We start from the raw sequence: 288358 nt of genomic DNA, 5'->3' as shown, positions 1-288358 counted from the left end.
TGTTCCTATTACTTGGTGTGGAGCTGGTAAACAACTGGAGCTGTGGCTGAAAGAGCCTATTGTATTCACGGATTGGTATATAGTGTGTTGAAAGACTGAGATCATACTCCCTCATTACCTGGTTCGGATGTGAGCAGGATTATGGTTGATGCCGGGGCCAAGAACATTCTGTTAAACATGATATATCTTGGCGGTTGGACTGAAAATCCTTCATCGTGCAGATTGCCAGTGTCTCTCCCTGTTTAAAAGCTCCTGTGTGTCGTCTGTAACCAGACAGCACCATGCTCACATCTCATCACATATGTAAAGGAGTGCTAGGCTCCTATCCTCCCTGTGCAAACATGCTAGTGTGCTGTCTCTAACCAGGAACCACCAGTCTTGTATGTAAATGAGCCTGTGTGCCATCTCTCACCCGGCTCACTTATGCATATGTACACTCGCTATGTAAATGAGCATGTGTGCCGTCTGCACCCAACATCCCTAATTTCATGTTTCCTGTCTATGATAACAAGCTTGTGTGTCATATGTAACCAGGCACCACCAGGCTCACATAACCTGCATATGTAAATGAGCACCAGACTAATGTGGCTCCTCCCTATGGAAACAAGTATAGGCCATCAATAATCAAGCACCACCAGGCTCACATCTACGTATGTAAATGAGCACCAGTCTAAAGTGACTCCTCCCTATATATATATGTGCCATCAGTAACCAGGCTCACATCACCTGCATATGGAATGTGCACCAGGCTCATATTCCTCTTCCTAATGTAAACCTGTGTGCCATCTGTGACCAGGCAACAACACTCCCATGAGTCCCCCAGACGTTTAAGTGAACGTGTGTGCTGTTAAACCAGGCACCACTGGGCTCACATCTTCCACCATTGTAATACAGCACCAGGCTCTTATCACTCCTTCCCGGAGTAAACAAGCCCGTATGCTGTCGCTAACGAGGCCCACCAGCCTCATGTCAACCCTCTTTTTGTAACCAAGCTGGGGGGCAATGCCCTTCATAATTGAAACAGCCAATCCCATTTCTCCTCCTTATGTAAACAACATTTTGGCACTCTGTAACCAGAAACAACCAGGCTCCTATCTCTCCTCGTTATGTAAATCGTCCTATTACGACCCGGGCTACTTTTGTGCCCCATAAATGCTGCAGTGTTAGTGGAAAGCGAGTGTTGATGGTCTCTGGAGGCACCCAGTGATGAACATCTAAAGCAAGTAGGCGATACAAGGGATATAGTCCCCTCTGCCATACATTATAAGGATATTGCAAGTCACTAAGGAGGTCTGTGACCATATAGAAGAACAAGACTAGACAGAGCTCCTTGTTAAGGTCAGGGAACGCAGATGTGATTTGAAATATCCCTTTGATGCACAGCTGGGCGATTTTCAAACTTATAACTCATCGGATAGACAGATCAAGGTGCCCTTTAATGTGAATAGTTGAGTGATACTGGCAAAGTTCAAACTTCCAAGGATGAAAGTGTCACAATCTTGCACTCCCCTCCGGCCAGCAAGGTTGGATTTTAATCCCCCTGGTGCATGGACTCAGTTCAGTGCACCAATACAAATTGGAAACCACGTTGAACTGCGACCGATACACCACCCACTGAGCACGACCGATACACCGATACACCACCCACTGAGCACGACCGATGCACCACCCACTGAGCACGACCGATACACCACCCACTGAGCACGACCGATACACCACCCACTGAGCACGACCGATACACCACCCACTGAGCACGACCGATACACCACCCACTGAGCACGACCGATACACCACCCACTGAGCACGACCGATACACCACCCACTGAGCATTACTCTGCAGGAAGTGTTTTCTTTGTCGTTATCAGTCCCACTAGATGAGTTCAAGAACAAAGTTGAACTCTGAACCATCTTTAGTAAGTGAACAACCCACTCAAAATTGCATTAAGAAGCATGGGGTATGCTTTAAAATGAAATGTTGACTTCTAAAACCCAAGTGTAAATGGTAACCAAACAGAGTATGAAAGTAAATGCAGTAATGTATTACATGGTGAGAGAAAACAATATGAACATTTCTATCATGGTTTTACAATTTCTACCACCCCGCCACCCTCACTCGGCTTCCAAGCTCTATGCTAAAACTTGGCAGAAGCGGCAAATGGAGAGCCTGTAGATCAAAGTCTGTAAAGTGAGTTTCTTGAGATGGATCGCACAGCACACCTTCTCTCGGGGTTTGGCTCTCTCTATTGCAGTTTGCAGAGGTATGATAACAGGGCAAGGCTGAAGGGCACCGCTCTGCGCCACCCCCGGAGCCCGTCTCCGACTGTTTGTCATTGCAAACCAGGATGACGTCTGGTATGACAGTTCAATTGTGAAGGCAGCCCAGTATCGAGGGTGCATGGGGTGTCTAGTCTGAGCCTAATCCCGTATAGGAGTACATGGCACAACCAGAGTATTGCCACCTTAAGAGGGGCACAAGTCGTGTCTAGTCTGCCCCTCACCCCGTACAGGAGAAACTGCACAACCAGGGTATTGCCACCTTAAGAGGGGCACAAGTTGTGTCTAGTCTGCCCCTCACCTCATACAGGAGAAACTGCACAACAATGGTATTGCCACCTTAAGAGGGGCACAAGCCGTGCCTAGTCTGCCCCTCACCTCATACAGGAGAAACTGCACAACAAGGGTATTGCCACTGTAAGGGGGAGTACAAGTTGTTGTATCAAGTCTGATCCTCCCCCCATACAGGAGTAAAGGGAAGAATAAATAGTGTTGTCACCTTAAAGGGACAACTGATGTGTCTAGTCGTATCCTCACGCTGAACAGGAATTAAGGGCACAAGCAGGGAAATGCAACTTTGGGGGCAGGGGCTCACAAGCTGTGTGTAGCCTGATCCTCAACCCATAATGAAGTAAAGGGCACAGCAGGGACACTGTCACCCTCAAGGGATGGGGGACAAGTTGTATCTAGCCTGATCATTTCCTCATACAGGAGAAGTTAAACGAGGGTTTCGGCACCTATCGGAGCTGGCTAACAAGTTGTGTCTGATCGGAACCTCGCCCCATACAGGAGTAAAGGGCATGTTTCAAATCCTGTGGCCTAGGGGCCGGGTCTAGAGGGTTTAGATTCCTAACCCACAGGTTGATGGACTTAGTATAGTGCACCATCACGAATTAAGGAAGTCCGTGTTAAATGTAACCCTGCACAACCCACTGAGCATTCCTGCCGGTGTGGTTCTTGATGTCAACATTTTGTCAACAGTTTATGCTATAAAAATAAAAACATTGATATTTACAGCACATAATAAAACAATCAGATTGTTTTTTGCCTCAAAACAACTTAAGCACAGTTCATATAAATACTACACTTTGGGTATCATGCATGATCTGATTTAAAGTCCAAACGGATGACATACATCACTATTAAAACCAATCAATTATATAGAGCGGTCATTAGATCTTACAAAACGTACCAGCTAACAAGCTCCTACCTAATTGCAGGTACCGGAGTCTATGTCTGCTAGTTACCTACTCCGAGTAGTCATACCTTTTAGGATGCCTGACAACTGTCTTATAGTCAACAGAAAAAAAACATCAGCACAAGACCACATAATTACAGTTTTGATGACAGCCCGATGGAACATAAACCTCAGATACGGATCAATGGATGGCCGATACTTATTCAAGCATTTTATAAAGTGCAGTTGCACGAAGAAATGTGCAACAATAACTCTCGATCTTCCGTCCAGTCAGTAGGAGGATCCAGGTTGTCGATTGTGCCCTAATTCCTTTAACCCTTTCACTGCTAGGCCTTTCCCCCCACTGTGCTAAGCCCTTTTTTTTGGCTATTTGGGGTAGTTCGCGCATAGGCCCCTGTAAGGTATCCAAGCCAAATTTGCATCCTTTTCTTCCAACATCATGGGGATTTTAAAGGTATCCAGGGTTTGTTGATCCCCCTGAATGGGACCCAGCAATTAGCCAAAATACAGCTTAAATTTGGGTTTTTGTTTTAAATTGGGGGAGAAAGTGCTGCAGAAGAAAACGTCTGTCTTTTTTCCCAACAAATTGTATCAACAAAGGGTTTGTGGTGCTGAAATCACCATCTTCCCAGCTTTCAGGGACAGGCAGGCTTTTATTCTACACAGTTTTGGCATTTTACTAGGACATAGCCTATTTTTGCTATTTTTTGTGCTTTCAACCTCCTTCCAGTTAGTGGTAGAAATGGGTGTGAAAGCAATAATGGATCCTGGAAAGCTATACATTTCTGAGAAGTAGACACAGTTCTGAATTCAGCAAGGGGTCATTTGTGTAGATCCTACAAGTTTTGTTATAGAAACTAACAGTTAAAATTAAGAAATGTTGAAAATTAGTTGAACACAGCCATTTCTACCAACGGTTTTACCTGTAACTTCTAAGTATGAAAGATGTTTTAAAGCAATATACCATTACATCCGCTAGACCCTTCAGGTTGTGAGGATATATAGGACTTGTAGGTTCACCAAGAACCTGAGGAACCCAGAGCCAATAACTGAGCTGCGTCTTGCAATGGTTTTTCATTGTGTACCGGATATATAGCAATTCATTTTGGAAAAATTAAAGAGTGGAAAAATAGGTATCAAGGACATCTATGTATTTCCGAAATGGGAACAATATATAGAGTTTAGAAGCAGAAGTTATTTGCACATCTCTAGAAATGTGGGTACCCATACTAGCCTGTGAATTACAGGACATTTTTCAAATTGAGTTCTTTTTCACACAATGTCTTACATTTGGAAGGCAGAAATGCATAGAAAGTCAATAGGTAATAACAGTTGTTTTACAATTCTGAGTTCCCCCAAGTCTCCTAAAAATATGATACCTCACTTGTGTGGGTAGGTCTAGTGCCTGCAACAGGAAATGGCTCGAAACGCAACATGGACATATCAAATTTTTCCAGTGAAAACTGAATCATTTTTTGCAAAGTGCCTAGATGTGGATTTTGAACCCTAGCTCAGCTGGCACCTTGGGAAACCTAGCAAACCTATATATTTTTGAAAACTAGGTACCCAGGGGAATCCAGTGGCGACGTGTGTGGCTCTCACCAGGTTCTGTTACCTAGAATCCTTTCCAAACCTCAAACTTTGTCAAAAATAACACATTTTCCTCAAATTTCTGTGATGGAAAGTTCTGGAATCTGCATGGATCCCCAAACTTACACCAACCCAGAATTCCCCAAAGTCTCCCGATGAAAATGTACCTCACTTGTGTGGGTAGGACTAGTGCCCGTGACAGGAAACGGCCCAAATTGCAATGTGGACAGATCACATTTTTCTAGTGAAAACTGACCCTTTTCTTGCAATGTGCCTAGCTGTGGATTTTGTACCCTAGCGCTGCCAGCACAAACCTATACATTTTAAAAACTAGACACCCAGGGGAATCTAGGATGGGGTGACTTGTGTGACTCTCACGAGGTTCTGTTGCATAGAATCCCTTGCAAACCTCAAACTTTGTCGAAAATAACACATTTTCCTCACATTTCTGTGATGGGAAGTCCTGGACTCTGCATGGATCCCCAAACTTCCATGCACCCCGCATTTCCCAAAGTCTCTCAATCAAAATGGTACTTCACTTCTGTGGGGAGGCCTGGTGCCCGCAACAGAAAACGTTCCAAAACGCAACGTGAACACATCACATTTTTCCAGTGAAAACTGACTAATTTCTTTGCAAAGTGCCTACCTGTGGATTTTGAACCCTTGCTCAGCCGGTACCTAAGGAAACCTAGCAAACCTATATATTTTTTAAAACTAGACACCCAGGGGCATCCAGGATGGGGTGACTTGTGTGGCTCTCACCAGTATCTGTTTCCATGAATCCCTTGGAAACCTCAAACTTTGTAAAAATAAAACACATTTTCTTCACATTTCTGTGATGGAAAGTTCTGGAATCTGCAGGGAGTCACAAACCTCCACCCACCTAGCATTTACCAAAGCCACCCAATAAAAATGGTACCGCACTACTGTGGGTAGGCTTAGTGCCCGTGACAGGAAACGGCCCAAAACGCAACGTGGACACATTGCATATTTCCAGTGAAAACTGACCCTTTTCTTGCAATGTGCCTAGCTGTGGATTTTGTACCCTAGCGCTGCCGGCACATAGGGAAACCTAGCAAACCTATACATTTTTAAAAACAAGACACCCAGGGGAATCCAAGATGTGGTGACTTGTGTGACTCTCACCAGGTTCTGTTACCTAGAATCCCTTGCAAACCTCAAACTTTGTTGAAAATAACAACATTTCCTCACATTTCTGTGATGTGAAGTCCTGGACTCTGCGAGGATCCCCAAACTTCCATGCACCCCGCATTTCCCAAAGTCTCTCAATCAAAATGGTACTTCACTTGTGTGGGGACGCCTGGTGCCCGCAACAGAAAACGGCCCAAAACGCAACGTGGACTCATTGCATATTTCCAGTGAAAACTGACCCTTTTCTTGCAATGTGCCTAGCTGTGGATTTTGTACCCTAGCGCTGCCGGCACATAGGGAAACCTAGCAAACCTATACATTTTTAAAAAAAAGACACCCAGGGGAATCCAGGATGTGATGACTTGTGTGACTCTCACCAGGTTCTGTTACCTAGAATCCCTTGCAAACCTCAAACTTTGTTGAAAATAAAAAAATTTCCTCACATTTCTGTGATGTGAAGTCCTGGACTCTGCGTGGATCCCCAAACTTCCATGCACCCCGCATTTCTCAAAGTCTCTCAATCAAAATGGTACTTCACTTGTGTGGGGAGGCCTGGTGCCCGCTACAGGAAACGACCCAAAACGCAACGTGGACTCATTGCATATTTCCAGTGAAAACTGACCCTTTTCTTGCAATGTGCCTAGCTGTGGATTTCGTACCCTAGCGCTGCCGGCACATAGGGAAACCTAGCAAACCTATACATTTTTAAAAAAAAGACACCCAGGGGAATCCAGGATGTGATGACTTGTGTGACTCTCACCAGGTTCTGTTACCTAGAATCCCTTGCAAACCTCAAACTTTGTTGAAAATAACAACATTTCCTCACATTTCTGTGATGTGAAGTCCTGGACTCTGCGTGGATCCCCAAACTTCCATGCACCCCGCATTTCCCAAAGTCTCTCAATCAAAATGGTACTTGACTTGTGTGGGGAGGCCTGGTGCCCGCAACAGGAAACGGCCCAAAACGCAACGTGGACTCATTGCATATTTCCAGTGAAAACTGACCCTTTTTTTGCAATGTGCCTAGCTGTGGATTTTGTACCATAGTGCTGCCGGCATCTAAGGAAACCTAGCAAACCTATACATTTTTTAAAACTAGGCACCCAGAGGACTCCGGGATGTGGTGACTTGCGTGGCTCCCACAAGGTTCTGTTGCCCAGAATCCCTGCCAAACCTCAAACTTTGTCAAAAATAACAAATTTTCCTCATATTTCTGTGATGGAAAGTTCTGAAATCTGTGTAGATCCACAAACTTCCACCCATCCTGCATTCCCCAAAGTCTCCCGATAAAAATGAAACCTCACTTGTGTGAGTGGGCCAAGTTCCCGAGGCAGGGAAGAGTCCAAAACGTAATGTGGAGACATCAAAATTAGCTATCACAAAATTACCTGGTTTTGCAAGGGGGGTCACCGGGATTTCCCTAGATGGGCCATCTAGGGAAACCTACCAAACCCAGACATTTCTGAAAACTAGCTACCCCGGGGAGTCCAGGGAGGTATGGCTTGCATGAATCTCCCAACATCTTCCTACCCAGAATCCCCTGCGAACCTCAAATTTAGCTGAAAAAATCACTTTTTTCTCACATTTCTGTGATGGAAAGTTCTGGAAACTACATGCATCCACAAACTTCCACCCACCCAACATTCCCCAAAGTCACCCAATAAAAATTGTACCCCACTTGTGTGGGTGGGCGAAGTTCCCATGGCAGGTAAGGGCCCAAAATGTACTGTGGAGAAATCAAAATGACCTATCACAAAACAACCTGGTTTTGCAAGGGTGGTTCAGCTGGGTTTTTGGCCCCGGGCTCGGCGGCCATCTAGGGCAACCTACCAAACCCAGAGATTTCTGAAAACTAGACACCTGGGGGAGTCCCAGACTTGCGTGGATCCCCCAACGTTTACCTACTGAGAATCTCCTGCAAACCTCAAATTTAGCTGAAAAAAATCACGATGTTGGGTTGGTGCATGCAGATTCTCAAACTTTTCATCACAGAAATGTGAGATTAATGTGATTTTTTTTCCAGCTATATTTGAGGTTTTTGGAAGATTCTGGGTAGGAAAACGTTGGGCGGTCCAACCAAGCCATACCGCCCTGGATTCACCCGGGTGTCTAGTTTTCAGAAATGTCTGGGTTTGGTAGGTTTCTCTAGATGGCCTCTGAGCCAGGGGGCAAAAACCCAGGAGACCCCCATGCAAAGAAAGGTCATTTGGTGTTAGGTAATTTTGATGTCTCCACAGTACGTTTTAGGGTGCTTCCTGTCGTGGACAGTAAGTCTACCCACCAGAGTGAGGTACTATTTTTTATCAGGAGACCTGGGGGAACACTGGGTGGTAGGAAATTTGTGGCAGTCCAGGGATCCTACAACTTTCCCACACAGAAACGTGAGGAAAACATGATTTTTTTTAACTACATTTGAAGTTTGCTGGGGATTCTGGGTAGGAAAATGTAGGGAGATCCACGCAAGCCACACCTCCCTCGACTCCCCTCAGTGTCTAGTTTTCAGAAATGTTTGGGTTTGGTAGGTCTCCCTAAATGGCCGCTAAGGAGGGGCCAAAAACGCAGGTTACCCCCATGAAAAACCAGGTAGTTGTGTGATAGATATGTGGACACCGGTGTTTTTGGTCCCGGGCTTGCAGACATCTAGGGGAACATAATAAACCCAGACATTTCTGAAAAATAGACACTTGTGGGAGTCCAGGGAGGTGTGGCTTGTGTTGATCCCTCAACATTTTTCTTTCTAGAATCCACTGCAAACCTCAAATTTAGCTAAAAAGTCACATTTTCCTCTAATATCTGTGTGGGAAGGTTGTGGATCACTGCACAGCACACATTTCCTACCACTCAGCGTTCACCTCAGTCTCCCGATAAAAATGATACCTTACTTGCGTGGATGGGACAAGTGTCTATGACATGGAAGGGCTAAAAACATGTAGAGATTAAGGGGGACCCAAGGCAGGTCCAAAAGGGCAGTTTGTTTATACATTTTTAGTCTGACGTTACTTTGGGCACCTACACAAGTTGGGTATCATTTTTCTCGGGAGACCAAGGGGACTGCTAGGTGGTAGGAAATTTGTGCCTGTGCGGTGATACTACAACCCACCCACCCAGAAATGTGAGGAAAATGTGATTTTGTTCGTAAATTGGAGGTTTGAGGGGGATTCTGGGTAAGAAAACACTGGGGGATCCATGCAAGCCACACCGCCAGCCAAGAGTCAGTACACGCACCCCACAATCCACGCACACCACCAGCTAAGCGCCATCCACGCACAATACCAGCCAAGCACCATCAACGCACACTGCCAGCCAAGCACCATCCATGCACACTGCCAGCCAAGCGCCATCCACGTACATCACCAGCCAATCACTAACCATGCACACAGTCAGCCAAGCACTATTCACGCACACCCCCAGCCAAGCACCCCACTTTTTCCGCCAGTCAAGCACTATCCCTGCAGTCTGCTAGCCAAACGCCAGTCCACTTACACTGGCAGCCAAGTGCCACTACACATACCACCAGGCAAGTGCCAATCTACACACACTATCATCAAACGCGAGTCCACACATACCATTAGCCAAGTGCAAGCCCACACACACCGCCAACAAAATGCCAGCCAAAGGTCAGTACACACGGACCTTCTGCCAAACTCCAGTTCACACAAACTCTCCCTGGTTTCTAGTGGTTTTCGGGCCCCCGCTTCAGGGGTAGATGAGACTAAATATATCACAGAAACAGCCAAAATGTGCGCCTAAAAATAGGGGAGGGACCCGTGTCTATGGGGCTTTTCTCTGACATGCCCATATACCTATCCCTGGTTCCTAGTGGGCTTTCTGCTATTGCCCTGATCTGCCTTCCGGGGGTGGCTGCAGAAATACTTTTTTGGGTGTGGGGGCATTAGCATGCCCATTCTGGACAGCCCCAACCCCCACAACATAATACCTGGTGCTTAGTGGGCTTTCTGCTCCCTCCGGGGTCCAGATCAGGGTCTATTGCCCCCATCTGCCTCCCGGGGAGGCAGAAAGACTGTGGCACTTTTTGGGGTGGAGGCATTGGTATGCCCATTTTGGGCAGCCCCCACCCCTACGTATAAAAAAACTAACATAATCCCTGGTGCTTAGTGGGCTTTCTGCCCCCCCCCCAAGGGTAGATATGGGGCTATTGCCCCATCTGCCTCCTGGGGGGGCAGAAGTACGGTGGGATTTTGTTTTCGGTGGTTGGGGCATTGGCATGCCCATTTTGGGCAGACCCCACTCCCATATACATTAAAATCCCTGGTCCCTAGTGTGTAGGGGGCAGATCGGGAGGCATTGCCCACAATTGCCTCCTGGGGGGACAGAAAGACTGCAAAGTATTTTTGGGGGAGGTGGGGGCATTGCCATGCCCATTTTGGGCAGCCCCCACCCCTATATACATTATTGGAAAAATCCTTGGTGCCTAGTATGCTTTCTGCCCCCATCTGACTCTCAGGGGGTCAGAAAGACTGTGGAAATTGGGGGACAGTGGGGCAGCAGCATGCCCATTTTGGGCAGCTCACACCCCAATAGACGTAAAGAAAACAGATCCCTGGTGCCCAGTGTGCTTTCTGCCCTTCCCCCCCGGTGGGGCACATTGGGGGCTATTGCCCTAATCTGCCTCGTAGGGGGGCAGAAAGACTGTGGAATTTGGGGGGGGGGGGACAGTGGGGGCCCTGGCATTCCCTTTTTGGGCAGCCCTCATCCCTATACACATAAAAATAAAATATCCCTGGTGCCCACTGGTCCCACGGGGGGTAGATCGGGGATATTGCTCCATTGGCATGCCCATTTTGAGCAGCTCCCACCCCTAAGAAAAAAAGTGTGCTTTCTGCCTCCTGGGGGAGTGGGGGGGGGGCAGATTGGGGGCTATTGCCCCCATCAGCCTGCCGGGGGGGGGGGGGAATAGAAAGGCTGAATTAGCCCGCAATAATGGGAGAGCAAAAGCCCTTGTCCAAGGGGCAGCTCCCCCCTCCGTGGGGCCTATGAATGGATCCCTGCTGGGGGATTGCCCTCCTGAGGTGATCCCCAAGCAGGGATCTACTAGGGAGGGGTACCATTGAAAAGAGGAGACTCTCCCCTTTCCAATGGTACCCCGCCCATCTGCCTTGGTGCTTGGGGGCTGAGATATCTGCCTGAGCACTGAGGCAGTAAAACTGAAACTGAGTTTCCGTTTAAGTTTCTCCAAAACGACGTTATCGCGACGTGGGTGCCGATCATCATTTCAGATTTTTTTTTAGAGCACCCTTTAGGAGCTGGGGTAGCTCTTCCCCAGCTTCCGAGGATGTTTTGACAGAAAAGAAATCCCTCTGGTGCCCGCACCAGAGGAATTTCCTGTGCCATGTGCGCAGACCGCCGGGAACTGTCCAACGCACATGAGCACTGGTGCGTCGGACGGCTCCAGGGCGTCCGACGCACCAACGGGGTTAATGTGGGAGTCAAGCCAAGCTCCATTTTACAAGGGGCAGATATATCAAAGGGCGAGAACAGCCTCCAGAGACAAACAAAAAATAGCAAAATCCTCACTAGCAGTTGGTTTATGTTTTGAACCCACTTCCTTCTCCGTTCTCTATAGCAGGTCTTGTGACCTTTCAAGCAGCATGCATATACGAAGCAACTGCCTGGTGAATACATCTCTATATGATCAGTTCTATAACATAGCAAAAGTGCTCCACTGCAGCATCTCAGATTGAATTTTTGAAAAAGTGGACGTAGGTAGTACCTTAGGATTTTCAGCAAAATATCGAACAGCAGCATAAAATGCATAATCTCAGGGCCTCCTAATGTACAGAGACACATGTCAGATCCGTCTACAGGGGATTTATTCCATGATTTAGTAAAGGCCCGTACAAGAAGAGTTCCTAATCTGAAAATGAGAAAGAAACCCCATTTCTCAGCAAGTCCCAGAATGGCTCCCTGCTGCTTTTGCACGCAAAATACAAACCTTGAGCTCCAAAGAAGCATTTTGTCACTTAGGTAGGATTTTGGTTTTTTGCTCATGATGTTTTGCGTTCTGAAGGATGTACGTGCCTCCTTTTTCTGTAACTCGGGAGCAGAATGTATACATGCCAGCAGACCCGATTCAGGTGGGAATCTCCTGATTTTTTAAGCTAGAAATTGCTTTATTTTAGTAGTCTCCCGCCTAAAATTACATCTGCTTCAATGAAAGTCAATGGAGGAAATCTATTTCTTTATTTTATTTTCAAGATCGCCTGCTTTCCTGTTCTAAAACGTAGGCATCTGATTGTCTCTACCGTAGTGCACTCTGTAAGCATCTGCTTTCACAATACTCGCAAGACCTTCCTGGTTCCAACTTGGGGCCTCGTTTATAGGTTGGCAGATGGGTTACTCCACCACAAATGTGACCGATGTCCTTTCCACCTTACTCAGAGAGTATTTATCCTGCGGCACTCAGTCAATAAGTCTTGTGGAAGAAGACTTTTTCTCTTGCGTAGGTGTATAAGCAATGGGAAACTATGCAGACGGCACGGAGTCCAGAAATAAACCCAAAGGGGGAAGGCTCATCCAATCTCTTGATGAACACAGGCCTTTAAGGGGGCCTTGCCCCAGGTCTTGTCACTGAATCTCAGTAGATTCAGTTTGTTCAGTTTAACTGAGCCTTTCTATGAAACCCATGTCATCCTTTCAGCTGCATAGCTGGTGCCACCTGACTATCTTGCTGCAATATTCAATAAGCATGGGTAGACATTAATTTGCCTGGGAGGCGCTATATTGTCTGTTTTACCAAAAGAGTCATTAGCATTGGGTAAATCATCTATTAACGCAAAGCACAAGAGTAAACCAGATAGAACCTACTGATGGGATATATTGTGGGTATAGCTGGCGTCTGCTGGTTTCTTGGGTGTATTTGTATGAAAGTAGGCCTTCTGGGCTGTAATCGAGATCGAATTGCACAACAAAATGATTTCTGGGTATTTGGAATTTCTAAAAGGGGACGGGCTCAGATTGTCATTGTTAACACCCATGAAAGAGAAAGCGGTGCAATCTGATGTCCGTAACGTCCAAAGCAAATATTGAGTCTGGCTGCACAACTCTAATCAAATAAACAGTTTTTACAAAAAGTCATGTGGTAATTTCCCGGCAGTGGACTACTACTTGCCAGCAGAGAGCCCTGGTTGTGCTCCTCCTCTATCTTCACCACGCCCCACGGGAGAGGAGCCAGGAGGTGGGCTTGGCCAAGAGACAAAACTGTGGACCCCAAGAACAGCGGGGCGGGGTGATGGCCAGCTTTCATTGACGCTGTGGAGCACAAGAACAGCGGGGCCGGGGAGATGGCCAGCTTTCATTGACGCTGTGGAGCACAAGAACAGCGGGGCCGGGGAGATGGCCAGCTTTCATTGACGCTGTGGAGCACAAGAACAGCGGGGCCGGGGAGATGGCCAGCTTTCATTTCTCTTCCATCTACATTGACGCTGTGGAGCACAAGAACAGCGGGGCCGGGGAGATGGCCAGCTTCCACTGACGCTGTGGAGCACAAGAACAGCAGGGCTGGGAGATGGCCAGCTTTCATTTCTCTTCCATCTACATTGATGCTGTGGAGCACAAGAACAGCGGGGCCGGGGAGATGGCCAGCTTCCATTGACGCTGTGGAGCACAAGAACAGCGCGGCTGGGGAGATGGCCAGCTTTCATTTCTCTTCCATCTACATTGACGCTGTGGAGCACAAGAACAGCGGGGCGGGGAGATGGCCAGCTTTCATTTCTCTTCCTTCTACATTGATGCTGTGGAGCACAATAACAGCGGGGCCGGGGAGATGGCCAGCTTTCATTTCTCTTCCATCTACATTGACGCTGTGGAGCACAAGAACAGCGGGGCCGGCGAGATGGCCAGCTTTCATTGACTCTGTGGAGCACAAGAACAGCGGGCTGGGGAGATGGCCAGCTTTCATTTCTCTTCCATCTACATTGACGCTGTGGAGCACAAGAACAGCGGGGCCGGGGAGATGGCCAGCTTTCATTTCTCTTCCTTCTACATTGATGCTGTGGAGCACAATAACAGCGGGGTCGGGGAGATGGCCAGCTTTCATTTATCTTCCATCTACATGGACGCTGTGGAGCACAAGAACAGCGGGGCCGGGGAGATGGCCAGCTTTCATTGACTCTGTGGAGCACAAGAACAGCGGGGCTGGGGAGATGGCCAGCTTTCATTTCTCTTCTATCTACATTGACGCTGTGGAGCACAAGAACCGCGGGGCCGGGGAGATGGCCAGGTTTCATTTCTCTTCCATCTACATTGACGCTGTGGAGCACAAGAACAGCGGGGCCGGGGAGATGGCCAGCTTTCATTGACTCTGTGGAGCACAAGAACAGCTGGGCTGGGGAGATGGCCAGCTTTCATTGACTCTGTGGAGCACAAGAACAGCTGGGCTGGGGAGATGGCCAGCTTTCATTTCTCTTCCATCTACATTGACGCTGTGAAGCACAAGAACAGCGGGGCTGGGGAGATGGCCAGCTTCCATTGACGCTGTGGAGCACAAGAACAGCGGGGCTGGGGAGATGGCCAGATTTCATTTCTCTTCCATCTACATTGACGCTGTGGAGCACAAGAAAAGCGGGGCCGGGGAGATGGCTAGCTTTCATTGACTCTGTGGACCCCAAGAATAGCGGGGTCGGGGAGATGGCCAGCTTTCATTGACGCTGTGGACCCCAAGAACAGCGGGGCCGGGGAGATGGCCAGCTTTCATTGACGCTGTGGAGCACATGCACATTGTAGAAAAGCATCAATAAGGGAGCAAGGTCCAACCTTTCCCCAGACCAGATCAATAGAACCAGGTCACTGGCCTCTGGGGCAACCTGGCTGAGGCAGGGTTAGCATAATGTCTCTTTCAGTGTGATAAACTAAGTGCAAAAGAGTCGTGAGTAGAAAAGGTTTGTCAAACCAAAGGTGCTGGTATTCAAACTCACTTTTATGGAAAGTACCATAAAGCATATATTCAGAAGGCTATTTTGCATGCTGTCCTGCATTTGAATTTATTGTTAAACCTGGAATATTAAAATATCATTTGACACAAATGAATCAGCAACAATTCAGAATAAAACTATTAAACGCGATAGTTGCACTGATACTGTCAAAATAAGGCAAATACATTTGTGTACCATGTTTATGCCTTTGCATCATGCTAGGGATATGCAATTTATATAAGTAATTTTTTAACCACTCTTGTCCTTTGATTTGTAGATCAGTAAAGTAGATATTTTTAACCTCAATATTTTTGTATCATGATATGTTGGTGGTCGATAATCTTTCATAGAAGCCCCAGTGGCCAATGATGGTTGTCATCAGGGGAGGGAAGATTGGTGTGGAGCACCCCCTCCCACCTCCCTAATATTTATAGTCAGTCGGAAAACGTCCCAGAGAATGACTTGTTGGGTCAGCATGGAGTCCGGTCTGTGAAGGGTAGTTGTTTCCCTGGTGCAGATGAAGAGTTTGCATACCTATGGCAAGGGGTCTTAGATCTGCCATGTGGTTTGTGGACCCAGCACCAGGTTTGCGAACCCAGAGGGATGTCAGATGTCCAACAGTGGTCCACAAGTTTGCCATGGTCCATAAACCCCAAGATAAGGCCTGTGAATTTTAACATTTAAAAAACAAAAGTCAAAGGGTGTGCACAGCGATGGTTGGCCAGCCATGGGGTTTTATGCACAGGGTCTTACTGGGTTTCAATGAGCTAACCAGATGGTGGTGCTCTTTGTGTCTTCATAGTTAGAGAGGTGTATTCCATGAGTAGGACCCACACTGCCGCACATCAGTCACAGATCAGACCACTCTGCAGTTGTGTAACCTCCACTGTCAATTCGCAACTAAGTTGCTGAATGCATTTGAACTGTCCTAGAGATCAAAGGTATTGAGGTCCCTACGTGAAGTCAGAAAAGACCACCACTATTGAGTGGGAAAGGAGGCAACTCCTTTTGTTTTATATTCCCTCACACACCCTAGTGGTGTCATGCTTCATCATTGGGACACCTCAACGCCTAGAAGTCGAGGTGGGCTCGACCATATTTCAGGGAGCTCTTAAGAAGATGTTTTTGGCCAGGGGGATAAAGATTAAAAGCCCGACAGTAGATCCCAGTATCCCTTTTATTCTTGGACCTGCTGGGGGTAATAATAAAATAAAAGTTTAAGGGTCAATGGGGATATTATGGTCCTAAGACCCTATAGCCAACATGTTTCAGTCCTATTAAGCCCCATAAAGGGTGCTGGACTTTCTTCAGGGCGGAATTGAATGCCCCCTGGTATGGGTAGTGGAGGGGATTTCCCTACGCTACTGGTGATAAGGGCAACTAACTCTCCTTAATAATTTCCGTAGACTAATTAGTCTCACATGTCACTCCATCTATATAGAGAGAGGAAAAGAAAAAAAGAAAAAGAGACCACACATTTTTATATATGGAGATGCAGGATTGTTCATCTCTACAGGCGTACGTCTCAACTTATTAATGGTGGAAAAAATCCACCAGACATACAGAGGTGGCGGGTGAAAAAACACACTTAGTTTATCACACACTCGTGTCTGTGTACTGCCCGTCTTGGTGGCGGCATTATGCCGCATCCTATCACCTTTTGCTCTTAGGTGTGTGTCTATCCATATTGATCCTACACCCGTGTAATTCCCACGTGGTCAAACACTACTGCTATAAAAATAATCGCCGTGATTTGTTTTAAAAAAACACATGATTGCGTATCTGCATGCTCACCTTTCACGCTCATGCATACGTATATCCATTTTATACATTCATTCTTACCCCATTCTGGGAGGGGTATCGACTCCATGTGGAGAACCAGCTTTTATGGGGTAGCCCTGTAGTCAGACACTGCGTGTTTGTAGGCGTTTTTTCATCACACCCACGAGATTCAAGTATCCCGAATCGTTGTCCCATAGTTATGGAGGGGGGCCCCAACAAGATGAAAAAGCACACACATAGAGAGACGGACACACGAAAACATAAAAACAGAACAGTGTCCGTGAGAGTTGTACTTAATGCTGGATCCCAAACGGGGCCAGCTTGCTCCTCATACCTTATGTCCGTAGTAAAGTTCCAGCATTACTCACGCCATCAAGGGTCCTGCCCCTCGTATCATCCTATTCGGAGGTGGTTCCACTGCTTGGGGTACTGCTTCGTCTCGTTGTTACGTTATAAATAGACCGTTTCTAATTAGATGTTATGCTGCCTACTTCCGCATCCCGTAACCGGCGCGAACATGTCCCCGGTGTGAATCATGGGAAACGTAGTGTTATACTGACGGCGTGCCCCTCTCTGCTTAGTGGATTTTTTTACAAACTTGGCTTTATTAACACGATGTCGAAGAACAACCGTCCGCCAAATAATGTATCTTACTTCTTTGTGGATTTTCAATTCCCATTTCACGGTTTTAAAGCCAATGAAATTCTGATATAGACAGAAGAGATTTTAATTCTGACCCGATAAGTTGTTATAGACTGTGTTCCTTTTCGATCTGATAATACTAGCCACTATAATTCTGGTAAGGAAAGGGGGGGTTAGTTCTAATCAGGCTCGTCGGTATAGTAGTACCGTTTATTACAAAGATCTGCCACTAATGTCCTAAAGCGACTGCGTCATCAGGCTACTCATCTATGTTGTAGAGTAATACACACATTCAAAGTACCGATCAAAAAGATTTTTGGGGGAAAGTATTACGACGTTTTCTAGATTATATCCTTTATACAGGACATAACAGTGATTAGGCTACTATATGATCGCTTATTGGAATGAGTGTCGAGTGTGTGTACTCTCTTGTTTGGACTTCGTGATGGTCTCATTGGCTTTTGAGAATAGGTAGCTATATTAAAAAAGCATATTAGATAAGATTTATATCCTTTGAAACAAATCTCACCTTACGTTATGATATAGCCATGTCATATCATTATTTTGACCTTGATAATCCTAGTTGATCTTAGGTAAGACTTGACCACATTCATAGGAGAATTATTACGGGGTCGGGATTTTCAGAAATATTAGTTTACATTCCAGTATTTTAATCATCAAGAGAATTACTTCTTGTTGAGTTGGTTCCATGGTATCGAATCGTTTAGTTCGACAATGTGGGTTCTGAGTCTATATACCCATCGTTGTTCGCGTTCTAGTAGGATTCTGGACATATCACCCTCCCCACTCACTTTCTCAATGATTGTCCACCACAAGTCTGTATCTGTGTGTTTGTACTCAATATAGTGTGCTGTCAGTTTCGTGGATGAAATGGCCCTTCTAATCGTGCTTCTATGCTCACAAATGCGTACTTGACTTTCCTCCCTGTCATTCCTACATACATGAGTTGGCAGAGGCATTTAATGAGGTAGATGACCTTCTCTGTGTTACAGTTTGTATGTGATCGCTGTTCCCACGCGTATCCCATACCAAGGTCTATTTCTTTAGTATGTTCTGTGAAGGGACACACCACGCAAGACCCGCATGGGTAATGGCCGGTGACCATTGGTAAGTTCCATAGTGCTACTTGATGTGTGGATTGTATTTTTGGTTTCCTGAAATCGGTATGTATGAGGGAATCCCTCAGACTTCGATTCCGTTTAAAAGAGAACATTTGTTTTTCAAATTTGAGTTGGTTCGAAGTTAGGACTGTCCACTTTTTATTAATGATTTTCTTAATTGCATTTGATGATGTATTAAAAGTGGTAACACATATGAGAGTGTCCTGTTCTTCTTTTTGATGTGTTTCTAGTAGGGCCTCTCTGGGTGTGTTACAAGATCGTTTCTTAGCTTTTTCAATAATTTTCTTTGGGTAAGATCTTTCTTGTAACTTCCTGGCCAGATTTTCTGCTTCCATGTTGTACTCTCCCAGGTCCGCGCAGTTTCTGCGAATTCGCAAAAATTGGCCTACCGGGAGGTTTTCCCTAAGTGCCCGGGGATGTGCGCTGTTGAAATGGAGTAAACTGTTTTTATCAGTTGGTTTAGAGAACAAAGAGCTGGTAATCCCCCCATTCCTTGCTCTCAATTTAACATCCAAGAAGGATATCTGTTCCTGGTTGGATGTCATGGTGAACTTCAAGTTATGAGCCTGGCATTGAAAGAGAACTTTTTCAGATTCGAGGACCAACTGTACCATAACTATGGGACAACGATTCGGGATACTTGAATCTCGTGGGTGTGATGAAAAAACGCCTACGAACACGCAGTGTCTGACTACAGGGCTACCCCATAAAAGCTGGTTCTCCACTTGGAGTCGCTACCCCTCCCAGAATGGGGTAAGAATGAATGTATAAAATGGATATACGTATGCATGAGCGTGAAAGGTGAGCATGCAGATACGCAATCATGTGTTTTTTTAAAACAAATCACGGCGATTATTTTTATAGCAGTAGTGTTTGACCACGTGGGAATTACACGGGTGTAGGATCAATATGGATAGACACACACCTAAGAGCAAAAGGTGATAGGATGCGGCATAATGCCGCCACCAAGACGGGTAGTACACAGACACGAGCGTGTGATAAACTAAGTGTGTTTTTTCACCCGCCACCTCTGTATGTCTGGTGGATTTTTTTCACCATTAATAAGTTGAGACGTACGCCTGTAGAGATGAACAATCCTGGATCTCCATATATAAAAATGTGTGGTCTCTTCTTTTTTTCTTTTCCTCTCTCTATATAGATGGAGTGACATGTGAGACTAATTAGTCTACGGAAATTAATAAGGAGCGTTAGTTGCCCTTATCACCAGTAGCGTAGGGAAATCCCCTCCACTACCCATACCAGGGGGCATTCAATCCCGCCCTGAAGAAAGTCCAGCACCCTTTATGGGGCTTAATAGGACTGAAACATGTTGGCTATAGGGTCTTAGGATCATAATATCCCCATTGACCCTTAAACTTTTATTTTATTATTACCCCCAGCAGGTCCAAGAATAAAAGGGATACTGGGATCTGCTGTCGGGCTTTTAATCTTTATCCCCCTGGCCAAAAACATCTTCTTAAGAGCTCCCTGAAATATGGTCGAGCCCACCTCGACTTCTAGGCGTCGAGGTGTCCCAATGATGAAGCATGACACCACTAGGGTGTGTGAGGGAATATAAAACAAAAGGAGTTGCCTCCTTCCCCACTCAATAGTGGTGGTCTTTTCTGACTTCACGTAGGGACCTCAATACCTTGGAGCTCTAGGACTGTTCAAATGCATTCAGCAACTTAGTTGCGAATTGACAGTGGGGAGTACTTTTGGTAAAACAGTGTAAAAACATGGGAGGGTGCACTCCCCTCTTTAGTTCCTCTCGGCCCCCCTGTAAGTTTGGAAACCTTTCCTGCTTACGTTTGTGTTTAACGTTGTGTAACCTCCCCTCCTCCCCCGCACATGTGTATTGCCTTTGTACTGGGCGCCTTCTAACACTTTTCATTGGTGTGCCTCCCTTTATTGTATAGTCCCAAGTTTAACAAACTAGTCAACCTGTTTTCCGCAATTTTATATTTAATGAAACTTCTGCAAATTTAAAAGTGATCGCCCTGTTATTCCCCCAGATGACCTCCATCGTACTGTACTGTAATACCAGATGGGGTTTTAAACCATGGACATGATAAACTCTGACTTACGGGAAATAGACTTGAATCTAGATGTGGGATGAGCCATGTGCAAATTGTTCAAAACAGAACTGTGCAAAAAGCAGTAAATTTAACAGGGGCATCACCAGCAGTGTTTGCACCCAGCACGTTGTTGTACCTCAGAATCTTGTTTGTTTTAATGTATTCATGCATGTGTCTAAGTTCAGACCTGGAGTCATCGATTATACCTAAAGTCTAACTTTACTAGTAGTAAAGTTAGACTGTTGGTCTAAGTTAGACTTTTGATCTAAACTTAGACCAAAAGACTAACATTAGTAGTAGTAAATTTAGACTTTTGGTCTAAGTTAGACTTCTGGTCTAATCCTAGACCAAAAGTCTAACTTTCCTACTAGACTTTAGGTCTAAACTTAGACTTCAGGTCTAAGTTTACCTTTGTGAATCGGGTCCATTGCATTTATATATCATGAACTTAGCCAAAATTCTGCAAAGTGTTGTACAATATCAAAGACAAAAATAGATACAGTTGATACAGTCAACACAGTCAACAAGTGGTTGGAGAGGCATCTGTGATCTGGGATCAGAGTGAACTACTAATCCATCATGGTGTATTGTTCCTTAAAGAGGTACACACCTAGCTCTTACCTAAATTAAAGCAAGGTTTAGGCGTCCCTGAAGGATACAGTAATATTGTTCCACATCCTGGGTGCTTATATGTAGAAGACAGTTTACTTTGTTTTCCCTTTTTTGTGATTCTTTGTCTCCAGTCTGATGGTGTCTTGTCTGGTGTGCCTGCCTGCCAGATACAGGGAGTGGGGTTGCTGATCGTAATGTCTGAGTAAATAATGCAGCTGGTTTGAAAGATGGTGCCAGCAAAGGGAGGCAGTGAAGTTCCATAAGTAGCAGCATGATGTGTGGATAAGACGTGCTGAAACGTGTAGGATGCCCTTAACACGGGATAGTGTGGAATCTGGGAGGCCACAGAGCAAGGCATTGTCACTTGTCACCATCCAGATGCAAGATTATGAGGACTTGAACATCAATTCTTCAGTTACTTTCTGGGTGTAATGGTTTCACCTTATTTATTGGAGAGATTTGCTACCAGGACATCTTTCTGCAATGTTTTCCTTGAGGGTGAGATTGGTTACTAGAGTGAATCTAAGTGACTTGATGTTGGATGAAACATTGGTGTCTAAATCCATCCTGGTGATTCAGTCAGGTTTGCTTTAGTTTCTCCTTGTTGTCCTTGATTGGGATGATAATCAGATAGGTGCTAGTCTTCCACATCTGGATGAGATGCAGGCGAAGTCTAAGACACAGGATCTCTGAAGTGCAGGAAACCTTGAAGTAGAGTTGTGTGTCATAAGGATTTTTGTGAATTCTGACGATGTTATGAGTGAGTGGCACCCAAGGGGCTTCATGTAGCGGTTGAAGACAAAGGGGCTAAATTGGAACCATGGGACAAATCTGTAGGTGATGGGCATCTTCTGGCAACTGGAGGTGCCCATTTGAACAAACTGGGGTTGGTTGGATGAATATCAGAGGAAAAGCATTGAAGGACATTGCCAAATCCCATGCAGGACTTCAGGATGTGGATGAGGGTGAGACAGTCCATGGTGTTGAAATCAGCAGAGAGCCCCAGCAAAACCACTAGGCAGGGGTCACATAAATCTGTGGACTGGACGACAATTTGTAAGGTTGCAATCTTGATGCTGCAGCATGATCTGAAGCATGAACTGTAGTTGTTCAGGAGATATGGCTTTTAAAGATGACCATTGAACATTGCTATGAGAAGTGGTTGGTCTAAAACGGGATGTAGGCTTGATGTTGTATTGTCAGATATTTCATATTATTTCACTGAAAAATAAGTTGATGGCATTGCACTCGTCTGTGGAGTGTACAATAGGAAGAGTATTGATGCAGTACTTAATTTTCTTGAAAGATTTCTGTTGGCAGCTTCATTGATGGTGTTGGAGTAATAATTAACTGGGGGTGATGTGGTGAGGTGTCTGCATGTTGCACAGAGGAGCTTCATTTATTGTAAGGTTGTTGGGGGTTCTGGTTTTATTCCATTTTTCTTTCTTGTCGGTAGATGGAACATTTGTTGCCAGCAAGGTCTTTGTAATACCATGGTACTTAAAAGTGTCAGCTTCCATGTGAATGTTTTAGTTGAAGTATTGTTGTTGGCATTATTTTCCAGAAACCTGTTGAAGTAGTTTACAAGAGTTTGCAGGGTGTGAGATCAGTATAGCCTTTAGGGTGTCAATGAAGAAGTATTTTAAGGATCTTAAGATTTTCTCTTCTTTTTTGGGCTGTACTGGTTATGTTGATTAGAGGTTTAGCAGGGAGATGGGAATGTTAAGGTGGTTTGTTCGGACCAAGGGTATGGGATTGCACTGGTTGCTTGATGATGAAATCAAATAAAGGGTAAGGCCGTACGTTGATTTGGTGATGTGCTCTACCATGCTGAGTGTCAGTAAGCTTTAGAAGGGTGTCCCTTTTTAGGTCTCGTTGAGCCCCAGCGCTTGCGCTGGCTCGAAGAGACATTTTGTATGTGAGCTGCTGGCGGCCGGCACGCGCGCAGCCGGCCGCCAGCAGCACTTTGAAAACTCGTGTGCGTCATCGCGATCACTTTCGCTTTCAGAGCGATCAAGATGACACACGCTTTCAATGCTTGTTCTTCTTGACAGCTTATTTATGACGTGCTACTCGCTGCAATGCGAATCAATGCCTCGTCGGGGCGGGGTAGTAAGCGCTATATGTGTGCCGGTCAGACCTGCGCAGCAAGCCTCATGAGGACGCAATGCAAGTGGCACAGATGATTCTGTGCGTCAAAGTTGCATGCTATTGTCCGCGTTTTGTCCGTTTTCTATGTTAGTTCCGTCGTTTAAGTCATTGTTTTACTCACAGTTGCTACACAGTTCTAGTCCCACTTTTATGTCTTAGTGCATATATTGTGTTTGATTTTCACAATTTGGTCAGGGCCGCACTGGTCTGGGGCTGCTTTCAGAGCAGGATAGACCCTGCTTGAGCCGTCCATGCATTCACGACTCCATTCAAGCCACGGCCTCCTGCAAGTGTGGGGGGGGGGGGGGGTTGAGCACCTCTACCAGGGCTGATGTTGGTTTCTCCTCAGAGGGTCAGTGCTATGCCGATTTGAGACAAACTATTTAGTTTATTAAACCAAAGGAAGACACAGGTGAAGAAATCTTTAAAGCAAATACTGAAGAAAATAGTTTTGATAATAAAACCGCAGTTTAGTGATGTATACATGGTTGTTCAAATAACCTGTTCTTTGTCCCACCCAAACCGCAGATGACACACAGAGAGATAGGTGCGCGTTACAACGCGTGCTGAGCATCGTCGTCGATGCATTTCTACCGGGCGCTGTCCGTTCCCTGCCCCACTCCTTACAACCCACCCCCCCCTCCCCCATGTGTTTCCGAGGGATCTTGCACTCTATCTAAAGAGCTGTCCTGGGTGTTTGTTTAGAACACACAAAGCCTTTGTTTGGCCTCAGAGTCACAGGAGGGCCAGGGGGCGGGACAAGTGGGTGCTAAAATGGATCCAATTTCCAGGTCCTGAGCTGTGATCGCACCTTCTCCGGGACTATCCCCTGTTGTTTTTCCGAGTCCACGTCTCCCCTGAACCTTAGACAAAATACCCAGCACAAAAGGTCTGTTTCTCTTATTTTCAGAACTTCATAAAGCCACTTTAGGCATTGAAGCTAGGGTTACCAGGTGACTCAGGGTTACCTGATGCTCTGCTTCCAGTCGCTCTGGAGATTGCCCCCATTAGGGGATTCTGAAATTCTTTCATTTCCTTCCTTCTCTGCATCCTTTTTAGGTCTCGCTTGAGCCAGCGCTTTAGTGCTGCTCTGGCGAGAGCTATAGAAAACGGGGATCTGCTTTTCAGGCCCCCAACTACAGTGCATGTGCGCCGGGCGTGCGCACCATTTGGCAGCCAGCGTGTACATTTCGCGGGCGCTTTGATGTTCTCAGTGAGCCACGCGGCCACTGCGAACATCAAAGCACCCGCGAAATGATTACTTTCACTTTAACGTTCGCACCTACTTGGCAGACTGGTTCTCTGTTGCTCTTTCCTCATCTGCTCTCTCTCCTCAGAGTCCGTCCCTCCCCCTGTTGCAGCAGCTGGCATTACACGGGGGAGGGTGGCTCTTCGTGCCTACCAAAAAACAAGCATTGGCATAGCCAATAGGTCTCGCTTTTGGGACCTTATAAGTATTTAGTTATGCAACTGTTGCATAGTTAAACACTTATAAGGTCCCAAAAGCGAGACCTATTGGCTATGCCAATGCTTGTTTCAGTCTTTTGGTCCTTCTTTCTTTCCGTCCTTCGTCTGTCTTATTCCATCATGCTTTCTTCCATCCTTTCTGGTCATTTTGCCATTCATCCACCTTTCTGTCTTTTCCATCTACCCTTCCTTCTCTCCATCTTTCTTTCCATCCACCCTTCCCCCTGTTCATCCCTCCCCTCCCTTCCTTACCTTCCTCTTCCATCCTTCCATCCACCATTCTTTCCATCCACACGTCAGTCTATCTTTTCTCTTCATCCACCCATTCATCCTTCTCTCCATTCACCCTTCTCACCTTCAGCCATCCTTCTGCCCAGCCACCCTTTTCTCCATCCGTCACGTCATCCTTCTCTCCATCCTTCCTTCTCTCCATCCTTCCTTCTGTCCATCCTTCCTTCTGTCCATCCTTCCTTTTCCCCATCCTTCCTTCTGTCCATCCTTCCTTCTCTCCATCCTTCCTTCTCTCCATCCTTCCTTCTGTCCATCCTTCCTTCTCTCCATCCTTCCTTCTCTCCATCCTTCCTTCTCTCCATCCTTCCTTCTGTCCATCCTTCCTTCTCTCCATCCTTCCTTCTCTCCATCCTTCCTTCTGTCCATCCTTCCTTCTCTCCATCCTTCCTTCTCTCCATCCTTCCTTCTCTCCATCCTTCCTTCTGTCCATCCTTCCTTCTCTCCATCCTTCCTTTTCCCCATCCTTCCTTCTCTCCATCCTTCCTTCTGTCCATCCTTCCTTCTCTCCATCCTTCCTTCTCTCCATCCTTCCTTCCATCCTTCTGTCTCTTCATCCTTCTTCCCCCCTTGCACTGCAAGGGATTGTATTTACGAACTTCCTGGAGGCCAGAGTCTCTGAACAATCAAGGAAGCCATTAAAAAGTACATTTTTCCTGTGACCCAAAATGACCCTGTGATGCCCACCCCCAGATCAAGCTGATAAAGTGGATGGGTAATAACACCCCATCGCATGGCAGCCAGAATTTGAGCCACTCATGTTCCTTTCCATCTTCGACCCAAACACTTTTGTAAAAGCGCTATATAAATAACAGATTATTACTTTAATAAAAACAAAAGGTGCGGAGTGCAACACCTGCTTGTTTTCTGCTCATGAAAAGCAGGTGAGATTGAGCAAATAAGTGAGTTATTTAAAAAATGTGATGCCATGCTATAAAACAAGCACTGATAAAGCCAATAAAACTGTCTTTGGCTGCCAAACTTTTGACTTTGTCAATGCGTGTTTTGTTGAATCATGAATTTTTCTAAAAGGTTATTGCAGGGGGAGCTGCTGGGCCATAGCCACACAGCCCAACCAACACTTTTTTGCCAGCTCTAAGACGCAACAATGAGCCATTCTCTTTGTCAGAGGTGTACCTACCATTGCCATACATGCCAGCCAGTGCTTAATTTGAGCCGGCGGTTGACGGTGGGGGCCACCCGCACTTTTTGGGGACCGGTACCTTTTCTCTGCATCAGGCATTTATGTAGAGTAAGAGAGAGAAAACAAAGTGGAAATACTTAGGAAGCGAAACACAGAAAACCAGTCATAAAGGGAGAAAGCTCGAACCTGCAACAGTGAGACAAAGGGGCAGGGGGTGCCTGGTAGTGGATAGAAGAGGCATGAGGTGGATTCATGACTGTGCAGCTGTGGTATTAGCCGTGGGCTTCTAAACGGAGTTGTGGGCACCGGAACTCATTCTGTTTCTTACAAACTAAGCACTGAGCCACTACTCCTGGTTTAGGTGGGAAGCTTCCTGTTTTCCCTGCCCTAAAAATGGTTACCTTTGGCTTCCTCATCTGAATACTTCCTGCGTCCAAAATAAAGGCTAAATTACACCCTCCCTTAAGTTTTTTTCCAAATTATAGTCTCAAATGTTTCCATAAGTAGGCATGGATACAATAATGCTCAGGTGCTTGGCACCACGGGCAAAAGTGCAAAGGGCACACTGAACCAGTCACTACTGTCTGTTGTTTATCAACAGCATCTAATGGGCCAGTTTTTCTGGCACTGTGAGCAACGGGACCATTGCTATGCCATTCATATATGCAGTGATAAGATATTCAATGAAATAGCAGTCGTGCCATATTCATCACTCCCATCTAGTTCCCAGAGGAAGAAAGGGCCCGTGCATAGATTGAAGTAACACATGTATCAGCGGAAGTTGCATGCTGGGAAACATGTCCCAGGATATGAAGGCCTGGCCCTTTTCCTGACCACCCAACATCCACTTGCTTAAAATGCAGAAATGGAGGACCAAATTATGCAGTAGTCTGAACTGAATAAATGATGCGGTACTATGTGGCACATTCTATAGCTGTATTTGCTTGCTGCTTTGTTAATATGAAAGGGTGGCAAATGCATTGCAAACTACAGAGGTTTCTTACAAAAGAAAAGTATACACTTCCACCGATATTCACCAACAAAATATGATTTGGCCTTGGATGGAAACTGAAAAACACTATTTCATTTTTAGATTGTTGCTAAACTGAGCAGAAAACAAGCCTAAATATGCACACTATTTGAAATTAAAAGATGTGCCTCTTTTTTTTCTGTGTATACCACTAATATTTTGTCTTCATTTTTAGATTTACTCTTTGTCCACTCCACACTGGGATCTATAAAAGCACCTTTTCCAGTAGGAAAGAGTACTTCAGAACAGTATTAGTACGATCTGGGAGGCATATTCTCTTTATACATACCAGTTTAACATCTTACTACGACAATCAAGAGCATAGAAAGGTCCAGTGGAATTATGCAGCAGTGGAAGGCCCGATTATACGACACGGTTGAGGAAATTATGTGGCAAGAAAAGGCAAATTATGCAGCATGATGTGGCATATTCTGTGCTAGGATTAGTTCATTGATTGGTCATTTTTAGGTCTCGCCTGACCCAGCGCATGCGCTGGTCTGGCAAGACTTATTAAGAGGGCTCCAAAAAGTGCTACCAGGCCATCCTAGAGCTACAGTGCATGTCGCGGGCGCGCTTACCGCAATTACTTTCACTTTCGCGGTCACACGGCCGCTTTGATGTTTGATCGCGATCACTTTCACGGCCCGCTTGGCATAGCCAATAGGTCTCGCTTTTGAGACCTTATAAGTATTTCGTTATGCAACTGTTGCATGGCTAAACACTTATAAGGTCCCTAAGGCGAGACCTATTGGCTATGCCAATGCTTGTTTTATGCTGGTGTTGTCTGAGAGGTTAAAGGCACCCAGGAGGGTGATGTGGGCATGCTGGATGGATGAAGTGATGAGGAGGTCTGAGAATCTGTAAATGAAGTATTTATTGTGACGAAAAGGCCTGTAGATGAGGTTAAAGGCAGTAAACTATGAGCTCTATAGAGTTAAGTGTTGGCTGCATGTGTAAGGAGCAGGACCAGGAGGATCTATGGATGACAGCAAGGCCACCTTCCTCCTTATGTATGCGGATCTCATGCTGGATGCTGTAGTCTTTCAGACCAAGTGAGTCTAGGATGTGAGAGGAGGTGGGGGTGATCCGTGTTGGTGCCTTTTTCTAGATTTGTGCTACACAAATAATACACACATGCATAACACAGACATACATCTTTCTATCATGAAGAGTGAGTCAAGATTGTGATAGGTGACAAGGTAAACAATATCTGGAGCATGGAGTAATCCAGACTGTAAATGTATGTGTCTTGTAAAGCGCACTGCTGCCCTGAGGCGTCCTGGCGCTGTAGACCGCTGGGGAACCCGTCCTGGCTATCCCTGTGAGATGGTCCCTCCTGGGAATCTCCAAGGTGAAACCAGGCATCCCCAGCGAATGTGGGGGGCCGTTGTGGAGATGAGGCAAGCTAATGCCCAGAGTTGCCGAGTGTGATCCCTGGTTAGAGTAGGCACCGAGGCGAGAATTATCGAGTCCGCTGGCCCTGGTCCACGACCCTGCCGCGTCGGGAATGGAACCCTGGTCCCGGGCCGTCCTCTGCTTCCGGGTCTGCTGCCTCTAACCAGTGAGCCACACTGTGCGTTAATGAGAATGAGTTGGTATGTGTGATTGGTGATTTTAGGGTATGTTGTGGTTCATTGGATATGGATGTATGACGTTACAACGCATGCTATTACAACGCCTACCTTTACAACGCATTTTTTACAACGCAAACACTACTACAACGCAATACTTTACAACGAATACTGTTACAACGCCAAACTTATTAAAATACTTAAAAGTGCTTTTACAACGAAAACCATTACAACGCATACCATTACAACGCCAAAAAATATATTTTTTATTAAAAAGTTCAATAAAATCTGGCACGGGATGCAGGGAAATTAGGGGTTTTAGGGTGGGGAAGTGTATTAAAATGTGGAGCAAAACTGAACGTAAATCTACTGGAATGCTTTACCAAATTACTGCGCGAGTATTAAAAATAATACTAGAGTATTAAAATTAATACTCCTATTTGTTACAAAAAATCCGTGTAAACACATTTAAAAAATTTACACAAATAACGACTAATCAAACAACAGTTCATATACATTTTAATCATGATTATATCTAAAAAAAAATAAACGGATTAAAACAGAAGACACATACACATAGTCGCCATTTTATCCATCTCACTTCTAAAACTTGTCCTACAACACTTTCTATGAAAACAGTAGCAAAAGACATGTTCCAAAATGGATGCCAAAACGGAGCAAATAAATGAAAACAATACATCTGTTAATGATTTTTTAAATTATCATTTTCCACAGCAAAATAAAATATACTAAAAAACACAACGAACGGTGTTTTTAAAAAAATTAATAGTGACACTGACTAAAACTTATAAATACCAGCAAGACACCATTTTGCAATCAGTTGATTATCAACTACCAGAGAGACCAGACGCAAAAACCTGACCCTCTGACACCTAGACTGTGACCTCGACTGAGAGAACACTGCAATCCTTTGGAGAAGCATTGTTACTTTCCAACTACTAGTAAGTTACTAATATATTTTAACACCTTGTTTTGTCCAAAATCATGTTTTATTTCCATACCAAATGTGCTTTAAAAATAATTTTATTAATTTATAAAATGTACTGTTTCAAAAAAAATTTCTCTGAAGTAATTTTAATATATACCAACTTAAAACATCTATTTTTTTTTCCTAAAACAGAAAGTTGCTTTTCTATTCAAAGCAAGATAACATTTGCCTAATTTTCCTTCACCTCAACGTAATCGACTCACCTTTGCTATTCTGAAGGTAAATGATTTAATATTTTTTTTAAATTCTTTTAATTTAAAAAGATATTTTTAGCATTAGCAAAAGTGTTGTATGGTATAGGGGTAAAAATTTTTTTTTTTCAACATTCAAGCAGCATCATAAACGAAATTGTGCGATGGTGCAGGGGTAACAATTACTAATATTACTGCACTTAGGTACAGCAGTAGAGAAAGCGTTTGATGGTGCAGGGGTAACAATTACTTTTCTAAGTCCAGGAAGGTGCAGAAGTAGCGAAACTGAGCAATGGTGTAGGAGTATCCATTACTACTCTAAGTTCATAATGTATTGAAAGTGTAGTATGTTTAGCGGTACCAATTATTTTTCAATCTCAAGTGTGATGCAGTACCATGGAAAATATGATATGTTATGTAGTTACAGTGAAAAAAAATGTCAGATTTACCAACAATTTTTCACATTTTGTTTTTTTAAGCAACGTTGTCAAAGTTGTCTTAACTTTTTTTTTTTTTTTTCATTTTCACAGACAATCGGATGCAACTTTGTGGATAAAATCTGTAAAACAAATAACTCAAACCACCAGCCAGCAGTGCAATACCACAGCAGCAGCCAAACCAAGAAACAAAACAGCTAAAGCAAAAGGTATTTTAAATTTACACTATTATAAATCCAACAATGTAATATTCAAACCTATTACTATTGTAACTCCAGGAAGGTGTAGAAGTAGGGAAAGTGTTGGATGGTGTAGGGGTATAATTTACTATTCAAACTCCAGGAAGGTGCAGCAGTAGGGAAAGTGTTAGATGGTGTAGGGGTACAATTTACTATTCTAACTCCAGGAAGGATGCAGCAGTAGGGAAAGTGTTAGATGGTGTAGGGGTACAATTTACTATTCTAACTCCAGGAAGGTGCAGCAGTAGGGAAAGTGTTGGATGGTGTAGGGGTACAATTTACTATTCTAACTCCAGGAAGGTGCAGCAGTAGGGAAAGTGTTGGATGGTGTAGGGGTACAATTTACTATTCTAACTCCAGGAAGGTGCAGCAGTAGGGAAAGTGTTGGATGGTGTAGGGGTACAATTTACTATTCTAACTCCAGGAAGGTGCAGCAGTAGGGAAAGTGTTGGATGGTGTAGGGGTACAATTTACTATTCTAACTCCAGGAAGGTGCAGCAGTAGGGAAAGTGTTGGATGGTGTAGGGGTACAATTTACTATTCTAACTCCAGGAAGGTGCAGCAGTAGGGAAAGTGTTGGATGGTGTAGGGGTACAATTTAGTATTCTAACTCCAGGAAGGTGCAGCAGTAGGGAAAGTGTTGGATGGTGTAGGGGCTAAAATTTACTATTCTAACTCGAGGATGGTGCAGCAGTAAGGAAATTGTAATCTAGTAAAACTTAAATACAATGTCATAATTTCAAACATTTAAACCAAATTTGCATTTGTCACCAACGTTGTCAATGTTTTTTGTTTTGTTTCATTTTTCCAGACAATTGTTTGCAACTTTGTTGAAAAAATCTGTTAAACACATAACTCAAAACTCCAGCCAGCAGGCCAATACCACAGCAGAAGACTCACCAAGGAAAGAAATCCATAAAAAACAAGGTATTTTAAAACAACACTGTTATAAAACCATCAATGTATTTGTCAAACCATTTACTTATTAATTTTAATAAGATCCTCAAATGCATAAAATATGGTTTGTAGTAGGAATAACTTATTATTCTTACTCCAGGAAGGTGCAGCAGTATGGAAAGTGTTGGATGGTGTAGGGGTACAATTTACTATTCTAAGTCCAGGAAGGTGCAGCAGTAGGGAAAGTGTTGGATGGTGTAGGGGTACCATTTACTATTCTAACTCCAGGAAGGTGCAGCAGTAGGGAAAGTGTTGGATGGTGTAGGGGTACAATTTACTATTCTAAATCCAGGAAGGTGCAGCAGTAGGGAAAGTGTTGGATGGTGTAGGGGTATAATTTACTATTCTTACTCCAGGAAGGTGCAGCAGTAGGGAAAGTGTTGGATGGTGTAGGGGTATAATTTACTATTCTACCTCCAGGAAGGTGCAGCAATAGGGAAAGTATTGGATGGTGTAGGGGTACAATTTACTATTCAAACTCCAGGAAGGTGCAGCAGTAGGGAAAGTGTTGGATGGTGTAGGGGTATAATTTACTATTCTAACTCCAGGAAGGTGCAGCAGTAGGGAAAGTGTTGGATGGTGTAGGGGTACAATTTACTATTCTAAGTCCAGGAAGGTGCAGCAGTAGGGAAAGTGTTGGATGGTGTAGGGGTACAATTTACTATTCAAACTCCAGGAAGGTGCAGCAGTAGGGAAAGTGTTGGATGGTGTAGGGGTATAATTTACTATTCTAACTCCAGGAAGGTGCAGCAGTAGGGAAAGTGTTGGATGGTGTAGGGGTATAATTTACTATTCTAACTCCAGGAAGGTGCAGCAGTAGGGAAAGTGTTGGATGGTGTAGGGGTACAATTTACTATTCAAACTCCAGGAAGGTGCAGCAGTAGGGAAAGTGTTAGATGGTGTAGGGGTACAATTTACTATTCTAACTCCAGGAAGGATGCAGCAGTAGGGAAAGTGTTAGATGGTGTAGGGTAACATTAGAGCTAGTTTATTTACTTTTACATCCTAATTTGTTTTTCTTCTCTTCTCTTTTCAGATAATGTCTAGTCTTGAAGCAGCTAAATACATTAAATCGAGAAAAGGAAAAAATGTATTAAACCATGCAGGATACATATATAGTAAGGAAAGAATACGTTTTCCTTGAAATCATTGGAGGTGTGTTCAATACTACACTACCCATTGCAGTGGCAGAGCGGTTACACTTGATAATTTAGTTGTGAAAACAACAGAACATAACCACTCTGCCTCTGCAATGGATGTACAAATAAGAGAAACTGTTAATGAAATGAAAGCTATTGCAAGCACCTCCAATGATTCTACAGGATCCATTTTACGAGAGGTTGCACAGCATGTCCCCAGTCATGTTGCTAGTAACATGCCTATAATTCCTAATTTGAGACGAATTATTCAAAGACAAAAGCAGGCAAGTAACATCCAATTATCTACACCACATACTTTTTCAGATATTAGAATTCCACATGATCTTTCTATTTCTTTTTCTGATGAACCTTTCCTTTTGCATGACAACCAAAACCCTCAGAAACGAATTCTAATTTTTAGTACCCCACGTAACCTTGCAAAGTTAGAAAATAGTGAAATTTGGATGATGGATGGGACGTTTAAAAGTACACCCCATCCTTTCACTCAAATTTACACTATACATGCCAAAATTAACAATAATGTAATTCCCTTAGTATATAGTTTGCTACCTGATAAGACTTCTGCAACATACTCTGAACTTTTATCAGTTATTAAAAGTAAAACATCTCAAAGTCCTAGGAAAATAATTATTGATTTTGAATTGAGCATGATCAATGTGATCAATAAAACGTACACGGATACCCAAATTCAGGGATGTTTTTTCCATTTTTCCCAGGCTTTTTGGCGTAAATTATAAAAAACATCCCTAGTTGCAGATTATTCTCGTGATAGCAAACTACAGTTTGAACTAAAAAAATTAACAGCACTTTGTTTTGTTCCTCCCGATAGTGTGGACGAGTACTACACTGCTATTATAGAATCTGTTTATTATACAAGTAATGAAGAGAAATTGGCACCCATCCTAAATTATTTCGAGGACACATGGATTGGGCACCTAAGCAGATCGGGTCGCAGGAGGAAGCCACGATTCCATGTGGAGTGGTGGAACTGCTACACGAGCTGTTTAGAGGGAGAAGCAAAAACAAATAATGCCATTGAGGGATGGCATAACTCCTTCAACCATACAATTGGCAAACCTCATCCAAATTTCTACTCTTTCTTGGAAACTTTGAAGAAGGAGCAAAGTTTTCAAGAAATGAGACTTGCTCAAACACTTGCAGGTAGTCTAAACCCACGAGTAACTGTCAAAACTAGGGAAATGTCAGAGAGACTATTGGCTATATTACAACAATTTACGTTGTGTGTGGCTCTAGACTACCTGGAAAATCTTTCTAACATTCTTTCTTTCTAAAACTAGTTATGTACTTACTTTCTTGCTTTGCCTCAAATTTAAATATCCTTTAATTACAATTGGCATACAATTATATTTCAAACATTTTTTCAAATTTACAAGTCGGGTCTCCTAATTATTGTATTTTTTTTCCCAATCTTCATTTTTTCCTAAACAACCAATGTTTCCAAAGCAACTTTTCCATAATATTCGACCAACTTTCCAAAAATCAAACGCAAGTAAATAAATATCAGTAAACTTCCTAAGTAACTACCACCATTAACATCCACAAAAATTCTATCTATTCTAAATTCCATTAGTCAATCCATTTAACGAAATGCACATTGCTGCATAAACACCAAATTACTAACAATCTTTTTTTTCACAAATTAGAAATACACAATTTTTTTTTTTTTAAATGAAGATATGATTCATTTGTAATGGTTCTGAAGTTTTGTAATAAACATTTTTAATAGTAACTTAAATTACTTTTACAGTTACTTACAATTTTTAATGAACCAATACATTTTCGCGACCCGACATAGGCATACATTAATGACATGAACGTGGACATGTTTTTAAACATTTAAAAGATGAATTAGTTTTTCCGCAACCTCTCCTTATTCCTTTTTTACTATATATGTATCTTGTTTTAACGTTATATCTCTAAATAAATGTGAAAAAGTTTCCTACCTGGACGCAGATCAGCTTCCTGCTGCTTCCTCCTCCGATGCTCTTCAAAATGGCGCCTTACGTCTACGTTCACGTCATGACGTCATCGCGTGCATCAATGTTAAAAAAGGACTATTTTATTGACTTTTTCTATAAATGAATGTTAATTAATGTAAATAAATTATGTATATGTTTTGTAATAAATGTACATTATGTTATGAAATACAATAAATCAAAAATGTGTTTTCTATGTTTTTTCCAATAAAGAAATATTTATTAAACCTTATTTGTTTACTGTTATTTTTTTTTAATATTGTTATTTAAACATGTAAAATGTTAATTATAATTTGTAAATTTACTAAATGTGTTCCTTACCTCGACTCTATTTTCTGTTTCCTTTTAAACTTGCTTTTTCTTCTCTTTTTGCTCCTTCTTTTCTTGTTCCGCGGGTTGTATATTCTTAAGCTGCCAAAATAAATGAAGGACAATTTAGCACATAGACTTCAATGCAAAAGCGTGGGAATTTTTTTAAAGTAAGTTCTATATTCTTAGTTCTATTTTAGTTTGTATTAATTTTATGTTAAAATAATTTTAAATAACTCTATGATTTTTTTATATATTATATATTTTTATTTTTTACATTTTTTATATTTCATATTTTAATACTCCAAAAGTACTTTTTCATTTTTATAATACTTTTTTTCATTAATTAAATTTTAATTTTGTAGGTTAAAAATACTCAAGTATTAATCTTTTTTAATACTATTCATATATTTGATTTTTTCAAAATAAATTAAATAATTTATATTCAATATTTACTTTTTCAAATTTTTAAAATGTATTATTTAATATTAATATTAAAATATTAATTATTTATTTTTAACATACTCCAAAGGTACTCTTTTTTTTTTTTATATTTTTTACTCTTTCTTTTAAAAAAAAAATGTTTTCATTAATTACATTTTAATTTTGTAGGTTAAAAATACTAAAGTATTAATCATTCATATTACTACTCATTTATTATTTTGTTTTTTTTTCCAAAAATCTCTTTTTTTTAAAAAATACTAAAGTATTATTATTTTATAATACTAGTCATATATTTTATTTTTTCATATTTTTTAAATAATTTATACACATTAATTTTTTTTTGAATGTATGTATTATTAATAATAAAATATTAATTAATTAATTTTAACATACTCCAAAGGTTTTTTTTTTTAATAATTTTTAAATATAAATTACATTTTTATTAAGAAAGATAAAAATACTCAAGTATTAAACTCTCACATTACTACTCATTTTTAATTCCTTTTTAAAAATACTCTTTCAAATTTTAAAAGTACTCCAGTATTAATCTTTTAAAGTACTACTCATATTTTAAAATATTTCTTAAATATTAAATAATTAATACTCAATAATTACTCTTTCATATTTTTCTATTATAGTATTTAATATAAATAAAAAAATATTATTTAATTATTTTGAAAACATACTCAATAATTACTCTTTAATGTTTTTCTATTATAGTATTTAATATAAATAATAAAATATTAATTAATTATTTTGCAAACATCATAAATACATTTTTTTTAAAAATGCGTTGTAATGGTATATGCGTTGTAAAAGTACTTACCATATAACAGCATGCGTTGTAAATGCATGCGTTGTAAAAACTTTTGCGTTGTAAAAAATGCGTTGTAATAGCATCACGTTGTAAAAGTTGCGTTGTAAAGGTTGTTTCCCATTGGATATGCATGAGGTTGAACCATTTTGTTGTGTGGATCAGGTGTGCGTGTGTGATACAGGTCTGGATGAGATTGTAGGAGTGGTACTGTGGCGTGACATTTTACCTTGTTGTTTCTCGCTATGGTGGCAGTGGAGCAGGGATTCAGAATAAGATATTGCCCATGTCTTTGTCTCCACTTAGCTGTGGACTCTTGGGTGGAGAGAAACCTGGAGCCACTGACTTAAGTAAAAAACAAACTTTTATGTAACACAATCTAAATGCCGCTTACAACAATATGTCCCTATTTGGTGTAAACTCTCTAATATCTCTAATGGGAGATAGTTTTATTGATGATTTGGATGATATGATATTTATGTCAGATGATATTCTGATAATAATATATATGATGTTATAGTAGCACATTGTTGCACACAGTGGCACATGGGACGTAGGGTAAACTACACATGAGACACAGGGAAAACCTCCACTTAGGTATTGAGGACTGCTTTCACGAATTCATATCACAATCAGCCCATATGAAGCAGCACAACTCTCTGATAGAAACTTGTAGCCACAGATTCTGTACCTTTGAATATCCCCAGGCGCCATACTTGATCGGGAAAATTTTCAAACAGCACCCCTGTGTGCCGGCAGGTGGCGTTGTTCAGATCCGTGTCTGCTACAACGAAAGTGTAATGCGCAATACCTATATAGGCGCTACCTCATGCGCTGATGTCAGCTCTTTCCTTCACACACCTGATCGCCCTGATCCGAAATGAGCTACCCCCCAGTCACTGTTTGACTGGCCTTTTTTTAACTTTTTGTAAACTTTTTTTTTTGATTTCTTTTCTCAGTGTGAGGATGTCATAGGCCAATGTCGGTGACAGACTCCCACTTGGTATGTTTGTAGTGCCTGGAGCCGGGAAATGACTCAAAGGCATGTGAGGACTGCTGTGCCATGCACATGAAGGCACAGACGGAGAGATCCAACAAGCTCTTCACTATCCGACATCAGCTGACTCCAGAACACATGAGGTCCTGTTTGTGTGGGAGGTCCCAGGACCATTCGTGGAGCCCCTCCGGTTCTTCGTTGCACATTAAGTCATCGGGGAAGCTGGGTAAGTCCCACAAGCACAAGAAGTCAAAGAAGTCTAAACACTCTTCGAATACCCCTCGTCCTTCGAAGTCATCCGACGAGAAGAGTGAGAGTCAGCATACAGGCCCCACGAGTCAGCGAGGCCTGTCCCTGCATCTGCTCCATGTTACCCAGATTTTTCCGGAACAACCGCCACCCAGTTGAAGGAATTTTGGGGCCCCTACTGGGACCACACAGACGGGTTCACCTTTGCGCCAGTTAGGCCCCAGGGATCCATTCTTGAATCCGGAGCATAGCCTCCGGCGAGATCCAGATCTTCCCCTGCACCCGCTCCAGTGCCTATGCCTCCGGCCCCGCTGAGACCCCTAGGCAGCGCCATACCCATCATCATTCCAACTCTGATGTCGAGCGGAGGGGCGTTGCCCAACACTGACTACGGCACTGACTGAGGACATCCTTTCAGGAGGGGAGCCAGTGAGTTATTTGATGGATAGACCTGGTGAGGGATACATTTGGGAGGGGCTATGGACTCTAATAGAGAAGACCCAGTTGAGGAGGACAACTGGTATGAGGAAATTGGTGCATCTAATGGAAGATTATTCCAGGCTTGTGGACGCAGGAAGGTGAAAGATCACCCTCCAGCCTTAGGGAGATTTACCCTTGAAACTGTGGTCAGATGGCTGCTGAAAGAACACAACTTTCTATTGGGATTGTGGTGGAGTATTCTGGAGGACAGATAGCCCAGACCAAAGTGATTCAGCCCTCTGTGCATTAACAGTTAGGTTATGAATAAGATACGCTTATTCACTGGGAGCCATTGCAGGTTTCTCGGGTGGGGAGAGACATGAACCCATCTTGGTAGATTTGCAGCCGCATTTTGAACAATTTGCAGTTTTCTGACCAGGTATTGTAGAAGACCTTCATAAAGGGCTTTGGCATAATTCAACCTGGACATAACCAAGGCCAGTACCACTGTTGTCCTCACGGGACGCTGAGGGAATGCAGGATGTATTTGCCGTACGCAAAAAACCTAACAAAATGCCAACTACTGTGTTAATTTGATCTTGAAAAGTAATGTGTTTATTGATCTTAACTCCCAGGTTTTTTACAGCATCAACTTGCAAGTTGGGCAGAGAGGCCCCACCTGGCCAATGTACTTGCAGGTTTAGATTGAAATTGTGTCCGAAATTGAGAAACTCTGTTTTTTACCTATTACACTGAAGTTGGTTGGTTTTCATCCACTGAAAAACTGCACATCCAGGCAATTATCTCGCCTCTATTGAAGGAAAAGACAAGCTGTGTGTCATCAGCGTAGGAGATTATCTTGGCCCCGAAAGACTCAACCAATGCCGCAAGCAGGGTCAAGTAAATATTGAACATTGTGGGGCTACGGTCCGAGCCCAATGGCACTCCTACTGAGACACCTCTGCTGCCAGACAAATAAGGGGGAAAGGCTTCTTGACCCCTATCTTCTAAGAAAGATTTCATCGACTTCCATGCAGTACCGTTGATGCCTATATCATGAAAGCAAGCAAGTAACCTGGAATCGTGTCAAAAGCTGCTGACAGGTCTAAACAAGCATTTACAATGCAATAGGTCTTGCATTTGCGAGAGTTTGAGCTATTGGCTTTGAAAATAACAATGCATTTTATTTGTGTGTTTTGAAAACCTGGGCAGGGCGCACTTTGTACTTATAGTCCTTGTTTACAAGATGCACGGCTGGCAATAACTGCACCTCTTTTACTGCCAGCCTTGCTTCTCGTAAGCAAGGACTATAAGTACAAAGGGGCAGATTTACAAGAAAGTAACGCATCTGTAGAGATGCGTCACTTTCCCTACGCCAACATGCCAAATCCTTGCGTCACCATGGATGCGCCGTATTTACAATACGGCGCACCATGGCGCAAGGATTGACAGATGCCTCAGAAATTCTGACGCATCTGTTGACGGAAAAGTCACGCATTGCTGGAGTCGTGTCGCAAGCACGACGCAACTCCAGCAATGCTCAGGGCTGCCATACGCCTAACATGCTGCGTCAATTCTTACGCCTGCTTCAAGCAGGCGCAGTGTTTTGACGCAGCATGGACGTAAAAGTGACTCCGTGAAATCTTGTAGACTGTGACACTGCGTCACTTTTACGGGGCTTCCTGCAACGAACGCCCACCCTGCATACATTAAACCTGACGCAGGTTTAATGTGGAGCAGGGCTTCACAATGTGACGCATCTCCCTAAATGCGTCATGTTGTAAATGGGCCGCAACTTTTACGCTGCCGCTGCATCACAAAGGTGACGCATCAACGGTGCAAAAGTGACACCAGGGGCTTGTAAATCTGCCCCAAAGTGCGTTTTTATGCACCCCTTGCAGTTTTTCAAAACACATAAATAAAAGGCATTGTCATTTACAATGCGAATAGCTCAAACTCTCGCAAATGCAAGACCTATTGCATTGCAAATGCTTGTTTATGAATGTTGTGACTTGTTTTGGGAAAGTGATGCTTGCCACAGTCAAGCAACCTATTTCTTTCAATCTTTCTTGAATTAATAATGTTGGGGCCAAGAGGTGAGTGTAAACAGTCTCAAAGATCCTGCACTGACAGAAAACAAGCGCAAAGGCTTCTGAGCACCTAACCCTAAAAACGAAAAACACAATTATGTGGGGGATAAGTCCATGGGAGTGGCTATTGGGAATGTGGTGAATACCAACTAACTGAGCTTGTTACAGGGCCTTTAAATTCTGATGGGGCCAAAAATGGACGTTAAAAGCCCCTTTGGAAGTTTAAGGACTGAGGAATAAAGAGGATTTGTGCTACTTCAGTTTAAATGTCTGAGTGAAACTCAGGGGCAAAATGAGGAATAGCGGGGGCTTGAGGGGGTGGAGGGAATCAGACAAACAACTACTGATGCGCCTAGTACGTTTCTAAGGGTACACTCAAGGTCCCACATGTAATCCCCTAGTAATTGTGCCACCCATCCCAGAGTTACCAGTGCCAGCAGTATCAATATTTGTGCTGGGACGGAGTATCCAGAAGAGTTACCGGGCCACTCTTCATGAATGCTCATGTTGCAACTTGTGTGTATTTGTAAGGGTGCCCTCAAGGTCCCACTTGTAATCCCCTAGTAATTGTGCCACCCATCCCAGAGTTACCAGTGCCAGCAGTATCAATATCTGTGCTGGGACGGAGTATCCAGAAGAGTTACCGGGCCACTCTTCATGAATGCTCATGTTGCAACTTGTGTGTATTTGTAAGGGTGCCCTCAAGGTCCTACTTGTAGTCCCCTAGTAATTGTGCCACCCATCCCAGAGTTACCAGTGGCAGCAGTATCAATATCTGTGCTGGGACGGAGTATCCAGAAGAGTTACTGGGACACTCTTCATGAATGCTCATGTTGCAACTTGTGTGTATTTGTAAGGGTGCCCTCAAGGTCCTACTTGTAGTCCCCTAGTAATTGTGCCACCCATCCCAGAGTTACCAGTGGCAGCAGTATCAATATCTGTGCTGGGACGGAGTATCCAGAAGAGTTACTGGGACACTCTTCATGAATGCTCATGTTGCAACTTGTGTGTATTTGTAAGGGTGCCCTCAAGGTCCCACTTATAATCCCCTAGTAATTGTGCCACCCATCCCAGAGTTCCCAGTGCCAGCAGTATCAATATCTGTGCTGGGACGGAGTATCCAGAAGAGTTACCGGGCCACTCTTCATGAATGCTCATGTTGCAACTTGTGTGTATTTTTAAGGGTGCCCTCAAGGTCCCACTTGTAATCCCCTAGTTATTGTGCCACCCATCCCAGAGTTACCAGTGGCAGCAGTATCAATATCTGTGCTGGGACGGAGTATCCAGAAGAGTTACCGTGCCACTCTTCATGAATGCTCATGTTGCAACTTGTGTGTATTTTTAAGGGTGCCCTCAAGGTCCCTCTTGTAATCCCCTAGTAATTGTGCCACCCATCCCAGAGTTACCAGTGCCAGCAGTATCAATATCTGTGCTGGGACGGAGTATCCAGAAGAGTTACCGGGCCACTCTTCATGAATGCTCATGTTGCAACTTGTGTGTATTTGTAAGGGTGCCCTCAAGGTCCCACTTGTAATACCCTAGTAATTGTGCCACCCATCCCAGAGTTACCAGTGCCAGCAGTATCAATATCTGTGCTGAGACGGAGTATCCAGAAGAGTTACCGGGCCACTCTTCATGAATGCTCATGTTGCAACTTGTGTGTATTTGTAAGGGTGCCCTCAAGGTCCCACTTGTAATCCCCTAGTAATTGTGCCACCCATCCCAGAGTTACCAGTGCCAGCAGTATCAATATCTGTGCTGGAACGGAGTATCTAGAAGAGTTACCGGGCCACTCTTCATGAATGCTCATGTTGCAACTTGTGTGCATATGTAAGGGTGCCCTCAAGGTCCTATTTGTAACGTTGGCAACCCAGAGGTTCTGGTACCAGTGCCCTTGTGCCCTTATGATACCACTACGGGTACCATTTCGAAAAGTCATCCACCGTACAACACTCTTTTTCATGGAATGCCCAAAAATATGGATCACACACCCTGAGACACCGTCTCCACGGCAAGTTCTCCTCTTTAGAACACTTTTATTTGCATAAATGACTGTTTGGAGTGTTGCGCAACGCTCAAGTGTGTGTGCTTCTTTATTTGTCATACATTCATTGGCTAGCTGGCTTCACTTCACTGAAAACAATTTCTAAGGTATATTTTCTTTCATCAGTTTCCTGCGTCCACTAAACAGAAAAGTGACAGAAGAAAGATGTGTATGTAGGAAAGATCAGTGGGTTCAGAGGCCACTGCAGAGAAAGGAGTGCTAACTCGAAGGTCCCAGGTTTCAGTGTCAACTCATACGATCACACTTTCGGGGTGGAAGAAACGACAACTGTTGACACAACTCACAATGTGGTGCAGATTATTTAAAGTGTTAGTTCATTCAAAAAACAATTAGAAAAAATCCTAGACCTGTAAACGAGTTCGAACTACAGACTTTTTGCACAGAAAAGTCTTGCAATTACATTTACATCATTCAGAGGCAGCAACAGCACCTCTATGATTTTAGTTCAGTAGCTGTTCACACAGAAAAAACGCTTTTTGTTTTACTGATCGCCCTGCATACAACGAACCCCATAAAATTTGGCAAGTGTCTATCCCATCAACCTCGAACTGCTTCAATTAAATTTCATGTAATTGGTCAAATTGGCGTGAGTTTTAATCAGTGTGAACTGCTCTTGAAGGTATTGCTTTACATTAGCACCAGTTGCGTTACAGACGGACACGATCCTTTTTGTTGAGTGCGGGGAGATATGGGGCCAGATGTATGACCCTAAATTGCATGTGCAAATGGGTTAGTTACCCGTTTGAGCATGGGAAAACGAATAGGGCCATGTACAATTCCTAATTAGGAAGTCACATTGTAATTGCGACTCGCTAAATAGGAATTGCGACCCTTTCTAAAAGCGACTCTCTACCCCATGTATTGTGGTGGAGACAGGGTTTTACGTACACACATTGTTAAGTTAGCATAAGCGTTTTAGAAGCTAAACGCCATCTTGCCGCTTTGCTGCTTTTGCACACGACACTACAGGTAGCTGTTATTACAAGTAAAATTGCTTGCTTGCTTTTTCTTCACATGAGAACGGTCTGTTGTTCACATCCCTAGACGTGCACCGCGACCTTAGTCTGAACACTGTGTGCAGAAGCCATCAAGGTCAAATAACAATGTATGCTGTTGAATTCAGGTTGAGCGGCCCACGCTCTAGACACAACAAGCACACAGCTGCAAATATCTGAAACTCGGGTGCCTTTAATATTGCACTTTGCATGCATGATTCAGACACTTGGAGAAAACCTTTCCAGACACAGAGAGCAGAGCTGATCCTGTGATGTGATTCACCTAAGCTGATCTTTGAGGTATGGGGTTCCCCATTCAAACCTAGAGACCTTCTATTAGTTTATAAAACTAGCCAAAGGAGGGTGGTTCACAAAGTATTATAGGACTTGTTTTCCACTATCATTTTAATATGATTTCTCCCTTCATTTTATATGGTATTGTAACAATGCTGATGGTTTTGATTTTAATAATTTGCCTGCTTATGTTGGCCCAAGTACTGCACCTTAGAGCACGTAGTTAAAAATAAAAAATTTAAACTTTTCCGTGTCTCTGATTACTCTTGTTGTGGACTGATATGAGAATAATAACAAAAAGGTGTTTCTGATTCCCACCATTCCTGAGAGTACTCTAAGTCGCTTGTTCTGGGTTGTCTAATCATTGGTAGCTTCGAGATGATACGGAGAACGAATGGGACACTGATGCTAGTCGGATAGGGGTTCTGGGTACTGAGGTGAGTTTTTTGGTACACCACAATTCACTGAGGTCCTGGTTTCCTGCGCATAGTTCTGTGCATGAGCAGAATCCCCGCAACAGTATGAATGTTTTGTGACCGCAATCGCGGTCGCAAAACACTTGCAATTTACCGTCCTCTTCAAGAGGGTGGTAATGCACTCACAAATGGGAATGAGTCCCTATGGGATCCCTTACCCTTTTCAAAAGCAGGGGAAAATATTTTTAGGGGCAGGCAGTGGTCCCAGGGACCACTACCTGCCATTAAAAAATGAAACAAAAACGTTTCATTTCCTTTTTTTAATGCAGCCCGTTTTCCTTTAAGGAAAATGGGCTGCATTTAAAAGAAGAAAAACTGCTTTATTTAAAAAGAGGTCTCAGACATGGAGGTCTGCTGAGCCCAGCAGGCCAACATCCCTGGGTGGGCCACCCATTCCCAATTGAGAGTACCTCATGAATATTCATGAGGCATGCAATTTGCGACCCCATTGGGAATCGCAAACAGTGTCTCGGACACAGTGGCGTAACGAAACATGAGCGGGCCCCCCTGCAAAGTACATGGAGTGGGGCCCCCCACTCTCTGAACCAAGTAAGGAGCTTGCAGGCCACGTGTCCACCGCCCGTGCACAGTCCCGGAGTGGCGCCCTGGAGCGCGCCCCCCACACCGTGGAGGTTGCAGGGGCTATTGTTACCCCACTGCTTATTACCTAGCTTTCTAGAAAACCGAACTCCGTATTCTAGAGTTATCTAGAAAATGCTAATTTGTATAGTAAAAGAGAGCCCTAATCGGAGTGCAGTAACCCTTATGTCCCTGGTGCCACTGTTCCTGCTGCTCTAATGATAGCTATGTCCCCTATTTCAGATGACTAAAGTGATGTGGCATATGTTATAAAACTGGGAATGTAGAGGGTTGCTTTTGCAGGTTTACAAGTACAAATCTGAGAAACGTTTGCTTGAGAGGTGCCTTCTTAACTTGAGTATTGTTTACCCTTTTACAATTTTGGATCCCAAACCTTTGTGTATTATCTGCTTCGTTCCAAGTACTCGCGAAGGAAAGTGCCCATGAGCTGAAAGCACTCCTACCGGTTACATCCAACCTGACTCTCCTTGATTCTTTCTTGTTCTTGGCTGCCTTAGCAGTCAGACACTTACAACCCGGTTGATATTTGTCAGCAGTGCATTGAAACTCCATCACTTGACCTTAAAGACCCTGCCAAGTTAGTTGAGTTGCTACTTTCAGAATGTATTCATCTAGCCCTGGGGCCATTACATTGCTGGGGTTGGGCTTATTCCAGTACTTTATTGTTAACGAAAACAGGATCATCATAAGTAGGCAGCTTGAGGGGGCCTATCCGATTGTTCACAGTAACCAAACTGGTATTATCAAGTAAAGCACCTCCCAAAAATATTCACATCTTAAACAAAGCAAACAGCACTTAACCACAATTGTGCACGTTATTAGACATGCCATCACCAAAGGCACCGCCAGCGGCTGCCACTGGAGCTGCAGCCTTCACACAGTATTCCCCAGACAATGCTGTGTGCTCAGCCCTTGCAGCCTTAGTTTCCTCTCTGAGCTGAGCAATAACCCTTGAGACTGCTCTAAAGGACTCCAACTCCACACCCAGTCAACATTGATCTGTGTTACTAATAAAAGTATTGCGCTGAGTCCCTTTTTACCTGCTCAGAAGCATCTGATCCAGAGTGGATGAAGATCCAGTCTTTCTCTGAAGAGAAGGTGGCTGAGCAGGATATTTAAATACCCGCAAACCTTGATGTCACATCTACATTCCCACAATCCTTTCTTCTATTGCTGCAATCTTTAAATGCGATTTTCAATAATTAGGCTGACTTTTCCTTATATTGTACCATATTCCACGTGTTTCATTTATATTTAAAATAAGCCACTTTACCTTTCAAGGGTTTATCTTTTTCCTGGGATGACAAGCACTAACCTTCTTTTGTAAAATAAATAAATAATAATAATACAAAATTTATAAAGCGCCTGGTTACTCCATACAGTGTTCCTGCCCTAGAAATGAATTATCCAGTATAGAGCCAAAATGCACAGTCTACCCACCCTAAATTTGTTTAAAAAGCTTAAGTTTCTTACGAAAGACTAATCCTGAGAATTCCTGTCTCAGATCCAGAGGCATGGTGTTCCACATTTTGGAAGCCAGAAAACTAAAGGAACATCCTTCCATGGGTGCTTTTTTCATGATGGGGATTATGGTGAACGCAGCTCCTGCAGACTTATGCCTTCTTCTGGCTCAATAAGGCTTCACCAGAGAATATTGGTAATAAGGTACTTTATAATTCAAGATTTTATGGCAGAAGCACGTGGCTTTAAAGGACACTCTCTTGCTTAGCGGGATCTAGTGTAGTTTAGCAAGGGCTGGTCCCATGGAGGAGCGTCTCGTGATGTTTAGCAGCAAACTTGCTGTTGAATTCTGCACCCTCTGGAGCTTTCTCAACCTCCCTTGTGTGGCTCCGATATATAACACATTACATTAGTCCAGTCTGGACATGGCCAGGGCCTGGACTACTGTTTACCTGGCGGCTTCACACGGAGAAGGCCTGTAAGCGGGTCGCACAGAGGACACGAACACGGGAGGATGGAGTGAGGCGTTTTATTGAAGGTTCACAATAAAGGTCGCGATGGGTTCTCCCTCGGTGGTAGGATGTCAGGGTCGTGGCGCTCTTCTGGGTCCTCGTGGGCTAGCGTCCCTCTTCTCTCTTCTCCCGGTTTCCCGTAAGGAGGGCTCTCGCCGTGCCAATGGAAAGAAAGAAGGAGAGGTGGCTGTTAGGAACGAGTGTTCTGTTTATCACGCTGTATAAGGGAGGGGAGTGAGGGTAATAGACTCGTGATAAGGTGCTCTCTAACGAACGGTCGTGAAGGGGGTGAGTGAAAGGGAGGACGTGCAGTACTAGGTACGGCGGTAAGCGGCGGCGTTCAGTGGCGCTCTCTCCTCTCCCGCCCCAACCCGTGAAGCGATCCCGTACCTGGGATAGCCACGCACCTCCTCCTGGGGCGTGGCTCGGCGGAGCGTGAATGCCGCGGTCTCCTGCCTCCGGCCTCGGTTCCTCCTCGCGTCCTCTGCTCCTCTTCGGTCCTTCGCTTCGCTCTGTCCCGTCTTCTTCCTCCGGTTCACCGTCGTGCTCTGTCTCCTTCCGTCCTCCGGTGTCGTCACATGCCACTGTCTTCTTCTCGCGGGTTCTTATTGGCGACTGGCCGTCTACGGTGGAGTAGAGGGCGGGGCTATCCCGGAAGACGTCCCAATTAAAGGCACAGTGTTCCGTGCTAGTGCCGTCTGACGTCTCTGCTGGCCACGGGTCGTCCTGAGGGACACAAAACAAGTCACTGGTCAGTTCAGGAGGGGACCACCATTCTCCTCCTTCCAGTACGGAGTCTGGGTGGTCCCCGTGACAAGGCCCCTGATCTTTTTCAATGTTTTTAGGATACCAACACATTTCACCACAAGGCTGGCTGTCTCGCTGTCAAATGATAGATTTTGTCAAACCCTATTCCTAGGTTCTTCACTTTTGGCTAGGGAACAGGTACTGGTCCAAGTGCGTCTGGCCAAAGACTGTCAAAACTCAGAATCTGACATTTGTTTGCAGTTTCCGTGTCAGTGAAATGCCCTGCATACCCTGCTCAGCACTCTGGAGAAGCACACCCTGGGAAGAACATCCCAGATACTGCAAGGAGTGTGCACTGTTTGGCTCCAGCACACCTCAAAGAGTAGCTCCCGGAGTGGTGTGATAAGTGAGCCATGCCACCTCCATGTAAGGTGGCAACGGAACCCCGGCACTGATGGAAGGACCCCCTCTGGTGTGTTTGGGCAATGGTGGTACAGATGGAGAGGTACTACGCCTCCTGGAGCTTGCCCATCCCTGATGACATGCCATCAATCATGGCGACAGATAATCAAGCCACCAATTGACTGCCCTTTGGGCTATTCAAAACTGTGAATGACATTTCCAGCTAACCAATGACTGTAGGTGGCAGGTCCATTGCCCCAGTGGGCACCATTGCGCCAAGAGTGCTTACAGTATGTTAAGATTTGCTTCCATTATGCCACAGAAAGCATTACGGAGGACACCATTGTGCCAAGTATTCCCACATAATGTTCAGAATTACCATCATTATGCATAATTAGATTTGCCCCATCATTCATTATTAGTATATGTTTGAATATGCACATCCCTCAATAATCCTTAATGCGAGCTCAGAGTTGCATCATCACTCAGTAATCCTAACTGCATACCCAAATTTGCACCATCGCCCAGTAGTAATCAGTACATGCTTATGTTTTCGCAGTCATTTAGAAATGTCGACTGAATGGCCACATTTGTAGCATCACTCGAATTCTATTTTATGCATGGATTTAAATCATCACTTAGAAAGCCTGTGCATGATCAGTTTTGCAGCTTTGCTGAGAAATATTGGCTGAATGCACGCTTTTCAGAGAACTGAGATCTTTACTCACTGCCATAAGCATTCAGCTCAAGCCTGGGCTTGAGCTGTCGGATTCTACCAGTGCAAGTTTCTAAGGGACCATTTAAGTGTCACTCGTAACACCCTAACACCTCTGCACCCAGAGTTACTGGGATCCCGGGTATTGATAGCTTGGGAGAGAGATAGAGGGAGGGATGTATGTATTTTGCTTTATTTCTTAATCGTCTAAGCTCCGGCACACAGTTAAATCTTAAAAACATAAAAATGAAAACATTTACACATCACCTTGACCGCTTTTCTTGTCTCTATTTCTAATTGGCAGCCATCTGTACATTACTGATGCCCGTTACTCTGCCTGCTCTGTGTTAGTCTTGATAAATGAATGCTTTAAAATGGAATGCACCCTTTCATTGTTCACTTTCCAATGTGTTTTCATTATCATGATTATGAATTATGGAAAGTTATTTTGGCTGTTCGTCGTCCTTCAAGGGTTCTGTCAACATATACTATTCCTACAACGAAGTGATGGTACTTAAATCGAATCATTTATGTTGGTGAAATATATGCAATGTACATTTCACAACTGAAACAGTAATACCTGATGCAGTGTGAAACTGCATGTTACTTCAAAAGGAGTACTAAAGTGGTGCAGAGGTATGTAGTGAGCTGAGTTGAGATAGAGTTGGGCGAGCCATTGAAAGTTGAAGCCTGGATCTGGCTCAACTCGAGGTCCCATTGGAACCTTGAGCCCATAACGAGCCGAGCCTTCATGTGCCTTCTGCCTGCCACCCTCACTCACTCTACCTTTATGGACAAAGAGGTGAAAACAGAACCTTAACATTTGAGATAAAAACGAGAGACAAACAGATACCCATTCAGTGAATGATCTGTTCAAAGTGGAACCAGAACACTTGGATTAATTGCGGCTTCCCCCGTAACTTAATTGTGTGATCTTAGGCAGATATTTCTTTTTACCTGCTTTTTCTTCACTACTGCATATAAAAGCACCTTCAAAAACGTGAAAACTGTCTTGCCTCTTAGTTCATTAATAGCACTATTGCCAGGGTGGGGGCAGAAATGGGTATAAACTCAAGTTAAAAACTATCACTTTTGATAAGTACGTCTCAGACAGTGTTTCCATGTGATTTATAATGTCACAGCTTCCACTTGTTCAAGAAGTATGATTTACATCGCAAACGTGTTCGCGGCTCGGCTCGTGCACAGGTTCCAAGAACCACCCAGACCCTTGGCTCGGCTCTGTCTTGGCTCACACTGTTAATTTGTTGCATCGCTCACCTCTAAGTCGTGGATTCGTCTACCTACCTTCCATGAGATCATTCATAAGTTATTGTCCGTTTACTCCCTCCAAGTTCCATGTTTAACTTTCCAATGATGTGTCCTGAGGGAATAGTCCCATTGTTTCCCAATCCCCAAGGACTGGGCACGAGCTCCAGCCTTCCGAGGGTGACCTTAGGCCTGACTGGCGTGAGCAGTGGTTGCCCGTTCGATTCTCTGACTACATTCTATGACGTTTATCACAAACAACATTGTTTTTTTAATTTATAGACCAAATGAAACTTCGAGTAGAAGAAAGGTAATGGATATATTTATATGTAGAATGTGTAGAGCTGTGTCATGGAGAGCCCCCCTCTCATAGCTGCCAAGGTTTCAGATTGCTATGTGTGACATTTTCATAATTTCAGTGTGATTAGGAGTGACATTTCTTTTTTTTTTTTTTTTATGATGGAACATTGCATTATACCTTTATCCAAAGTAAAAACAGACAGAGTAATAAACAGATTAAATTAGCATGTTAAATAGCAATGCAGCCAATAAATCATTCGTTTGTGGTTAATTTTTCTGTCCTCCATGTAGCCACTGGGGCCCAGAGTCGCTTACCCACATCCCTTAACTTTGCTCCCTTTAAATCATATAATGCCTCCTCAATATTATGTATACCCAACAATCTGCATAACCACATTTGAAAAGTTGGGGCTTCTGTATCCTTCCAGGCTGCGCTAATTAGAATCCTAAAAACTGCTACAGAGATAAAGACTAAGGCTTCAGCCTCGATACTTATGTTTAGTTTCGCGTCACAGCCAATTATTATCAGGGTCGGGGATAGATTAATTTTAACATCAAGTAGCCCCTCTAAAAACCGTGTTATTTCGATTTTGATTGGTTTCAATTTTTCACAACCATAAAACATGTGTATAAGATCTGCCGTACCTTTTCCACATCTGGGGCAGTTGCTATCTATCGCTTTCCCCCACGTAAATAGTTTTTCAGGCGTATAGTATAGATTAAATAGGGTTTTGTAATGTTGGGCTCTGAGATTCGAGGAACGTAGGAACCTCTTATCCATAACTAACGCCTTATCAACATCTATTTCTGGGTCTCCCATTTTTTTGGACCATACAGCTTCGATTTTGCCGACATCATCTATTATTGCTTCATTGAATATTTTATATATATCTCTAATTCTATGGCCCCCTGACTTCAAATACTCAATTAGTTCATATTTCCCTTGCAGAGTGATACATGGCCTAATTGATTTAATTCTATTTACAATCTGCATGTATTTGAGTTCTTGATAACCTCGTAAAGAATAGTGTTGTGTAAGTTCTTCAAGTGTTCTACACTGATCACCAATCATTATTTGCCCCAGCTCGACTATACCCTGACTCTCCCAATGACGCCACGTTCCGTCCCTACTAAGATTTGGAAAAAGTGTTGAGTTCCAAAGTGGTGTCCGATAATGGATAGTAGGTATATCTAGAGCTTTTTTAACACTTTTCCAAATATACCACACATCCTCTAGCGTCTTATATCCAGTTTCCTTGAAGTAGCTCCTCTGAGTTTGCCTTAATAAAAGCCCTACGGCTTCACCTCCTACCAATAGCTGAAAAATTGATGGTATTGCCGACTGTCTAAGGGTTGGGCCACCCGGATGGAGTAGAATAGCCATGTCTGTAAGGAGGCATGCAAGATGATAGCTCTTAATATCAGGCAGTCCCAAACCACCTCTATCTTGTGGTAATGACATATATCTATTTGACCGCCTTATTTTGCCATATTGCCATAAAAATTTCATAAAGATGGCCTCAATCCTCCTTATAATTTTCTCATCAATTTTAAATGGGATTGATCTTAATTTGTAGAGCACCTTAGGAAACATATACTGTGCAAATAGTGAAACCTAAATTCATTTCGCATATTGCCCATCTTCCTAGCGAATCTGCCTTACACCTTTTGGCCCCCCCTAGCCCCACTTTGCCAATTATAGCTACGCCTCTTATCATAGAAGTCTGGGATGAACATGACAACAATTCATAACCTTTAAAATTCAACCAGTGTTTTTTGCTCCACGGTAAGTGGGTCTCTTGTAGGCATATTAAATCTAAATTTATCATGTTTAGATACTGTTCAAACTTCCCCCTCTTTTTCCAGTTATTTAATCCTCCTATATTAAGAGATCCAATACTAAGTTTAGACATTGTCAATTTTTAAGTACTTCCATAGCATCAACCTGTTCGGATACCTGAATTCGTTATAAGAACCCATCATTTGTTTCAAATTTCCTCCTTCATACACAATCCCTTTAGCAGTACGGCCTCTCTTTGGTTTTTTATTTTCTCCCCCCAAATCCACCATCCAGCCCCCTTTCCCCCCCTCCCATCCCCCCCCTCTTACCACCCTCCCTCCTGCCACCCTTCGAGGCATCCTGGGTTTAGACTCACCCAGCTGTTGATGGCCGTGTGATCCACCTGCCTGAGCCTCCTACCTGGCCTGCTACTATATAATCACGCTAAGTGTCAGCCTTACATCCAATAACAGAAGTTAATAGTTGATCGACAATAAATGTCTCCTTCTGTTCAGTTACAAATGTTTTACTTCATGCTTGCTTGAACCTCCTTAAGATAGACCTCCGCCTCTATCTCACTTGTGAAGCTCCTTGTTATGCCTTTGTATACTATTTTTAATCGTGCCGGATTTTGCAGATAGACTTTTGCTCCGAGTTTTTCAAAGGGGGCGAACAGCTGTCTCATTCGCCATCGTCTTTCGACTGTTGCATGTGCAAAGTCCGGTCTTACGAAAAACTTAAAGCCCCTATATTCTCTTTGAGCCGTCGGCCTAGCCAGATCGTATATAATGTCACGCACCACAAAGTTTCCAAAGTTGACTAGGAAAACTCTCGGATATTTAAGTGATTTCTCTGCCCGTTTTGGTGTTGTAAGTGGAAAACGATGTGCTCGGCATACTTCTTTATTCATTTCCCAGGAGTTAAGCTCCGGGAAAGTGGATTTCAGTAAATTGATCATAAAATTTCTTGGATCACTAGCTTCCGAGCCCTCGGGGATCCCAAGAAATCGAAGATTGTTCCTTCTTGTTCTATTTTCTTGGTCTTCGACCTTTATCATTAGGTCTTTGATTATACCCTCGTGCTCCTTGGCTTGGAGTTGTAATTTGCCAACATCTGATTCCAGGTTTTCTGCTCGAACTTCTACCGAGCACATTCTATCGGAGATTTCCTGACATGTATTGCCAACTTTATTAATAGCACCTTCCAATTTTTGAATAGCGACATGGTTTCTTTGACTATCTTTCTTTACATCTTGATGAAAATTTTTAATTGATTCGAAAACTTCACTCAATGTAGGTTCTCTATGCTTCAGCTGCTCATCGTCATCCGGATTGTTAAGAGAAATATTCTTATTTCTTTCAGATTCTGCATTAGTTTTGCGATGAGGACTTTTTGAGGACTTTTTCGTGACAATTTGGTTCTTGCTGTTTTTTGTTCTGGATTGCTCCCAGGATCTGTTGTTTCATCCTGAGTTATATTTAGGTGCCTTTTGGGTTTGCTTCTTTTTCTCCCGGATTTCTTTGTTAGTATATAGTCGCAAAGTAGAGTATTTTTAAATCCGTTTTCTGTTGGTAAAAGTATTTTTTTATCCTGTTCCTCCTGTCTAAAATTCTTGCCATGATCGGTCTCTTCACTGGATTTACTGGATACGCTATATTCACTGGAAATTGATATTCCTGTCTCATAGATCTCTGATTCAGAACCATCGGAAACTTCTGCCGAGGCATTCTCCTTCGTAGGTTGGTTTATATTCGAGAGTTCTGCTGTAGTGCTGTCTTTCCCCTTCCGCATAATTCGCTGTTCAAGATGTTCTGCCGGGACTAAAACTTCTTCTACAGCAGTCGTGGTCCTATTTTTTAATTCTTGTTGATCCATTGTGGTTGATACAGTTTCATTATAGGGTTCTTTCTGCTGTCTTTCTTTAATAGCGGGGCTAAATATATTCGAAATTCTGGGTTGGGAGCCTATTAAATGCCCCGTTGTATTAGCCACAGCTTTTAATTTTTTAATCGTCTGTAGTCTTTTAGCCTTTTTCTCCAATAGGTCAAGATTCTCCCTACTTGTCATTTCTTTTTCCTTTTCTCTCTCTTTTGCTCTCTGATTTTTCTTAGCTTTCTTTTTTAGTTTCTCAGCTTCCTTATTCCGTTTATGTTCAATCTGATCAGTCTGACCAGTCTCGATGTTTCTCTCTTTTCCATCAGAGTTGATGTCCTTCATTTTGCCCTCGTCATTATTTTTGCCGTTTTTTTCCATTGCTTTGTAACCCCTAGTTTCGGGTCGTCTTTGTCTTCCTTTTGACTTCTGAGATCCTTGTGAATTAAGGATCTCTTCAGTATTTCCTCCATCGTGGTCCTCTGAATCCTCTATAGTCTCTTCTCTTTCATAATTTTCTTGTACTTCCAGTTTCTCTTGATCGGCCTCTACTTGTAGCTGAGTCTGAGCCTTTGCTTTAGCTTTTGTATCGGTTGTATCAGTTGCATCGTTTATTGTACCGTTCTTTATCCTAGACTGATACTGATACTGATTTTGAGTTTGAGTTTGAGTTTGAGTCTGATTTTGAGTTTCTTCTTGCGAAACAGAGTCACTGGTTATACCATTGATTTTCTCTTTATCTTTTCCCACATCTTTCTCCATGATTGTATTCAAAATTTGTATGGTGATCTCTGTTATATTTCCTGATAGCACTGCGTTGTCTCTGGCTCCTCTAGCCCCAGGACCTCCAACTTTAAATCTTAACGCTGTTTTAAGTAGCCTTGGGAGTCCAGCATGTACCCTTCCCGCCCAAGGAAATTTAATGGCAAGGCCTGTGTGATTAGGAGTGACATTTCAATGACCATGAGTGACACTAGCTCGAGAGCAAAATACAGCAATGAATAAGAGGGAAATATATACATATCAGAATTTACAGCCATATGAACAACAAGAAAAAGATTTTAAAACTACTGCAAAGCATCACTAGAAATTAGAGGGCACTAGTGCCCTTGTAATCTGATCGTACTGTAAGGGTGGGCAGGACGCCCCCCCCCTGCTGGAGAGATCTTGTTTTATTTGGCGCAGGGCACTGACCATGGTGCAATAATGAGGCAAAATGCGTGCAGCGCTAGTCGATTAGTACGGGACCCCCTCCCGACCGAAGCTGTTACACTACAGTATTGTGCACTAACGTGTCACTGCTGAAGATGAGAGAGGCTGCTTGCTGCACAATAATTCCCAGAGTAAATGAGATCGTAGGCAGCCCGGAATGAATCAAATTGTATAGCAATCAGGCGCAATGACATACCTGGCAGACACGAAACGTGAGAGAGCAGTCCGTGCTGAAATATATGTAAAGGCGTGCAGCAGTAGTAATCAAGTAACTTTAAGCTGCAACTTCTTGGTGCTTGTGGGGTCGCTCAGTGGGACAGTCTATGCAAAGATGGGCGATCAACTAAGTGACCCTGAGTGAGTGTAGAACGATCAGACACAGGGCAAAGATAGAAAAAAGACTGCAGAGAGGGGCTCTCACCAAACAAGCTCCTTCTGGCACCCATCTGATAACTTTGAAATTCCCGCCTGTCCGGACCTGCAACGGCAGCAGTAGAGATGCTGATAATAATTAAACACCGCAAGGATTGTTACGTCGAGGGGATGTAGAGGGTAATTCTATTACAGGACCGGAGGCTTCGTATTATGCTTCTCTTTCTATTTATTGCTACTCACAGAAGCCAATGAAAACTTGTGTTATATGAAAAAACAACAACATTTCTCATGATGCATACATCACATCACTTCCTGCAGGGCCCCATAAGAGCCAGCCACACCGGAACTAGTCCTCTTGCTTTGCTGCTCACGCAGACAGTTAAGTTGAGACCTCCGATTTCTTTGACTTTAATGAATTGTTGAATGTTTCATTGTGGTGCCTTATTACGTTGATATCGTACTTGTGTGATTGCCGCTTGTGCGCTAGTATTGGCGGGTGCGCCCTGCCACAACCCTCGGGTTGAATGCGTAAGCTAACGCGCTGCGGCGCTTGTGGTCTCCACGGAGACCGGTGACGAGTGGGGCATTGCGCTTCAATAGCGGTCCAAAGCGCGAAAGCGCAGGTCTTTCAAATATCTCAGACGCGGCGCCGGCCGCTTTGCATGCCTTCAGCGTGTTCGCACAGCGGCGCTCGGCCGCTTCACATACCTTTCAGCGCGTGAGCGCTTAATTCGAATCAGCAACCGGTACCGCCCCGCCGTCGGCGGGCTTGAGATTGTGGATGTTAGGCGCTAGGGCTTCCCTGATATGCCATGACGCCTGGAGCCAGTTCTTTTTAGTTTCGGTAGTGTTCCCACGTGCGTAGCCCAATTGGGCTGGTTTAGTTGGATTTGGGCTACGCACGTCGAAACGACCCGTTTTTGCTTTCACTTTTATCATTTCGACTGCGTTTTTCCTCGAAGAGCACTGTTGACGCCTGGCTGGCTGCAAAAACGACCTGGGCCTGGAGGGAGCACACCTCCTTGTATCTGATTTTGCTCTGTGGCTCCTTTACGCCCTGTGGGCTGTAATAATTGTTCTACAGCTGTTGCTGAGGAGCTAGGTACCGGTGCTGCTGTGCTGTGGGTTGGCTCCCCCCTTGGATTTCCTCCTTGCTCTTACCTTATGAGCAAATACCGCTACAAGTGTGGTTCCACGATGGATACGTGGGTACATTATGAGGAGGATGACACCTTGTATGAAGAGGAGGTAGGAGGACCTGCCATTGAAGACAATATTGTTGAGGCCCTGGATGCTTCTGTCCAGGAGTCGGTCAGCAAGGCCCTAGAGAAAGCAGTCCCGGGGACTGTACAACAAGCTCTGGCGACGGCTTTAAAGCCCATCACTAAGCAGCTGGAGAGGTTTGCAAAGAAGCATGGCTTCCCTAAACAAACAGAGGGGACGTCAGGTGACTCCCGGGGTCAGCCTTGGCCGCATTCAGAGACCTACGAGGCGCTTCCGCGTCCGAATCGAGAGCTTGAGAAGGTTCAGGACACTGACACAGAGTCTACGTCCACCTCCTCTGACACCCCGGATGACTCCCCTCCTAAAAAGAAGTCCAGGAAGACTAAGCATGCGGAGCCTTCCCCGCCGGCTCCTACACCCTTTACTTTCAATCCCGCAGATATTGTGCACCCCAGATCATCGGACTGGTTACCGGCTCCGGAGGTGGCTGCGTACTTGCACGAGAACTTACGCAAGGGGTTTGATAAGGAGGTACGCAATAGGCTAAAATCAGAATGCCCAAGACCGGACCTCTCAGACAAAGTGGCGGAGATGCCGGACATTGACCCCAGCATGCTAACGCGGATCCCAAGAAAGGGATTGATCGCGCTTGGCGGGGTTGCCAAGACAAGCTCCTAGACGTGGTCGGGCCCCTGGCAAAAATTTTGGAGATGGCCCTGGAGGCGCAGGAATCAGGGAGTACGATTGACCCCCACGTGCTAGCGGGCTGGACCCAACGGGCTATCTGCTTGTTAGGGAATGCCAACTGCGCGATATCTACAGAGCGCAGGAAATCGATCTTGATGCGGATGGATGCCAACCTTACTGAGCTGGCCGCGTCGGAACCTGGACCGCTGGCGGACGGGAACCTCTTTGGTGACCGATTTGTTAAGGACGTTGCGAAGTATGTGGGCACGTTCACTACCCTGGACAAGGCTCAAGCAGGGATCAAGCGCGTATTTCACGCCGGTGTTTTCAATAGGGCCGGACGAGGGCGGGGACGCTCGTTTGGCCGTCAGCACTCCCAAGGTCCCCAGCGAGGAGATTTCGGACGCGGCAGGGGTGACTGGGACTCCACCCGTGGTGGCACTTTCTACCCCACCAGACAGCGCTTCAACAAGCGGCGCTTTAACAAAGGCTCCTACCGTGGAGGATTCCAAGCCGCCGATTCCTCAGGTGAGCGCTCCAGATTTACTTCCTCTTCCCTTGGGGGGGCGTATTCGGTTTTTCTTTCACAATTGGGCTCAGATATCACAAGACGCTTGGGTACTACAGACTGTTCAAGGGTTCCACCTAGAGTTTTTTCAGACACCCCGTCAGGTACAGCGGCCCAGGCAGCTTTCTTTTTCCCAACTCGAGTGCGATTTTATAGTTTCAGAAATAGACGCATTGCTGCAGAAACACGCGATAGCTCCTTGCAAAGAGGGCCCTCCCGGTTTCTGCAGCAATATTTTTCTGGTACAGAAGAAAGGAGGCGGTTACAGGTTGGTACTCAATTTGAAGGACTTCAACCACTTTCTGACTTACAAACATTTCAAGATGGAGGGCATCCATCTGTTGGCGGATTTACTGAAACAAGGGGACTGGTTGGTCCGTCTGGACCTGAAGGACGCTTATCTGTCCGTTCCCATATATCGTCCCCACCGCAGATTTCTTCAGTTTCAATGGCGGAACCGGTGGTACGAGTATTTGGTCCTTCCTTTTGGACTTTCCTCAGCACCGTGGTGCTTCACCAAGGTGCTGAAGCCGGTCGTGGCCTACCTCAGAGAACAAGGGGTTCGCATGATTGTCTACTTGGACGACATGCTCATTATGGCGCAATCTCCGGAGCTAGTGGCTCGGCATCTGCGCCTGACCATTCATATTTTGCAGAACCTGGGGTTCGTGATCAACGAACCGAAATCAGTCCTCTCTCCCACGCAGACGATAGACTTTCTGGGGTTCGTCATAAATTCTCAGACGGCCCAGCTTTGCCTTCCGAGCTCCAAGCTACGAGATATCAAGAAGGAGCTACGCTCGTTCCTGTCCAAACAGATGGTCTCGCTCAGGGGGATTGCCCGCATAGTGGGCCTCCTTGCGTCATCCATTCAGGCGATATTCCCGGGCCCCCTGCACTACAGGGCCCTTCAACGCCTAAAGATCCAGCACTTACAGAAGGGCCTTTCTTACACAGACGTAGTCCCTCTTACCCAGGAGGTGAGGGAGGAGATGCAATGGTGGTTGGCCCACGTCGAGGCATGGAACGGCAGAGCAATTTTCGGCTCGTTGCCAGAGGTGGTCATAGAGTCCGACGCCAGCCGTTAGGGTTGGGGAGCGCGCTGCGGAAATATTTCCACAGGGGGATGATGGTCCCTGGAAGAGTTAAATCTTCACATAAATTGCCTAGAGCTCCTCGCGGGATCCTTTGCGATCCGGACGTTGGCCCCCCGGCAGATCTCATGTTGCATCCTTCTTCGGATGGACAACGTGTCGGCAGTCCGATACATCAACAAATTGGGGGGCACGAGGTCCTCGATGCTGGTGGAGATAGCGAAAGCCTTTTGGCATTACTGCCTGACCAACCAGATATCGGTGGTAGCGGAGTACATTCCGGGTCAGTCCAATGTGGTGGCGGATTGGAACTCTCGCCACCTCAGGGACTACAGCGACTGGCAACTTTGCCCGCGAGTGGTTCACTGGTTACAGGAGGTTTGGGGACGCTGCGAGATCGACCTCTTTGCTTCCAGGCTGAACCGTCAAATGACGCGTTTTTTCAGCTGGAGGCCGGACCCGCTTGCGCTGGCGACAGATGCCTTGGCACAGGAGTGGACTCAGCAGTTGAATTACGCGTTTCCACCGTTCATCCTCATTCCCCGAGTGTTCACTCAGGTGATGCGTCAGAGAGCGGAAGTGATACTGGTAACTCCCCTGTGGAAGTCGCAGCCTTGGTTCCCATTGCTGATGGAGGCGAGTTGCGACTTCCCCAGGCGGATCCCTTGGTCCTCGACCATGCTCCAGGGCCCTCAGGGGGAGACACACCCGATGGTGCTATCGGGGCACCTGACCCTGATGGCCTGGAGACTTTCAGGCAGCGCTGGCAAATGCCAGGATTTTCGGACCAGGCTGCGAGCTTTATCAATCAAGCGTGGGCCCCCTCTACCAAGAAACGATATTCTTCAGCCTGGGGATGCTGGGTTCGTTGGTGCATGGGACAACATGTGGATCCCGTGGGGGCAGGATTACCCTATATTGTATATTTTCTTTCGGAGAAGGCGTCGCAGGGTTTAGCCTACCGATCGGTTAATAACTTCCGCTCCGCCATCTCGGCAGGCCACTCTCAGATCGAGGGCAAGCCTGTCGGGATGCATCCTTTAATCTGCAAACTCCTAAAGGGCATTAGGGTAGCCAATCCACCCAAACCAAAGTATTCCTCTTTGTGGGACGTCTCGCTGGTTCTGTCCCTCTTCAATTCTTGGCCGGACAACAATATGTTGTCCAGGAAACAGTTGTCGGCCAAACTGGCCATGTTACTTTGCCTAGCGGCTTGCAGACGTTCCTCGGATGTTAAAGCGCTCGATATTACAGGTAGAGTATTTACTCCGGAGGGAGTTTCGTTTAATATCACGTCTAGGACTAAGACCTTGTCACGTAGTGTGGATTATCATGCTTTTCCAGATAATGCTAAACTTTGTGTGGTCCAATGTCTCAAGACTTACGAAGAATGTACCAGGTCTCTCAGGCCTGATGGTGTAGTACAATTGTTAATAGCGCTGCAAAAACCGTATAAACCTGTTACTGCGGCTACCATAGCCAGATGGCTAAAAAATGTTATGCAAGAGGCAGGGGTGAATACCCAAGTGTTTGGTGCACATTCTGTTCGAGGCGCCATGGCCTCTAAGACTTTCATGCTGGGTTCTACGGTGCAAGATATCATGCGTTCTGCAGACTGGTCATCTGAATCCACGTTTAAACAATTTTATTATAAACCGGTGGGTGATATATCCTCTGTTGTCTTTAATCAGCGTTAAACTAGCATAATACGAAGCCTCCGGTCCTGTAATAGAATCAAAAATTAGCTAGCATTCGCGCCAAGAATTTTCAATTCTATTAAGGACACGGAGGCGAGGATTATCCCACCCGGTTAAATTACTGTAATGTAATTTTTGCCCACCCGTATTGTATAAACTCTGCTTTGACAGAAGTTACGGGTTGTTTATTTCTATTCTTTCAGGATCTGACAAGAAGATGGATTGATCCGGTGTACAGAGTGGCGTGTTTCCCAGCTGGTCTGGAGTTCTTCCACGTTGGAAGCTGTTGTTGTTGAACTTTAATACTTGTTGAACTTTACTACTTATTGGACTTCTGTTCGGAGCAAAGAAAGAGGACTAGTTCCGGTGTGGCTGGCTCTTATGGGGCCCTGCAGGAAGTGATGTGATGTATGCATCATGAGAAATGTTGTTGTTTTTTCATATAACACAAGTTTTCATTGGCTGCTGTGAGTAGCAATAAATAGAAAGAGAAGCATAATCCTCGCCTCCGTGTCCTTAATAGAATTGAAAATTCTTGGCGCGAATGCTAGCTAATTTTTGATTTTTAATGAAGTTTTGCTGGGGTTCACATTGTAAACTTAAAAAAAACCCTTTATTTTCCGTACAACAGCATGGCAGTGTGAACCCCACCCGTCCCCAGAGTGAATAAGTACTGCAGCGCCACCCGGGCAATGATTTTAAGGGTACTCACCAGCTGCACAGTCTGTGAATGGTGCGTGCTCTCTTGCTCTGGGCTACATCGTGGCTGCCACGGTCCCGTGAGTCGAGAAGGGCGTCACTCTTTCCATGAATCATGGGTGCATCAACCCGCCATTCTATCTGCTTGGCGTGCATGTGGGGTAGGAGTCCTTGTGACGGAGCGCCAGAGATGTAGTGTGCTTTTCAGAGTGCTGTGCTCCCTACTCTGCCCCCTCCACCGATGCGATACCGCCCCACCCTCGGAGTACCCCTCGTGAACCCACACTCATTGCTTCACACTTTTTAGTCTGGTGTGGGGCATTGTGCGAAGGTTTCCAAATCACCATTTTTGGTGGGATTTAATGTACATGCGCGCATCACTAATGAACAGAACTGTCTGCATGTTGATTAATATCTGTACTGAAGTCATTACACTTGTACCGATTTATTGGTCTGTTGTGCTGTTCTCATTTAGTCAATGTTAGGGTTTGCGTTAGATGAAAATAACACAGCAATAAAGAAGTAAATCATTGTGGGGTTTTCGCCACTCTGTGCATTTGGGATGAGCCTGTAAGAACCAGCACCTGAATACCCTCACGACCCCGGTGACAGGCAGTGCTCTACATACAAATACACCTTACATTACATAAAGGTTTGCGGACCAAACTCACCTCGCCTTTGTGCCTCGCAAAATATTTGGTTTGTACAGCGCCGAAGTTTTCGGATGGATTCTGCCACATGACGCTAGAGCAGTGCCCCGCCCTGGTGAAAGCCTCTCGACTCCTCACCCCTCTGTCACACCCGCCTCCGTTCAAGAGCCCAGTCGTCGGGTATCACAACGTAGATTCATTATAAATTTGACCGCGGAGGTGAGAGCATAACTACCATTGGCCGCACAGAAACTTTGCTGCCTGACCCCTGCCCTCCTGCACCACAGGCGCCAGCAGGACGTGACGTAACACGACTATCAAAAGTCGGTTGCCGACACTGGGCGCAAATTATTACATTGTAGCACAATTAGCAATGCTATTGGTTGACTTACCGGGGGAAGGCGCAAATGAAAATGCATTTCAGTTGGAAGTGACTTCCTCAGGAGCTGTCAGGTCAGGGTAAAGTGTTGAGGGGGCCCCCTGTAGCCCGGGGCCCCCCCACACCGCGGGGGCTGCGGGGGCCTTTGTTACGCCCCTGCTTGGTATATCGGGAATGTTTATATAAATTGACAATGCCCATACATGAAAAGCTCTAGGTAATACATATCCTTATTATCCTGACGGTCAGAATGAGAAAATGTCTCGTTTATAATAAGTATTTCAAGGCCAAAGCACGGCAGGACCCTATAGGTGGACAATCAGGATTTGAATAATGTCAATCATATTGCTCGTACATGATTCCAAGTGTGATAGCAGGGTGTTACAATACCCACTCATAATCAGATACTGGGTGCCTACAGCCCGAAACATAATGAATGACATAAGCCAATGACAAAAATGGGCAGAGTGTGGGCGGGGCTTCAAGTCCATTCTCAAATACAGCATGCCTTGCAGAGCAGTGCATGCACTGCCCAGGCTCGACCTACAAATGATTATTGATGCCCTCGAGGGCTTTGTTGCTGAGCAAGCATCATGGAAAATCAAAACCATCTACGACAACAACCTACACATGGAACCCTCACCCACCTTTCCCCACACCACGCAGCCCACACTTGACAGCTAGACCACCCTCAGCATTGAAGACACCATGAAGACTATGAAGTCAACCCACTCTGGGGCCCCCATGGACCCCCGCCCCCAGCACATCTACCACAGAGCCACAGACATCATCACCCCGAGCTCCGACGAATCATTAACCGCTCCTTCCCGGTTGACTGGAAACACACCAAAATCAACCCCTCCTGAAAAAACGCTCGGCGGACCCCACCCACCTCAAGAATTTCAGACCGATCTCCGGCGAAAGTCATTGAAATTGCAGTCAACAGTCAACTTGCCTCCTTCATAGAAAAAAACATCCTCGACTCCTCCCTATCAGGCTTCGGGAGAAATCACAGCACCGAAACTGCCCTCCTCGCCGCGACAGACGACATCCTCTCCGTCCTCGACAGAGGAGAGACCGTGGCCCTCATCCTCCTGGACCTCTCCACTGCCTTTGACACAGTCTCACACCGCACCCTAGTCCGCAAACTCCACGACACAGGAATCCAGAACAAAGCCCTCGACTGGATCTGCTCTTTCCTGTCCGGCAGAATGCAGCGGGTCAGACTCCCACCTTTCCTCTCGGAACCCACACCGACCACCTGCAGAGTCCCCCCAAGGATCCTCCATCAGCCCCACCCTGTTCAACGTCTACATGACCCCGCTCGCATCCATCGTCAGATCACAGACTCAAAATTGTATCATACGCATGGGCCCACACCCCAACGCCTTGAACTACACCTAGTGGCCCCCTGCCCTCGGGAAGCCTCCATCCCCCAAAGACCACGCTGTCTACCTGCTACCACACCCTCCACAAGCCCATCAACTGGATTCCCCTCGAACACAGGAAAACCGTCACCCGTGCCCTCATCAGCAGCAGACTAGACTACAGCAATGCACTCTACACCGGGATCAACAAGAACCTCACCCGCAAACTCCACAACCTCCGGAACGCCACCGCCAAACTAGTCCTCACCCCACTGCCACATCAGCCAACACCTACGGATGCTACACTGGCTCCACGTCAAGAAGAGAATCACCTTCAAGTTTCTCCCACGCAGCCACGCTCACAAAGCACTCCACAATACCTGGACCTGCATACATGAACCACCACCTGTCGTTCCATGCTCCCCAAAGATCCATCTGCTCAGCCCAGCTCTCTCTTGCGACTGTACCATGCATCAAGTACACCGGAACGGGAGGACACTTCTTCTCCTTCCGGCCAAGGCTTAGAACACCCTCCCTCTCCACCTCCGACAGACACCATCACTCTCCAAGTTCCTGAAGGGCCTGAAGACCTGGCTCTTTGATGAATCTCCGTGAACTCCCAGGAGCTGCGCCCCACCTCCCCCCGCAGGGCCTTGAGACCCTTCCAGGTGAGTTGTTGCGCTTTATAAACCCTTGATTGATCGACAATCTGATGAATTGTTTTCTTTTAATCTCCACCAGAAAAAACCTGGCAGTCTCAAACAGAAAAAAAAAAAAAAAAAAAAAAATTACCTCTGCACTCTGGGGGAAAACTCCTGAAATGGAGAAGGGCGATTCTTTTTTTGTTTTTCAATAATTAACGCCTGCTTTGGCAGTTTTTTCTTTGAAAAGCAAATAAAAAATGTGTGCAGCCACCTGAAAGACAGAGGCTGAGGAACAAACTTGTAGTGCCTTCATAGGAGATCACTGTTGGTCTTGCCATGATCTCTAGGTAGGGTGGGCAGTAGTCCATCAGGGCGGTGGACATAATGTCCTCCACCTCTCATTGACAGTGGGCTGCTTGTCAAACAATAAATCAGACCCAAGGTTTTAGCATATGGTGGAAAATATGTACCACCATATCCTGTTCATTTGCTTTGGCACGCCTTTTGTTTGTTTCGCACTGGACTTCAGAATATCCAAGCTCACTGTTGAAGGTCCATGTTTATGTGACATATGATAGTAGCACTTCGGCCCTATTCGTTATCAGGGGCACCCAAAGTGTAGAGAGGGTGACATCTTGATTACATTTCCCCCCCCCTCAACATGCACTGCCCCCCACCCTCTGTATAAAATCTATTTTCCCACCAGTGACAGTCTTCCTTAGAGTGTATATGGTTGGTAGACTGTGGAGCTGCATGTACCTGGTATGTGTGGGAGCAAGCAAGTAGACTGGTGTCCCATGTGGACTAGTATGTATGGTTAAATGTGATGGTGATTCTATGGCAGGACTGGAGGTGGGGATTATGCAAAAACTTTCTTGGGTTATTTTAACAGCAGCCATTTCATTATATTTTAACACAACTACAATTCCCATGAACCACAGGGAATTTAGTGAAAATCATCAAGAGACAACAATGCAGAGACAGTCAATCGGTATCCAATCACAAGCCAGTACTCCTGTGAAGCCCATCCTCCTGCGACCTCACAGCCTCTTTCTTTGCTGCTCACAGCCAAGCTAAGTCTCCTCTTTCCTATTGCTTTTGTGACAAGGCCTTAATTTGTTGGTCTGTAGTGTGCATGTTTGTCAATCACCCAGTAGTGTCAATATTAACTTTTAGGCTGTGAAGGACTTTTTTCAAGGCACATGCTACCAGGCAGGGATCCCCACTAAGATTGTAGCACCCGAGGGTCTCTCCCTTGGCTGTGACTCACCTGATCGTGAGGCATTGCCCATCCCTAACTGCTGCTGGCGCCCAGCCCCAAAACAAAATCTGTAGCGCTTCTGCCCTGCCTTTACCCACCATAAGGCACTGAGATAGCACTCTCTCAGGGATATGTGGGTCCTCTGAAGTAGCTACTGCTCTTTACTTGCTCGTATTCTCCCACTGGCTTGCCATGGAGAGGACAGAAGATATGGTGGGAGAGGGAGACCCCTCTGTGCTCTTCCTTGGGATGACTAGTTTTATCAGGCAGTAGATGGCTCAATCAGGCTGTGGAGGAAGCCATGGCGCCAATGGAGCAACACTTGTCCCAAAAGAGAGCGCAAAGCTGATGCCTGCCAATACTTCTCCAGGTCCCGGTCCCCCCTCCTCCTCCCCTACAGTCACAGGACCCAGACTTGATCCCAGTTACATGGCCTTGCGAGGCAGGGGTGAATTAGGACGCGTTTGAGCTTCTTAGAGAGGCTTTCTTGGCGCAGCACCGACCTCCTATACCCAATTTGGATTCAACTGACCCAGGTACTCCCCCTCCCTCACCCCCCACAGGCCTCTCCTGATCCCCTTTATGATGGGCATGGGAACTCGGATGATGTTGAGGGCCCCTCAAGGCCCTGGCGCCCCTCCCCGCCAAACCCCAATCTCAGGGCATGATACCCCCACTGCACCTGATGACCCCACCGACTTGCTTGAGCCTAAGAAGACACTGCATCCTCGCTCCTCTGAGTGGGCTCCCTCCACATGGTTGACAAGTACATAGCAGCAAGAATGAGGGCCCGATGGGCAAAGAGGCGCATAAGCGCCTGAGGGCTGAGTGTCCTTGACCCTCTTTAGATGGAAAGGGGGATCTTACCCCGGAGCTTCTTGGCCAAGTTTATGAAGGACCTCAAGAAGGGGATTGATAGATCTTGGCGAACATGCCAGAATAAGCTGCTTGACATTCTTGGCCCTCTCACCAAGATCTTCGACATGGTGGAAGATGCCAAAGTTTTAGATGCTTTGATTTCCCCGTAGGTCCTGCCTGGATGGGCGCAGCGAGCAGTCATCTTTCTAAGCATTGCGAACTGTGTGCGGTCCACAGAGCACTGCTGCTCCTTGCTAATAACGATGGACCCAAAGCTGGGTGATCGGACTGAGCACTGTGGTTCAAGGGGGACTCTCCGGGGAACCCTTTGTCAAAGAATTGGGAAGGTTTGTGAATAAGTTCACGCGTTTGGACCAGGCTGCCAATTCTGGTGAGACCTCCATTAAAAGAGTTTTCCCGACTTGGGTTTTCGGGGGGGGGGGGGGGGGGGGGGAGAGAGGGGCGGTTGCGGCAGGGGCCACTAACCCGGTCAATCCTCACAATAAGTACCTAGAGGGCAAGGCTGCAGATGGGAACATTATCAGGACCAGTCCCGCTTTAGCAACTTTTACCCAACCAGGGGAAGGTGATTCAGAGGACACGGATCCAGAGGCTTTGACCAGACTGCCAGTTCCGGTGAGTGTTCATCCTGCTCTCTTGCTAAAAGTAGGTGGCCGTCTAACACATTTTATCCAAGTTTGGAAACAGATCCTAACCAATGCATGGGTCCTACAGCCCATCCAGGGGTTTTAAATAGAGTTCCTTGGTTCCCCCATTCAAGCAGTGCGCCCAAGACCCCTCCAGTTATCGGCTCAGGAAGCTGCGCTGGTGGATGCAGAGGTCACCGCACTTCTGGCCACAGGGGCTATTTGCCCAATCACACCATATCCTCACGGCTTTATCAGCAACATATTCTTGATTGCAAAGGACAACGGCCAGTTATAAACGTACGCCAATTCAATGAGTGTCTAGGGTATCGCCACTTCAAGATGTTCTCTGGCCCGCCGACTGGATGGTTTGTATAGACCTGAAGGACGCCTACCTGTGCGTTCCAGTGTTTCCTCCATACAGGCGTTTCCTCCAGTTCCTCTGGCGCCAACAGGCCTTTGAGTTTTTCACTCTGCCCTTCGGCCTTTCCTCCGCCCCATGGTGCTTCACGAGAAGATTTTATGGTACAATAAAATGTTGCCGTAATGGAGTATACCCAAGTACAAATAATAATGTGTAGTTATCAAGATATGAGAATTAACATTGATTTATGGAATTAATTTGATTTTAAGCTGACTTTAATTGAAATGATAATATGATTCTGAAATCGAACAATGCTTCATGTTGGAGGGACTAATTTAAACTTGTTCTGAGCTAAACGATGGTCTACTGAGATTAGAAATTGTTATTTTTTCCATACTTAGAGTGAACATTCCAATGGACATGATGTGATTCGGTTCTCATGAGAATATGGACACCCTGAAAGTTATGCTAACCATAGCATGTATGATACAATAATGTTTCTTTTCAGAATTTGATATGAACTCATACTTTTCCGTTCTCATGAAATACATGAGATTATTAGTTGATGTTTCTACTTTCTAAATGAGCTAATTCTACATCCTGGACTGGTGATGTCTTTCAATGGTGGTGTGACACCACCTGACGCAAGCATTTGTAAGAAATCGTATATAAGATGGAACACCGAAGGAGGGGCAACACACTCAATTAAAATTTTCCTTTGTGAGTGGCAACACATTCCCAGTTTCTCCTTACTCTTTGAGAGATGCACTTTGCTTTTCGATGCGGACTGACTTTGGAGGATTTATCGAATTCATTTTGGATTTATGGCTCTATGCTACATTCAGTAGCAGACAGACTGGGCTTTTGCCCTCCTGAACCAGAACTAATCTTGAGATAGATTCTCTCTTTAGTTAATGGACAATTCCCATAGAGACTTTATTCTTCTATCCTTGGATTAGTGTAGCTCTTTCTTGTTAGACCTGGAGAATTATCCTTCTACCTAATGGCAGTCGGATTGTGTACCTCTGTGTTTTGATTCTGATTTCCTTGCATAAATGCTGAGGGCTTTGATTAAAGGAATTGTATTAACTGAATTATTGAAAAGATTATTAATAATGATTGATTTTGGATCTTTAATACAATAATGTAACTAAATCTGGTTTGTTATTTTATTTGTTTCTGTTATTTCATTGAACTGTGCAACTATTTGAGTAAGTAAAAAAAGTTTGTGGAGAGTAGATGGGAATTCACCCCTCCTATCGTCTAAAAAAAGGTACATCGAAGATTTAGAGATAAACGAAGATCAGGATACTTTAATAGTAGGAGGGTCCAGTGCGGTTGGGGTATTGGAGAAAAAGCTTTATGCTTCCGCACGTAGAGATAAACTACTCTAACAGTTCCTTCCTGTGGGCTTTCAGTACAGAGATGGAACGTGTTTGTCATTGTGTTTAATCAACAGGTCTAGAAATGGTATGCAGCCATTGCCTCTATTGTAGGTGAACTTGACATTATTATAGTTATGTTCAGATATTCAACAAAACATTCATAGTTCACTTCATTAGACATTTGTTTTTCTGTTCCTAAGATTACCTATATTTTCTCTGATCTGCCACAGATTATTATTAATTAACATTTGATAGAGCGCATGGCTACCCTTAGGCATCCCAGCGCTTACGACAGCAAGCGGTCGGGTACAGTTCAAGGTCACTTCTGGAAAAGCCATGTTTAGTTGTTTCCGAAACAAGAGATGGTGGATCGTTGAACGGAGAACGATGGGGAACATATTCCATAGTTTTGCAGCGTTACAGGTGAACATTCAGCCTCCAGACTGTGCTCTTTTGATTTTGGGTACTGTCCCCAGGAACAAATTAGCTGGATGCAAGCTTCCCAAGGGGCGGTGAAAAGCTATAACTGAGAGGGTGATTTTAGGGTCCATACCCCAAAGTGTTTTGTGTGCTATGCATAATGATTTGAACATTATGCGTTCCTTGATTGGTATCCAGTGTAGCTCTTTTAACGCCGGCTTGGCCGAGTGTGCTTTAGGGATGTTGCGCAGCAACCTGGCTGCACAATTCTGCACCACTTGTAGTTTCCTTGTTGTGGACTCTGGAGTACCCAGGTAGAGGGAATTTCCATAGTCCAGCCGGGATAACACCAGTGCCTGAACCATAATCCTACGTGCAGATTCAGGGAGAAGTGGAAGAGTTTTTCGTATCGGTCTAATGATTCCGTAACATGAGGCTGATAATTGTACTGCTTGGTCAAATTTGAGCGACCTATCCAGCCAGACTTTTAATCTTTTCTTTGGGTTGTGGAGATGGGCCAAGACACCTTGGCCAACTCAAACCGGCCATAGAAATGGAGCAGTTGCCCAGGATCATTAGCTCCGTTTTGTCTCCGTTGAGCTTGAGACGCGACTGGTCCATCCACGTGGCAACCGTTCCCAAGCAAGATTCAAGATTAGCTGGCACCTTCTTTGGGTGGCTTAGTGCCACCACTAGTTGGACGGCATCTGCATAGGTTATAATATGGATTCCATATGGCAGGACTAACTCAGCAAGGCGCCTTAGATATATATTAAATAGGGTGGGGCTCAGGGAGGAGCCCTGTGGAACTCCACATGTAAGTGGCACCCTTCTTGAGGTGTGCTTGCCCTCGAATACCTGGTATAACCTATCTTTCAGAAAGGATTTGATCCAGGTGAGAAGTTTTCCTGATACTCTGATCATTTTAATCTGTCGAAAAGGATGCTGTAATTGACCGTATCGAATGTGGAGCTCCGGTCAAGCAGGACGATTGCACCGTGCCTCCCTGGTCGAGACCTTTCCACGATTGCTCCACTACTGTTAACAGGGCCGTTTCTGTTCCATGATTTGGTCGAAAACCTGCCTGGGAAGTGCAGAATCGAGTGAGCTCCTAAGTACTTAGAGAGAGTTCTATTTACATGTTTCTCTAAGATTTTACTGGTCATGGGGAGGAGCGAGACCGGACGATAGTTGCCCCATAAATCAGGATTAAGGCTGTTTTTTTAAAGTTTCTCTTATCATAGCGTGTTTCCACGATCTGGGCACTTGGTCAGTTGCCAAAGAAGAATTTAAATACTTCCAGTAGCACAGGTAAAATGACATCCCCCACCTTGCGCAGCATGTCAATGGGGGGCTACGTCCAGGGGGGAACCGGATTTAACTTTGGGAAACAGTTGGAATAATGTAGCTAAATCCAAAGCAGGTATATCTTCTAGCCGTGGGAAACTGCCCCCCGGAATTTCTACCTCCTGGTCCAGGTTATTAAGGCTGGAGGCATTAGGAAAAGTATTGTAAGTATCTAGAATTGTTTTATTAAAAAACTCTGCGAGTTCCGTGCAACGTTGCTGAGAGGATTCTGCAGGTAACTCAGCTGGTGAGCGCTTTGTAAGATTTTTCGTTATTAGGAAAATTTCCCTAGGAGCGTTGGCTGCCACTGTAATCTTCTCCTCATAATATTGTATTTGTGCTCTGTTAGTTTCTGCCTGATAAGATTTTTATAGCTGCTCTGTAGTTCTGTTTATTATGATCAAGTAACACTAACCCTAGTGGCTACACTTACCTCTAGCTGAATTATAGAATAAGTATGCACAAATAGTTTGTTTTGATATGCCCTCTGGGCTTGACAAGTGTTATGTGCTTTGAAGTAGCTCATTGAGACATCTAATAAGTCAACATCACTAGACTATATCTTAGTTTTAGTTTCTATATTGTAATAGCCACAAGTCACGTCATCAATGCCTCTGGATGGAGGTTTCTTCATTATACAATTTGGCTCCAAGCACATCCTAAGAAGCAGTGAAACGCTTCTGCGTTTCTAGTCTTATTCCCATCAGAACAAGGTATCATGTCTGAAAAGCAGATGCCTTTCGGGCCTCGTTTTCGCCAAAGATGCGCGCGCATCCCAGAGTCATTTTGGCTGGACAGGGACCGTATCTGCACCTCTCTGTTGCGCGAAGGTCTCCCATTGTGAGATGTTAGGTACAGGCTTTAACCTTCAGATTCTGGGTCCTCGTTGCTCCATAGTTATTGTTACCTTGGCAACGCGAGACCCAGGTCTTCAAAGCACATGGCTGCAGATTTCCTGACTGCTCTTTAGAGTGATGCGGGTAAGAACATACTCCATTCCCACTATTGATACATGAAGCAAAAGTGCATTTCTGAGTATGTATGCTTTCATTTTCGTTACCACTGCCAGAAGGTCACTGTACCTGTGAGTATTACTTATTTTTACACACACCGAGGTGATTAACTTCAGTCACACCTTGCATGCTGCATGTTGTTATAGTATTACCCAGAGGTTTCTACCATCACTGTAGTCCACTGAGGGTAGATTATGTTCATCCTCCCAGGTTCCAATTTCTGCCTTAAATTCCCTGTAGGTGCCTATGATGAGACCCCGTGATTATTACGATGAGTCCGCCCGCCGTCGCCCCGAGAAATGGGACCGCCCGCTGTGTGTGCGGCGGTTCCGCATGTGCAATTAGGATGCGCCCGCCACACTGGCGGGCGCATTTCGCATTTTTTGTATTGCGGCGGGCGGTGCTGTCAGCAGCACCCGTTGCAATACAAACAAGCATTGGCATAGCCAATAGGTCTCGCCTTTGGGACCTTATAAGTGTTTAGCCATGCAATAGTTGCATAACTAAATATTTATAAGGTCCCAAAAGCGAGACCTATTGGCTATGCAAAGTTAAAGTGATCGGGATCACGATCAAACATCAAAGCGAAAGTGAAAGTAATTGCGGTAAAGCGCGCGCCCGCACACATGCACTGTACCTCTAGGCTGGCCTGGTAGCACTTTTTGGAGCCTTCTCAATAAGTCTCGCATGCGCTGGGTTAGGCGAGACCTAAAAAGGCATTTGCATGCACAACGTGGCAGGCACCATGTGGTGCCTGCCACGTTGTCCATGCAAATGCAGGGGGGGTACCATAGGTAGCCCCCATATTCCCCCCAACATCCTGGGGGCCCGCAACGAGTCCCCCAACAGAGGAATCGGCATGCCTTTCTTTGGCGGCGTTGGCTGCTTCCCGCTGACATCGTAATATGGATGGCGGTGTCTAGCAGACACCGCCACCATATTCAACCCTTTTCCACCCTGTCGACTCGTCGGAAAAGCGGCAGATGGTCTTCCTGTCCACCGCGGTACCCCCATAATATGGCAGGGGGAAATGGGAGGCGGGCGGGGGATGATATTTTGGCGGATCGCCACCACCATGCGGGCAGTGGCGATCCGCCCATCATACTAGACACCATACTTCTTTAACAAGGTTTAGCTTTTTTCAATCTTTTCTTATTTTTCTTCAGAATTATCCCTGGCGACAAAGTGAAAAAGCATCCGGATTCATGATGTTATACATAAAACTCAAATGCAAATATGCCGCATAGATCACATTGTCGCTGATTTTGAATCACTTCATAGATAAGCTGTTTAGGTTTCTACACTCCCTTTCAGTAGATCAGAATGGCATCCCAAAAAATGATCAAAACACACACAGCCAGTTCCTGAACACCGACTTTGCATAAACGCCGAAATGTTGCTAGTGCACTTAATTGGCAGATTGCCCATTTTATACGCAAACTGACCCAACCGGATCTTAAACCTAGCCTTTTACTCATTTCTGCCCTCAAATCTTACAAGATTATAGGCTCCCAGTTGATCTTGTTTAGGGAACCTAGCTGCCATGAATATCTCATCTTACAATTAATGACCGCGCCTTATACTACAGCCCTAACCGCCACGCAGCGCCACGCAGCAGTACCTACCTGGCTCCTGGGCTCTAGGGTAGAGTCCCCTTGGCTTCTTCGCTCCGTTGCTGCCAGTCTCCCTCGCCGCCTCTCGCACCATTGAGGCAGCTGTAAGGGGGGGGACTACAGCCCCCAGCATTCAACCTGTGACCCGCCCACTTCCGGCGGAAAGCGCGCCCGGAGGCGCTACTTCACCCGAGGCTCCCCCGGTGGAGCGGGGGACCGCGCCTTTTACTACAGCCCTAACCGCCACGTAGCGCCACGCAGCAGTACCTACCTGGCTCCTGGGCTCTAGGGTAGAGTCCCCTTGGCTTCTTCGCTCCGTCGCTGCCAGTCTCCCTCTCCGCCTCTCGCACCATCGAGGCCGCTGTAGGGGGGGACTACAGCCCCCAGCATTCAACCTGTGACCCACCCACTTCCGGCGGAAAGCGCGCCCGGAGGCGCTACTTCACCCGAGGCTCCCCCGGTGGAGCGGGGGGACCGCGCCTTATACTACAGCCCTAACCGCCACGCAGCAGTACCTACCTGGCTCCTGGGCTCTAGGGTAGTGTCCCCTTGGCTTCTTTGCTCCGTCGCTGCCAGTCTCCCTCGCCGCCTCTCGCACCATCGAGGCCGCTGTAGGGGGGGACTACAGCCCCCAGCATTCAACCTGTGACCCGCCCACTTCCGGCGGAAAGCGCGCCCGGAGGCGCTACTTCACCCGAGGCTCCCCCGGTGGAGCGGGGGACCGCGCCTTATACTACAGCCCTAACCGCCACGCAGCGCCACGCAGCAGTACCTACCTGGCTCCTGGGCTCTAGGGTAGAGTCCCCTTGGCTTCTTCGCTCCGTCGCTGCCAGTCTCCCTCGCCGCCTCTCGCACCATCAAGGCCGCTGTAGGGGGGGACTACAGCCCCCAGCATTCAACCTGTGACCCGCCCACTTCTGGTGGAAAGCGCGCCCGGAGGCGCTACTTCACCCGAGGCTCCCCCCGCGTCGTGGGACGCGTGCGGGCTCGCCGGGCTGAGCCCGGGCAGAGGGCGGGCCGTCTGTGGCCGTCCGGGGCTGGACGAGGCTGGGCTGGGCCACCCCATGAATTTTTTCCGATAGGACCACTATCGCAAGGTACTGTACTGTGACATTTACATCTGTATTAGTGTTGCTGTTGCAAGTTGTGGATTTAAGTTCATTGCACAACATTGTGCACTTCGTACCCTATCGTCCCAGGAATATTGGTGAATCACAGACTTGTGCTGATATACAATCCTTACTAATTTGTGTTGTAAATAAGGGTTGTGCCGTGGTCCATTTTTGTTTTTAGCGCACGTGTCATGTGCAATGTTTAAATAATCGAAATCATTTCATAGTAAGTGCTATTTTAATTCCTATTGGCTGTTTTTGTTTTCATATATTTTATCTATTGTATTCTCAGGCAACATGTCCAAGTCAACTGGGACTTCTCGCCCCACTGTATCTACACTTGACAATTACTTGGTCAAAGTTGTAGATAAGATTAACAAGGAACGCAGATTATCTCTGGGTCTAGCTATTAACGACAGACCGGAGATAACGAGCCAATCAGTTCCTGCTGAGACCCACCCTTCCGACGATATCCCAGTCTCGGCCCCTATAGTCTCTCCAGTGAGGGAGGGTACATGTGATATTGAGCCAACTCAGGTCTCCCCGCTAGAAGCTGATGTCGCTGGGGTATCTGATACTCTTAGGTCTTCCAACGATATCGTTGTTGTGACCCCCATGGTTCCTAATATACACAGGGTGTTAAGATCAGGGTCACATATTAATAGACCGTTTTTTTCTAAAAAAGGGGACCGCAAAAGAAAAAAGAACATTGTCTCTGTTTCTAACACAGGCCCCTCTGAGCATATCTGTTCTAATAATGAGGTTCATTCTACCCATTTGACATTAGCTCCTGACCAGCTCGAGATGCTAATCGGTATGATTGACAGTAAGTTAAATAATATTATCATACCTCTTTTAGATAAACTCGAGGCTATATCTAGGGAAGTGAGCAGACTAGGCGAAATGGTGCAATCCGGTTTAAACTCTAATAATAGCCCCCAATTGCCCGTTGTGGCAAATGGGAATGTAGGCTTGACCAGTAAAAGCATGCAACCCCCCAATAAGCAATCTAGTAGTGGCCAGCTATGCGCGGGCACTAATACTGCCACACAGTCAAAGAGTAGGATTTCTCCTGCTACTGAACGACTAGGTTGTGTTGGCAATGTAACACGATCTGTTTCTGGGAGTGAACTTAGTGTTATCCCAGCTATATCTGCTTGCCCTATTGGTATCACCCTAAACGTAGATACACATGCCCCGGGAAGTACGCCAAGGACATCTGGAAGGGGGATTCTTAATAATCGAAGCCTTTCGCAACCAAATCTGCCCCCTGATTGCGCACCATATGTGGCAGTCCTGACTCATGTGCCACCCATCAGAGAGGACAGGCCCTACCACTCTGTGGAATCACATGATTCCCTTAAGAACAAAACTGTGGCATGGCTTAACCGCGAATGTGGTTTTCCGGTGGATATGGCGGATCAGATTTTGGCTACTACTAGAACTAACTGGATTGGAATGTCCCCTAAAAACATTCCTGGGGATTGTGTTATTATAAATTTTAGTTCTCCCCACCTTGCCACGACAGCTTTGATTAGAGCTACATCCCGCCCTAGTATCGACCAGGGGATTACACTCCGCCCCCTTGGTTTTTTCTATAGTCAGCATATAGAACACTTTTCAAAGCACCGAGGGGGAGGGAAATTAAGGAGGGAAGGGGTGTCTAGCTTGGTAAACAGTTTTCAGATAGATACTGCTAACCGTTTTCAATGCCTGAGTGGGTTGGACCAAAATGATTGACAGGAGGACAGTGTTGTTTTAGGATTAATAGAAGAGCCTATATTAATGGATAAGATGGACGTCAGTGAAATCTGTTTGGATCCTGAAATAGAGGCGGGTGTGGTACCACCGGTAACCCAGGGGAATCAAGTCCGATTGGATATAGGCCCAACTGTATGTTTGCCTGGGGTGGAAGAGGCAAGTCCTGGGTCAAGTATTATTTGTATGACTAAGGGTACAGAAGGAGATCTAGTAGCCCACCCTGAGTTATCCAAGGAGACCCCTATCATCGCTGTTCCCCAACATTATCAGGTGGGGTCAGGTATCCACGGTTCCTCCGGATGTTATATTGTAAGTTGAAATATTGCGGGAATTAGATCAAAAGCAGATAGTCTGGGGTGGACGGAATTCTTATATCTTTTTGATGTTATCTGTCTACAGGAAACTTGGTGCACCGACTTTAAAGGCTATTGTGGTTTTAATTCATATCAGTTACCCGCTACCGCCTCAGTATCTGGAAGAGCCAAAGGGGGTCTACTCGTTTTGATTTCAGTTAAAGCCCCTTTGTCGGTTATTAAATATGTTCAGGTTGGGGCTCACTCCCAGCTTTTATGGCTGCACATAAGTCGAGGTAGGAACATTCTTTTAATTAATTTTTACAATAACATTTTTAATGATTCTAGGGATCAGCCGGTTAAGGATCTTTTAAGGGCACTGGTAGACTTCTTTAAGGAATCTAATGAAGCCTTTGATCTGTTTTTGGCCGGGGATTTTAATATTACTACCTGTCCTTTCTCAGAGGTTAATGTCTGCGGGTTGGTGGATGACCACGAGGATGGGATTCTTCATTTTCAACATAATCGTTACGGAGACGCCCTAAATAACCTTCTTGCTATATATAATATGTGTATTATGGCCAACGAGAAAAATTCAAAGGGGGAGATTTGTCCTACCTTTACAGGGCGGGGAACGAATTCAATAATAGATTTTATTTGTATCTCCCCGGGTCTTGAGGCTTGGATTACGGCCCCTAAAGTAATAGACATCAAACTAAGTGACCATAACTGCCTGGTAGTAAAGGTTATGTTATGGGATAAGGATGATGCCAGTACTCTGGGCCGTACTATCACTAGTATTGAGGCCAAACGCCCCAATGGTACAAGACTTAGATGGAAGGGGGACAAGGCCGACATTACGTCTGATTTTATCATTCACAGTTGCCTTGAAGATATTATCGCGATCCTAGAAGATAACTCCAGTTCCCTTGGCTCTATAGAGCATTTTATCAATATTAATGCGGCCATCAACTCCAAACTTACAAGTACATGTAAGCACAAGGAGGATCGACCGCGGGGTTGGTTCAACTCAACTTGTACCCTGGCCCTGAGGGAATTGAAATCTGCCCTATCAACCAAACCTAGAGATAGGGGTCTGGTCGTAGACTTAAGAGCCAGATATAAAGAAACCCTCAAACGCAGGAAATTAGAACTCCAGCAGGAGGCATGGGACAACTTGACTAAGGCAGCTGAACTGAATAAATGTTCCCTGTTCTGGAAAACTGTCAACTCTCTATTCCTTAAAGATGACAAAATTCCGGAACTAACCTCGAATGTTATGCAGGCAGAATGGGTCTCGCATTTCTCAAAATTTTTTCAGTCAGATGGTGTTTCCCATGATTTGGAGAATAGATGGCCGCATCTTTTATTAAATTTTACGGTATCAGAAGTTTTAGATAGCATACGGGACAGCAAAGGGGGCAAAGCTCAAGGCCCAGATGGGGTACCAATTGATGTATACAAGTTGGTCCCAGAAATATGGGGGCCTTTGCTTACCAATATTTTTAATTCAGCTGTTATTAATGAAATGCCCCCGACTTGGGAAGAATCTATCTTAGTCCCAATTTTTAAGAAAGGTAATCGTGGGGAAGCCAAGAACTACCGACCAATTTCCCTGCTTGATTCCTCTGTAAAAGTTATGAGCCGAGTGCTCTTAGTGAGATTGGAGGAATGGGCGGAGGAAAACGGTATTTTAGCTGAGAGTCAGTTTGGTTTTAGGAAAGGTCGTGGCACGATTGAGCAGTGTTTAAATTTAGAGCTGCTCATTAGCAAATATACTTTGGCCAAGACTGGCACGATTTACCTCTGCTTTGCAGATCTAAGTAGTGCCTTTGATCTGGTGGATCATGGCATTCTTTGGGCAAAGTTGCTAGAAATGGGGGCCCCGGATGGTATTGTCTTCTTTTTAGCACGCCTATATACCAAACTGAGAGCATGTGTCCGTTATGGATCACAAGGCGAATGTACCCCCATGTTTAAGATTGGTCGTGGAATACGCCAGGGATGTGTGCTAGCCCCACTACTTTTTATACTTTTTATTAATGAGATTGATTCATTTTTGAAATCTTTGTCAGTGGATGCTCCCAAAATTAACAATGAATATATCCCTGTGCTACTTTACGCGGACGACGCGGTTTTAATCTCACGTACACCATACGGTCTCCAACAGCTGTTGGATGGTTTTATGCAATTTATCAAAAGCAGAAAGTTAGTTTTAAACAAATCTAAAACTTATTTTATGGAATATGGTCGCAGGCAAGGAAAGAAACAGCCCTCCTTTTATATAGAGGGCCAAAAGGTCCAGGCTGTGGATAACTTTTCGTATTTGGGGGTTACTTTTTCAAACAAAAATTCTTGGGTAAATGAGCATAAGAATGTACGGTCTAAAATGGCCAGGAGCGCGTATGGAATTTTTACCGTGGCCACAAAATTGGGAGATAGGCGGGTAAATGACATGCTGAAAATATTCCAATCACGGTGTGTTTCAATTGCCTTATACGGAGCTGGTATATGGGGCTATGCCCCGGCAGGATCTCTCCAGGTAGAGGGAAATGATTTTTTGAAGAAACTTTTGTGCCTACCAACCTCTGTTTCATATGCCTTAGTGCATAATGAATTGGGCATTGACTACCTTTCAGATTTGATTTTACTTAGACCATTGACCCTTTGGCGCTCCATATGGACCAAAGAAGAGACCTCTCTGTGTAGAGCTATTATCTCTGATTGTCTTACTTTGGACCACTACACCAAAATCCCATGGCTAAAGTATGTAACCAATACATTTTGGGAGATCTATAACATTAACATTATTATGGATCACCATGGGGCAGATATGTTGTCTAAATCTGATCTTAAGCAGTGTTTTCTACACCAGGCTTCTACCAAACGTCACCATATTAGCCTTAAGCTTTCATCTTATGCTTATTACCATGAAATGAATGAAGTTATGGGTTATCAACCTTATTTAGCTCAAGTTACCTGGAAGGCACACCGGTATGTATTGACCAGGTTTAGAATGGGAGTAGCCCACAACCTGGTTGCCTTCCCGTCTTTGAATCTACCCCCAGCTGGTCCATGTCCATGTCCATGTGACAACTTAACCCCCCAAAGCACTGTGCACTTTCTTCTGCTTTGTCAGTTGTATAAATATCATCGGATAGCATATTTAAAACCCTTGTTTGTCAAATTTGGGGTCAAATCATTACGTGACTGTATGTGTTTACTTTTTAATTTGTATCATCCAGATGTGTGTTTTTACACGGCTACTTTTCTTCTTAAATCCATTAACGTCAGGAAAAGTATGCTTTTTAAAGTATTTTAAACAATGTTACAATGTCGATTTATTCTACCTTTGCTGTTTTTAATCATGTTGTCTTTTTAATTTGTGCTTTTATGAACTTATCTTATATTCGAATAAAGCCTTATGAAATGATGAAATGATGACAGTAAATGATGATCTTCAATACTGATGAAAACAATGTATACTTTTATGTTGGGAGTTTTCTTGGCTACTAGTGTCTCCGCTTTCAGAAACTTGAGAGCATCGTAATAGAAAGTTCTGGAATTTGAAGTCTACAATTAAAGGTTTTGTAATAATTATTATTACTATTATTATTCATACTCCCAAAATTAAGACATAAGTGGAAATTACCCATGCCAGCTCTTTTTGTGAAGAAATGTGGTCAAGTCAGCAAGTCGGGGCCAAAAGAGTATGTCTTGGTAGGGCTGTTTAGTCCCTGGAGCACTCGGCTAAAGCACATACAGTGGAACAATCACATATTCATTACTATCACCATTACCTAGACAAATCCAGCTAAATTAACTGATGGTAGGCAGAGCTGTTTTCTGGCCACTGATATACTGTCGCTAGTTAAGGTTGGCGATTTTCAGGTTGGACTACATGCTCTTTTGTAAGTTTTCAATTTTTCCTATTTACTAATAATATCAGGTACAATCACGCCTGACAAGCTTTAAACTGAGGTGGAGATATCAAATATGGTGCAAATGAAAGGATTCAATAACAATGTTCTGCATCTAGGTGACCGTTGTGGAGGAAGGCTACGAGTACTTTAGATATAGTGCAGTGCAAATTCAAAACACAATCCAGTACTCTACTGCGCATCTTAGCGTAGGTGCCAGAATTGTTGGGAGGGCAAGAAAAGGAACATTATTAAACCCAAGGCAAAGACCGGATTATCAATGATCATGTCCTCCCAATTTGAGAAGTGGTCTTTCTTCCACAAATGCACAGTGTAAGGTTTCCTTTGTACAGAATGCCACTGGGTTGGAAACACATACATGTCACTAGTAGAATTACAAAGAAAGGTGCTTGCTGGGAGCAGCAATGACGTGTCTTCAACTACTCTTCTATCTAAGTTCTACACAAAGAAACCTAGCAACAATATACATTTACAGGCAGTAGACATAGTGGTAAATCCAGGAGGAGGATCATTTGCGCAAGTTTGCCCTTTGGAAGGTCTCACCCTACTAAAGGGTATAAATAGCAATACATCTACATATCTGTACATGTGTTCTTGTGAAACAAACTTAATATTGGTTTGTATTTGGTTTTGTAACGCCCTGAACGTCTCAGGATCGTTTAACAGACACGACAATGAGGACGCAACCACTAGTGAAGGGTTAGTTGTTTTAATGAAGGCAAATATAATACAAAGAATAAACAAGTTATAGTCACTGGAATCCTCCAGGCTAAGTACGTTACCAGCCCACAGCACGGATGGTCCTAACCGTCCTCTGCATATACGCCGGTCCCGGCGTATGCCAACAGAGGGCAGAAATGAAATGGCCGACAATGCCAATCAGTAGGCTGTGAGGGGCACGAAGAGTGTTGGGGAGAATCGAGGAGTCAGGGAAACACCCAGCCGGGGTCTCTACCTGAAGGGAGCAGCCGCTCAACCTCTTCCTCAGACTGCACCGGGACGCGGAGTCACCTCCTGGTGATGTGTCACCGATACCCCAATCACAAGCAAGAAGACTGAACCGAGAGCAGCCGCTCGATCGATCCTGTGGACTTCCGAGTCTGTAACGCGGCAAACACCTCCTGGTGTGTGTTACAGCTGGCAGTCCCTGTGTCTCTGGTCGGGCTGGGAGTTACGACTCCAACCAGCAAAAGCGCCACTGCGCTTGGACTCAGCCGAGTCAAAAAGCGAAGCTCAATGGTTGACCGGTAGAGCTTCCGGGTCCTTCACAGGTGACGATGGGGGCAAGACACGGCCCAGGGAGTAACGACTCGACCTACCTCCGTTCTTGCCTTACTGGAGCACCACTCCGGAACACTGCTCTTCACGAAGCAGGTACGTCGGTGTAAACACAATATCCGACAGCCTTGTACCTCCCGGTTCCTCCCTTTATAGGGAGTGTTTTCCTTGAGTTATGTAACAGCTCTCCTGTTTACATAAGGGCGTGTTTCCCTTGAGTTATGTAACAGCTCTCCTGTTTACATAAGGGCGTGTTTCCCTTGAGTTATGTAACAGCTCTCCTGTTTACATAAGGGCGTGTTTCCCTTGAGTTATGTAACAGCTCTCCTGTTTACATAACCTCTCAACCGCTAAGCATCCTGGGAGATGTAGTCCGTTTTAGCTGGTTACCGTTTTCCTCCCCTCGTATGACAGGAATTCTTGACAGTACATCCTCCCTCTCAGCGGCTCCCCACGGGTCCAGCGCTGGCAGGAAAACGCCGATGGAACAAGGAGACCAAGCGCGGAGCATGAACCCCTTCAGCGGGTTCCCATGAATGCTCCTCCGGGCCATAGCCTTTCCACGCAACCAGGTACCACAGCTTCCCCCTGCGCCATTTGGACGCCCGTATGCCCGACACTTCATACTCCACCTCCGACTCCACGCATACCGGCCTAGGTGTCCCAGACGGCTTGGAGGGTGCTGGTTTGAGCAATGATACATGAAAGACAGGGTGTATCCGCAATGACTGGGGCAAGCACACCTTCACGTTCACGGGACCCATACACTTGGTAATTCGATAGGGGCCCATGTACTTGGGATGGAACACACTGTTCTTTCGAAACCTCATGTTTCTTGTGGATATCCAGACGTAGTCTCCAGTGCGGTACAGTGGCCCGGGCCTTCTCTTCCTATCTGCCGCAGCCTTGTATCTTCTCTTGGCCTCTATTAGGACAGCCCTTGAGCGCATCAACGTGTCTTTTATGTGTGCCACCCTGTCCGCTGTGGCGGGAATCCTGTCCTCTCTGAACGGATGTAGAAATGGCAAGAACCTGGGATGTTGGCCATAGTTGCTATAGAACGGAGATGACTGTGTGGAGCTGTGAGTGGCGTTGTTATAGGCTATCTCTGCAACCCATAGCAAGTCGACCCATTCTTCCCTGCCCTGGTCCACAAAACATCGCAGATACTGTTTGAGCGTTTGGTTCAGGCGCTCGGTTTGGCCGTCCGTTTGAGGGTGGTAGCTGGTGGACAGGGCGGTCTTAACATGCAGCGCAGTGCACCAAGTCTTCCAGAATTGCGCAGTAAACTGCGACCCCCGGTCCGACACGATCACCCCAGGTAATCCATGCAGTCGTACCACATTCTTTAGGAGTAGTGACGCCAATTCCCCGGCCGTAGGGACTCTCTTGCAGGGGATGAAGTGCCCCATTTTCGTCAAGTAATCCACCACCACCAGTATTGCCGTCATCCTCTGGTCTACCGGTAGGCCCAACACGAAGTCCAGTGATATGCTATCCCATGGTCTATCCGGGGTCGGAAGTGGATGTAAGAGCCCTTGGGTTCGGCCATGGTCGGCCTTCATGGTAGCACACGTAGGACACTCCTGTCCCCACCTCCTGACATCCACTCTCATGGTTGGCCACCAGAAATGCCGTCCCATGCTAGCCACCGTTTTTTCAAAGCCCAAATGACCTGCGCATGGAGAGTCATGGCACCAGATGAATGCTTGTTTCCTTAGCCTAGGCGTGGGTATCAATAGGCACCTGCCCTTCAGGGGTATCCCGTCCTTCAGCTGCCATTCTCTGTGACTGAGGAGCCACATCCGCCATGCGAATGACCTGATCCCTCTCTTTATTCCCCTCAGGAAAGTATCCGGTTGGACAACCCCCAATACCATCCTCGGGGAAATGATGGAACGCTCGGTTGCAGGCAATGGTTCCTTAACTGCAGATTGACGGGACAGGGCGTCCGCCTTCCGGTTTTCCGTCCCCGGCCGATATGTGATGCGGAAGTTGAACCCCGCAAAGAAGATCATCCACCGCAGCTGCCTGGGAGAAAGGTGTCTAGTGGCCGTCATGAACTGTAGGTTCCGATGGTCCGTGTACACCGATACCACATGTCTTGCCCCCATCAACCAATGCCTCCATTCGGTGAAGGCGTCCTTGATTGCGAGAAGCTCCTTCTCCGCAATATGGTAGTTGCGTTCGGCGTCGTTGAGTTTGCGGGACATGTACGCAACGGGATGAAGCACCCCTGTGTCGTGGTTGCGTTGGGACAAGATAGCCCCCAGCGCCACATCCGACGCGTCCGCTTCCACCACGTAGGGGAGATCCGGATCGGGGTGAGCCAACACCGGCGCCTTACCAAAGGCGCTTTTCAGGGCCTCAAAGGCTTTGTTCGCTTCAGGGGACCAGACAAACTCCTTGGACTTCCTCAGTAGCTGTGTGATTGGGGCCACCACTCCTGAAAATCCATCTATAAACCGCCTGTAAAAGTTGGCGAAGCCAATGAAACTTTGGACGTCCTTCACGCTTTGGGGCACCGGCCATTCTTTCACCGCCTTGATCTTTCGTTCTGCCATCTCCTGTCCCTCTGGACTCAGCATCACTCCGAGGAATTCCACGGATGTGACGTGGAAGTCACACTTGCTGAGTTTACAAAACAGCATGTTTTCCCTCAGCTTTTGGAGCACAGCTTTGACGTGGTGTACGTGCTCCTCCACACTGGACGAATAGATGAGGATGTCGTCGATATATACGACCACGTAGATATCCAACTCCTCTCTGAATACCTCATTCAAAAAGTACTGAAAGGCTGCCGGGGCGTTGCACAGACCGAACGGCATGACGAGGTACTCAAAAAGGCCGAACCTGGTCTTAAAGGCGGTCTTCCACTCGTCTCCGTCCCTCATGCGCACCAGATGGTATGCCCCTTTCAAATCCAACTTGGTGTAGATACGAGCTTTCTTGACCTGTTCCAGAAGTACACTGATGAGAGGCAAGGGGTACCGATTTTTTATGGTTATCGCATTCAATGCCCTAAAGTCCACACAGGCTCTCAGCTCCCCATTAGCCTTTGGGATGAAGAAGAGTGGCGAGGCGGCCGGAGACTTGGACGGGCGGATGAATCCTAGCTTGAGGAGTTTATCCAGGTACCCCCGGAGATGCACGTTTTCAGGCTCCGTCAGGGCATACAGCCTGCCGCTGGGAACGCTGGCCCCTGGCACCAGGTCGATCTGGCAGTCAAACTGTCTATGTGGTGGTAGCACTTCCGCCTTCACCTCATCAAATACATCCTCAAAACTGTGATAAGCCTGGGGGAGAGCCACATCTTTTTCTGCCGCTGTAGCCACCGTCTGACTCCCGCTCTCATCTGCGTCAAGGGATTCCGTTCTTATTCCACAATGCAGGATGCAATACGGTGACGTCATTTCGATGCGATGTGTTGGCCAATCCACAAAGGGGTTGTGTTTCTGTAGCCACGGCAATCCCAATATGACGCCATATTGGGGCGCTCGGATGATGTTAAAATCGATTTGTTCCAAATGGTTCCTCCCATATCTCATCGGAAGGACCCCCGTGTGCTGTCCGATGGGCCCCGTCACCAATCGCCTTCCGTCTACCGCATAGACGTCTTCGGGTACTGCTTTGGGAAGAAGCACTAGCCCTAGCCTGCATGCCTCGTTGTGGTCCATAAACATGCCAGTGGCCCCTGAATCCACCATGGCCACAACGGGTATCCACTGGTCATGCACTCCCACGTGCACCGTGATAAACAGGTGTCGTTGTCCCTTAGTGACCGAGTTGGAAAGTGAAGGGATGGATGAGTGACTCCGAGATGCCCCTTCTCTGGTCTTGGAGTCCTCTAGTTTCCCGCCGGTATGTCCACCACGGCTGTTACCGACCGGTTGGCCCGATAACGTGACGTCTTCGGTTTGGCAGGGCATTCACGTACGTAGTGGCCTTTTTTGCCACAATATAGGCACAATCCTTGTTTACGGCGTGACTCTTTCTCCGTGGCTGTGAGGCTCGCTCGTATTGCGCTGATGTCCATGGGTTCTCCCTTGGATGCGGTGGAAGTTTCAGGACTTCCCACCATCACATAGGATGGAAGGGATTTTCCTTTTCTCCCATGATCCCCCTTTCTTTCACTTAGCCTATGTTCCAGCCGTAATACCAGATTGATAAGGCCCTCACATGTCTTGGGTTGAGGGTCAATATGAGCCACGGCGTCCTTGAGCTCATCGCACAGCCCTTGATGGAAGAGCGCCGTCTGTTTAGCAACAGGCCACTTGGTTTCCGCAACCAGCCTTCGGAACGCGTTGAGATACTGCACCAGGTCGTTGGATCCCTGTCTCAACTCAAGCATTTCACGGTCCACCGTGTACGAGTCAGCCCTTCTGTCGAATACCTTCAGGAATTCCTCGCGAAAAGCACCCCAATCACATAAGAGGGGGTCGTCCCTGCTCACCAGAGGTACGGCCCATTGTGCCGCGTTTCCAGCCAAATAGGATATAAGGAAAGCCACACGAGCCTGACTCGTGTGGAACGCCTTTGGTTTGCACGATAAATGTAGCGCCACTTGTGTGAGGAATACCTGCACTGTGTTAGGATCCCCACTGTACCTCTCTGGTGTTGCCAAGGGGATGGCTACCGGCATTTCCACTACTACCGCAGGGGTCTGGTTCGTGAGGGAGGTGCTGGGCGTGAGCGGGTCCAATTGGATAGCATCCAGTCTGGCTTTTACATCGGCTGTTTCTTGCCTAGAGGCAGCCACTTCAACTTGCATGGCCGCTAAAGCAGCCAGCACATCATCAAGTGTTGCCATGTCTGTTATCGACCGGGAGACAGTTAGTGTTATTAAGGTCGGATATTTTGTAACGCCCTGAACGTCTCAGGATCGTTTAACAGACACGACAATGAGGACGCAACCACTAGTGAAGGGTTAGTTGTTTTAATGAAGGCAAATATAATACAAAGAATAAACAAGTTATAGTCACTGGAATCCTCCAGGCTAAGTACGTTACCAGCCCACAGCACGGATGGTCCTAACCGTCCTCTGCATATACGCCGGTCCCGGCGTATGCCAACAGAGGGCAGAAATGAAATGGCCGACAATGCCAATCAGTAGGCTGTGAGGGGCACGAAGAGTGTTGGGGAGAATCGAGGAGTCAGGGAAACACCCAGCCGGGGTCTCTACCTGAAGGGAGCAGCCGCTCAACCTCTTCCTCAGACTGCACCGGGACGCGGAGTCACCTCCTGGTGATGTGTCACCGATACCCCAATCACAAGCAAGAAGACTGAACCGAGAGCAGCCGCTCGATCGATCCTGTGGACTTCCGAGTCTGTAACGCGGCAAACACCTCCTGGTGTGTGTTACAGCTGGCAGTCCCTGTGTCTCTGGTCGGGCTGGGAGTTACGACTCCAACCAGCAAAAGCGCCACTGCGCTTGGACTCAGCCGAGTCAAAAAGCGAAGCTCAATGGTTGACCGGTAGAGCTTCCGGGTCCTTCACAGGTGACGATGGGGGCAAGACACGGCCCAGGGAGTAACGACTCGACCTACCTCCGTTCTTGCCTTACTGGAGCACCACTCCGGAACACTGCTCTTCACGAAGCAGGTACGTCGGTGTAAACACAATATCCGACAGCCTTGTACCTCCCGGTTCCTCCCTTTATAGGGAGTGTTTTCCTTGAGTTATGTAACAGCTCTCCTGTTTACATAAGGGCGTGTTTCCCTTGAGTTATGTAACAGCTCTCCTGTTTACATAAGGGCGTGTTTCCCTTGAGTTATGTAACAGCTCTCCTGTTTACATAAGGGCGTGTTTCCCTTGAGTTATGTAACAGCTCTCCTGTTTACATAACCTCTCAACCGCTAAGCATCCTGGGAGATGTAGTCCGTTTTAGCTGGTTACCGTTTTCCTCCCCTCGTATGACAGGAATTCTTGACAGGTTTACATACTCTTTATAAATGAAAGGAATATGCTACTTACCAGTATGCATCTGTTCTTGGCATGTAGAGCTGCAGATCTACACACTTTTGCATAGATCACCATCTGGTGTTGGGCCCGGATGTTTGCAGTTTGTTTTTCCTCTTGGAAAGTCTTTGGAAGTCACGAGGTCGGTGACTCCTCCTCTGGTTAGTATTGCGCACGGGCTTCGGCTCCATCCTCAGATTGTTTTTCGCCAACAGGGAAAGATGGAGCGTAGTAATAATAGTGAAGAAACCCATGTGTGTTGTATCTAAATAAGATAGACTGAAACAGATACAGGTAGCCGGGGAGGCGGGTGGGCGCGTGTAGATCTGCAGCTCTACATGCCAAGAACAGATGCATACTGGTAAGTAGCATATTCCGTTCGAGGCATATGAGCTGCAGATCAATTTTGGAAAAGGGGGTGGTGATGGACAGAGTTTCTGAATGATGCAGAATACTCTTACCAAGTCAAGAGATCATGGTTTTAATCCATCACCGTTTTTTAGCTCACTGCACCATCCCAGCTCAGAACCTGGCTACATGCAAATTAGTCTGTTCCTGTCCCAGTGCATGATGGGAACAGGGCAAACCAAACTACCAAGCCAATTCTTATACTGGGAAGGAAACAAGCTTCCGGGGACCGGTTTCTGGCATCACAGCCTTCGTCGGCCCGGCTTGCTTGAATCCTGATGGTGCAATGAGCAAGGGACTCACGTCTGAGTATACCCTCCCACACTGAGTGTGGATAAAATCAATTTTGGAAAAGGGGGTGGTGATGGACAGAGTTTCTGAATGATGCAGAATACTCTTACCAAGTCAAGAGATCATGGTTTTAATCCATCACCGTTTTTTAGCTCACTGCACCATCCCAGCTCAGAACCTGGCTACATGCAAATTAGTCTGTTCCTGTCCCAGTGCATGATGGGAACAGGGCAAACCAAACTACCAAGCCAATTCTTATACTGGGAAGGAAACAAGCTTCGTCGGCCCAGCTTGCTTGAATCCTGATGGTGCAATGAGCAAGGGACTCACGTCTGAGTATACCCTCCCACACTGAGTGTGGATAAAATCAATTTTGGAAGAGGGGGGTGGTGATGGACAGAGTTTCTGAATGATGCAGAATACTCTTACCAAGTCAAGAGATCATGGTTTTAATCCATCACCGTTTTTTAGCTCACTGCACCATCCCAGCTCAGAACCTGGCTACATGCAAATTAGTCTGTTCCTGTCCCAGTGCATGATGGGAACAGGGCAAACCAAACTACCAAGCCAATTCTTATACTGGGAAGGAAACAAGCTTCCGGGGACCGGTTTCTGGCATCACAGCCTTCGTCGGCCCGGCTTGCTTGAATCCTGATGGTGCAATGAGCAAGGGACTCACGTCTGAGTATACCCTCCCACACTGAGTGTGGATAAAATCAATTTTGGAAAAGGGGGTGGTGATGGACAGAGTTTCTGAATGATGCAGAATACTCTTACCAAGTCAAGAGATCATGGTTTTAATCCATCGCCGTTTTTTAGCTCACTGCACCATCCCAGCTCAGAACCTGGCTACATGCAAATTAGTCTGTTCCTGTCCCAGTGCATGATGGGAACAGGGCAAACCAAACTACCAAGCCAATTCTTATACTGGGAAGGAAACAAGCTTCCGGGGACCGGTTTCTGGCATCACAGCCTTCGTCGGCCCGGCTTGCTTGAATCCTGATGGTGCAATGAGCAAGGGACTCACGTCTGAGTATACCCTCCCACACTGAGTGTGGATAAAATCAATTTTGGAAAAGGGGGTGGTGATGGACAGAGTTTCTGAATGATGCAGAATACTCTTACCAAGTCAAGAGATCATGGTTTTAATCCATCACCGTTTTTTAGCTCACTGCACCATCCCAGCTCAGAACCTGGCTACATGCAAATTAGTCTGTTCCTGTCCCAGTGCATGATGGGAACAGGGCAAACCAAACTACCAAGCCAATTCTTATACTGGGAAGGAAACAAGCTTCGTCGGCCCGGCTTGCTTGAATCCTGATGGTGCAATGAGCAAGGGACTCACGTCTGAGTATACCCTCCCACACTGTGTGTGGATAAAATCAATTTTGGAAGAGGGGGGTGGTGATGGACAGAGTTTCTGAATGATGCAGAATACTCTTACCAAGTCAAGAGATCATGGTTTTAATCCATCACCGTTTTTTAGCTCACTGCACCATCCCAGCTCAGAACCTGGCTACATGCAAATTAGTCTGTTCCTGTCCCAGTGCATGATGGGAACAGGGCAAACCAAACTACCAAGCCAATTCTTATACTGGGAAGGAAACAAGCTTCCGGGGACCGGTTTCTGGCATCACAGCCTTCGTCGGCCCGGCTTGCTTGAATCCGGATGGTGCAATGAGCAAGGGACTCACGTCTGAGTATACCCTCCCACACTGAGTGTGGATAAAATCAATTTTGGAAAAGGGGGTGGTGATGGACAGAGTTTCTGAATGATGCAGAATACTCTTACCAAGTCAAGAGATCATGGTTTTAATCCATCGCCGTTTTTTAGCTCACTGCACCATCCCAGCTCAGAACCTGGCTACATGCAAATTAGTCTGTTCCTGTCCCAGTGCATGATGGGAACAGGGCAAACCAAACTACCAAGCCAATTCTTATACTGGGAAGGAAACAAGCTTCCGGGGACCAGTTTCTGGCATCACAGCCTTCGTCGGCCCGGCTTGCTTGAATCCTGATGGTGCAATGAGCAAGGGACTCACGTCTGAGTATACCCTCCCACACTGAGTGTGGATAAAATCAATTTTGGAAAAGGGGGTGGTGATGGACAGAGTTTCTGAATGATGCAGAATACTCTTACCAAGTCAAGAGATCATGGTTTTAATCCATCACCGTTTTTTAGCTCACTGCACCATCCCAGCTCAGAACCTGGCTACATGCAAATTAGTCTGTTCCTGTCCCAGTGCATGATGGGAACAGGGCAAACCAAACTACCAAGCCAATTCTTATACTGGGAAGGAAACAAGCTTCCGGGGACCGGTTTCTGGCATCACAGCCTTCGTCGGCCCGGCTTGCTTGAATCCTGATGGTGCAATGAGCAAGGGACTCACGTCTGAGTATACCCTCCCACACTGAGTGTGGATAAAATCAATTTTGGAAAAGGGGGGTGGTGATGGACAGAGTTTCTGAATGATGCAGAATACTCTTACCAAGTCAAGAGATCATGGTTTTAATCCATCACCGTTTTTTAGCTCACTGCACCATCCCAGCTCAGAACCTGGCTACATGCAAATTAGTCTGTTCCTGTCCCAGTGCATGATGGGAACAGGGCAAACCAAACTACCAAGCCAATTCTTATACTGGGAAGGAAACAAGCTTCCGGGGACCGGTTTCTGGCATCACAGCCTTCGTCGGCCCGGCTTGCTTGAATCCTGATGGTGCAATGAGCAAGGGACTCACGTCTGAGTATACCCTCCCACACTGAGTGTGGATAAAATCAATTTTGGAAAAGGGGGTGGTGATGGACAGAGTTTCTGAATGATGCAGAATACTCTTACCAAGTCAAGAGATCATGGTTTTAATCCATCACCGTTTTTTGATGAGCTGCAGATTACACACTTTTGCATAGACTATATAGCAGTTCCCAACCCTAGCGGCGACCACCGGTATCTGTTGCAGTGGTTTGAAAAAGTGTTTTTAGTACAGCCTGGCCCACACTAGCTTGTTGCTTGGTTTGCACATCTACACAGTAATGTTTAGTGAAAGTGTGCGGTGTTGACCATGTAGCTGCTTTGCAGATATCATCTAATGGGATGTTCCCTAGAAAAGCCATAGAAGCCCCTATCTTTCGTGTAGAGTGGGCTTTAGGGGGAACAGATAGCGTGCGTTTTGCCTTGTGGTAGCAAATCTGTATGCATTTTACAATCCACCAAGCTATCCCTGATTTAGAGATGGGGTTGCCTTTATGTGGTGGAGAGAAAGAGACAAACAGTTGCTTTGTCTTTCTGAAAGGTTGTGTTCTCTGGATATAGTAAAGCAAGGCCCTTTTAACATCCAGTGTGTGTAGAGCCCTTTCTGCAACAGTTTGAGGTTGCGAGAAAAAAAACGGTAATTCTCCCGATTGGTTTAGATGAAAGGGGGAATTGACTTTGGGTAGGAATTTGGGGTTGATACGGAGGACAACCGTGTTCGGGTGAATTTGGAGAAAAGGTTCTTGTATAGTAAGTGCTTTATCTCACTGACCCTTCTAAGGGAAGTGATGGCTACAAGGAAAGCTGTTTTCCATGTGAGAAATTGCAGTTCACATTTATGCAAAGGTTCGAAAGGCGGTCCCATTAGCCTTGTGAGAACTATATTTAAGTTCCACACAGGTGAGGGTGGTACTCTGGGGGGAATTATTCGTTTGAGGCCTTCCATAAAGGCTTTAATGGCAGGCACTCTGAAAAGTGATAGGTGCTGTCTGTTTTGTAGGTAAGCGGCAATTGCTGCAAGGTGTAGCCGAATGGATGTATATGCTAGGTTACACCTTTGTAGATGGAGTAAGTAGCATATGATGTGCTGTATAGATACGTCTAGAGGGTTGATTGTGTTGTTATGGCAATAAACAACAAATCTTTTCCACTTTGCAGCGTAGTAGGCTCTAGTGGTAAGGCGTCTAGCTTCTCTGATGACGTTCATACAGTCAGGGGGAAGGTTAAGGTATCCGAATTCTAGGATATCAGGAGCCAGATCGCCAGGTTGAGCTGAGCTGGGTCCGGGTGTCTGATCTCTCCATGGTTCTGGGTTAGGAGGCATGTGAGAGGTGTAACCTTTGGTGTGGCACTACCGAGAGTTCCAGCAGCGTGGTGTACCACGGTTGTCTGGCCCATGTTGGAGCTACTAGAATCAGTGTGAGGGAGTGCTGTTGTAGCTTTCGCACCACTAATGGAATTAGTGGGAGAGGTGGAAAGGCGTACGCAAATTTGCCTGACCAGTTCATCCAGATCGCATTGCCTTTGGACAATGGGTGTGAGTATCTGGCGGCGAAGCTTGGGCATTTTTTGTTGTCGTGGGTGGCGAAGAGGTCTATGTGTGGATGCCCCCACATCTGAAAGAACGGGTGAAGAACCTGCGGGTGAAGTTCCCACACGTGGATCTGCTGCGTCTGTCTGCTGAGCAGATCTGCCATGGTGTTTTGGACTCCTGGTACATGTTGGGCTAGGAGAAAGATTGTGTGGACTTGCTCATCTCCATATGCTCTGTGCTAGTTGAGAGAGCTGTGGAGAGTGTGTGCCGCCTTGTTTTTGAATGTAGTACATGGCCGTCATGTTGTCTGTGCGAATAAGGACGGCCTTGCCTAAAATCTGTGTCTGAAAGGATTTTAGGGCTAGAAAGATTGCTAGTAACTCCAGATGGTTGATGTGGAGTAACTTTTGTTGCGGCGTCCATGTGCCCTGCACTGTGAGGTGTAGTAGATGAGCTCCCCAGCCGGAGAGCGATGCGTCTGTTGTTAGGATTATTTGTGGAACCGGGTCCAGGAACGGTCGACCTCTGGAAAGATTTGTGGTGTTCCACCACTGCAGAGAGCGATGGGTACGACTGTCTACCAACACCAGATCCGTCAGTTGCCCCTGGGCCTGGCTCCATTGGCGCGCCAAGCACTCTTGGAGTGGACGCATCGGGAGTCTTGCATGAGGCACTATGAAAATGCAAGAGGCCATCATCCCTATTAGGTGCATAAACACTCTTGCTGGGAGAGAGTGTTGAGGTATGAATCTTTGACGCAAAGCCTGGATGCTTCCAATCCTGGCAGAATTGGGGTAGGCTATGGCTTTTGAGGTGTCTATGGTGGCACCGAGGTATTGCTTTGTGTGGGATGGTATTAGCTGGGACTTTTGGTGGTTCACTGTGAAACCTAGCTGGTGAAGTAGTTGGATTGTAGTGGCAGTGTGATGTACACATTGGTTGTAGGACGCGGCTTTTATTAGCCAGTCGTCCAAATATGGGAAGACGTGAATGTGCTGTCTTCTGAAGTGTGCCGCCACTACCGCTAGGCACTTTTCTATCTTTCTACCTTTCTTGAGACTAGTGAGTATCTCGATAACACACAGCACGGATTCAGAAAGTACCATAGTACTGAATCCGCACTCACCGTTGTAGTAGACAACATTCGACGCAAAGTAGATTGTGGCCAAACCACAATATTGGTCCTTTTAGATCTTACAGCCGCATTTGATACCCTGTCTCCCGCCATTTTAACATCTCGGCTCAGGGAGGCAGGGGTTACTGGATCGGCCTTGGATCTTCTCAACTCTTTTCTTCTGGGTAGAGAACAGAGAGTGAAGCTCGGAAACTTTCTCTCCCCTGCCAAGTCATTGCAATGTGGGGTGCCACAGGGGTCGGCTTTGAGTCCGACCCTGTTTAACATCTATGTGGCCCCCCCTTGCTAGACTAGTAAAATCGCAGGGGATGGAGTTGGTGTCTTACGCCGACGACACCCAGATCATGATGTCACTGGCTCATTCCTCTGTCCATACATCTGCCATTAGCTTTACGTCTTGTATGCAGCTGGTAGCAGACTGGATGATCATCAACTCCCTAAAGTTAAATGGTGATAAAACAGAGGTCCTGGTCTTCGGGAAAGACCGAGACATTTGGTCGGGTGAGTGGTGGCCCTCATCCCTCGGTATCTGCCCCACCCCCTCCCAATCAGCCAGAAATCTCGGCGTGGTTTTTGACACCTCACTCTCTATGATGCCCCAAGTAAATAGGACAATGGCCACTTGCTGGGGTGTTATCAGGATTCTAAATAGGATCCGTGATTATCTCTCACCTCATGCCCGGAAGCAGATTGCAGTCGCCCTTGTGGGCTCCAGGCTTGATTATTGTAACTCCTTATATGTGGAGTCCAACAAAGGCCTTATCCATCGACTGCAAATTGTGCAGAATGCTGCAGCACGTTTTGTTTTGGCCCTTCCTTTGGCATCTTCAGCCACGACTGCTAGGAGAGATCTTCATTGGCTCCCTGTTCAGTATAGAATCTTTTTTAAGATTCTTTGCCTTACATACAGAGCCCTCGTGGCTGGCCCTGATGATGCACTCGGGTCTTTGCTTACTCGCTACATCCCCACTAGATCTCTTCGATCTGCTAGTCTATCTCAATTGGTAGTGCCTCGCACAAGACTAGCTAGATGGGGAGCAAGAGCTTTTTCTGTTGCTGCTCCTAAGCTCTGGAATTCTCTTCCAATTGAGGTTAAAATCCTTCCCTCAATTGATTTGTTTAAAAAGGCCCTTAAGACGTGGTATTTCACCAAGGCTTACCATTAAGAGATCACGGATTTGATCTGCGAGCTGCATTATTTGATTTAGGCGCCTTGACGCCCATTGGGCTAAGTCTGCGCATGACAAAACTCACTTCATTCATTCACTTGGTGAATACCCTTGGTGCTGTTGTGACCCCGAATGGGAGCACCTTGAACTGGTAGTGTTGCCCGTCCACTACAAATCTGAGGTACATTCTGTGAGCATGGTGTACCGGAATGTGAAAGTATGCGTCTTTCAAGTCCAGTGTGGTGAGAAAGTCATTCTGGGAGGGGAGCGGAAGTACCTGCTGAAGTGTTACCATGTGAAAATGGTCCGAATGTATGTATGTGTTTAGAGGCCGGAGATCTAAGATAGGTCGTAGAGTCTCGTCACTTTTTGGTATCAGAAAATATAGGGAGTAGACTCCTAAATTTTTCTTGACTGGCGGGGACATGTTCTACTGGAATCGAAGATGTGTCGAAGAGAAGGTGATCAGGATCTGAACAATACCGCGATGAGCGAGGATTCCGCTTCGATCGTCGAACTGGAAATGTTCGGAACCGGAGCGCAAAGTATTACATCCGAGCCCGATGGCGGAAAAAAACAATCTGAGGATGGAGCCGAAGCCCATGCGCAATACGAACCAAGGGAGGAGTCACCGACCTCGTGACTTCCAAAGACTTTCCAAGAGGAAAAACAAACTGCAAACATCCGGGCCCAACACCAGATGGCGATCTATGCAAAAGTGTGTAATCTGCAGCTCATATGCCTCGAACAGAAGAGAACCATATATGTAATCATAAATGTATGAACTGTAAATCAAGTATAAACATGATGTCCTATTTGCTTGAAGCTTCCCATTATAGTGATTGCAGGCCTTAGCAGGCTGGGGAGCTCTAATGTTACATGTTGTACATTTTCCAGTATTCTTCCCTTCAAGGCTGCCCTGGACTTCCTTGAGGGGAAGATCCTAACACCTGCACTATCAGAACAAGTTTCTGTCAAGTGATCTTATTGTTTTGACTTGTAGGCAGAGACATTGGATATATATACTAGCTCAATTGGACATGTTTTTTAGCTCTGTCCTCGAACTGATCATTTTCTAGGGAGAACCTTGGTAGGTTAAAAGGACAACTGTCCTTGCTGTTTTGATTGGATGCTTTCTATTTAGCATTAAAGACTAGTTGGATTTGAAAGCTGTCAGTCGTGTTATGTTTTCATTTTAACACTTTATAACCAGTGGTTCTGTTAGTAGACAGGCCGATCCCAGCTTTAGAGGATCACCGGCACATCTAAGAGAATCTTTGGCAGGATCCATCTGCCTCCGTTCAGGTGTCGGGAAGAAGATAGCACAAAGACATGAATGACACAGTGGGGGAAGAGAGGTGTAAACTGAGAACAAGGAGAGCCTGCAGTACAGTAGGAAAATAAGCAGACTAAATGGGCAAAGGTGTGCTCTGAGTTAGTATTAAAAAAACAAATGCAAAATTCTCGTTTTTGTAAAGGTTTTTTAATATATCTTCGATATGGGCACAAAGTTTCAAAGGAAGATGATGAATTATCAATGATCAAAGGATTTTTAACGAAATCCAAAGGATGGTGTCAAGAGCTGGATGGTAAATGAGTGCAAAAATAAAAGTGCAAAAACATCAAAGTAAAAGACTTTTGAATCCCCAAAAAGTCCGGTTAATCCAAATATGTGTTAAAAAATTGAAAGGTTTAAGTTAAAACAATGTCAAAGGTGATATGTTAAATCCGGGTGCGATTGTTGACAACATTAAGCTTGTAAACTTGGGTGACCAAACAAAGCTCCCACAGGTTTCTTCAGATTGAAAGAGTCAGTCAAACCCCAAAAGCGCAGTCCTGTGAACCTCGTTAAAAGAACGCTGTGCCTGCTGTCTCTCAATCATCATCTGCAGGATGGTCTGGGGCACAGCACAGTAAAATAAACCTTGCTTCCATCAATATTCTTGGAGCCCTCAAGGATGCTCCAATTCACATTAGAGGATAAGACATCATACACAATCAAAAACAGAGAAAAGATGGTTGCGGCACATATGCCTTGCATTCCACATCTCATGACCCCAGTAGGACAGAAACCTAAGGGGCAGCTGGGATCCTAAATCACAAATTAAAAGAAAACAATCCAGGCTTAATGAAGTGATCCCCTTCACCCTCTTCCAATTTGTGACTAAGGTTGAAGGTGGTTAATACTGTGGCTTTGTGTAAGGCATTCTCAACCCTGTATCAACACCCTACCCCTTCTAGAGACGAAAAAGCCTTATTCAACATGCCCTCCTGCTCCCCTGCCTCTCTCGTATATCATACATTTCTTTTAAGGCCCACAAAGTCCATTAGCAGCGGCTGCGATGATCAGTCACAGAACCACATGAACAGAAAACAGTGATAATAGACAAATGCAGTACAAGCGCTAAAGCCACTCGCCGAGTGGACCTTCACTGGAGGTCTCCCTACAAGTAGAGGAACATGGTGATCCTAACAAATGGCAGAAGACCTCGCTTAGGCCCGCCTCCCACACACTAGGGTGCATGATGGAAAAAGGAACAGCACCGGAACTGCCAGTTGCAGCCACTTTGGGGAGGTATGCAGAGTGAGAGAAAATAAACACAAAAGGTAGCCGGGGCATGAAGAAGGGCAACACACACTGGCAAGTGTGTGTGATCTTAAACCAACAAGAGGCATTCCAGACCAATAAATAAGTCAAAACAGGTCTTTGCAAAACTGAGTTCCCATTGCACTTACTGGTCCTTTCATCCAGGATGCTAGGACAGTTTCTCATGAAGGTGTGGAGCCACTGATGGGGTGACTGGTCTGTGGCCAGAGATCCACCCAGCTTGAACTCTGCACCCCAGAGCCATTAGATGACAGTCTGCAGCCAATGATCATCGTAACTAGTCACCTTTTTCTGATTTAAACAGATCTGGCTCAATGGTGACTCAATAATCACATTTACATGTTCAATAGCCATACTGACTGTTCACCACAATTCAAAGTGTTCATAATCCTGGGCCTTGTTCTGTACCTGTAGGAAGCCTCCACAATAATTGCAGTACTAGCAAGGGAGGGGCAATTTCAGTACAAACATATAAGGGATGGGATTACATGGTCCTGCCACAGCAGAAGATTTTGTTCAGATTACTGCAGCCCTGGAACAAACCTCTTCAAAGACCTCTCAACTGCTGCATGTAAAGGAACAACCTGGAGCAGACCCTGTGTTAATCACAGCATCATAACAGCCCCTTAGGGCTCCACTCTTATGAGCAAGTGGGGTTATTCTCAAAACCAAGGCAAGCATACCCCGATACAAAAAAAAAACTTAAGAAACAACCAGCCATTCCTGAAACACCAAAAGTCAAGGCGAGAAGGAAGAGCACCTTCATACGTGCTGAACCGCAGGCTTTGGACAGAGGGTCTCTCTCAAGCGTAAGAGCAGCAGAGGAACTACACATGCTAGTGTATGGCACCCTGTGGACGGAGAGGTGTGGACTGAGACGGATGCTTTGGGGAATGCAAAGGCTCTTTCAGAGGTGCACAGTTAGTGTCTTTCAAAGGAACACGTTAGGAACTCCTGCACCAGGCATTAAATGCGTTGAGACTTCGGTCCCCAGGAATGCCAGAAAGCTTCATGTCTGCTCCTAAATGTTTGTCACATCCTAAAAGCTGCAAGGACTGCACCTATCGCCAGTTCAAGCACTCTGAATCCTGGTCAGTAGCTGCTTTCTGGATGTACTGTCAAGCTCTTCCGGAGCACCACAGAGGAGTCCCGACAAGGAGGCCTTGAGCAGGTAGGAGACTGACGAAGGAAGACAAGCAGCAAGGTATGGATGCAGGGGATACAGGAACGGAAGGTCTCTCGTCTAGAACCGTCATTAAGGCACACCATTGTTGGTAACCTCCAAGACACGCTTGCGAAGGTGAAAGATGAACTCGAACATGGTCGCTGCAAGGCTTTGACTGATGAGATATTTGGGCAGGCGGCCCTATAAGAGAATGAAATATGTTGATCAGCAGTAGAGAAATGACCAGACTCAAATACAGTCACAACAGCAATTACTGTAGGCAGCTATGGGACCACAAAAACATTTGCTAAAGCATACAGCTGGGACAAACACAGCAAAACGGACTGGAACAAAGCAGAGGGAGCAATGTGAACATTCAGATGGGGATGCAGTTGTATTTGTTTGACGACTTTAGGAGAGCATTTTGAGAAGAAATGCTGTACATAGCTGTCAGGCTACATAAAAAACAAACATTGAAAATGCAACAGGTCTCGCCTTTGATTAAGTTAAAGCCATTTGCTTTGCTAATGGTATTATATAGCAAAGCAAATGGCTTTAACTTAATTAAAGGCGAGACCTATTGCATTTTTAATACTTGTTTAGGACAGGTGAACAGATCATTCGGCTGACACAGACTGCACGAAATACCAGACAGTATTTGAATAACAGCTTTTAATTGTGTAGCACAAATCAAGTGTTTCAAATTCTGTGCACGCCATTTACAATATGTAAAGGGGGGAGCTTCAAGGTCTTCCAAAAGTATATTAGTGCTTTAAAGGCTGCAATTGGAACTTAAGCTTTATTTAATGAAAAAGCACAGACCTAGGAAATATGGGTCGGTATTCCCCACAATATAAACTCCCCCGACATAGAAGTATTTACTTAAGTTTTTTTTTCTTCAAGATATACATTTTAGTTGGAGAAAGCATGAGAGCGTTCACAAATTAAACCATTTTCAAAAGCATGGGTGTCAATGCCCCATCTTTATCAGTGTATTCGTCAATGGGCTGTATTAAACGATGCACCACTCATGACCCCCAGTCCACTGAATAAGCATAAACCCTTTGACTTGTCAAACATTAGCAAGACATGTCCATTGACATTTGTGGCTCGTGCGCATGATGTATACGCGTCATGAGAGCGACCTGGCAACACACACATTTTAATAAGGCAGTCGAGGAGTTTAATCGGAAACTGCCTGATAGCTAGCATACTTGGCTGTGTAGAGTGCAGATTAGAGTTCAATAACATGCCCACACAATGATGGGTGTGGAGCCCAGGACCGCACCTGCGGAGTAGTGGGGGCAGAGTGAGTCCACATGCTGTTACCTCAGATGGAAGGTGGGTCTGGAACGGTCTAAAGTCCAACCCATTTTCCCTCCTCCAGGGATGGGTTGATGTAGAGACCCAGACCAGATTAGCCTCCATGAGCACTAATAAAGCCCAGCACCACCACTGCAGAGCAGTGTGCACGAAGTCTTTAGCATCTCAGCAACACACCAGGGCAGTGTGTGAGGACCATAGCATCCGCATAGCCCTACCACAGGAGGCGAAGAAATCAGTGAGGAGCTAGCACACAGAAGCAGTAGGACAAGAGGCAGTCCAATCACAACCCCTGCGGAGCAGATCATCTGTCAAAGGGCAACAGCAACACAAAAACGCATAACCAAAGAATTGGTGGGAAGAAAGTACAAGAGCAGCCGGGCGAAGTAGACAGGTGGAGGTGGGTGCGCCACTAGGGAGCACAACAGGAACAGCAAGCAGTCGATGCGGAGTTCAGCCCTGCCTTTGTGAAGCGATGGGCAACTACAGTGGCCCTCTATAGGTAAAACAGCACTCACCTCAATCTTATGGCCCCCGGGAGGAGGTGCAGGCCCGAGGTGAGAGTTGCGGGCGAGCCAGATTTGTCATCCAAGCAGGAACCGCGGAGATCAGCCTGAGCCCTGCGCAAAGAAGGGATTCTCGGCAACCGTGGCAGAGGGTGGGGCCTAGGCCCGGGCTGAAAGCCACGCTGCTCCGGAGCAGCAGGAGAGAGGGATAGTCAGAAGGGGACCGCAGGAAGTGACGCACTCATAACACAAGTACAGACCGGGTGGCTCTTCCCAGCAGAACACCCCGCAGCAGGTTCCTTGGTGCGGAGTCGATGCTCAGACTTCAGCCCGCCTTAGGGAACAGTTGACATGCTACCACCAATCCCGTGCAACCATGCAATGGGAAACTTCCGCCTGCCAGGGGCACCGGCTCATTGAAATGGAGTGGAGTTACTCTCCCATTGAAAAATCATTATATCTGTGCTATTGTTATTAGAGTCGCCTACTGACAGACGGCGAGATGTGCAGCTGCTCAAGACAGCGCCACGGGGGCACGTGTACTTTCCGAGCTCATAGAGCCAATGAGGTACTGTAAAGTATTTTCCCAACCAATAAGCTCGTGTTTAGTTTCTAAGGCAAGCCAGCCAATAAAACAAGCTATCGCCATTGCACAAGTAACAAGCGCGGTACCAAAAGTGAAAGAGAACCACGCTGCAGCCGGAGCATGGGGATCTCTTGTCTTTATGGGGCCATGTGTTTCCAATTAGAAACACATGGCCCCATAAAGATAAGAAAGTGCTTTGCGACAGTTGCAAAGCAGGCGACCCAGTCCGGCTCAGAGGCGAAAGGACGTCATCCAAAAACCCTCAATGGCAGGCCACCGTTTAGCATAAACGGTGACGCCAGCCAATGGAAATGAGGGGCGGGGCTTAAAGTCCTTTTCTGAAATTCCTCATTCACAATAAATCTCGCCGACGCTAGCAGCGCTTTGTGATGCAACGCCATGCGAGACCTAAAAAGAAAGTGTGCATTCATTGGCAGGCGACAGGCAAACAATGCTAGGCGTGCTCTGGGAAGCCGAGTCCTGACTGCAACACCCATTCCAGATCTGACCCGGACGCGGTGAGCTGCACTGATAATAAACTGCGCTCCACGTGTGCAGTTATTAGCTAACAAGACCGAAAGAACCGCACTGTGAAACCGAACTGACATTCTCAGCGGCCAGTAGAGTGTACAGCCCCTGTGTGACGCTGTGTAACTCTGTCGGACGTTTCCGTGCAGATGAATCAATCAATCAATCAGCGAATTTGTATTGCGCGCTACTCACCCGCAAGGGTCTCAAGGTGCTGGGGGGGGGGTCGCTACTGCTCGAACAGCGAGGTCTTGAGTTGAGAGATGGATCTGGGTCAGCCATAGGTGGGTTGGGAGGGAGTTCCACATTTTGGCTGCCAGGTAGGAGAAGGACCTTCCCCCGGCGGTGGTCTTGCGAATGCGTGGAACGGAGGCGAGGGCGAGGCTGGCGGAGCGGAGCTGGCGGGTGGGTGTGTGGAACGTGAGGCGGCTGTTGAGGTACTTCGGGCCCATGTCGTGGAGGGCCTTGTGTGCGTGGGTGAGGAGTCTGAACGTGATCCTCTTGTTGACGGGGAGCCAGTGCAGGTCTCTCAGATGGGCGGAGATGTGGCTGTGGCGGGGGACGTCCAGGATGAGACGTGCTGACGCGTTCTGTATGCGTTGGAGTCTTTTCTGAAGTTTGGCAGTGGTTCCGGCGTAGAGGGTGTTCCCGTAGTCCAGGCGGCTGGTGACGAGGGCCTGGGTGACTGTCTTCCTGGTTTCGGTGGGGATCCATCGGAAGATCTTACGGAGCATGCGCAGGGTGTTGAAGCAAGTTGATGAGACGGCGTTGACTTGCTTGGTCATCGTGAGGGAGGAGTCCAGGATGACGCCCAGGTTGCGTGCGTGGTCCGTAGGCTTGGGTGCGGTGCCCAGTGCCGGGGGCCACCAGGAGTCGTCCCAGGCGGAGGGGGATGGTCCCAGGATGAGGACTTCCGTCTTGTCTGAGTTCAGTTTCAGACGGCTGAGCTTCATACATTTCGCGACGTCTTTCATGCCCTCCTGGAGGCTGGATCTGGCGGAGGCGGGGTCGTTGGTGAGGGAGAGGATCAGCTGGGTGTCGTCGGCGTAGGAGATGATGTTGAGGTTGTGTTGACATGCGATGGCTGCGAGAGGGCTCATGTAGATGTTGAAAAGGGTGGCGCTGAGTGAGGAGCCTTGTGGGACGCCGCAGATGACTTCGGTGGCCTCGGAACAGAATGGTGGGAGGCGGACTCTCTGGGTTCTTCCGGTGAGGAACGAGATGATCCACTCTAGGGCCGCTCCTTGGATGCCGGAGTTGCTGAGTCGCTGTATCAGTGTGCGGTGCGATACCGTGTCGAAGGCTGCCGAGAGGTCCAGGGGGATGAGGGACGCTGTTTCCCCGTTGTCGAGCATGGACCTGATGTCGTCGGTGGCAGCGATGAGGGCGGTCTCGGCGCTGTGGTTTGCTCGGAAGCCGGACTGTGAGGGGTCGAGGTAGCTGTTCGTCTCGAGGAAGGCGGAGAGTTGTTTGTTGACGGTCTTCTCGATGACTTTGGCAGGAAAGGGGAGGTGCGAGATGGGACGGAAGTTCTTGAGGTCCGTGGGGTCCGCGGTGGGTTTCTTCAGGAGGGTGCTGATCTCGGCATGTTTCCAGCTCTCCGGGAAGGTGGCGGAAGCGAAGGAGCTGTTGATGACGTCCCAGAGATGGGGTGCGATGCTGGAGTTGGCTTTGTTGAAGATGTGGTGTGGGCAGGGGTCGGTAGGGGATCCGGAGTGGATGGTGTTCATCAAGCTGGTGGTGTCTTCGGTGCTGACGGGGGTCCAGGTGCCGATGGTGGTAGTGGGGGGCGTTGCTTCAGTGGTTGGGTGTGTGGTCTGGGCGCCGAAGCTGTTGTGTATGTCTGCGATCTTCTGGTGGAAAAAAGTGGCGAGTGAGTCGCAGAGGTTTTGCGAGGGTGTGATGTCGTTGTTGCAGGCGCTGGGGTTGGAGAGCTCTTTAACGACGCTGAAGAGTTCCTTGCTGTTGAGGGAGTTGTTGTCCAGCCGTTCTTTGAATGACGTCCTTTTGGTGGTGCGGATCAGCTGGTGGTGTTTGCGGGTGGCGTCCTTGAGGGCTGTCATGTTGTCTGCTGTCGGGTTGTGGCGCCAGGTTTTCTCGAGGGTGCGGCAGGTTTTCTTGGAGTTCTTGAGGTCGTCGGTGAACCACTGGGTTCTCCTGCTGCCGGGAGGATTCCTCAGTGGTGCGAGGTCATCGGCGCAGCTGGTGAGCCACTGTGCGAGGTTGCGGGCTGCTTCGTTGGGGTCCGTTGTGTTGGTGGGTGGGTTCCGGCTGAGGGCGGTGGTGAGCTGGTCGGAGGTGATCTTGCTCCAGCTTCTGCGGGTGGCCTGTTGCGGGTGGTGGTGGAGCGTTGTTCTCCTGAAGGTGAAGTGGACGCAGCTGTGGTCTGTCCAGTGTAGTCCGGTGGAGTGGCTGAAGGAGATGTGCTTGCTGGAGGAGAAGATGGGGTCAAGCGTGTGGCCGGCGTAGTGGGTGGGTGTGTTGACCAGTTGCTTGAGTCCGAGGTTGGCGAGGTTGTCCAGCAGGGCGGCGGTGTTGTGGTCCTTGTCGTTTTCCAAGTGGAAGTTGAGGTCTCCAAGGAGGATGTAGTCCGATGAGGTGAGTGCGTGCGTGCTGACGAAGTCTGCGATTGCTTCGCTGAATTGTGTGCGTGGTCCCGGGGGTCTGTAGATGAGGGTGCCTCTGAGGGTGGTCTTGGGGTCAGTGTGTATCTGGAAGTGGAGGTGTTCGGCGTCGGTGAGGCTGTTGTCGGAGTTGGTCGTGATGCGGAGGGTGTTTTTGTGGACGATGGCGATGCCTCCTCCGGTTTGGTTGACGCGGTCCCTCCATGTGATCTTGTAGCCGGCCGGCTATGGCGATGTCGGGGGCTGAGGAGGCGTTCATCCAGGTCTCTGTGAGGAAGGCGACGTCTGGTGAAGTTGTGTCCAGGAGGTTCCAGAGTTCGACGGCGTGCCTGTGGACGGAGCGGGTGTTGAGCAGGATACACTTGAGGTGGTTGTTGCTGGTGCTGGGTTTGGTGGGTGCAGTGCAGGTCCGGAGGCAGGTGAACTTGCAGGCTTGGCAGGTGAAAGGTCCGTGGGTGCGTCTCGGGGTGGCTCGGTAGCAGTCGGGGTGGCACGGCGCGGCCGGCATAGGGGCTGCGTGGCCCGTACTATGGGGAATGGTGACTTTCAGGCCGAGGTAAGAAGGCTCACTTCGGGGTTTATGCACCGAATGCGAGCTCTCTGAACTCGGCGATGCGCTCCCGCTCAAGATATTGGAACTAATAATCAAGGCGTAAAAGCCACGAGGCGGCAGAACGGGCCCTCGTTCCGTTATGTATTTCGATGCACCTGGCTGGAGTCTATTTCCACCTTGGAATTGGAATCGGCGATTTAGCAGCTCCAAAAAGGCGCCCTCAAAGCGAGCTATTTATTCCCGTGACGTCTCTACCTCTAATTTTGCCGGTTTGGGATGAAATTAGCTGCTTTCATCAAGCGATGACCTTGGGTGTGTTAATCTGTGACATAAAACACATGCATGTCCAATCCCACGAGGAGACTGTCTGCAAATGTGCATTACCAAGGGGGTAAGTCATGTCTCCCCTCTCCGTGTGAAAACATTTAAATTTTGCACAACCTGTGCAGTTATTTAACAGGATGTCGTCGTGTAAGGAGTTGATTGTGCTGGATAGAAATAAAATGCAAAGAACCCATACATTCCAGTTTATTATTCACATTATGAACTGCCCTTGAGCCTAGTCTGAATCTCCAGACTTCTCGTTATGCCGAAGAGCTCTCTGGGTAGATTGTTTCTCATACGTCAGGTATCACTGTAATGCAGGAATTAGGACTGATTTGATGTTTCGTTTCTGGGCGGGTGGGCATCCACCACACTTTTGTCACTGGGAGCAAAAGGACGGACAGCCGATGCGCTCTCTAGACAGGAACAGATATTTTGTATTGTGATCCTCACATGGGAGTGAATTAGATTATCAACTTTAACTCTGAGAATCTGATCTTCCACTGTGATCAGGGAGCACAGATATGCCTGTCAGTTCCCACTCCACGCGGAGTATTTAGAAGTAAACAGTGGGTTGCAGAAGAGTGGTATTAGTTGACCTGGTCAAACTCATGCACAGCTCGTGATGACATTGAATAGGAGTCTTGCACCAACTAAATGCAGCAAAGACTAGAGAGGGCTAAGTCAACGTACCAGGCAAATTCAGCATTGAGACAAGGAGGGAGGCAAGCTGCACTGATGTACAGGGTGGATGCGTCATGAGCAGTGCCAGATAACAGTAATAATATTGTAGTGGGGTGCAGAACTAAGTGGGGGATGAAGAAGGAGCATGAGCAAAGTGGACACCTTGCCATAGAATGTGCAGGAGATCAGTGGAGGATGGAGAAGGGTGAAAGTGGATGGGGCCAGGGGAGTGGAGGCAGAACATGGAGACTGCAGGTTGGCAGAGGATGATGAAAGATGTAGTCCCAGGTAGAGGCTGGAGAAGGAAGTGGTGATGGAAGCCTGAACAGACAGTCGAATAGAGATGGTGGGGGACATGCAAGGGGAATGAAGGCGGAAGAGGAGCATGGAGGCGAGTGGCGGCTGCAGAAGCAGGAGCTAGATTCTGGGTGAGGGGGAAAGAGTAAAAGCCAGAGCAGGGGTGATATCCCACGGTGTAGGAGGTTAATGAAGGGCATGAACTATCCAAATTACCTTGAGGTCAGTGTTGAGGACCCAGATGACTGTACACACTGTTGGATTCCGGGAAGACTTCAAGACCACAAAAGCACCAGGACCGTTTTCTCCACTGACAGAAAGAGGACATGAATGAACATGCACAATGGTAAGAAGCTACATGAAGACGTCCAGTGGTTGTGTGTACACTTGCATGTGCCCACACACACTTCAAATTCTGAAGAAATATCCCACCCACAAGATTGAGAAAAATGCTTACCGCACGTATTTGGGATGTGGAGGCCTGGCTGCATGAGAGACAGACATCCCTGAGGAAATATAGCGATCCTTTCGTCTCTCAATCCGGCGAACATTCACAAAATCCCTAAATAAGGAAAAGCAGCATAGACTAAATGACCAGAGCAGGGTGCAGGAAATCAATTAGTTCAACAAAGTAGAGGGCGAAGCTAAATGACTGACTGCACTTATGATGTGGACACTACTTGCTAGGTCTCTTGGCGCTGGTTGGAAGCACTGTCTAGCCAAACAATATTACTCTGAAGTTTTTCCTGAAAATGGTCAGTGTAGAGAAGAGCTTCCTGTCCAGCAGAAGCGTCTTCCCAGGCAATTGTCTGCTGAACAGGAAATCCACTCCAAGAACCGACGGGTAATCAGGACTGTGAAAAGATATTTACTTTTCTGTATCAATTATGCGAACCTTTGTATGTAAGCCAGATACAGCTCAGAATTGGAGGACTTGGCAAAGTTTTAGGTATTGTGCAATAGAGGGAAGTGCAGGAGTCCAAAGAGGGATTTATTGCTGCACAGTCAACTAAAGCCTGTGTTTCTTTCCCCAGAAAGAAGCAGAAAGCTTGCATGTCATTTCATAAACTGAAACTAGCAGTACGCTGCTACTGAGCTGGCCTCTGGCGTAAGAGAAGCTCTGCTTTTGAACTCTATTTGTAGGCTGCAAGTCCATACCAAAGATTTTCTGAGTTGGTATGGCTGCTTGAGGTCTGCCTTTGTGGGCAAATATAAGCATCCTATTTGGAGTTGCTAAGTTGAAGATAACGGTTATGGACGGCTGAACGCCTGCAAGTAAATGCGCATGATCTATATCTGGTGTGGGGGGTCCAAGAACACAGCACACACAAGGGTGTCCATCACTAGCATAGCATTGGACAACATCTACACTTGAAAATGTCAAAGAAGGCAAGATATAGATTAAACAGGGTATGCACAGAGATGAGCCATGAGGAACCCCATCAATTAAACTATCTAAGCGACAGAAACCACCTTCAACATTTCATTTCAGTGAAACAGCCAGTTTCTCAAACTCTCTAGCCTCCCCATAGTACCATCGACTTGCACCGGCCCCTTACGCCCAACCTGACATCCACCTCGGTTTGCAAATACCTTAAATGAATGGGCAAACTAACCTGCTTGTTCCAAAGTACAAGATGATTAAAGCTGCAGACTGGATTTATTTGATGTTTAATACAAGAAATAGATTTGTCCTAAGTAGGCCTGGGCGAAAATTTCGTTCCGTTCGTGGAAATTGCGATAATTTTACGTTTTCGCGTTCCGCGGAGAGCGCGAAAATGTCAAAATTTCTGCATTCCGCAGCTTGGCGATAATTTGTTTCTTGCTCGCGCTGTAAAATAATACATTCGCGCGCGATCGCCTTACCTGAATCCCTGCGTTCGCCGACAAGTTTTCTTGATCCGGTCGCGTTCTCCATGAGATGTTGTATTGTTTTTAGCCTTTTGCGCTGTCTCGCGACAGTTCGCGCCCGCAGTGACGTCATGCGTCGCGCGATCACGTCTTTCTTCTCGCGATCATGCACCGCGAGACAACTGAAAACAAGATGGCTGCGCCCGCGAGCAACCACATGGGTAAGTTGGCGAGCCGCAACCATGGAGAAAATCTCGCGAACATGCGGGAAAAAAACTTCCGCATCTTCGCGATATTTCCGCGTGTTTGCGATAATTTTTTACATTTTCGCGATAATTTGCGAAAGTGGATTTCGCAAATTCCACCCACCCCTAGTCCTAAGGACGGTTTCACGGTGAGTGGTTATGTGGGCTGAGTAGCATGCAGATAAAAATTCCGCAATCATCGTACAACCTCCCATGATTCTTGCAGTTGCAGCTGAATGAAGCTATGAGGACCATGTCCAAGTTGTCTGAGGCGTTGACTTTAAAATACTCGTGAACCAAAGGAATATAATGAAAGGCATAATGGAATTCACCTCACCCAATAATTCAGTTAAAGACAACCCTCGTATGGAATTCTCTCCTGTTTCCGTACAAGAGAAGGGAAAATCTTGATGACTGTCCTTTGTCGCAAACGGATCTACTAGAGGACACCCCAGCCCAGGCTCTCCGCTTAAACACTGCTTTAACCCTCAAGACGAAACTCTGCACGAAAGGTGAATCACCCACTTGTATAGTTAACAGTCGGCGGACACACGGAATGAAGCGATCTCTCTTCGGGTCAGTTCAGAAATGGCTAGGATGTCGGAGATCTAGAATAAGTTTTCCCTGAAAAAGGGAACAAAGGATCTTACTTTAGTAGATTATTTCTTGGACGGACACAAACAATGAGTAATTCGCCCATGGCAGTGTGCGGCCCCGTAGAGCTGGGTGGAGTCTGTTGTCGATGCCGTTTGTGCCAGTGGAGGCTAAGTACAGAGCTTTGTGAAGGCTGTATTGCGGAGATCATAAAAACGCGTGTGAATGTTGATCAACCGACTTTTGCTAGCTTGCAGCGAATGTACTGTGGGATTCAGGAGTTAATAGCCATTCCACACTTCAAGAACTTCATCAGTCGGAGGTGCATATAAAGGTCTGGCCATCAAAAAGCACCTCCACGCCTTAGGCCTTAATGTGTATGTCTTGAGCCAGGCGTCCCTGAGTGTAGTCAGCCATTCACAGCTCTGCCCGTCAGGTCTCTGTTGATCTCCAGCTGCTGCAACGCAGACTCCTTGGCTGCTGAAGTCCAGAAGACAAATGGTCTCAGAAGGAAGCCGTTCTTCAATGTAGTCAATGCTGAACAAGTATGTTTTCAAGGTTATAACCGGATAAACAAGACATAATTAGTCTTCGGGAAAGAGAAGTATTCTGGATCATTGTCTTTTCTTGATTCTCTCACATTTCAACCTCGTTAAAAATTGGGAAAAGGGAGATGGTTGCTGTGTCAACTGCTAAATGAACAGGGAGATTTTGGATTACGATGAAGGGGTGATCCTTAGGAGACATTTTAAACACAGTATTGGACACTGCCATCTTTGAATGCGGTCTTCTTCAAGTGAGCACCAATGACAAATTGTTGGTGAATCGTATATATGCTTAGACAAAAACGATTGGGCAAGCCTAGACACCGTCAAGAAATACAAGACTTACAGAGTTGGAACAAACTTGCAGCCTGCTTAGGTTTTAACAGTATAAAACCCATTAAATGGATGTGGCAGATCTCGCTGATATCCAGCCTCCGAACTCACATCAGAATCTGTAAGCATCACGCCAGTTGTAGAGGGATAAAATGGAAGTGATGATCTTCGGCAACACCAACCCTTGGAATGACTCCTGGTGGCCCTCAGAACTAGGACCATCACCCAAACCGACCGACCACGCCAGAAACCTCCATATAATCCTGGAGAGCAAACTGGTCATGAAGTCCCAGATCAACAAAGTTGTTACCGCCTGCTTTCACACACTTCACATGTTTCGAAAAGTCTTCAAATGGCTCTCCCTGAACACCAGGCATACGGTCACTCGGGCCCTAATCTCCACCTGATTAGACTATGGCAACGCACTGTACGCTAGGAACACCAAACACCTTGTGCAGGTACTCCAGACCATACAGAACTCCGCTGCAAGACTCATCCTTGACCTCCACAAATGGACCCACATGACCCCCCCCACCGTAGAAAATTCTACAGGCTCCGCATGCAGAAGAGATGCCAATTCAAGCTGATGATCCAAGTCTACAAAAGATTGCACAATCAAGGACAAGCCTACATCAACCCTCGCCTGAACTTCCACCACCCTACCAGACAACTACGCTCTGCCTCCCTCTCACCCGCCCACACTGCCTGTAGCCACCAAAGCAACAGTGGAGGACGCTCAACCTACCTCGCAGCAAAAACATTGAAGGACCTCCCTCTGCAGCTCCGGACCTCCACCCACTTACTGGACTTCTGGCGAGCACTCAAGACCTGGCTGTTCAACTGAGTCACTTGAATGATTATGCCCCTCTACAGCGGATAACAGACAGGTTGCTGCACCCCGCATTGATGCTTCTGGTAAAGAATACAAATAATGACCTGTACTCAGTGTGTTCAACGCAATGAAGATGAACCTGGAGAGCTGTATATTCATCAATAATAAAGGTATAGGAGGAGGAGGAGTAAATGAATACTTTGGGAATACTAGATTGTCCAGTGCCAATCTGGTAACCCACTTGAATGGAATTGTTGAAGACACGCCACTCAGATGGCACAGAAACCTATTACGGGACTTGTGTCAAAACACCTCCAGCATTGAGAGACCATGGTACAAAGACATTCTGCATTGCATTGACATACGTGCACAAGAAGACACAAGCCTGGCAGTATATTTAGATACATGCCTGGGAGAGACGACACCTCCTGCAACCCCTGAAGCCACGTCATAGGTCACCAGTGTATTATCATCCACTCTTTGAAGGACCTGCATTAAGAAAACAAAACAAAGGTTACATTTAGGATGCTGGGACCCGTGTAGGTCTGTACTCGATACACAAATAACTATCTGCATGAAGTCAAAAACGTTGGTCTTGCAGCCGGAGGATTTGACCCCGGTTAGCAGTACGCACTGCCAGAGTAAACTGCGTTGAAACTACTTTAGAACATCCTATCACACACCACAGCGGCCCACCCTTAAATACATAAATATTGTGTTAAGTTGTAGGCCATTTAACAAGTTGGCATCACTTATCGAATGCTAGGTTGGCGTTTGTGTGCTGCCCTGCTATAGTAAATGATCAGTCTACTGCTACATGTTCTCTGCTGTGAGCCGCCTGTCCCCAGCTCAGACATGTGCAACTCGATTCCATGGGCTGGGTGGGCACAGCTGTAAGCTGCCCGGCTCTGCCGTGCCCTGCACGATCACATCAGTCATAAGGAGGTAGCTCCCTAAAATGATAAACGTTACCCCTCACCCCTGGGTACGGCCATATGGCACATACTTCATTCAACTGAGGCTCCCTTGGCAAGGAAGAGATGCTCACTCATCACTTAGAAAGAAGGGGCGGGATTTAGCTCCCTCGCGGCCATGACCATTTTTAGATTGGGCTCATAGTGCTGCTATCTATAGGACCTATTGTGTACAATAGACCCTGGGTCTGTTCCCTTCTGCAGGTGGCTGGTTGAAATCAATCACCTCTTGGCTCATACCAGAGGGCCTTTCTCTCAGCACATGATGCTGTCTGTCTGGTGTAGATTCCTTTTCAGCAAAAGCTGTAGGGAGCTATTTGGCGGAACTGAAGATTCACCCAGAAAAGAAACCTACCCTCTACACGCAACACCTGAGAAATAGCGTTGACATGTGAGCGGACATCCGTAAATGAAGATCTGTGCGGTCTGACGCCAAACTCTGATAAACAGATACCTCTGTGTTTGTGGCTCAGTGTTAAAAACTGGGATCTACTAGCAAGGGCTATGGTTTTGGCTCATTTCTCATTAATAGAATATGCACTGACCTGTCCAATAAGTTGCTGAGCAGCAGGAAGGAGGCTGCAAGTCTAGCTTCAATCATATCCGGGTCCCGCAAATCCTTTTAGAAAAAAGATTTGAGAGCTGCAGAACTCCTTGGCAGCCGTCTGTCTGCCCAATGAGCAGATCAAATGTGATCCAATGGTCCAAGCGCGGAGTGTGTTCACAGGCACTCGACATGTCTGAGGGTTCGGTCTCAGAGTTCTGCTGTCACTCAACAAAGGGCACGATGTGATTGGCAGGGACCTTGTTTTGTCTGGACTGGAACGGTTATCCATGTAGCCATAAGGTCTGGGTTTTGAATTCCATCCATCTTTTTTTTATTAGGCATATTACAGCATTGTCTGGAGTTTGGGGGATATGGGAAACCTGTGGCAATGACTTATCAAAATAAAATAAATCACAATAAGGGAGCCAGAGGCCTGCTTGCCCTACATCCTCGACACATGAAACATAACTACGGCTCCCGGTTTTATGGTATTTATTTTTTTAACATTTCCGTCTGTGTTTATCCATATTTATTTTTTGTTCATTTTATGTGTATTTTTACACATTTATTTTTATAGCTAGCAAAAGAAGAGGCTGCAGCTAGTATTTTTTCACATTTATTTAAATAGCCAATGCACTCTTGCACTCGGTTGTTATAGATTTATAAATGTATCTATATATGCCAAATTAGGGTTACTTATTACATTCCTCTGAACACTTTGCCATTGTAGTACAAGCACATGTTCAAGCTCCTAGAGCCAGAGTGCTCGTGAGGACCAGATCAGCTGTTTCCCTCTGCAGCCCGACGCTAGTCGTGTTGCACGTTTCATGACGTGTGTAATTATTGCAGGATCGATGACATAGGACAAGTTGTGATCCACTGTTGTGTGCTTCCTAGGAGCTCCTATACTTCGGTTTTAAAACAAGCTTCAGTACAACACTGAGAATGACGTCACGTAATAGCTACAACGTGCAACGTTCCAAAACAACAAAGACAAAATAGACCATCGGTGTCTGTAAAAAGTTATACGTTTCCTATCCCACTCAGAGGAAAGCAACCAGCAGTAATTGTTCGCCACCCACTGCATGCCAGGAGTACAGGCCGATCTCGCACCGCATTCTGGATATTTAGTATTTAGTGGACTTCCCCTTAGATACCCTGCGTCGCCTCCCACCCCCTGCACCTAAAAACCTCAATCTCGAAATAGCGCACTCTGATACCCTGGTGGTTTAGAATGAAGGCGCGCTTATGCTTCTGAAATGTCAGAAGCTTAAACATTATATAAACAGAGGGACATAGCATTCGGCAGGTGGAGGGGCTCTGCACTAGCCCCATCCAGCTGTCATTTCTCCCTTCACACCAGTAAGGAATTAAACCACGACCCCCGCATCAGATACAGAGCCCAAAACCTGAGTTTCAAGGTGGCGCAGAGAAGTGTGACTCAGGCTCACCTCTCCACTTAAAGCGAGGTTTACACTACAAAGGCCACCCCCCTCTTATAGATGTGCACCCTCCCTTTCACTTACATTGGCTGAGGGGGGCTGTTATGCCCACACTGACACACGAATCCGACAAGGATTAGGTGAAAGACACGGATTAGGAAAGGTCAGCAGGGGGTTGGCGGCAGGCAGAGTGCGTCCACAGATCTAAATCGGACCGAGGGAAGTGGCAAACCTGGGCTGGAGCATGGCCGCCCAGTACAAGTTTCCGGATCCGTTTTTTACCGTTTCTATTTATAAATACAGACAAAGGAAAAACAGTTTCCCGTCTGTATTTATATGTAAAAATCAGTGAAAACCAGGAGCCTTCAACATAACCTATATTCCTGTACTCATTTCTGGAATAACAAAACTATGTGTTAGAAAAGGCTGAAATAAAATAAGGAGATAGATTTGGACTGAAAGGCCACTCCCACTATTAGTGGCATACTTCATCATCGGCCAGTTTGCCCCACCATGTTAACATGATACTAACTTGGTGGCTCAACCTCATTGGGGAGGGATATCAGATTAAGGGTTCTCTGGTCATAAACGGGGTCCAGATCATTTTTTAGAACAACCTTCGTTGCCGCCTCTCCCTGATTGAGGCATAACAAGATCAGCCAATGAAAGGAGGCGACAGCCACAATCCTCCAGGAACCACCAAGGCTTCCTTCCCGTCACTTGATGACGGCTCCACGTTCTGGGGTATTAACATTTTTAATGCATTAGATTAACTTGATTAAAAAAAATAATAATAATAAAAGCCAGTACCATTTACAATTCAAAACTCACACTAGTACACATGCAATGCGATAGATTTCGTAAATGCAACAAAGTGAGCTATCGCCATTTTGCATTCCACCATTTGATAAATGCTTCAAGGAGGGAAAAAACCCAATAACATTTGTGTGTGTGTTGGGAGAAGCCAATAGCAAATATAAAGTGTTAACCAGAAGTGTGAGGATTGCCAGCTCAAAAGAGCGCAGTGCTGCGTGGGCCCAACATATCCTCAACCTCCGTCTCATTACTGAGAGACTTTCCCTGGACCTATTATTTACGGGGGTAAAATCGGTTGCGGCATCAATTCCAATGGCCATTTGTATTACCTTATGTCAGTTATAGCTCTATAGAGTACGCATTAGATTAGAGCAATAGGCACTTAGGCTCTGTATTGCCTATGTCTGATAGGGCACAATCGGAGAATTGCCTGGGTTACCTGGAACTGCAGAGCGTGTCTGCACGAGGCAGACTGGTTAAGCCAGGGTGTCCCATACAGGCAAGGATCATGGTTGTCCCTGGGACTCCTATCCTTGCAGGATCATGCTTGGACCAGGGGTCTCTTATACTTGCAGGAGTCATGATAGGGCACTGGATCTCCTGCAATTGCAAGGACCATGGTTGGGTCTTCTGTACTTGCAGTGGTTATGGTTGGGTCCTGGGTCTCCTGTACTTGCAGTGGTTATGGTTGGGTCCTGGGTCTCCTGTACTTGCAGTGGTTATGGTTGGGTCCCGAGTCTCCTGTACTTGCAGTGGTTATGGTTGGATCCTGGGTCTCCTGTACTTGCAGTGGTTATGGTTGGGCCACGGGTCTCCTGTACTTGCAGTGGTTATGGTTGGGCCCCGGGTCTCCTGTACTTGCAGTGGTTATGGTTGGCCCCGGGTCTCCTGTACTTGCAGTGGTTATGGTTGGGCCCCGGGTCTCCTGTACTTGCAGTGGTTATGGTCGGGCCCCGGGTTGTACTTGCAGAGGTTATGGTTGGGCACCGGGTCTCCTGTACTTGCAGTGGTTATGGTTGGGCCCTGAGTCTCCTGTACTTGCAGTGGTTATAGTTGGATCCTGGGTCTCCTGTACTTGCAGTGGTTAGGATTGAGTCCTGGGTCTCCTGTGCTTGCAGTGGTTATGGTTGGGTCCTGGGTCTCCTGTACTTGCAGTGGTTATGGTTGGGCCCCGAGTCTCCTGTACTTGCAGTGGTTATGGTTGGGCCCGAGTCTCCTGTACTTGCAGTGGTTATGGTTGGGTCCTGGGTCTCCTGTACTTGCAGTGGTTATGGTTGGGTCCTGGGTCTCCTGTACTTGCAGTGGTTATGGTTGGGTCCCGAGTCTCCTGTACTTGCAGTGGTTATGGTTGGGCCCCGGGTCTCCTGTACTTGCAGTGGTTATGGTTGGGCCACGGGTCTCCTGTACTTGCAGTGGTTATGGTTGGGCCACGGGTCTCCTGTACTTGCAGTGGTTATGGTTGGGCCCCGGGTCTCCTGTACTTGCAGAGGTTATGGTTGGGCACCGGGTCTCCTGTACTTGCAGTGGTTATGGTTGGGCCCAGAGTCTCCTGTACTTGCAGTGGTTATGGTTGGATCCTGGGTCTCCTGTACTTGCAGTGGTTAGGATTGAGTCCTGGGTCTCCTGTGCTTGCAGTGGTTATGGTTGGGTCCTGGGTCTCCTGTACTTGCAGTGGTTATGGTTGGGCCCCGAGTCTCCTGTACTTGCAGTGGTTATGGTTGGGTCCTGGGTCTCCTGTACTTGTAGTGGTTATGGTTGGGTCCTGGGACTCCTGTACTTGCAGTGGTTATGGTTGGGTCTTGGGTCTCCTGTACTTGCAGTGGTTATGGTTGGGCCCCGGGTCTCCTGTACTTGCAGTGGTTATGGTTGGGTCCTGGGTCTCCTGTACTTGCAGTGGTTATGGTTGGGCCCTGTGTCTCCTGTACTTGCAGTGGTTATGGTTGGGTCCCGGGTCTCCTGTACTTGCAGTGGTTATGGTTGGGTCCCCGGTCTCCTGTACTTGCAGTGGTTATGGTTGGGTCTTCTGTACTTGCAGTGGTTATAGTTGGGCCCAGTGTCTCCTGTACTTGCAGTGGTTATGGTTGTGTCCTGGGTCTCCTGTACTTGCAAAGATTATGAATCAGTGCTGGGTCTCATGTACCTGCAGGGAGTAAGGCATAGTCTAGGGATCCCATATACCTGAAAGGATCATGGCTGGGTCTTTGGGCTCCTGTACTTGCAGAGATTAAATGGGGTCTTCGGTACCTAAGAGAACCATGGTTGTGCCCCTGTTCTTCTACATTTGTATGGATCATGACTGGGCCTTCGGCCTGTACTTACATGGATCATTATTCTGCTCTTTGGGTCTCGCCCATGCTTGGATCATCAGCGCCAGGCACACCAAGACGAGGCAGCAGTGTGTCCTAGAAATATGATGTATTCACTGTAATTGAACCGTAGGTGTACGGTGCATGCTGGAATCATGGATGGGTCTGGGATTACCAGGTTCAGAAGACTGACTATATCAGTGACCACATGGAACAGTGACAATACAAAGCTGAATATGAAACTGGAAAAAGGCACAAGTTTTAATGTCAATATGTGTACGAGCGTCTTCTGTAGCCAAATTCTCTCCCTGGTCGCACTGTATTCTGACACAACTAAAAACTGAAATTTTAGGGGCCTTCTGCAATTTGTACAACATTGTCTTCCTTCCTTCCCCATTTCTACGGGGGCAGGTAGGATGACAGGTTTGAAGGGTATGCACAATGGGAATAGACAAAGGAAGTGATGCACTGACTCCTGGGTTACACACCTGACATAGAGAGACGGTTTTATTCCACAGGGTCATTTTCTCTGGCTGTAGGATAACCTCTTGGTAGATCACTTCAGCAGTACACTGCATAAAAGCCTGGGAAGAAATACAGTCATGAATTTGAGAGAGCCTAGAGGAGAAGAAGGTTTCAAGTGGTACAAAGCTTAAAGGGAGAACAAGCATGCATAAGAGAGAACCTGTGGAGGAAGAGAGCAATTAGTGAGAGTTTGAGAAGTAACAGATGCATGAGTGGGCTAGAGTCTTGGGGAAAAGTGGCATGCATAGGGCAGAGCTGGGACAGGCAAGAGGCATACATGGGGGAAAGGAAGAGGCATACATGGGGGAAAGGAAGAGGCATACATGGGGCAAAGGAAGAGGCACACATGGGGGGAAAGAAGAGGCATACATGGGGGAAAGGAAGAGGCACACATGGGGGGGAAAGAAGAGGCACACTTGGAGAGAGTCATGAACAGAAATCAACCTGCAGAGAGGGGAGTCAAAAATGGGCGAGGAGGAAGACTTGAATGAAATAGTCACCACAAACAAGAGAATCATGAATGGGAGACAGAATGAAGGAGGAAAACTGACCCAAGTGGGCGAGAGCTTTGAGAATGTATGGTCATGAATGGACAAGAGCAGGAGAGAAGCTTAAGACTTTTCTTGGGGTTCAATGCCAGTTGGAGGCAATAGGGAATTAATTGTAGAAATGAATGTTCTTTATCAGTGGTGTTCTTATGCCACAACATCTGTGCACATCTGGATAACCAAATGCTCCTTTTCAGCAATTGACTCTCAAAGGACTGCATTCAAGACTTATTTCAAAAGGTGGTGTCAGATTAAACACTCAGAAACAGTCTTACACCACAGACAACCATTAATAATGTTAAGGTCTGGTCAGTTCTTAACTTTTATGAAAAAAAAGGAGGTTAATGCATGTTAGTACATCAAAGAAGCTTAAAAATAGAACACAATGAAAACCTGAAGTGCCTACCACATTCTGGCCTAGAGAACAAGCACAAAACTTTAAGTGCCGGTGCCCCAAAACAGTTTAACACTGAGCCCTGCAGACGAATGTAAGTGATGACAAACGCTTCACCTTCTCTAAGGTTAGTTCAGAAGTGCTGGCTTCTTTAGCAAAGTCACTGAGAGGCAACATTCAGATGGAAAGAGAAAGTGTTACACTATTGGTAATCAATATGTCTTTTATTAATATTCAAGGACTTGGACTCAAGTTAAAGCTATTTAAGGGATGCAAGCTGTGCATCCTCCACGCTCCTAAGGCCAAACAAACAAGTGCCCACCCTTCACAAAGGATTTCTAGATTCTTCAAGGACTTTGTGTAGTGTCCAGTGAAGTGGCGCACCATGCCCATTGAAGGGGAGCAAGTCAAGCACTGAACTCTAAGCTGGGGACAGTGGCTGGTGACGCACCATGCCCATTGAAGGGGAGCAAGCCAAGCACTGGACTCTAAGCTGGGGACAGTGGCTGGTGCCGCACCATGCCCATTGATGGGGAGCAAGTCAAGCATTGAACTCTAAGCTGGGGACAGTGGCTGGCTTGCGTGCAACTAAACACTAGGAGTCCCTCGGATGGCTGTTTTAGAAGTATGGGAATTTATCTTGAGCTGCAGCTAGTCGTGGTGAAGATTGTTTGGTGGTAGGAGCACCAAAGTGCTGTAACATCCATATCAGATAACGAAGAGGCCAGCAAGAACCAATGGTTCTTAGTTGCGGTTTTGACTCGTGATCTCTCAAATCAGAGAAGCTATTAAGTCATTTACAATGGTTCCAGAATCAAGACAACCTCCTCCAGCTAACATGGAACCCCAGGCCAGGAAACTGAAGTCGGTTCAATTCTCAATTGTGAGGGCCATCAAGCGACTTCCTCAATTAAGAGGCAATCGTGCTTGTCCCTGGGTAGCTGGCTCAAGACTCCTTGTGGCTCTGGGGCAGTCGGAGTACATCAAGATGTCCTCTACGCAGGCCTTCTCAGTTGCCTGGTCCCTGGCGACCCTCTGTGAATCCGGTTACTCATACTGGCAGGGACAGTCCAACTCCTTGTCATAGGCAGGCTGGTCTTCCGATCTCCACAGACCCTTCAACAACTCTCTTCGGCAATCTTCCCTGATTTAAGTTGTTTCAAAGATAGTAGCAAACAAGCAGTGACAACAAACTAAGAAGCTAGTACTTACCCTTTCTCTGGAGAGTAAACCATACCAATCAGTGAGGCTGCCTTATGTTATATCATATTTCATTAATATTTTTGTTTTGTCTGTTTAAAATGTTTATATTTTTTTACAAGTAACATATTGAATACTTAGATAATTCTCGCAGGGCTTTACAGTGCTTCACCATTAATGAGTTTCCACAGAATTAGAAAAAGTTTACAGACACAGTGGCAGGTGTAGGACTGATGAGACAGCTCATTTGGTTGTAGGGCAATATTGTATGTTCCCCGTAGGCTGCTCTACCTAATGTTCTGGTTGGTTTACTCTTACTTCCATTCTCAGACTAGATCAGCCCATTGAGTTTCATCCCATGCCTCATACATTTTTAAATTATCTTTAGGGCAGTCCATGCCAGCAGAAACTGTTTTTTTGCTGCTGCAACGCACCAGTCCATCAATATACTATGTCCCTTTTGCTACGATGAAGTTCACGATCACAATCAATCTCTGGTATCTATTCAAGGTCCGATCATCCCATATTCGTAAATGTACAGATGCTGTCTCCAGGCCTAGTGGTACTCCCTGGGTGGCAGCTATTTAAGGCACCAAACCAGCACTCTGCTATTACTATTCACTACCATATTGTATGAAGATTCCTTGTTCAGTGCATTCCCTCAGGTAAGTGTCTCCAACCGTTCTAGGAAAGATCTGAGCCCTCGTGTGTATTCTGGGAAGGACTAAGTTGCCCCAAGTTGAACCGCAATCTCAACAAGACCTCCCTGGAGTGCTCGAGTGCCTCTTCCCCGGCCTCCCGCTCAGGTGTACCTTTGTCAGCTTCTCAGTGCGGTTTTAGGGTTCGCTAAATCCCTCTGGGTAGTATTCAGTCGCTTTCCATAGACTAAAGAGGTGTCTAGAGTTTTGCTCTCCACAATCAATTATTGATCGTAGGACATGTATGAGCTGTATGTATTTAAAATGTTTGACATGATGTGTTTCTTTAATGTTCAGATGAATGTTCAGATGTTACCCAATGCCTGGGGGAGTTTGCTTACAGCCATTAGAGACTAGTTTTTGTTTTACTCCAAGTCTGTGATCTCTCCTGACATTGCCTGTTCTGGGCAACCATTTCACAAAAAGATGTGGTCACAGACAGGAAAGGGGGAATTTCATGTTTTGCCTTGTCATGGGAATCTCTTCTACGGAAAAAGCAGTGGCCGGCTAACTCTTCCCACTAAACGGGCTGATCTGGTTTTGGCAAAGGAGAAAGACTAGTATTTGAAAGCTGGCATGTCTAAAAGGTCAACAACCAGCCGGGGACGATGGAGATCACCATTTTGTGCAGCACAGACACATACATGGACTCCAATGTTCTGTCACAAGTCCATTCGTAGACAAACACACATCTACCAGTCCTGAGGGAGACTAAGAATCCATGTATAGGGGATTGAAAGAACTTTATGGAGGAGATGCCTGCGGACCTGCTCCTAACTCCCCACAAGAATACAGATATAAAGGTATGTGCTCAACTCCACGCAACAATGCCACGGCTGTTAACCCTGCATTGCCTAGGTAGAGGGGCAGCCTTACAAGAATAAAGTGCACTACAGGTATTAGAACTGAGCGATTATGTCACTTGTGGTTTAAACAGAAGAAATTGTACATAAAGGGACCCACTCAGAGGTAAGTGAGGTCAGGGAGAAAGAGGGGAAAACAAAGCAACTGAAACAAGAACAGCTCCCGTAAGACCTATATTTCTTTATCGGACATTAAATCTCGTATGGGTTGAAATACAAATCTAACTAGACATTATTTTGACATTTAAATACACATATACATGTTCTGTTTTTTTTCTAAAAATTAATTTTATTTTTAGTTCTTATTAGTTTTCATCTGTTGTTTATCAATACATATTATTTTATATTTTTTTGTTCACTAAGAAAACATTTTTTTAAAAACATTTTGTAGTACACAAATAGATACACCTGATTATAGACAATACAAGATAACTATAACAACCCCCAACGGAAAACTGAATCTGAGGTCAATTAAGATGTTTTAACAGAACTCCAAAACTACATTAATGCAGCACACTTGGAGCCTTTGGAGTTTACTGGGCTCAAAAGGCAGGATACACAAGGATTGATGCTGGCTAGAGACCATGGACCGATGGGCTTTCTGAAGGAAATAGGAACTGGCTGGTTGTATTTTGGGAGGAGATGATAGAGGACGTAATATTGTACATCTGCATGATGAACGAGATAAGAAATGTCCAGATGGATCCTGGGATGGTGTCATTTATGAAAGAAAGAATGCACCTGCATATGAACGTTGCGTGAACTGTAGGAGCTCATCTGCTCATCTGCACTGTGAAAGGGTGTGGGTTAGCCATGGAGATAAGCAGTAGTTAAGGCCTCAGCTGGTTAAGGAAAGAGAATACCCAGGTAGGTGCGACATGGAGTAGAAAAGTAAGCCGGTGTTCTGTGGGAAGAGGAGTGTGTTAAGTAGGTATCCTTACCTTCAAGATGAAGGACTTGCCATAGAACGGTGTTTCGATGGTGTAGACAACATCTCCCACTTCCTGAATAACGAAAAAACACACAGAACATATTAAAGGAGACTGCACTATAAGGAAATGTAGGTGCGGAAGATCAAAACTGACTCCGTGAAAGAAGGTGGGCCACTTCAGCCGTGAAAGAAGGTGGGCCACTCCGTGAAAGAAGGTGGGCCACTTCAGCCGTGAAACAAGGTGGGCCACTTCAGCCGTGAAAAAAAGGTGGGCCACTTCAGCCGTGAAAAAAGGTGGGCCACTTCGGGAATGAAAAAAGGTGGGCCACTTCGGGAATGAAAAAAGGTGGGCCACTTCGGGAATGAAAAAAGGTGGGCCACTTCGGGAATGAAAAAAGGTGGGCCACTTCAGGAATGAAAAAAGGTGGGCCACTTCAGGAATGAAAAAAGGTGGGCCACTTCAGGAATGAAAAAAGGTGGGCCACTTCAGGAATGAAAAAAGGTGGGCCACTTCAGGAATGAAAAAAGGTGGGCCACCTCGGTCATACATAAAAGATAAGCACTCAGTGACCGGTTCAGCTAAGCGGGAGGATGAGCCACTCGTGGCCGATTTAACAGGCAGGAGAAAGGGCAGACAAGGGCAAACATCCGGGAAAGAATGAACGTATTTCTGTTTACACTTCCACATCTCTGATACAACGCAGGGCGTGGAGCATTTGCACTATATACTGGGTGGTGGTAAACGTCTGCTGGTCTCCTTTGGGGGCTAACTGCCTTATTCTTCATGTGGTTCCGAGTAACAGTTTGTTATGGTCTAGGAGAAACACCGGCACAGTCCAGAAGTCTCCGCAACTAATTGCCTGGTCTTTCTTCACCCTTGCTCCTTCTGGAGTCTCGTCCTCCTATAAGGAGTTTGTTAAACGCAAGGAACATCTATGCCTAGTAGATAATACCTCTAAAATCCCACTATATCTGTGGAGTGGGTCTACTACATTTCAGCTTTTGTCCCCTCTGCACTGCCCCACGTGTATACCCTCTTCCTACAATTGTATGTGTGCATGCTGTGTGTGTGTGTCTACAGATGGAATGTGTGTGCTGTGTGTCTGTGCTTGTGGTTTTCGCAAGTGTTTGCGCGTACGTGCTTGGGCATGAATCTTTTGCTGCATGTACATCTGTGCAGTATGTACCCATCCGTGTCTGTGCATTATGGTTTCTGTGAATGTATCCGTTACTGTATTGTGTGCGTCACTACTGTGTTTGCCTACGGTGCAAGTCTATTTGTGGAGTGTGAGTTTTATTTGTGCAACAGTGAAATAGAGCATTTTATGAACATTTGTTTAAAACATTTTTTAGTAAAATTGAAGGGTATCTGAAGAGTGTGTTCTTCCGAGTGAGCTGTGTTCATTCCTGTGACACATTCTGAAACAGCAGCCAGAGTTCAGTGCCTTCCTCGCACCTACTTGTTTTCTCAACCACGTACACAAACACTTGGCACTTATCCGATATAAAGAAACACGTTTCGTAATTTTGAAAGCCGTGACTCGTTGTCCCTCTACGTGAGTGTACTCATTCTGGAAGGAGTTCCTGTTACTTGTATGAGGCATTATTATACTTTCAAGAAGGAACACATTTCACAACAAGATAGTTTTAGAATGAAGAGGGACTCTGGAAATATAGATCAAGTTGTAATGGTAGCCAGTGAAGCACTTGTATGTATAAGAGCGGAAGAACGGTGGCCCCCGGTGGATCATACGCCCAGGGCAGGCCAGCGAGGCCTGTACCCGGGAGGGGTCCGAGACGGGCAGGCCAGCGAGGCCTGTACCCGGGAGGGGTCAGAGACGGGCAGGCCAGCAAGGCCTGTACCCGGGAGGGTATCGAGACGGGCAGGCCAGCGAGGCCTGTACCCGGGAGGGGGCAGAGACAGGCAGGCCAGCGAGGCCTGTACCCGGGAGGGGATCGAGACGGGCAGGCCAGCGAGGCCTGTATCCGGGAGGGGATAGAGACGGGCAGGCCAGCGAGGCCTGTACCCGGGAGGGGTTCGAGGCCGAGACGGGCAGGCCAGCGAGGCCTGTACCCGGGAGGGGTCCGAGACGGGCAGGCCAGCGAGGCCTGTACCCGGGATGGGTCCGAGACGGGCAGGCCAGCGAGGCCTGTGCCCGGGAGGGGTCCGAGATGGGCAGGCCAGCTGGCGCCTGTCCTCAGGTGCGCTTAATGGGCCGCTGTTAGATAACTCAGTGGACATCACTCCCACAGCCATAAACCCACTTTTAAATGAAACGCTGCTGGAATATTCAATCCTGAACCGTGCGTCCCACCGCCATCCATTTGATTTTACAGCCCCCTCAGCCCCACTGTGAAAAGAACAATGGATAAGATAACCACTCTTCAGACCCCCCCTCTGATGACTTCCAGACTTCCAAAGCAGCTCACGCTGGTTCCTGGTGCCAAGAGTTCCCGAGATGAATTCCGTGCAGTGCTTGTTAAAGGTGCTGCAGAGGTATCAGTGGAGGGATGAAGGAAGTGCTGCCTGGGTTGAAGTCAGGTCCAATGAGTACCGGTACTCTCTTCATTCTAGGAAAAGTGCCGGTACTCAAGGGGAGAAAATGAAAAAGTGCCGGTACTCAGTACCGGTGAGTACCGGCCCATTTAAAGCACTGCTTACAAGCCATTCATGGTTCATCGATGATTCAGACCTGTAGACTGGGGCAGACATGCCAACGAAGCTGCTAAATACCAATTCTATTTCCATCCAAGTTTGCACATTTTCAAATAGTGGTCTAAGTTGGTTCTAGGGATTTCAAGGTGGTAGGAGAGACCGGCCCCCTGAACTCCTGGAAACTTGTGTGCCACTCGGTGTGATGACTGATCGCCAAGGGACTCGGGTGTAATTTTGTCCCCCGTATCCTATTCTCTTTGTATTAGTAGCTCATCAGCAATAAATCCTAATGGCAACTGCGCCTTGAACCTATATTTATCGACTGCATTCAGGAACAGGCTCTGCACCTGGATAGCTTAAAGCCCATCTCGTGGAACTGGATTGGTGGACCACAATTCTACAATGAATTTACAAGCAGGATTGTTTTACCAAAATATCTAAAAGAAAAAGCTAATTACTCTTAAATACTCCTCCAGTTGCAGATACAAGGCACCTGCAGATGTGTAATGTAGAAAGGGGACTTGACAATTCTACAACTTGCTGGAGGAAAGAGGGGAAATGCAGCAAGAAAAGGACTCTAAGAGATTTCATCAAAAGGGCTGCCCTTCCCAAGAAAATACATGATCTGATCATACACATTCTGCCACAGATCCCCATCGGTATTCACTCACGTTGCTTTTCTCGAATCTCCAGCTGGCCTCTTGTGCCAGGATCTGCTCGACCACTTCCAAGGACTCCTTGCCTTGCTGCACATACCCTCGTTCCTGAAACACAGGGGTTGGTTATTCTTGGGGGCGGTTGGGACAGAGACCCGCTTCACAAAGCCAGGCAGAGCATGCAATGCTGCCCGGCACCATATATGACATATCCGGGAAGTGACAAACCGGGGAACTTTGAACACCCCTCTGTTTTCTTTGGTTTCATATTTCACATTTTAGATTCCTACAACCTACACTTCTAGATGACTGTGCGGGTGAAGTACAAACGTTTTATGGATACCAGAAGGAACATGGCTATGTAATTGTAAGCTTTATTGTTTAGTTAATTAAACCATTACAATAGATAATATCTACAAAGAGTAAAAACAATTGTCAGACAAAATTCTTTAAAAAAAACTTGTGTATACAAACATGTACAAATGAGATATTTGTAAACAATCGGTCAGTTTAATACAGCTTGTGTTTGCTGATACGCAACAGTTCTACTGCTTAAAATATGTACATTAAAGTTTACTGAGGCAATCAGCGCATTCCAGGACTCTTCTCAAGAAACTCTCGGACTGCAGAGCGGGATCGGCCTGTTGGGTTTGACTTTGCATTTCCACCCAGAGCTTGTTGATAGACCCCGCCTGAGTATGGCCACATGTGTGCGCATCTTGCCATGACCCAGGGGCAGAATTTGAAAAACAGATGCTGGAAGCTTCCTGACATGGGCAGAATTTGAAAAACAGATGCTGGAAGCTTCCTGACATGGCTATGGCCCTAAGGCATTACTCAAACTAGTGTCCCTTACAAAGCAACATACCAGTTACCTCTAAATGTCCTAAATAAAGGTGATCTGGGATCCAATGTCAATCATTTGGCTAGACAAGCTGCATAACTGGTTGATATTCAAATCAAGTGGAATTCTTTTTTCACCTGGCTGTTCTCTAGACTGAGAAGTCTCCTTTATTCACTAGTTCCACTGTCTAAGACAATAATTAATCCCAACTATTTTATCTGGACCTTTTTCCTACCAAATTCAAGTCAGAATATGTGCTAGAAAGGAAATACTCGTGAAAAAATAAAGTGGATATTTTGTAAATCATAAATTGATTTAAGTCACCGCTCACACATCACACATAAACAGGTCTAAAGGAAATGCAAATACACCTGCTGACACATTTCTTCCACAAACACCACTGCAAAGATAACTTTTTTGATATGGGGTTCTTCAGAAATGTTAGCACGAGGTAAAAATAGTTGGAACCCATCACTTACCTCTTTGCGATCGCATTCTGCTTGGAAGCCCAGCTTGCTAGACCCGAGTTAGTGGTAGAGAGGAGAAGAGAGGCCCACCTGGCTAAGACTACTTGGAAAGCCGAAGGAGAAGTAAGAGTGGAAGAAACGAACACTCCTCTAAGCTTTGAATATGGTTTTACTACTCTCAACATTGCATCTTTTCAGCCAGCAGGGCAGTTTCTTCTCCTAAAATACTGGAGATTCCGCCAGATTATCTGTTCCTTCAACCATGAGCAAACCCAACAATTTACCTGAGCTGTGACTGCTTGTCCCCCTGTCCCGCCATCATCAGACTCATTGTCAGATCCTAAAAAAGGCAGAGACACAGGTCACAAGACAGATACCGGCCAGTATACCAAAAGATACAGACCTCGGAAGTTCTCTTGTGCTAGAGGACATTTTCTCACACAAGGGGTGTTTTTTTTAAAAACTGGAACACTGGAGTAGAGACCTCTGGTAATAATTCATAGCTGGTGCAACATGGTTTGATGGAAAGGGAGGCAAGATCACTTGAACAATTCCGCACAACCCGAAAGGGATAGGTTTTCACTAGCACAATGGGAAAGTCTACGATCATACATGGCATTTCCAACTCCAGGGCAAGGACGCATCACAGAGGATCCAATGAGATCTTCTTGCCCGGGGTTTGGGTGCACGAGACCGCCACAGTAGATCCCAGTAGTGCAGTCACACATCAGCTGCTCCACATTCGTTTAGGTTTCTAGAGGCATCCCCTTCTCACCTGCAAAGGACTCCGGGGGAGAGTAGAACTGTCCATCTGAGATGGCGCGAGGGTAAAGCAGGGGCCGATGATTGGCCGCAGACTGTGTCGCCAGATACCCTGCAACCAACAACAATTAACAAACAGAAAGGGCGCACGTGCACAGATTTAATGACGCTCCCGCCTCTATCTTTAATGGTCATTACACGATGAAAGTTGAAGTTTGGTGAAATTACTCCTCCTAGAAACCCAACTCCCATCATCCTTTGCCAGCAAGGAGCCCAGACACCACTGCCCCAGTAATCCAGGATAGAACTTGCAAGCATCTCACATAAGTAAAGAAATTCAATATAAATTTACTTAAAAATACACTTCTGAAAATAACCTCCCCTGAAAGGGTAAACAAGAGACATATTTAATACAGCAGATGCAGCATCACAGGTCCACGGCCATCCCGGTAACGTCTTCCAGGAGCAGCCGGTGTGTGTACAGGGAGGCTGGGGCACGAGGGCAGATGCTAAAGGTGCAGGCCTCCTCTTGTCTGGGGTGAAGTGCTCTGAAGCCCAATTATGGCTCCTCAAAGGGCCTCATTGGGTCGTAAAGGATAGTTTTCAAGCGAATGTATTGTATTGTATTGTAATTGCATTTATATAGCGCTCACTACCCCTGACAAGGTGGCAAAGCGATTTTCGGAGAGTAGCACACTACTCCGGAGCCCATAAAGGATTAATTTTGAATTAGTATAGTGAAATATGAAAGTAATTTGAGTGGTGGATAGGTTACTCAGTTATTTGGATTTCAGGAGGATAGCGTAGGGATAGGAGAGGAGAAAAAAAGATTTTTATTTATATAGCGCTTGTTACCCGGGATGGACTGTTGAAGCGCTTTTTCGGCTAATGTGTAGCAGCCTCTTGAATAGTACTTCAAATCCGTGCACCCCATCTCCTAGACCTCTGATATTAATATACTTTGGCTACACAGGGGCCAGATTAAGCCTCACCATCTCCCCAAGGGCAGTAGTGTCATGCCTCCCCAATGGCAGTGGTGTCATGCCTTCCCAATGGCAGTGGTGTCATGCCTCCCCATCTCCCCAATGGCAGTAGTGCCATGCATCTCCATCTCCCCAATGGCAGTAGTGTCATGCCTCCCCAATGGCAGTAGTGGCATGTCACCCCATCTTTCCCAAAGCCAGCAGTGTCATGTCTCCCCATCTCCCCAATGGCAGTAGTGTCATGCCTCCCCATCTCCCCAATGGCAGTAGTGTCATGCCTCCCCAATAGCAGTAGTGCCATGTCTCTCCAATGGCAGTAGTGTCATGCCTCCCCAATGGCAGTAGTGTCATGTCTCCCCAATGGCAGTAGTGTCATGCCTCCTCATCTCCCCAATAGCAGTAGTGTCATGTCTCCCCAATGGCAGTAATGTCATGCCTCCCCAATGGCAGTAGTGTCATGCCTCCCCATCTTTCCAATGGCAGTAGTGTCATGCCTCCCCAATGGCAGTGGTGTCATGCCTCCCCAATGGCAGTGGTGTCATGCCTCCTCAATGGCAGTGGTGTCATGCCTCCTCAATGGCAGTAGTGTCATGCCTCCCCAATGGCAGTAGTGTCATACCTCCCCATCTTTCCAATGGCAGTAGTGTCATGCCTCCACAATGGCAGTGGTGTCATGCCTCCCCAATGGCAGTAGTGGCATGTCTCCCCAATGGCAGTAGTGGCATGCCTCCTCAATGGCAGTAGTGTCATGCCTCCCCAATGGCAGTAGTGTCATGCCTCCCCAATGGCAGTAGTGTCATGCCTCCCCATCTTTCCAATGGCAGTAGTGTCATGCCTCCCCAATGGCAGTGGTGTCATGCCTCCCCAATGGCAGTGGTGTCATGCCTCCCCAATGGCAGTAGTGTCATGCCTCCCCAATGGCAGTGGTGTCATGCCTCCCCAATGGCAGTGGTGTCATGCCTCCCCAATGGCAGTGGTGTCATGCCTCCCCAATGGCAGTGGTGTCATGCCTCCCCAATGGCAGTGGTGTCATGCCTCCCCAATGGCAGTGGTGTCATGCCTCCCCAATGGCAGTGGTGTCATGCCTCCTCAATGGCAGTAGTGTCATGCCTCCCCAATGGCAGTAGTGTCATGCCTCCCCATCTTTCCAATGGCAGTAGTGTCATGCCTCCCCAATGGCAGTGGTCTCATGTCTCCCCAATGGCAGTAGTGTCATGCCTCCCCAATGGCAGTAGTGGCATGTCTCCCCAATGGCAGTAGTGGCATGCCTCCTCAATGGCAGTAGTGGCATGCCTCCCCAATGGCAGTGGTGTCATGCCTCCCCAATGGCAGTGGTGTCATGCCTCCCCAATGGCAGTGGTCTCATGTCTTCCCAATGGCAGTGGTCTCATGTCTTCCCAATGGCAGTAGTGGCATGTCTCCCCAATGGCAGTAGTGGCATGTCTCCCCAATGGCAGTGGTGTAGGTCACCCCATTCTCCCCCATGGCAGTCTTGTAATGTCTCCCCATACCCCCAATGGTAGTAATGCCATGTCTCCTCGTCTCCCCAATGGCAGCAATGTCATGTCTCCCCGTCCACCCCAAAGGCAGTAGTGTCATGCCTCCCCAATGGCAGTAGTGTCATGTCTCCCCAATGGCAGTAGTATCATGTCTCCCCAATGGCAGTAGTGTCATGCCTCCCCAATGGCAGTAGTGTCATGCGTCCCCAATGGCAGTAGTGTCATGCCTCCCCAATGGCAGAAGTGTTGTGTCTCCCCAATGGCAGTAGTGTCGTGTCTCCCCAATGGCAGTAGTGTCGTGTCTCCCCAATGGCAGTAGTGTCATGTCTCCCCAATGGCAGTAGTGTCATGTCTCCCCAATGGCAGTAGTGTCATGCCTCCCCAATGGCAGTAGTGTCATGCCTCCCCAATGGCAGTAGTGTCATGCCTCCCCAATGGCAGTAGTGGCATGCCTCCCCAATGGCAGTGGTCTCATGTCTCCCCAATGGCAGTAGTGTCATGCCTCCCCAATGGCAGTAGTGGCATGTCACCCCATCTTTCCCAAAGCCAGCAGTGTCATGTCTCCCCATCTCCCCAATGGCAGTAGTGTCATGCCTCCCCATCTCCCCAATGGCAGTAGTGTCATGCCTCCCCAATAGCAGTAGTGCCATGTCTCTCCAATGGCAGTAGTGTCATGCCTCCCCAATGGCAGTAGTGTCATGTCTCCCCAATGGCAGTAGTGTCATGCCTACTCATCTCCCCAATAGCAGTAGTGTCATGTCTCCCCAATGGCAGTAATGTCATGCCTCCCCAATGGCAGTAGTGTCATGCCTCCCCATCTTTCCAATGGCAGTAGTGTCATGCCTCCCCAATGGCAGTGGTGTCATGCCTCCCCAATGGCAGTGGTGTCATGCCTCCTCAATGGCAGTGGTGTCATGCCTCCTCAATGGCAGTAGTGTCATGCCTCCCCAATGGCAGTAGTGTCATACCTCCCCATCTTTCCAATGGCAGTAGTGTCATGCCTCCACAATGGCAGTGGTGTCATGCCTCCCCAATGGCAGTAGTGGCATGTCTCCCCAATGGCAGTAGTGGCATGCCTCCTCAATGGCAGTAGTGTCATGCCTCCCCAATGGCAGTAGTGTCATGCCTCCCCAATGGCAGTAGTGTCATGCCTCCCCATCTTTCCAATGGCAGTAGTGTCATGCCTCCCCAATGGCAGTGGTGTCATGCCTCCCCAATGGCAGTGGTGTCATGCCTCCCCAATGGCAGTAGTGTCATGCCTCCCCAATGGCAGTGGTGTCATGCCTCCCCAATGGCAGTGGTGTCATGCCTCCCCAATGGCAGTGGTGTCATGCCTCCCCAATGGCAGTGGTGTCATGCCTCCCCAATGGCAGTGGTGTCATGCCTCCCCAATGGCAGTGGTGTCATGCCTCCCCAATGGCAGTGGTGTCATGCCTCCTCAATGGCAGTAGTGTCATGCCTCCCCAATGGCAGTAGTGTCATGCCTCCCCATCTTTCCAATGGCAGTAGTGTCATGCCTCCCCAATGGCAGTGGTCTCATGTCTCCCCAATGGCAGTAGTGTCATGCCTCCCCAATGGCAGTAGTGGCATGTCTCCCCAATGGCAGTAGTGGCATGCCTCCTCAATGGCAGTAGTGGCATGCCTCCCCAATGGCAGTGGTGTCATGCCTCCCCAATGGCAGTGGTGTCATGCCTCCCCAATGGCAGTGGTCTCATGTCTTCCCAATGGCAGTGGTCTCATGTCTTCCCAATGGCAGTAGTGGCATGTCTCCCCAATGGCAGTAGTGGCATGTCTCCCCAATGGCAGTGGTGTAGGTCACCCCATTCTCCCCCATGGCAGTCTTGTAATGTCTCCCCATACCCCCAATGGTAGTAATGCCATGTCTCCTCGTCTCCCCAATGGCAGCAATGTCATGTCTCCCCGTCCACCCCAAAGGCAGTAGTGTCATGCCTCCCCAATGGCAGTAGTGTCATGTCTCCCCAATGGCAGTAGTGTCATGTCTCCCCAATGGCAGTAGTGTCATGCCTCCCCAATAGCAGTAGTGTCATGCGTCCCCAATGGCAGTAGTGTCATGCCTCCCCAATGGCAGAAGTGTTGTGTCTCCCCAATGGCAGTAGTGTCGTGTCTCCCCAATGGCAGTAGTGTCGTGTCTCCCCAATGGCAGTAGTGTCATGTCTCCCCAATGGCAGTAGTGTCATGTCTCCCCAATGGCAGTAGTGTCATGCCTCCCCAATGGCAGTAGTGTCATGCCTCCCCAATGGCAGTAGTGTCATGCCTCCCCAATGGCAGTAGTGGCATGCCTCCCCAATGGCAGTGGTCTCATGTCTCCCCAATGGCAGTAGTGTCATGCCTCCCCAATGGCAGTAGTGGCATGTCTCCCCAATGGCAGTAGTGGCATGCCTCCTCAATGGCAGTAGTGGCATGCCTCCCCAATGGCAGTGGTGTCATGCCTCCCCAATGGCAGTGGTGTCATGCCTCCCCAATGGCAGTGGTCTCATGTCTCCCCAATGGCAGTAGTGTCATGCCTTCCCAATGGCAGTAGTGGCCTGTCTCCCCAATGGCAGTAGTGGCATGTCTCCCCAATGGCAGTGGTGTAGGTCACCCCATTCTCCCCCATGGCAGTCTTGTAATGTCTCCCCATACCCCCAATGGTAGTAATGCCATGTCTCCTCGTCTCCCCAATGGCAGCAATGTCATGTCTCCCCGTCCACCCCAAAGGCAGTAGTGTCATGCCTCCCCAATGGCAGTAGTGTCATGTCTCCCCAATGGCAGTAGTGTCATGTCTCCCCAATGGCAGTGGTGTCATGCTTCCCCAATGGCAGTAGTGTCATGCCTCCCCAATGGCAGTAGTGTCATGCCTCCCCAATGGCAGAAGTGTCATGTATCCCCAATGGCAGTAGTGTCGTGTCTCCCCAATGGCAGTAGTGTCGTGTCTCCCCAATGGCAGTAGTGTCATGTCTCCCCAATGGCAGTAGTGTCATGTCTCCCCAATGGCAGTAGTGTCATGCCTCCCCAATGGCAGTAGTGTCATGCCTCCCCAATGGCAGTAGTGTCATGCCTCCCCAATGGCAGTAGTGTCATGCCTCCCCAATGGCAGTAGTGGCATGCCTCCCCAATGGCAGTAGTGGCATGCCTCCCCAATGGCAGTAGTGGCATGCCTCCCCAATGGCAGTAGTGGCATGCCTCCCCAATGGCAGCACTGTCATGCCTCCTCATCTCCCCAATGGCAGTAGTGTCATGTCTCCCCAATGACAGTAGTGTCATGCCTCCTCATCTCCCCAATGGCAGTAGTGCCATGCCTCCCCAATGGCAGTGGTGTCATGTCTCCCCAATGGCAGTGGTGTCATGTCTCCCCAATGGCAGTAGTGTCATGCCTCACCATCTCCCCAGTGGCAGTAGTGTCATGTCTCCCCAATGGCAGTAGTGTCATGCCTCACCATCTCCCCAGTGGCAGTAGTGTCATGTCTCCCCAATGGCAGTAGTGTCATGCCTCACCATCTCCCCAGTGGCAGTAGTGTCATGTCTCCCCAATGGCAGTAGTGTCATGCCTCCTTATCTCCCCAATGGCAGTAGTGTCATGTTAGTTGGGCCAGCTGGCTTCAGTTATACTGGCCCATACTTATCGGCAAGGATGGCATGAATCCAGGAAACAAAACACACAGCGCTCCCAGCCCACCAGCCAACTCACATCTCTCCTCCGCGGCTTCCTGAGATAAGACTTTGAAATCAAGGAACCAGGTTTCCAACCAAGCGATGACGAAGGACACGATGGGAAGGAGGTAGCCGAACGCCCCTTTTGAGAGAAGCTGCAATGGAGGAAGTTACACAAGACATGAGATGCGTCACTTGGATTGGCTATCTGTTATGACGAAAATGTTGCCTCAGCAATAATGTTGAGAGCAGGACAACATATTCATTCACTTACCTGCCTTCACTCAAGAGCTCGGTTGGATCTCAGCACAACTTCTATAAATACAAAAAGTGACTGGTGCCAACTCTGCAGCTTAGGTGCATTATTTGTGCATTTGTGTCCAATGGTGCCAGGAGAATGGACACAAGACTCTCTCCTACTGAGGGATCCATTCGCCTCAGCTGTACGTGGGACATTCCAATGTAGCAGACAGTGAAGAGCACAAGGGCAGGTGCTGGGAACCTCTTCCTTTAGTTTACACTCTTCCAAGAGAAGTAGTTAGTACAGGGAGGATATAGTCATGCCCAATGCTTCCAACTAAACAGGCAGCTATAGAGCTAGAAACATGTCGCCGTAGATCAAATATAGCAATGCCGAAAGCAATCCGAGCTAGAATCGATTCTTACCTTGGAAAGTGTGTGGGCTGAAAAACCCAAAGTCACACTAACCACCACAACAGTGTTTCAACAGCCTGACCCTACAGATTATAAATGTAAAACAATGTATATACATGCGCAATAAAAACATCAGAACTACTCTGGCAGGGCAAAGAGCCGTGGCTATGCCCAGACGAGGAGCGACCCGCAGATGAAGCATGCCACCTAGTGCGGGTTAGGGTTTGTGTCCTCTTGAATTGCGACAAAGGGGACAGTAGGGGTGGATTTTAAATTGCACATAACGTATTTATAATACAAAGAGCGGTGGTTGGGGGTATTTGTGGAATAATTCAGTACAGGGGTGGCAACCTTGACCCCTTTGAAATGACACTGCTCTTTCTCTCCCTTTTACTGCGCCCCATCATCATGGATGCAGACAGAATTAAAAGGATGCGGGGATTCTGGCCGGCCCCACTCTGGGGTCTCTGGTGCTGCACCACCAAACTAGTCAACTGGAAAGACACTGCGACTCAACACACCAAATACTGTGTGCCTAGTGTTCAGAGGATGACTTGCTCAGTCTTACAACTGCAGGGACAAAGCATATGATTTTAGGGAGGACCTAGAGGCTCCATGATGGAAGAAAATAGCCCGGCGCGTACTGCGTTGGTCTCTGATCTGGACTGGAACCCCAGGTGCTGAAGGATTCAAGCCTTGACTGAAGGCTTTGCTAAAAACCTCCAATACAACCTGTGTTGTTTTTCTTATGGGTTGGTAGACGGGGCACTCTGTCAGACTGTGGTCTCTGGTCTCCAGCTCGAGGTGCTGGAAGAGTCAAGCGTTTACTGAAGGATTTTGTAAGAACCTCAAACCAAGACCCTTTACATTTATTATTTTTGTAAGTAATAAACAACCTTTTTATGGTTTGGGAGACGGGGTACTTTACTGTGCACACTATCTTAAATAGATGTAACTGTCGAAGACGGGAGCGTTTAGAAAAATCTGGCAAGATAATGCAGCAATTTGCGTTAATTTAAGCAGCAACCAAAACTCTGGCAAATTAAGTGCTACCATCAAAACTCTAGTCATGCAACTTAAACTATCGATTCGAATGGCGATTTCATTTTAATCGAATGAGACGGCTCCACCTTTCTATGGAGGTTGTGCAGTTGCCGATTGTAATATTTCTCTCACTCTTCGTTTGTAAGGGGTCAAAGTTGCCTAAATGCGGAAACACTATAAAAATAAACATAAATGTATTATTTTACCTTCACTAATGTTGTCCCTACCTACGTATTGAAAGCAGTGAGGAGGACTAGGCTAAACAAGCATTGTTAGCACCACGGTGTCCAAAACATGAAGTGCGGTGTTGGAGTATACCGCACTTCATGTTTTAGACAGCACAGCGCTATCAATGCTTGCTTATTTTAATGCGGTTTGCTAAAATAAACATGCATTGTTAGCACCCTGATGTCCAGAACATGAAGCGGGTGTCAGGGAACAAAACGTGAAGTGCGGTGTTGGAGTATACCGCACTTCACGTTTTAGACAGCACCGCGCGATCAATGCTTGCTTATTTTAGTGCGGTTTGCTAACATAAACATGCATTGTTAGAATCCTCCTGTCCAAAACATGAAGCGCAGAAGCGGGGAACGAAGGAGTGAGACGGAGTCCTGCTGCAGGAGCGGTCTGCACTCTGAGGGAGGTGTGGCGTTTCGACAAACTGCTACAAAATAAAGAAGCATTGTTAACATGAAGCGAGGTGCTCAAGAAGCGGGTGCGTGCTGATTTTTAATTTTTTTTTTAATGAAAAACGTCCCCGTTTTATTGATGTGGCTGAGAGGTCCATTAACGCTTAGAATCGTATTAAAAATGGCGTGGGCTGTCCTAAAGTAAACATGACATAAAAAACCACCAGTCTTACGGATCGGAAAATAACTGACGGTATGATCTGTGGGACCCAGACAACAAGCAGGACTTTTCCTTAGGAATGTCAATATGCAGGTGCTTCTTGGCAGCACAAATACACCGAGCCAATAGTAAGGTCTGTCCATCGGTATTCTGTAGCTCCTCACTGTGGCATGGGCTGAAAGTTAAATAAAAGACGCGCTCTGTGGTGAGGAAGGGGCGGGAATTGAAGCGCAGCCGGGCTGAAAGTTAAATAAAAGACGCGCTCTGTGGTGAGGGAGGGGCAGGGAGTTGAAGCGCGGCAGGGCTGACGTACGGGTCAGTGGCAGAGAAACATTATTTTTCATGAAGATTAATAAAACAAGGGAGAGAGGCTGAGTGCTGAAAGCAAAAGAAAACCAAGCCGCGAAAGTGATCGGACAGAGGCAGAGGGGAAAGCACGGGAAATAAAAACAAGCATTTGCCGCGCGACGCGGGAAGCTTGTAATAAGAGAAGCTGACGAGGAGGGAGTGGGAGAAGGGAGGGGGTAGGAGAGGGGATTCACGCGTGCGCTGTAAGGCTTAATGAGCCATTACAGAAAGCCAGATGGCAGCTGTGCACGCCGCGCACGCTTGTGCGCGTAACAGCAAGCTGGTGGCCGGCAAAAGCCTGTGGGTAACACTTTTAAAACCCAGTTACTAAATGTCTCGCTAGAGCAGTGCATGCGCTGGCTCAGGCGAGACCTAAAAATGAGTTTCATTATTGATAAAAATCTTTCTGCACAGCCCTCACTTGTAAAGCATAGGACAGCTCCTGACCCTAGAAGCACTGCACAGCCCTCACAATACACTGGCAGCTCCTGACACCTAGAAGCACTGCACAGCCCTCTCTCACAATGCACGGGAGAGCTCCTGACCCTAGAACACAGGTCTTCAAACTGTAGGGCGCGCCCCCCCTGGGGGGACGTTGGTGGGTTCCCAGGGGGGCGCAAAGGCCTCTACAAGCACATGTAAATGAAGAGGCCTGGAAGTGCAGCGATGTTTATTTGCTGTATTTCCAGGCGGTCTTCATTTACTCTAAAGCCCTCAAGAGTGCTGTGGGGCCAGAGTTCAGTGGGTGTGCTGCTAGGGGCTCACTGGGCAGTGTCTGAAGTCTTATTAAGACTCCAGCACGCCTGGGTTTTTCACAGGTCTTTAAAGACCATTTGCACATTAACATACCTTTGGAAACTGGTTACCGAGGCTTAGTTTTTTTTTCTGTTTCCAGTACCCCCTGGGCCCCCACTCTGCCTATTTTTACATTGCATTTTACATTTACTGCTGTAGTATGAGAATGCATTTCATGAAAAGGAATATAAAGTAGGGTTGCCAATAGAAAAAATGCCAGCCATGTAGGTTTAAAGAGCCTGCAAAGACCATGCTTTGACACTAAATAGGGATTTAAATAAAAACGTATGTATTCATTTGTCATGTGACTTTCTGTCTGTTCCTTTTATTTTCAGTCATGAATCATTCAGGCAGCCCTAGAACACATTTAAAAGTGCTTTATATTTGCTTTTCGATGTATGCACAGATAAGTAATGAAAATAGGGCTTTAGGTACTGTTTATTTTTGTACTGTCTGGCACATCAAAATAATGAGCTGGCAACCCTAATCATAAGACTGGAAGTTTGTTGCAGGATCAGCACATTTTTATTTCCTTCGCCCCGTCAATAACATGCTGATTAACTTCAAGTGTCTGGGAATTCACCCTGCATTTAGACAACTCACTCCTCATTCTCACCCTTCACTTTCACGCTTACCCTGCACTCAAAGCACATAGTTATGGTTTTCCTGCATTTGCTACATAATCCATTGTCTGCTGCATAATTTGCAGATAAAAAATTGCAGTGGAAGGCCCTTTCTAAAGGTTGACTGGTCACCTTTCTGTTTCTTATTTCTATATGTGGGTGTTAGTGTGGTACGTATGAGGGGCAATAAAGGCCAGGACAATGTCAACAAGTGTAAAAATAGCACAGTAATGCTATCACAAAAAAAACAGCATAATTCACCTTTGCTTGCTGCAGAATTTAGTCAACCATGCTGCATAATTTGGCCTTCTCCGTTCCGCATAATTCCAATGGCCCTGTTTATAGTGCTGTGAGGTCCCAGCCTGTGGCAGAAAGCACTGTGAATATGTAAGTCATTATTTTAAATCAGTATTCACATACGCTAAGCTAGTCTGCTGCAAAATGATGCAGTGATTGAGATAAAACAAGTTCTTACAAAATATACTTTTTAGTAATAAGTAATCAAACTGTATCTAATGCAGACATTTTTGTAAGTGTCTCCACTTTTCCAGATTCCAGCTGATAACTCCTTTACATTACATCTTAAAAAGAATAGATCTTTGCCACCATAAAGCTTTAAGCAGATCCACTGGAATTATTCAGCAGAAGAGGACAACATTATGCGGCATGCTTGGTAAATGTGCCACATTTTATGGTTAGCATTACTTCATTTTTTATCATTTTTTTTTTGTTTTTGTTTTGAAAAACCTTTATTCAAAGAGTCAAGGTACACAGCAGAGAGCCTACAACCCCTATGGGCCGGCCGCGGTAAATATCTCGCATATGTCTCGAATCACACAGCCCTATGCCGTCAACCCGGAGGTACGGCGGCGTTGAAGGATGCAGGTGTACCAAGGTGAAACCAGAATGTGGCAGGTCTAGTGTCCTTCAGAACATCCACAGAGATATGGGCAGAGCGCCCCAATTTGCATTAATGTGCCCAACAATCAAACTCCCCCTCCCTCCCACCCCTTAACTACCGGTCAACACTACGCTCATCTCACGTGTCCAAGGCTGGGGGCTACAGCCGCCGCCCCCTTCCCTGCACCCTAACCGCATCAGCAGGATACTAGACATCTCCAGGGTCTTCCTGCGCGATGGCAGGAGGTTCGCAAATGCCGCCCCTAAAATCGTTCCACTTGATCCATACCTCAACCCATTTGCGAGGGCACCCTCTCGCCACATACACAGTTCTTTCTTGCAGCATGCACCAGTCCATATCGTTGTTCCAATCTGATAGTTTTGGTGGAACAGCGCTTCCCCAGAGCCTAGCAATGTTCCGCTTCGCAACCATATGACCAAGCGTGACCCAGAGCATCCCTTTTGGCGGCAGGTCCGTTGGTTCCCATATATTAAGGATGCACTTTTTAGCCTCCGGGCGAATCTCCACTTCCCACACCTCCTCCATACACCTCACCACTCTTTTCCAATACCTCTGAATCTTCGGGCAGCCCCACAATATGTGGAAAAAGGTTCCCGTGTCCCCACAACCCCTCCTGCAGCGCGCTGTGTCCGCCCTCCCCATCACTTGTAGTCTCGTGCATTTTTTATCATTTTAACTCACGGTAACGCTGTCAGGGGAACTATTTCACCTCATTAGTACCAGTTTAACACCCAAATACAGCAGTAAGTAACTACAAGATTACCAGTCAATCTTTGCAAAAGGCTTTCCACTGGTCCGAAAACTTTGTCATGCTTTAAGTAACGTTTGTTCCGTTTGAGCTAGAATTAAGTTTTTTTTGTTGAAATCTGCAGATTATGTAGCAAATGCAGTAAACTGATAATTATGTGGAAAACGCTGCTGCTGCAGAAACTCATAATTCCAGTGGCCCTAGCTTTAAGTGACTCAATCAATCAATGGCTGGTAAGAAGGCTGGTTTCTTTTTTTTAACTTTCTGCACTACCACCACACACTTCGATTTCAGGCAGAGGCATCTCAAAGTCCGTATTAACCATTCAGGGGCAGTTTTTTTTTATGAAAGCTGAGTCCATGGGGTGGCAGGTAGGTCAGCAGGGTTGCATTCAGATGCAGAGCCCTAATCCTCTTGATCCTTGGGGCTCACAGTAATGGTCCAGGAGAAAGAGGAAAGGAGCGCGATTCATAGATATTGACAAAGAGAACGCTCAGAATAGGGAGCACTGTATACGGACTCATTTTTATGTTTACAAATGGCCAGCGACCACTTCTTCAGAGAGATACCCCAAAGAAGGGGACAATAAGTGTTGGTTTTTTTTTAAAGGGACATTCATTAGTGAAGCTGGTACTGCTGTCAAGTGTGTAAGTGGCCACTGCTGGTTATCATAAAGGAGCAGATGCAGCAGGACTGGGGCCCAGGGATTTTGGGGGCCCACTGCATCACAATTATGACTGTCTACCTTTAAAAAAGGGGCATCAACCATATTGTCCTTTCAAGCATTAGGACAGAGGTGATGATCCATCATGGAGGGGAAGAGGTAAAAGAGGCAGAGGAGATAGCCTGCTACTCTGGACTGCAGTTATCATTAGTGCAGCAGGTATAGTTGCATTGGGGTCAAAGAGTGTGAGGGGCTCACAACACCCCAATTATGGGGAGCAGTTTGTTTAGGATATCTTTTTTTGTTTGATGCATTTGCTGTTGTATAAGTCTCATACTTGGTGCGGTTCTTAAGCTATAGAAAACATATTCCTGAAATCATCTCATAAGCTCCTCTCCCTGCATGCAGCCATGTCCCTTCCGCTCCCCCAATCCTTGCCATAAAGTTTTGGAGGGGGGCCCGACCTCAAAACATTTTGCTTTGGGGAGGCTCAGAGTAAAAAAGTTTGAAGACCTCTGCCCTAGAAGCACTGCACAGTCCTCGCAATGCAGGGGGCAGCTCCTGACCCCTAGAAGCACTTCACAGCCCTCACTCACAATGCACGGGCCAGCTCCTGCAATAGGAAGTTGTGCATCGCTATCACAATGCATAAGGTTTCTCCTGAACCCCTACAGAACAGCCCATTCACAATGCATGGGGCAGCTCCTTACCCCTAGAAGCCCTGCACAGCCGTCACTAGCAATGCACAAGGCAGCTCCTCACCCCTAGAAGCACTGCACAGCCCTCACTTGTAATGCATAGGACAGCTCCTCACCCTAGAAGCACTGCACTGCCCTCACAATGCACGGGCAGCTCCGGACACCTAGAAGCACTGCACAGCCCTCACTCACAATGCACGGGCCAGCTCCTGCACCATGGAGTTGTGCACCGCTGTCACAATGCATGGGGTATCCCCTGACCCCCTACAGAACAGCCCTTTATCAATGTACGGGGCTCTCACTTAATGCATAGGACAGCCCTTGCCCCCTAGAAGCACTGCACAGACCTCTCTCGCAATGCACGAGGCAGCTCATGACCATAGAAGTGCTGCACAGCCCTCACGCACAATTCACAGGGGAGTTCCTGACCCCCAGAAGCACTGCACAGTCCTCAGTCACAATACACAAGGCAGCTTCTGACTCGCAGAAGCACTACACAGTCTTCACTCACAATGAACGGGGCAGCCCTTGCCCCCTAGAAGCACTACACAGCCCTCACTTGCAATGCACCAGATCGCTCCTGACCCCAAAAAGCACCACACAGCCCTCGCTCACAATGCACAGGGTGGCTCCTGACCCTAGAATCACTGCGCAGCCCTCACTCAAAATGCATGAGGGAGCTCCTGACCCCCCAGAAGCACCGCACAGCCCTCACTTGTAATGCATAGGACAGCTCCTCACCCTAGAAGCACTGCACAGCCCTCTCTCACAATGCTCGGGCAGCTCCTCACCCCCCAGAAGCACCGCACAGCCCTCACTTGTAATGCACAGGACAGCTCCTGACCCTAGAAGCACTGCACAGCCCTCACTCACAATGCTCGGGCAGCTCCTCACCCTAGAAGCACTGCACTGCCCTCACAATGCTCGGGCAGCTCCTGACCCCCCAGAAGCACCGCACAGCCCTCACTTGTAATGCATAGGACAGCTCCTGACCCTAGAAGCACCGCACTGCCCTCACTCACAATGCTCGGGCAGCTCCTCACCCCTAGAAGCACCGCACAGCCCTCACTTGTAATGCATAGGACAGCTCCTCACCCTAGAAGCACCGCACAGCCCTCACTTGTAATGCATAGGACAGCTCCTCACCCTAGAAGCACTGCACAGCCCTCACTCACAATGCTCGGGCAGCTCCTCACCCCTAGAAGCACTGCACAGCCCTCACTTGTAATGCATAGGACAGCTCCTGACCCTAGAAGCACCGCACAGCCCTCACTCACAATGCTCGGGGCAGCTCCTGTTTACAATCCACAGGGGAGCTGTCACTCGATTGCAGCACCACAGGGCTACAGCTGTTGAAGGCCCTGGTGTCAGCAGAGGTGACCTCACACATGACCCTCAAGGCATAGGGGACCTGCGCAAGATGAGGACGCTCTGGAGGCCTGCGGGACGCAGACAAGAACAAAGAACGGATATTTTAAAGTAGACTGGGGTTTGGGATATGAAAGTATAATGCTGCATTAGATCCTCATAAAGTCGCAGAAAGAAGGAAATGAAATCGGAGGTCAGAAGGGAAATTCCCAGTCTGATGAGGAGAGAAAACAATGATCATGTGTGCTTTAGGGGAAGGGTGCTGCTGCGAGAGTTGCTGTGAAGGGGTCTGGCACTCGCAGGTGCATCACTGTGCGAAGAAAAGAACTGCAGATATCAGGGTCAGTACAGTACCAGAAATGTTACTGCGCAGAGAAAGGAGCTGTAGATCTCACGGCAGGCACTGTACAGGGAGAGCTACTATGCAGAGAAAGGAGCTGTAGATCTCACAGGTGGTGCAGTACAGGGAGAGCTACTGTGCAGAGAAAGGAGCTGTAGATCTCACAGGTGGTGTAGTACAGGTAGAGCTACTGTGCAGAGAAAAGGGCTGTAGCTCTCACAGCAGGCACTGTACAGGGAGAGCTAATGTGCAGAGAAAGGAGCTGTAAATCCCACAGGTGGTGCAGTACAGGGAGAGCAACTGTGCAGAGAAAGGAGCTGTAGATCTCACAGGTGGTGCAGTACAGGGAGAGATACCGTGCAGAGAAAGAAGCTGTAGATCTCACAGGTGGTGCAGTACAGAGAGAGCTACTGTACAGAGAAAGGAGCTGTAGATCTCACAGGTGGTGCAGTACAGGGAGAGCAACAGTGCAGAGAATGGAGCTGTAGATCTCACGACAGGCACTGTACATAGAAAGCTACTGTGCAGAGAAAGGAGCTGTAGATCTCACAGGTGGTGCAGTACAGGGAGAACCTCTGTGCAGAGAAAGGGGCTGTAGCTCTCACAGCAGGCACTGTACAGGGAGAGCTAATGTACAGAGAAAGGAGCTGTAGATCTCACGACAGGCACTGTACATAGAAAGCTACTGTGCAGAGAAAGGAGCTGTAGATCTCACAGGTGGTGTAGTACAGGGAGAGCTACTGTGCGGAGGAAGAAGCTGTAGATCTCACAGGTGGTGCAGTACAGGGAGAGCTACTGTGCAGAGAAAGGGGCTGTAGCTCTCACAGCAGACACTGTACAGGGAGAGCTAATGTGCAGAGAAAGGAGCTGTAGATCTCACGACAGGCACTGTACAGAGAAAGCTACTGTGCAGAGAAAGGAGCTGTAGATCTCACAGGTGGTGCAGTACAGGAAGAGCTACTGTGCACAGAAAGGAGCTGTAGATCTCACAGGTGGTGCAGTACAGGGAGAACCTCTGTGCAGAGAAAGGGTCTGTAGCTCTCACAGCAGGCACTGTACAGGGAGAGCTAATGTACAGAGAAAGGAGCTGTAGATCTCACGACAGGCACTGTACATAGAAAGCTACTGTGCAGAGAAAGGAGCTGTAGATCTCACAGGTGGTGTAGTACAGGGAGAGCTACTGTGCGGAGGAAGAAGCTGTAGATCTCACAGGTGGTGCAGTACAGGGAGAGCTACTGTGCAGAGAAAGGGGCTGTAGCTCTCACAGCAGACACTGTACAGGGAGAGCTAATGTGCAGAGAAAGGAGCTGTAGATCTCACGACAGGCACTGTACAGAGAAAGCTACTGTGCAGAGAAAGGAGCTGTAGATCTCACAGGTGGTGCAGTACAGGAAGAGCTACTGTGCACAGAAAGGAGCTGTAGATCTCACAGGTGGTGCAGTACATGGAGAGCTACTGTGCAGAGAATGGAGCTGTAGATCTCACAGGTGGTGCAGTACAGGGAGAGCTACTGTGCAGAGAAAGGAGCTGTAGATCTCACAGGTGGTGCAGTACAGGGAGAGCAACGGTGCAGAGAATGGAGCTGTAGATCTCACAGGTGGTGCAGTATAGGGAGAGCTACTGTACAGAGAAAGAAGCTGTAGATCTCACAGGTGGTGCAGTACAAGGAGAGCTACTGTGCAGAGAAAGAAGCAGTAGATCTCAGGTGGTGCAGTACAGGGAGAACCTCTGTGCAGAGAAAGGGGCTGTAGCTCTGACGGCAGGCACTGTACAGAGAAAGCTACTGTGCAGAGAAAGGAGCTGTAGATCTCACAGGTGGTGCAGTACAGGGAGAGCTACTGTGCTGAGAAAGAAGCTGTAGATATCACAGGTGGTGCAGTACAGGGAGAGCTACTGTGCAGAGAAAAAATCTGTAGATCTCACAGGTGGTGCAGTACAGGGAGAGCTACTGTTTAGAGAAAAAATCTGTAGATCTCACAGGTGGTGCAGTACAGGGAGAGCTACTGTGCAGAGAAAGGAGTTGTAGATCTCACAGTTGGTGCAGTACAGGGAGAGCTACTGTGCAGAGAAAGGAGCTGTAGATCTCGCAGCAGGCACTGTACGGGGAGAGCTACTGTGCAGAGAAATGAGGTGTAGCTCTCACAGCAGGCCGTGTACAGGGAGAGCTACTGTGCAGAGAAAGGAGCTGTAGATCTCGCAGCAGGCACTGTACGGGGAGAGCTACTGTGCAGAGAAATGAGGTGTAGCTCTCACAGCAGGCCGTGTACAGGGAGAGCTACTGTGCAGAGAAAGGAGCTGCAGCTACAACAGTAGGCCCTGTACGGGGAGAGCTACTGTGCAGAGAAAGGAGCTGTAGATCTCACAAGTGCTGTGGTACAGGGAGAGCTACTGTGCAGAGAACCGAACTGTAGATCTCAGAGCAGCATCGTATGGGAGGGTCATTGTGCAGAGAAAAACTGGCCACATCAGAGGTGGTGCAGTACTGGAAGCGTCACTGTGCAGAGAAGCTAAATGTAGCTCTCAGAGACTGCATGGTAACGCAGAGAAAGGCAGAGTAGACTGCATGAAGTAGTATGGCACTGCCCACTTTAGTGTCAAGTGAAGGAGGTGTACGGCACATTCTCCAGGAACCATGCAATGTATTACTCTGCAGAGAGAGGGAGTGCAGGCCTCACTGGTGGCATAGTGCCAGATGAAGTACTGAGAAATGAAGGGAAAAGGGAGTACAGACCTGTTGGACTTGGCCCTTTTTCCCTGATTTTTTTCGTTTTTGTAGTGTTAAGGTGCAGGTGCTTACTACACCCAAGATGGCTGCCACAGACCCCTGCTACTGCAGAGTGGCCTGTTCTAGTAGCACCCTAGCTGCCAGGAGCTGGCTGGGACCCCACAACAATGTTGCGACACCAGCCCGCCTTTTTTGTCCCATAGGTAGAATGGGGAAGCTCCTGGAATGTGCTGGAACCTTCTAGAAGAAGGGTGGGGTTTTACTTTTGCCGCCTTAGGAGGTGGTCACCTGACCTAGGGCTACTTAACAGAGGGAGGGAACTTTTTCTAGTTAGTTGGGGTAAAGCAGACCTGGGGAACCCACGCAGGAGTTTTAGGCGGTAGGGCCTAGACAGGGACTTATGCCTCTGAAGGTGACAGGGTTTAGGCACTGCCCTTTAAGTGAGTGGGGGATCCTGTACTACCCACTGATCTGGCCCAGCGGTAGGGAGACCCCGGAATGACCTGCCAAGCCTGACTAGGAGGGAACTAGTCACCAACTCACCCCCCCAAGGAACAGAACTTTTAAGGGCGCCAGAACCAACTGCGCCACCAAGACTGTGAAACGTAATACTGAAGTTAATTGCTGAAACTGAACGCTGACACTCCCCAGCTGAGAACTACTGCTGGACTGCTGGGGGATCAACCAGGTACTGGTGCTGTGACCCCTGCGCTCCCCGACCTTGCCTGGGATCCCCCTAGCCAGTCCTGTACCAGGCGCTAGTCGCCGAAGTCACCTCTTAATTTCTGCCCCCTCCCGAGTGTGGGGATTCGAGGCGCACTCACTGCTGCGGCCCAGGGCCAGGAAACTGCCCCCTGTCATCACCGGGGCCCGCGGAGAAGCCCGGGGCCCCGCCGCTGCCGTCGCAGCCGAAGAGTCGCGACCCCCAGCGCCGGGAAGGCCTCGCTGGGCCCAGACGTCTTGCCGCGGCCGCGTAGGCCTGAAGCCCCGCACTAGCATCACCTGACGGGGGCGGACTGCCAAGCGCCGCCCCCGCCGTAACCCCATTGGTGGACTGGGCCGCGCCCCCGCAGACCGCACTGCCATTGGCGGCTGCGGGCGCGACCCCGGAAGCAAGGCCGGAATCCCCCGAAGTGCCCGTGACGCCAGCGGAGCTCCCCGGTCACGTCTGACCAGACCGGGAGCCCCGCGCTGTGTCCCCCGCTCCCCGCACCGCTCCACTAGGCGGGAGAAGCCCGCGAACAAGGCCCTCGGCCCGGATATCGCTGGGCGGCCTAGACGTCAGCTGGAGGTCCCTCGCCGGGGAGAGCGCTGCAGCGCGAGGCACAGAGGAGGAGGGGGTCCCCTCCCACCAGAGAACCCGTCGCCAGGGCCGAGGGAAGGCCAGAGACTAAGGTAATCGCCGGGGAGGAGGGCGGGAGGCCCCACGAGGCCCGGAGCACGCCCCTCCCCCGGGGAGATCCCCCGAGACGCCTTAACTGCCCCACTAAGCTTGCCCGAGACTGTGGGACCCCGGACTGCCCCCCTGTACAGCACCAAGGAGTACCGAGCCACCCAAACTGCCTGACTCAAAGCACCAGTCCATCGTGAGGTGCAGCGCTACGTTCTGGGAGCCTGGGTCCTGGCGCTATCCCCCTGCTAAGTGCAGTGCATGTGCAGACAGCCTGATTCCTAGCGCTATTCACGGGATCTGTGCAGGGCTGGGCCAAATGACATGCTTGAAGCACTGGTGAATTGCTAGTTGCGGCGCTTTACTCTTAGAGCCTGGTTCACCGTGCTAGTGAAGTTCCATGTGTAGCGCTATGTGCAATGTTTATGCCACCTGATTTTTAAGCGCTATTAATTGTTGTGCGCAGCCCTATATTCCCAGGACCTGACGTTTTACTGTTTTCAGGGTTGCCACTTTAAAGGGTAATGAAATGCCTTTGAATGTGTACTGGTACTGCCAGTGAGAATCTAATGAATTGCATTTGAACTAGATAAACCTGATTGATTTTTAAGTGAACATACTGTGTGGTGTCAGTTATTGCGTGCGCTTCCTGCTTCAGGGGAGGTGTGTGCTGTATGGTTGCTTCACACGTAAGCCTTCGGGTGCCCAACCGCTCGAGTCACGCTACCCCTTTAAGGCCCGGTGACCCCTGGTCCTACACTGGTGGCACAGTGCCGGATGAAGTACTGAGAAATGAAGGGAAAAGAGAGTACAGACCTCCCTGTGGCTTCCACCATTCTCCTCCTCACCAAAAAGAGTGACCACAGGGGTTCCACAGGGATCTTCGTTGAGCCCTCTTCTTTTTAATATTTACGTTACCCCTCTGGTTCAACTGGCTGAGGACTTAGACGCGAAGGTAATCGCTTACGCCGATGACACCCAGCTCTTGTTCACTTGGGGGGAAAAAAACGAGTCCTCCATCTCTGCCGCCAAACATGCAATTTTTAGATGGTTGGCGGTGGCCGAATTGAAATGTAATGAGGAAAAATCTGAAATCCTCTTATTTGGAAAGTTTCCCTCTAGCTTTAGAGAATCAATCTGGCCGTCCGGCTCTGTTCATCCTGCCTCCTCAGGGCAACCTGTCAAGAACCTGGGGGTTTGGTTCGAGGAGAACCTCCGGTTCGTGACCCAGATTAAGTAATTGGCAGGGACCTGTTTTGGACTTTTAAAAACTCTTAGGAAGTTCCTTCCTCTCCTTCCTCAGGCTGCCAAGAAGACAGTCATACGAGCCCTCATTCTTTCTCGGTTGGACTACGCCAACACCCTATATGTTGGCGTCCCGAGTGATCTACTTCACAAACTGCAAGTGGTGCAGAATGCGGCTGCCAGGCTTCTCCTGAACATCTCGGCCAGGTGTAGCGTAAGACATCTTCGCACTCTGCAATGGCTGCCTGTTACAGAGAGGGCTAGCTTCAAGGTCTTAGTCATCGCCCATCGCACTCTGTATGCTACAGGGCCAATCTATTTGCAGAAACGATTCTCCTTTAACACCCCTGCAAGATACCTGCGCTCCTCCTCCCATTTTCTGGCTCAAGTCCCACGCTTTCTCTAGCAAAGGACGGGCGGTAGCTTTCTGGCTGTCAAGGCCGCTTTAGGCTGGGATGATTTGCCCCTTGCGCTCTGTTGTACTCGGGACTTCAGTCTCTTAAAAAAAAAGCTGAAGACGCACTTATTTCCTTAATTCTGGGCCCCTCACTCTTTCAAGGCTTGTGCCGGGACACTCCTGTAGTATCTGTGCGCGTTAGACGTAAAAATAACATAACAACATAACATAGTACCGGATGAAGTGCTGAGAAATGAAGAAAAAAAAAAAAAAAGTAGTGCAGCCCTCACTGAGAAAGGATGATATGGGAGGCCTCCGGGTAGCCGTGCACTATACACGACCACAAGAATAGAATAGAATGGTGGGGCGCGTGGGGTAGAGGGTGGACGGGGAAAACAAAAATGCATGATGTCAACAATTTAAAGATACAAATCGTCTAGTAATAACAATGGTAAAGACGCGATGCCCCAGGGGCGCAACAAGAATAGAGATAAAGCAATGAGTAGCATCGAACTGAGACAGATATTAACTTTATCCAGTCATAAACCAGGGGCTGGTCAAAGCTTATTCCAGGAATTGTAAAAAATAAGTCTTCCTAAAAGCTGTCTGTAGACAAGATCTAAAGAAAGAAAAATATAAGAAGTGTCACAGAGGGGTCAATGGAAAGCTGAATTATTTCAGTAGAATACAAGATGGGGCGTGCAGCTCGGGTGTGGTTACCATTTAAAAAAAAAAATATATATATATATATATTTTTTTTTTTTTAAATCAGACAACTGTGACACCCTTAATCTCCTCGTCATGGAGCACCCTGCCAACCTAACCAAGAAAGAGGTTCTTGGAAGTCTCCCTCTTGGAAAAAATCTTTAATTGAAAAGTGTGTCAAGTGGTGCAACTGAAGCTAGTTTGTGAATTATTTTTGTGAATGCACACTGGAAAGGATTTTAATGTGCTCACAAGGAACATTTATATGACCAAGTCAGTGAAGTTACTTTTACATTAAAAAAACTTTTGTAAAATTACATATGCGCGCACACACACACACACACACACACACATATATATATTCACTGAAAAAACCATAGGTTTCACACATGTTATAGTTAGCGGAAATTTTACTGATGAAAAACCAATGAAATTCCCCCGTTATAGTTAGTGCAGGCCACTATAACTCACGCGACCGCAATCCTCTGCTGATGCTAATACTGTATTTAGACACTTATTTGCCCATGTCTTCTTCCATAAATTTTTAGCTATACATATATTACAAATATTTTTTTTTCATAAAGACACATATGTCATCAGCAGAAGATTGCGGTCGCGTCAGTTATAGTTGCCTGCACTAACTATAACGGGGGAATTTCATTGGTTTTTTATCAGTAAAATTTCCGCTAACTATAACATGTGTGAAACCTATGGTTTTTTCAGTGAATTTGCAAGGTTTTTTAAATGCTAATTCCTAACTATAACGTGTGTGAAACCTATGGTTTTTTCAGTGAATTTGTACGGTTTTTTAAATGCTAAGTTACTTTACGCCATTCGTGGCGTGCGCGCCCACTTAACGCAGTTCGTTCCGTGCGCGCACGGTGCGCTTCGCGCACCGCGCGCCCACTTTACGCAGTTAGTGCCGTGCACGCACGGTGGGCACGCGGTGCGCTACGCGAACCGCGTGCCCACGTTACGCTAGATGGGCCATGTACGCACGATGCACTTCGTGCACCGTGCGCACATGGAGGACATATGATGCACTTCGTTTTGAAAGGTAATATTTTAATTTTTCACACCTGTTATAAGGCATGCACAAATGGTGCCCTTCGGGCACCATTTGCACACGGGGTGGGGAGAGTGTGGATAATTTTTTTTTTTAAACTATTTTTTTACCGTACGCGTACGGTAAGCGTAATCGGCGAAATTAGCGAAAAAATAAAAATTCCGTTTTTGGCCTTGGGGGATCTTTGGGGACTCCCTCAACATGGCTAGGTGCTTTGGAGCTGTCCAAACAGCCCCTTTACATGTTTTTGTGCTTTGTATTTTAATCCACACTCTCAGTGCGAAAGAGAAAATGGCGGCCGCCGCTTCCTGGTTTCGGCCGATTCGAATGTTTACTAAGATCTAAGAGCCAATCAGAATCGCGCTCGCGCACGTCACCGTACGCGTACGGTAAGCGCACCGTAAGCTGGCTCAGATATATATATTGATTTAAAGGCTATTTTCTCAGAATCTACTGAACAGATTTACACCAAACCTACAAAAGGCACTTCCTTGACCTGAGGACTACCTCTCTGCCAAATTTCAAGTAATTCTGTTCAGCCGTTCGGGCTGTAGCTGTGTCTAAAGGTCCTATGGAAAAATGCATGGGAAAAACACGTTTTGGGAACCCCCTTTTATCTCAGCCCCCGCTTGACGAATCCCCCCGAGACTTTCAGGATAGGAGCGGAGCGTAGCGCCCCACCTATTTTGAAAAATTCACGAGGATTCGTCGACCGGCGCAAAAGTTATTCAAAATAGAATGTTGCGGATTTCCTATGGAAACGTGGTCCTAACTATAACTACCTACTGGCGACCGCCAGTAGGTAATATATATATATATATATATATATGTATATAATATATACATATACACACACACACACACACACACACACACACACATATATACACACACACATACAAGCGCACACGTGATCACATACACACACATACTCATACGCAAAAAACAATAATAAACTGCAATAACCTACCCAAATGAGGTCACATGTCATACATAAACACAAAAAAAGATCAATTGATCAATTACAAAACTAAACTGTACTCTTAAAAAGAACACTCACTGGTAGAGACACTTCTGCTTTTGATATAATTTAGAGTGGCATGGCTGATCAAAGATAATTTTATAAATTTCTCATTTGTACACGTATACGCACACATACACATATATGCACACATACATACGCACACATATATAGATGCATATATACATATATGCAAGTCAAAACAATACCCTTTCAGGCTTAGAGTGACGCATAAACTATGCAAAAAAGAAGCAAAGAATTCTGGGTAGATCTCAAGTTTGGATGGAAAGCAGCTCCAGTATAGAGCACCCTCAACACCAGCTACACTCCAAATGTGCTCATCTCAAAGGTCTGCTTTCCTATCATAGTGATAAAAGGCTTTTGTCATTTTACCGCTTGGCATGGATAGCAGTGCTAGTCCTATGCTTAAAAACTTTGCTGTACAAGTGACAAAAGACTTTGTCCCTGCTTCACTTGAATGAATAATGGCTGCACCCCTTTCACTGTAAGAATCCCACATGGAGAGATGTGTTCATTCACATGCATGTGAGAAGAGCAGCATGCTGAGAAGAAATGCTCCAGTGGAAAAGTTGATAATGTCAAAACACATGTTTCTCTTTGAATTTTCACCAGGCCAAAGAATGCTATTTTGGGCAATTCTTTTTTAATAAGTTTTATTGGAAGCACCAAGATGTGGCACAATTGGCAGTGTGCTCTATACTATAAAAGAGCTATCGCTTGGTTAGTCAAACAGCATGCGTAAAACAAAAGAGCATGTGTAAAAAGGGACGCGGTTGGCATGGGCCATGTGACTCATGCCCCATTGCTGGTCTGGTTATAGTATCCTTTTCAGACTATATAGAGTAAACAGGCGAGCAACAAAATTGGTTGGAATTTGGAGTTTTCATATTTGTGACATTTTAACCTTGTTTTAGTATTGATACGGCAGATCGCATGCGCAAATCAACATGATTCATGTGTAAGGAAATTGTGTGCGTTTTTTCTCCTCTTGGTTGCATCAAAATAAAATGTAAGATACATTGCTATAATTAATATATAGTTTTAAATGGACCAGATTAGTTTTCTCCAGTTTGCAAACAAGTGTCGTATTTGTAATGGTCATGGGGTACTGCTGGAAAGTCATTTGCTGTGACTTTTCAATGGGAGTATTTTTCTTCAGGGTTGTAAATTGGTAGTACAGCGCAGCTCTGGCATAAGATCAAGGTAGCAACTGCCATGCTGATATTAATTTCAGCTCATATATTCTTCAGTTAAGGTCCCTCTATAGAAATGTATGAAGGTCACAGTGTGATATGAGGAATGGCGCAAAAGCATGACACGCATTTAACAATCCGCGTCAGTTTCAGGGACTCCTGGCAGTCAGTGATTGGGCACTGAGATTGGGGAGAGTCCCAGACAATTCTTTCAGAAGTGTAGCATAGGGAGAAGTGTAGTGCAGGGAGAAGTGGTGCAATCCATTGAGTTATTGCGGTAGAGGAGAGGAATGTTCCCCGGAGAACTTGGTGCATAGAGAGAAGATATGCCATGGAGACTAACAGAGCATGCCCCTCGACGGTGGCAGGACTGGATGCGCCTACCAGATCAGAGAAGCAAGTGGGGCTGTGAGTGACAAAAGCTGCATAGTATAGGAAAAGCTACTAGAGAGGAAGAGAATGAAGAAATGTATGCCTCGGAGGCAATGAGGCACACAAAAGAAGGGAGAAGATAGAGGGCAGTATGTGCCACGGAGGGGATTTGGTACAGGAATAGTTTATATATTTAAGAAAAAAGGTGTGCACCAGAGTTGGAGAAGAGATACTGCAGTGGAGAATAGATGGAACATTGGACCTCATAGGCAGTGTGGTGCAGGAGGTACTGCACGGAGAGGCTCTAAAGAGCTTCTGATAACAGTGATCATCAGAAATGGGTGACTTCATAGGACCTTGGAGCTCACTCGAAAGCCACACACAATCTAAACTGGTCAGGTCTCTCAACCGCGGTGCTCATGGGGGTGGGGGAGATTCACCCAACTCCCCCATCCAAGGATTGACAAACAAATCATATGACCTTAGGCACACGTAAAAAGTTCTCAAGATCATACAATATATAGTGGTAAACATGGATGTCTTTTTTGATGTTTTATTTTCGGCCAATTGGCCTCTTCTTTTAGCCTTCTTTTTTAGCTAACACACGTTTGTCTTCTTAGGGTATCCCTACGATTGTCGCAAATACTGAAGCACACATGCTCAGGCGAATTTTGGAATACTACCACGGGAAGGCATTCCCAATTTCGAAGAGCGCCTACTGGCGGTGTTGTAAAACAAGCATTTGCAATGCAATAGGTCTCGCATTTCGAGAATTTGAGCTATTGCCATTGTAAAGGACAAGGTCTTTAATTTATGTGTTTTGAAAACCTGCAAGCAGTGCCTAAACACGCACTTTGAGCTTATAGTCCTTGCTTATGAACAGCAAGGCTGGCAATAAAAGAGGCGCAGTTACTGCCAGCCTTGCTTCTCATTAGCAACAACTATAAGTTAGAGCACTACAAATTAATACGGACCGATTCTTGTGGGCAGACATGCTTGGTTAAATGATACCTCCACTAATTTCTGCACTTGCTGCTTTGATAACTGTGCAGCCTGCAGGTCACCGGTTTAAAGCCCAGAGGAGTGGACTCTGCCTTTCAATCTTTAAACCTCATTAAATTGAGTAAAAATGAGCTGGGCAACAGTAGCACTAGTTACCTATAGCGCTACCTAACACCAAATATTTAGTCGTGAACGCTACATAAAAACATTGCAGTGTGCACTGAACAAATGGTTCAAGAGTTAGAGAACACTTTTGGATTTTATTAAAATAATATGTATAATATAATTACTTATTATAGGGGCTTTCGGGCAGTCCTCTTCTTCCATTGGTCTCTCGGTGTTTGTCACTTTTTTCCTCCCACTACAGCATACAGCCGAGGGCAATGGGTCAGCCCACTTCCGCCACTGGCTAATTTCACTGTGAGTGACAGCAGTCTGCGCTTTCACAAGGAGCACACCCGCACACAAGGTAATTTCCTCCAGTGCTTGGAGCCATCATAGTAATGTTTATTTTTTCAGACTGCAAAAATATTTTGTCCGTAAGCTTTTTTTCTTTTGTGATTGATTGATGAGGGTATGGGAGGTTCAACAACAATAACGTTTAGCAATAATGATCACAAAGTAAGCAATGACAAAACCAAAAGGCTGGTGGCCAATACCAGACTAGTGGCTATGCCAATGCCTATTGCTAATCTAAACGAGACCAATCAATTTATCAGCAACAGTTGTTAGGTGACTGCTAGTCGGTGTATTTCTACATTGCCTATTCCGCTGAGCTTGCCTGCCATCCCTTCTAATATGAAGCAAACGATCCTGTCTGGATGGGCCGTTCGAGAAGGAGACAGGCCGGTAACCAAAAAGCCTCCTTTTCAATGGGAAGCCAGCGTTTAGCATAAAAGCTGACTCAACCCAATCAGAATGATGGGCGGTGCTTAAACTCAACTTCCCAAAAATCCCGATTACAAGAAGCCTCACAGAGCGAGCAGCGCGTGCACGCTACAACGCTAGGCGAGACCTAAAAATACGTGATATTGGTTGGAACTGTGAACAAAACAGGTTACTCCGGGTCGGATTGTCAACCGGAAGTAGAGGAAAGGCTTTAAATAACTGTTTAGCTCAACAGCCCTCATGAAGTCGTAGGGATATACCCTAAGGCGATGAGACACCTGTTGGCCAACTGGCCGAAAATAAACCATCAAAAAAGACATGAATGTTTACGACTATATATTTTATTATCTTGTGAACTTTTAGCGTGTGCCTAAGGTCATATGATAGTTTTGATAACAGGAAGATTTTAAAGTCAACTCTTCCACAGAAATCTCACTAATATACATTAGGTCTTTCAACCCAGACTAGTCCAACTAGAAACCATAAACTGTCAATGTGTAAAACTTGAACCTGAGCACAAGCGGCCAGAGCTGGGAACAGCTAACTCACCTCAGACAGAATGACCTTTGCGATCAGAAAGGCACAGGACACCAGTGTGGTGATCTGAGAAAAGAGCAAAGGGAATGGTCAGTGGTGCACAGTTCACAACACCGGGTATACTTCAGAGGTCCCCCCACCACAATACCCCCTTGGGAAAAACCAATGAAGTGACCTGCCTGCGATTCACCGGATCCCATCCGGGGACTAGCAGACTCCTGCCACAGCTCCACGCAGCATCCACCTCCCTTCAAAGCACCAGAATCCCTCTGCCATTAAGTACTGTCGGCGGTCATCCCACCACGGGCTACACAGAGTAGGTATCTAGAGCACTAGATAAACCATATGCTGTCAGCACTCATTTAGCAAAGTAGACATTTTCATCAACAACCCAAGATCAGACAGCATGAATAAGGAATTTAAATGCCAAAGTTTTGTTTATAATTTAAAAAATGCGATAAAAAAAATAAAAAAAAGAATAACACGCACTGCCAGTAGTCAAAAGTACTGATAGATAAAGGGCTGTTTTAATAACATCACAGTTTGTTGATTTTTGGAGCAAATACAACATATGTATAGTGACGAGTGCAGAAATGCTCAAAATCTGCAGCAGTTTTAAGGGAATTTGCTCACTTCCAATTATAGAGATGTGGGTATTTACCGATAGAAAAAGTGGCAAAACATTCTACGTATAAAAATGGAAAAAAGAGCCGTCTGTTTCATTTCCAACAATTCATGGAGAGCATGCATTTCTCTTTGACCTGCTAGGGGTTGCCCATCAGAAGTGGGCAAATGAGAAAATGCAGACATTATTTGCTAAATGAAGCCTAATGAAGCATTGGGTTTATGTAATGCCACACAAGAAACAAACACATGAATTGCCCGTCAGCTTTAAAGGACCGGCTGTCCATTACCTCTCCTTCCAAGCACCTGTATACCCACTTTAAGAAGCCTGCACTGGCTGTATATTGCAGTCACCTCAAAGCACTGGCTGCTGCAGTCCCCACTTCTAAGGGCCAACTTTCACCTTCCACTTCAAAATGGAAATAACCCACCTCCCCGAAGCGGCATTTGTCATACTGCCTTCCAAATACCAACAGTTCTCTCACATTCCTAGCATCGCTGTCCTTGCAGCCTTCCAAACAGCAAGCCTCACCTTCCTCCGAGTAGCATCTGCTGCTGCTCCTCTAAACATAGTCTCACGCCACACCCCCGACGCACTTCTGGACCATCACATCACTTCTGGAATTCCTAATGGCCCTCAAGATCTGGCTGGTCGAATAAGTCTCCGGGGCCTGCACGCTCCTGGATACACTATCGGGTGACTAGCCATGCTTTATAAACCCGATTTATTGAAGCTCTAATTTGTTTGGGAGTGTGGCCCTACCTCAGTCCCTGCCTCCTGCATTGGCTGCTGCTAAACCATGTAGCTACAGACAGAACCAGCGCAAACTCACTAGTCCCATGTCCTCTACTCAATCCAGGCATCACCGCTTCAACCAACGGGCATGCCTATCACAGTGTGTACCTCCATATAGGGCAAAAGTTACAGTACTACTTACCGCTATCACCCACCAGTGTTGAAGACGAAATACCGCGTACCCCAGCAGCAAGCCTGAGAATCGAAAAAAGGCAAGAACCTAGAGAAGATAAACAAGGTGTGTGGATTAGAGGTGGAGAGGAGTTGGTGCAATGGAGATTAGATGGAGCATTTTAACTCAAAGGCAGTGTGGTGCAGATTTAAAATCGTGTCCCAGAACCAATAGAGGGCCAGAATCGCACAACCGTATAGTTTTTTGCACTCTCTGGTTTGCCAAGAACAACTGATTTAATTTTGCATTATCTTTTACTTTAACAGTCTCACTACATAGCTTAGAGATCAAATTAGCCCAAACATTCCTGCACAGTCTTGGGGGCTGGGCTCCAGTTTTCTGTTTTGCCCAATTTCCTTCTTTTATTGACAGGGGTAAATGGAGAATTTCCTCCAAGAAAGAACATTCACTGGAGTCATGATGAATGTGCCTCAGCCTGTAGGCTGTGGTGGATATCCGCTAATGTGGAGTTCCATGTAATCAAAGATGACTGGATCTCACCGTGACAGCTGTGGGGTATTCAAGGCATCCCACGCTGTCAGTCGAGGTGTTCCCAGGGTAAAATAGTGCAGTCAAGGATAAAAGGTCTCATGCTACCAATGGTTGGGAGGGCGCACGAGATCTTCTTGAATGAGGACCCTCGCAGTCCAGTGCAACAGGATCTCACCCTGTGCTCAGTGGTGTCCTCACTGCTGTCAAAAATAAAGTGCCTTGGCCTATCGCCTGCAGGGTCTTTTGAGAAGGGGTAAATTCAATGTAGTAAAGGTTTCTCAAAAAAACATCATGATTGAAGCCAGACCATCTTCTCTACTGCTCTTCATAGGCCATGGACACTTCTGAACGAATGTCTAAATGGTGCATCCTCAAACTAAAACAAGCATTGAAAATGCAATAGGTCTCGCCTTTAAGTTAAAGCCATTTGCTTTGCTATACAATATTATTAGCAAAACAAATGGCTTTAACTTAATAAAAGGCAAGACCTATTGCATTTTCAATGCTTGTTTACAAATGAAGCACTGACATGTTATGTTATATGTATCTGTAAAGTGCACTATCACTCGCGTGGCATACTCACACATAAGTCCCTGTGATCTCACTGGGCTCCACTCTTTGACCTTGCGGATTTGGGACTTCAGGTGATGATGACATCTTTCCCAGAGAATGTTGGAACTCCTGCTCGGTCTCTACACTGACGGCCCCACATTGAGAGGTGGAGGCGTATGACGAGAGCAGCGCATGCGTGCTGCTTTCGCCAGCCGAGACCTAAAAAGACAGGCCAATACCAAAAATACCCACATGGATTGAGCAGTCAGTTCCTGGCTTGCTGGGTCTGCTATTTCAGATGCAATGGCCTGTCAGTGAATCTCCCAGACCTTATCAGTCAGTTCATCCAGGGTATTGACTGCTCTAATTTATACGAAGAACAAAATATTACGTGGATAAAAGAAAACGTGTTCGTCTTTTGGGAAAGTGTCATTGTGCAAATTGCATTACAGAAAACAATACGATTTCATTTGACCATTTGGTCCGGTGCGGGAGGCGGGCTTCCTGATTCCGCAAGTGACAGCTGAACAACCAAGCCACATTCCACCCCGGCCCCAAACTGTTTGTACTTTAAGAGTCAACTGACAGGACTGTTTGTCAACAGGTATTCCGAAACAGAGATTGTTCTACAGTTAAAAAAGCCTAGAGAGAGCAGGCATTGCATTACGTGACTTGTGGTATGCGGAACACATTGCTTTGCAAACCCTGTGAACATGCTTAGGAATGTGTTTTTTCTAAGTGGGCGAACCTGCTTTCTAGAACGGACAAGTATTCAGCACGTCAAGGGGAAGGGTGGTTCCACTTTCATAAGACCTGATTTCAAAGCAATCCTCCTGAAACATGATCACGCGCTTAAACGGGGCTACTGTGCGCATATTTTGTTGACGTCCCTACTGCAAGCGAGTTATTGCTTTAAATTTAAAGACACAGATAAAGCTTTATCACCAACTTGACTGATTGCCAAACACACAGTCACAACACTGCACCCTACCCTAGGAGAATTATTCCTGCACCACTAAGTATTAGCAGGTGCTATGGTTTCCATGTGAACAGGCTACGGATAATCTGGAGAGGAGCAAAAATATCCATCAAAAGCCATCATCATCTGCAAAATCAAGAACCTGCAGACACGTGTGCTTTTTTATGAAGTCTGACTACAAACAGCGTTTGCTGTCTGGACGACCTGTTCCATTCTTTAAAAACAAAACAAAAACTAACAAACTAACAACTAACAAAAATGATGCACTGAGAGAGTGGGCTATGGTATAACCCCGCTCAGCTATTGCCTTCCACACAGTTTTCATTCTTTGCAATTGGGCGGAAGGGCTGTTCATCAAGGCAATGCCATTTTGTGGATGGTGACATACATTTCCATTAGGTTTTGGTGATCGGGCATGGAGTAGTCCTGATATGTATCATGACATGGAGCGTGTGATTGAGAGGTAATAAGAGTGGTTTAACTAATTTACTTTGCTGAAACAACAACAACATTTGAATTTCTAGTTTATGGCTTTTTCGTTCAGAAAGTGTGGTCCAGGATCACGTTCAAGTAAAAAGGAGTGCAAAAGGCACACTAGAGGGCGCTCAAACACAAGTTAATGCAATAGCGAAACCATAAGAAGCGGATCCAGCCACGCCACCACTCATATGTCCCCCCGTTCCCTCGCAGCGCCGCGGAAGGCCATCAGCTACCAGACAATCACAATACATGCACCCGGCTAAACATATATAATAAAAACAAAAACAAACATGCAACGCCTAGAGCTTTGCGGGTGTGTCGGGAGAGCCGCTCAAAGACTGAGAGGGCACAGGGCGACCTCTGTTCAGAACCCAGAATCCTACTAACAAACTGTATGCAAACGCAGCCGCGTGTATATTTTGCTTCGCGCTTTCACTTTAAGTGAAAGCGCGATGCGAAAATAAACACGCGAGAGTCAAAAAGTAATGGAACAAATCCCCACCCATGGAGAAGTCAGCATGAAACTTACCTGTTGGAACAAATCGCGTCCTGCAAACATTCAGCGGCGATTTTAAGCCAAGTGAGAAGAAAAAAGTGCGTGGGGACAAATAATGGAGTGTCACGCCGCCGGTAAACGATCCAATGCCGGGAGGCGTGGCCAAAAGGAGACATGGCAGCAACAAGGAGGGACTAAGAAGCCTCCTTTACAATCAGAAGCCAGCGTTTTGCAGGTAAGATGACCCTAACCAATTAAAAAGATGGGCGGGTCTTCAACTCCGCCACCGCGAGCTTCAGAATATGCATTGATTTCAAGAAGCTCTCGAATGCCGCGAGCAGCGCATGCGCTGCTTTCGACAGCTAAGACCTAAAAAGGGGACATTAACGCACACCTGGAATGATCCACAGGTCAGTTTAGTTTACTTCCTTTATTTAGCACAAACAGCTTCAAGGCACCGGACGAGGCAAAGCAAACATAAATGCAAAGACAAATATAAAAAATGTAAACACAAAGTTTTCAAAAATGAACCGTTAGAAGTTAAAAATAATGTTGTTTATGCAAAAAAACTGAAAACAGAAAACCTGAACACTTGAATGGGGCATAGGTTGCAGTAGTCTGTTTTCTATTTCTCCTGCAACGCTAAACAGGAAGTGAGGGGAATTGAGAAAAATAATGGGGAAAGGTCAGAAACCGATGGCTGAGCAAAAGTGAGGCAGGAAAAGGAAGTAGGAATTAAGTATTAAAAACGGAGCAATGCAGAGAGGTGAGGGAGTATTCTGCTTCTAAACTCAGTTGAACAACAGGAACACAGTGAAACAAATTGTATGTAGTGAACACGTAGAAAAGATATCGGAATATACATTGTTTTAATCATGGGTTCTGCGTTTTGCATTCTTTTCTTCCGCTTTTGGGAAATAAATCCTGTAGATTTTGATTGCTGTTGCATATTACTACAATTAAGGAATGAGGAAGCAAACACTGGCAAAGTCAATGGGACAGGCATTGTCGCCAGTCTGTTTGCTTTGTCAATGCTACTGTTGCATTGTCCTGTTTTTTAAATAAAAAAAAATTTAAAAACCTTATTGGGAAAACTGCTGGGCTCTCAAATAAAAAAAATAAAGAAAATATTGGCTAAAAGCTAAATCTTTTTTGGATGTCACAGCACACAGTGCAATAGCAGTCCTTGGCACTTAATTGATTGAATGTTTGTGTGGACGTGCTCCTTGTGAATCTGCGAAAGGGCAGCGTGCCGGCACTTGATGGCTGAAGTGGCCCACACATTGCCCCATAATGTATATTGTGGAGTCATGCACATTTATTCCACCCACTACAAACGACCAAAGGATGAAGAGGGCTGGCTGAAGGCCCCATAAGTTAGTATATTATCTGTATAATGGTAGTAAAATTAAAAGGTCTTGACTAAACTCAGACCTTAAAACAGGTCGCACTTACAAATATATCGAAGAACGAGCTTGAAAACGTATACTCCAAAATCTCCTTCCTCAGATTCTCCTTGATCCCATCACTGGTCTGAGGATGAGAAACAACAACAATAAGGGGTCATAAGGGCTGTGGAAATCAGAGGTGAAACTGTATGAAGACTACAAGATTAAGCTTGCCATGGGAAACCTGAGCACAGTCAACAAGTGTTTCAAGGCACTAACACCAGAGTATCGTACATGAAACCCCTTTGAGAGAGACCTATGATCGTCACTGGCATTTGTAAATACTAAGATAATCAACCTATATATAGGATATCACTTAACAAAACCCTTTTAAAGCCCCAACTAAAGGCACAGTTCTCTTCTTGGTTTTAAATACATTAGACATAAGTAGGACCATTTAAAAGATGTACAATTCTTTTAAATGGTCTTCCATCGAAAGCTAAATGGAAAAGAATACTAAGCCCATCCCAAAGAACCAGGGGCAGATCCCAGTAGTGTTGACTGGGTGCCATGGTTGAATATTTATTATAGCCATTGTGCTCGATCAAGAGTTATCCGAAGAGGCCACCTCGCCAACTACAGGAAAACCATGATATGTAGAAGTTTGAGACCTAACACGGCTAGTCCAAAAGGGCCATCCGTCACAAAGGTCACTCATAATGTGGCCGGAGATACACTGCAACACTCAGTCCAGCCCCAGGGGCTCCACAACCTCTCTGGAATGATCTCCCTTCTTATATTCTTCCCCTGTAGGGGATATAACTGCTTATCTACCTTCACTAGAGAGATAGGAGGATTCACATCCTCCCAGCTAGCACCCACTGCACTCCTTCCTTTTCCATAAGGTTGTAGGCCATAAGGTAGTGAAGCATGGATGGGCATGCAAGTGGTTTGAGGGACTCTGCTATGTCCCATGCTGCTCCAACAAATGGATTGGGAGGCCTGCCATAACTATTTGCCATGTCTGAGGCAGCCTATATCTTCTGGCGCGCCAAGTCCTACCTGTGCCATCTCTCAAACCTACACCACTCCACACTTGAGATCGAAAGGGTCTGGGCATTTCGCATAGCATTGGCTTCTTTACATCTCCTACCACACTTTCAGAAGCTAAACCTCTCAGAACCTGAAGCTCCCAAGGAAACCGCCAGCCGGTGTCCAGGCCCCTCCACCCTGCGTTGGTCTCTTACATGCTTATGCAGTATCACAGCCCCAACTGCAGCTCTGAACACAATGCGACTGAGAACAGCCCAACACTCTCACCAGGGGCAGCACCTCAGTTATGGCGGAGAGACGTCCCCTACTAAAAAATTGAATGATAATAAAACCAGTTTATTATCATTTTATTGACTGAGTTAATTGCCAGCCTTAGGGCAGGGGCAGAACTATCCTGACAGAGCGTCACTCAGCTGCAGGGAGGAGAGTTTTGCACTGTAAGTGCGCATGCCAGTTTGGCCGGCTTTCTTAGGACGGCCAAACCGACATGCGCACTTACATTTCTCCAACCCAGCTGTGATGCACAGCCGAATGGAGAAATAGCACAGGCTCCCTGTGCCTGAGCAAGCGTCAAGTCACCCCGATCAGGCCAATTATGGCGCTGCTCTCATGCTTGTATAACCAGCATGACAGCAGCGCTGTGATTCGCCCATAGGAGTCTGTGCAGTGTGCCCAAGGTCAGGAGAGGAGCACCAAGGTGGCCGCTGCAGCGGCAGGTAAGTGTTTAAATGTTATTATTTCCCCTTCCAACCACCTACTGCCCCCTCAACCCCCGGCGTTTGCTTTGGCACACCACTTTGCTGTTAAAGCAGCCGCCACTGACTCACTGCAACTGCATACATATTCACCACTGCTGACCTGTCTGTCCACACACTCACTACTTCTGGATCACAACCAATCAACTACCAATATGCACTGTCAAGCTACAGACCAAGCACACACTGCAGACACTGCCCTTTGTTGAGCTTGAGGCAGCGATGTCCTTTCTACTATCAGGCGACTAGGTCTCCAACGTGCACTACAAATTGGTGTATGGTACACAAAATTATGCAATATTTTAAATAAAAAATTACACTGTGATGATTTTCACATTACAGCATTTCAAACTTCATGTATTTTTCAGCATATGTGATGCTTACAAAAACGAAGTAGACCATTGCAAAATATAAACATTACACACTTTGCCCAAACAAAACAAAAAAAACCAATGCATTTCGGGACTCTGGATCCCTTCATCAGGGGAAAATCTGAAATAAATAAAGAAATGGGAAACGTCTCAAAAGATGCACATCTGAATCAAAAGAATTGTCAAAATGATTTGAGAGCGTCTTACAGTCATAAGTGGTCATGCACCCTACACCTCATCGTGATAAGATCAGTGACACGGTGTGGTCAGGGCACGTACTATTTTCGCTGGGGCGACGCTAAAAATAGAATCCGTAATAACAGTATAAACCAACATGGATGTATTAAAAAGAGACAAATGGCCAATGCTTTTGTGCATAGTCATATTGATAGTTCACGTACCTAGGTGAACTGTGTTCAAAGTTCTATGTTCACTCAAGTAATTTTTCTGTGGTCACGTGGTGTCACGCACCTGACATGAAATTATGCCTGATCCCCAGACAAATAACGGGGAGGCAGCGCACTCCTATTTGTTCAAGATAGAAAATTGATTTTATCACTTGTGACTAAGGTGCTGCAGTGGTATGCTCGCTGTCAATCGAGCATAATGTCTGAAAGAAAAAGAAACTAACCATGCGGTAGTCGCCACTGCGCACAGTGCTAGGGGTAACTATGACCCTTGATTATTAATCACCTTATCAGATGCAAAGTAATCAAACAGATCAATTGAATTCAGTGAACATATATTGATTCATATATGTAAATCATTTTCACACATATACATATAATTCATTTTGTTACAGAATACATCACTTGTAGTGTATCCTGATGCTGATAAATATATGTCAATAAACAAACAAGGTACATTTTTGGTTAACACAATTTAGTACACGAGAGAATAAAGATGAGCCCAATGCATTTCGGGACCCACACGTCCCTTTGTCAGGGGAAATCTAAAAACAAAAACACAAAAATGATTGACATTACTAATAATCAAACACATACTGGTTGTACCCAATGAAACCCATTACAAATGATTCAACAAACTATTAGCCACACTACATCAATGGTGAGACAAGACCCAGTTGTTGCAGTGTGTGAATACAACAATTTGCTGTGCTGAAATGGAGGCAGCAGGATCCACTCCACCAGAAAAAGTCATACACCGTGGTGATAATCAAGAAAGTGATGATTTGTACTCTACTGGAAAATATGAGAGGAGGAAAAGGTGATTCAAAGGTATGTATGGCGAGGTGGACTCACTTCGACTAATGTACCAAAAAGAAACGCATTGAAGGGAAGATTGCGGGCAAAATCGTAAATACCAGCTGATATAATTCTGCGGGAGAAACAACGGTGCAAATTGTAGAAAAAAGGCTGGGTAAACGAAATGATAAGATATGAGGGAACGTGGCTTCCCACTTACCCACCGCTGATCGCGTGGTGAAACAAAGTGGTGTTGTGCTAAAAAACGTAAAAATATACGGATAAGAATAATGGGGCAGTCTCATGAAACAAACGAAAAACAGCCTTGAAAAAAAAAGAAACTATGCGGAAAAAACATTGAGAGAAACTTACATGGATGTCAGAGAAGAAGAGCGCGAACCGTTGGATCAGATGAGGACCGGTACCTGGAGGGAATACTCGCGAGACTGCAGAAAGCCGCTAGATAAAGACTAAAAAGGGAGGACGGCTCCAGTGGGTGACGTCCTATGTGGACCATATTAAAGATAGAAACAGGACAGGCGAGAGTCCCGCCATGATGTAATAGTAAAGGTCTAATGCTACTAAGGACAAGTGCACATGTAATAGGGATAAAATCATGAAGCTACCTCATAAGAAGCACGATGGGGGATAAGTGAAGATGGATAATAAACTACTAAAAAATGGGGGGAGTAATGTCAAAAACGAACCCGATGTCGGGCTTCAAGGTCAATCTATACAATACGGTAAGTAAGGAATACGAAAGGGAACGGGACAACTAACTGCCCTCAAAGGCATACGGTACTGTAAAGAAGAAAAAAGATAGCTGGTGTAAAAAATATATATAGACCAAACTCCATGGGAAGAAAGAAGGCTTAGCAACCAGAAAGTGATAGTTGAGGTACAGATAATAAATGTCAAAAACCTAAAAGTGTAGTGTGATAAATGGAGAGTGAGTAATGAGATCAGAGGACTGTCCAGGACTATTGCATCCAAACGCAGGTGTGTAATTGAAAGAAGATATAGATGCTATGGGAAGAAGAGATTGAGTGTTGAGGGAATCCTGAGGTTTACTTTAGAAAGACTTATTATAAGAAACATGACATATCCAGACGATCATTAAGACCAGATGGGGTCAGAGTATGTAGTTTTTGGATCCAGTAGATTTCTTTACGTAACAGCATGTTGGTAACATCTAAACCTGGTCGAACGTTTATTGTCTCAATAATTTGGAACCGCAGTTGTGAAATCGTATGTTTGGCCTCGGTCCAATGAGTTGCAAGTCTTGAGGTAGTGTTCTTGTGTCTGATTCTGGATTTATGTTCAGTTATGCGAGTTTTAATTTTTCGTTCGGTTTTCCCAACGTATGCTTTTCCGCAAGGACATTTAATGCAATAAATGACGTTAGCTGTGTTGCAGTCGCTGGTATGTTTGAGCTGTATCTTCATGCCAGATAAAGGATGGGTTAACATGTTCCCTGTGATTACATTGTTGCAATGAATACAAGATAAGCATCTTCTCGTCCCATGGTATACAGTTGGTTCCTTAGTGATGACCGGGGAATTCAAGAGAGTGCGTAAATTTCTTCCTCTAGTATACGCAAACAGGGGTTTATGTTGAAACAGGTCATGAAAATCCTCCTCTTGTTGTAGAAGTTCCCAACGGGAATTAATGATGTTCCTTATGTCGGAAGAAATGGTTGAAAATTTAGTCACAAATACCAGTCGTTGTTGAGGAATGCGTGGTTGTTGTGTTAGGAGATCCTGACGAGGTTTAGCCATAGCTTTTGATAAACACTTCGTAAGAACTTCCTGGGGGTAACCCCTTGCTGAAAACCGTTTAGAAGTTTCAAGTAATTCAGTGGAACTGTTCTCAGTGTCAGAACAAATTCTACGAATCCTGATGAACTGGGATAAAGGCAGGCTCCTGATAAGACTTCGTGGATGGAAGCTTGAAAAAGCTAGTACGCTGTTTCGGTCTGTAGGCTTGTGGTAAACGGTAGTTTGAAAATGATTGGATGATGTTTTCACAACTTGCACATCAAGGTAATGTATGGTGTCTTTATGAATTTGGTATGTGAGTTGGATGTGTGGATTTATGCTGTTCAAAGACTCAATCATTGTGGTAAAAGATAGCTCGGAGTCGTTCCAAATGAGGAAGATATCGTCAATGTAGCGATAGTAAAGAATGATTCGAGACCACCAAGTGGGATTGGCAATGATGTTATCGTGCTCGTATTGCGACATGAAGATATTGGCATATGCCGGTGCTCCGGAAAAACCCATTGATGTTCCTGTGAGTTGTGCAAAGAATTTGTGTTGATATTCAAAGTAACTGTTATGTAGACAAAATTTGAGGAGTTGAAGAATGAAAATTCTCTCAATGCCTATATCCTCCATTTGGAGAAGCGCCCATTCGACCGCATCGAGACCTGCTGCGTGCGGTATTGAGGTGTAGAGTGCTGTTACATCAATTGTACATAAATAAATGGAACTTTGAGGATCAATCACAACTTGTTGTAAAATCTGTAGAAAATGTGTCGTGTCCTTTAAGTATGTACACCACTTCTGGACGAACTGTTGTAAAAAGTAGTCCAAGAATTTCCCAACGGGATCAAAAATGGAGCCACATCCGGACACAATTGGACGGAATGGTGGGTCATTAGGGTCCTTGTGTCTTTTAGGGATCATATACAATTGAGACCTCCGTGGGTTAGTGGTCGTTAGGTAAAGGCGTGTTGCGTCATTGATCCATTCGTTGTCGCATGCCACCTTAAGGAGATTATTAAGCATATCTTGAAGTTGGGCAGTGGGATCAAAAGGAAGTAACATATAAGTGTTAGTGTCCGAAACATGTGATGATACTTTAAGATGATAATACTCAGTATCCATAACCACTATGGCCCCTCCTTTGTCAGCAGGTTGCAAAGTAATCGATGGATTGTTGGCAAGATTTTGAATAATATTGCGATCGTATTTAGAGACATTGCTGTAGTTTTTTGGTCGATAATTGAGTTTTTCAAGATCTTTGTTGACTAGAGTCTCAAAAGTATCCAATGTCTTATGCGAAGTTGGAGGCATAAATGTGCTTTTTGGTTTAAATCGCAACTGAGTCTGTTCAGTTTCTTGATGGTCTGAAACTACAACATTGGTGAAAAAATGTTTCAGTCTGATGGTACGCATGAATTTAAAGAATTCACCCTGTGTTTGGAGAGAGGTGGTGTGGGATGTAGGTACAAATGACAATCTCAGTCCAAGGAGGGTCGTTTCTTGCTCGTTGAGTGTATAGGAGGAAATGTTGATCACTAGATTACTGTTTTCCCACTGCGTAGAGACTTTCCGCCTGCTTCCTTTCCCTCTGCGTGTTTTTTGTGTTGTACTTGCTTGGATTGAGCTAGATGGGCCAGAGGACGCCCATGATCCATAGCTTGAGCTAAAAAAGGAGTAGGAGGAGAAGTTGATGTGCCTGATGCCGTAGCGACAGATGAGGTAGAAGGTCCAGCTTGTTGAGAGAGAATTATGGCTGATGCTGGTGTGCGGCTAACGGTTGTATCTTTGTCTGAGACTAGACTCTCATCAGAAGATGTTGGCGTTTTCTTAGTGTCAAACCGCTTTCGGGTGTATATGTCGGCCCAAGTATAAACCTCATTCAGTTTATAATCAATCGTGTCCCGCCTATACTTGCGTAATTTGCCTTCTTGCAATTCTCTTTCATACTTCGAGTTTCTGGTTAAGTACTTCTAGTTGCAATTTCCAAGAATCAGACTCCATACGCATCTGTAGCTCGCTTTTAATAGAGTATATTTCGTCCTCAAGATCTTTGATGGTTTTAGATAATTCTTCTATGATCAACAGTATGAGGTCTAAGGAGCATTTGTTAAGGATAGCGTACCACTTATCCATAAAGCTTGTATTGAGATGAAATCGAAATAACATTGGTTTTATAGCTAGACGTAAACCTCTGGGGATCCTCTTGGCTTTGTGATATTGAACAAGAGTTGACGCGTGCAATTTTTGGTTAAGCTGTCTCCTGGTTATGAATTCAAGTTGACGTAGTTGTTGAGTAATGGTTCCTCCATGAGTGTCAGTAGTTTTGACTTCTTGAATAAGGGCATAAATCTCAGTTGCTTCATCAGAAGTATAAGCTTTAGTGTTAGCTCTATTGTCTGTGATATTAGTAATAGTATCAAAAGACATGTTGATTGGATGGGTGCTGCTGCTGAGACAGTGCAATCAGATAAAAAACGGGTAGGCAGCGCACTCCTATTTGTTCAAGATAGAAAATTGATTTTATCACTTGTGACTAAGGTGCTGCAGTGGTATGCTCGCTGTCAATCGAGCATAATGTCTGAAAGAAAAAGAAACTAACCATGCGGTAGTCGCCACTGCGCACAGTGCTAGGGGTAACTATGACCCTTGATTATTAATCACCTTATCAGATGCAAAGTAATCAAACAGATCAATTGAATTCAGTGAACATATATTGATTCATATATGTAAATCATTTTCACACATATACATATAATTCATTTTGTTACAGAATACATCACTTGTAGTGTATCCTGATGCTGATAAACATATGTCAATAAACAAACAAGGTACATTTTTGGTTAACACAGTTTAGTACACGAGAGAATAAAGATGAGCCCAATGCATTTCGGGACCGACACGTCCCTTCGTCAGGGGAAATCTAAAAACAAAAACACAATAATGATTGACATTACTAATAATCAAACACATACTGGTTGTACCCAATGAAACCCATTACAAATGATTCAACAAACTATTAGCCACACTACATCAATGGTGAGACAAGACCCAGTTTTTGCAGTGTGTGAATACAACAATTTGCTGTGCTGAAATGGAGGCAGCAAGAACCACGCCACCAGAAAAAGTCATACACCGTGGTGATAATCAAGAAAGTGATGATTTGTACTCTACTGGAAAATATGAGAGGAGGAAAAGGTGATTCAAAGGTATGTATGCTGAGGTGGACTCACCTCGACTAATGTACCAAAAAGAAACGCATTGAAGGGAAGATTGCGGGCAAAATCGTAAATACCAACCGATATAATTCTGCGGGAGAAACAACGGTGCAAATTGTAGAAAAAAGGCTGGGTAAACGAAATGATAAGATATGAGGGAACGTGGCTTCCCACTTACCCACCGCTGATCGCGTGGTGAAACAAAGTGGTGTTGTGGTAAAAAACGTAAAAATATATGGATAAGAACGATGGGGCAGTCTCATGAAACAAACTAAAAACAGCCTTGAAAACAAACGAAGCTATGCGGAAAAAACATTGAGAGAAACTTACATGGATGTCAGAGAAGAAGAGCGCGAACCGTTAGATCAGGTGAGGACCGGTACCTGGAGGGAATACTCGCGAGACTGCAGAAAGCCGCTAGATAAAGACTAAAAAGGGAGGACGGCTCCAGTGGGTGACGTCCTATGTGGACCATATTAAAGATAGAAACAGGACAGGCGAGAGTCCCGCCATGATGTAATAGTAAAGGTCTAATGCTACTAAGGACAAGTGCACATGTAATAGGGATACAATCATGAAGCTACCTCATAAGAAACACGATGGGGGATAAATGAAGATGGATAATAAACTACTAAAAAACGGGGGGAGAAATGCCAAAAACGAACCCGATGTCGGGCTTCAAGGTCAATCTATACAATACGGTAAGTAAGGAATACAAAAGGGAACGGGACAACTAACTGCCCTCAAAGGCATACGGTACTGTAAAGAAGAAAAAAGATAGCTGGTGTATAAAATATATAAAGACCAAACTCCATGGGAAGAAAGAAGGCTTCGCAACCAGAAAGTGATAGTTGAGGTACAGATAATAAATGTCAAAAACCTAAAAGTGTAGTGTGATAAATGGAGAGTGAGTAATGAGATCAGAGAACTGTCCAGGACTATTGCATCCAAACGCAGGTGTGTAATTGAAAGAAGATATAGATGATATGGGAAGAAGAGATTGAGTGTTGAGGGAATCCTGAGGTTTACTTTAGAAAGACTTATTATAAGAAACATGACATATCCAGACGATCATTAAGACCAGATGGGGTCAGAGTATGTAGTTTTTGGATCCAGTAGATTTCTTTACGTAACAGCATGTTGGTAACATCTAAACCTGGTCGAACGTTTATTGTCTCAATAATTTGGAACCGCAGTTGTGAAATCGTATGTTTGGCCTCGGTCCAATGAGTTGCAAGGCTTCAGGTAGTGTTCTTGTGTCTGATTCTGGATTTATGTTCAGTTATGCGAGTTTTAATTTTTCGTTCGGTTTTCCCTACGTATGCTTTTCCGCAAGGACATTTAATGCAATAAATGACGTTAGCTGTGTTGCAGTCGCTGGTATGTTTGAGCTGTATCTTCATGCCAGATAAAGGATGGGTTAACATGTTCCCTGTGATTACATTGTTGCAATGAATACAAGATAAGCATCTTCTCATCCCATGGTATACAGTTGGTTCCTTAGTGATGACCGGGGAATTCAAGAGAGTGCGTACATTTCTTCCTCTAGTATATGCAAACAGGGGTTTATGTTGAAACAGGTCATGAAAATCCTCCTCTTGTTGTAGAAGTTCCCAACGGGAATTAATGATGTTCCTTATGTCGGGAGAAATGGTTGAAAATTTAGTCACAAATACCAGTCGTTGTTGAGGAATGCGTGGTTGTTGTGTTAGGAGATCCTGACGAGGTTTAGCCATAGCTTTTGATAAACAATTCGTAAGAACTTCCTGGGGGTAACCCCTTGCTGAAAACCGTTTAGAAGTTTCAAGTAATTCAGTGGAACTGTTCTCAGTGTCAGAACAAATTCTACGAATCCTGATGAACTGGGATAAAGGCAGGTTCCTGATAAGACTTCGTGGATGGAAGCTTGAAAAAGCTAGTACGCTGTTTCGGTCTGTAGGCTTGTGGTAATCCCACAGATCCCCAGACACACACTTCTCTGATGAAGGGTTTCTACATACCTTCGACCACACCAATAGATTTGGATATAAAACATTCACAGAGATAACCAGTATAGATACACAGATAAAACACAGTTGAACACACAGATTTAAAGAGTCAACTGCAATTAGATCAACAACCCATCCTTTGATACAATCTTCATGCCCGCAATTTCCACACTTTGAGCAAAGTCGTAGACCTTTTTGACAACACATGTTTCGTCGAGATGGCATATCACCCACGCCTTCATCAGGGCTTAATATAAACAACTAACTGTAATGCTACCAATATAAGGATGTTGTAACAATATCAGGAGTACTCTCCGGTGCTATTGGGATATGAAATATAGCATTTTGCACATGAAGAATTCCATCTTCATTGGTAGCATTACAGTTAATTGTTAATATTAGGCCCGGATGAAGTTAGCTAAAAGTTCAAAGACTTGGCTCAAAGGGTGAAAACTGGAAACATGAAGATTATATTAAAGGACAGATTGTTGATATAATTGCAGTGGACGCTTTGATTCGGTGTGCTCAAAGGCGTTTTTTTCAATGTATTGAGCTTGTACAGTTCACTAAGGTGGTTTGGTGGCCACCTTTCCGTTTAGAGGAGTGTAGTAGTGCTCAGATCAAACCACATCACTTTCTGACAAATTAAGTGTGCGCCACTAGTTATACCAATCCACAGAACAATTTGTTACTAGTATCAATACACAGATTAACAAAGGACACACATATTCACATACACAAACAATGCAAATGCAGACATCCATATATTCACACAAACATGTAGACTAACATATCAATTCAGTCAAACAGCAACACAGATAAGAATTCAAACCTATTTATAGGCACCCATGTATATAGCTTGGAACAAATGCAAGTATGTGCAGAATCCACACAACGCAGAAGCAACATAGACAAAAATAAACCATGGTTATGGAAAGCTTGAGAAAAAAAAAAAAAGATGTGGTAGGGGCAAGTCTAGCGCATAGTAGTGCGTCACTTAACCACTGTCTAGTTCAGAGCTTCACAAACTTTTTAGAACCACTTCCACTTTTTAGAACAACAAACTTTTGCGGCCCACCTAGCTTTAATGGACATAAGGCAGGTGGTTTTTTGATGTAACTAAAGCATCGTCTGCCAGTGCACCCATTAACAGGCAGCACATCTTCTATTGAAAGGCCACTAAATTTGCAGAGACATAGAGTTTACTATTAAAACTATACATAACAGAAATCTGGAACACCGAACATAGAGAGGCTGTGGCGTTGTGGCCAGGGCTGCTGACTTGGGAGCTGGAGAACCAGGTTTGAGCCTCGGTGCCGGCACAACATCCTATAATTCTGAGCAAATAACTTAATCTCCATGTGCCTGTTAAAACTAATATGTCCTTGTGTAATGTAACCAGCACACATGTAAAGCGCTTCAAGTCGACTTTGTGCTATATAAAACAAGCTACGACTAACAAAAATGTGAGAAAGGGGCATGCTACGACTGGAGTGAGGTGGTGGGAGGGACAGGTCAGCATGAACGGAAAGGGGCATGCAGCAAAAGAAGTGCGGTGGTGGTAGGGACGGGCAAGCAACCAACTGCATGTAGAAGCTGAAAAGTTAAAAAAAATATGTTTGTTAAAAGTGCTCGACCAATGGAAGGACACAGGCTGCCGGAAGCAGTACTTGGTCCAAGTACCACAGCAAGTTCGAAGACGTGAAGCCAAGCAGGAAGCTGGAGGCAAGAGAAGTTGACCAACAGTAAGAAAGGAAACAAGAGTGACGTGGGATCCAACTAATTGTAAGTAAAGGCAAGTAATGGGCGGGCTCCAAGCCCCTTTTATGATTTTTTTTTTTTTTTTTTTTTTACAAACGATTTTGCAAGAACTGCGCAAACTAAAAGCATAAGCAGCAATTTGTCAGAAGATACAGCATGACATTTGACTACTGCCTTTGTATTTAACTTTTCATATTTGCCGCACTTCAGAGTTTAAAGGCATCTTAATTTATAGCTTGGACTTTTACGACTCACCAAAAATCACTAGTGGCTTACGACCTACAGTTTAGGAAACACTGGTTTAAATAGTTTAAACTACACATACATACATGTACCATGAAGGTGAAGAGCCCAAACAATGGGAGACTGCATGGACTTTACAGAAAGAGAGTCAGTAAGGTATCCCACAATGCTTTTAATTATGTGTTTTGAAAACGTGCAAGCGGTGCTTATAGTCCTTGCTTACGAGAAGCAAGGCTGGCAGTAACTGTGCCTCTTTTACTGCCAGCCTTGCTTCTATAAGTACAAAGTGCGTATTTACACACCGTTTGCAAGTTTTCAAAACACATAAATAAAAGGCGTTGTCATTTACAATGCCAATAGCTCAAAATCTCGCAAATGCGATGTAGGAGAGTAGGGTCTGCTATCCTATGGTCACCCCAAATTGTTTGCTTTTTGCTTCACTGGTTTTTGACATATTGAGGCTGTGGGCCTGCCAATCAGACCCCCAGCCTGCTGTTCTCTCTACTAAATTAAAACTATGCACCCTAGATGCATAACCAATTGGACGTGGATCACCCTGTCAGCCCCTGTACCAGTGTACACTAGGTACCCAAGGCATTGGTGTACCCAAGGCCTGCCAGGGGCTGAAGCATGTATTATGCCACCCCAGGCTTGGCCTAACAATTTGACACAACTGGCTGATCACTCAGCTGGGGTAAGTTGGTGTAACCACCTCCTACTTAGGTGTAGTATACCTATGCCTAACCTTAAATGGAACACATGTTAACCTATAAGTCACTCCTATGGCAGGCCTTAACAATCCTGAAGGCAGAGTGCTTGGTTCCATGTGAGATGGTGCTCTGGCATGAGCTGAGCCTGTCTGCAGTGGTCGGAACAACTTCCTTCTACTGTTTCCAGATATCGTCATACCATATACTCTTAAGTGCATTATGAACCTCGCGGTTAAATGCTATCTTTGGTTTGGCTTTATCAAAACATGTCGAGTAAGGTGTCATACGAATTGGAATACTAACCCCTCGCCAATTCTGGCGACGGGGTTAGCATTCCACCCTTCTAGAGGGACACGACATGTACAGTACCTGAAACCCGGGTAAAATCAGACATAGCCTCAGCTCCACAAAATGGATGCTGCCACCACAGACACAAGTCTGCCTTCCTGCTGCTGGGAGTCCTTCCAGCTTGGGAGGTGTGGACAAAGGGTTTCCTGCCAGGGGAGGTGCATGCACCACCCCAGACAGGATTTTGTGTATTGGTCAGGTAGGGCTTGAAAGAAACCAGACATGCCTGTGGCTCACAAGGAGCCTCGGTGCATATGCCAGTTCAAACCGGTCCTGGGGCACACCAGTCCCGGGCCTGGGGCGAGCTGGACAAAGGATTGGGGGTGTAACCACCCCCCTTCCTGGTCCCACCCATAGGGAGGGACCTAGCAGGTAGTCCGGCCCCTAGAATCCGCTTAAAGGTAGGAGCTGTGTCCTAAGACTTCAGACATCCTGGAATCAACTTGAAACTAAGAAGAAGACGGGAACTTCGACATTCTGCTGCACAGAAGACTGAAGGAAATCTCCCCTGTGGTCAGGGAGTGACCACCTTGCTAACGCAAGCACCATCCAGCGAATCAACGTCTGCTTTGCCGCCGCCTCCCGCCGGAGCCCGAGCCCAGAGACTGACAAGACCTGGACCTCCAGACCTCTCACCGCCCGATCCACAGTCCCTGAAAAGAGGAGACTCGTGGAGGCACCGAGACAGGTGGAGCCAGCCATCTTGAAACGACCACGACAAGCTGACAAGTGCAACAACCGAGGCTCCCTCCAAGTTGTGCTTTGGGATCTGAGAAGCCCAACCCTCGAGCAGCATCTGCACCAAAGGTGAGCCCTCCAGCATCTCCACGATCTGCGTGGGGCCCTTCTGCATTTTGCCACTCGACGCGCCTAACCGGTTGCTGGCCCGCTGGCTAGTAGCCATCTTGGCGACGAACTTCACGAAATACACCGCTGGTCTGGTTGCTCCAGACTGGCCCTTGCTCCCCTCCAAAGGAGCAGTCCCTCTGACCTTGCTGGTCAGAACCATCAGCTTATTTCATCACCTACAACAATTGCTTTTGCCAAGGCTTGTTTGCTTCGATCAAGTCGCCGACACCGCCGACAGCGAGAGCCTGTGTGGGACAGCTCGTGAACCGACTCCTGGACGTCGTCGACCTCCAGGGACCACGTGGCTGCAGAGACAAGCTACACCTTTCTTTCTGTTTGCACCCGACATTGCCTGGTACCCACCTGGTGCCACGCTGGTCACTGGCTAGTGACTGTGAACACTGTCCCCTCTGCTTACAGGTCTTCAACATCTCCGATCCACTCTTGGATCCACCGCATCTCTCCCGGACCGACCGCCTGCAGCATCTTTGTCTTCAGGCTCCACGGAACAGATAGAAGAAACCCGACACACTTCGAGGCCTATGCACCCGCTTCCTGTGGGTGAGGTAAAGCTGGCACTCCTGTGCCCAAGTGTAGTATTACATCTCTAGTGCCTGTGTTCCAAATCTTGAGTTCCTAGTCCATCCGGAAGATCCTCTTTGCAGTAACTTTGTACTTTTTACGCACAAATTGAAACCTATGGGAGCACACGTGTGACTATTTGCTCTGCACACGCCACCCGTGGACCTCCTGGTCACTAACTGAAGTTAGCTCCTTGTAGGCCCAGCGATTCTAGAGGCCCTAGGCCTTTTCCCTTTTCTGTTCGTGGTACTTATACCACTATTTTAGTATATGGTTCGAGCGGCCACCAGGGCCTATCCATATAAAGTGCAACTTCTGTGTATTCTACTGTAATCTTGTTTGACGATTTGTGCTCCTGTGCTCATAAAGAGACTAGGGGTTACTTTGAGAAATAAATCCATATATATTTTGAATATATATCTGTGTGGTGTCCTTTCATTGGTATAAAAGGGGGTTGCATTTGGTAAAACAGCTGGCTTAACACGCTTCACGAGTTTAGCCTCAAAGACTGGTTAGCCTACGCTACCACTAGGGCAGCTAGTCCGAAAAGGTTGACTTACAACCACACCATAAGGGTTGCTTGGCATGGTACAAGGTGATCACTTTAACTAGTGAGCATCATATACCAGGCCAACTTCTCACATTGGTGAGCAGCGGTTGGATTTGAGCTTGCTGTGTTTTACCATTGTAATCTCTTGGTTACCAATTGAAAGATCACATAGGTACCTGTAGGTACATATAAAACAAGATTAGATATACATAAGTTCTACTGAACTTAGTTGTTGTAGAGCAAAGGGAGTAGCACACCCTGACTAGAACTACTAGATAGGTTTAGTAGGTAAACCCAAGTGTAGGTAGATTGCAACACATCCACCCACACTTAAGAGCAATGGCTGGGGCAGAGGGGTCCACTGTACCCATCTCTGTTGAGAGTGACCCCCAGAGGGCACCATCCATCTTTGCTACCCTTAACCAGAATGAGCTCAGGCATTTGGCAACTCTTAGAGGCCTTAAACAGCCCAAGAACCCTACCTCTGCTGAGCTCAGAGAACTCTTGCAAAATGATGAAAATCAGAGAGAGCTCAAGAAAGCTTCCCGGTTAGCCCCCTTAGGGTCAGGAACAGGAGGCCCCCCTTCTGAAGATGCTACAGAAGTACCCCTTTCCAATAGCCATCCCTTAGATGAGAACCATACTACAGAGGAGGAAAGTGGGGAGGATACAGAGAGTAGTGATGATGAAGGGAGAACTAGCCCAGTGCCAAGTGTTATACTTGGCCCAGCTAAACTAAGGCTATTGGGGACTGACAATGGGACCATCCCATTGGATCTCCCCAGTGGACTTAACCAGGGGCTTGGGAGGCAAAGGAATCGCTCAGGTGACTCTAATGCTTCTCATGCCTCTAGAGGCTCTCAAGGTCACTCCAGGAAAAGGATGACCACCCCTCAGAGGAGGGAACATGAGGCCAGAATGCAGGAAGCCCAGCTGAGGATCAGGAAGCAGGAGCTAGAGGCAGCCCTGATGGAAGAAAAACTGAACAAGGCTAGGCAACCTAGAGAGAGTGGGTCTATACCCACTGGTGGCAGCATTGTCCCTAAGGACAAAGATAGGGTCTTTGATAATAGGAACCTGTCTAAGGTTGTGCCCCCCTACAAAAGTGGGGATGACATCCACAAATGGATAACTGCTCTTGAGAGAGCCTGCAAAGTACAGCAGGTTCCTGAAGACCAGTGGGCAGCAATCCTCTGGCTCTCCTTTGAAGGAAGAGGCAGAGACAGACTCCTCACTGTTAGAGAAGAGGATGTCAGAAATTACAGAGTCCTGAAGAGTGTTCTAGTTGATGGGTTAGGCTTAACCACTGAACAGTACAGGTTAATGTTCAGAGACACCCAAAAGACACAGACTCAGGACTGGTCTGAATATGTTGAATGTGCCACTAAGGCTTTGGAGGGTTGGTTGCTGGGAAGTAAGGTATCTGATTTTACAGGATTGTATAATTTGATGATGAGAGAACAGATTTTAAATAACTGTCAAAACCAGCAACTGCATCAACACTTGGTTGACTCTGATCTGACCTCTCCCCAAGAATTGGGAAAGAAGGCAGACAAATGGGTCAGAACCAGGGTTAAGCAAAAGAACCAGGGCCAAGGGGGTGATCAGAAGAAAACAGACCAAAAGGGTGGAGATCAGAAATCTAAAGACCAGATGTCTTCAACAGGGCCCCAAACTACTGCTAAGGAGGGTGGGTCCCAACAACAATCCAAGGGAAAGAAGAAAGAAGGTCAAAAGAAACCCTGGTGCAATCATTGCAAGAATACAACTCACTGGACTAGTGATTGTAAGAAGGGTGGAGCCCCCAACACTGTTGCCCCTAAGGCACCTGCTCCCAGTACTACTGTTAGCAGTGTTGGTCCCCAGACAAAGGGTGTAGTGGGAATCACTATGGGAACTGAAGGAGATTCTGACTTAGACAGAACCCTGACACAGGCAGTCTTGATCTGTGATGGGGACATTGATTTGTCCCTGACTGTGAGCCCCAGTAACCTGGGCAAGTACAGACAGACTCCTTTAATTAACGAAAAAGTGGCTCAAGCCTACAGGGACACATGTGCCAGTGTCACTATGGTGACACCAGGCTTTGTGGACCCTGGACAGTACATACCAGGTGAGAACTACCTGGTGACCAATGCCAGCAATGCCACTACTTCACATAGTGTGGCAGTTGTTAACTTCTCATGGGGAGGGGTAACTGGCCTCAAAAGGGTTGTGGTTAGTGCAGACCTCCCAGTAGAATGTTTGTTGGGCAATGACCTAGAGAGTTCTCTATGGTCAGAAGTGGAGTACAGGACTCATGCAGAGATGTTAGATATATCATCACATCTCCTTGCTGTGACCAGGTCACAGGCCAAAAAGTGCCTCACTGAACCTCAGGTCTTGGATCCTGGAACAATGGACCAAGCACCTACCAAGAAGAAGAACAGGAGGGTCAAGGCTGTGCCTTCCCCCCTGCCTCAGAGTGATGATCAGCCTTCCCAGGAAGCTGATCTAGAGGAACCTGAAGGAACTGTCCCTGAAGAGCTTGAACCTGATCAGGTTGAGTTTCTGGGGACAGGGGGACCTTCAAGGGCTGACTTGAAGTGTATTGGGATGAAGGGCTCCTTTATTCAGAGGCTAGAGACCCCAAGCCTGGTGCTACCAGGAGGTTGGTTATACCTCTGCAATTTAGGGGCTTCCTTCTTACCTTGGCCCATGATATTCCTTTAGCAGGACACTTAGGCCAGAACAAGACTTGGGACAGGCTTGTCCCTCACTTTCACTGGCCTCACATAAATGAAGATACAAAGGAGTTTTGTCGCTCCTGTGTGACCTGCCAAGCCAGTGGCAAATCAGGTGGCACAACAAAGGCCCCCCTAATACCCCTACCTGTGGTGGGGGTCCCCTTTGAAAGAGTGGGAATAGATATAGTGGGTCCCATGGATCCTCCCACTGCATCTGGGCACAGATTTATACTGGTGGTAGTGGATCATGCCACCAGGTATCCAGAGGCAATTCCCCTTAGGACCACTACAGCTCCTGTTGTGGCCAGGGCCCTGCTGGGAGTATTCTCCAGAGTGGGGTTTCCTAAGGAGGTAGTATCTGACAGAGGTACCAACTTTATGTCAGGATACTTGACAGCTATGTGGAAGGAATGTGGTGTCAACTACAAGTTCACCACCCCTTATCACCCACAATGCAATGGGCTTGTTGAGAGATTCAACAAGACCCTAAAGGGTATGATCAAAGGATTACCTGAAAAGCTCAGGCGAAGATGGGACATCCTTCTACCCTGCCTTCTGTTTGCTTACAGAGAGGTCCCACAAAAAGGAGTTGGCTACAGCCCCTTTGAATTGTTGTTTGGGCACCCTGTAAGAGGCCCACTGTGTTTAGTGAAGGAAGGATGGGAGTTACCTCTCAAAAAGCCTAAACAAGACATAGTGGACTATGTACTTGGTCTCCGCTCCAGGATGGCTGAGTATATGGAGAAGGCATCCAAAAACCTTGAGGCAAGCCAGGCCTTACAGAAAGCTTGGCATGACCAAAAGGCTGTCTTGGTTGAGTTTCAGCCAGGACAGAAGGTATGGGTGCTGGAGCCAGTGGCCCCAGCAGCACTCCAAGACAAATGGTCTGGACCCCATACAATCCTGGAAAAGAAGGGAGAGGTCACCTACTTGGTAGACCTAGGAACTCCCAGGAGTCCCTACAGGGTACTCCATGTTAACAGGCTTAAAGCATATGTTGACAGGGCAGACATGGGCTTGCTCATGGCTACAGATGAGGGACAGGAGGAAGAGAGTGACCCTCTCCCAGACCTGTTGTCTCAGAACTCTGAAGATGGCTCAGTTGAAGGAGTGACCCTTGGAGGCAACCTCACTGCCCATCAGCAGACTGAATGTAGACAGGTTCTACAATCATTTTCACATATGTTTTCCTTGATACCTAGTCAAACTGACTGGTGTACCCATGTGGTGGACACTGGTGACAGTCTGCCTGTAAAGAACAAGCTTTACAGACAACCTGACCACGTCAGGGACTGTATAAAGGCTGAGGTACATAAAATGCTGGAATTAGGTGTCATTGAACCCTCAGAGAGCCCCTGGGCTAGCCCAGTGGTTCTGGTCCTCAAACCTCACACCAAAGATGGCAAGAGAGAGATGAGGTTCTGTGTGGACTACAGGGGTCTCAATGCTGTCACCAGGACAGATGCACACCCTATTCCAAGGGCAGATGAGCTCATAGACAAACTAGCTTCTGCAAAGTTTTTGAGCACATTTGACTTGACAGCTGGCTATTGGCAAATCAGATTAGCTGAGGAGTCTAAGGCCAAAACAGCATTCTCAACCCCAGGTGGGCACTACCAATTTGTGGTGATGCCCTTTGGTCTGAAGAATGCACCTGCCACCTTCCAAAGGCTGGTGAACCAAGTCCCTACTGGGTTGGATGACTTTTGCGCAGCATATCTTGATGACATTGCTGTCTTTAGCTCCACCTGGGAGGATCACCTGATCCACCTGAAGAAGGCTCTTGAGGCTCTGCAAAGGGCAGGCCTCACTATCAAGGCCACTAAGTGCCAGATAGGGCAGAGTAAGGTTGTATATTTGGGCCACCTTGTAGGTGGAGGCCAAGTTCAACCACTGGAGAGTAAGATACAATCCATCAAGGACTGGTCTCCTCCAACCACCCAGACTCAAGTTCGAGCTTTCTTGGGCTTGACTGGGTACTACAGGAAGTTTGTTAAGAACTATGGGTCCATTGTGACTCCTCTTAATGATCTGACATCCAAGAAGATGCCCAAAAAGGTTCAGTGGACAGTAAGCTGTCAAAAGGCATTTGATGACCTGAAGGAGGCCATGTGCTCTGCACCTATCTTGAAAAGTCCTGACTACTCCAAAGAGTTTATTGTCCAAACAGATGCTTCTGAGTTGGGTGTGGGAGCTGTGCTGTCACAACTTAATGTAGATGGTCAAGACCAACCCATTGCTTTTATTAGCAGAAGGTTGACCCCCAGAGAGAAGAATTGGTCAGCTATTGAGAGGGAGGCCTTTGCTGTGGTGTGGGCCCTGAAGAAGCTGAGGCCATACTTGTTTGGCACTCACTTCAAGATTCAGACCGACCATAAGCCCCTCTTGTGGCTAAATCAGATGAAGGGTGAAAACCCCAAACTGCTTAGGTGGTCCATTTCCATACAGGGGATGGACTTTACAGTGGAGCACCGGCCAGGTACTGACCAATGGAATGCAGATGGTCTCTCCAGGTACTTCCACTTAGGACATGAAGACGAGACTGGTCAAGGCTAGTTTAATGTCCCAGCGTTTGGGGGGGGGGGGGTTGTGTAGGAGAGTAGGGTCTGCTATCCTATGGTCACCCCAAATTTTTTGCTTTTTGCTTCACTGGTTTTTGACATATTGAGGCTGTGGGCCTGCCAATCAGACCCCCAGCCTGCTGTTCTCTCTACTAAATTAAAACTATGCACCCTAGGTGCATAACCAATTGGACGTGGATCACCCTGTCAGCCCCTGTACCAGTGTACACTAGGTACCCAGGGCATTGGTGTACCCAAGGCCTGCCAGGGGCTGAAGCATGTATTATGCCACCCCAGGCTTGGCCTAACAATTTGACACAACTGGCTGATCACTCAGCTGGGGTAAGCTGGTGTAACCACCTCTTACTTAGGTGTAGTATACCTATGCCTAACCTTAAATGGAACACATGTTAACCTATAAGTCACTCCTATGGCAGGCCTTAACAATCCTGAAGGCAGAGTGCTTGGTTCCATGTGAGATGGTGCTCTGGCATGAGCTGAGCCTGTCTGCAGTGGTCGGAACAACTTCCTTCTACTGTTTCCAGATATCGTCATACCATATACTCTTAAGTGCATTATGAACCTCGCGGTTAAATGCTATCTTTGGTTTGGCTTTATCAAAACATGTCGAGTAAGGTGTCATACGAATTAGAATACTAACCCCTCGCCAATTCTGGCGACGGGGTTAGCATTCCACCCTTCTAGAGGGACACGACATGTACAGTACCTGAAACACAAGTCTGCCCTCCTGCTGCTGGGAGTCCTTCCAGCTTGGGAGGTGTGGACAAAGGGTTTCCTGCCAGGGGAGGTGCATGCAGACAGACAGGATTTTGTGTATTGGTCAGGTAGGGCTTGAAAGAAACCAGACATGCCTGTGGCTCACAAGGAGCCTCGGTGCATATGCCAGTTCAAACCGGTCCTGGGGCACACCAGTCCCGGGCCTGGGGCGAGCTGGACAAAGGATTGGGGGTGTAACCACCCCCCTTCCTGGTCCCACCCATAGGGAGGGACCTAGCAGGTAGTCCGGCCCCTAGAATCCGCTTAAAGGTAGTAGCTGTGTCCTAAGACTTCAGACATCCTGGAATCAACTTGAAACTAAGAAGAAGACGGGAACTTCGACATTCTGCTGCACAGAAGACTGAAGGAAATCTCCCCTGTGGTCAGGGAGTGACCACCTTGCTAACGCAAGCACCATCCAGCGAATCAACGTCTGCTTTGCCGCCGCCTCCCGCCGGAGCCCGAGCCCAGAGACTGACAAGACCTGGACCTCCAAACCTCTCACCGCCCGATCCACAGTCCCTGAAAAGAGGAGACCCGTGGAGGCACCGAGACACGTGGAGCCAGCCATCTTGAAACGACCACGACAAGCTGACAAGTGCAACAACCGAGGCTCCCTCCAAGTTGTGCTTTGGGATCTGAGAAGCCCAACCCTCGAGCAGCATCTGCACCAAAGGTGAGCCCTCCAGCATCTCCACGATCTGCGTGGGGCCCTTCTGCATTTTGCCACTCGACGCGCCTAACCGGTTGCTGGCCCGCTGGCTAGTAGCCATCTTGGCGACGAACTTCACGAAATACACCGCTGGTCTGGTTGCTCCAGACTGGCCCTTGCTCCCCTCCAAAGGAGCAGTCCCTCTGACCTTGCTGGTCAGAACCATCAGCTTATTTCATCTCCTACAACAATTGCTTTTGCCAAGGCTTGTTTGCTTCGATCAAGTCGCCGACACCGCCGACAGCGAGAGCCTTCGTGGGACAGCTCGTGAACCGACTCCTGGACGTCATCGACCTCCAGGGACCACGTGGCTGCAGAGACAAGCTACACCTTTCTTCCTGTTTGCACCCGACATTGCCTGGTACCCACCTGGTGCCACGCTGGTCACTGGCTAGTGACTGTGAACACTGTCCCCTCTGCTTACAGGTCTTCAACATCTCCGATCCACTCTTGGATCCACCGCATCTCTCCCGGACCGACCGCCTGCAGCATCTTTGTCTTCAGGCTCCACGGAACAGATAGAAGAAACCCGACGCACTTCGAGGCCTATGCACCCGCTTCCTGTGGGTGAGGTAAAGCTGGCACCAAGTGTAGTATTACATCTCTAGTGCCTGTGTTCCAAATCTTGAGTTCCTAGTCCATCCGGAAGATCCTCTTTGCAGTAACTTTGTACTTTTTACGCACCCATTGAAACCTATGGGAGCACGCGTGTGACTATTTGCTCTGCACACGCCACCCGTGGACCTCCTGGTCACTAACTGAAGTTAGCTCCTTGTAGGCCCAGCGATTCTAGAGGCCCTAGGCCTTTTCCCTTTTCTGTTCGTGGTACTTATACCACTATTTTAGTATATGGTTCGAGCGGCCACCAGGGCCTATCCATATAAAGTGCAACTTCTGTGTATTCTACTGTAATCTTGTTTGACGATTTGTGCTCCTGTGCTCATAAAGAGACTAGGGGTTACTTTGAGAAATAAATCCATATATATTTTGAATATATATCTGTGTGGTGTCCTTTCATTGGTATAAAAGGGGGTTGCATTTGGTAAAACAGCTGGCTTAACACGCTTCACGAGTTTAGCCTCAAAGACTGCTTAGCCTACGCTACCACTAGGGCAGCTAGTCCGAAAAGGTTGACTTACAACCACACCATAAGGGTTGCTTGGCATGGTACAAGGTGATCACTTTAACTAGTGAGCATCATATACCAGGCCAACTTCTCACATGCGAGACCTATTGCATTGCAAATGCTTGTTAGTTGTGATTCCACAGGTTGACCTGGAATTTATCCTGCATGTAAAAATGTGTCAGGCGCACTTTTGGCAGTCCTTGATGCTTGCATCCTCTGTGTTTATAGTGTAAGGCAAGACAGGGGTTGGGGCTGTAGTCAATATGGAAACTCACTTGGTATGCTGTAAACAATCGCAAGGCAGACATCTGGGTTTCCCTTGGCAGACTTGGTTAGCTAATGACAAAGCAGTGACGGTGGCACTTGAAGACGAACAGAGTCCGTTCCTTCCAGCCCTAGAACAATGCCGTTTTACATCAACAAATCTTTCATATTGCCTGAACTGCTTTCATTTTTTCTTGCACCAATGCTTCAGAAGCCTTGCAGACTGCTAAAAGCACAGCCCACCCTGCAGAGGTGAAGGTGTGCAATAAAGAACTGCTTTACGCTGGTTCTGTGGGAATAAATAAATATGAGATGTATTTGGTTCTTTGAAAGTGAGAAGAGTCAACGGTGTCATGTGTAACGTCCTTGTTTCTTCCAGTGCTCTTGTGTCCAACGCGCCCTGGGCTCTCTGATTTTCTGTGAGAAAAGGAGCTTACCCATAAGAATACCCTCAGTACTTTTCGCTAATGGGGAGAAACATTTTTAAACAAAATAGGTAAACCGCACGCCAAAGGATAGAAAAACTAGTGGGACACTTTCTTAGCAGCAGGCAGTTTAACCCTCTGCGCTGCCTTAGGATGAATCAAACTTTCCACTACAGAAACCTCCGGTCTGTTTCTAGGAAGCAGATTAATGATGGGGCTTCTCTTGACATTTTAATTGATGTCTGGAAGTTGCTGGAGGACAGGAACGCAACTGAACGCGCGGTGGGAGCGCAAGAGACGCCATGAGCGTGCACATCGGCTGTCCCGGCGCAAGATGAAGATCGCCAGAGAAGACACGCCGTCTATCCGCGCTGAGGCTCAGAGTCTGAATCAGAGGCCGAAGCGTCCTTGAGCGGCCACCTGGGCAGAAGTACACTGAGCACCCCGTGAGCTCTGGAGACACGCTGCAAGGCATTGCACGATGTATGGCGTAGCGGTAAGGAATACGGGGGGGGGGGGGGGGGAGTAGCTGTATGGAGGGGGCGTCAGGGGCTGAAAGGTTCTGCTGCGATGCCTTCATCCTGGCAAGGGTAGGAAACAAAGTCTGTAGTCCTGGAAGAATATGGTGGGGGTCAGCAGATGGCGCAGGGCTGGCTGACACAGGAGGGGGTGCAAGGACAGCTGGGGATTGGAGAGGAGCGACCTGGTGAGATACGCAGGAGGGTATGTGGCAGTAGGAGGAAGCGCTCGCCTATGTGTAGAGTGTGTTTGCGAGCCAGAGCGAGATGGAAGCGAGAGAGTGTTTGTAAAATATGAGATTTTGCATGATTAACCTGGTAAGATAAGACGTAAATTTTCCGTCACCCCTGTTCACGTGTTTGAGAGTTGTCCGCCAACCATACCTTCACTCTTAGCACAGAAGTAGGCGCCTGCTTTGGCCTGGGTGGGAGGGGGGGAGGGGGGGGGGGTGGCCAGGGGACGACTACTTAGTGCACGATGATCGGGAATCACTTAAGTCAGTGCCTAATTGTGCCATGGGGTACTTCTGAGTACACACTCAATCGGAGCATACGAATGTTTTTTGAAGCATGTCAAAAATTGCAATGACAATGAAGTCTAAATCTGTTTTCCAAGCGAATAATTATTTAAACACCAATTTTTTTTTTTTAAACCTAAACGCTATCTTTTCCAGCCATAAAACAAAATAACCCCACGAATCTTGTTGTACATGAAGAGTGTGTCTGCGAGTGGCCGTTTTGAAAACAAGGGAGTTTACCATTGATGTTCAGGAAGGCGGCATGACCTACGCAGCGCTCGTAAAGGAATTTAAAAAAACGGGTGAAAAGCAATGTTAATAAAACAAAAAGCTGTGCGCTTGTAACGGAATTTAAAAAAAACGTGAAGCAGCAACAGGGGGAAAGTGACAGACAGAAAAGCAACGGGTGGAAAGCAACGTTAAGCCAATAGTCTGGGCTTGTTGTAGGTTTAATGTTATTTGTTGTGTAATATATCTGGATGAATGGATAGAAGCAGCAAAATAACATTCGGGCGGCACACTATGCTGAGCACACATTTTTAGCTTGTGTTTTAAGCCACGCTCTTTACAGCGGTCACACCTCTATGAGCGACTCCCGTTTTTTATCTCACTTAAAAAGAGGGGTAGGGCTGGGCCAAGGTCAGTGAAATATGATGCCTCGGATAGGTGGAACGAACTGGAGGCTGGTTAATCACATGTGAAGCCGATCCCTCTGGGGCAGTGTTAGTCAGGCCAGGCCGGCCCTTTGCAATATGGATAGGCCAGTTTAGGGCTGGAGCAGTGCCACTTACTGTGGGCTCACTTGGGGTACTGGAATACACTAAAACATAGGTGTTGCTTTACAAGCGCTCTCACACCAGATTAGCGGATGCAAGACAAACAAGTGAAAGCGCATCACTCACCGGGGCTTGAGGACATCCCGAACTGAGCATGCGTGCACATCACCAAAGTGAAACTGCGTGAGGCTTGCAACGATGGAAGGGGGACAGGAGATGTGCACATCGCGTGTCTGTACGCGTGCACATCTCCTCAGTAAAAGAGACGCCTTACACGTTTGGAATCGAGTCAACTAATGAGCAACAGCACTTTTTCGATTTCCTGCGCTGTCATCATTGGGCCAATCGTTTACAGTGATGTTATAATTATGCTTTATTTGAAACAAACCCTACCTCTTTTTGTGCACCTTGTTCCTTCGCCTCGTAAGTACACAGGGACTGCAACCGCAGAAGCCTCCCGCCTTCAGCCTCGAGCGCATTGGGAGGATGCCGGCAGAGACAGGGCGCGAGCGGAGTCCCTCCGGAGTGAGAAACAGCGCCTCTCCTCAGCCGTGCACAAAGTGCCAAACCGCCGCCAACTCAGGCCGATGGGGCAGTACAGCCGAGCGCGCGGCGGGAGCGTTCGAAAGTTAAGAGAAGCTGTGCGTGTCCAACTCAGGCCGATGGGGCTGTCCAGGTGAGCGCGCGGTGGGTGGGAGCGCTTGAAAGTTTAGAGACGCCTGCCATGCTCATCTGCTGCCCGGGGCAAGCTCCAGGCGCAAGCTGAAAGACACGCCATGCGCGTGCCCATGTGCTGTCCTGGAGCAGGCTGATACACACGCCGTGAGCGTGCACATCGCCGGTCTGAGAAAGTGCACATCTCCTGTCCCCCTTCCAAAGTCAAGTTGGCAACAATAGATCTCGCTAGCGAGCAGCTTCGCTGCATCGCTAGGCAAGACCTAAAAAGCAGACGCATCCTTGGATTCAGATATCCTGTAGTGTTGCATGGGGTAGGAAACCATGTTAAATGCTGCAGTGAGGTCCAGGAGGAAGGAGGTTTGCCGTGTCTCCTCTGTCCAGTCTCATGAGGATGCAGACATGGGTATAACACACTAACAGGGCACTGGAACGAGGGCTTTCAACACAACACAATATCCAGAGCCCGAGTACTGTGCCATGAGGGATCTTCCACCCAAGGCACAAGAGCATTGTGATGCAGGAGCCTTCAAAACAACACACAGAAGCTTCACACAAAGGGACTATGGCATGAAGTGTGTCCTTGCCAGCTACATGAACTCTGCACAGCTCTGCTATAGTCCTCCCTGTAAAGGGTAATCTTTCTAGAAAGATTCCTCGTATTAGAAGATCCTCCTGCACACTGGCTACCCTGAGTAACACCTCACTTCGTCCTAGAAAGCAAGCCTCACCAGAACGAGCGCTTTAAATGGGCAGGTGCTGTACCTGCACTTCTTAAAAGCGCTGCTGTAGGAAGGCATAGCCGTCACAGGGGTGATCCTAGCTGAGGTGTAAAGTGCGCCGCCTCCGTCAAGAGTCCCCCTCGCAGTGGAGCCTCACATTCAGGCGGCCATCTTCCTTCGTGGCCAGACCACGGCCCCCAGCAGGGGAGATTGATAAATAAAAGAAAAAATGAAAACTCTTAGGGGGCCCCATGGGCCTCGAAACTCGAGTCTTTAAAGGTGCGAGGCCTCATGGCTGGGAGCAGGCGCAGGCCCTGGACAGCTGCCCATGCCTAGTGCCGGGAGGGGGGGGGGGTATCTCAAACGTGCATGGCCGATGTAATTAAGGGCGTGGTTTAAAGATACGCAGGCTAAAAATCCCTGCTTAGCACAGTCTGCCGTCCGACTGGTATTTTGCTGCTTCTGCCATTGTATGCAGATATATCATACAAGTAACATCACACATACAAGACGTCACGGATATAGGCTTTGCCAATGGTTGTTAGTTGTATAAAATAAATAGCAATAACTATGGCTTCGTTGTATACAATATTGAACATGCTTCAGTTCTGTAATGAGGACACGGAAAGAACTAAAACGAGTCTCTTTAAGGTTACCTTAAAGGCAGTGATGGGTGGTACTGCTGCAGAGTTAAGATTTATTTTTCACCCTGAGGGCAAAAATGTAGAGCCCAAAAGGGACACGTCTCAGCACCTGCTTTTTAGCCCGGCCACTTAAAGCCCTGGCTGTATCTGTTGGTGCTATGGTGCGATTTGTGTTGGTAAGGTGAGATGGAACTCAGCACAGTTGTACTCCTCTGCCTCACTTGCACACTGTCTTGCCCGGTACCACACTCGTAATACCTCCCGGCTTCACCCGGCCACAGCACATGTAAAGCGGCACAAACCAGAGAAAGAGGGCCAACAGTAGCTACCAAAGCAGGGGCAGCCAAAACAACGGCCAGAAAACTGATGGGACGATTGTTACCAAACACAGATGCAATAATCCTGCACGTGTGGCCGCTGACCCTACATACATACAATTCTTGACCTCATTATTTCGAAAGGGCAGACCGTCACCTTGGACTCTATTACCCCATGTGACTGGTCAGACCACCACTGCATCCTTTTTTTTTTTTATCAACAAGGAGGTACAGGTGTGGAAGGCCCAACCAACGAAATCAAAGATATGGAAAAGGGACCTCAGACTAGTAAACCCTGTTGAGCTAGCCGCCCACTGTACATCTGCCCTCTCCTCTCAAGCAGACCTGACTGAGGTGCAGTTACTCACTGACTCCTACAATGTGACCATCTCCAACATCATGAATGACATTGCTCCACTCAAACATACAAATGCCTTAACAAAAATATCCAAACCGTGGTATAATGATAACCTAAACACGGAACATCACAACCTTAGGGCAGTTGAACGCTCCTGGAGATCAAATCCCCCCTCGCACCAACTTAAACTCCTAAGAGACGCTAGGAGCCTTTACTACAAACAAATCAGGAACGCCAAGTCTAACTATTTCAGACACCAATTAGATCAAGCGGCAAACCGGCCAAAGAAACTTTGCGAATTGGTCAAACAGCAATCAATTGTAGGTCCAAACCTATCGGAACCTGGAAGCAGTCCACCCTCCAGCGACGATCTTGCTTCTTTCTTCATTGAGAAATCAAAACTTATATCCTCTGACCTCGCTGCTAAGAAGGTTGTACTCCTCTCCTCCATGGCAGCCTCTCCACCTGACCTCTCTGGAAAGCTCAACTCTACCCCCCTGATCCCTAAGAACAATGCTGCCTGGGACACCTTTACCCCGCTCAGTGAACAAGACATCAAAAAGATTCTCCTGAATATCAACCCTTCCAACCACTTCAGTGACCCGTTACCCCCATCCATTTTCAAGGAAATCAAGAATGCACTCATCCCTACCTGGACAAGGATTGTAAATGCGTCTCTTTCACAAGGCACAATCCCGGATTGCCTAAAAGCAGCTCAAGTATCCCCTATACTAAAAAAAAACTAACGCTGATAGGACAGACCTCAATAATTTCCGACCTATCTCCAACATACCCACCCTTGCGAAACTCCTTGAAAAATGCGTTCAGTCCCAACTCTGTGCTCACATTGAGAACTACCAGCTCTTGGACCAGCATCAATCCGGCTTTCGGACGGGGCACAGCACTGAATCGGCCCTCATTCATGTTATGGATGACATTCTAAAGATTCTCGATCAAAACGAATCCTACCTCCTGATCCTCCTTGACCTTTCCTCTGCTTTTGACACGGTCAATCATGACAACCTCTTAGCCATCCTGCAAAACAGGATGGGTTTTGGTGATCAGGTGCTACAATGGTTCTCGTCCTTCCTCCATCACAGATCGCAAAGAGTCAAGGCAAATCACTCTCTCTCCAGGCCTTCGCCTGTTCTCATGGGGGTCCCCCAAGGATCTGCGTTATCTCCTATCCTCTTCAACCTTTTCTTGGAACCATTAGCTAACGCACTGAACTCCATGGATATTCATTTCCACATGTATGCCGACGACACGCAACTCTACTTGAAAATCTCATCCCCGGAAAACCTCATATCACTTAACACCATCCTAATGTATACTCAAAACTGGTTAACTGAGAACCATCTCCTGCTCAACACCTCAAAAACAGAATTCTTGCTCGTCTCCCCTCAGAATTACACCCCCAATCTTGACCCGTGGCTGAGCCACCTCACTGCTTTCAACTGCACTCCGTTCATCGTAAACTCAGCCAAATCTCTAGGAGTCACTATGGACAAGATCCTGAATATGAAAAATCATATCAGCAATACATGTAAAGGAGCAAACCACTTGATAAGAACACTCGGAAACATCAAACCTTTCCTCCCTCTTAAGGATTTCAAGCAGGTGGTTCAAGCGCTTGTCCTACCGAGGCTAGATTACGGTAGTGCTACCCTCTGTGGCCTGCCCAAATACACCCTGGCTCCGCTAAGGGCTTCACTGAATGCTGCTGCTAGACTGGTTACAGGCTCCAAACGCAATGAACGCATATCGCCAGTCCTAAAAACTCTAAATTGGCTCCCCTATGAAGCACAAATCCAGCAAAAAATTGCCACTATGACGCACAAAGCTATCCACTTCAAGACGCCCAGGTACCTGGCACAAAAACCTGAAAGAGCCTCCAGAAGCGCCACTACCTTACTCTTGAAACCACCTATCCTTAGCAAAAAGAGAACCTGTCACAGAGCCTTTTCTGGCACGGCTCCAAAGATATGGAACTCTCTTCCTCCAGAAATACGCAGAATCTCCAGAACAACGGTGTTCAAACTGGAAGTCCAAAGATTCCTGATGAATAAACTCCTTCAATAATTGGGCTAGCCCCTTGGCCCGTTGTCCTTGTTCCTTCTTCCATTGTTTCAACATTTACTACTACACTTTTTTTTTGTGTGTGACATACTGTGTCCCTCTGTTGTTACACTGTACCTTGTTTAACATAACTTCTATTTGAATTTTCGTGCACCTTATGATCATTTGTGTTTTTAACTTGTTGTTGTTACATTATTATCCTTCCAGTTCTAGTTTCATTGTAAAGCGCTCTGATATCCATTGGGATCTTGTTTGCGCTATATAAAACTTTATAAATAAATAAATATGAATAGATTTACAAACTCTATCCATTCCTGTACTATATCTGATCCTCTCTACTTCAAAGGCACCCACCAAAGAGCAGAAAGAGACAGACGGCTGAAGGCAGGAGGCAGAACAGGGCACCAAATTCGGCGGTGGGACCACAGGAAGGGACAGAGGGCTGAAGGCAAGAAGCAGAACAAGGCACCAACCTCGGCGGTGAGACAGCAGATTGTTGCGGAAAAGGCAAGAGGCAGAACAGGACACAGGCTGTGGTGATGGGAGAATGGATTGCTGCAGAAAGGGTCAGACTGGAAGGCAAGAAGCAGAACAGGACAAAGGCTTCAGTGGTGGGAGAGCACAATGCTGCAGAAATGGTTAGAAGCTGAATGCAAGATGCACAGGGGTTTTGGAGGTGGGACAGTGGATTTTTTGAGAAAAGGACAGACAGTGGAGGGCAAGAAGCAGAACAGGACATAGGGTTCGGTGGTCAAACAGCAGATTGTTGCAGAAAGAGACAGAGGCTGAACGTAGGAAGTAGAACAGGACACAGGGAACGGTGGTGGAACAGCGGATTGTTGCAGAAAGAGACAGAGGCTGAACGTAGGAAGTAGAACAGGACACAGGGTTCGGTGGTGGAACAGCGGATTGTTGCAGAAAGGGACAAACTGGTGAGGGAGGAAGTAGAACAGGAAACTGGCTTAGGTGGTGGGACAGCAGGTTGTTACAGAAAGAGGCAGAGGGTAAAGAGGGCGTATGACAAGTAGAAAGCGAGGGGCACACAGGCCCAAAATGACCCAGGCAGGGAGTAAGAGGTGAGCGTAGGAGAGGAAGGACAAATTGCAAGCAAGATCCATCCATCCATGAGGTTGAAACAGCTACTTACATAAAAAGGTAACGCACCAATATTACTCCAAATGTGATGAACAAGCTATGCTAATGTACCGCAATCTTGACTGGCAGCACCCTTATGTCACTGGACTGGGACCATCCCTCTGTTTTCATGATATTCCTAAATGGTGCTTTGAAGTTTCGGTGGGTCCAGCTATGTTCTGCTGCATAGTCCACTACTTGGATACATTATGCCAATAGCTTTCCTCTTCTGATGATAATAGGTCACTAATCAAAGCTAGTTGTGGGTCATTAGAATAGGGAAAGGTGGCAGATAGCGGTGCATCATATTACTAGAAGAGCAGTGAATGTTAAAGGTCAGAAGGAAGGAGCTTTGGAAGAGCCCTCAGGAGGTCTTAGTAAGACAGGTCAACACAGAGGTGCACTTTTAGACATGTCTCAATGTGGGAACAGCAGTACGTGAGGCAAGTCAGACTGGATGAGAGATGGCCTCTTCACGTCCCCGCGGAGGGATAGCAGCTAAAAAAGAATGCAGATTACGAGAACATTCCATGCACAAAAGTGCAACATTAGTTTACGGTGAAAGGAAAATATTTGTGGTTGTGATCCAATTCATTCATTTTGTTATGGAATTGTAATATTTGGGGATCCCCTCTAAAATTCCATGTGTGGTCAAGGAATGTGTGGTCAAGGGAAAAAAAAAAAAGAATCACCAAATCGTACCACTGGACTTCAATAACATTGTTTGAATGTCATTTATTCGTTAGTTATAGTCGACCAATCATGAAAGAACATCAATATTTCTACAGTAAACAAGTGTTTTGCAAACTCTGGAGCATTGCGGCCTACTTCACAGTTGCCCGACTAGATCTAATAAAAAGAATTACCTTCCACACAACTTTAATGAGTAAGGATTAGACAATTCTTAGATTTTTGTCGATCTTACAATAGATTTTTAGACTCCCCGCAAGTGCCATAATCAAGATACCTTAGAATTGGCCCTACTGGGGTGAATAGTGACCAAATCGAGGATTATATTATATGGCCCAATAAAGCTTCCTTTTGCACCTTGCTGACTAAAGATTGCCATCAATGCTAACAAGACAAGTACAGTAAATAGTTCAAGAAACATAATATATTCAAATTGTCTCCCCGAAATTTTACACAAAACGTAAAATGTACTAAAAATATTTTAAACTAAATGTTCCCAAGAATAAGGTTTTCTTTTTAGAATAACACCCCTGCACCGACCCCTTCCACCACACCCACCATGTTCGCTTGTCATACTGTACTTTTTGAGCAGTTATGCCGAATTACTTGTCAAATTCAGACTTAAGCACCTGAATACCAGAGACAGATACCACCCCCCACCCCGACTTTGGATGATATAATACGCAGAAAGCATAAGGGGTGAAAGGACAGACAGTGACCGGGTAGGTCATTCCCTTGCCTCCTGTCGAGCCTCTAATCCACCACTAGTGGTTTTGGAGCAGCATGCATGGCATGATGAGAGGTGGTGGCAGTTTGGCAGCAGGTGGGGACTCTTGGCAGACTAGATAAGCCTACAGACCCCTATTTAATCTTCACTGTACAACAAAAGCCAACTGTACAATTGAACTTCCTCGTCAATAAGTTTCTATATGTACTCATAACTATGCTGAACCTGTAACCTTGCATTTCTCTGGTCATTAGTAAACCCCTTTGGATATTGAGAGGGTGTGGAACAGACACCAAGGAACATCAAGAGCAATTCCCCGGTAAGCTGCCAAGATGGGGGCTGGTTTTGGACCCGTGGGGATCAGTTTTTTTGTTACACGGGGCAGGGGTCGCAGCATAGCTGTAATATCGGCCCCCTGTAACAAAAGCAGCCAAAACCAGCCCTGGCAACAGCTCACCCGCAACCCCACTCCCCAGGGGAGGACGAGGTGGGTGCCAGGGCCAGATTAGGTTACCAGTCCGGCTGTGACCCAAACATCCAGTTGTGCTGCCATCCTTACATGGCCATCAGACAAGGCAGCATTATAACAGCATTCTAGGGGAGAGCAGGATGCCACCCAGGCACCCGGAAAAGATTCCAGCAACCCAGACTCAAGTTAGCAATAAGCATCTCTCAAACCTCCCATCGTTAACCTTTCTTCACCCTCAACACCACAATTTGGATGTGTCGTAACAGCCAGAGCAGCGAACTATGGAACTGGGGAACCAGGTTCGAGTCACAGAGTGAGCTCAACATCCTGTGATTGTGGGCCAGTCACTTAAGATCCCTATCCCTACCAAAGATTAATGTGTCCTTGTGTAATGTAACTGGTGCTCATGTAAAGTGCTCCAATACCTTAGGGTCGAGTTCACGCTATATAAAACGGCAGAAAAAAGAAAAAGCTTCTTCTATTTTCACCACATCTTCAAGACCAACTTTAAAACTTAGGAATGGGGCACGCTCACAAAGAGTAAGTAAGAGAGGCAGCAGCTACTCTACAGGTGAAAGTGCATCTTCACTGAAGCCAGTGTGGGTGGGACTGCGGGAGGGTGAATGTGAAAGCGAGTCAAATACAAGCTAGAAGAGCGAGTGCATGTATGTAAGAATGAGGGAGTGCATGTACGGATGAATAGGTCAGACATTTAAGGCCCCAAAAGGATGACCACCACACTCACCGTGTGATATGCAACAACAAATGAATGAAGGCCTTCTGCAAGGCTTCTTTTTGGTCCTAGGTAAAAGATGGGTTGTCGAATAGAAAAATCATGATCATATTTCTCACAATATACCTCTATCAATATATCCTCTAACTCCACTCTCTCGTTGATCTCAAACCCCATACCACTGCTATGAGCCCCAAAATAACCCATTCTAGACTCTTCCACACTCTACCCCTCCTTGTATCATCTCATACTTCTCCGATCCCCGAAAACAAGCCTTTCTAAAAACCCTTCCCTCCGACTATTCCCCATCCATCTCCCTTTTACTCATCCCAAGCCTCCATCTCCTGCTCTGAGCTCCAAAACATCCCTCCACTATCCTTTACATTCCAAACAATAGACTAACATGTCCACCTCTCAAATTCATTTAATTCACTATACTGATTCACCACTAATCCTTTATGGGCTCCGGAGTAGAGTGCTACTCGCCGAAAAAGCGTTTCGATGACGCGTATGGGGTAGTGAGCACTATATAATTAAAACAGAATACAATGATAACTTCAGTCAACAAATCAAACGTACTTCCTTGATCTGCTAAAATATCAAACCGCCCCACAATCCCCGAAGGTTGATGACAGAAGATGACCCACTGACCCAATCACTGAACTGCAAAAATGAATAGCTGGTTCTAGTCCGGGCCTGTGTGCCTTCAGAGCATGGTCTGAAAATGAATGTATGGAAACACCCTTATAACAAAACATCATATCCCCTGGGTGCGCCCTTAGCTCTTCCCACCCAAATCTTGCTGCATCTCTAAAGCATGCTGCAGAGAGGCAATTGTGTGACATGTGGCAAATGAACCCACCTTTGCTGGAGGGAAACTCAAACCCTCCTCACGCCCAAGCATCCACGACAAGCACCCACGACTGCCATCTAAGTCCCATGAGGCAATTCAGTGAACAGACCTCTCCGATGCAGAAGTCATTTATTCAGTCATTCGTGGTGGACGGCCGTTATTCACTTACTCACTTCCAGCCCCTGACAAACTAATTACAAACGACATCTAAATAAATAGCTCAATTAAAAAAAACACAAATGGATACGGTTGTGTTGGAGGGGGGGGAGGGGGGGTACTTACGTTTAACTCAATAATCCACAGGAGGGAAACGAACAGAAGGTCAAAGGTCACAAAGAGGCAGAAAGTCCGTCTGACATCCGAGATTGGCTTCTTCTTCTCGGGAGTCAGGAAATAGTGCGGGGAGTAGAGCTGGCTCTGGGCGTAGGAGGTGTTGATGGATGCGATGGCGGGCAGGCTTTGCTCCAGCTCACTAGGGTAGGACCCCAGCGGCTTACTCATCGTCCTCTCAGAGCCGGGGCCCGGGGGCAGGCGCGGGGGTACGGCCAGCAAGCATCAGCACACAGTCTGAGGATAGAAACGGGGACAGTGAGTGGAAGGACATGTATAGAGCAGTGGCGTAACAAAACTTGAGAGGGCCCCCCTGCAAAGCACATGGAGGGGGGCTCCCCCGGCGGCATGGCCCACCATCTACCACTTTGCCCTACCACCCAGAAATCTAGCATATTTTGATTTGAAACCTCCAACATTTAAATGAAATGCCTCTATATTGTCTTTCTCTAAGTTCTAATGAGAAAGTGTGAAACACTCTTAACATACAAGCTATGCCCTTTGTAACAATACTGTCAAAAGCAGATTATTTAACTGAGGCAGCAATCAGAACAAAGCCAAGGAGCGATCCTATTGTCTCAGGAACTGCCTATGGCTGAAGAACAAAGAACAACAAAGAAGGTTCTGAAATAGAATTGACAATACCTTGAAACTTTGAAAGACCAACCCAAACCTGCAATTCCATAAAAACTCGACTGACAATATACTTGAGAAGTACACAAGCTATAACTCAGTATCCTGCGAAAGTCAAGAGAAATAGACTGGTGAATTATCTGCATGTTCAAAAAAACCGAGTAAGCAATAGGGTCTGAGGGAACACACTACCAGCCCGGACTAAGTCCCCCTACTAACAATATGAATACACAGAAGTCCAGGGGTATAGAAAACCAAACAAAAAGAAAAACAAAATCCACCTGTCTGCAGTGAACCTAACAAAAGCCTGAATGAAGCTAACACTAGAACCTAGTATTAAAGTCCTCATAAAGAGGACGTAATCCCATCACCCACCGTGGTGGCATGCTTCATCATATGGGATCTCCTCTTAACCAAACCTGGTTTGGCTAAGGAGCTGCCACTCCCAAGGTGTATCTAAGGGAGGAGCTCGCGGATGTTTTAAACTACGCTAATGAAATGAGATCTCCTAAAGATCAATGAGGCTAGCCGAAGTTGGGTGAGGCCCTAAAGTGCAGTGTGAAACTAAGTGATATAAAATGGACTACAGGAACAGAAAGAGTTTAATTAGGAGTGTGCCTGTGCCAATGTTAAAAACAGAGTAGTTGCGCGGTCTGATCAAATTAACGAGCGCGCTTACAATAAACCAAAAAAAGGTCTACATGTTTCAGCCATAACAGATCATAAAATTGTGATCGAGGCTTTCTTCAGGACCAAATAACCAAAACTACTGCAACTGCAAGCTAGTGCAAAAGTGAGCACTGGCGTGACATTGTGTCTAAAAGTAGAAACATGAAACGATACAACCAACCTTGTACCACAGGATCGATTGCAAAAATTTGAACTCCTACCGGTCAAGAAGGTAAGTGTCAGTATCAATGTAATAAAACATGAAAAAAAATATATATAATTAATAACCAGGAAATGTACTTCATACAGGTTTATAGACACTGCAAATCGAAGATATCAAATAACCCAATATGAATCTTACCCGTAATGAAATCGGGACTAAGCCTGCCGCTCCTGGTAGCAACTCAGGGCGTGAGGCAACGCTCTGTGAAGGAAACAATTAAAAACATGGTCTAGTATGATGAAACGTGTGCATCAGAGGTGCAGCAGGCACCGAAGCCTGTCGCTCCCTCAACTGAATCACAAAGACATTCAACAGGCAGGGAAACGAATGTATTCAAAGAGGGACCGTGGGATGACTCAACCATAGGGCCGAGTGAATCCTCACTAAATCCCAAAAGCAGGTACACTTTATATATACAAAATTAGAATAATTAACAATAGTGCCCGAAACAGCGGAGCACACGGATTTTCTTAAACTGTCAACATTGAAATCAAAACGGGCGATCGTAAACGAGGAGATCACCTCAAAGACCAAAATACCCGCATGTTATTTTTATTCATAATTTTTTGCATGACAATAGCAAATACCCTTCATAGATACTTCAAGAGTAGCTCGCACTTCACTGGTGTTCAAAAGTGCGCGACTCTAGTGTCAAGAAACAGCCTCAAGGGCTAACAACACTACCAGCAAAAAACGGGCAGTAGATAGAAAAAGGGAAACCCTCTAAATACGAGCAAAGGCAGCCGCCGATGAACTCGAGAAAGGTACATCGCTGCCGATAATGCAGCAACAGTAGCACACGTCAGTAATTACAACAAATCTCCGAAGATTGTAAACGAAGATTCATAACAACCCAACCACCGCAATTAAAAAATACGGGCAGTGACTGGGAAAAACAGTGTTACGAACAAGACGGCACAATGCAGAAGGTGCATCGACACGGAGAATCTCACCTCTCCGTCGCTACCCCGAACCTTCTTCCTGGATGCTGGCGGCGGCAACCAGTAAACGGCCGAACACGGGGTAAAATAACACCAACAACGCCCAGACGCACAACATAGCGTAATGACGTGGCGCGTCAGTGGCAAAGTGCAGGGCCCTATTAATGACGTCACAGCGGGCAAGGGAAGTCTGGGAAATGTAGTTACCCAGTCTCAAAAACCTCCGGCCAGATCATATAAAGCCCGAGAACTTACAAGAGAACAACAATGAGTTCCAGAGAAACAATCTACCACAGTCATGCCACACAGATGGAAAGGGACCAACACAACAGTATTGGTCACTTCTAAAGGCATCCTAGGCTGATCGGACAACAAAACGCAAAATAACCAAACAAACCCAACTGGATCACTAGTGTGTAGGGAAGCATAGTGGTATTCTGCATGATGTTTGACATGAAAGCAAATAACAGCAGACCATGCACACCATCCACTAGACTATCTAGTGAAAAAACTACCACTTGCCTGTAGGCTGTTTGAGTGCTGATGAAAAATCACAATATACAGATATAGTCACTAAAATACAACCCACTCACGATAAACATCTACAGATGGGACCATGGTATGGAATCATTTAGACAAAAACAGTCACTTTGTAACTTAAACACCCAACGTTGTTCTTTATTGAAAAGAAATTTAGACACATCAGAAACGTGTGCAGGAATAAATGGTTGTTCAAGTACCGTCCAAGACATCTGATTAGGACTGTGATTACACTCCAAGAAATGGTTAGTCAGTCTCGTTGATGCCTTTTTGCATCGAATGGTGCTCTTATGTTCCATGATGCGTTGTTTCACTTTTCTCATGGTCATCCCCACATATTGTTTCTGACAGGAACAAGTGCTCAGGTACACTAACTTCTCACTATTGCAATTAGTGTGACGCAATGGTTTCCACGGTTTGGCAAGACCAATGTTAATCTCAGTAGTGTGTGCTGTCTGCGCACAAACCACGCACCCACCACACGGGAAGTGTCCCCTAACCGGTGGAAGATCCCATAAGGGGTAGGCAACAGTTGGTGGTACGCTACGAGGTCTGGTATGGACCATGGCATCACGCAAATTGTTCCCCCTTTTGTACGAAAAAAGCGGAAAAGCCAATTTTAATTGGCCAGTATTCAAAATACGCCAATGTTTCCGCAAGATCTTCTGAATTCGATTGGAAAACGTACTGAAGGTGTTCACAAAAGTCAATCTCTCATGTTGTGCTTTGGGAACAGCAACTTCTAAAAGGGCATCCCGATTGTTATTGGCTGCTCGTTTATAAGACTGTTTGATCAGCTTCGATGGATAGTTTCTAAGCTTCAGGTTCTGCAAGAGAACATTGGCATGTTTCGTAAAAGCTTCGGTGGTAGAACAGTTCCTTCTCAACCGAAGGAACTGGCCAAAAGGCAGACCGGTCCTTAGTCCCTTAGGATGGAAACTGTCAAATTTCAACAAAGAGTTTCTTGCCATGGGTTTAGTATACAATTCACTACCAAGGCCTCCCTCTGTAGGAAAGATCCACAGGTCCAAAAAAGCCAAACCCAGTTTGCTAAATTCAACAGTGAAGTTGAGGAAGACATTTTGGTCATTGAGCCAATGGTGAAAAGCCGAAAGAGAGACATCGTCTCCTCTCCATATGACCAAAACGTCATCGATGTAACATTTCCATACTTTGATGGATCCAAGAAAGGGATTGGTTGACGTGAGCACGTAATTCTGCTCGAAGAGATGAACATAGAGATTGGCCAGGCTGGGGGCAAAAACACTGCCCATTGAAGTACCGGAGATCTGAAGGAAAAACCGGTCTTCAAACTTGAAAAATTTTTCCGTCATGGCCAGCCTGGCACACTCCATTATGAAAGGAACAGGTGAACTCAGTGGCTCAACGATGTTGTCCAATAGCGATCTAATCGCTTCAAGTGTATCAACCTGGGGAATGCATGTGTACAATGATTCCACATCGAAACTGACCAAATAGTCAGTCTCAACGTTGAAATCAATACCAGGTAATATGTTCAAGACGTCCTTGGTATCCTGAAGGAACGTGGGCATCGTTTTTACCAATGGTCTCAAGAACACATCTACAAAAGATGACAAGGGTTCTAAAAGTGAACCGATGCCCGAAATGATGGGTCTACCAGGAGGAGGACGTTGCTCCTTATGCACTTTATGCAATGTGTAGAAATAAGGAGTCACAGGGTAAATCGTCACCAAGTAGTCAGCCTCAAGACTAGAGATCCATCCTTCCAATTTTGCTTCGGACACCAGTTCACCAATCTCTTTTTGGAGTCTCACCGTAGGATCGGAACTCAACAGTTTGTAAAAGCTCTCGTTAATGAGTTGCCGCAGGCACTCTTCACGGTAGTCTGAGGTGATAAGTATAACAATAGCACCGCCTTTATCGGCCGGCTTGATGATAATAGCCGGATTTTTGGACAAGGATTCAATAGCCTTTTTGTCAGTGTTAGAGAGATTATGATAGTAGTTGTTAGAGCCCATGTCTAATTTCGAAACCTCAAGGGAAACCACTGTTTCGAATGCCAGTACAAGTGGGGGTACCGAACTCGCGGGAGGTACAAAGGTGGATTTATTACGTAACCCACTATCTGTAATCTGATCCATTGGGGTAGCATTCTCAACGGTTTTATCTTGAAAGAAAAAACGTAATCTGATCTTACGAAAGAATTTGGCTAGTTCACACTGGATCATGAATGGATCACCTGGGTTTGTAGGTACAAAACCCAACCCCTTGTTAAGAACATCCGTTTCAGCAGGGGTCAAAAGATGTGAACTCAGATTGACAATCAACTGCTGCTGAGACCTGCCGTTTGAGGCCCCTTCGTCATGCTGCGCAGACTGCGTGGAGATGGCGGCAGACTCCAGTGTACTCGTGTTTGGCCCTGTTGTCCTCTCCTTCTGCCTCGGTTTCTGCCTCGACCTTGCCCTAAAAAAGGCTGTTGTTGAAACATCTACGGAGGCGGGTTGAAAGGCATCATTTGTGGGTGGAATGGGACATTCGGAAAATGCCACGGAGCCGGGTTCCACCATTGTGTATGGGGATTCCCTTGCCAATTCCGTCTGTGGCCCTGTCTGCCTCTCCCTCGGTTAAGCAAGAACTACCCCAAATAGCTAAAAAAGGCTTAGCAAGGGGGCGGGGGATGGGAGGCCTAGCAGCGAAGGGGTTAAATATTGCAAATGCGAGACCAAGTGCATTGCAAATGGTGCAGGATGGTTTTAGTCCTTACTGCAGGGATGTGGAAATCCTATAGCCCAATGCCTGGTACATATTGTTTGGGAATAACACTGAATTTACTCCAACTGACCAAGGACTGGTCAATATCAACACACGTAGATGGAATATTGTGAGGAAGCTATTGAGGGAAAATATTAACTTTACCACTAGGTGAGTAAGGAAGCAATTCCTTTTGGTTTAGGTACCCTCACACACCCTAGTGGTGTCATGCTTCATCATCGGGTCACCCCGACGCCTAGAAGTCGGGGTGGGCTCAACCACAGTGTTGGGAGCTCTTTGAAGATATTGTAGACCATGGGGGCTAGAAAATTAAAAAACCTCAGACAGATCCCCAGTATCCCTTTATTATCGGGTCTGTCTGGGATACTAAAATTATTTAAATTAGGGTCTCTATAGGATTGTTATGGTCCTATGACCCTAGTGCGAACATGTTTCAGTCCGTATGTGGCCAGGAGAGCCCTCTAGGGGTATCGCCGGCGCATATGGCACCACCGCGCGTGTAAGGTATAAGGCCCTCCGGAAGCACCTGTGCGCCACCGCCAGGAGGAGTGGCAGCGGTCCCGGGACCGCAGCCAAGGGGTGGAAAAGCCTGGTCACACGCTCCAGCGAGTAGGGGGCAGCCACCGTGGCTGTGTCATCTCTGCCCCTGTCTGCCAACCAGCGGGCGATCCATTGCAGCTGGGCCGCCAGGTAATAATGCTCAAAGCAGGGCGCCGCCAGACCTCCCCTGTCCGTCGGGAGGAAGAGCTTCGCAAGCGCTAACCTGTGCCTGGCGTTGCCCCAGACAAAATCCCGCAGCATCCGGTTGAGTTTGCCAAAAAAGGCGGGGGGGACGTACAATGGCAGGTTGACAAAGTAGTACAGGAGACGAGGTAGCATGACCATTTTGGCGAGCGCCACCCTGCCCGTGGTCATCAGCGGGAGCGTGTTCCAAAAGGCCACTTGCGACCCGAGCGCCGTGACCGCCCTCCCCAGGTTGCCATCAAACAGGTCGACTGGGCAGCGGTAGATGTGTATCCCCAGGTATCGAAAGGTGCCGCCCCTCCACTGCACCGGCGTGCCATTCAGGCTGTAGCCCGGGTCCTCAGTCACCTCGCCGAAAGCGTACAGGCAAGATTTACCCGCGTTCACGCGGAGCCCCGAGATAGTGGCAAAGGACCGCAGCAACGGGGCCAGCCGCTCCGGCATACTACCTACATCTCTAACGTACACCAGCAGGTCATCCGCGTAAAGCGACACCTGGTGAACCGCGTCTCCCAGTGGTATACCATCTCCCAGGGTCGTCCGCAGAGCCTCCGCCAGCGGCTCCATCGCCAGGGCGAACAGCAACGGGGACAAGGGACATCCCTGGCGGGTGCCCCGGCCCACCGGCACCTGCTCCGAGACATGGGGGCCCAACCTAACACGGACCGTGGGGTTCCTGTAGAGTAGGTCAACCATCCGGAGGAAGTCTCCATCCAGCCCGTACTGCAGCAACACCGTGGACAGATAGCCCCACTCCAGGCAGTCAAACGCCTTCTCCAAGTCTAGGAGGAGGCACCCCGCTCCGGGCCATCTGTGCACTGCCTCACCGGCCACCCTAAAGTATCGCCTGAGGTTGAGCGACGTGGACCTCGCAGGGACAAACCCGTTCTGGTCAGTGTGCACCAGGTGCGGGACCACCGTCGCTAACCGGTTCCGCTAGGACCTTCGCCAGTATCTTGTAGTCGACGTTGAGCATCGCCAAGGGGCGGTAGGAGCCCAGGGCCGTGGGGTCGCGGTCCGGCTTCGGCAGGGAGACCAGGAACGCCTCACGCATGGAGGGTGGGAGCGACCCCTCCTCCAACGCTTTGCTGTAAAGCTCGCGCAGCAACGGTGCCAGGGTCTCACGATAAGCCTTGTAGTACTCCGCGGGCAATCCGTCCGGTCCCGGAGTTTTGCCCGTCGCCAATGATTGGATCGCCTCCCCAAATTCCTCGAGGGAGAGGGGGCCACCGAGTGCCGCGTTATGCTCCCTGGTGGCCGCAGGGAGGCGAATGGAAGCGAGGAACTCCCCAAGAAGGTGTTGAGAGCCCGTCCCCTGAGCCGCGTACAAGCGTTTGTAGTGGCCTACGAAGGCCCTATGGATTTCACGCTGCGTGTGCACCATCACTCCGTCCTCCCCACGGAGTGCTCCAATCGGGGTCCTGCGATCCCCCTGCCGGATGAGCCAGGCCAGCAGGCGGCCCGCCCGATCCGCCCTGGCATGCGTTCTGGCAGTGTGCGCCGCATAATTGTGGCAGCGGAGCCGCTCCAGGAGCTCCGCGTGTCGCCCGCGGAGACCCTCCAGGCTGCGCGAGTGCCTGCCCCCACCTTCTCCTTCCCTCTCATATTGCAGGAGGTCATTTTCAAGGCGCGCCAGGGAGTCCGAGAGGGTCCTCCGTATGTTCCACTGGGCCCCCAGGCAGTGCCCCCGAATGGCCACCTTGTGGGCGTCCCACTCCACTAAGGCACTGCTCGCCGTCCCCTCGTTGGCGTCGAAAAAGGCCAAGACGGCCGTACCCAGGGAGGAACGGAACTCCGGGTCCTCCAGTGCGCTCGGTTGGAGTCTCCAGGTGGGCACCGGTGAGCGGTCCGCCACCCAGTCGAGCCGAAGCCATAGGGGGTTATGGTCGGAATGCGTCCGCCCCAGATATTCCGACTGTACGATAAGCGGGAGTAATGAGTGGGACCCCACTATCCAATCCAGCCGCACATGGAGATCATGGACCGCCGAGTAATAAGAATATAGCCGGTCCGTCGGGTGGAGTGTGCGCCACAAGTCCTGCAGCGACCAGTGCGTGAGCCAGTCTCCCAGCGCCCGGGCGTTGGATTCCACCCCCGCGGCACGGAGGGGGGGGAAGGATCTGTCCAGCTGGACGTCCAGTACCATGTTAAAGTCCCCTCCCAGCAGCCAGGGGAGCCCAGTATATGGGTGCAGGAGCTGCGTCAATTGCGCCAAGAAAGAGGCCTGGTCCACGTTGGGCGCATACAGCGAGCCCAGCAACAGCTCTTGGCCGTTCAACTTCCCCCTCACCAAGGTGTACCTCCCCTCCCGATCCACTACCACCTCCGTGCACTCGAAAGGGACACCTGCCCGCACCCAGATGAGCGTGCCCCGCGCGTGCGCCGAGTAAACGGTGCCATACGTGTGCCCCCTCCATCGCCTAGAGAGCCTGCCCAGTTCCGTTGGGGACATGTGCGTCTCCTGTAGGAGGGCAATCCCGACGGAGTGTCGCTGCAGATAGGAGAAGATGGCATAGCGCTTGGACGGTGTGTGCATGCCCCGTATGTTCCAGGTCACGATGTTGGTGTGCGTCATTGCAAATCTAGGTGAGCGATTCGGGATGGGACCGGGGCGCCCGCGTCAGGGACAGGGGGGGGGGGGGGGCGCAGTCAGGGGGGAGCATGTAAACGCGCTGCCATGTAAACAGTAGAACCATTATAAACATTGCAACAACAAACAGGGCGTATTCCCAACGGGGCATCCGTCCAAACCTCAGTAACGCCATGAAATATTAGGCTATTGCAGTGTGGCAGCAAATGGGGTCCGTGCAACCGCAGCAACCTCCTGACCCTAGTACCCCTCCCCTTATCCCATCTGGAAGAGGAAGGAGCAGCATCTGGTCCGGAGCTGGACCACCACGTAGGTCCGATGTGAGCCCCCAGCAGGAGGCCTTCACAGGTGTAATGTCAGGTGGTGGTCGCATCATCCAGCCCGCCCCCACAGGGTCAGGCTCCCCCAAGTCCGGGCCCACTGGCCCCCGGATTCATCCGGTGCTGCGCCAAGACGGCCGCGCGACCCCGGTTTAGCGCCTGCAGAGTTTGTCCAACCTTCGGCAACCTGGCATCTGGTCACGCAATCAGGTCCGCCGTCTGCGGGGTCATCACCGGCAGAAGCAGGTCCTCTGAGACCACTGTGGATGGGGACGACGCCCCACTCGCTCCCGCCCCACTGGGCGAGCAGTCCTCCCTGCGGTTCCCGGCAGGCGGCGTCCCAAGCGTCGCCACCGCCTCCAATGCCCCCTGCCGCTCCATCCGGATCCTCTCCGGGCTAGGCGCCACCGGTCCCGGCCGCGCCTGCTGCCGCGCCCCCCGGCGCCCTCGTCTTCTGGATCGCCTCCCCGGGCGGCCGGCGACCTCAGAGTCAGTCGGCCGCGCCCCCGACCACTGTCCCGACTCCTCCAGCCAGTCCCACACGTCCTCCGGGGAGTCGAAGAAACGGGCCCCTTCTTTCGTCACCACTCGCAGGCGAGCCGGGAACAGCAGGGAGTAGGGCAGAGCCATCTCCCGCAGTTGTCGTTTCACCGCCATGTAATTGCTGCGGCGCCGCTGGACGGCTGCGGTGTAGTCGGGAAAGAGCATGACTCGGCTACTGCCCACAGTGAGGTCACCAGTTCTTCTAGTTTCGCTGAGGATCGCGTCCCTGTCCCGGTAGTTTAGGAGCTTGAATAGAAACGGTCGGGGCCGAGCTCCCGGCTGGGGCCTCTGCGCAGGCACCCTGTGCACCCTTTCCACCACGAAGTGCTGAGACAACACCCCCTGGGGCAGGAGGCCCCGCAGCCAGCTCTCCACGTATTGCTCCGGGTGCCTGCCCTCCACTCCCTCCGGAAGACCCACTGCGCGGATGTTGTTGCGCCTCGAGCGTCCTTCCGCATCATCAACCCTGTCTTCGAGCGCATGTACCCGGTCCAGGACATCCTGCAGCGCCGCGCCATGGCTCCGCACCGTAGGCGGTAGTTCTTGAAGCGTCTGGCCATGCGACTCCACTCTCTCGGCCAGTTTGCGGTGGTCAGCATGGAGGAGTGTGAAGTCGGACGTGACCTTGTCCATCCGTGTTTCCAGTGACGCCCGTGTCTGATCCAGGGTGGCGCCCAACCTCTCCACCGCCGCTAGCATGGTATCCATTTTGGTCGAGAGGGCCGCCGCGTGCGACTCCGCGTCCCCCCCCAGCCGGCTCTGCGTGGTGTCCGCTGTCCCAGCCCGCGGCTGGCCCTGCTGTGTCTTGTCGCGCAGCCTGCCCATCACGTACTGTTGGGCGGTCGGCATTCACAGTTCGTTGCCAGGCGCCGTGCTCTCCACCCGTCGCGGGTCCTCCAATCCACACCGGCTCCCCGCTCCGCCCTGCCACCAGGCCTCTACTTAGACCCCGAGGTCCAGCCGCCGGGTCGAAGACAGTGGGGGGGGGGGGGGGGGGGGGGGGGGGGGGAATCAGGGGCACCCCGCAGCCCGCAATGGCAACCGGCCTCGGTGTGGTGGACCCCACCGGCAGCAGTCCTCCAATACCCGGCAGGGATCCGCACCGCCGCGCCCCCTCGCCAATACTCCAGCCGGCCGGTTGTCAGTCTGGGCCCTCGCCGGCCCCGCTGGACACGCCCAGGCGCGAAAGTCCTCGCCGGTCAGCACCGCATCCGGGGCCCGCTCAGTGTCCAGGGCACTGTCCTCCGTCGGGGCCACTCACAGCGAGACGCCTCGCAGGTGGGGGCCTCAGTCCCAGGCCTCAGCGCCCGCTCCTCTGCCTCCGGGCCCTCCCACGTGGCGACTGTCCTCTCCCGGCCGCTCCCGTTCAGTCTCTGCTGCCCAGGCCCCGACAGCTCAGGGTCCTCCGCCACACGCGGCTCACTCCCATGCACACCGGACTCACCACCGCAGGCCCCGGGTCACAGCACTCCGCACCACCTCAGCGTCCTAGGCTAATGCCACCCCAGTGGCGCCGAGTACACCCGACAGGTGCCCGTCGGCCCGTCGCTGGGTCCCCGGGCACACGAGGTGTCACCAAGTCTTCAACACGGCCGCCGGGGGGGCCCCATCAAGCGCGCAGCACCCAGGCCACGTAGAGGGTCTCCTACCTCCCTGTCGCCGAGTCTTCAGCACTCGTTCAGAGCGGCCGACGCTCCGCTCTCAGGGGCTGCCAGCGTCGCTCTCGATATGGCGCCCATCACCGCCTTCGCCGGTCCACAGGCACCCAGCAGCGAGCGCTCCACAACAGGGCCTCCGGCCTGCACAGGTACACCTTCACTCCGCCTCTGCGCCCCGGATGGGCCGCTCCTCTCCGCCTCTCCCGAGGTGCGCCTGCCTCAGGCACCTCCGTCCAAGCACCTCCTTTCTCGCCGCACCACAGGTGCAATCGCAGCGCCCCCAGGCCTCCGCTCTCTCCTCAGCAGCGGCGCAGGCCGTCCGCAGGCTCCACGGGCTCCAGCAGGTCACGGTGCGCCCCTGCGCCTCAGTGCTCGGCGCCGTCTCGGGGCCCATGCAGTCCCGAGGTCCCAGGCTCTCCCTCCGGCTTTTCCTCAGCAATGACTTCTGCTGCGGTACCAGTCCCCTCAGCTCCGGGCGGCGAGCCTCTCCGCGTGCAGACAGCACAGGCCTCCGGACCTCGCCTCTCCCCTAGGCCTCGGCTCCGCCTCTCGCAGCCACCAGTGTCCTTCCAGGTCGCGGCAGGCCCCCGCAGCTCGTTCCCAGGCGCCGCCACTCCGCAGCTCTCCTCCGCAGCCGGGTCTTTCGCCGCACCTCAGCCTCCGGTCGGGAGCCCCCGGGCGGCCCCCGCAGCGACCGCACAGGTCTCTCAGCTCACCGCCCTCCGCTCGCCCTGTTCGTCCGCGGATCGGCTTCCGGCCGCGCTGCTGCTCCCGGCCTCGCGGGCGGCCACACCCGTCCTCGCTTTGCGGGCCCCCGCCAGGGATCGGCTCCCTACAGCTCCCGGACCCTGGAGATCGCCCCCGCCGCTGCCCCGCACCGGACCAGCGCTACACAGGCCAGGGCTGCTCCTCACACAGGAGAACAGGCAGGATTTAGCAGGGGTATCGGTAGGAGCCTCAAGCACTGGCGTCCGCCATGTTCGCCGGTTGGCCACGCCCCCAATGTGTACACAAGTTTTCAATGTTTAGCAATATGAGGCTATGTATACCGTTCCCAGAATTCTCTCTGATTAGATGCAAATATTTGCAGAAGCTTGAAAGCAAGATTGATGATTCTTTGGTTTCAAAAATGTTCACAAAAAAATGCAAAAACATTTCGCTAAACTACTGTAAAATTTTAAGTACCATTTCTTTGCAGCATCATTAAGTAAAATGTGTTAAAGTATGCTAGCATTGCCCAGAAATATTTATAATGGAAAAATCAGGGTAACCAGTTTTAATAATATGATGGGAAACATAAAAATAAACAAGCATTGGTAAAGCCAGCAGGTCTGAAATTGTTGGTCAGCCTTTTACTTTTGTCAAGGTGTGACTTGTTTTGGCATGGTTTCTGTAAAACCGTATTGGTGTGTGAGCTGCCAGGCCCCTCACCATTTTAACAAACATTGGCAAAAGCAAAAACAAAATTTGGTCTCAAAAGCACACATTGCCACTGTGTTCTTGGCACTGAACAAAACGACTGTCAATACGCTCCTTGTAAAAGAACAGAATGCTGTCACTCAAAGTGAAGCTAGCACATAGACAGAGAATTTTAATAAACACATAAGGTCATGGTTAACGCTAGACCTATTTAGGGGCCCGATTACTAAATGAAGTCTCAAAAGTGCACCCATGTCCTTGCATTAAGTGCAGATATACGACTTGTGTGAATTCACTCGACTTTACACAAGTAGGCCAAGAAATAGTACTCCTAAAAAAGATTTGTGAACTGCATTTCAGCATGAGCAAATATCCAGGTGTAGATTTGCTGAAGCGAAAATCTGACTGTTTGCAAGTTCACTTTCCGTCCAACCACTTTTTTTCCCAACCCTGGAAGAAGTTTTATGTCTGCCATGGTCAGGAGTAAATTTCCAACCTCTCTCAGTATGGGAAAACAGAGAGTTGGTGAAAACCCTTAAAACATGCAAGTTAGTAGGTTTGCACAGACTTAAAAGGGCATTCCAACCCTGGAACTGTTGCTTACCTCTACCTTCAGCCCCAGTATGTAGATCTGCAGAAACACAGCAACATAAGGGAATTGCTAGTATTCACACCCTACTACGGAAGGAGCCGTGCCATAATCGGAGAGGCTATTTTAGAGGTCTAATGTATAATGAGATTGCTGCCATCATTTGTCGCCGCATTACACGGCACCAAAGAGACAAGTGAACTTTGTTACAGGACAAGTAAAGTTATGAAGCAACCGGCCCCAAGGACAAGGAGATATTTTATTACATTTCACACCCCTGTTACCGTTAAGATACGTCAGGTTACAAGTTTAATGGCACAAAGAAATTGAGCCCTTCAAAGGGTGATAATGAAATAAAATTGTGATAACAACAGTAACACTGGTTATTTACAGCAGTGTAAGCAGGAAAAACTGTGGTAGGAAACAGGGCAACATTGTTACACACCAAAAGGCCGGAATAGAGATTCTTAGGGCTGCAAGCATTAGTATGAGGGAACATTATTTAAATCTTCGAGAGGTTGTTAAAAGTACGTAAAGAAAGGTTAACTCCAGCCCTTCAAAACTTGTTCAGGTAGAAATAAGACGCTCTTCTTCCATGAAGCCGTAAAGCAACAGCTGCTGCCTCAAGCACTGGCACTGCCAACCCTCTCTCACCTCCACCCCGACGTCTTTCAGGGAGCTCACAGAAATCCGCAGGCTGTGCAGAGTGCCAGCTGGCAGACCTGTTCGGTCTGCATGGGAGCGGCCAATCTCCCTCGGCGCACAGCAACATCTCCATCACCTTTCTCCTGCCTCCTGTTGCAACACCTCCTCCTACCATCACTTTACTGGTGTACTTGGTCTCTCCCATCACCTAAAAATTCATCACTCCACTAGGGCATCATAAATGACAATCGCACTCAGTCCCGGTGCATTCTAATTACTCCATCACTCTCCTGGTGCAAATTTCCAAAGGCTTCCATGCACACCCCAGCCCCTCCCCCACTCCGCTGGGGCACCAAACCCTCTCCAGTTACTCCCTTGCCCTCCATTACTTCGCGAGAGGACCTCCAACCCTCCAGTTACTCCTTTGGTGCACAGTAATCCCCCATAAACCCCTTCATAAATGCTAACCCCTCCATTACTCCAGTGGTACACGACAACCACTCCACCACTCCCCTGGATGACCTGAACTGTATTACTCAGTGGTGCACTGCAACCCTCTTGTCCACTCTTTCCTGACTTCCAGTTTCACCTTAAATTCAAATCCCCGCTGCCTTGAAAGTACACTTCTATGCGTACATGCACAATTTAAGAACACCCATAAAAATGCAGCATTTCCACTTGCATAACTTCACAAACATCAACTTCCCAGTTTATAGGCCACAGAACACAATCATTTTTGTGCTTTTACACTGAACTTCTGGGCACCAATTGCCCCCTCCCCCAAGCTAGACACAGGACGGGCAGAACAATCGCTTCCACTGCAGCAACTAGCTCCATCTTCTCACAGCACATCATGTCGGGCAGAGCATTTCACATCCTATCCGATGCACAGCAGGCCCCAGCTGTAGTAACATTTCATCAGGACGCGCTCTGCTCGCATCACTAAGGAAACTCAATTCCAAACCCCTCATTCTCTGTGTGGAATTGGGAAATTCTTTCTGCTAACCATTTCGTGACTGGAAACCCAGCAAAAAAAATATTTGCAATGCTATAGGTCTCGCATCTAAATAGGAGACCTATGGCATTGCAAACAAACGGCCGCCATTGTCCCAGTGGCTGTGAAAGTGGGTGTGGCCCACTGAATGTAAGCAAAGCACGTCCTGATGCCTAATGTAGGGAAAACTCAATAAATAAAAAGAACACTTACTGTGTAACAACCAAGTAAAGGGGCCAGTAGCCATGGGAGGATACAAATTACGAGATGGTCCTACTAAGGAGGGACTAACGAGCCTCATAATGAATCAGAAGACAGAATTTACAAAGGACAAACATCCAAGCCAATGAAAATAGGGTCTGGGAGGGATGGCATCAAAGTGAGAACCCAGTGGGACAAGAGATTGAAAGTGAGGGGACCTTTGGCAGCCAGGGCCGGACTGGGAACCAAAACCGGCCCTGGCAAAGTTGTTGGGCCCCCATGGATACTGGCGTGGGCTGAGAAAGAGAGTGGTCCACCTCTATTCTTTGGGATCTGTGATGGCGGAAGGACGTGAACCATTGCAACACCAGATCAGAGAGGCCCATCCTGTGCTCCAAAATAGATAAGAGGTTTACATGATTTACAGTATCAAATGCAGAGGAAAGTTCAAGGAGGATTAGGAGGCAATATTCATTGTGGTCGAGCATTTTTTAAATGTGATCGATAACGTGAGTGAGAGCCGATTCAGTGCTGTGACCACTCCGAAAGCCAGATTGCTGTTGGTCTAGTAGTTGGAAATTCTCAATGTGAGGGCAAAGTTGTGATTGGATGCTTTTTTCAAGGAGTTTGGCCAGATTAGGGATGATGGAGATAGGGCAGAAGTTGTTAAGGTCAGCACTATCAGCATTAGTTCTTTTTAGAATAGGCGAAGCCTGAGCTGCTTTTAGGCAATCAGGGATTGTACCTTGAGACAGTGAAGCATTGATAATCTTTGTCCAAAGGGGGGGATGACTTCCTTTATTTCTTTGAAGACAGAGGGTGGGGGTCGCTAAAATGATTAAATGGGTGGATACTCTGAAGAATCTTGTTAATGTCTCTTTCGCTGAAAGGAGTAAAGGTGCCCTATGAGGCATTGTTCTTAGTGCTCAGACTAGCTGGTTCGAGCTGTTCTGAGAGGGAAGGAGGGTGCGCAAACCAATGGGATGGCAAAGAAGCCTACTTAGATTCCAGTTCGATATTGAGAAGTCTTGATTTCTCAGTAAAGAAAGCAGCCAGAGCGTCGCATGAGGGTGGGCTGAATTCTGGGCCAGAGCGAATGGGTGCATCAACTGATTGCGGTTTAACAATTTCAAACAGTTACTGGGGCGATTAGAGGCTTGGTTGAATTGTGACCTGATGTAGTCGGCCTTGGCGCGCTTGATTTGTTTGTTATAGGAGCTCCTTACCGTTCTAAGGACTTTAAACTGATCCGAGGATGGTTTGGATCTCCAAGATCGTTCAATTGCCCTTAGGTTGCGTCGTTCAGAATTTAGGTTGTCATTGAACCATGGTTTGGAGATTTTTGTTAAGGCTTTTTTTTGTTGGAGTGGTGCAATGGAATCCATGATAGTAGAGTTGTAAAAGTCTGTGAGTAAATGAACCCACTGACATGTCAGCATGGGAGGAAAGGGCAGATTTACATTGGGTTGCTAGTTCAGCTGTATTGATATGTCTAAGGTCCCTTTTTCATATCTTCAGCTTCTTCGGTTGAACCTTCTTCAGGACACCTCCCAGTTAATATAAAAGAGGATGATGTGATGGTCGGACCAATCACAAGGGGAGATGTTATCCAGAGAGATGGTGTTTTTCCACTGGAGAGGATGAGATCCAGGATTTCTCCTTTATTATGCGTTGGCCGGTCACAGTATTGAATCAGCTTGTGATCATCTAGGAAAGATTTAAGGCATTGACTGCTTTGTCATTGGGGTTAGACCAGTGAAGGTTGAAATCACCAAGGAAGATTTGGGACACTACGGAATAGACATTACCGGAAATGATTTCCATTAATTTCTCGATGAAGGAGAGATTGTCCCCCACTGGAGGTGATAGAATGTATGTAGTTTACATACCGGGAGGTGGTTACTTGACATGTTGAGACAGAGGTATTCACTGGAGGAAAGCGTGAGGATTCAGAGTGAGAGACCGAGAGTGTACGCCGATATACACAAGCTAGGCCACTGACCTACTTCAAGCAGGGATGTATTCTCCCCAATATTGCCACAGGTTGGCCTGGGCCACTGCATGATGTTACGGGGCTCACCACGGCCAGGGTTTGTTGCTTCGAGCTGCGGCACCTCCATGTCTGAATCTGTGAGAGTTAATTCCTGGCGTGGGAAGGATTGGCATCCTGAGGAACTGAGCAGGGTGGGACCGGCAAGCACTCTCAGAACACCGGCAGAAAAGGGCGCTCCTCCCCCTGGGGCCCGAGGGTGGGCGTCCATTAGCTACAATAAATAAACCCTATCGGCTCTTAGCAGGAACGGCCCCACAGGAAACAACGGCACTGAGTCCCTCCCCCTCCATGTACTGCAGCCTTCATCTTAAAAAGTCTGGGAAACACCGTTCAAGTCTTAAGGGACCGTGCTGGGTGCTATTTTACACACTATATCCACAAATACGCAACATGGGGTTTTCTACAACGCGTTTGTGTTGCGATTGGGAATCACAACGAGAACAAGCAGTCATGGACGGCATCCTCCCAGGTCAGAACTGCGAGCAGGGACTGCGTGCGCGTGGCTGCGTGCGCGTGGCTGCTCACTTCCACGGCAGTACTCCATGGGAGTTAACTTCCCAGAAAAGGTGGGACATGCACCCACCAGTAGTCATTTGCAGGCTCCATGTTTTACAGGACACACACAAAGGCCAATACAAAGGCGTGGGAGGAGTCAAACCCCACAAGTACATACCACAGATCACCACAGCGCAAGCGCTGTAAGCTCAACCTAAAAATAGTCCCACAGAAAAAACACTTAAGCAACCAAAGTATAAAGATACTAGTGCTTTGGAGTTGCCCTGCGGGAGGAAACTAAACACAAAGGTGGGACAAAGAAGGATTCACTATTAGCAACTGCGCATTTGTAAAAGACAATGGAAGGAACAAATAAAAAAGCCAGGTGGCGGGCTGTAAGCCTACAGAGTGAACGCAGCACTTTGTACTATACCTGTATAATTGTACACAAGGTGCCTGCACACATTCTACTGTCTGCTTGGCGCCTGTATACTGCAGCGTTAGCATGTAACAGTACCTTCATGCTCTCCATGCAGCTAAAAAAAAAAACGTGCCCACATTTGCACATCAGGGCAGTTTGGCACTTGCATACGATCTATAGGTGTTTTGGAAGGTAACTGAGACTGCATACATATGTGCTTCATATGGGCAATGTTTGTAGTAATAGTAAGGAATTAGATGATGGCCCACAAAGACCATACACCAGGCCCAGAAATTGCCCCCTCACACTCTATTGCTGACATTGCAAAAAAATGTAATCTGGGAAGCCATAAATTGGGGGTAAAGGTGTGGAAATGGGGTAGAGTAACCAGGGCGGAGTCATAAAAAGCAGAGCCAGACAGTCAGCTAACAACACAAACAAAGGTGACATTAAATCTGTTCCGGCTCAATTGGTCGAAAAGGCTGCATTTAAATAATGCGTATGTGGTAAGTCATGCTGCATAGATATTTGTGTACCCAACAAATATCTGGGGATAAAAATATTGGTAAAATAACTCCTGTGGTTAGTGCATTTGCTGGAGAGATCAGTCACAATTTTGAATCATAAAGTAGCATAGCGAAATAATGCATCTCCAGATAGTTCCCAGCCAGGATAATACTCTAACAGGAGGGCTGATGGCCTTTTTTCTTGGGTCTAGCTTGAATTGAAAATGCACATTGCTGCCCCAAATAGAAAGCAGACAGTACGGACGCTGCTGAATATGTCCCAGTGTTTGCAAATTACACCAGGACAAATTCAGCATAATTCAAAGGGTCTGGCAAGATCCCCCTCATTTCCTGCACTGTCAGACCAGCCCTTCTGGCACTGCCAGACAGCCCCGTAGGCCACTCCGACCCAGCCACAAAGAAAAGAATTGGGCCTAACTTTTTTCCAAAGCCTGTATCTGGGGTGCCTCTACCTCCGAGACTTGACTGTAGCCCCTCCTCTCAGGACAAATATTAAAATATGAGGCTGAATTCCACTCTGACACTATGCACTGGTTTGAGCCCATCCAGAGTTTAATTCTTTACTGCCTGGGTTTTATGTTGGGAAGAATTTTTCGCCATTCTGGCAACCTGTTCTGAACACAAATACATGGGATAATTCCTATCTGCCCTCAACAGACAGAAAGAGTTCCCATACACAGTACCGACCAATTGGCTGGGGAGAAACCCTACACCCACTCAATGCCTAAATACACAAAGTCTGAAAGGAGGACATTGCCTTGACTCGACACAGACTCCTGCCTTGAGCATACAATGGTCAAAACTTTGCCATGTTTATCTCTGTCCAACTCTCCCCTGTTCAGTTTGCTTTCCAGCATATTTACCCAACACGTATCATGGGGCTGTCTCTTCTCGGCACACACTGGTATGAGAAAGGGTGCTGGCTGCCCTAATCTGTGTAGTTTTTCCACCACTACTTTCCCAAGCCCAGTTCACAATCAGAGTCTTGCCAACGCTTTTATCACGTTGCTGCCCATTCTTGCTAGCCCTTTATTAGGGTGACACCATTTCTGCCAAATTTGAAGTGTACCACTGGATGCAGAGCAGGTTTTCTGTGTAGCGGTGTGGGAATCAACAGAAATTGCAGTTAGCATGAGCTGAAGCCATCCTGGTTGTCGCATCCATTTTGTTAGCCATGTGACTCTTCCGTCTTCACTGTTGCTTGCTTTTCTATTCTGCTTGAGTCATCAATTGTAGTGAACTCCTTCAGCACTGAGCCAGAGCAATGTGTGAGGTCAGAAAGGCCTGTAGCTGCTGGAATGCACCTGCTTTAGAATGTAACTGTCAGGTTATTCCAACTGATGTAAGCAGTTCCGTTTCTCCTCCCACTCTGCTGACTAAGTAATGTTTGCCTGACCATGTTGGTCAATAGCTATTCCTGTGTGCGCCTGTACCTTCTATTTGAGTCTCCATGCTTACTTAGCTACAAAGTGGGTATAAAAGACCCATGGTTTCTGCATTCCATGTACTACCTCCTACAGTGCCTGAGGGTGCTATATTGATGTAGACCCACTCATGTGTGACTAATAAACTTGTTATTTGATATTTCAGCTTCCGTGTTATCTCTATTTTGTTGGTCTAAGGACCCGTGGACAAGATAAGGGTGACCCCTGCACCGGTGAGCCCCTAAAAAGGCTCATTTCCACAGCTGCTGTAGGTATGTGTACAGTATGGTCCAGGTACTGTCTACATTTGGCGATTGTGTCTTCAGGCGCTGCTAAAGGTCCAACGATTCGGGCTGGGATTGTGAGGGCACTCCAATTCTACCTCTCAGGCCACCTTGTCTACTCACTGAGACATCACATTAGTACAGCCTACGATTTCCTGTTACACAGAATTTATTCTTTGCCTGCTGTGAAAACATTCCACATTCAGTTCTTTTAAGTAACGAAACAACATAAAACACTTTATGAAAACTCCTATATAAGTAAATAAATAAAAAAATATTGCAGCATAAGGAGGAATAGTTTTGGTGTTTTAATCTGATAGAATGACTGCCGAAAGGGGCAACAAGGACTAGGAATTGTAGTTTGGTAACATCATACTTTGGTCCAACCATAAACGTTACTCACAGTTTGCAAGTAAAGAGCCCCAATCCTAGAATGCGCACCAGTGTCCGGAACAATGCCTCTCTCCCCATCAAGACAGGTCCAACCTTGCACCCCTTTAGAAAAAGATACACCGGTTTGAAGAGCGCCACATCACAATGCAATAACCACGCCCAGCTACGACTCCGTTTGTTTGTGGACTGTAATGCTGCCCTTAGCCCTGTACAGCAAGCACTCCGCTGCCTTCTGGCAAGGTTCACGCCACTCAAATAAAACTCATATGTACAACACGTATAATGTTCGAATCATTAGTTTTCAACAGGAACTTGAGCACCTGAAATTCGGAAAGCGACTCAAACACACTCTTCTTAACTAGGGCCCGTTTTTAGTTCTTCTTAGCCACAACAGCATCACTTCAGCCCCTAAAATGGGTCTCCATATAGTATCTTATGGAATTGTAGTTTATCCACCCCTTTACTCATTCCATTGGCCGGGATACACTTCTCAGGTTATGCACCATTAGCATTCTCATAGAATCAGGTAATTATTGATTTTAAAGACCACCACCTCTACAGAGAAAGGCAAACCTGGAATTGAAGATCACAAGTGACATTGCTGTTTGGAATGGCCTTGGGCTGCAGAGGTCTTGGAACAGGGTGAGAACTCACTGACGGCATGCAGATTTAGAAGTGATAAAGACCTGTCCTGACCGCTCACAAAGGACTTCTATCAGAAAGACACATTACGTGGCTGACTGGAGGTAAGGGGGGCTGTCGCCAGTGAGGACAAAGACAACTCAGGCTTTTCACCAACAGCTGGGCTGAGAGTGCTGTCACTAGCTGAGATCAAGCCATGTGACACAGGGCCAAGAACATGTTTCCTTGGGTGCTGTTACTCAGATGGAGCAGCAGAAAGTTCTTAAAGGTTATTTTTAAGGCATTATTACCAAGGCCGTAGGAGACACAAAGGGCCTCATGTAGGAAGCCAAATACCGGTCGGTAACGGCCGAAATTCGGTAAATATCCCGTTACCGACCGGTATTTAGGCTTTTGCGATGTAGGGGGCTGATTTCTGGATTCGGTATTTACCGAATCGGAAATTAAGAAATCGGTAAAATACCGATTCGGTAAATACCGGATCCTGAAATCAGATGTAGGGAGCACTTTAAAGAGTGACAATTAGTAATAGAAATTCGTTATTTACCACCAAATACAGGTTGGTGATAAATAACGAATACCTTGCAAAAAGTAATATTTTGCAGATTTAAGAGTGCCATGTGGCAGACATACATGCCCTTAGGGCATGTATGTGCGCCACATGTGCACACATGCAAGATTCAGGGGTGCAACAGGGTGTCAATGTGACACCCTGCCACCCTTGAATATGCTCCCCCCATTACCGAATCGGTATTTACCGATTCGGTAATGAGGCATACCTTCCCATTGATTCCTATGGGCCTCCAGGCCCATAGGAATCAATGGGAAGGTATACCTCATTACCGAATCGGTAAATACCGATTCATAATTACCGAATTTTTCCGATTCGGTAAAATTTACCGAATGATTACCTACATCACATTTACCGATTCATAAATACCGAATCTGTAAAATTCGGTATTTATGAATCAGTAAATGTGATGCTCCCTACATATGGCCCAAAATGTCTGGGGGGAGCACAGACAGCCAAGTGCCTGGTTTGGTTCCAAGAGCCAAAGCATGAGTCGAGCCATCAATAGATGTAAATCAGGTAAGAAATGGTACAAAAAACTGTGAGATACTGTAAAATGAAATGCACTTTTCAAGAATTTTTCTAGATTACCTGATTGTCACTCAATTCAGTGATATTTACTGTATGTAAATATATGTAAATATATGTAAGTCAAGAATTCCCCTATGCACTAGCAACCTTGCCATGAGTTTAACAAAATGTGTCCGTTTATGTTGTCTAATTCTATAGCCTATATTGGTCCTAGATGAGAAGGAAGATGATTTTCTATTAAATATATAAGTAAGGTTCTGTATAGGATAGATCTTGTATGGAATTGCTTCAATGAGCTCTCAAACTGGATAGTTAACAGAAAAATGTGCAGTGAAATACAGCAGTAAGACCTGGATTACATAATTTGATTAAGTGGGGATGCCGGGATTAGGACCCATGATCCCTAGTCTCACACTAAACAATGCAGAGACTTTAGAGTTACAGCCTTCTCTCTTCCGCTTAGCGCCAAAGGTCAGTGCTTTGTATTCATGCATGAAAGTGTACCCAAACTTTTTTCTCCAATGCTGATGGTTATGGTTTTAAAAGTGCACGGGAGCATCCTAACCAGACCCGATTGCCAGTACTGTCTCCCTAAAAGTGATGTATGTGAATTGGTAACTCCAATTGGCAAGGAATCTAGCCCCCTTAAAAGTCTCTGGTAAGTAGTACCAGTGGTACCCAGGGCATTTAGAATTAAAGGGTTCACCAGGGCCTGAAGCACTGGCTGTGCCACCCTGTGTGGCCCAAGTCAACAGATGACAGCAGTCCTGCCATTGCAGATTGCAGAAGCTATGCAAACTGCTCCAACTCAACTTTGCTGTCAAAATGAGTAGCATGGTAACAACACTATTTTTAATATATGTCAGTCACCCCTATGGTAGGTCTCTAGAGCCAAAAAGGCAGGGTGCATTATATTAAAGGTCTGGACATATAAGTGCAAGCTTTTTTTTTTTTTTTGCAAAAACAATTTTTATTGCATAATTCAATTACAATAGCCATCTGCAATGACCAGCATATCATTGGTCTTCTCCTAGTAATATGCTCCATTGCATAGTACAGTGCAGACCACTTCCAACTACCAACGCACTGCCCCCCAACACTCCCCAAATACAAATACTCCCTCCCCCCACCCGCATGTCAGTGTGCCATAGTCGCAGGTACCGGGATAAGTCTGTCTCGTGATTGGCCGTGGGAACGGGCGCGGGCCACTCTCCACCCCCATGATCAGGCGCCAAGCAGCAAGGAGAAGAGAAGCCCTCCCGCCCTCATGTGTGACCCGTCAGCTGCCTCTCCACCGCTACTCTGCTGCATGCTGCTCCTGTGCTTCAAAACCCTCCTCCGCTTCTGTGCCCCACCCCCGGAGGTCTACCACTAGCGCTTCCCATGCATGTGCCATGGCTAATGCCTTTTCATCATTTCCCCGCAGCGCTAGCTGCAGCCTAAGCGTACTCTCGCTACCCGCCCATTTTGTGAAGGTAGTTCTCCACCTCGCAAAGCTGGGGCTAGTTCTCGACTTCCAGTGCAGGGTAATTTCTCTTTTAGCCACCACCAGCCCTAAGTCGCAAAACTGGCTCGTGACTTTCGTGCGCGGTGTGTGGGGAAACCATAGCAGCAGGCAAACTCCCATTTCCACCCCCAATTCCCGCCCCGTTACTTGGGTCAAGCAATCAATGACCTCCCCCCAATAACCGCTGAGGACGCCACAGGACCAAAACATGTGCTTAAAGTCGGCCCCCTCCTCCCCACAGCGAGGGCACTGCGGAGCGGGACCCCCAAAATATTGAAATAATTTAGCTGGCGTCAAATAAGCCCTATGCAAGATAAAGTACTGCACCAATTGAAACCTGGCATTACGTGTGCTCTTCCAGGCCCGTCTCTCTAACCTGGGCCACGTCAAGTCCGGGATGGGCTTCCCGATGTCCATTTCCCATTTATCCTTCAGCGCACTCAAAGGGGCTAGGTGTTCCATCGCCATTCTCTGATAGAGGCATGTAATGGCCTTGACTGTGCCCGCCGCCATGACCACATACTGACAGCCGGCAGCCGTCTGCGGTTCAGAGAGTCCCGTATTCCAGTGCTTTTGTAGGGCTGCCACCAGGGCCGCGTGGAGTAGATAGTCTCCCCTCGGGATCCCAAAGGAATCCTGCAGTCCCTGGAATGGCTGGAGCGCACCATTGAGGTACAGGTCCCCCACCATCTGTATCCCTAGGTCTTCCCACTGAGCCAGCCCCGACCAGTCCCCGCCGTGGGGGAGGGCCGTGCACATACCCAATGGGATCTCCGGGGCGTAGGGGTGAACAGTGCCGACCCTCCGCAAGCTGCGGTTCCAACACAACCGGAGCATTCGCTCCTCAAGCGTCAGTTACGACAGCTCGAGTCGCTGCTGGAAGACAATAAAAGAAAGGACATGCCGCGGGATCACCCTGCCCTGCGGGTCCTCGGGACCTCTAAACTCCCTTGCCACCGCCTGCGTTAGCCATTGCAGCTGGGCCGCCAAATAATACCACTCGAAGTCGGGCACAGCAAGCCCTCCCTCCGCTCTGGGCCGTCGCAGTGTGGCCAGCGCCACCCGTCGTCTGCCAGTTCCCCAGATAAAGCCCGTGATCATGGCTGTGAGCCTGCTGAAGAACGACACCGGCACCCAAATAGGGAGCGTACGGAAAAAATACAACAGTCGCGGGAGCGCCACCATCTTCAGTAGCGCTACCCTCCCAGCTACCGAAAGAGGCAGGGTGCTCCAGAATCCAATACTGCCCGCTAGACCTCTAATCGCCCTCCCTACATTCCCCTCCAACAGATCTTGCTGGGTGCGGTAGATATTCACTCCCAGGTACGGCAGACAGCGAGCTTCACAGCGGATAGCCCCTAGGGCGGGGGGGGTCTCCTCCCACTGTGTAACGGGGTATACACAAGTCTTGCCCCAGTTGACCTTCAAGCCCGACAAGTGTCCGAAGTCCCTCAGTAGCGCCTTGGCACCCTGTAAGGCCCCCTCCGCGTCAGCCAGGAAAAGCAGTAGATCATCGGCATAGAGGGAAATATAATGGGTTTCCCCCCGCAGTAACAGCCCAGCGTATGCGCGTCCCAGTCGGGCATGGGCCGCCAGGGGCTCAACCGCCAGGGCGAACAGCAAAGGTGATAACGAGCAACCCTGCCTCGTTCCCCTTCTCACTGGGTAGGAGGCCGATATCGTGGTCCCCGTTCGCACCCTGGCCACCGAGTTAGCGTAAAGAAACCTCGTCCAGCGCACGAACCCATCCCCCAAGCCGAACTCCTGCAAGACCCTAAACAGGTAAGGCCACTCCACGCTATCGAAGGCTTTCTCCATGTCAACTGACAGCGTCAGAGCGGCCGGGTAATCTAGACAATCCACTTCCATAACCCGCAATAGTCTCCGGATACACGTCGACGTGTTCCGTCGGGGGATGAACCCAGCCTGATCAGGGTGTATCAAGGAGGGCATATGCGCCAACAATCGCGTGGCCAAGATTTTGCTCAGGATCTTATAGTCCACGGTGAGCATGGAGAGTGGACGATACGCTGTCCTGGCACTCGGGTCCCCTCCCTTCTTCAGGAGCGGTATAATCAGCGCCTCACGTGTTGAGGCAGGCAACTGACCCTCCTTCCAGGCCTCCCGGTAGACCGACTGTAACTGTGGGGCAAGTAGGTCCGTATAGGCCGCATAAAACTCCACAGGGAGCCCATCTGTGCCCGGGGTTTTCTTGTGCGCCATGTGTTTGATCGCCATACGAATCTCGCCTAGCGAGATATCCCCCCCCAGCACCTCCTTGAGAGTGGGGTCCAGTTTTGGTAAGTGGGCCGTCGTCAGAAAGTCCTCCAGTTCCCCAGGAGCGTCTTGTATGGTATTAGTATAAAGGGCGGCATAATATGCCAAGAACTGACCATTAATCTCCCTCTGAGAGTGCACTGTCACCCCCTCCCCGGTGGTCAGCGAAAGTATGGGAGAGCCGCGCGCATTCGGATTCGGCAACCAGGCCAAAAGCGACCCGACTTTGTCCCTCTCTGCATGCGCCCTGGCGAGGTATGCCTTATAGTCAAAACAGCGGAGCCGCTCTACCTGCACTGCCACCTGTTCTCGCGCCACAACCACCTCATCTTGGGATTGCTCCCCCAAGTGCTGTGCTCTCTCCGTGGCGCGCAGCGCAGCCTCCGCCTTCTCTATGTCTCCTAATAACGTTTTCCGGACCCCGGCCGTGGAGGAGACACATATCCCTCTGATGACCGCCTTGAACGAGTCCCATTCCCACGCCCTCATGGACGCTGTCCCCGAGTTCTCTGTAAAATAATTTGTGATGCCATCCTGGACTTCCGCATGGAAGACCGAGTCCTCCAGCATCCGCGGGTTCAGGCGCCAGGTGGGTATCGTCTGACGCTGCCTACTCCAGTGCACTATAACCAGACATGGGTTGTGGTCCAATATGGTTCTCGCCAAGTATTCGCTATGGCGAGTCAGAGCCTGTATGCCCGGAGAGCATAATATGCCATCCAGACGCACATGCAGCTCATGCGGGGCAGAATAGAAAGAATAGTCCCTCTCCAGTGGGTGGTGCTCCCTCCATGTGTCCACCAACCCCCACGCAGTCTGCCAGTCCCGCCTACTTCTGGCCATCCGATGTATTGCAGATTGAGTCAGGGGCGGGTGAGAACGATCTAAGTGGACATCAGTGATGGAATTAAAGTCACCCCCAAGTATGGTCGGCCCCTTTAAATACTCCGCTAAGGCGCCTGAAACACGCGTAAAGAAGGCCGCTTGCTCTATATTTGGGGCATAAAGGCTGCATAACGTCACGTCTCTCCCATCCAGCCGGCCCTGCACTGCCACAAACCGTCCCTCCGGGTCCACCTGCGAGGCGAGGGGCTGAAAAGGAAGACCCGCTCTAACCCAGATAAGGGTGCCCCTTGCAAATTTGGAATAGGTGGTGTAAAACAACTGACCCCGCCAGCGCCTGTGGAGTGCCCGCTCCTCCACCCGGTCCAAATGGGTCTCCTGCAGAAAAGCCACCTGCACTCCTCTGCGCACTAAATAAGCGTGCACTTTGCAACGTTTCGTCATGGAGGTGAGCCCCCTCACATTCCAGGTTATACACTTCAACTCAGGGGGTGAACCCATCACACCGTGCAATACGTACTATCCAACCACTCCCCACCCTAGGCACACTGACATCACCCCAACCCTTCTCAATTCCCCAACAACCCCCAATCCCTCCCGCCCCCAGAACAGGTTCCCAACCGTAGTTACCCATCCAAATACAATACAATTAACCAACTTCTCTGATAGCCACCAGAGCCTCACAACTAGTGCGAGTAAGAGGAGGTAGGCCGGGGCCGAACGGGTGCAGAAAGTGTTCCCAACAGAAGTCCTAGCCCAGTCTCCACAGCGCCTCCCCAGACCTATCCCGCCCCCGGTGCCCCCGCCCTAGCCCACCCCCGACCCCGCAATCAAGGAGAGTCTGGCAGTCCCCCAAAGAACCACGGCAGTCCCACCCCCAGCGCAGAGTCAACAGTGCAGCAGATTGCACCTCCAGCCCCCTGCTAGCCTCCTTACTGTCAGCGGCACTTCAGGAACAGTTCAAGTGTCCAGTATGCCGTCCGCTGTCCCAGGTGTGACATGTGGCAGCTCTGTCACCTCATCCTCTTCCTCTGCCTCATCACTGCGTTGAGTGTCAGACCCCTTGTGGGAGCCCGGCTCCCCAGCAGGGGCGATTACAAGTGCGCCGGAGATGGCAGATACCGCCTGCAATGCCGCTTTCCGCTCCAGCTCCGTCTGTGACGCCAGGGGGGAGCCCCTTCCAGTCAGCCGAGTCCTGGCACGCCGGCTTCGGCGAGGTTTCGGCGAAGCCCTCCGCGATTCCCGTCCAGCGGAGTGTGCCCCTGTCCCGGTTCTGTGCAGCTCCAACCAGCCCCACGCGGCGGCAGGGTCGTTGAAAAAGAATGTCTTGCCGCCCAGTATGATCCGCAGACGCGCAGGAAACAACAGCGCATATTGAATACCTTCGTCCCTGAGTGCGTTTTTGATCGCCAGGAACGATGACCGATGTCGCTGGACCTCGAAGGGGTAGTCTGGGTAGATAGAGTCCGACGCGTTTTCCACCCGGTAGGGACCCTGATTCCTGGCCTTCTGGAGTATAATGTCCCGGTCTTTGAAGTGCAGTAGACGCGCAACCACCGGACGCGGTGGTCTCCCCGGGTCCAGGGGGCGGGCCGGGACCCTGTGCGCCCGCTCCAGCGTGTAGAACGGCGTTAGCCCCTCTGGCGCAACCACTTCTCGCAGCCAAGTCTCTAGGTAGGCAAGCATGTCGGTCCCTTCGATTTTTTCGGGCAGCCCCACCACCCGTATGTTATTGCGGCGATTACGTTCCTCCGCATCCTCAGCCCTCTTCTCCAATAGCTGCACTCTCCGTTTCAGATCATCCACAGCTGCCTCCGAGGCTTTCTGGGCTGGTGCCAGCTGTTCCAGCGTGACCTCCGTCTGCTTGACTCGGTCGGCCAGCTTCCGGTGATCCCCCCGCAGCAACCCCAGGTCCGTGGAGACTTGCGCTATGTCGTTCTGCAGCGCAATCCTCGTGTCCGAGATGGCTTGTAGGATCTGGTCCATCTGTTTTTGCTGTAGGCCCCCCGACGGGTCCCCCGTCTCGTCGCCATCGCGCTCGCCAGGCGTGTCCCTGGTCGCAGCAGCGGCGCCTTGCCTCGGGCGTGTCTTTCCCATCGCTCCGCTCGGGGGCGGCTCGTCCGGAGCTCCGCTACCCCAACCTCCTGTTGCTCGCGCTACGCCGGATAGGGCCTCTACTCCGCGGCGGCCTGCGGGCAGCAGCACTTCGAACCCGCTCCGTGGCCCGGTTGAGCTCGCCGCCGGCCCGAGTGGCCCGTTCAGCCGCCAGGGGACCCCCACCGATCCAGCACAGGGGGCAGGGGGGGGCCAGTCCACCCTCCGCACCTCACACAGGCAGGTTCGCCAGTCCGCCCTAGCCACAGGTCCACAGCTCTCCAGGAGGGCGCCACCGCCACCACCCCGGGCCGGCCACCAGACTGGTCGTTTCTGTTCCGCACCGGGCGTCACCACGCAGCTCCCGCCGCTCTGGCCCAGCCGTTCCACCAACCAGTGCCCTGCAGTGGGGCCGCACTCTTCGTCCCTCGGTCCGGGGGCCGTCCACGACCACAGGGTCCGCCGCAAGGGCTCTGGGGCTGCTTACTAATCTGCAGTCCCGGCGCCCACACTCCGCCGTCTTGCCTCAGGTGCCACCACCGCAGCGTCGCCTACGGGCCTCCGACGTTGACCCTGCACTTCCGGTGTTCTCCGCCGGCGATCCCGCACTTCTGGTCGGCGCCTCTGATACGCCGCTCCGATGCTCCGTCTGCGGGTACAGGCCTCCCAAAATGGCCGGCGGCAACCCGCTCCGCCGCTGTTCCTCCGGCGTCAGTCCAGCCGCAGCGGCCCCCGGCCGGCCGCAACACAGTGGAGGGAGTCGGGGGGGCCAGGTTCGGCCCCCGGGATATTCGCAGCAGGTCCGGGGCGTCAATGATCAGGATAACGGCCAGGCTGGGTGCGGAGCTCTCGGCTCACACGTCCATCTCCATCAGCCTCCAAGCCACGCCCTCCATATAAGTGCAAGCTTACATGTTCCTATAGTTGCATCTTTCTATTAAGGGCTACTATAAAAGTGTTCAGGGGGGCATAGCATAAAATAGGCTGCCAACGCCATTATGGTCTCACTGAAATATATATTGTTTGGCATCAGACAACTTGTCTCAAACCCAACATTTTCTAAAGTCAGATTTTATAGGACATGCACCCAGGTGGCTACTTTAGAGGTTGCCTATGTGGTTGCCACAGCCTTTTCTGTACCCTGGCTGCCAGCCTACAGCTGCTGCGGCCAAGACAGGAATCTAACCGCCTGCCAGAAGGTGTGAACACTCCCAAGAGTCAGAAACTAAGGCCTGTCTGGGAAGGAGGTGACACCTCTATCCCTGACAGGATGGCTAGTGAAGTGACACATCAAGGCTTACACTGCCTCAGATATTCATTCAGGCTGCTTCCCAGGAGGGAACAGCCAACCCCCTGACCAAGAGGTACATTTGCCTCCTGACAAGAAGACAAATTAGGTAGTCAGGAGCTGTACAACCCAAGAAGGCTAGCCATGCCCCAAAGGTGGGCTACCTGGTCTGTACAGCCAAGGAACATTTCTGCCATTTTTAAAAGAGGCAGAATAGTGGTTCTGTGTAGAAAAGGTAGTACACCTGCTCCAGATGTGGTCACCTCAGGGGCGGTTTAGCTGCTGGGGATAGTAGCCCATCGGCTACTTGCACCCACACCTCTAATAACCTTAAGGGGCACCCGTGGCACCAGAACCTCAGATCCGATTCGACTTGCAACCAAGGACAAAGAGACGAGTCTGCTACTTCAGGACCTGCAGAAAGCAAAGGCGCGATACCCTCACCTGTGGCAACCACTCTGTAACTGCACAACAGCTTAATTAGTACTGCAAGAGAGCTCGGTTACTCAAGCAACAGGAACCCCTCTGGAGCCAAAGTAAACTCAGAACACCCTTGGACTAGAAGCACTAGTCCCTTGCAGCTACAAAACGTGCCCAGAACCAATAAATCACTGGCCATCAGTCCCGTCGAAAAGTAAATCTTCCAGTGAGTTGTGGAAAACGTAGTCCTAACCTCCAGCAAGTAACAGGAGGCTATCGTTTTCCCCCAGACTACAAGATGCCAAAATAATTCCATGTGGAGCATGCCGCTCCTAAGGCCTGTTGGTGGCCAGTCCTCCTACCGCTAACTTTGTTCTATGCTATGTCTTGAGGGAACCCTGCAGCATCTTCAAACCGCCACCTCAGTGGCCCTGTTGAGCGTTTGCATCCGTTTGTCCCCCGCACCGCCTAAGCGGTAATACCAGTTCCCCCGTGGCACCTGCTTCATCACCAGGGACAGCCAGAACAACTTTGCACCTGGGCCCTCCGAACCAGGTAAAATCGAAATGAATGTAGTGGCCTGGTCCTGGGACACACATCACCTTACCCACTAGTGGTTTCCACTAGACTCGACCGGTAAGTGACTGATTGTCACTAGTGTTTATCTCCACTGACCACCATGTTAAAGTTTTGCAGTACTGAATTATTTTTCATTCTAAACTACATAACTCCAGTTATACTGACCAGATTGTGTTTGTGTAGGTCTAAATTTATATAAATATCTACTTTATGTTTATAAATTGGTGTAGGATTTATTTTTAGTCATGTCAATTATTTATCGTCCGTGTTGGTACTCTGAAATGCTTAACACCGGTTTCTTTAGTAAAGCCTAACTGCTCTGTGCCACAGTACCAGTACTGAGCTAGGGATTTATTAGTGGGAATCCAAAGAACCTATTTTGGGTTTTGAGAGAGTATTGCATAGTGAAATCTAATCAGCCTGCACAGAGGTGTAGCAGAGCAGCCAGACTGGCTGACTCCGGAGTGCGGGGCTCACCGTTCGATCCCCAGCGACAGCTCAGCATCATGTGAGCCTGGGCAATAGGTCACTTAATCTCCCCAATGGCCCCCAGAGCCTTGAAACCCACATGGGTGATATGTTCGTACTTTATTATTATTATTAAATTTTATAGAGCGCGTAGTCACCCGTGAGTATCCCAGCGCTAAGATCAGTACACCTGGGGGTAGTGGGGGCAAGGGGGGGAGGTTAGGAGTTAAGGGAAGAGGTGAGTTTTCAGTCGCTTTCCGAAATGCAGATAGTTAGGTTCTGTTCTCAGGTCGCGGGGTAAGGCGTTCCAGAGGCATGCGGTATGAACCGAGAAGCGTCTTCCACCAGTGCGTGCCTTCTTGACTCTGGGAGTGATGATGAGGTGTTCCTGATCGGATCGAAGGGATCTTGGGGCTTTATAAGGATTGATACATTTTCCTAGGATCGGGGGACCTTTGTTTTGCAACAGTCTGTGAGCCAGGCAGAGGGCTTTGAACTTCACTCGTTCTCTAACCGGGAGCCAATGGAGGAGCTTCAGAGCTGGTTTGGCCGAGGCTCTGGCAGGAGTGTTGGTGAGGATCCGGGCAGCCGCATTTTGGATCCTCTGTAGCCTGTTCAGGGTTGCCTCAGGAGCGCCCAGATAGATGGAATTACTGTAGTCGATCCTGGATAATATTAGGCCTTGGATCAGCAGTTTTTTTGCGGTAGGAGGAAGTAAGGGCAAGATCTTTCGGATTGATTTGAGAAGCCCGAAGCAAGTCCCGGCTACTTTTTTTGCCTGTGTTGCAAACGATAGATCTTTTTCGAGCCAAACGCCCAGGCTCTTAACCTCGGGTTTCGGGTCAGGAGGCGGGCCTAAACAGGGTGGCCAGATGTTCTGTGACAGGGAGAGTCCCTTCTGACCCAGGAGGAGAATGTCAGTCTTTGAACCGTTGAGTTTCAGATAGGACCGGTTCATCCATCCTTGTTTCTGCGTAAGACAGTTGTAAAGGTCCGCAGGTTGTTGGCTTGGGTGAGATAGGGATACCACTAGTTGAGTGTCGTCGGCGTAGCTGACGATACTCACTCCGAACGGGATGACAACCTCCTCCAATGGGGACATGTAGATATTAAACAATGTGGGACTCAGGGAGGAGCCCTGAGGTACACCACATTGGAGGGGAATTTCGGAGGAGCGGGTGTTGTTCTCCCAGATCTGAAAGGACCGATGACCCAGAAAGGACGATAGCCAGTGTAGTGCTTTTCCTTCTACACCGACACTCCTGAGTCGGTGGATAAGGAGTTGGTGATTGACGGTGTCGAAGGCCGCACTGAGGTCGAGGAGGATCACTGCCACTGATCCTCCAGCGTCAAGAAGTGCTCTGGCCTCCTCCACCGCCGCAAGGAGGGCGATGTCGGTGCCCTGCCCTGGGCGGACTCCCGTCTGCGAGCTTTTCAGCCGATCATTAGTTTCCAGAAATTGTGAAAGTTTTCTGTTCACCAGCTTTTCGGCGACCTTACTAGTTCCTGGGAGGAGGGAAATTGGTCTGTAATTGGCCAAATCCGCAGGGTCAAGGGAAGGTTTTTTCAATAACGTCTTGACAACTGCCGCCTTCCAGCTAGAGGGGACGACTCCCTGTTGCAGCGAAGCGTTGATAAGCTGGGTAAGGGGGGGGGATGATCGTGGGTGCTACTCTCTTGAGGATACGTAATGGTGCGGGGTCCATGGGGGAACCGCTTTTGATGTTATTAAGCGTGCTTTCAACCTCCTCGGCAGTCACTTGTCCCCAAGAGGTGAGACAGGGTGAAATAGGAGTGTTATTGATCTCTTTTTCCTCGCTCGAGTTAGTGGTTGGAATTGAGTCGAGGATTTTCTGGATCTTATCCTTGAAGAAGTTAGCTAGTTTATGGCATTTTTCCTCGTCTGCCTTGGGGTCTGGTGGATTTCTGGGTCCGGGGTCAGGGACTTTAAGGAGTTCTTTTAGAATAGTAAAAGATTCCTTGCTTGAGCACGCGGAATTTCCTATTCTTTCTTGGAAGAATAGACTTTTGGTCTTTCGAAGGGTAATTTTATAAGTTTGTAGTGCTGTGTGGTACGCGTCCTTTTTTTCCTTAGACTTATCCTTCCTCCAGGAACGTTCCGTTTTCTTACATTCCTGTCGTAGGGACTTAAGCTCCGTAGTATACCAGGGAGCGGGGGTCACCCGTTTGGTATGTTTAAGAGTAGTAGTTTTGGGGAGAAGTTGATCCAATGAAGATGTGACCCAGAAATTAAACTGTTCATCGGCAATGACAGGATCGGCGGAGAGAGTGGGTCTGGAGTTTGAAAGGGTAGTGGCCCATTCCTCTGGAACAAGCTTGTGCCAGCGACGATCGGTGACCCGAGTTTTGGAAGGTTGGGAGGGGGCTATGAATAGATGACAGGAGATAGGGATTAGGAAATGATCTGTCCATGGAAGAGGAAGGGGGGAACCAGTAGTAATGTCCGCGATATTAGTCAGGACGGGGTCCTGGAGATGTCCCTTGTCGTGGGTGGGTCCATTATTGACCAGCCGAATGTTAAATGACCTCAGGTCATGCAAGAGGTCCAGTGCTATGGAATCTGTGGGGTCTGTGAGGTGGAGATTGAGGTCGCCCACTAAGAGGAAGTTAGAGGCGGAAGAAGCTAGTTGTGCCACCGTTTCGGTGAAAGCGTTAATGAATTTCCCGGGTGTACCCGGAGGTCGATAGATCAACAGTCCTGTTATGGAGTGTGCCGGGGAGGTTTGGAGAGCGAAATGGCAACTTTCGCAGTCTTCAATGTTAGCATTGCTGGTTCTGCAAACTAGGTGTTCTTTGTGGATTATTGCCAGTCCCCCTCCTCTCCCTTTAGGTCTCTGCAGGGTTTGGATAAGATAACCTGGGGGAAGGGTATTGACAATATCAAAATCTGAGCTGGCAGAAAGCCAGGTTTCTGTGAGAAACAATACGTCCAGTCCATGATCTTGTATCAGCAAGTTGGTTTCGTGCGCATGCTTGGGGAGGGAACAGCAGTTAAGAAGGCCCATCTGTAGTCCAGGCTTTACCGGAGTCTGGGCGACTGGGTTACAGCGTGCACAGTTGATATACGGTTTGCCTTCATCATGGATGTAGCGACATTCCTGATTTTTTTCCAGGTGGAGAGCCCGAAGCATGTCACTTGTGTACACCAGACGCCCAGGTGCCAAATCCGGCAGAGTTCCTGGGCCTGGGTCCGGCTGGGCCCGGACGGGCCCAGACGGGCTTGCCTTAGGCGCGCCCGCTGCGCCCGTCCGCTGCGCGTACGTGAGGTGCACATGTTTTTGTAGGCGGAGTGGGCGTGGCCTCGAGCGAGTGGGCGTGGCCACAGGACCGGCTCACTCGCTGCTGGCGACAATTACTTGGGCGTTTCCCGCTGCAGCGATTAGCTCTGCTGCTAGGCGGTGAGGGTGTGAAATGAAGCCCCCAGTCTACGTGCAATTGGGTGAAAAAGGTAGGTTTCCCAGTGAAAGTTTTTACACACAAGATAAAATTACAGCGCTAACTTTTTAAAAGACAATGCTCCCGGCTGTGCCTCAGGAGTACAATCCAACCAGAGCTCTCAATCGGCTCGGTTTTGTAGGCGGAATGGGCGTGGCCTCGAGCGAGTGGGCGTGGCCACAGGACCGGCTCACTCGCTGCTGGCGACAATTACTTGGGCGTTTCCCGCTGCAGCGATTAGCTCTGCTGCTAGGCGGTGAGGGTGTGAAATGAAGCCCCCAGTCTACGTGCAATTGGGTGAAAAAGGTAGGTTTCCCAGTGAAAGTTTTTACACACAATATAAAATTACAGCGCTAACTTTTTAAAAACAATGCTCCCGGCTGTGCCTCAGGAGTACAAATAGGAATTATTATTTACTACACAATAATCCACTTTCCTACAGTTCAGTTGTTTGATTAGTAAGTATTGGGAGTTCATAAAACACACTTATCACACCTTAAATCAAACTCATACTATACACGAATATACAGATGTGTGCAGTGATACAATTGCTAGACAGAGTGATTTTAGGAGCAGTTTGAGGTTATGATAAGGGAGATTTATAAAGCGCACGTACACCAACAGGTCTCTTGGTGCTGGGTTAGGAGGCCACCAGTGATAAGGGTCTGTGTCTAGCTATATGCATGGGTGAAGAGCCATGCTTTCAGCTTTTTTCTGAAACACATGTAGTCTGTTTCTTGTCTGATGGGAATGGGCAATGAAGTGCAAAATTGGGGTCCTTGTATGGAAAAACGTGAACCTCCTGTCCGTTTACGTCTGAATCTAGGGACCACAAATAGATTCATTTGCGCAGATCTGAGAGTGCGCTTCAGGGAGGATCTGTGAATCCTAGAGGATAGGTATTTGGGGCCTGTTTAAAAACAAGCATTTGCAATGCAATAGGTCTCGCATTTGCAAGAGTTTGAGCTATTGGCATTGTAAATAACAATGCCTTTATTTATGCGTTTTGAGTACTTGCAAGAGGTGCGTAAACCCACACTCTGTACTTAACAAATTATCACAATCTAACCCATTAATACTTTCTTAATAAGTTAACCCATAAGAATCCACGTTACCTGCCTTATGTGAAGGCAGGCCCTTTTCTGCCCTCACTCATTCTCGCAGGACTAACATCCCAAATGTCCAACGATGTCACTACCAAAACATTTGGTTTACAACATACAAATCTTCCTTCTGGTAGCTCTGAATAATTCACTCGGCCATGTCAGGTATGGATATTTTTCAATTTAAATCAAAATGCCAATTCACCATTTTCAGCTCCTTGTGGGCACTTGTGGTTCATAAGTAATTAGCAGTTGCACATGTTGGGATCAGCTTTTGCCTCTAGATACTTATTCAATTACTGCACTGCATTTGCAACAAGCATTTACAATGCAATGGTCTCGGCAATATTATAGGTAGAGCTATTGGTATTGCTCATTATTTTTTTATCATTTTTGTATCCCTAAATAAATGGCATTGTCATTTCTATTGGCATTAACTTTTTTTTGCATATGTGATACCTATTGCATTAGCAGAGAGATAGTGAGAGAGAGAGAGAGAGAGAGAGAGAGAGAGAGAGAGAGAGAGAGAGAGAGAGAGAGAGAGTGGGGTATTGAAATAGAGAGTGAGGTAGTGAGCGAGAGTGAGGTAGATAGAGAGTGAGGTAGTGAGATAGAGAGTGAGGTAGATAGAGAGTGAGGTAGTGAGATAGAGAGAGTGAGGGAGAGGGATGTTGTGAGGTAGTGATATATAAGCATAGAGTGATGTTGTGATGTAGTGAGATAGAGAGAGAGGTAGTGAAAGAGAGAGTGAAAGTGAGTTAGTGAGATAGAAAGAGTGAGGTAGTGAGATAGAGAGTGATTGAGGTAGTGAGAGAGAGTGACGTTGTGAGGTTGTGAGCTAGAGAGTGAGGTAGTGATGTTTTGAGAGAGAGAATTTGTGAGATAGTGAGGTAGTGAGATAGAGTGGAGTAGTGAGGTAGAGAGAGTTATGTAGTGAGAGAGAGTGAGGTAGTGAAACAGTGATCTAGTGAGGGAGAGGGATGTTGTGAGGTAGTGAGATGTAAGCAGAGTGGTGTTGTGATGTAGTGAGATAGAGAGAGGTAGTGAAAGAGACAGTGAAAGTGAGTTAGTGAGATAGAAAGAGTGAGGTAGAGAGATAGAGAGTGAGCGATGTAGTGAGGTAGTGAGAGAGTGAGGTAATGATCTTTTTAGAGAGAGAAGTAGTGAGATAGTGAGGTAGTGATATAGAGGGGAGTAGTGATGTATAGAGAGTTATGTAGTGAGAGAGAGTGAGGTAGATAGAGAGTGAGGTAGTGAAAGAGTGAGTTAGTAAATGTGAGAGGTATTTTCTGACGTAGTGAGATAGAAACAGTGAGTGATGTTGTGAGATAGAGAAAGACTGAGGTAGTGAAAGAGAGAGTGAGGTACTGAGGGATGTTGTGAGGTATTAAGATAGAAACAGAGAGTGATGTAGTGAAGTAGTGAGATAGAGTGAGGTAGTGAAAGAGTGAGTGTAAGTGACTTAGTGTATTTGAGAGAGAGAGAGTGAGGTAGTGAGATAGAGAGAGTGAATTAGTGAGTTAGAAAGAGAGAGTGAAGTTGTGAGGTAGTGAGAGAGTGATGTAGTGAAGTTTTGAGAGTGTGTTGTGATATAGTGAGGTAGTGAGAGTGAGATAGAAATAGATAGTGATGTAGTGATAGAGAGTGAGGCAGTGAGATAGAGAGAGAGTGAAGTTTTTAAGTAGTGTGTTATAGTGAGAGATAGTTACTGTGGTAGTGATATTGTGCTGCTGTGAGAAAGAGAGAGTTGAGTAGTGAGTTAGAGAGTGAGGTAAAGAGTTAGTGAGAGAGGGTGTAGTATAGTGAGAGATAGTGAGGTAGTGAGAGATAGTGAGAGAGAGAGTTAGGGAGAGAGAGTGACGTAGTGAGAGAGCCAACCCCACACACATACAGAACCACCCACACAGAGCCACACACATACAAAGTGTATCCCCCAGACATACATACAGAGCCACACATACAGAGTCAGCCAGACACAGATAGAGAGCTATCCACACAAATATTCAGAGCTACAGACATCCACATACAGAGCCACTGACTTACACATACAGAGCTGGCTAGAGACATAGACATGTCCGTCAGGCACTGCTGCACCGCCTTAGCATCGCCAGTCCACGTGCCCCTCTGAGGCCCGACATCCTCCATGATGGAACTTAGCCTGGGAAGAGAGAGTAAACACGGTGAGCCATTCGCCATTCCCCGGCCGGTGTGCCACTCCAGGGCAGCTGCCCCGGCCAACTATCCACGCATGGCATCACTTTCAAACAAACAATTCCTATAGTTCGTTGCATTGCACGGGTGAAGTTGCGAAACAGTGCAGGGTAACAACATCAAATCAATGCGTCAGGCACACAAAATGCAGAAGAAGCAGATTGTTTGGCATATTTTAATGGGAATACGGTATAGGTAATAGGAATTTCAGTAGTATGTTCAATGTAACACGTTGTGTCCCCATTATTGCATTTATGAATAATTTGCACATCTTTGATTTCGGTGGCATATCGGAGAGGAGTGCACAATGTAGGAGGTAGACCCCCGGAGTGTACAGACAGGAGGGTGCCCCCCCAACACCCCTTGTGTTCTAGCCATTTTTCATGAATCATGCCCAATGTAGAACTGCCGATGGACCTCTTTTAAACAGCTACACATTGTAAGTGTTTAAGCACGCGCGCTCCCAGTGTTAGAAAAGCGCGCACGTGGACCTCAAGTGATCTGTCAGTTTCTTGGCATCTGCCAACTAACCATTAGCCCGGGAGTACGGAGAGTCGATCCTGCGGATTACCATAATCACGCGCTTTCCCCAGTGGTATGCATTCTAACTAGGGAGCAGGGCTTTTTGTGAGAGCCACGCGCTCATTCTGATGAGGGTGGTGAAAGCCTCGCCCTGCACGGGAGCAGAAGCGGTGTCTGACCGGAGCTTCTGCGCCGTTTGCGCGAGCCGGGCTGCTAATACTTACACTGCGCCATGTGGCTGCCGTGTGACAAGCGCTGTCACAAGGCACGCTCCTCCGCTCTACTGGCGTAGAAGCCGGATTGACAGAGGTAGGCAGGTATGTGGAAGCTCGTCTGCAACTGAATGACACCGAGAATTAGTAGCACTATATAGAACAGGGCATCCTCTGATTTTAGCGCTTTATTTAATGTTCGGACTTTACAACTATTGTCTAGCTTCGGAAACAGGATCGTTTTAACAACTTCTTTATAATTATCCTAATGTCTATTGTAGGGCCAGGGTATAGGGATGTACGCATTCGTTTTGAGACCTACATGCTTCAGTGCATTCTGACACAATCTAGACGAGAGTGCGCGGCCTTGCGCGGAAACAAGCAATCACGCCTTGTTGTGGGCACTGAAAGCAGGGCTGGAAACGGCGATACATGTAGCAGGACTGCAGAGAGCGTGGCACCCACAACTCGACCGCACTCGAAAGAAGTGGGGAAACTGCAATAAAGGCAACACCGCACGGCTTCATTAGCACCTTCAAACCAAGGGAGCAGAGAGCAGGGGGAGAGGACAAGCACACCACTGCCTTTCTCCGAGGCGAAGCAGAAATGCCTCGGAGAAACGCAGCGGCGGTTTCAGATTCGGGTGCGTGTTTTTCTTTTCTCTCCTCTTGCCATTGGCTGGAGGAGAGAAAAACACGCCTAAAAAAGGGCGTGGCTAAAAAGTGGAAAGAAGAGCACGGAACACGCCCCCGAATCTGAAAAAGACGGAGCCTATTTGGAGGGACGGCTCTCTCCTCCAATGGCTGCCCTCCGTTTAGGAAGCCAGCCAATGGAGGAGAAGCAAAAAGAGAGGCGGGCTAAATGGCCACTCTAAGAATCATTAAATCTCCGGACTTCCGGTTCTGCCTTCGGCAGACCGGACGGTCCCTCGACCTAAAAAGGTAAGAAAGATAATCCCAAATTCCCTCAAGTCATTTTAGAGTACGGCATGGCCACCGGACAAAAAGCATTTATCAAATAGGCTTGGAAAAATATACATGGGAGGGGAATGGAGGGTGTAGAGTTCATATTATTTGGAGGTGAATCTGGAGCGCTTATAGTACAGAACAATGAATAGCTTTGGAGGCTATTTCCTGACTCTACTAAGGGCACCATAAGGCTTTCAAGATCAGGTGTCATTACATGGGGAGATCAGTGAGAGCCACGTCAAAGGAGGTACTGAAGGGGGTTCAGGAGAGCAGCCGGACAACAAATTGTCGGAAACATGTTTTGTCTTCCTATGTAAAAGTAGTGTTTAGTAACTTCATACATAATCCTGAATGTAGAAACAATTTAATCAACTATGGAGGTTGTTTTATTCTCGTTTCCAGCTTCCTGTTAAGCTGAATATGGTTGCTAATTATCTTTTATCTTTTACTGTACTTCTTTGATGTTTTGTATTATACACAAGTTGGACTTTAAGCTTCCCGACGTGTGTGTGGGTTTTGTTTTAACAGAAAGTTGTCAAAATTGTAACATTGGTTCAAAATGGGTGTTAAAGGAGGGACATAATGAAGAAAAGTGAGAGAGGGGTGTGTCTGTAGTAAGGATGGGTAAGGCCGCCAGATTAGTCCATGTGACCGGAACACTATATTTCCCAACTTAATATGTATCTAAGTCTCTTTCTGTGTCTCTTCTTCCACGGTGTGTCCAGTATGCTGTGACTGTTGGTCTGCAGTGTGTTCAGTGTGGTCTTGTGTGAGAAGTTGGCCTGATGTATGATGTCACTAGTTCTAGTGTACACCTTATATCAGTCCAAATACCCTTATGGTGATTGGTTGTAAAGTCAACCTTATAGACCAGCTATCCTAGTGGTAGCATGGACAAGAGCAGTCTTAGGCTAAACTCTGAATGGCATGTGAAGCCAGCTGTGATACCATATATAATCCCTTGAATACCAAATGAAAGGACACCACAACAGATATATATATAAAATAAAGTGTATTTATTCTAGTCAAACCCTCAGCACTCTTTATGAGATTAGAGGTAAGTACAACACAGTCTTATTTAAGCATACATTAAGTCACACAGGTAAGTAATACAGTTAGGCCCTAGGGGCCACGCAAACCATATACTAAGTAAGTGGTATAAGAACCACTGTCACGGAAATAGAATAGGCCTAGGCCTAGGGAATCGCTGGGGCTACACTACACTAGCATTAGTTAGGAAGTGGGAGGCCCACGGGATTCGTGTGCAGAGTGGAAACACTCACGCGTAATGCGTAAAAGTCAATAGCAATAGTACAGTTTAGAAAACGGTAGATTTAGGACACTTCCGGAGTAGCTAGGAAGTTGAGACTTGAAAACTAGACACTAGGATAGTCACTATCCTGATGAGCACCGGAGTACCCAAGTTACCTAGCCCACAGGCTGTGGGTGCATAGGGGTGAAGATGCGTCGTTTTCGTCGTCGACTCCTATGGATGCCTGAAGAAAGATGCTGACAGGCAGTCAGTGAAGAGTGTCCGGTGGATCCCAAGGCTGGGATCAAGAAGAGAAGAAACCTGCAAGCAGAAGGGACAGAGTCAAGGTCACTAGCCAGTGACCACGTGGAACCAGGAAGGAACCAGGCGATGTCGTGAAGATTGCAGGTGAAGGTGAAGCTTGTCGCTGCAGCCAGGAGGACCAGGAAGCGTCGAGGACGACCAGGACCAGGAGGCGAGCTGTCCCACGAAGGCTCTTGCTGTCGGCGGCGTCGAAGTTGGACTAGGACTCACCAAGCCTTGGCACGCGGAACCCACGAAGAACGAAGGACTTGCTTCTGGTGCAGACCAGGAAGGTCTGGGGTGCTTCTTCTTTGCAGAGAAGCGGGAGCCAGTCTGGAGGAGCCAAACCAGCGCAGAAGATTTCAGGGTGCGTCGTCACAAAGGCCACTAGCCAGCGGGCAAGCAACCGGACAGACGCGGCAAGCAGGAAAATGCTGAAGGGCCCCACGCAGGACTCGTGGAGTGTGGGGGGCTGATCTTCGGTGCAGATGGTGCTTGGGGTTGGGGCTTCTCAATCCCCGGTGCACAACTTCGAGGGTACCTCAGAAGCTGCGCTTTAAGTTACTAGCCACTTTTTCCAGGTAGCCGGTCCCACGTCGCTCGTCGCCTCCACGGATCTCAGCTCTGCTGTAGATGTGGATCAGGGTCGGAGAAGTCTGGAAGTCAAGGCTCTGGTCAGGCTCTGCAGTCGGTTCCTCGTAGAACGTGGGCAAAGCAAAGGGTAGTCTCTTGATGGTGCCTGTTTGCACAGGGTAGCCACTCCTTGGCTACAAGGGAGATTCTTCAGTCTTCTTCTTTCGTCGAATGTCGAAGGTCCAGAGTTTCTGTTCAGTTTTGCAGGTTCAGGATAATCTAAAGTCTTGAGGCCCAACTCCCACTTTTACACTAATCTGGGGGGCTGGGATACCTGCTAGGTCACGCCTTATGGGTGGGACCTGGGAGGGGGGTGGTTACACCCACTTCCCTTTGTCCAGTTTCGCGCCAGAGCTGGGGCTGGAGTGCCCCAGCGCCGGTTTGAACTGGACTATGCAAGGAACACCTTGTGTGCCCCAGGCATGTCTCATTCCTTTCAGCCCACCCTGCCCCAATACACTAAAGGCTGTCTGGGGAGGTGCTAGCACCTCCCCAAGCAGGAAACCTATTGTCCAGGCCTCCCTGGCTGGGATCACTCCCAGCTGCAGGAGGTCAGACTTGTGTCGTGGCAGCAGCATCCATTTTGTGATGCTGAGGCTTTGGTCAGAGGCTAACAGTTGAAGTATGATTTTAACATGTCTTTCCCTCTAGAAGGGGGGAATAATATTCTCATGTCCAGAAATGGCATGGGGGTATTATTCCACAGTGTTAGACACCTTACACGACATGTTTCGATAAAGCCAAACCATAGTTACCATAACCGTCTAAGATTATAAGGCACTTTAAGAGTATATGGTAGGCTATATCATAGAACAGCTATAAGGACAAGGTTCCGAAAGCTGCAGACAGGCTCAGCTCATGCTAGAGCACCATCTCACATGTTACCAAGCACTCTGCCTCCAGGATTGTTAAGGCCTGCCATAGGAGTGACTGATAGGTACACATGTGTCTATATGTAAGTTAGGTATAGGAATACTACACCTAAGCAAGGGGTGATTACACGACCTTGCCCCAGCTGAGTGATCAGCCAGTTGTGTCAAAATGGAAGGCCAGGCCAGGGGTGGCATAATACATGCTGCAGCCCCTGGTAGGCCTAGGGTACACCTATGCCCTGGGTACCTAGGGTACACTGTACAGAGGCCAATAAGGTGATCCTATCCAAATGGGTTATGCACCTAAAGTACATAGTATTAATTTAGAGAGAGAACAGCAGGGCTGTGGGTCTGATTAGCAGGCCCACAGCCACATCTAAGTCGAAAACCAGTAAAGCAAAAGCAAAAAGTGGGGGTGAACATAGAAAGCAGACCCTACTCTCCTACATCTTGTTACTCTGACCACATCCACCGACATTAAACATGTCTCCACTTCAAGTGCCTTCAGATGGTTGGTGGAAGCAGGTCACACCCAGCACAACCCCACTATATGATTATATTTGAAGTGAAACAGTGAAGCTGAGGAGTAAAACCCCTGCAGGTCTATTGGACTGATTGGCCTGCGTGTGGAGCGGTGCAGCGTGTGGTTCACTCCAGAGGTGGCATTCTTACATTTTGAAAGAGAGGGCTGCCTACTACTCATATATTCTGAACTAGAATCTTCTGCCGTCATGCAGTAGTGACCATGGTATGCAGGGGCATTATTTACGGATCTCCTGGACTATTCTTTCTGCCAATAACATCACAGTGAGTTAAAACACAAGCACATTATGGTAAAAATGATTATTTTAGCAGGATTCGTTGTTATCATGCTAGGAGCTAACCCGACCACATGCCGGGCCAATTGTATCAAGGATAAATGACATTTAGGCTACCAGACTGCTACACATGCCTGCAGCTGATTTTGAAAGATTGAGCTTACCTATCAACCCACAGATCAACCGGAGGTGCCACAGACGTTTCCAGAAGGGGCAGTAATGCCAGTCCGCCCGCACCATCAGCAGTAAACCTTGGCATTACAACCAGGAACACTGCAGCTGGTTAGCAATGCAGAAACATGGATGCCATATAAGAATAGTTCATTGTTCTCCAATGTTCAAGGCTAACCGCGATTGTGCAAGCAGACTTATGTGTGAATATCAGGGGCAAGGTCAGATCCTCGTAGTGGGCGTGGCAAACGCTTGTGAGTAGGGCTTTAATTTGTGTGATGGTCCCAGTGAGTGCTGGAAGCAGTCGGCACCTCAAAACAACACCATGGAAAGACTGAGTGGGGGAGAAAACAAACAGGAAATCATTCTCAGCTAGGCATTGTTGCTTTTCCCTCTGGAACTCGTCTTGTTATGGAGCTCTGACTGTACATTTGTAGGAGCAAAATGTCAATAGCTCAAAATCTCGTAACTTATATTAAGAGCAGTCGGTCACACATAAGTTAAGATTCTTAAGTACAACAAAACTACTTACAAGAAAAACAAGCACTAAACTGACATGAAAGCGTGCCTGTGCTACTAAACAGATGTGAAACCAAAAGCCATTCAACTTAAATGGAAGCGGGCGCCGTGCTCGCGCTATACACATCAAAGCATGTAAGTGAGCATGCTGGGCTGCAAAAATCCTAAATAAAAGTTCCCCTCGGACACAATTAAAACACAAAAGCAGACAAAAACTGTGGTTAGGCGGTGCTGCTTCTGGAAAAAACTGAAGTGACTTATTGCATCCACAGCCAACCATAAGCCTGCTAAGAAGAGCAATGCCACAGTTAACAAATGGCAAGCGGCAGGAGAAATTACCCGGGAGTTTCACCCCGATACAGATTACTTGAAGTCTCGGAGAGACAGCACATGCATGCTGCCTAGGCGAGACCTAATGATACAACCTATTTTGAACATGGATTGCTGCTCCACTAGAAGCCAGTAAAGTTCCTTCATCAGAGGTTTATAATGGTAGCGCCTAGGTTGTGGATAAATGATCCTGGCAGATACCTCAATGGCCTCAATTAATTTACAAAGAGGTCTTGTGGCCCCCACAGAGTTACCTCCTCTGGTTACAGTACTACATATGCTGCATGGCTTCAGAAGAACTTGATTAGTTTCATTCATGCCAACCCTCCCAAATCAGGTGGGAGACTAACAATTTTAAGTCTAGTCTCCCGCCTCCCGATTCCTGCATGCAAAAACCCGATTCCTCTGCGAGCTTCTGACGGCAGGCACTGGTCTTGAAAAACTCAGATTATACACGGACAGTAACATGCTCTTGCAGGCAAGTGCACCACATTCTTGTCACGCTCTCTCTGCCTGCCATAGCGCTTTCTCGGTGGTCTTGACAGGTAAGGAAAAAACATATATTTGCATTTCTCACATCCAATCCGGCAGCAGCACACTTGCAAGTCCCATACATGCCAATGACCATATGCAGACTGCAATACAAGTTCTACCACCTTCCTCTTCTAAAATGTTGCAATGTATGCTGTTTGCAACAGTTTGTTCTGCAGCGGTAGTACCAACAGAGTTGTTTTTTTAGGCTTAGAGAATCATGCATCGAAAAAAAATGAAATTGCATCATTTTCTTTGCAAGGTTTCGAGGATTGCAGAACAGTTGGTGCATGTAAACATGCACAGGATTTTGTTTTTTCACTCGCTCAAATGAAGCACGGGGCATCTTTTCAGATTTGAATTCAACGGACTGAAAAACAATACTCCAAATCAGTTCATCAACGTGTTCGTACGGTACAAAAGCAGAAACTCCATGGAATCCGTGCTCATGCAAATCGGATTCAATCACTGGAGCGGCTCGCTTTTGCATACACTTTGCAGGCACGTTTTTAGGTCTCGCTGAGCCCAGCACATGCGCTGGCTCGGAGAGACATTTTGGAGGTGAGTTTTCAAAGTGCTGCTGGCTGGCCTAGCGCTTGCGTTCACACGCGAACGGCTAGCCTTCAGCAGCACTTTGAAAACTCGTGCTTTAGTGCGTCATCGTGATCACTTTGGCTTTCAGAGCGATCGCAATGACTTTCGCTTTTACGGCCGCGCGGCATTACTTTTACTGCCGCGCGGCCAATGCTTGTTGTCTTTGGTATTCAGCCGTCCTGCGCCATTTCTTGCCTGACCCCTGACGCTCTCTCTGCCAGGAACAGGCGCATGCCTGCACAGAGATCTTAAACCAGCCCCCGGCGTGCAGAGGTACCGCGGGTATGTAGCTCTTCTGACAGGGGCCAGGCCACCATCAATGCGCAGGGCTCACACGCACGCTCAAGTACATCGAAGAAACAGTCTTTCACAGCCTGTCACACTGCTCGCTCCATAAACAACGTGGCGCCCAGTGCACAGGGCAGGAGACAGCAAAGGCTCTGCTTGGAATGATTCATGTGAGTCCCGAGCACTGGTGGGGTCACTTGGGCATCAGATAGATGGGTGTTGCTCAAAGCTGTCACCCCACACCGCAGCAAAAATTCAATGTACAGCCTCAGAAAACAAAGTGCTCAGCAATGAATAACTGCCCATGATGGGATGCCCCCTCGCAGTGACTGTACAGCCAACGAGCTTTACTTGTGACAACCTTAGAATACATCGCCTTCAGGGCAGCACTGGCAGCCTGGTATTGGGCTCAGGTTCAAAGCTTCGCAGCCTCCTCAAGCTGCGAGTAACGGGAAACAGTGAATAAAAACTAGAGATATACCGGCTCGTGCCAGCGGAGTAAGGACCAGGGGCTGCATTACAATAAGTGCCCCTGGAGCGGGCCTCCGTTTTACAAATACCCGAGCAAGATATTTTGTAATTCTCACGAAATGCTGTTCGTCCCAAGTGAGCTTAGGCAGTGCATGCACTTGCCAAGTTTGATTTTAACATGTGGGATTCTAGATTTTTTTTTTAATTGCCTGGGCAGCTGACCTGAGAGGCGTGCGAGGCTACTGCTCCCCCAGCCCTCCCAATCCCAACTCTCTCCCCCACCACTCAATTCAGCAGCGCATCACTCCTCTGCAGAAACCCAGCACCGCACCTACACACCGACCAGCGCATGCCCAAACCACCGAGCAAGATATTTTGTAATTCTCACGAAATGCTGTTCGCCCCAGTACACTCCACTTAATTTTAGTAGGAGGAAAAACCGTGCGACAACCCCTGCAAAAAGCAGCAGAAAGTTGACGAAATGCGACACTTTTCCCTCCTCCCCCACGTGAGCATTACCACCTAGAATAGCTGAAGAGCCAACTCCCCCATTGTATCAGGGCCCTACATGCTGTCAGTGTGCATTTCAGCATCACGGGACTGCATTATTGTCCCATCTGCCTTCACCTTATCGCTCATGGGTTGTGCAGCATCCATGGTATTTTAAAAACGCGCTGTAGCGTACTTTAATATGCCTCTCTACAGTTTCTCATCTATCTTTCCAGTCTTTTTATTTCATTTGTCACTGTTTTTTACCTCTCCAATCTATCTCCCTTCACTGGCTCCTCACCCGCCCCTTCACCCTTCCGCTCTCTCACTCCCACTCTCTCCTTTCGAGGTTTCCTGTCTGCACCCAAATGCCAGAAGAGCTATGCCATATTTGTAGGAAAGGTGTGTTTTTCTTCAGCTGGGGAGAAACAAGGCCTTCTGTGTCTCTATTGATCATAATAAATGAACCACACTTGCGTAACAGGCATAAACCTTGTACTAGTTCAGGGGCCCACAGCTTGTTTCAAAGCAGGTAATGTTTATAAAGAACTAAACTCAATGTCCACAGGTCTGTTTTTAAGAAACCATGAAAATGCAGCCAACTCTTTCTGCTCTTTTACTTTGCTTAATACAACCCATGTTGACCTTCAAGCTGTGTAAGGGAGTCTGGAGAAGTACGGAATAGGTCAATGTTGTAGAATGCCAAAATGAGGCGCCACAGTGAACTACTTTTACAACGTTTTTATACTATCATTTCTTTGACGTTTTGTTGTTTTCTGCATGCTGGTAGTGTTTGTTTACACAGTAGTGAATAACTTACTTCACTCATGTGTTTAGGTACCACTAATGCGATACTTTTACCCACACTAAAATTATTTTTGCGGGTCATGTCTGTGTAAGAGCTTGTGATGATTTTTAAAGTGTCAGTTTATAAACCACTTTCATGTATATGCAACATACGATTTCCATCAGCATTACAAAACCGAACAAACACAATGCTCATAGACCATGTCACCTATGAGACGCCAGTCAGTGTTGGTCCTTAGTCAGAAGACTTGCATTATAAGATTTGATTTTTTTTTGTTAGTTACCTTGCAATTAGCAGATAGATGCCCACGCATGCAAAGTGTGCTTGGTTAAAAGTCCAACTGATTGGTTCAAGTATAGGACCTCAAGATTGGCCAGTCTCAGAGGCACATATTTCCCTCATTCTTTTTGTTGGCTTTTCAGTGCAGAATATCTGCATATGGGTGGGGAAAGCAGAACTTCCAATACCAGGCTACCAGGAAGTACAAAACAGAATTTGAGACAAATGGACTAACACGTAGGCCAAATGTTTGTATGAAGTAAAAAAAAGCATTGACATAGCCAATAGGTCTCACATTTGGGACCTTATAAGTGTTTAGTTATCCAGCACAATATCCTTGGTGCAACAACATCAACTGTTGCATGGCTAAACACTTATAATGTCCCAAAGACGAGACCTATTGGCTATGCCAATGCTTGTTAATTCCTTCAGTCTAGTCTGCAAAGGTGCAGAAAAGAACCAACGAATGATAGGGAGCTGCATTCTTTGAGGCGGAGAAGGAACAATAGCCTACAAAAACCACCGCTCTCCTACGAAAACAGATTCCCAAAGAGTTACTGAGCACGTACACATAAACAATTCCAGTAGTTTCATATATTATGTCCCATAAAACGAGACTGTCCTTCAATTATTATTTTTAAGTGTTACCTTTGTTGACAATAAGAAATCCCATCGTGGGATAACAAATATTTGGCTAAAACTGAAAAGCGTCGGCATCCTGCCAGATCCAGTCTCAAACTCCACACTTTACCTGCCACCCGCAGGTCATCTTCAGAATATCCGTGTGTGATTCTGCATCGCTTCCGGGTCTGCAGGGTCAGCCAATGGGAGAGCTCATTTCTTGTGACTGACAGGGAGTTGGAAACGTAACGTTCGCTCCGGAAGAAATAATACCGGAAGTTATCGCCCCAGTGCTTGATCCCTGCGAACATTACAGTGAATCCATGAATAATGACTAGAGGACAGCCAACCAATAAGAACGAGTGTGCATCGGTCTCCTCTCCGGTCCTCTCCATGGCTGTGTTCAATGTGAGATAAAAGATATCGAGGACAGACATTGGACGTTGCCCTGGTCCAATGAGCAGAAGAGTTTGGCAGTTTACCTTCTGGCTATGAACGATTCCTTCATTTTTGCAGTTTTATATAGCGCGAACTCGACCCGAAGGCATCAGAGCGCTTTACACAGGCACCTGTTACGTCACAGAAGGACACCGTCCTTTTTGGTAGGCAGGGGGGGAAGGGGGGAAGGGGGGAACAAGTGATTTACCCAGAGTCACAGGAAGCTGAGCTCACACCAATGGTATTTTTGTCCCGTGACGCACCGGCAGCGTAAGGGGCTTGTCTAATCTTTGGTCAACATCGCAGGCGTTTCAGGAAGTACGGATGATAGGAGGCTTGCTATTGGAGGTTTTGTTGGTCCAATGAGTTCACACGGCGGGGAGTTTCCTCTCTGGTCCGCAAGTCCTGTTAGTGCAGAATGTCGTGGATTCACGAATTGCCCAGTTATGCGGTTTCCTCACCGGTCCGGACTCAATGATTTATGCTTCAAACTTTGTTCGGAGATAAAACGTTTCTGATTGGTGGCGGCTCTTTGCCAATGAGTGGGTTTGCTTCTTACACTTTCGCACTGAAAGTAACGAGTTTTGACACATTCAGACTTCCTACCGAAAGGGCTACCTGCGGGTTAGAACCCGAGTAAAAACTTAGGGGCAGATCTACAAGAAAGTGCTGCATTGTGGCACCGCAAGCCCTTTGGCTGCACCACGCTGCGGCACTTTCAGAGCACAGGAATGCAACATATTTACAAGAATATGTCGCATTCCTGTGCTCTCCCCTGCGCTGGTGCACAAACAGCTGCCAAGCGCCGGCGCAGGCACCCCACCCATGCAATATGGTGCTAGGATGCCTGCGTCGTGGGGAGATTCTTTTTGTGCAGGAAGGGACACCTTCCTGCACAAAAACAATCACTAGAGGCTTTTTCCTCTTTCAATGCGTGCTGTAGAATGCAACACGCATTGACAGAGGAATAAACGAGGAGAAATGAAAACCTTTCTCCTCGTTGCGACTTGATTCGCTACCTCTAGGGTGGCGTAGCATTCACACGCATCTCCAGATTTACGATTTCTCGTAAATCTGGAGATGTGTCTTGTTCCATGGGTGTTGCGTAGGAACACCCACAGCAACACCCATGGAATGCCCCTTCAACGCAAAGTGCTGCGTGTGAACGGGCCGTATTTACAAGGAGAGGAAAAGTCACGCAGGGTGGCTTTTTCTGCCCTTGTAAATATGGAGCACCCTCCCCAGCGCTACCAGTACGTCACAAAAAGTGACGTACTGGTGGCGCAGGGGGCTTGTAAATTTGCCCCTTAGTAATCAGGCATTATTTTTTTTTGTTGCAGTTTTATATCGCGTGAACTCGACCAGAAGGTATCCGAGCGCTTTAAATGAGCACCATTCGCAGTACAGACGGACACATTCATTTATGGTAGGCATGGGGAGATTAAGTGAGTTGCCCAGAACCTCCAGCCAGACTCCAACTTAGTTCCCCAGCATCAAAGTCGGCCGCTCTGGCCATTACGCCACATCATCTCCTAAACGACTTCCACAGAAAGGGCTCAATGTCGTCACAGGTTCGTAAAAGAATGTCTACATTTATTTTTTCAAATAACCACTCGAGAAGCCAGTGAAACAAGCATTTGTAAAAGCATTAGGTTTCACCGATATTGTTAATGGGCTGTTTAGGTTTTGCCTGCACAGCGCGTGCATCGAATGTTTGAGGGGTGCAGAAGTGGTATAAACATCCATTACGCTTCAGGTATCATGAAGAGGCCCGTCTCAACTCTCTGGAGGAGGTGAGGTGGATTTCTGGTGACATCCCACAGGACGAGTGCTGGGTGATTAATTGTACAATAGGACCTGTTTTCCTCCCCACACAAGGCTGAGTCACCCGGGTACCACATCTGGAGTAACACACCCTCTGAGGTGACCATGTACAGGTGTCACTTCAAAGGTTTCCGCATTAGAACTTAGACACCTGCTGTTTGGGGTCCCCAAAGGGAAACTAATCTGAGTGTGAATTTGTGAATCTCCCCTCTGGACGCGAGGACGGGAAACTATTCTTTTCGTTTAATGACTCATGATCTAAATCAAGTGATGGGCACTGCCCAGATAATGTTTCCCTGGAGCTGTAATGAATGCGCAGATACAAACGTCCCCACTGCAGAGATGTCCTTTCTTTTAAACAGCCTCAAAGCTGAACTGACATCATTTTGTTATAAAAGTTTTAAAGGAATAGTTACCCACCCTCTGACACAGAGTGGTGCGAGTCAGATATATTAGCAGGGAAGGGAGAAGTCAGGAAAATAAAACACCTTTCACTCTTATCACACAACTGTTGGTGTTGGTGCCGAAAGGCTGCTTTGCTCCTAAGAATTTTTTTGAAGGGCCAAACAGTACATTTTACAGCAGAATGTTGTAAAACAGTTTCCACAACCAACATATTTTCCGGGTAGTTCTGAAGGGTACTAATCCAAAAAAGTCCCACTAATGTGCTGATGTTGACCCAATCCAAGGGCCCAGAGAGTTTCCTTCCTACCTTCTGCCCTCTTCTGCCTTTTCTTTTTTCTTACTTCCCTGTTTTTCTTTTTCTCACCTCTACACGTTTTGTTCCTTTCTGTCTCTCTCTCTCTCTCTCTCTCTCTCTCTGCCCCTCCTCTATTTCTCTCTTTGTTACTTCTCTGATTTATCATTTTTCTTTCCCTGAGTACATCCCTGTTGCACACTTGCCAGCCCTTGACCCAAGAGCTCTCCATCGCCTTCTGCTGATATTATTCATCAGTTTCCTCATAAAAAGAGGGGTGGGGGGGGCTAAAAGCAGTCATTTTTCTTTCATTATGACTAAGCCCGCCACACCATTGGGCTCAGTAGCAGCCCCAGACATTGGCTATGTTAATGCATTTGTGTATATCACTAGAAACAACCAAGAGCCGCACACAGATGCATTTACATTGCCAACCCCTAAAGGTCTCTGATTGCAGAGATCTATTGGCTTTGCCAATGCTTGTTTTCTATATGTTTTGGAATATGGATTCCACCGATAAGATAAGAATTGTCTGTCCCATTGTTGAATGTGATTGTGAATGTTAACCTTGCTTCTCTTTTAGGGAGCAGACAGGCCTCCTTTAGTTGCCTTTTTCTGCATTGTGGCTTCCTCCGCAGAGTTCACATCTAGAGGAATTAGTCAAAGAACCCACCAAGGATCGGAGACGACTAACTCCAGTGCGCCCACCTTCGAGAGGGAATGGATTTCGATCCTTTGTCAGGTGTCCTCTTCAAGAGGTTCCATTCAGCCCTTATGTGGCAGGGGATGAGGCCCCTTTGGTGAAAGATCATGACAGCAGCCAGCTATGCCTCCGGCACCTCCAGCAACCAACTATGCCTCCTGCACCTCCAGCAGCCAGCTATGCCTCCAGCACCTCCTGCAGCCAGCTATGCCTCCGGCACCTCCAGCACCTCCAGCAGCCAGCTATGCCTCCGCCACCTCCAGCAGCCAGATATGCCTCCACCATCTCCAGCTGCCAGCTATGCCCCAGCACCTCCAGCAGCCAGCTATGCCCCCAGCACCTCCAGCAGCCAGCTATGCCTCCAGCATCTCCAGCAGTCAGCTATGCCCCCAGCATCTCCAGCAGCCAGCTATGCCTCAAGCACCTCTAGCAGCCAGCTATGCCTACGGCACCTTCCGCAGCCAGCTATGCCTCCAGCATCTCCCGCAGCCAGCAATGCCCCCGGCACCTCCAGCAGCCAGCTATACCCCCAGCACCTCCAGCAGCCAGCTATGCCTCCGGCACCTCTAGCAGCCAGCTATGCCCTAAGCACCTCCAGCAGCCAGCTATGCCTCCAGCACCTCCAGCAGTCAGCTATTCCCCCAGCACCTCCAGCAGCCAGCAATGCCCCCGGCACCTCCAGCAGCCAACTATGCCCCCAGCACCTCCAGCAGCCATCTATGCCCCCAGCACATCCAGCAGCCAGCTATGCCTCTAGCACCTCCAGCAGTCAGCTATGCCCCCAGCACCTCCAGCAGCCATCTATACCCCCAGCACCTCCAGCAGCCAGCTATGCCCCCAGCACCTCCAGCAGCCAGCTATGCCTCAAGCACCTCCATCAGCCAGCTATGCCTCCGGCACCTCCAGCAGCCAGCTATGCCTCTGGCACCTGCAGCAGCCTGCTATGTCCCCAGCACCTCCAGCAGACAGCTATGCCTCCGGCACCTGCAGCAGCCTGCTATGCCTCCAGCCCCTCCAGCAGCCAGCTATGCCTCCGGCACCTGCAGCAGCCTGCTATGTCCCCAGCACCTCCAGCAGACAGCTATGCCTCCGGCACCTCCAGCAGCCAGCTATGCCCCAGCCCCTCCAGCAGCCAGCTATGCCACCAGCAGCCAGCTATGCCCACAGCTCCTCCAGCAGCCAGCTATGCCCGCAGCACGTCCAGCAGCCAGCTATGCCCCCAGCACCTCCAGCATCCAGCTATGCCTCCAGCTTCTCCAGCAGCCAGCTATGCCTCCAGCACCTCCAGCAGGCAGGTATGCCCGCAGCACCTCCGGCAGCCAGCTATGCCCCCAGCACTTCCAGCACCCAACTATGCCTCTGGCACCTCCAGCAGCCAGGTATGCCCCCAGCACCTCCAGCAACCAGCTATGCCCCCAGCCCCTCCAGCAGCCAGCTTTGCCCCCAACACCTCCGGCAGCCAGCTATGCCTCCAGCACCTCCAGCAGCCAGGCATGCCCCAGCCCCTCCAGCAGCCAGCTATGCCCCCAGCACCTCCAGCAGCCAGCTATGCCTCCTGCACCTCCAGCAGCCTCCGGATCCTGACTATTCCGGCAGAGTCGGGGGAGGATCCAGAGCTTTCACAGATTCTGGGAGTCAAACATTTCAGACTCTTGGGTTCTTCAGCTTGTAAATGACGGAAACAAAATAGACCCAAAACTCGAGTCAGGGTAAACTAGACACACCACTGAGATGACCTGTGCTCACCCTCTGGTAGTGTGGTGCAGAGCAGTCAGGCTTATCAAGAGAAGCAATGTGTAAAGTATTTGTGACACACACACACACGCACACATGCCCATGCATGAGCACACGCACGCACACACCACACACACGACCACACACACATGCACACACACGCGCACACACACAAACATCACACACACACAAACACACGCGCGCATGTGCACACACATGCACATGCGTGCACACACATGCACATGCGCGCACACACACACGAGCGCGCGCACACACACACACACACACGCACCTCTCTGCCTCCCGTATAGCATACTGGCAGACTCGTATCAGACCAATTCTTCTCTCCGTCCATCTTGCTTTGACTCACCTCTTCCTCATGGTGACCTCGAGTCTTGTCACTGTGCTCAGCCTGCTGCAGTGTCGACAGAAGCGCCCTGGAGCTTCACTGCTATCTCTGCCGCTTGAGGGGAGGTCTGGACATCGCATCATTGGAACTGGCATCTGCTGCTGAGCCGGATTGAATCTTGTTGGAAACCGGGCAACCGGGTTAGCGGTCACCAGGTTCCCAGCACAATGGTAGCTTGGCTCGAGCGGTTGGGGGTCAGGCACTGTGTTAAGCGTACGTCACACCCTCACAATAACCATGCGTTCATCCGTTCCAAAAACGACACTACACCGTAAAAATTATGGAAGAAAGAAGAAAATATATATGTCTTTATCTTATTTTCTCTTAGTTGCAGGCTTCACATCATAAATACAATACTATAGGATTTTCCTTCAAAAGAGCAGGTCAAATAAACAATGCTACTTTGGAATTTCAACAAATAGGTTCAGGTCATCATTAAGCAAAGAATAAATAGAGGTGCAATAAATATAGATGGCAAATAAATACAGTCAGACAATAAATACAGTGCAAGAATAAATTAGTGGAAGACAATAAATAAAGCACCTTCAATAATTAAGGTAAAGCAATCAATGACAATTACAGATCAGATCACTTTCATGAGGTCACTTGGGCTTACTTTGCCCATACCCAGCTTGTGGTCATTTGGGTGGCATGGGGGTGTCCCACCTAGATTGGTCAAGGCTGGGGCTTAAGCTGAGACAGAATGAGGATAACCTAATGATCTGGCCCTCCAAACTACACAGCCCCTCACAGATGTCACTGCACCAGTCTCAGTTCACCCCTGGCACTCCCAGGCTGGTTCTAACACCCCTCTAGCCCCTAGAATGGACTTTTAGGGCTCCACGGGGCCTTAGACGCCCCCTCTACCACTTACTGTCCCTTCCACGACTATCGGCTCCGCTCGGCGCCGTGTCGACGCCGTGAGGCAGCTCCGGATCGATGTCGCTGGGCGGCCTCGGTTCGATGTCGCCACTATCGGCTCCGCTTGGCGCCGTGTCGACGCTGTGAGGCGGCTCCGGATCGATGTCGCTGGGCGGCCTCAGCTCGATGTCGCCTTCCGGCGTCGCAGGGACACGGTCTCCCCGCTTCCGGGTGTCTCCGGAGTGCGATCTCCACTCCCGACCTCCAGCGCGCTTCACCTCAGTTTCCGACGACTCCGGAGGGCGGACTTCACTCCCCTGTCGACGCCTCACCTCGACCTCCGGTGCCTCTCCACGACCTCCGTCGGCGCCCTCACCACGACCTCAGGTGACTTCCTACTCGACCTCCGGTGCCTCTCCACGACCTCCGCCGGCGCCCTCTCTCGACCTCTGTCGGCTCCGGGTACGACGTCTGCTTTCTATCAGCGCCGCTTCTCTACCTCAGGCCCCAGGTCTCCAGGCTTCTCGACGTCAGGACTCCAGGAGGACACCGCTGAACAGGTCAGGAGCTTGCTGTTTTTTCCTCTTTAAGGCCTGTTCCAAATGTTCAGGTCCTTAAGATGGTTCTTCTGGTCTTGGTCCCACACAGGGCTTTAGGCTGGGCTTGGTCAGTAGGGACTAGCATCAAGGGTGGGTTTCTGGACCCCACTCCAAGCACTGGTTTCCACCCCTGCTGCCTTACTCCGACCTCCTTCTATCTCTGTGTCCTCTCTCCTCTCCAGTCAGATGCCAACTGCCTCTCTAAGATGGCCTCCCAACATTCTAAAACTGCCTCCCACTATCCCAGGATTCTAGAATGTTCCAGAAGGTTCTAGAAACCTCCAGTGAGTTCTGGTTATGTCACAGGTGACAATGGGTGGCCACCATTTTGTGTCTCAGGCCCTCAGACAGAAGTTCCAGGGGTAGGGAAAATGGCTCCCTGACCCTGCATCAACACTAACAAGTCTGGTGGTTCCCAAAAAGGAAAAATTATAACAGGGTTTGAGGCAGAAGTGGGACAAAATAAATAATGATGAGGAGGGACCACCCAAAGGGCTGACAGGTCTAACAAACCTGGTCTGCGGTGAGGTTGAAATATTGAAGCAGGTCCCACCCCCATCCATCGTCTCATTCCGATTTACCGGCTCGGTTCCTGCTTTCTGGAATCTTCTGCCCGCCAAACTCTACCTGTCCTCCTCATCTTCAAAATCTTGCATTAGATCAGGACTTTTTCTGATCTGTAGTAACCATCCTTTCGATTCAAATGTTTGCAGTTAGCTATTTTCTGCTGTATTTTGCCTAGATATATACATTGCACCCACAAACCACAATGTATACAACAATCATATGCTCACAATACATCCGTCAATGTTTATACTGCTAATCGGAGACCAGTTTTCTACATTGTTTATTCAAAATATAGAACAAGACCCCCTTCATATTAACCCATTGTGAAGGACGATGCCATTGAGTAAAAGGTTAGGTGAAGTCACTTCCTGTGGTGTATTGTGGGTCATAGATCACGTGATTTTACCTTCATCATGGAAGCCTGGCTTTCAACCTCCAACCTTCTCTGTTTGTTTCAGAGGTCTGGTCATGATGATGAAATGAAACTGCCCCCTGAGCATTCAAGAAGAACTGAAGACATCTTTTCAACTGTGCTCTACTCGCAGTACTTACCCCCACCATCCTCTGCGTCATTGGCTGATGATTGCTCGACTACCAACCTCGTGAGCATGTCAGCATCAGAGTCAGTGGTTTGGTTCAGCATCCTTCCTGGAGAACAAGACCCACCAAAGCCAGCTTGATGCTTATCTCTCTATCTTCCCCCTTCACCTAAGGAATCAGTTCACCCATCTCTCCGCCCCCCCACTCAAGACATCGTTTTGCTTCCACCCCTCATCCACATCGCTTTGGTCCCACACACGTGTCTCCATCTTGCTTCCACCTTGTGTTGTTTCCTCCACCCACTTTAAAAACCTAGACTCCACCAGAGACCACCCATCTTGTTTCCCACCACCTGCTTTCAGAAAAGAAAAAAGGAATGTTTTATTTAATGCGCCATTTTGTGTGTGTGCATTCATGCGTGGTGCATGTGCATATAGAATGATGTAGCAGGCAGTGTCAAAAGTTTTTTTTGTTTTTGTTTTATTATTTCGTCATGCGGCACAGCATTGGGAATGATAAAACCATTGGCAAATCCAATTGGACCCAAAAGGTGAGAACTATTGGTTTGCCAGAGCTCGTTATCCATTGTGTTTTTTAACCACCTTTTTGGTGTTAAATGGTTTTTTTGTATGAACACGATACATTTGCCTTTTGAATCTTTCTATTTACTCTATTTCTGTATCTCAGAAGTGACCAAGAGGTTGCCTAGTTGCCCCTGCAGCATTTAACTTTACAAGTCTGTGGTCTTGACAAACACAACCTTATGGAATCAAATCCAACAACCTTTGCAGTACCAGAACCTGCCAGATAAGTGATGTGCCACAGCGAAGCATCGGCTTTTAACAACTAGGATTTCGATTTAAGAAGAAGGTTCTACCTTAAGATGCAAGACAGCATCAGTAAAATATGGGAACGCAAGGGTCAGGCACAGATGGAAAAGCCCTACAGCCTGCTGGGTAGTCAGCCATCTGGAATCCTCCCTCACATGAACACTTCCTTTTGTAGTTGCTCCGAGCGCAGAGAAGAGACAAGAATGGACAGCATCAAGGAAGGTAGAGACACTATGGGGCATATTATCAAGGAAACGCGATAAATATTGCATTTCCCGCTTTGCGCGATTTTGGACAACGCCGACTATCGCTGGAATTAACCGCTGAGATATCGCGTTATTATCAAAGCATTTCTCCAAGGCGATTAAAAATCCGGGGATAGAGGCGAAATGCAGGATTATCGCTGGGAATCCAGCGATAAACCTGCAGTGATAGGGGAATCCTTATTGATAGGGAGATGTGGACTTAGCCGTACAATCCACCTCCCATGATACAGATAGGCAAGTCAGGATTTTTGCAGACGTTAAGTACCGGCGATAACCGCGGTTAGCACAGCTTTTTTAATCGGTTCATGGTTCTGGGGCCGCGTTGATAATAGAGCGAAGTTGTGTCTGCGAGTGTTTCCATGACGTGTTAGTCAGGAACGCCTACTTTGCATGTCATTAGCGATATATATCGCTGACATGTAAAGTGGAAAAGAAACAACAGCTAACGCCTGTAATCCTGCGCTAACACCTGTTAGCGCAGGCTTGTTAATTGCGCGATTAAAATATCGCTGCTTTTTCGGCAAAAAGGGCCGCAAATATGGCGATATTGCCCTTGATAATATGCCCCTATGAACCTGAATCTCTGGAGCAGACAGGAGCAATAGATACTGACACGATCCACACTGTGGACGCAGCCAACGTTAAGGGGTTTTGCGATGATCTGGGAACTGGGGAGGAGGCCAGTGGGCCAGAGAGAGGAAAAAGCAAAAGGAAGGGGGGAGAAAAAGCCCTTATCCCTCCAACAGCCACCACCAGGAATAAGAGAGGAGCCGGGACATCCAGCAGGCAGTGCTCACACGCGGAAAAGAACACCCAGATCCAGTAATTGCGGATTGTTTGAATAGTGGGGATGGACTCTAGCCTACATTAACCTATGGGAATTCTTGTATCCATTTGGAAGACAATGACCATGAGGAGAAAAACAAGTGCAAAGAGCGCTAGAGGGCTGATGGGTTAGTGGAGCATAACACGGCATTGGGAGGTTCATGGTCACTTCTTGGCCTCCATGGGTCCTGGGGCACCGCTGGGGTAAGGGCGGCAGTCTGTGCCCAGGGGGATAAGCAGAACACCGTGATGAGAGATTGGCGGTTCCTTTCACTCTTCTCCAGGATGATGTGGGCCCACAAAAAGATACTGCCTACTCGGAATAAACCAATATAAAGGCTGTTAAAAAATATATACCTATATATATATGAAGTACATGGGAATAGGCAGGTGGGGACCCACGCTGTATTATACAGATATTATCAGATCATAGGTAAGAACCTCCATATTAATGTCATGTGTCATTTTCTAATTGAATATTTTAACATTTTTATATATTTTACATAGAATTGTTTCTTTTAAATATTTATTGTGATGAGATGATTTTACGATTTGATCTATTATTGTATTGCTGATTTGCATTCATACAAATGGTCAAGATACGAATTTCTTCTCTGTCCATTAGGAAGTAGAAAGCACGTGTGCAGGCACTAAGCACTGGTAATGAGACTCCGATACCGCGTCATGTGATCAAGGCCGTGGTAGGCCGTAACGCGTCATGGTGGTCATGGTGGATTGAAGGCTTTTAATAAAGACACTGACTGAGCACTGAATTTGGGTTTCCTCGCCGTTCTTTCCTGCGAAAGGGAAGTCCATGGATACGGTGGTGAAAGTGATATATATATATCATCACTTGTGGATGCATTCAACAAGAACTAATATTTTTTATTTTCTTTATTTTTGCTGAATCCAATGAAGACCGCACTCTTATGGCAAAGTTATGGACTCCAGAAGCTGTATGACAGTGATGCACCCTCACCATCAATTGCCCGCAAACAGAGAACGAGATGAATTTGAAAGGTTTATGGCCATAGGGCCAGGTTCAAAAGTCATGAGGTCAAATACTTATGATTTTTCATAACTGTTTGAAATACTCCCATGTGGGCACACGAGGCTCCCGTCACTGAGTGGCTCTTCAGGAACTCTACCTATCGACAAATCAAGGAGGACTGGCACTACCCATTCTAGAAGAGTATTATCTTGCTGCGCAACTGCAATGGGTGGCCAGGTGGCTCTCACTGCCTGACACAGCCGCCATCTTCCCGCCCTGGTCCTTTCGAGCCCTCCTCACTCTGTTTCACCCATGCAACAAGGAGAAGGCGCCAACCCCGCTGCTGCTCCACACAGCATACCATTGCTACCGCCGGTGCCTATACATAACACGAGGCGCGAAACTGTACCCAGGAACCCCCAATACACTTAACGATACAATACCTGCATGTCATAGGGCAAGGCCGACACCTCACAAAATAGTTTGCCGCATCCCTCAGGCGCCAAACAGCAGCAGCACTATCATCCTCGCGGCAGAGCTGGAGGGATCTTTGCCGTCCCTTCACAGATGCTGAGTGGACCACTGTATTAGAAGGTCCTATTAGTGTACCATGGAACATACGCTGTCAATTAATACAATACTACATAACACAAAAAGCATATCTTACCCCGGCTTAAATTAATAAAGTTTTCAACCGCCCATGATGCTATACCATAGACGCGGACCTGATACACACGCTGTGGAGCTGTCCATGACTCGGAGAATCCTGGAGAGCGGTAACCGATGACAAGGATGACATATTGGCTCCCATCACGACTACACAATGTGAATTAGAAGAGACGCGTAAACACCCAAAGTGCAGAGTAGAGGTAGTGCCAGTAAAACAACAATCAGATAGCACCAGATGTAGACCTGGCACCATGTACTTACAGTTCGAGACGAGGAGGCGCATAGGACGCCAATTGAAATGGGGCACAGGAAGGGTTGCTCTAGTTCGAGTTAAATGCAGATTTTCCATAGTTTTAATGTATAGAAAATCATGATTTTATTAAAGGCACGGAGGCTAATATTATGCATAGTTGCTTTATTACTACTCAAACAGCAGCAACATCACATGGAATTAGAATACGAATAAACACTCTAGAACACTGAACATGCTTATATCCCCGAACAGGCAGCCATCTTCCTCTTTGTAGCTGCGAAAAACCAAGTCCTTTATAAACATACTCCTTCTTTTTCCAAATTCTTCCGTCCTCAATGCCAAATCTCTTCTTCTTTGTCAACCTATAAAACAAACAAATTTATTAACAATCATGGGAGGGCACAGCGGAGGGATAATATTAGCCTCCGTGCCTTTAATAAAATCATGATTTTCTATACATTAAAACTGTGGAAAATCTGCATTTTATGGCAAGGCCCGGAGGCCAATAATCTGCATGTTCAAAGTTCTTATAAAACCGAATCCAACACATTTTCCACAGGCTTAAAGTAAAACTTTCTAAAAGTATTATCATTAGACCAATCAGCCGATCTCATAATATCATTCAAACTAAACCCTCTCATGAAGGCCTTACTTGCCATAGCTCCTCTAACCGAATGAGCTCCAAAAACACTAATATCCACACCGGCCTTAATCATTCATTACTCCCCTTATCCACCTTGCTAAAGTGGGTGTTGAAACAGCCTTATATGGTCTTACATATGAAATTAGTAATTGTGTACAATTTCCTGATCTCAAACCCAAGGTTCTTTTTTCATACTCCTTTAAACAACTTACCACACACAACATTCTATCCCCCTCAAAAAGAGGATAAAAATTGTCTTAGACATAGTATTTGTTCTTTTCCTAATTTCAAAACAAACCCCTCCTGGCTGAAAAAACCTTGAATTCACCTCCAATGCTCCTACATCAGAAACCCTCCTACAAGAAACTAGACATAAAAGCATAGCTAATTTCCATGATAAAAGTTTCAGATCTAAACCAGAATTTGCTCCCCAACTTTCCAACTCCTTTAATACCACTGAAACATCCCAAAGTGATGAATACTTTGCCCTTGGTGGATGCACAATACGCACACTTTTAACTAATCTTTTAATCAAAGCATGCTGACCAACAGGAAGTCTATCAACCAAAGCATGACCTGCCGAAATCGCCGACCTACTTGAATTTACTGTACTATACGCCAAAACCTCTTCAAATTGCTCTGACAAATAATCTGCAACCTCTACCACAGGTGCCGATATGGGATCCAAACCCCTCTTAATACACCAATCATTCCATTTTCTCCATGCTGAACCATATGACCTTGAAGTACCTCTTGACCAGGATTTAGACACAATATCCTCCGCTCTCTTTGATAATCCATGCATCTGCCATACTCTCCTGAAATCAACCAAGCTATTAACCGCAACTGCCCTGACACCACCATTTCGTGAACGTTCCCTTGAACATCTTGTAGAATTTCCCTTATATTTGGCAAGACTACTGGATCCTCCAACAGAAGATTCATTATGTCCGGAAACCACACCTGAGCTCTCCAAAAGGGGGTTATCAGTATTAACTCCGCTTGCTCCCTTCTGACCTTGTTCAGGACTCTCTGGATCATTGAAAACGGAGGAAACGCATAATTCCTTCCCTCCTTCCATATCTGTAGAAATGCATCTACCCCAGTGGCGGCTGGTCCATAGGGGCGTCGGGGCAGCACCCCAGTTGGCAAATCAACAAGAAAAACTGCTCACAGGAGCAAGAAATGTAAGCAGACGGCAGACGCAATTCGTCTGTTTACATTTCTGGCCTGTGCTGGCAGCTGCTTCAAAGCCTCAATTGCGCATGAGTCATTCAACAATGAACGTACAGCGCACACACGCAGGCAGAGCAGCAGGAGTCCAGAAGTGGACTCCTTCTGCGCATCTGCGGGCAGAGCGCTTTTTATTTCTGCACCCCACCCCACTCCACTGACATTACATTAGGTATGCTGCGCATGCCTAGTGTAGTGCAGGAGTCTGTAGATACGATCCTGCTCGGGCGGTGACGTAGAGTTGCCCCATGCCCTGTCAAATGGCAGGATATCGCCGAGTAGCCGCCCCCAGTCGCATCCAGTTTTCTGATTTGCCACTTGTCAGGAGAGGACTCGGAGACGTGATGCGACGCGGGACCGGCGGAGGAGATGCCTTATCCTGGTAAGTTTGTTTTTATTTTATTTCATTAAATACTCCCCCCCCCCTCCCTGCGCGTACCCCCGAGTCATGCCGGCCGCAACTGAGCCTTGGACGGATGATCTTCACTTGTTGAGGGTGTGTGGGGCTGGTGCCATGGTTTATGAGGGCTGGTTCACCCCTGGAGGAATGCATCCTTGATTTGTACTTTCTGGTTATTGGGTAGGTTATAAAAGTACAATCCGATACTATGAACTAACTTGGACTTTAGCAACTGTGTGTGTATTAATATTATGCTTATGCAACCCTCTTTCCCTAATCACGCGTCCTTCCTGTGTGACACTTTCAACTTTAACATCCTGAAGCAGGCTGGCACGTGGCGCCTGCAGTACAACCAGTAAACACATGCAAGTGTGCAAGGTCCAGGTTTTGCCGAGTTGAACTGCGGGGTGCAAAAGTGTAGTAAAAAACAAAAAGGTCAGGGGTGGCCAAGCTTCGGTTCACAAAGGCAGCCTTGGCTCGAAGTAAGTGTACCTCAATTTGCATATTCTGAGCTGGCCAATCCGATTTCTGGCGCTCGCTTCCTGTACTTCAAGGACAACAAATATTGATCATGATTTGTGTGACATTGTGATGGAAACACACGCAAGTCAAGGGCGCAGCTCTTATTGGTAAATCAGGTGCAGTGGCACCGGGGCCCAGGGGTTTGAAGGTCCCACTTCTCGCTGATTGCTGCGGTCTCTCCTACCCGATGGTGGCATAGAAGGGCCCATTTACTGTGCCTCCATTAGGGCCCCTGGGACTCATACTACGCCACTGCTTTTTGTCACAGACTACAGAATATGCTCGTATGGTTCATATTTTCTTGAAATGAAAAAAGTATAAAGTCGCTTTCAGGACCTAAGGGGGTGTACATTAGGAACATTTTAAAGCATTCGGATTTCTATGAGAAACTTCAAATATCTTGGTAAACAAGTAAGCCTGAGGCACAGTACCCTTCAGCATGTCAGCATGCATACACTCAATATTACAGTCCAGGTTCAGAGCACTAGGTCACCTTATTCCTACAATGACTTCAGTCAAATGTGCCCCCTTGATACATTTTCATGCCTACTATACATATTCAGCACGTGGCATACTATTAAATCAGAGCAGAATACCAACAGCGTAAGTGTAGCCAAGCAACCGGAACATATTAAAAAAAAAAACAGTCTTGAAATGCTAATAGATTCGCTTTTATTCCAGCCTAGTTGTTAAAATGACAACCCCCTCCCATCCTCCCAGTGGTTTGCTTGTAGTTTTCTGCCCCAGTGCACATGTTTGGTGTAGTTTGGGAGGGTATGTGCGTATGCCACCTGGATTTTTGCTGGCACCTGACGTAATTCCATACTTCGCTCAGGACGACAGGACAAGGTCACACGGCGTGCGAAGTCTGGGGAGTCAAGAGTTTTCACATTCCTGACCCGAAACCCAGGCTCTTGGAGGGAGGCCCTGCCAAGCTCAGCCCCCAAAGTAACGGTATTCTAACTTTTCTCTCGCCAAACCACCTGTGACGTTGGTCCGCTGTACACATAAATTGGTGATTAAGGCCTCTTTTAGTCCCCAAATCACACATTTGGGAGTTTAGAAGCCCCGGTGTGAATAACCAGGCAGTGCTTTCATCAAAGACACTGCACCCTGCCCAACACAGCTCTCGTGAAGGGCACGGAGGTAGGGGCACTTAGAGGGCACTTGAAACCGAATTACCACATTCCTGGGCCGAATTAAAGAGCTCTGCTAAAGCATTCAAGCTGGCTTAAAGGTAAGCTCCCTCCTACAATAAAATGTTATACTTGCAGGCATCATCTTTCACACTGTGAAACTGTTTTAGTGCTGTTTGTCCAGATGCAACACTAGCTGAACACACACTCTGCGTCACATATTGTTCATCTGCCATGGTCTTCATAAGCGGAAGACACTACATGACACGAGGCTCCTGTCAGCCGGCTCAGAAATGCGATTCAGAGAACGTGCCGAGCTATAGTTTGCACGGTCGCCCCTGCCTCTTTCAACCAGGCATTGTTTGCAGTTAATACTCGTACAAATATCAAGGCGAGGGCGGAACTTCAAAAGCACGTTCACCTTAGGAGAATCCATAGCTATAAAGAGTTGTTAGAATTCATATTAGCGCTCAGTGTTACCACATTTATCATCTTGTTTTTAAAGTCAGATTATCATGTCAGGAAAATGGCAATATGGATAAAAAAACGATTGATTTAGCAAAAAGCACCAATTAATTTTTCTCAAATGTAATTTGTGCAAATTGTGTACAATTTGAACGAAATCAGCTGAACTGTGGAGACTGGCATTTGCCCCGTACCACGCAGGCTTTATTTGATTAAGTTATTGGGTATTTCATTCCCCCCACCTAATGTAAAAAAGCAATCATACACACTTTCGCTGTCATCTACCAAGGGAAGCTTCGGAGTTGTGAAAAATATATTGCTTCTTCTGAACATGTCAGAAGGTTTAGAAGGGGGTACCTGGTAGTTCTTATTAAAAAGGGGTATTCATTTTGAGTTTACTTCTCTTTAGTGCAGAAGGTAACGATAAATTAATCGAGCACTGACAAAGCTAATAGCTCTGAATTTAATGTGCAAAATATGGATATAATGCTCTTTAAAGCTAATCCTATCGCCTTTGGCACAGCTTTGTTACCTGAAAACATAGATAGAGACGACCAATGCAGAGGAGGCAGACGGAGAAAGCAATGTAAACATTGATACTGAGAAAACAATAGGAAAATAAAATGCAAGCACAGGTAACTTGAACGCTACAGGCGAACAAAGGGAAAAACAGACAGGAAAAACATACCGAGGAATCCTGACCAAAACTTGAAAAACATGATACAGCGGAAAAAAACAAAAGAAAAATAACTATTTTCTGTATACAACGCAAATAATGTATTATGTGATGATTAAGTTTCATGTACAGATGTAAATTAATCTGTCACGCATTACATTGTTAGGTAGTCCACAGGAGTCTGAGTGATACACACAACAGCCAACAGAACGACATGAAAGAGTAACACTCCTACGAATAGAGGCAAAGTACACTCACTGAGCATTTTAAAGAATTGGTAACAATAGGTCTTTCAGACAGCTGCACTGTCAAGCCAGTCCTGAAAACCAACGGGATAGCCAATACATATGCTGCAGCACAGACACATAATCTATGCACATGAGACATAGTTCCCACACATTCACATATATAGAGAAAGCAACACCAATGCCACCAATCATGAACATACGGGGCATTAGGCCTAAACACATTTACATATTGTGGAAGGGTTCAATAAGGATGTGCTCTATTAAGCGCTGCTGTTTTGCATTGCATTGTGTACAGTGCTGTACTTTAATGTGCTGTGTATTGAACTTTAGACCTCCTGAGGCGGAAGCCGGGAGAGTAGCTTTGTGCTTTTAACATTTGAGTGTATTTACTGTGTTTTATTACGTTTTTACCTCATTCTCCCCTGGCATTAGCGCGCTGCAGCTGACAACGCTGCCGCGGCTTACCTGATTGTTTGTGTTGCCGCCAGCTCCGGGACACAGAGGCCACGCCCACCAACATCAGGCCACGCCCCTCCGACGCTAGGCATTTAAAACGCGCTGATTGGCTAGCGCGTCCCAGAACTTTAGACCTCCTGAGGCGGAAGCCGGGAGAGTAGCTTTGTGCTTTTAACATTTGAGTGTATTTACTGTGTTTTATTACGTTTTTACCTCATTCTCCCCTGGCATTAGCGCGCTGCAGCTGACAACGCTGCCGCGGCTTACCTGATTGTTTGTGTTGCCGCCAGCTCCGGGACACAGAGGCCACGCCCACCAACATCAGGCCACGCCCCCTCCGACGCTGGGCATTTAAAACGCGCTGATTGGCTAGCGCGTCCCAGAACTTTAGACCTCCTGAGGCGGAAGCCGGGAGAGTAGCTTTGTGCTTTTAACATTTGAGTGTATTTACTGTGTTTTATTACGTTTTTACCTCATTCTCCCCTGGCATTAGCGCGCTGCAGCTGACAACGCTGCCGCGGCTTACCTGATTGTTTGTGTTGCCGCCAGCTCCGGGACACAGAGGCCACGCCCACCAACATCAGGCCACGCCCCCTCCGACGCTGGGCATTTAAAACGCGCTGATTGGCTAGCGCGTCCCAGAACTTTAGACCTCCTGAGGCGGAAGCCGGGAGAGTAGCTTTGTGCTTTTAACATTTGAGTGTATTTACTGTGTTTTATTACGTTTTTACCTCATTCTCCCCTGGCATTAGCGCGCTGCAGCTGACAACGCTGCCGCGGCTTACCTGATTGTTTGTGTTGCCGCCAGCTCCGGGACACAGAGGCCACGCCCACCAACATCAGGCCACGCCCCCTCCGACGCTGGGCATTTAAAACGCGCTGATTGGCTAGCGCGTCCCAGAACTTTAGACCTCCTGAGGCGGAAGCCGGGAGAGTAGCTTTGTGCTTTTAACATTTGAGTGTATTTACTGTGTTTTATTACGTTTTTACCTCATTCTTCCCTGGCATTAGCGCGCTGCAGCTGACAACGCGGCCGCGGCTTACCTGATTGTTTGTGTTGCCGCCAGCTCCGGGACACAGAGGCCACGCCCACCAACATCAGGCCACGCCCCTTCCTATTATCCATTTCCTATTTAACATGTGCCTTTTCCGGTCGCGCAGCGGACGAGCGCAGCGGGCGCGCCGTTTGCGCGCCGAAGGCGCGCCTAAGGCAAGCCCGTCTGCGCCCGTCCGCGACCAGACTGCGGCCGGGGCCAGACATGCTGCCGAAATTGGAACATATGGTGGACAGATATCTTGGTCAGGTGAGGATCTAAAGGCACTTAACCCACCATCCAACTGCTGCCCTCACTCTATAGACCCAGCAACCTTTGACCCCGCCCAAACTTGTAGCAGCTGCAGGATAACGTTTGATAACGCTGCCCCTGCAACACCCCCCAACCCTAAATCCCCTCCTCAAACTAACCTCAGGGCGGGCCTATTAAACTGTAGATCCCTCGTCAAACATACAGATGAGGTCTGGCTTCTACTACAAGAGAAGGATTGGGATATCCTGTTCCTTACTGAAACATGGATTAAAGAGGACAACCTGACCTCTATCGCTCTTGCCATCCCTTCGGGATTTAAAATATGCCTCGCCAACCGGCCTGTGACAAAAAGAGGCGGTGGCGTAGCTATCATTTTCAAAGAGCATCTAGTACTGACATCTTCGGCTGCCATGACTATTCAAGGAATTGAAGGTCTTCACTTCTGCTTCCAAGTGAGCCCTCAGCTCTCACTAGCAGGACTAGTGATATATCGCCCCCCGGCTAGTGTAGACCCTATTCTTACTACCCTATTGGACACTATAGTGCAGAGCTCGCTCCTCCACCCCCTTTTCTTAGTGGTAGGTGATTTTAATATCCACATGGATAAAGTAGACTGCGCTATTGCAGAGACGCTTCGTACAACGCTAGACGCTGCCGGCCTTAGACTGATCAATAAAGGCCCCACACACACTGGGGGCCATACTATTGATCTCATCTTTGCTAATATCAAAGATGTGCGGCCCGAAAAACCTCTCCCTTTGATATGGTCAGATCATTCACTTGTCCCATTCACTTTGAACATTCGTAGTGAAACCAAGGCACCCAGCAAATGTTACTTTATGAAAAGACAATGGAAAAAACTGACCCCTGAGTCTATGTCCCCGGTCTTGGCACAATCCACTCCCCCCTTGACAAATAATCCCAATTTGGATGCCGTACTACTCAACGAGTGGATAGGAGGGATGGTCTCTCTTATTGCCCCAGTCTCTCGGGCCCTATCAAAAAGAGAATCCCCCTCAGCCCCCTGGTTTACGCAGGAACTTAGAGAGGAGAAAGCGGCCTGTAAACAACTGGAAAGACTCTGGAGAGTAAATTATGGCTTAGAAGAAAAAACAAGATATAAGGAAGCATTAAAAAAATTCCGCAAAGCCATTAGGAAAAATAAAAAGCGCTTCTATGCGGACTCAATCAGACAGGCAGAACAGTCCAGCAAACAAGTGTTCAAAGTAGTGCAGTCCTTCTTCAAACCTCAATGCATTGAAAGAGAGGTTGTTCCCACACCATTACTCTGTGAGCAAATTTCAGAATACTTCGATCTTAAAATTAAAAAAGTATATGACTCCTTTGGCCCAGTAATAAGTACGGTGAAACAGGACACAGCGAATAATGGCGAGTCAGGAGGAACCCTCACCCAGTTCGCGCATACCTCTCTGAACGTGGTGAGGCAAGAACTCAGCCGCTGTAAATCCGGCTCCCCTGATGATCCCTGCCCTGCTAAACTGTGGAGCACCATAGCGGACTCTGTAGCGCCCACACTTCAGAGTATCTGGAATTCTTCCATTACGTCAGGAATCTTCCCCGACGTTTGGAAACATGCCACTCTTCTTCCCCTAAAGAAAAAACCTAACGGGGACCCAGATGACCTCACGAATCTCCGCCCAATATCCCTGCTAGCCGCCCCGGGTAAAATGCTGGAAAAAGTGATACAACGCCAATTGAGTAAATTCGTGGAGACTAACAACATTCTCCATGAAACTCAATCTGGCTTTCGACCCGGCTTCAGCACAGAAACAGCGCTCCTAGAGGTAGCCGAGTCAGTGAGGTGGTCGATGGATGCTGGACGTTCAGCTATGCTGGTACTCCTGGATCTGTCGGCCGCCTTCGATACGGTGGACCACGCTAGACTACTTAGTCGACTGGCAGAGATAGGCATTCAAGACAACGCGCTGAAGTGGATAAACTCTTACCTATCTCAGAGAACGCAGAAGGTGGCACTTGGGACGTTTTCTTCCACACCTAAAACCCTCAACTGTGGAGTCCCGCAGGGCTCGGCCCTGAGCCCTCTCTTGTTTAATATCTATCTGGCCCCCCTTTTTACGCTAATTGCCAACTGGGGTGTTAAGGCAATTTCCTACGCCGACGACACCCAGTTGGTATTTCCTTACTCTGAGATGACACAGGGATCCTTCGCAAACTTTAAAGGCTGTCTCCAGGACATTGCTCACTGGATGAATATCAACAAGTTAAAACTAAATGCCAATAAAACCGAAGTTATCTTTTTCGGTAAAGGTCCCACCCCCGCCCCAGAGCTATGGTGGCCGACGGAGATGGGCTCCCCCCCTTCGCCCAGTCTCTCGGCAAAAAACCTTGGAGTGAGATGGGATAATAGAATGTCTTTTACTTCCCATATTCAACAAGTGGTTGGCTGCTGTTTGAGTAAACTAAGAAACCTCCGAAAATTTCTTAAACTTCTACCAGAGAGCTGTAGGAAATTGGTAGTCCATGCAACAGTCACCTCACGGCTTGACTATGCTAATGGCCTCTACCTGGGCCTCCCAAAACTCCTAACCCACAAACTGCAGGTAGTTCAAAATGCGGCTGCGAGGCTGCTACTGCGAATTCCTTTCAAGCAGTCAGTCTCTCCGCATCTTCGAACCCTGCATTGGCTCCCTGTGGTCAACCGGATAAAATTCAAAGCTCTGACACTTGCGTTCAGATCTCTGCATGGCTCCTGCCCACTTTACCTAAAAAAACGCCTCCCAAGATATTCCCAAAGTCGGGCACTACGGTCAAATGACCGTGTCTTACTGGCTGTCCCACGAGCAAAAAAGGCCCGCCTTGGTGGACGCACCTTTTCAGCAAACGCCACTGTTCTGTGGAACTCTCTACCTCAAGCAATCCAGCAGGCTCCATCTGAACACTGCTTTAAGAAGATGCTAAAGACCTGGCTCTTCTCACAGCCACGCTAGGTCTTCCATCTCCGCCCCAGGTCTTCTATGGTTCTTCTAGCGCCGGGACACCTCCTCGCGAGGTAGCTGTCGCGCTTTATAAAATCCAGTATTATTATTATTATTATTATTATTGTTGTGTTATGTTATATTCTGCTTTGATGTTCACTGCTCTAATCGAGTGCCAAGGGGTTTCCCGTATTGAATCGGATGTCCGGATTTGTGCTTTTGTCGTGTGCTATGTTGCACTGTATTGCACTGTTGCATGCTATAGTTTTCTGTACTGTATTGAGCGGTAACGTTGTGCACTTATGTTTGCTCCACAGTTCTGAGGCTTGCTGGACTGTGCTGTGCTTTGCTACACTATACTTTGTGGTGTTTTACTTGCTTTGCTGCGCTGCACTATACTGCGCACTATTCATGTATACTGGAATGGCCAGCAGTCTGTGCTTTGCTGTACAGTGTTACACCAATCAGCGGCAGCTCTGCCACGGTTGCGCTCACAGCACTCTGACTCGCAGACTGGGGCAATGGGATATTAATTAGGGAGGAAAATGTCTAAATGTATGGAAGTGCATTTCAGAACCTTTGGACCTTTTGAAGCTTGAATTTGGACTCTAAGCTTCTCAAGGAGGTCATTAGCCGGGGTTATATGTGGCACTTCAGAAGTATTCCAATCGGAAGATATAGTTAACCCGGTATGAACGTTACTTAACAGGGTGGTGTCAGTGGGAAGTAAGAGGTTGATTTGATTTGATTTTGGTTGTGATTAGTTTAAAGAGCTCATTTATGAAAGAGAGCTGTTTCTACGACGCTGTTATATAGCAACAGGCCTCAGTCTTTTTGTAGTAGTAAGGGGGAGGTCAACATTTTTGTTTTCACAGTGCGCGTTGGGAATAAAACGTTCAAACTATGAAAAAAAAACGAAATAAAGCAAGTCAGAGTGTTTGCAAAGTGGCTAGATTGATTTTATTCACAGAAACAATAAAAATGTCATGATAACGCTGATGGTTAATGTTTTTCCTAGAGAGAGATCAGAGTTTTGCCTGTGGAAGTTTTGAATCATGGAAAGGTAGTGCAGAAGGTTAATGTGCCTGCTGCAAAGAACATGTACCTGATGCAGATCACAAAATGCACATGATGTTTAGATGTTTAGTTGTTTGTTAAATAAAAAACATCTGTGAGGTACTCAGAAATGCATTGTATCTCAAAGTCTGTTATGAAGATCTGTGGTTATACTGAATTAGCAGCTGCCTATACTGAATAAGCTACCTATGTTATATGACATCTCTTTATTAATGTAATAACTGCACATTCACAATTGCTTTATTGACCTTCCTGCTTTCTCAAATTTGCTTGAAAATGCACCATTTGGCCACTCTTTTTTCTAAAGCCCTCCTTAGTTTGTTTGGGCTCGCTCGCTACGCTCGCTCGCTACGGTGTAGCATGACAATAATGTTATTCTCACCACTTTCAAATGTCACCATCCGCCACTGATCTACCCCTTTCGCCTCTGGATCCGGACTCCAACTGTAGAAATCTTTCAACTGAGCATTCAACCTGTCTGCAAAAAGATCCACTTTCAACGGACCCCACAACCTCTCCAAACTCAGAAAAACTTCTCTCTTCAATCTCCAATTGCTTACATCCCTCAGGTATCTTGAATACCAATCTGCTTCTACGTTGTTCAGCCCTGGTATATACTGAGCTTGAACCTTTATCTCCCTTTCCAAGCAAAACTCCCAAAACTCCTTGGCTAGCTCCGCCAACCCTCTTGACCGAGCACCTCCCATCTTGTTCACATACCGAACTGCTGACAAATTGTCCATTTTCAAAAGTACACAACACTTCACTCGATCCTTCACAAAACTCTTTATCGCAAAGGATCCCGCCAGGAGTTCCAAACAATTTATGTGCATCTTTCCCTCTTTCTTCGACCATTGTCCCCCCGTTGCAATCATTCCACACCTTGCACCCCATCCGTGCATGCTCGCATCCGACTCTATCTCTATTTCTGGCATTTCTCCAAAAATTGCCCTTCCGTTCCAAGCATCCAAACTCATCATCCACCAATCCAACTCTTCCTGAGTTTCCTGATTCATTCTCACTTTCTGTGAATATCTCACATCCTTCCTTAAATGATATGCCTTCAATCTCTGTAAAGCACGATAATGAAGAGGTGCTGGGAAAATTGCCTGAATCGATGATGACAGAAGACCCAGCAAACGAGCCAATTGTCTCAGAGTTATCCACTTCGCATTCCTGACTCTCCTCACTTCCTTCCTGATTCTCCTTACCTTCTCCATCGGCAATGTCAATACACATTCCAATGTCAGTATCTGAAAACCTAAAAATTTCATTTCCTGTTGTGGAACCACACAAGACTTCTCCTTGTTCATTACAAAACCCAGGTCCTCTATGACTTTCACCGCAAATTCTGTTTGTTCCTTCGCCAGAATCCTCTCCTCTGCCATAATCAGAATATCGTCCAGATACACAATCAGACGAATCCCTCTTGATCTCAACCAAGGTCTCATCACCTTGGTAAAGCACCATGGAGCCGATGTTAGCCCGAACGGAAGACTCTTGAATCTCCATCTTCTCCCTTTCCACCTGAATTGAAAAAGGTCTCTTTGCTCCTGACACATCGGAATTGTTAGATAAGCATCCTTTAAATCTAACCTCGTCATCCAATCTCCTTTCCTCAACAAGTCTCTCAACATGTGTATCCCTTCCATCTTGAAATGATTGTAACCAACCCAATCGTTTAGCTCCCTCAAATTTATTACCGGTCTCATACCTTTCTCTTTTTTCTCTACCAAAAACAAATTGCTTATGAAACAGCCTTGAACTTCTCTTGCTGGCTCTATTGCCACTTTCTCCTCCAATGCTAAGACCTCCTCTGTCACAAGCAATTCCATCTCTCTTGTGAATCTTAAGATTTTCGGTACTCTCTCCTGAACTGGTGTACTGACAAAATCTATCCTGTAACCAGCTATAGTTTCCAACACCCAAGGATCTTGAGTAATTTCCTCCCAACGTGAAACAAATTGGGCTAGTCTGCCGCCCAATTTTATTCGAGTAACGGAATGGTCTGCTAGAAGCTTACCTGAAACTCCTCTAGGCCTCCTCTCAGCACGCGAGCCCCTTGCTCTTCCTCTTTGCCTTTGTGGAAAGAAACTTCCCTGATCTGATCTCGAGAACACATATCCTCCTCCAAAACTTGCTCCATAGGGTCTTGAACCTCTTCCAAAATTGCTTCTGGTGAAGGCCAGGAAACCGACCCCGCGTTCGCCCGGCCGATCCAAAAACCTTCCTAATGTCTTTTTGAACCTTTTGTAAGCTATTGAATGTGCCTACATATCTGGCCATGTCTTTAACGAAGTCATCTCCGAAAAGTAGGCCTTCGCTTCCTTCACCCAACTCCTTGCCAGCCAATTCTGCAAGCTTTGGGTCAATTTTAAAAAGAATACTCTTTCTTCTTTCTATGCACAAAGCTGCATTCGCATTTCCGAGTAAACAAATTGCCCTTTGCAGCCGCTGGCGCATCTCAATTACATCCACACCAGTATTACTGCTATGAGCTTCCTCACACATATCAAAGACTTTAGTCAGTGGGCCCAAGACGTCCAAAAGCCTGTCCTGACAACCCTTTAAACCTTTGTCAAGACCTCTTCTTGGATCCCTACCACCTTTATTTATAAAAGCCAACATCTTCTGATCTAATTCAGGTGTGTATGCCACCTTACTATTGAAACTAGGCCTTGGACACTCCGAACGTAGCCTCGTTCTTACCTCTTTAGGTATTTCTCTTCTAATCCAAAATCTTATATATTTGGCTACATGATCAGCCAGAGTCCACTGTGGTGATAATGGGTGCTGAATCAATAGCGGATCAAACATATCATCTCCTTGAGGATCTACAAAATCCCCTATTTCCATTTTTATCTCCTTATCATCATATTTCCTTTTCTTTATAGGGATCTCTTCAACATCTGAATCCTCCAGGCTAGAACTACATGTCAGCTCCACATCACCTGAGGATGAACTTGAGTCACAGGATACTGCACTGTGCTTCCTCTTTTGCGCCTTTATAGCGCTAATTTTGGCCTTTATAGCCTTTTCTTTCTGAACCTTACGTTCATCACCCATTCATTTTTTACCTTTCTCCACATTCTTTCTTTTCTCCTACCTTTTTCCACCTACACCAGACTTTCCTGCCACCACATCAACATCTTCAGTCGTCCAATAATTCTCCTCCTCACCACTTTTCTGCCTATTGTCTCTTTTTCTTAAGCTTTTCTCAAAAGTATCCTCTATTTTCTTATCAATTGATGCTGTTAAACCATCAAACATTTTTTCCATATAGGATTTCATCTTGTCTTCCAAATTTCCTTCCATATTCTCCATTTTAAATTTATATTCTCCAAATAATCTTTCTCCAATCAAATAAATATTCTCCTATTTTTTTTTCCTAAACAACCTCCAAATCTTACCTCACTCAGTACTTCCCAAAAAAACAACACCTCTCAACTCAATGCCAAACCTCCCTGACCAAAACTCGACCTTTCGTGTGTGAAAAAACGATCAAACTCTGACAGAAACTGACATCTCCTTACTTCACCGACTTCCCTAAATATGGACGTCCGTTTTCCTATATTAACTAATGTGCACTCTCCCAAGCTCACAAATGGCCGCCGTACGTTGCACTTGTACGGCGGCTCATCTAATCCATTTCTCTAATCTTATTTTCAACAAATAACAAACGCGCTCGAGCGTAACATTCAATCCGCTCGGGCGCTGTAAATCAGCACGCGCTAACTCGCGCAAAGCACACGCCCCTCGTCTCTCCTCGTGTGCTGCCCTACTGCTCTCGCGCACCTAACGACCTCCGCCTCTAAATACCGCGTTTAAACATCCTCATTTACAGAATAAATACCTCCTGTAACTCTTTCCAACCATCCATTCACGCTAAATTATCCCACATGTCCCTAGATCAAAACACACCGTGTTTTAATAAATAGCCCTCTCTAAGCTTTGCTCTAAACTATTTATGGTTTTTAAAATTTCAATTTAAATTAATATTACTTCCTAATTGACATACAACCTCTATAATCTTTCATGATACAGTTCATGTAAATGTACTTATCTTGTTGTTCGAGCAGCAACAAAAGAGGAAGATGGCTGCCTGTTCTGGGGATATAAGCATGTTCAGTGTTCTAGAGTGTTTATTTGTATTCTAATTTCATGTGATGTTGCTGCTGTTTGAGTAGTAATAAAGGAACTATGCATAATATTGGCCTCCGCGCCTTGCCATAAAATCGAAGATATACACGAAAAAAGGAGAATTATTGCTCTTCTTTGCCATTCTGAGACGCATTATTCAGCATCTAACAACTCGAAGATGTGCATTCAGCCCCTGTTTTCGAATTGCTTTAAGGTAAAAACGTGGTCAGCGAAATAGTGGGATCGGATTGTACTCAGAAATGGCGGGCATCCGTTACAATTGAGGCGGTAGGGGTTATTTTTGGTTCTGGGATTGCATCGCTTTTAAAATATTATTAAATTCTGCAGCCGTCTTCTTCCTCGTTTAATTGTGGCCTGACTCTGAGCATGCCTTTGGAAATAAGCACAATTAGGTTGGAAGGAGGTGGAGCCGCCGCATGCAGATCTTCTTGAAGACCCTAACGGGCAAAAGCATCACCCCAGAGGTGAGTGACCAGGGTCCTCCGGTAATAATGCGGGCTTGTGTTCGGGACCGGTAGACTGGGGACCTGGCCCTGAAGCTCATGTACTCGACTCGCCCTGCCTTGTTTCTGATCTCAGCCAGACTTGTGGCTTTCGGCCTGAGTCCCTGTTTCGAAGCCTTCGGTGAGACCAAGTCTTTCGAACAACGCATGCGTGGCCGAGCCTACTCGCTGCCACCACCTTTCCTCCACTGGATGGCATTTATAATTGGGGGTTATTTTACCTAACTGTATGTTCTGCGTACTCTTACCCAGTATTTAGTTGAGCCTAAGGTCTGTCACTTGTCTGAAGTGTGGTATTCCATGTCGCTATCGGAGTGTCGTGACCAGTGCTCATCTGTCCTTTTTGCAATGAAATGCTTTCATCTTGGCTTTCACGAGCCCTTGCTTGCCCTCTGTGACGTCAAGCACCAGGCTGACTGTAACCTGTACCCTCATGCTAATTTATAATCTCTGCCCCACCCGTAGTAAGCAGCTATATTTTTTAAGGATAACTATCTGGCTGTCTTGCAAAATATTTATGGGATCTATAGCGATGACATGTGGAGCGCATTTATCTGCCTTTTATTGAGGGATTGCTATTGTGTATTTTTTGCTAGAATTGGACTTGGTCAATTGTCTCTGAAGATTGTATGCAAGAATCATGCTCGCTATTGCAAGCATGTGCTCGGGTAAAAAATAATCTGCTTTTAATGTGCACAGATTGGTGACGGTGATATATAGCTCAGTAGGGATCTTTCTAATATGCCCTTTAACCTTTGAGCGTTGTACATAATCACATGCTTTACGAGGCATCAACAGCAGTTCTAAGGTCAGGATTTGTGTTGCTTTCATTTTTACCGGACAATACACTGTAGCATGCACGTTAGTATTATCTTGCACTCTTGGAGTTTATTTCTGCACCGAAATCTGATGGTGTACTTTGTCTTCCATGCAAAGTCTTCGGACTTATTTTGTGTAATATCAAATCGTTAGACATGCTATCGCTTTCTTTTTAACAAGTGCCCAGGGTCGATGGTAGAATTGTTGGCAGATATAGTACATTACTAAAGCTTGTATTAACTACTGTAGCCAGAATCTATGTTAATTCCCCCTCATGATGCATTGTCAATGAAGACTGGTATTATTTTGATTATTAGACACAGAACTTCAGAAAATGCATGAACATCAATGGCTCCTTACAACGTTCTTAACTCAACGTTTGCCCTCCCAAGCCTACTTTTTTCCAACAGTTGGTTTGTCAGCTGTCACATTTGTACCTCTCTCGAACCTTTATTCTCTTATCATCTTATACTTATTGTCACTCTTCCCTCTCAATTTCTTTTGTTTCACCATCTTTTCATCACAATTTTGTTATTTCTACCATGTTTCATAGTCTTCCTTTCTATTTTTTTAATTTTTATTTAATCTACTTATTTAAGCTCCCTTTTAGGTTGAGGCCTACCAGAGAGCACAGCTGTCTGGTTTGTTTGCTAAAGAAATCTTGGAGATTGAGAAAACTGGCCTAGAAATGCATTCGCCTGTTGCTTACCATTGGCTTTGTGGTTTGTAACTCACATTTTCTGGCTTTCTATTTGCTGGCTTTATTTGCATTAGTCTGTCCAGCTTGAGGTTGCCCCGCCTGTTGCCCAAATCTTGTTTACTGTATTCTTCCACAGGTTCGCTTTCTGTAAACAGGCCTTAAAATCTTGTTCTTTTCTTGTCACACATGCTGCTGTGCATTCAAAGACAGAGGTCAGATGTCTGTCTCTCTCTTCCAAGGAGCTCAGTGTTTATTTTTTGTTTTCTGACTTCAAAGTGAGAGAATTTGTGACAGTCCTGCTAGGTACCCATGTAAGAGGAGAGTGTGCTGGATGTTATTTTTTTGTAGCACACGACTAAAAAAACAAGCATTGGCATAGCCAATAGGTCTCACTTTTGGGATCTTATTAAGTATTTAGTTATGCAGCACAATATCCTTGGTGCAACAACATCAACTGTTGCATGGCTAAACACTTATAAGGTCCCAAAGGCGAGACCTATTGTCTGCCAGTGCTTGTTGAATTTTGCATGTATGTGTTTATGTATAAATGTAGGCCTATCTGTGCGTGAGTGCATGCTGTGAATGGGTATGCGCACGTATTTTTGCTTGTGAATGGTGGGTGTATGTTTGTGCACTTGAGAATGGATGTGTTTGAGTGATTGCGTGGAGATGGAGGACTGTGGGTTTGTGTGCTCTTGTAAGTGAATGGGTGGCAGTGAATATGTGTGTCCGCCTCACTGCTCAGCCACTGAGTATTATATATCATAAAAAAACTTTAGGGAAAAAACTGTCTACCTGTGTATTCCTGTGCATTGTCAGAATCATTGCCATTCATGAACGTTATAAGAGAGTAAAAATGATTCTATACCCTACCGTGGCATCTTCTGGTGCCTCAGTGGCACTAACTTTAGACCGTGTTTACTATGATTGTGTAACTATTTCCAATATTTTACCCCTGGGTACAGAGTTCCACGAGGTTAGAAAGCTGAACAATGGTGCACTGTTTGTGTGATTCTTTCGTTTGGGCAACTGGGAGACGGCAATGATAAATTGAGAATTGTACGCAAAGGATAATATTTATTTTGCACAGCTAAAATATGTGTGTGCACTGCATTAAAGAGCAAACGCACTGCTGGCTCTCCAAGCGAACAGGCCCAGAGTCTCTCTACCCCTTGCCAATGTTACTTAGATTGCTGAGTTACTGGAAACTGGGGGCTGCTGCATTGAAAGCTGCCACGCCAACTTAATGCCAGACATCTTGGATGGGGGCCCACTGAGCTTGTGAACTTGAAGACAGCTCAAAAGCGAATTCTCAGTATGATCCAGATGTTTTCTGCGTTATTTCCTGGAGCGCTAAGTTTTTACTTGCGAAGTGTGCTCAAGGAACACCGGCTTCCAGCACCACTGCCACCCGGCAGAGTTCATAACAATGGATCCAGTACATGGGTGTGCTGACTTTCATCATTGCATCTTCGGGAGGCAGGTCTGCCCTGCTTGTAGAGGTGGTAATATCTACACTCATAGAGGTAGCTTCGTGTGCGTAAGGTAACCTTATGAATGTGAATAGGAGGGTGGCTGAGGGTAGCACGCCTTTAGTACCCGTGGCAGCATTTTTGCTATCACTGGTCTCAGGGGTCAGTGGCAGGAATAGAAAGTGAGAAGGGACATGAGAGCTGCTTTCTGCAGTTTTACTACATTGTCTTGCACGTTCTCTCTCTGCAACATATAGGAAGCTGCTGACGTGGCAAACCGTGTGACGCCATCAGCTGCATGATGCCACTTCTGCCACCCCTGTCATTTTGGTGAATGACCTCCGTGGATATGGTCCTTTAAACACAACAGCTTTAAATCTCAGGTGGTGATCCTTTGCTAGACTCAGATGGAACTGGTGGACAATGAGAACCCTAGCTTCATTCGCATAACAATAATTCACCATTATGCCCAATAAGGTAATTTATATCTTACTATAACTCTTTAGGGCACTTGTTATTTACAGACTTTTGATCTCCTTGGGTAAATATGGCTTTTTCTTTCTGCACGTCACCTAACGCTTCTAATTTCTTCTCGGTCACATCTCTTGCGATTGTTTCCTTTAGGTTATCATTTAATTCAATTACCATTGGGTCTTTTTATCACTACATTTTCCTTTTTCTCACTCTTTCATTACTTTTAACTAAAAATGAGAACATCACTTTATGAGAAATTTCAAAAATAAAAAAATATACTCTTTTGTCTTTTTCCTTTGGGGCACGAATTAATTGCACCAAAATACCTAAATGCTCTTTCCAAGATACACACACCAACAAGGAATTGTCAATAAGCCCGCATGTTCGTTACGTTTGTGTTTGCAGCCTTGATAAAGTTACTTTATAGTAACGAAACACGTGTCGGCTGTCCTCTGCTACTCTACAACCGGGCTGTCCTTGATTGTCTTCATTCATCAACGTTTGATAAGTTCCAGGATTGGGACTTTCGTCTTTGATCTATGCATCAGAGTATAGTGTGCCCAGTGAAAGACATTATAACATAACACAGAAAATGTGTTTTGTACTTGCCAACTAATACCAAAATTTATTTTGCACTTGGCGTCAAATACACTGTACTCATTTGTCTTTGGAGTGGTTTCATATAAAGTAATATTGAAATCGCATTTTTGTACTGGGAATTGAACACACTGCTTTTTACTAGTGTCCGGAGTGGTTCAACTAAATAAAAATGTTTAATATTAAACATCTTGAACAAGAATTTATGTGCTAGTGATGTTCTATCTTTGAAACAAAGAGTGCCCAAAGCAACAAGAGCGCACTCACTGCAGAGGTAACCAAAGGTTTATTTTAAAGTGAAAAACGAGCGTCAGCATTCAAAGAAATTATCCTCATTCCCAACGCGTTTCAAGGCTTTTCCTGCCTCTTAATCATGGGTGATGTTCTATCTTTATGTACAAATTGTACTTTTCCTCTGCTCCTCTGTCTAATTTACAAGATAAGAAAATTACTCAATACACATGTTTTAAAATAGCCATCTCTGTCATACTTACCTTCCAATTATCAAAGTTTGTTTTGACTATTAGAGTGCCGAGGTACTATTCTCCTTATAAATATATGTTTGAACAGGTTTTCTAGTAATACTTGTTTGTTATACATCCTTGGTAGTGGGATGTACATGTTACCTTGATTGGCACCATCACTTGCATATATAATATAGTGAAAAGTACAGAAATAGTAGAATTCGATGTGCGACAGTTCTTAAACCATCACTACCTTATCTGATATTGTAAGGAAGCTGCTGATGTGGCAAACCGTGTGACGCCATCAGCTGCATGATGCCACTTCTGCCACCCCTGTCATTTTGGTGAATGACCTCCATGGATATGGTCCTTTAAACACAACAGCTTTAAATCTCAGGCGGTGATCGTTTTACAGGGTGCCTCAATTATATACGGCCCACACAATATTGACCTACGGCTATATCGACTCTACAAGGTTGCCTTTTGTTTTATAAAGCTCAAACTTCACTCAACAGTGTTTCAGAGCACTGTGCCTATGGTTAATCGGAAAACACCAAGCAGAAGTCAACCCTGTGTTCACTGGAGATATTATTTACAATACTGTGTTTTAGAAACAGGATTTCAGTACAGTGGTGTCTAGGATGAGCAGTGGTGCATAAGATTGGTGAGTCAATCAATCAATCACAAAATTTGTATAGCGCGCTACTCACCCGGAGGGTCTCAAGGTGCTTGGGGAGGGGGGTCTGCTACTGCTCGAAAAGCCAGGTCTTGAGTTGCTTCCTGAAGGAGAAGTGGTCTTGGGTCTGACGGAGGTGGATGGGGAGGGAGTTCCACGTCTTGGCTGCCAGGTAGGAGAAGGATCTTCCTCCCATGGTGGCTCTTCGGATGCGTGGAACGGCAGCGAGGGCGTGGCTGGTCGATCGTAGCTGGCGGGTGGGAGTGTAGAATGTCAGGCGGTCGTTGAGGTACCTGGGGCCCAGGTCGTGGAGAGCCTTGTGTGCGTGGGTGAGGAATCGGAACGTGATTCTCTTGTTGACGGGGAGCCAGTGCAGGTCTCTCAGGTGTCCGAAGATGTGGCTGTGACGGGGGATGTCCAGTATGAGTCGTGCGGAGGCGTTCTGGATGCATTGGAGTCTTTTCTGTAGTTTGGCTGTGGTTCCGGTGTAGAGGGTGTTTCCGTAGTCCAGTCGGCTGGTGACGAGTGCCTGGGTGACCGTCTTCCTGGTTTCGGTGGGGATCCATCGGAAGATCTTTCGGAGCATGCGTAGGATGTTGAAACATGATGATGAGACGGCGTTGACTTGTCTGGTCATCGAGAGGGAGGAGTCCAGGATGAAGCCCAGGTTGCGTGCGTGGTCCGTTGGTTTGGGTGCGTTGCTCAGGGCCGGGGGCCACCAGGAGTCGTTCAAGGCAGAGGGTGATGATCCAAGGATGAGGACTTCCGTCTTGTCGGAGTTCAGTTTCAGGTGGCGGTTCATCATCCACTCGGCTACGTCTTTCATCCCTTCATGTAGGTTCGTTCTGGCGGTGGCTGGGTCGTTGGTGAGGGAGAGGATCAGCTGGGTGTCGTCGGCGTAGGAGATGATGTTGAGGTTGTGTTGGCGTGCGATGGTCGCAAGGGGGCTCATGTAGATGTTGAAGAGGGTGGGGCTGAGTGATGATCCTTGCGGAACGCCGCAGATGACTTCGGTAGCCTTGGATATGAAGGGGGGAGGCGGACTCTCTGGGTTCTTCCTGCTAGGAACGAGATGATCCATTCTAGTGCCTTCTCTTGGATTCCGATGTTGCTGAGGCGCTGCATTAGGGTGCGGTGGTAAACAGTGTCGAATGCTGCGGAGAGGTCCAGGAGGATGAGGGCCGCTGTTTCCCCGTTGTCGAGCAGGGCTCGGATGTCGTCAGTGGCTGCGATGAGGGCGGTCTCGGTGCTGTGGTTGGCTCGGAAGCCGGACTGCGAGTGGCCGAGGGATCCGTTCGTCTCGAGGAAGGCGGCAAGCTGTCTGTTGACGGTCTTCTCGATGACTTTGGCGGGAAAAGGGAGGAGCGAGATGGGGCGGTAGTTCTTGAGGTCGGTGGGGTCTGCTGATGGTTTCTTCAGGAGGGTGCTGAGTTCCGCATGCTTCCAGCTCTCCGGGAAGGTGGCGGTGTTGAGGGAGCAGTTGATGACGTCTTGGAGTTGGGGTGCGATGACGGAGTCGGCCTTGTTGAAGGCGTGATGGGGGCATGGGTCAGTTGGTGACCCGGAGTGGATGGTGTTCATCATGTGGATGGTGTCTTCGGTGCTGACCGGGGTCCAGGCGCGGAGGGTGGTGGTGGGGGGCGTCGGTTCGGTGGTTGGGTGTGTGGTCTGCGCGCCGAAGCTGTTGTGTATGTCGGCGATCTTGCTGTGGAAGAATGAGGCGAGTGAGTCGCAGAGTTCTTGCGAGGGGGTGATGTCGTTGGTTCCGGCGCTGGGGTTGGAGAGCTCTTTGACGATGCTGAAGAGTTCCTTGCTGTTGTGTGAGTTGTTGTCCAGTCGTTCCTTGAATGCTGTCTTCTTGGTGGTGTGGATCAGCTGGTGGTGTTTGCGGGTGGCGTGTTTGAGGGCAGTCATGTTGTCTGTAGTCGGGTCTTTGCGCCAGGCTTTCTCGAGGGTGCGGTAGTTCTTCTTGGAGTTCTTGAGATCGTCGTTGAACCAGGAAGCTTTCTTGTTGCCGGGCCTGCTGGGATGGTTTTTCAGGGGTGCGAGGTTGTCAGTGCAGTTGGTGATCCACTGTGTGAGGTTGTTGGCTGCTTGGTTGGGGTCCGTTGAGCTGGTGGGAGGATTCTGGTTCAGGGAAGTGGTGAGCTGGTCGGTGGTGATCTTGTTCCAGCTCCTGCGGGGACCTGTTGCGGGTGGTGGTGGGCCGTGGTCCTTCTGAAGCTGAAGTGGACGCAGCTGTGGTCTGTCCAGTGGAGCCCGGTGGAGTGGCTGAAGGAGATGTACTTGCTGGAGGAGAAGACTGGGTCAAGCGTGTGGCCGGCATAGTGGGTGGGAGTGTTCACCAGTTGCTTGAGTCCAAGGTTGGTGAGGTTGTCCAGCAGGGTGGTGGTGTTGCTGTTCTCCAGGTGGAAGTTGAGGTCCCCTAGGAGGATGTAGTCAGCGGAGGAGAGGGCGTGTGGGCTGATGAAGTCTGCAATGTCTTCGCTGAATTGTATGCGTGGTCCCGGGGGTCTGTAGATGAGGGTGCCTCTGAGGGTGGTCTTGGCGTCGGTGTGTATCTGGAAGTGAAGATGTTCGGCGGCTGTGAGGGTGTCGTCGGAGCTGGTCGTGATGCGGATGGTGTTCTTGTGGACGATGGCGATGCCTCCTCCTGTCTGGTTGACGCGGTCCCTCCGGGTGATCTTGAATCCGTCCGGGATGGCGATGGCGATGTCGGGCGCTGAGGAGGCGTTCATCCATGTTTCCGTGAGGAAGGCGACGTCTGGAGATGTGGTGTCGAGCAGGTTCCAGAGTTCCACGGCGTGTCTGTGGACAGAGCGGGTGTTGAGCAGGATGCACTTCAGGTGGTTGCTGCTGGTGCTCGGCTTGGCGGGTGCGGTACAGGTCCGGATGCAGGCGAATTTGCAGGAATTGCAGGTGAAGGGACCGTGGCTGCGTCTCGGGGTGGCTCGGTAGCAGCCGGGGGTCCGGCCGGTGTTGAGTGCGTTGAGGGTGGCGGCGGCGTAGGTCTGGCGGGTGGGATGGCATCTGCGGGTGCCAGGGGTTCTGGCACTGGGCGCGGTCCAGGCGCGGACGAGCGTAGACAGGCTTGCCTTTGGCGCGCCCTCGGCGCACATTCGGCGCGCCCGCTGCATGTACGCGTGCACTCCGCCATAAATGGCGAAGTGGGAGGGAGGAGCAGCTGGGAGGCGGGAGCGGGGCGGCAAATGGGAAGGGATACAAAAAGAAAAGGGGCGGGCCGCAGGGGAGCAGCGGCGGGGAGAAGGACGGGAAACGCAGCAGGGGCGGGGCACAGAAGTGGCGCAACAGGGGGAAACAAGCGCAGGAAGTTAAGACACAAAGGCAGGAAAACAAAATACAAAATGCAGAGGCAGAGAACCAATTACGAAATACAGACAACAAAATGCAGGGGCAGAATACAGAATAAAGAGGCCCAGGAACTCAGCTGCAGGGCAGCGGCAAACTCGGCAGAGCGGGGGGTGCTTGGGCTCACTCACAGGGAGTGTGCGCAGTGCGTGGAGCGACCGGCCCAGCTTCCTCCACAGCAGTCAGCAAGCTGCAACGGATGGGTATGATTGATACGCCACACAGCATGCCACACACCATGCCCACCCTGGCTTCTGGGAGAGGCCTTGTCCAGAGACCATGCCGTTTACAAGCACACATTAGGTAAACCTAATCAGTGCAACCATTAAAACATGCATTTCAGCTGTTGCAGAGTTAAAACTGACATTTGCTGTGGCAGCGCACAGTTAATTATGTTTATATAGCGAAAGGAAAAAAAATTACCTTACCTTTAAATGGCACGAGAGGAGAGGCAAGTCAGGGTGGTGGCCCAAATAATTATTTTTATATTGGAAAAAGTGTGTATAAAAGCAAAACGTAAACCTTTGTATTGTGATGCTGTCCTTCTGTAACTCCACTAGCCCCTTCACTGAACCCAAACCAAAAAAGTGGCACTATTTATTGTTCTTTTGTCCCCCTAAACGTTACTGTGTAACATAGGCTAGTTCTGTGGATGAAGCCAGAGTATGAAGCACGGACCAGTGACCCCTTACAAATGTGAGCTCTTGTGTCTGGCACAGATCAGTGATCCACATCTGGAGTATGTAGCATGAATTAAATGTGTTCTATGCAGCTAAGCACTGGTATATTGTATTTGAGCCGATGTTATGCACCTTCGACCAGGGCCCTGCTTTTTCTTAGCCTGGTTATGCAACATGGCTGAGAGCCCACATCTTGTTTGCCTGGCCCTTTTTTGTTAGCTTAGTTATTCACCTTATGGTAAAAGAAGTTATATGTATAATTGCAAAAAACAATGAGAGGGACTAACCTTAACAACTGAGTACCGGTGGGTATCTGCCCATTTAAAGCTCTGGCTATTTACAAGGAAGTTTTAGAACCAATTTAGAAGCCTTAGGGTTGCGAATGAAAATAAGTGGCCATATTTAAGGCGCTGTTCTCCTTAAAGCTCAACAGCAACGAAAACAACTTTTCTTAATTGCCCATAGAACCGGAAAATATTCTAAAGTATGCAACTAAAATGTAAAATATTTACATATTTAAAATATAAAAACTGAATTTGTAAAAGTAAATGCTTCGATTCCTGCATAATTAGGTCTATGCTTATTTATTCAGTCTTGCAAAATTTCCACTGATTTGTTAATTTGTGTTTTTTATTTTTATTCTTCACTGCGCATTCATCTCTGTATTCACATTAATTCCACCCTCCTGTACGGCGTTCGTTACCACGATGTCCGGCGGCCATTTTGCCTTGGTCATACATTTGTAATGTCCCTTCTTTGTCCAGTTTCTATTTCAACTTTGGGACGGGCTAGAACTGTGCAGATTTTCACATCGTAATGGCGGCGGCCGTAGCTGCAAGACTGGGTGAGGAGGGCAGTTGAGGGTGGAGGTGCTTCTCCCATTTCGTAGGGGTTAAAAGTTCCAGGATTGTTTCCTCTCTTGAAAACTGCTCGCAAGGAAAGCGGCCATGGAAGCTAACTCACTCATACTCCTGTTTTCCTTCTCCATAATGACTGGAAGGCACGTGTGACTAGAAAATGCCAACTATGAAACCCTTGATCTACTCTAGAGCAATTATCTATGTTGAAGGGTGGTGGCGCAGTCTGTGAGCCTCCCACATTTTGAAAAAAGCAGCCAGCATTTGCGTAAAATAAAATGATTCCCTTCACTAGTCTAGCAAGGAGAATAAAAAATTAGCTAGCATTCACGCCAAGAATTTTCAATTCTATTAAGGACACGGAGGCGAGGATTATGCTTCTCTTTCTATTTATTGCTACTCACAGCAGCCAATGAAAACTTTTCTTATGCAAAACAAACTACATTTCCCATGATGCATACAGCACATCACTTCCTGCAGAGCCCCATAAGAGCCAGTAACACCGGAACCAGTCCTCTTTCTTTGCTCCGAACAAAAGTCCAATAAGTATAATAAAGTTCAACAACAGCTTCCAACGTGGAAGAAAACCAGACCAGCTGGGAAGAACGTCAAACCGCAAACAGGATTAGTCCATCTTCTTTTCGGATCCTGAAAAAACAGTGATAAACAACCCGTAATTTCTGTATAATCAGAATATATAAACAAACGGGCGGGCAGAAAATTACAATACTGTAATTTTACCGGGTGGGATAATCCTCGCCTCCGTGTCCTTAATAGAATTGAAAATTCTTGGCGCGAATGCTAGCTAACTTTTTATTCTATTACAGGACCGGAGGCTTCGTATTATGCTAGTTTAACGCTGATTAAAAACAACAGAGGATATATCACAAACCGGTTTATAATAAAACTTTTTAAACGTTGATTCAGACGGCCAGTCTGCAGAATGCATAATATCTTGCACAGTAGAACCCAACCTGAAAGTCTTAGAGGCCATAGCGCCTCGAACAGAATGCGCACCAAAGACCTGAGTATCTACACCTGCTTCCTGCATAACATCTTTAAGCCATCTGGCTATGGTAGCTGCAGACACAGGTTTGTATGGTTTCTGCAGAGCAATCAACAATTGTGCCACCCCATCAGGCCTGGTAGACCTGGTACATTCCTCATAAGCCTTGAGGCATTGAACCACACAAAGTTTAGCATTATCCGGAAAAGCATGATAATCCACACTGCGTGACATTGTTTTAGTTCTAGCCGTAATAGAAAACGAAACTCCCTCTGGAGTAAATACTCTACCTGTAATATCCAGAGCTTTGACATCCGAAGAACGTCTACAAGCCGCTAGGCAAAGCAACATGGCCAACTTGGCCGACAACTGTTTCCTAGACAACCTAATGTTGTCGGGCCATCTATTAAAGAGTGAAAGAACCATCGAGACATCCCACAAAGAAGAGTTCTTTGGTTTGGGTGGATTAGCTACTCTGATACCTTTTAGGAGTTTGCAAACTAAAGGGTGCATTCCGACTGGTTTGCCCTCGACCTGGGAATGGCCTGCCTATATGGCGGAACGGAAATTATTAACAGATCTATACGCCAAACCATCCAACGCTTTTTCTGACAGAAAATTCACAATATAGGGTAATCCTGCCCCCACGGGATCCACATGCTGTCCCATGCACCAACGAACCCAGCATCCCCAGGCTGAAGAATATTGCTTCCTGGTAGTGGGGGCCCACGCTTGATTGATAAAGCTCGAAGCTTGTTCTGAAAATCCTGGCATTTGCCAACGCTGCCTGAAAGTCTCCAGGCCATCAGGGACAGATGCCCATCGGGTGCGTCTCCCCCTGAGGGCCCTGGAGCATCGTCGAGGACCATGGGATCCTCCTGGGAAAGTCGCAACTCGCCTCCAATAACAACGGGAACCATGGTTGCGCCTTCCACAAGGGAGTCACAAGTATCACCTCTGCTTTCTGGCGCATCACCTAAGTGAACACTCGAGGAATGAGAATGAATGGCGGAAACGGGTAGTTCAACTCCTGAGTCCACTCCTGCGCAAAGGCATCCGTCGCCAGCGCCAGAGGTCTCCAGCTGAAAAACTTCGTCATTTGACGGTTCAGCCTGGAGGCAAACAGGTCGATCTCGCAGAACCCCCAAATCTCCTGCAACCACCGGACCACCCGTGGTAGAAGTTGCCAGTCGCTGTAGTCCCTGAGGTGGCGCGAGTTCCAATTCGCCACCACATTGGATTGCCCCGGAATGTATTCCGCTATTACTGAGATCTGATGACTCAGACAGTAGTGCCAAAAGGCCTTCGCTATTTCCACCAGCATGGAGGACCTCGTGCCCCCAAGCTTGTTGATATATCGTACCGCCGATATGTTGTCCATCCGAAGAAGGATGCAACATGAGATCTGTCTGGGAGCTAGTGTCCGAATCGCAAACGATCCCGCGAGGAGCTGGAGACAATTTATGTGAAGATTTAACTCTTCTAGGGACCAACGTCCCCCTGTGGAAATATTTCCGCAGCGCGCACGCCAGCCCCAGCGGCTGGCATCGGATTCTATGACTACCTCCGGCAGAGACCCGAAAATTGCTCTGCCGTTCCACGCCTCGACATGGGCCAACCACCATTGCATCTCGTCCCTCACCTCCGGGGAAAGAGGGACTACGTCCGTGTAAGAAAGACCCTTCCGTAGGTGCTGGATTTTGAGTCGTTGAAGGGCCCTGTAGTGTAGGGGTCCCGGAAATATCGCCTGAATAGACGACGCAAGAAGACCCACTATCCGGGCAATCCCCCTGAGCGAGACCATCTGTTTGGTCAGGAACGAGCGAAGTTCCTTTTTGATATCTCGAAGCTTGGCATTTGGAAGGCTGAGTTGGGCCGTCTGAGAATTTATGACGAACCCCAGAAAATCTATCGTCTGCGTGGGGCACAGGACCGATTTTGGCTCGTTGATCACGAACCCAAGGTTCTGCAAAATATGGATGGTCATGCGCAAGTGATGAACCGCTAACTCCTGAGATTGTGCTATGATGAGCATGTCGTCCAGATAGACAATCATGCGAACCCCTTGTTCCCTGAGGTAGGCTACGACCGGCTTCAGAACCTTGGTGAAGCACCATGGTGCTGAGGAAAGTCCAAAAGGAAGGACCAAATATTCGTACCACCGGTTCCGCCATTGAAATTGAAGGAACCTGCGATGGGGACGATATATGGGGATGGACAGGTAAGCGTCCTTCAGGTCCAGACGGACCAACCAGTCCCCCTGTTTCAGTAAGTCTGCTAGCAGATGGATGCCCTCCATCTTGAAGTGTTTGTAAGTCAGAAAGTGATTGAAATCCTTCAAATTGAGTACCAACCTGTAACCACCGCCTTTCTTCTGCACCAGAAAAATATTGCTGCAGAAACCGCGAGGGCCCTCGCTGCAAGGAGCTATCGCGCGTTTCTGCAGCAATCCTTCTATTTCTGAATCTATGAAATCGCACTCTAGTCTGGAAAAAACAAGTTGTCTGGTCGACGAACCTGATAGGGTGTTTGGAAGAACTCCAGATGGAACCCCTGAACTGTCTGTAAAACCCAGGCGTCCTGAGAGACTTGAACCCAATTGTGATAAAACTGCTGAATACGTCCCCCCAATGGAAGCAGAAATAAATCTGGAGTGCTCACCTGAAGATTCGGTGGCCTGGAATCCTCCCCGATAGGATCCTTTGTTAAAGCGCCTTTTGTTGAAGCGCTGCCTTGTGGGGTAGAAGGTGCCACCGCGGGTGGAGTCCCAGTCTCCTCTGCCGCGTCCGAAATCTCCTCTTTGAGGACCTTGAGAGTATTGACGGCCAAACGAGCGTCCCCGACCTTGTCCGGCCCTGTTGAAAACCCCTGCGTGGAATACCCTTTTTATTCCAGCCTGCGCCTTGTCTAGGGTTGTGAAGGTGCCCACATATTTCGCCACGTCTTTAACGAATCAGTCTCCGAAGAGGTTGCCATCCGCCAATGGCCCCGGCTCAGCCGCCGCCAACTCCGTAAGATTGGAGTCCATGCGCATCAGAATAGACTTCCTGCGCTCT

General features: G+C 47.3%; 1 protein-coding gene across 15 annotated transcripts; it reads right to left on the bottom strand.

The window, feature by feature from the left end:
* Nucleotides 1-96450: 96450 nt before the first annotated feature.
* LOC146771006 (stAR-related lipid transfer protein 3-like) lies at nucleotides 96451-246906 on the bottom strand. 15 transcript variants are annotated; one of them, XM_085640369.1, is made up of 19 exons: nucleotides 246226-246365; nucleotides 241262-241602; nucleotides 235350-235464; nucleotides 217538-217629; nucleotides 198131-198193; nucleotides 196420-196704; nucleotides 161005-161082; nucleotides 156521-156598; nucleotides 154971-155024; nucleotides 133381-133498; nucleotides 127224-127322; nucleotides 126733-126788; nucleotides 125153-125245; nucleotides 121836-121898; nucleotides 117155-117250; nucleotides 110991-111070; nucleotides 106639-106743; nucleotides 106398-106491; nucleotides 96451-98957 (listed from the first exon to the last, which is right to left on the bottom strand). In XM_085640369.1, exons 6-19 carry the CDS (start codon nucleotides 196636-196638, stop codon nucleotides 98847-98849), a joined length of 1344 nt encoding a protein of 447 aa, XP_085496495.1. In that variant the 5' UTR covers nucleotides 196639-196704; nucleotides 198131-198193; nucleotides 217538-217629; nucleotides 235350-235464; nucleotides 241262-241602; nucleotides 246226-246365; the 3' UTR covers nucleotides 96451-98846. The 15 variants fall into 15 exon arrangements, with proteins under 15 accessions (XP_085496495.1, XP_085496498.1, XP_085496490.1 ...); XM_085640372.1 differs by lacking the exon at nucleotides 241262-241602 and having other exon boundaries at nucleotides 235356-235464; nucleotides 246329-246437; XM_085640364.1 differs by lacking the exons at nucleotides 198131-198193; nucleotides 241262-241602 and having other exon boundaries at nucleotides 246329-246437.
* Between the last annotated feature and the right edge of the window lie 41452 nt (nucleotides 246907-288358).

This window comes from Triturus cristatus, unplaced genomic scaffold (assembly GCF_964204655.1).
Source record: "Triturus cristatus unplaced genomic scaffold, aTriCri1.1 SCAFFOLD_354, whole genome shotgun sequence".
In the NCBI taxonomy this organism is placed as follows: Eukaryota; Metazoa; Chordata; class Amphibia; order Caudata; family Salamandridae; genus Triturus; species Triturus cristatus.
This window is presented reverse-complemented; position numbering and strand designations above follow the sequence as displayed.

Coding starts and splice junctions, on each gene's coding strand:
- LOC146771006 (XM_085640362.1), bottom strand. CDS start 196,638: ATGAGTAAGCCGCTGGGGTCCTACCCTAGTGAGCTGGAGCAAAGCCTG. Junction 155,025..156,520: donor AACACTGGTGGGTGATAGCG/GTAAGTAGTACT, acceptor CTCTTTTCTCAG/ATCACCACACTGGTGTCCTG. Junction 111,071..117,154: donor AAACCGTCTCTCTATGTCAG/GTGTGTAACCCA, acceptor TTCTTAATGCAG/GTCCTTCAAAGAGTGGATGA.